Here is a 288,358-nt window from a genome sequence, read left to right as displayed (position 1 = left end):
TCTATCATCACTTGCTGTTGTGCACCTTTTCCTACCTTTACCAGTGTGGTTTTGTAGTGACTAAGTCTCCTTATACTTCTTCAAAAACTTAGAAATGCCACCTTTGGTTAAGTTTCCACCAATTTTTCTTCTAATTTCTTTATAACTGTTCACTTAATAATACTATTTTACATCACTTTCTGAGCGACCAGTCAACTCTTTGCACCATTACTTTAATTTTATTATGTTTTGCAAGCTCACTAAATCAGTGGTCCTCAACCTTTTTAATGCCGCGACCCCCAACCGGTCGTAAGTCGAGGACTACCCAACCAGTCGTAAGTCGAGGACTTTCTCTGCCCGGGAGCACCGTGCATCCGTGATGCCACCCCCTGCGCCAGCCGAGGCGTAGCTGGCAAGGGGCAGAGACGGCGCAGGGCGACCACCGGCTGGGCCACCAGCTAGCTCAGCCCAAGGGAGTTAAGGCACCCGCCAGGCCCCACGCATGCCAGCAACCCTCCCTGCGCCTGCCGGCCTCTTACCTCCCACCCCTGGCCCTTTTTTACTTACATTTTTAGTAGTTGCTCAGCAGGGAGGGGTGGAAACTTCCAGACAGCTTGCCTTCGCTGCAGACAACTTGCAGCACCGTTTGCAGAATGGGACTTTTGGAGGGCTCAGCAGGGCAGAGACAGCCTGGACAATTTCTATTGGCTTTTGAAAGCCAATAGAATTAGACTCTATTCAAGATAGTCTATTCTATTGGCTTTCAAAAGCCAATAGAATAAAAGGGAGTAGCACAGCTAAGGAAAAGGGGGAAAAAATGGCGGACTGTGTTGTTTGGCGACCCCCCGTGAAATGGTCGTTTGACCCCAAATGGGGTCGCGACCTACAGGTTGAGAACTGCTGCACTAAATGAAAGAACACAAAAAAATCCAACCAACTTGATAGCGATCACATAACACACTGACAAATGTCCTCCTCTCAGCTTCAATACATGACATCAATAACTGAATCCTACTGTGATCTGATTGGCTCATTGCCAAAACAAGATGACAGCTGATTGGCTCTCTAAACACTCATGCTCATTGGCTACAATCAGATGAAGGAAAGCTACCTGATATCAACCTAAGCAAGTTGTGCTTCCTTTTTCTGGCTGTTTGGCTATAACCTTTCATAGAATACAGATAATTGAATAAACTTTGTTGCATTACATTCTTGATTAAACTATCTTTCCATTCATATGTAATTTTATGGTACTACTCCAAAAAAAGTGGTATTATTAGCCATCAAATTTCAAATGTATACTTTTCTCAAAAGGTTTCCACAATTTTCGCCACTGCTGTATTAATTGTGTTCCTTTTAGATAGACGCAAAAAAGCAACTTTTACTGACAGTAAATGAATTCTAAGAAGTAGATGCAGTGTTTTAAATGCAAGACCTGCAGGACTTCTCACTTCACTGCTTAAACTCTTAACCTAAAGATGGATGCTTAAGTCAATGGGTTGCCTGATAGAATGCTAAATCCATTGTTCCTCTTCTATACTATCTTTTCTTTCACAGAATTCAAGGCAGAATAATACGGTTACCAATTAATTTCTCACTCAGGCACTGATCCGATCCAGACCTGCACTTTAAGCAAATTTGTTTAAAATGTCAGTTTATGTAAGAACTATGGAAAAACTTACATCATCACCGAGTGAAAAACATTTGGTTCTTTGTGAGAGCTGGAATACAAACATGTATAAAGTCTTAACAGACTAGATGGCATTTCATGTGAATGTGTGGCCTTGGTTTATTTTCAACAGCTTCTTGTACATTAAAAAAAATCCTTTTTATTTAACCATGACACCGCAACTTAAATTCTTAAGAAATGCCTTGTAGTTTCCTTGTGCTGAGTGGGTGGATTTCTTAATGATAAGTTATTATTTTCTTTACAATTTCTTGTGTTTTGGAGGACACTTTCAATTCATGGGCTTTGTTAGGTCAGATTACAAACTTTTCTCTAATTTCTACTGAAGGACTGCTGGTCCAGTAGCCATGTTAGCAGGAATATTATTAGGTGTCTTTTCTGTAATAATTGCATATCTAATTTAAAAATTCTCAGTCTGTATTTAGATTTCTTCTCCTAAATTGCCATTAAATATAAATTATACTATTTTCTTCCGCAGTGCATTGTTCTTTTTTCATACACAGTATATAACCCATTGCTAATATTGTAATTTTTTGTGGAATACATAGTCTTTATTTTTTTTTACGAGAATTATTAAGAGGGATTTTTGTAAAAATTTGATGCCATTAAAGTGGACTGTAAATGTTGTTTATCATTCAAAATAAATATTGTCCTCCTACTGTAGTGAAGACTTTGAAAAAGGTTGCTAGAAATTTAGCATGACTATTTTCTTACAATATTTTATTCCCTTTTTAAGCTATAACACTAACCTATAGATTTAAGACAGAAGGTAGTTCAGCTTTGTAAAAACAACATGCCCCTTTTGAATTTTCTGAATTTTTGCAGAACGGCATGTCACATGCCCTTAATGTATTTATAGAAAAATGTATAAGAATACTTCTTTTAACTGTCTGTCTGTCTGTCATTTGATTTATATGGCTGCTCATCTTTTGCAATAAAATCCTGGACAGCTAACAACCATCAAACCATTTTGAATATGTGAAAAAATAAAAATCAGGACTCCATCCCAAATTAAATGGTTTAGAGGCATGTTGATTGGGGTATTTAATATATATGGACTTTGTGTGCAGATGCTGCTGCATTGTTGACGAAGCACTGAAATAATTTCCTATGAATGTTAAGAGTATATAATACGAAGTATGTGAATCTGAACATTAATGGATTAGAGACCAGGTTAGTTGTGTTAGCCTATCGTTTGTCTCCTCTAACTTTGACTCCCTGTGCTGGCTCCACCTACCAGGCAATACTTCCCTTCACTATATATCTCCTGAAGCACATATATATCTGCTTAGACCACTTTCCACTTCCCTTGATATACAAATTCTTGCTCTGGTATCTTCACTCAGCCTAAAACAGGTTCACTTTATTTGGAGCAGAAATCTAATTTCCTCCAATCCTTGTTGTTTACACATTGAACTCGGTGAATCAAGTGATTACACAGAGTAAAAAGTAGGGAGATGGGCTTTAGAAATATGAAATGTATATAAATGAATGAATAACCAGAAGAATAAGAGTCCTTTTGTCATGGTAGCACTATGGAGTGGGATTAAAAAAACAGACAAGAAATGAGGTCATCAAAGGTAAATTAAACAAAACATCTTTTAAAAAGTAAGGCTTTAGTACAAGAGATATTAATAACCCAGAAAATACCATTGGATAGTTGCAGTATTATTCTACGTTTAAACTTGGATGTCAAATCCATATCTATATTAAAGAAGATATAAAATGCACGTTTAATTAGAAATCCAACATATGGAAGATAATTTTTGTTACATGCTTTTTTGCAAATTGATATGGCTGGTTGCATTCAAAGTTCATTTGTTTTACTGCATGCAGAAACAGAATATAGTACTACAGCTGTATTTTATGTCCTCCTTAGGGCAAATTTGCATAGACTACAATGTACACTGATGCTGCTCTGCTGAAAGTAGCAGCCACCAATTATTTGATATACCCCTGGCTTTGCTACCTGTCTGCAACTGCAAATTAAGGACTGCTAATTATATGAGAGACCCACCATAAATGATTGCTGGATTATTTTCTTCTTGATGGTTAACTAATTAATACAGGCCTTGCTTATTACATTTGCCATATATCTGAGTAGGTACATTTGTTTTCTTAAAATCTGCTATTGAAGGATTTCATTTGCATTTAATTTTAACCCTTTATGTTAAAATATTTTCTCAATGTCTTGTCTCATTCTATTAAAAAAAATATCCATAGAGAGAGCAGTGTTTCTTTTACACAGATTAATTCTGTACCTATGGGTCCCTTTTTGAACCTGTCACAATGATCACAAATAATGCAGATGCCTTGACTCCTTAAAATTCTATATATGAGGCTGAGTGATTGTACACAAAAGTACCTCATCTAGCAACATTTCAATTTGTATAAGAAAAAAAAGAAAGAAGGAAAGAAAAAAAGAAAGAAAGACTAATATAGAAAAATAGTGAGTATTCTACCATGCCAATTCACAGTTATGGAGGAAATAGGAATCAGTTCCAGTAGCTCAGCGGGGTCTGTTTTCTTTAGACAGCACTAGTGGTTACTCACCTCTGTGGAAAAAAGTGGCCTCCTGCTGACCCTCAGACACAATTCCCTCAGTGCTGGGATTCAAATATGTGAACAACTGGTTCTCTGTGGGGATGCCACTTCCAGAAGTCCATTCTGGGTCTGGGCAACAAAAAATTAGCTACCAGTTCTGCCGAAGTGATGCGAACTGGCTGAATCCCACCACTGAATCCCCTGCCATGCAGTGCCAGCATCAGCTGGATGCTAATCATAGGAAATAATCCAATGTATTTTGAAAAAATTAGAATTATTGAGATGGGCAGTTATAGAAATTGAATAAATAAAAAATGCATGTTCAAAGGAAAAACATGATTAAGAGTAGATTTTCTGATAACAATTTAAACAACACTAGGTGAAAAGGAAGGATAATTTCACATGTGGTACATACGTGACTTTTTGAGACAGCTCAGCAGAGCACGGTTGTTTCCCCTTTATTGCTTCTCTTTATCACCAATTTTGTATTTTTTCAGCTGTAGAATTTATGGTATTATTAAAACTTTTCCCACTTAGATCTAACTGAATATGATTACTTTTCCGTTCTATCGGAACTCTTTGAAGTGATTTCTAATTTGGTTCAGTCAAATACGGAGTCTGTGTTTCCTGTTGAAGACAAAAGTATCTTTGCGGATCTCTGGCCTCATCTTAGAGTCATATTGTTGAAAGAGATCCTTTAGGACATCAGTTCCAATCCTTTGCTTAGTGCAGGAATCTGGCTGAAATAAACCCTGATAGTCTTCTTGCCACTGCTTGAAGACACCCTGTGAAGAGAGCTTATTATATGTCTAATAGCTCTTAGCATCTGAACTTCCCTTCCTAACATTCAGTCAGATTCTGCCTTTCTCTAAACAAAGATTTATTATAAAGTACCTTGCACTACAGGATGATAGAGACCAGCTCTGTATCTTCTTCAATTTACCATCTTTTCAGGTATTTGAAGAGTGCTGTCATATCTCCTCTCGGTTTTTCTTTTCAACACTAAACATCCCCAGTTTTTTTCTGCTAATGAGCTCTCCTTGAGTATGATGTGAATCCCCTTTATTGTCATGCCATCCAGCCTACATTTAATTATCCTGCTGGGTCAGATGATTTGCTAAAATCAAGATTTTTTTTTGTGGTACTTCCACAATCAATTACTCTAAGAAATTTAAATTAAAAAAATGAGATAAGTTGAGTTTGGCAGGACTTACTACTGACAAATCCATGCTGCAGAAAATTATTGCCATATTGTTTTCAAGATACTTATACTCAGATCAAACAGTTTATGCAAACATTTTCAAAATCTTTCCAATTATCTATGTCAGATGGACTAATCTGTAATTCCTCCTTTTTTGGGAGCCAGAAGATTTGTCTTTCTTCAGCTGCTGGTATTTCATCTATTCTTCAAGATTTCTCTAACACAACGCATCAAGTTTTAACTGGGCCACCACCAAATTCCCACATTCACTCAATTCTTCCTTGGAATAAAAAGACTGAAATAGTTAAAAATAATTATATAACTGCCCCAATATTTTAACAATAGTTGCCATCATTGTTTAATTCACCAAGGCAAGCAGAAGAGTTCTTTCTTCAACAACAAAAAATAAAAGTGAACGAGGATACTTGCTTGATTTAACGCGAGTCTATGTAGCTACTCAAAAGTGAACTCCACTTAATTCAGTGTGATTTACACTAATGTAGGTTGCAGCTTTAATATGTAGTATAGTAATAATTGCTACAAACCAGCTGTTTTATTCCAGATGATAACAATACTGTGAATAGATATAGTACTTTGATTCCTGTGTGGTTGTTACCTGACTTTTCACATTTGCAAACTATAATTCTCAATGCTACAATGTCACTTTTTCTTGTTTACTTACACATATTCTTCTGAGCTTTATTTAATGCAAACGTTCAAGGACATGCCTCTTTTTCCTCTATGAATAGAAAAGCAGTTGGGAGGAAAAAGGTTAGCAATGCCTTCCTCCATTAACATTTGGATTAAATTTATAATCTGCCAGTATGAGTTTTCAATTTCTTTTAAGGTTGCTATTCTCCCATCTTTCACATTACCTCTTGGGTGACATGCAAAATCTATACCAAGCCTCTATTATTTTAAACAGCGGCTGGAGTGGGTCTGTCACATGCAGAAACGCTCAGTGAAAAAAACCTCCAAATATCCTCTAGGTAGAAAACTATTTTGTGCAGAAGCATTTTTCTACCGGGAGATTTATACATCTTGAGTAACTTTCTGTTATGACATTCTTCTTAGATCAGTGGTTCTCAACCTTTTTAATGCCGCGACCCCCAACCAGTCGTAAGTCGAGGACTACTCAACCGGTCGTAAGTCGAGGACTACTCAACTGGTGCAGCACCGTTTGCAGAATGGGACTTTTGGTGGGCTCAGCAGGGCAGAGACAGCCTGGACAATTCCTATTGGCTTTTGAAAGCCAATAGAATTAGACTCTATTCAAGAGAGTCTATTCTATTGGCTTTCAAAAGCCAATAGTATAAAAGCGAGTAGCACAGCTAAGGAAAAGTAGAAAAAAAAATGGCGGACTGCGTTGTTTGGCGACCCCCGTGAAATGGTCGTTCGACCCCAAATGGGGTCCCGACCCACAGGTTGAGAACCACTGTCTTAGGTAATCTGATATTCTTCACACCTGATGTTGTCAAAAAGACAGAGAATTAAAATTCTAAAATGTGACCCTTTTAGAACTTTATCAGATAATGCAGAACATAGCCATTTCTGAACACAACGTTTTCACATGAAGAGATTCCCTCGATTATTTCAATTATGACTTCCTTTACTTTTTTTGTGTGGGACAGCAGGCTGCTTGGAAAAATGGCAGGCACCAGAGCTGTCCCATTTGAGCCTTTCCCCCAGAGTCAGCATGGCAGAGCTGCCAACAAAGCTGCACCCTTGAAACAGGTATGAGAGGAGAGCGGAGGAGATGTGTGTTTAGGAAGATCTACAGCCACTGGTGAACAGAAAAACAGACAAAAAGGTGTCTTCCTTTATGCATGCATACATACATACATACATACATCTGTGGCTTTCTGAGATGTCATAGGTTCTTTTTTGAACTGTATCCAATTAGACTGACCCAGACTCAAGAGAGCCCCCAAAACACAGGAGTCTGGACAGGTTTTCTAAATATCTATCTCTCTATCTCGATATAGATATATCTTCATAATAAAACATCTCCCCAATCTCCCCCCCCCTCTCTCTCTCTTGCACACACATTTTTGTGGCTCTCTTGAGTCTGGGTCAGTCTAATTGGATACCTTTCAAAAAACAACCTGTGACATCTCAGAATGCCACAGATATAGGCTTCAATGCTGACTGTCTTTTTTCCCTCCAGATTCTAAATAAGTCTCTTATAATTTCATTCATCACTTAGATGGGAGGAAAATAAATAAATAAATGGAACCATTGCCAAAAACAATTTTTCTTTGCAGTATCTAATTCAGCCTCTGATTGAAGACTGGACTTGGTTTTTAAACAAGGTCTCTTGGAAAGGGTATTAAAGCATATGAGCCATTTGAAAAATGATACTGCTGTATATGTTTGAGCATATGTCAGTGATCAGATGCAAGTGTTGGCAAACCCAAGATGAATTTTGTGCTCATAGTGCGAATTCCTACAGAATGCTGATGGGTGGGAGCTTGTAGAAAGAATGTTGTATCTGGGTGGGATTAGTGAGTTTAGGCAGCCATATAAAAGTGTTGGGAGATGATTTGTCTGCTGGAATCTGTTTTAACTTAGAGCATATTTAAAATACGCACAGGAGTATTTGGAATAATATGCACATTTTTTTATCAGCTGGAACTGTGATTTCTTCAATATTTGCTGAATAGGGTGCTTTTGCTAAGTTGGAACTCTAAGGCAATCTTAATATTTTCTGTACGTAAGATGAAATTGAATCCTGTACCTTGTTACTTCCTGTAAAAGAGCAGATTTCTTTTATTAATAAAAATACATACATAAATGTTGGAGTTCTTTCATACTTGCCTTTAATGATTTAATGACCTTTACCTTTATATTGAAGCAGAGTTAATGCTGCTGCTGATATTTCAGTTTCATTATGAATTGGGAAATGAGCCCCAGGAATTTCTCTTGGCGAAGGCCAAGAGTGGTGTAATGCATATGAGATGCATATCCTGACAATCAAATCTCAGATGGATCAACTTTGCATTAAAAAATAGCCCATAGAATCCATTCTGTACATGAAAAATATATTTGAGAAATTGTCCTTGGCAAACCAAACTTATTTCTAAGAAGACTCTCCTTATGCTTTACTTTCCACTTTTTATATGCCTAATCTCTCTCTCTCTCTCTCCCTCTCTCCCCCCTCTCTCTCTCACACACACCATCTATTTATATTTATCATCATGTAATCTATTCAGAGATTTATTCTATCTATCTATCTATCTATCTATCTATCTATCTATCTATCTATCTATCTATCTATCTGTCTATCTATCTAATTTATCTGCTGCCCATCTCATGGTTCAGGTGACTCTAAGCAGATATTAGGGGCTAATATTAGGCACTTAGGTATTTTTTAGGGGCTTCCATATCTTTTTATGGGAAAGAATATGGTTCCTCGCAAAGCAGCTTGAAGTTACAGTTTCAGGCTATTGTCTTAAACTCTTCCTCTCAGAAATCCTTTTGCATTACGCAACCCAGCTGTGCTTCATGTCTTAAGGTAGTAGTGATTTGCAATTCTTGCTCCCACTGCCTGTCTTTCAAAGGGATGCTTTCCCCTTCCCCATTAACCACATCAAATGTGGGAGACAAAAGAGCCCACAGTTCATTTGGAAGTAAAAAGAAAAAAAAAATGATCCAAAGGGAAGGTATTTTATAGCTCAGTTTTTTAGCCCTATAAGGACACTGATATGTGTGTGACTTTGGAAATCTGCTCCTCTCCTCCTTCTTGGTTAGGGAGATAAATCAGTCATACCGGAGATAAATAGAATCCAAGCTTTATTAAAAAAAAGAAGAAGAAGAAGAAGAGGAGGAGGAAAAAGAAAGTAAAACGTTCTTAGCTTTACGTAGTTCCATGTAAAATGTTCACTGACAAAGGAGATAAGAATATTGAACTGTCCCAAATATGAATAGAACCCAAAAAGAACCTGTAATAAAAATGTAAAGAAAATATGAAATAGAGCTCTGAATAGATCACATGGTGATAAATATGCTACTTATGTAGAAGCATCTTTGACGCAAAGATGTGGCAGCTTGCATAAAGCACACTAGGCCTGTGTAGAGTGCTTGTATAGAGACAGCAGTCACCAGAAGTAATAAAATATATTTAAAAAAACATGAAAAACTCATTTTAGTGCAACTCTTAGCTAACACTTCCTTCTCCCTTTAAGGAGCAGACAATCCTCGGAAGAGATGTTACCCGTGAGTCAAATATTTTAGCTACCAGAGCTTCCTTCCTGTGGATTCCAAGCTAGAGGTTGGAAGAGTCTCTTAGGTCTCTCTATTCTCTCCCTTACCTCAACATACAGCTTCTTCCTCTTTTCTCCCTACCTTATTTTTATTTTGCTACAACTTCCCTAGCAAAGAAGAATATATTGAGGGACTCTGCACTTTGCATACAGTATGCAAGCAATAAAGATCAAGCTTGACAGAAGATGTCAAATGGAGACGTGAGTCAGCAGGTTACTATCTGATGTGATGGGGCCCGCAGGCAGGCTGTGAGAATGAAGGGGGAGGAGGAATATTTATCTGTCCATTCACTATAGACTCAATGTCTAATGATACATTTAAACCAGGGGTAGGCAACCTTGGCTCTTTTATATGCTGGCTCAGGAATTCTGGGAATTGAAGTCCACGAGTCATAAAAGAACCAAGGTTGCCTACCCCTGATTTAAGCAGTTAAGAGACATTTCCATGTCTTAGTATCCAGTCCCCATATTTCTACAAACTGCATAACAGGAAAATATTTTAGGGCTATTTATAGCATCAGATCATTGTAATTTATACACAGAGGGATACAAACTCTATTCCTTCTCCAAGAGATTGGCATTTTCATCTGGGGCCAAAACTCAGTTCTTTTTTTCCCTTGTGGGCTTCCCCCTCTTTATAATGTTTATCTAGGAGTTGCCAGATTTCTTAATCTCCTCTGGTAGGCTTCCAAGCATTGCAAATGGGATAGACATTGATAATAGCACCTGCCTATTTGTTTAGATCTATAAAGAAAGCTAAAAAGGACTGCATATTTTCTCCCCATGAATCTAAGTTTTCAAGTGTTTTTCTCATTGTTTCAAGCTGTCTGAGATCTGGTATCTGTATAGCTAACAGCAAAAATTCATAGCTTCTGTGGCTGCCATTGTGTAAGAACTTAGCTACAAGAAAGAAAATATAGCACAGAATAATAGTTTATCAAATTGAAAGATAAAAAGGACAAGTATAGAAAGTGGAAAGAGGGGAACATAACTGAGTCAGAATATCAGCAAATAGCCCGAGCCCGCAAAGATGAAGTGAAGAAAGCCAAGGCTCAAAATGAACTAAGGCTTGTGACCAAAGTCAAAAATAACAAAAAAAGCTTCTTTCAACATGTAAAAAACAAGAAAAAAGTGAAGGAAATGATTGGTCCATTAGTGGGTGGAAATGGCAAGAAGGTGACAAGCAACAGGGAGAAAGCAGAACTATTTAACTCGTTTTTTGCATCTGTCTTTACACAAAGGGAAAAAACAGACCAACCTATCAAAAATAGTGCCATAAAAAACAAAATAGAAACACAAGTTAAGATAGGCAAGAAAATGGTAAGTGAGCACCTATCCAGCCTAGATGAGTTCAACTCGCCAGGACCAGATGGATTACACCCCAAGGTTCTCAAGGAACTGACAGATGTGATATCGGAGCCACTGAACTATATTTTTCAAAGATCCTGGAACACAGGGGAACTACCAGAGGAATGGAAAAGAGCTGATGTAGTTCTCATCCTCAAAAAAGGAAAAAAAATGGATCCAAGAAATTAAGACCTATCAGCCTGACCTCAATACCTGGGAAGATCCTGGAAAAGATAATCAAACAACGAATCAACAAACACCTAGAGGCAAACAAAGTCATTACTAAAAGCCAACATGGGTTTGTCAAAAATAGATCATGCCAGAAAAATCTTATTGCATTCTTTGACCAAGTGACAAAATTAGTGGATCAGAGGAATGCTGTGGACATAATTTACTTGGACTTCAGTAAGGCATTTGATAAAGTAGATCACAACCTACTAATTGATAAGATAGAAAAATATGGGGTAGACAGAATCACCACCAGATGGATCCGTAGCTGGCTGACCGGCCATACTCAGTGAGTGGTCCTCAATGGAACTGCATCTAGATGGAGGGAAGTATGTAGTGGGGTGCCCCAGGGCTCTGTTCTTGGCCCAGTGCTCTTCAACATCTTAATCAACGATTTGGACGAAGGGATAGATGGGGAACTCATCAAATTTGCAGACGACACCAAGCTGGCAGGAATAGCCAACACTCCAGAAGACAAGCTTAAGATACAGAAGGATCTGGACAGACTTGAACACTGGGCACTAACTAACAAAATGAAATTCAATGGTGAAAAAAGCAAGGTTCTACATTTAGGCAAGAAAAACCAAATGTACAAGTACAGCATAGGTGGCACCATGCTCAATAGTAGTAACTGTGAGAGGGACCTCGGAGTCCTAGTAGACAATCACCTAAATATGAGCCAGCAGTGTGCTGCAGCTGCCAAAAAGGCCAACACAGTGCTAGGCTGCATTAACAGAGGGATAGAATCAAGATCACGTGAAGTATTAATACCACTCTACAATGCCTTGGTAAGGCCACACTTGGAATACTGCATCCAGTTTTGGTCACCACGATGTAAAAAAGATGTTGAGACTCTAGAAAGAGTACAGAGAAGAGCAACAAAGATGATTAGGGGACTGGAGGCTAAAACATATAAGGAACGGTTGCGAGAATTGGGTATGTCTAGTTTAACGAAGAGAAGGACAAGGGGGGACATGATAGCAGTATTCCAATATCTCAGGGGCTGCCATAAAGAAGAGGGAATTAAGCTATTTTCCAAAGCACCTGAAGGCAGGACAAGAAGCAACGGGTGGAAACTAATCAAGGAGAGAAGCAACCTAGAACTAAGGAGAAACTTCCTGACAGTGAGAACAATTAATCAGTGGAACAGCCTGCCTCCAGAAGCAGTAAATGCTCCAACACTGGAAGTTTTTAAGAAGAGACTGGACAGCCATTTGTCCGAAATGGTGTAGGGTTTCCTGCCAGAGCAGGGGGTTGGACTAGATGACCTCCAAGGTCCCTTCCAACTTTACTACTACTATTATTATTATCTCAAATTAGCTACAGATAATAGATTCAGCCTATTGGTTTCTGTTCCTGGGAATCAGATTTCCTAACTACCACTAGCAGCAACAACAACACAGTATATTACATAAAGTGTATTACAAACAGGGTTTGCAAAAGTAATAAACAGGGTTTGTCCTTGGATTACAATATCTGGCTTCTTTGGGTACAGAAAGCCAGGAGAGCTTCATAAGGTAACTTATGAAGCTTTAATTTCATATCCATTTAGATGCTCCTAGTTGTGGGAAGAACTGGAAAAGAATTGAGATATAAATGAATCATATGAACATTTATGATGATTATTTGTGGTAAGCCAGAATTGTCTGGAATTTTCTCTTACAAACATTTGGGAATATTACACAGTGCTGAATGGATTCAAGGCATAGGATGGTTTTAACTTAAATGTTTAACCACACATGACCATTATGTGGTAGCTATAAAAATCCTTGATCTCTGGATGTCAGGAGCTACTCTGAAGGCTCCTTTATTGCAACTCAGGACCTCCCAAGTTGAAAACTGGGATTCTACCAATTTATTAGTTAATATTTTATCTATTTTATATAAAAAGTATCTCAAATGACACAATTGCTTTATTATCTTTATTAAATATCTACTAAAGGTTTTCCGATGTGTTTATTAAAACCTTGCCTATCAGAAAAAATAAAAAGAAGTAAATCTTGCATTTTGACATCAGTTTATGAAATGGTTGAATCTTTAGGTTTAAAACAGAATATTATTTGTTAGTCCTTTATTCTGAAATGTTTTTTTCCCTGTTTTTCAAAGGAGTACAGCCTCTTTTGTTTTATAAAGGAAAAAGATTTCAATTTTTATTGGAAGTGCTTATCGCTTTGAGCATATTTATGCAAAGAAATCCAACGATCAGATTTTCCTTGGTGCATTTGTTGAAACCTATGCAATGAAGTCTCTCAGCATGAAATTTTTACAAGCATATTTTTTCCTAGCAAAAAAATTAGATTTGAATACACAGAGAGATAGAACATTATACAAAGTATCAGCATGATGAAAAGGTCAAAGGAAATGATTATAGGCATATTCAAAATCATGACATCAGGAATTTGAAAGAGGTCATCAGATTAGCCCTGATATTGTGAAACATGTGGTTTAGTTTACTGTCCTAACATTTTCCAAGAAAGAAGCTAATGTTCCAGAAAAGCTAAAACTCTAATCCAAATTCTTAAAAGCTAAAAAGCCATTTTTTTCTCCTGTCAAAACTAAGGACTGATTCTTCTTCTTTTGCTTAGATTTTTAGATAAACCTTTTAATCTTGCTGTCTTACTTGTTTCCTGGTGCTGACCTTACTAAAAAAAAATCCAGCAATGTGGCCATATGGCACTAAATATAGGATTTTCAAGTACCTAATTCCTAAATATACCCCGCAATTGGGTGAGAATCAGTGGCATAGTTTTCTACTGTTCTGTGGCAGGTCAAACAGAGACCTTGTGAAAGAAGGCCTAAAATAAATACTATACAAGTTCATTTTAAAGATAAGAGATGCCTTTCTTTAGCAGTTAGTGACTTTCTAATGCTTTGTGCTACATGTACAAAACAAGAAAAAAATATGTAAAAAACAAGAAAAAGTGGCAAGAAGGTGACAAGCAACAGGGAGAAAGCAGAACTATTTAACTCATTTTTTGCATCCGTCTTTACACAAAGGGAAAAAACAGTCCAACCTATCAAAAACAGTACTGTAAAAAATAGACTAGAAACACAAATTAAGATAGGCAAGAAAATTGTAAGTGAGCACCTGTCCAGCCTGGACGAGTTCAAATCACCAGGACCAGATGGATTACACCCCAAGGTTCTCAAGGAACTGGCAGATATGATCTCAGAACCACTGAACTATATTTTTCAAAGATCTTGGAGCACTGAGGAACTACTAGAGGACTGGAAAAGAGCTGACGTAGTTCCCATCTTCAAAAAAGGAAAAAAAAATAGATCCAGGAAATAACAGACCTATCAGCCTGACCTCAATACCTGGGAAGATTCTGGAAAAGATAATTAAACAATGAATCAGCGAACACCTAGAGGCAAACAAAATCACTACTAAAAGCCAACATGGGTTTGTCAAAAACAGATCATGCCAGATAAACCTTATTGCATTCTTTGACCAAGTGACAAAATTAATGGATCAGAGGAATGCTGTGGATATAATTTACTTGGACTTCAGTAAGGCATTTGATAAAGTAGATCACAACCTAATACTCGATAAGATAGAAAAAAGTGGGTTAGACAGCATCACCACCAGATGGATTTGTACGTCTGACCAGCCGTACTCAGTGTGTGGTCCTCAATGGAACTGCATCTACATAGAGGGAAGTGTGTAATGGGGTGCCCCAGGGCTCTGTTCTGGGCTCAGTGCCCTTCAACATCTTCATTAATGATTTGGATGAGGAGATAGATGGGGAACTCATCAAATTTGCAGACGACACCAAGCTGGCAGGAATAGCCAACACTCCAGAAGACAGGCTTAAGATACAGAAGGATCTGGGCAGACTTGAACACTGGGCACTAACTAACAAAATGATATTCAATGGTGAAAAAAGCAAGGTTCTACATTTAGGCAAGAAAAAACAAATGCACAGGTATAGTATAGGTGGTACCTTGCTCAATAGTAGCAACTGTTAGAGGGATCTTGGAGTCCTAATGGACAATCATTTAAATATGAGCCAGCAGTGTGCTGTAGCTGCCAAAAAAGCCAACACAGTGCTAGGCTGCATTAACAGAGGGATAGAACCAAGATCATGTGAAGTTTTAATATCAGTTTACAATGCCTTGGTAAGGCCACACTTGGAACATTGCATCCAGTTTTGGTCATTAGGGTGTAAAAAAGATGTTGAGACTCTAGAAACAGAGAAGAGCAACAAAGATGATTAGGGGACTGGAGGCTAAAACATATAAGGAACGGTTGCTGGAATTAGGTATGTCTACTTTAATGAAGAGAAGGACGAGGGGTGATATGATAGCAGTGTTCCAATATCTCAGGGGCTGCCACAAAGAAGAGGGAGTCAAGCTATTCTCCAAAGCACCTGAAGGCAAGACAAGAAGCAATGGATGGAAACTAACCAAAGAGGGAAGCAACTTAGCACTATGGAGAAATTTCCTGACAGTTAGAACAATTAATGAGTGGAATAACCTGCCTCCAGAAGCTGTGAATGCTCCAACACCAGTGGTGGGATTTAGCCGCTTTGCACCACTTCGGCAGAACAGGTAGCTAATTTTTTGTTGCCCAGGCCCAGAATGGACTTCCAGAAACAGCATCTACATAGAGAATTGGTTGTTTGCATATTTGAATCCCACCACTGTCCAATACTGGAAGTTTTTAAGAAGAGACTGGACAACCATTTGTCTGAAATGGTATAGAGTTTCCTGCCTGAGCAGGGGGTTGGACTTGATGACCTCCAAGATCCCTTCCAAATTTTATCATCATCATCATCATCATCATCATCATCATTTCTCCCTCTCTGTATAAACTGAATTTGTACATTGGACTCAGCCATAGGTCACTATATAAACCTGGGCATTTTATGGTACCTGGCCACATCTGGCCATTTGGCTGGCCTGTGTGAGGTCAATCAGAAATTAGAAATCAAATGTAAATAAGTGTATGCTATGTGCACAATACAACTGTGTATATTTTATTTTGAAGGCAACTGCTTTTCTTTCAATTTACATATGTGTGTTCATGTGTGCATCTTCACAATAATGCATTGGTCCTATTGGTTTGGCCCTCTACAACAATCCCAGTTTCTCACATGGCCCCTTGGGAAAATTAATTGCCCACCCCTGGTATAAATTATAGTTGCCAAGGCTATTGTATAACATGCTAAGCCAATTCCCCCCCCCCACACACACCATTGCTTAGTGTCTATGAAACACACTATTATGAAAAGTATATTCAGCTAATGACATAATAATTAGTCAAATTCATATATTTTGATAGGTCATAACAAATGTACTCATATGGTGATGTCTCCTTTTTGGACAGAATGTAACAATTGGATTGTTTTGTACATTATTCTAAAATGCAACTTTAGCAGAACCTGAAATGCCTTTATTTTATCTAATAGGACAATACTTCTGAAATGAAGATTGGATGGACATTTGTCTATGGAAGGAGAGACGACTCATCAAAAGACTGTGCTAAGAGCTATAAATAGCTAAACTGAAAACATTCAGACATTGTATAAAGCAATGATTTGATTTAATCAGTCCACAACTAGATGGGCTTCTATTACATATATATTAATCCTGGTCATCCAATCACAATAGGGGAGATCACCTTAGCTAATACAGGCAAAACAAATTACATTTAATCCTACATGGCAGTCGTCTGACCAGTGTGACATGTTCCAAAAAGTGCAGACTACTGCTTTCCTAATGCTGGAGCCTGAAAAGAAATATGTACATACTTTTGAAATAAAGATAAGCCTAGCAAGGGCATTTCCAGAGCAGCTTTCTTCTTTTTCCCTTTGGCAGTTGCTGACAAGGCATGTATAAAGAATGCCAGCTAAAATCAGATGAATGAGCAGCAGTGAATAGACTCTTCAGTACACAGACATAGAAGTAAATAAAAAGAATTTATGGTTCTGCCTTCATGTGTTCTTTAACCACAAAGTCTGGAAGTGCAGAATTTTTTTAACAACTTTGAATTAAAATTATGAGCACCATCTCCAGCTCATACTGGGGATTGGATTTCAAGGCCCATAACTCTTGCGCCATATCTGGAGGAATGCTTAGCAGCTTCCTCAGAGCCTCTTGCAGTTATTGCCAGAGTCAAATGTTAAAAATGTCACAAGGCAGTGTGTTTGCAACACACCTGATGTTGAATCTTTCCCCCCTCTTATCCCTAAGCATATGGCAGCCCAGAGCATAACATTTGCGTCATTCTGTTTTTGTTCTCTTTCTCTTTAACTGTAATGATCCTTAATTTAAAAGAAAGAGATCTTTAAAAAGATATCCACAGGTGAAAAACAGGAGGGGAAAAAAGAGAGAACATTCTGCTGCTTTTCTGTAGAGCCCCAACTTAGACATACCTGGATTGTTCTGTTAGCATTCAGTATCAGATTAATGTCATTGTAATTCGATTCTGGAAGTTATTTCCATGAAACGTCAGTAGATTAAATGATATGATAAATTAAATTGGGATGGTTAGGTTAGTAGTGTAATTCATGCTTGAATTCATATTTCTCAGATCAGATAAGTTCATCCAGTCATTTCAGTTCACAGTTTCTAGAAGTTTTACCTGATGCTGGTTACCGTCTTTGAACAGCCACCATGCTGGTTGCTCATAGAAGACAAGTAACTGGACCAACTATGCATTCTAATTGTTCCTGTTCCTGCTGCAGAGAAACTTTGGGGAAAATAAATTTCTAAACAGTTTTAGCCCATTTCCACATTCTCCAATCTCTCAAACTCAATTTGAAGCTGCCTCGCAATTTTGCCTTCACTACTTCCGACTTTGAAATGCTGCTATGAAGGACAGCTATTGAGCTAAGAAGCCAAGATTTCTCAGAGGCACTGGGAAAAAAACCTCTGTGAAATAGGAAGTAAGATGAAACATTTCCCCCAGTGGGAAAAAGTCCTGCCCGTAAGCTCTGCAAAACTGTAATAACGCTAATATAAAGTCCAACTTTGCTGCAACTTCAAATATTCAATAGCCAACCCAGAAATAAATTAGCTCAGTCATTTAACACAGTCAGTGTCAAAGGATTAAATAGTTTTGGAGCTAATTTGGAATTGCTTCAAAGACCTAACATAGACATGCTACCAGTTTTGATCAAGTGTGCCTATAGTTTCTGATCTCACAATTTTCTTAAGTAAATGCCTAGAATCACACATTATTTCCCCCCCAACTCTTGTGTACTTTGAAAGAGTACTGGGAAACTGCATCAGATCCAAGAACCAGATTCGTTCTCACATCTTCTACAGACTACATGATGTCAGCATGCAGGGTCTGAGGGGATAAAAACTCAACTTTAGCCACCAATGATTAAGGAGATGTCTCATTTAAACCATGTGTATCTGAAATATAAATGTTTGCTTTCTCCATGGTAAATATCATTGAATACACATGGATGTGACCTTTAAAACAGTCTTAACTATATCTGTATATGCAGACCAACGTTCAACACCCTAGAATAAATGGATTATTTCGACACTTTGATAGTCAACGTTCAGATTCAGATAAGGGACAGAGATTGCATTAGTTGCTCTTTTGGATGACCTGTGCAGGGATCTGGATAGGATAGTATGTCCCCCTTGGTCCTATTAGACTTTAGGTTTTGATGCCATTGATCATGGTATTTACTGGACTGTCTATAACCTTTCTCAACTGGGATTACATAAGAGGTGATTTCTGTGAGAGACTGTGATTAAAAACAACATTGTTTTTTGAACTTGACACACTGCAGTGCTTGCAGGGGTGGAATTTTTTTTACATACCATAATTTCCGGCGTATAAGACGACTCGGCGTATAAGATGACCCCCGGCTTCGGCGCCAATTTCCATGCTTTAGAACAGTGGTTCTCAACCTGTGGGTCGGGACCCCATTTGGGGTTGAACGACCATTTCACGGGGGTCGCCAAACAATGCAGTCTGCCATTTTTTCCCCTTTTCCTTAGCTGTGCTACTCCCTTTTATTCTATTGGCTTTTGAAAGCCAATAGAACAGACTCTCTTGAATAGAGTCTAATTCTATTGGCTTTCAAAAGCCAATAGGAATTATCCAGACTGTCTCTGCCCTGCTGAGCCCACCAAAAGTCCCATTCTGCAAACGATGCTGCACCAGTTGAGTAGTCCTCAACTTACAACCAATGGAGTAGTCCTCGACTTATGACCGGTTGGGGGTCGCGGCATTAAAAAGGTTGAGAACCACTGCTTTAGAAAGTCGTCTTATATGCCGGAAGATACGATACTGTGATTCAGCTGCAGATCTGCTGCTTTGCCATTGTTTTAAATATTGTAAAACATGAATTGTGTAGGTTAGAAGAAAAATGTAAGTGACATTTTTGTTTTTTGTTATATAATTTTTGTGCAGGGTTCCCTGACACCTGAATATTATTTTAAAGGCTAATGAGGTCACGAAAAGCTGGCCTATGGGGATTGGAGGGACTGTTTTATGATGTTTCTGTTCCTTCCTTGATGGATGTTGGGGGATCAAGAAGTCAGCTCAATAGTATCTAAAGCAGGGGTGTCAAACTCGCAAGTCACGTGACATGTTGCAACATATTGCGGCTTTTTTTTTGCCATTGCCAGCAATGGGGTGGGCACAGTTTCGCTATGATGCATCCAGCCCGTGGGCCAGCAGTTTGATACCCCTGGTCTAAAGGGTTGATCATTTTCCTTATTCTTTTAACATTTAGATAAATCCTCTGGAGGAAGTCATCTAATGTTCTGGACTTGCGTCAGAACTGTGAAACGGGAGTATGACAAGTAATTTAATTTTGGGTCCCTTCTCAGCAATGCTCGGGGCTGAAATAGTATAACATATGATAGGACCACTAATTCTCATTGCTTCCAAAGCATTACCTAGAAAAATCTGGAACTCCTCATTTGTTGCGCATATAAAGAAAGAAAGGGATAGGAGAGAATCCCCAAGCAAAATGTTGCTTGTGATTCAAAACTCCCCCCCCCCATAAACCTTATTTAACCCTGAGTGCAACAGAATGAGGAATAGAAGGAGCGGTTCAGAAGGAGTCTAGAATTGATAGACAATATCCTGCCTTCAGAGTCACCCCAATCCTTAATAGTTCTGTGACTGGCAGATGTTTCCCCATTAGCTGGGAAGGAGAGAGGGCAAAACAGCCAGAGGAATAAACAAATTAGTTTGCTTATTATATCCTGCATAAGGCAGTATGATCCAGCAATGACTCAGAATAGACAGAAGAGATGCAGCTTGTGGATCATCCTCAGTGGAACAGTTTCATGCAGATTCAAAGAGAACTGTGTAGTGCTTCATTTCAGCAGTGGGGAAAGACCCTGCGTGGTAAGCTTCTTTTGTATGTGATTCTGTTTTCTGGAGCTGGACTGTGTGGGGACATGCTGAAAAAACTGTACTGAAATTTATCATGGATAAATAAGTAGATAATTGATATTTTAAAGTTTGAGGGTCTTGATTATGTTTAATATTAAAAATGTTTTACTGCTTCTTGATATTTGAATACGTCATGAATCATGGATTGCTATTCTTGAGGCCCAAACAACCTGACCCTGAGTTGTAAATGAATTTGAGATGGTCTCCCATAGTTTGCCTTATAGGGAAAGATATAAGTGTGTAATGGAGAGCTTCACAATATATATGCTTCCTTACTTAAGAAGGAAAGGAAGCAGTTATTACTCATGAAATATATTAGCAGAAAGCCACACCAATTTTCTTCCCAAGATATTTCATACTCCTACTCTACCCATTTATCCAGAAGTAAAAATCTCATTCTCAAAGATATTCAGTTCTTTATATGTGTCTCTATGCACGTACATATGCACTTTTTTTTTGTTCTCTGAGAATGTCTACAGGCATGTGGGAAAGGCCATTGCTTGTCTGTTGTTATTATTAAAGGAAAAACAGACTTGTGACTTGGAGTTGTTTATCCTGATAGAATTGTTATGTCAAGAAAAACATTTGTACTGTAGCTAGGGTTAATGCACCAGCTGAAGTTATTCCCACTTTGGTTTGGATTTGGCAGAAGGTATCCATGGCCTGGTCACATCCTGCCTTGATGACTGCATTGCATTCACTGTCAGATGACCAGAAATGTCCAGATGTTGTTAATTGCTACAAGATATCAATGTCATGGTTCCGAATGACAGAGACAAATAAAGTAGAACTCCGAGGCTTGCAAATTCCTCAAAGAAAATGTTTATTAGTTACAAAGTATTGGCACATCAAAAGTGAAATCAAGTCTGAAGACACAAGAAACAATACAAAGTTAAGAAAACGCACCTCTAAAACTATGCAAGCAATTATCTTCCCCAATACATCTTATTTCACGAAACTCCCAGCCTGTAGTCTCGGGAGAAGCCAATGACCTTGGTTCCCATGGGACAAAAAATTATTTTGACTAGCAAGCACCTGGCAATCCCCCTTCCACCTTTTTATGTGTCAACCAAAAATGAATAGGGAAAAAGGCCATAGTCATGCTCATTTTTAAAGCTGACAGTCAAATTGCTGAAGATTCTTCACTGGCTTCCAAATACTTTTCAGGTAGAATTGGAGATCTTAACCTTTACATGACTTTCCTGAAGAGCCACCTGTCCGATGAAGAATCTCGTTGACCTTCAGAGTTCTAATGGGACACAGATGAGAGAACCTTCTTCTGAGTTGCTTTCAGACCAGTTTTAGAAAAAAACTGTAAATTGGAAGCTCCCTTGCCTAATCGTACTGAAAAGAAAGTTGGCATATAAACCAAATTACTAGCAATAATTGTTTATTTGAATATCAGGAAGGTTTTTTTTTTTAAATGACCCTTGCCAACTCAGCTGTCACAAAATAGCAAGAAAGGCTCTCTAACTACAGCAAACTGTAGCTAATTAAAAAAAAGGGAACAGTTTGTACAACAAAGGCATAAAAAAGTGGATTTATTCATGATTTCTCCTGGGATTTTTTGTTTTTCAGCCTAAATACTAATTGCTTAGTGTCTGAGAGGATGCGGACAGGTTATCGATGGCACTAATTATTTAGGATGATAAATCACAAAAGGATGTAAAGGAACGTCCCAAAGACAGAGGTGGTAGTTGGTGAGGTGTATTAAAATGGGAGATATAATTCAGTTTCACCAAATGTAAAGGGAAACATGTTGTCGTAAAAGTCAAATGCATTGTAGAATCTGAGCTGGAAGTCACCATCAGAGAAAGATTCTTGGGTTCACACTGAGAAGCTCAATGGAATAGCCTAACATGCTTTTGCTATTAAAAAAAGACCACTTTCACACTGGAGTTTGAAATAAATAAGTAGATAAATAAATCTGTCAATATTGCAGGGCTTTCATACAAGTCTGTGACACAATATCAACAATATCATTGGCTTGTGATATTGCAGAACTAGAAACCATGCTGAAAAAAGCAACCCAAATGATTGAAAATGAGAATACTTGAATGCTAGGAATGAAGGGAATTGAGGAGCAATTTGATTGAACTGCTATGGGCTTCCTGGGGAAAAAAATGATACAGATAATTGCCCCCATCCCCCTGAAAACTGATATCACCCTATAAAGCTGCATGGTAGGCAGAAAAGGCCAAAGGAAGTAACAGTGAACTCTGTATAGGGTTAACCTATGAAATGGTAGCTAGACGTTTCTTCTGGTTGTAGAAGCAAATTGCTTCTTAATACAAGTGGCTGGGATGCAAAGCCAGCACAATGCTTGCTTTCATGTCCTTTTTACAGGCTTCCCAAAAACATCTGACTGATGGAGACATCTGACTGGGTCTGAGAACCGGTATGTTGGGCTAGAGCAGGGGTAGGCAACCTTGGCTCTTTTATGACTCGTGGACTTCAATTCCCAGAATTCCTGAGCCAGTGTTTCTCAACCTTGGCAACTTTAGGAAGCGTGAGCTTCAATTCCTAGAATTCTGACTGGGGAATTCTGGGAGTTGAAGTCTGTACCTCCTAAAGTTGCCAAGGTTAAGAAATATTGCACTAGAGTTGCCTTTGGTCTTTTTTATTCACTCTTGCTAGTATAAATGAAGTTTCTGGGGTCTGAAATTACTGATCACTTTGTCATTTGGCTCTGCCCCCCCCACTGGTTTTCTTTAATGAGCCGTGACATCAAGACTTTTCATTCAATTATGTGTTACTGATTTTATTAAGATACAAAGAGCTATTTATTATAGGCCTGCTTAAGGCTGCCCACTGAATATTTTCTTTTCCTTTTGGCTTTTGTGTCTTTGAACAATAGAACTGTTTTGAATAATAGGGATTCCACTGCTAACGGCTTAAATTGTTTTTGAAGGTAAAAGTATATTACCATTTTATATGGGGAAGTGCTGGTTGAAAAAAAGGCGATGCACACGGAAGGGCTTTCATAGTTCTTTAAAATATTATCCAACTTGGTGGGTCTAATCACAGAAACTCAACTGAAACTTCATGTTTGCAGAGAGTGGGGGCACAGTAAAAAGGTCCTAGTTGCTTGGAATGTGGGAAAGCTTTATTGTGCATGTTAGATTTCTGAAAAGCAGTGATTCATTACCCTATAATATTCCCATCCTGAAACTGTCATAAAGAAAACATAATGCTTCTCAAGTAACTCCTGTTGATCTTGAGGGTGTTCGCTTTGAAGCGAACACTCTTATGAATGCAGACTTCGCTTGATTTCAAGGTTATGACTGAGCTGTAAAAGAACTATTTCCTGGAATAAATAAGGAGTTCAGCAATAGGCTGAGGCAGAACCTTTTGGGTACTTACCCTCCTCCAATGTCACTTACATACCCACATTTCCTAAAAAATCCCAGGACAGTTAGTTATCAACTGGGTGAGTTTATGAATCATGCAGATTTCATTTTTAGTTGAATGACATATGCATATTTTGTAATCTTGCAATGAGTGAAAACAAGTCTCTTGTGCCCAGAGGGAAACCTAATTAGCAACCACCCTTGTCATTTGTCTGCAGAAGTAACTTGGATTGAAAATAACACGGATATTAATAGCGTGTCCTATTTCTTTTCCTGATCTGAATATTTGTGTTATTTTCCTTATGAAGGAAAGTGTGAAACTCAAAAACTTGCACCTTCTCTGAATTTCTACGTAACCCAGTATAAAGCATTTCACAAATGTGATCTTTGCTTCTCTGAAGCCAACTGCTTTCCAGGCTTTCTTCATGGATGGTGTGATATCTTGCATCAATCTATTTAAACTTCCTGAGATAAAGCCTGCATCCTACCCCATCAAAGGAAAAACAACATCGGCTCTCACTGTAGAAACTGACCACATCAGCAAAAACTTCTGAGAATGCAGGAGAACATGCTTGACATATGCAGACAGTCTTCTTCCTGTTAACAGAATTCATGCTTATGCATCAACTTGATGTAGACAGGTGTGTTTTTCTTTCTTTGAAATGAGATTGACTTACAAATAAACAGAAGGACCAGGTGATCGTGTTGCTTTTACTGGACATTTACAGAAAGTTTTCGGAGTGAGAAAGACCTCCTTGTTTAAGGCACAAGCACAAGCCAAGTAAAGAAAGACTCTTTTTTTTTTTTTAAATGTGCTTGGCTGCATTTATTGGGAACAACAGACTTGAGGCAGAGTGGAAAACACCTTCTGTGTGTTGAAAGTTGTTTTTTATTTTTTTTTGAAAAAGCTAGCCAAGAAAAAAAAAAATCTCCTGGCCTTTGTAGTGGTTTCATTGCTAAAGGGAAGAAAGTAATTGGGAAAAGAGTTATCTTGGGGAATCTTGAATGCTAGTAAGGATGAATAGTAAGGATCCTTTCCCTCGAAGAGCAAAAGAAATCTATTTTACCGAGACAGTTTACCATTAATTGAAAACAAACACCCTCATGTAATGTAAGGGTATTAGTATAAGCCTATTATACCAATAGGCTTACACCAGTGGGTATTAATGCAGACTGAGAGTAAATTCAGTGATAAGCACAAATATCAAATACCCTGTTGCAATTTGCAAGTTTTAAATGAAACATTCAAGTTTCATAAAATACTTATGAAACTCACCATACATTATTACAGGCAGCAGTGATCATTTGACATCTTCTATGCTGGCCCTTGGTTTTTTTGGGGGTTTTTTTTTTTTTTTTGCATGTTCAATGTACAACTATTTTTACTCACACAAAATGGATTTCTTTCCTGGTCTAAGCTTTTCTTTCTGGTTCTGCAACTATTTCAGTCTTACAGTACATAAATTTAGATAAAAATAACTGAAGTGGACAGATGTTTTTTATATTGGATTTTGAACATTTACTATTATATCCAAATGGGTGCTTTCACAAGATAAAAAGGAGGGGGTGCATAAAGAGGCACACACACACACACACACACACACACACACACACACACACGCATTATCTAAAGCAGAGGTCTCCAACCTTTTGGGCACCAGGGCCCAGTTATGTGGAGAGAGGTTTTTCTGCAGACCAGAGGTTGTATGGTTTTGTATGCTGCCTGCATCCTGTGGATGGGGCTTTACTTGTTTACCCAGCCCAGTTGCTGGCATGTTGCAGCCCAGTACTGGGCCATGGACTAGGGTTTGGGGACCCCTTATCTAAAGCCTGTAATGCAAAAAAAAAAAAAAAAGCAAAAATATTTGATCCTCAGGTGCAAATGTGCAAGCAATAACATCCAGTGCAAAAATAATCCTGGAAGTTCAAGAAATTCATGCATATGCTTTACTTGCAGTTTACTGGTACGCATAAGAAACACAACATTGTTCCAATGGCATCATATCTAGAAATTAGTTCTTCACAGAATTGTAAGACAGATTGCTAGGATTCCAAGACAGCAACTAGCCTTCCATCTTCCTGCTCACAATGGCTGAGAGAGGTGGGAGTGATGAGTGTGTGCTTCCCTGGGTTCTTTCAAAGCCAGAAAACATTGCAAATACATTGAGAAGCAGTTTGAATGGAGGATATCTCCACCCCAGGCCTTTGTGCCAGTTTGGAACAAGTTCTGGAGCTGTCTGATTATACAGTGTTGGCTGATTCTGATGATTTTTTCCTACTCCGTTTCCCTTTATGGGAAACTGAAGCCAACACTGTTCATCTTGTAACACTGTGACTCTGTGGAGTTTGTGGGCTGTTCGTTTTCCCACGGCTGGGAATTTTTAAGACTCGCTGGATAAAAATTCTCTCTCCTCTGACATATGGAATCAATGTCATATTTTGGAGTTTCTCTGCATTGCTATCTGCTCCTCACCCCTTTTCTGGTTGTAAAACTTATTTCAGCTTTAGAGGTCTTTAAGGGCAATGCAACAGAAAAGTAACCGCAAGATGTTTGGATGACTCTTTTCTTCTTTCAAATAAGTTTCCCAATCTAGAAAAACGAATGGGAAGGAGCACCACCAATTCATTTCGTTCTCCTTTAAGACTTCAACTGATTTTCATGAAGTCTGGTGACTCTGTAGGTATGCATTGAATAAACATCTTTTTTTTTTTTTTTGGCAGTCTCCTTTTGGTCAGCTAGAAGAAGTACTGATTTCCAGAGTTTCAGAAATGAAAATGATCACTGCTTTCTGAAGGACTGGAGAGTGGAAATGCTACATTATGCAAATAACCTGAATCTGTAAATAAATGAAACTAACATCTCATTTTAAAGAGGATGCTTGTGTGTCCATTTTTTCTCAGATTTTTTTAAAAATGAGAAATATCTTTCCTAACTTAGACAATTAATTTTTAGATTTTTTTAGTGCGCTCCTTAAATTTAGAATCTGGACATGCAGTTTAATGTGTAAGAGATAAGAACAGTTCCTGATGGCAACAGTAACACACAGTAAATGGAAACTATTCAGCATCACATTTCTTTTGAAGAATAAGCAATAAAAAAATCTGGCGCCAATGATGAACATTAAGCTTGGCTTCTGCTGAATGGAGAAGTTCCCAACATGGGGAAGTAGAAGAGCCATCAGAAAAATAATCTTAACTGTAAAAAATTCCTTATGTTGCAGCCAAAAGCAGATAGTTTCTAGATGTTCCTGCTTGGAAGAAGATTCTGTGTCCTTTGCTTCCTTTTGGTGATCCAGAATGAGACACATCATACAAACTTCCAAAGAGAGAAGTCCCAAATCAATATATCCTAGGATATATATATGTTATAAAGACTTATATTCTTTTCTTCTTCCATCTTATTTCAATCTCAATAGCCAATCCCCCAAGCAATGTCATATTGTTTGCGTTAACACTTTTTAACTGTTACAGGTGTGAAAAGAAGTTGCTTGCATAGACAGAAAATATAACAAATTATGTATTTTTCAAATGATAATGCATTTAAACTCCACAGTGATGCTTTTTGCTCTGGCATATCCTTTCAAGTGGCCCCAAATCCATTAGGAAACATTTATGAATGGGTAAAGTGCAAATTAATTCATCAGCATTTAAAAAACAAAACAAAATTCGGTGTTGTTGAACACATTGCTGAAATATCACCAGGATTCAATTATTTCCTTAGTTCTTTGGATTTCCTTAAAAACCTGGTGGGAAGCTGACTGTGAGTTTTAGCAAGACTTCTTGAGACTCTCAGAATTCGCATGAAAATGCTGCTCTCTTAATTCAGTTTTGGAAACAGGGGCAGAAATTCAAATGAGATTGGAACATCTAATTGAAGCCATGAGGAAAGCATCCAATGCACAAAGAAACAAGGTCAGCCAAACCACAGGTCCCTCTCCAGGTTGACCTCTCTTCAAAAGAAAATATGCTCACCATTTAGAAGTAGAATAGATTTGGAGTTAGAACTGGAAGCTCCTTCAGGAAGCTAGATTGAACCTATGCCTCCAAGAAGATTAATATGGATCTTAGTTACTCAGTTCTGCAAATAAATGGCATTCAGTCTGCAGCCCAGAATAATGCCCATAAAGCAGATGCAAAGACCAATCAAAGAACTGGTATGTGGGTGGCATAGTTTATGCAAGGAAAGGAACCCTGCTAGTATGGACCCCAAGGTTCTGAAGGATCTGGCAAATGTGATCTCAGAACCACTGAACTATATCTTTCAAAGATCCTGGAGCACTGGGGAACTACCAGAGGACTGGAAAAGAGCTGATGTAGTTCCTATCTTCAAAAAAGAAAAAAAATGGATCCAGGAAACTACAGATCTATCAAACTGACCTCGATACCTGGGAAGATTCTGGAAAAGATAATCAAGCAATGAATCAGTGAACACCTAGAGGCAAACAAAGTCATTACCAAAAGCCAACATGGGTTTGTCAAAAACAGATCATGCCAGACAAATCTTAGGGCATTCTTTGACCAGGTGACAAAATTAGTGGACCAAAAGAATGCTGTGGATATAATTTACTTGGACTTCAGTAAGGCATTTGATAAAGTAGATCACAACCTACTACTTGATAAGATAGAAAAATGTGGGTTAGATAGCATCACCACCTGATGGATTCATAGCTGTCTGACTGGCCATACTCAGCATGTGGTCCTCAATGGAACTGCATCTACATGGAAGGAAGTGTGTGGTGGGGCGCCCCATGGGTGTTATGGGCTCACTGCTCTTCAACATCTTCATCAATGATTTGGATGAGGGGACAACACCAAGCTGGCAGGAATAGCCAACACTCCAGAAGATAGGCCTAAGATACAGAAGGATCTTGACAGACTTGAATATTGGCCATTATGTAACAAAATGAAATTCAAGGGTGAAAAAAGTAAGGTTCTATATTTAGGCAAGAAAAACCAAATGGACAACCGTTTGTCTGTAATGATATAGGGTTTCCTGCCTGAGCAGGGGGTCAGACTAGAAGACCTCCAAGGTCCCTTCCAACTCCATTATTATTATTATTATCGATCATCGCACAGTCAGCCAGATGTTCAGACTGGATTTGGCATTTTGTCTACCTATCGAGTCCTTACCCAGGACCTGGGATAGGCAGATGTGGATGTTTGATGGTATTACAGATATCGTCGCAGGATGGAAGCAGTTCCTAGTAAGGCCGCCTTTTGCAATTGACTAATAGTGAATTTGTCAATGCCAATGGTGTTCAAGTGGTGCTCCAGTTGTTTTGGGATTGCACCCAAGGAGCCTATTACTATTGGTACTACCCTTGCTTGCTTTTGCCACAGTCTTTCTATTTCTATTTGTAGGTCTTTGTATTTTGTTATCTTCTCCAGTTCTTTCTCTTCTATTCTGCTATCTCCAGGCACTGCCACGTCCACTATCCAGACTTTTTTGTCTTTCTTATCGACAATTGTTAAGTCTGGGGTGTTATGTTGCAGGTGCTTGTCTGTTTGAATTCTGAAGTCCCAGAGCAGTTTAATTTTATCATTTTCTATGACTTTCTCTATTTTATGATCCCACCAGTTTTTGCTTACAGGCAAATGATATTTTTTGCAGATCTTCCAATGCACCATTGTTGCTATTTTTTTTATGCCTTTTGTACAAGATATATATTTTATTCTTGGGGATTTGCTGTTTCAAATTGAAGATTTTAGGAAGAGATTGGACAACCATTTGTCTGAAATGGTATAGGGTTTCCTGCCTGAGCAGGGGGTTGGGCTAGAAGACCTCCAAGGTCCCTTCCAACTCTGTTATTCTGTTATTCTGCTACACAATGTATTTCCCACAAAGCAAAGAACTGTAAAATAGGAACATGTAGCCAGACTGATAAAAGTGGTATGTAAGCTAATACTTTGAATTTACCTGAAATAGTTACATTAAGTTTTTAAAAATAGGCTTGAGAATATTATATGCCTGACAAAGACTGAAAAGATGAAAAAGAATAGAAGTTAGGATTTTTGTGTTAACTTGACTTATTCTCTTAACCCTTTTCCAATGTAACTGGGTTTTATATATGTGTCTGTTTTTACCCATATTGTTGCATTTCTCTCCACTGTTGCCTTTTCTTCTCTGTTTTGTCACTATCTATTTTACATTCAAAGTTTTTGGGAACAGTGATCTATTTGTATTGCCTATGGTAATTTTCTTACTAGTGATCTATTGCTTTTTTGAGTATTCTAAAGTTATCCAACCATTGCTATGTCAAAATAACTAATGAGACCAGAGTTTATATCACTTCAATGATGGCTAGATAATATAACCCCCTATAAGTCACTACTGAGGAAATGGCCTATGGAATATGAAAGCTGTAATCTATTTCTGCCACAGTAATAAAATAAATAGCAATGTGTTATTTCTGAAAAAGTTATTTATAGAATGCTGGAATAAATCCAGAACAAAACACACGCATATACAAACCACACAGGATCCCATTCTGAATGGCTAAAGATACAAATATAATCCAGATTGGTTTTAATATTTTATAAAATATTAATTTGTTTTAAATTAAAATTAAAAATATTATTTTTTACATTTCTCTGCTTTAGATGTATTCTTTTCTTTACTCGAGGCATACCCTCTTTTAAAAAAAATTATGAGTTCAGAAGAAGGATTGTGTCAGTACTTAAAGATCTTTCTGAACTTTCAGGGCTTTTGAACAATAGCTTTTAAAAAGGTTAAATGATAGCAATACTGTATTTTTAATTTAAAAGAACCAACTTTGATATAAAAAAGCAGAATAATTCAGAACATGTGAGAAGAGGAAAGAACCAGATAGCATCAACTTAAGAAACAATTCCTTAGAAAAGAAAATGATTCCTTATAACAAAATGGTGCATATAAAGATACAATAGTGGATAGAATTTTTTTTTTTTTAGAATTGTCCGTGAGAATAAGAAACTAGAGATCCAGCTAGTTTTAATTAAAAGAGCCCTTTCTGTGTCTAGTCATTTGACCTCTGACAGCCTGGAGAAAATAGTGGCTATGAAATGTTGGTCACCTGTACAATTGTAGGGTTCCCCAAAATGATCAAGGTTGACCCCCCCCAAGAGTCAGTGGGTCTATCTAAGGGAGCAATAAATGGTTGGAGGTCAACAGGAGATCGGTAATTATTTGAGAACCAATAGGTGGTTGATAAATAATGGAAGGTCAGTTGAGGTCTTTATAAATTTCCATATCATTCCCTAGTTCTGAAGGTGAGGTGGCTAACAGCAAGAGTTGGGATGGTCAGTTGCCAGTGAGAGCAGCCTTGAATTGTCATTGATATGGCTGGTTGTACAGTCAGCCATATGTTTAGACTGGATCTAGCATTTTTATCCACCTGTTGCAGGGGTCTTCAAACTTGGCCCTTTTATGACTTGTGGACTTCAATTCCCAGAATTTCTCAGCCAATGTGCCCCTGACTTATTGAGTCCTTCCCAAGGACCTGGGGTAGACAGATGTTGTTTGATGATGTTAAAATATTTCAAGTAAAACTGCCTTTTGAAATTATTGTTTTTATTATTCATGATATTATTATTTATTAAACTGTTTTCATATAATGTTTGGGGATTGATGAACAATCTAACACATAAAGGGTGCATGAACTGAAGAGTTTGGTGATTCCTGCTCCATACTATGTTTGGCTGAAGCAAACCTTTCATTCTCCAGATCCTGGCCGTTCCTGACTAATAAAATCTATTGGGGCTTCAGAAGCAACCATCCCAAATGGCTAAACCATTTTTCAGAAATCAGATATGCTATTCCTAAGTAAGATCTAGAGGACGTAATAGCAGTTTTCCAGTTTCAGAGAATATTCAGTACTATTTTATTATTGGGAAGAGTGAAATTACTCTATTGCCTTGTGTTGCAGTGGCTGGTATGAGTGGTGAACTCTAGGTGATGGCTCCCCTGTCATTTATCAATTCCCTTTTTGAAGTGAACATTTCTTAAACTAGCTTCCTATTCTCATGACTGATGGAAATCTTATCATATTTCCAATGCCGAAATGAAATTCCACTCACAATTCAATTGGCTTCTGGAGAATAACAGCCAGTCCTTTGTCTTCTGCAGCTAAATATATTGAGTCAAGTGGCTGACTCAATGATTATTGACATAAATCCCCATTCAGTTTTTACTAACCTGAGCAAATGGGCTGGAGGATTTTGAAGATTTATACTTCCTTGGCCTTTTTTTCCTTACATTATCCAATAAAAGTTATTTTTGTAACCAGGTACCATTCAGAGAGAACATAGGTCAGACCAACTTCTGGGTGATGTTACTGCTACTAAACCTATTCTTAGGCATACTTTGTAGTGTTATTTCACATAAGGGTCAAGCTCACCCTAGCATTTAATCACTCCTTTATTTAGAATGTGGATGGTTGTTAAGTCCATTCCATTTCCTTGCTTTATTCCTTACCATCAAGCTTTTATGAGTCAGCTAAACAGAGAGGTCAAGATTAATTGCTGCATTAAAGAGTAACACCTCAGCCAGTTCAAGATCTGTCACCACCTATAATAAAACAGTGCCACTTGTTCACCTCAAGTTATGGAGCAATTAGGCTGGACTAAAGAAATCAGATACAAGAATAGTTAGGTAAACATCCATATAGCCCTGGCAAGAAGAGGAGGTGAGAAAGAAACTCAAGATAACCCAGCCTTGATTTTTTTGGGGGGGGGGGGATAAGATGGGGCAGAAAGAAACTCTGTCAGGTCCTCAAAGATATTATTACACCATACAGCAATAGAGTTCCTGCAGGCACTATGATCTCTGTTTCTAGACTCACTTGCCTACATTGAAAGTTGACAATTCCTATTGAAAAATACTATTTATATCTATGAAGCCACTGAGAAATTCTATAATTCAGCACATACTTTTATAAGGCATTATGGTAACTTTGAATAGGATAAGACATAACTTATATCTCATGAATAAAGGAGAACTTTTCTAGTGTGTCATCCTCCAACTCCTCAGAACCCAATTTAAAATGCTCCCAAGATTTATCTGAGCCATTTGATTATTTGCAGCCTACCACAACTGTTGCTGCTTGGGAACATTTGAAAAGAAAGGTGTCAATAGTGGCTTTAAAAAATTTCAGGAATATTTGCTGATAATATTCTTGCCTTGTTTTGGTTCAATGGGAATGTGTTCACTGTAGGGAGGAAAGGAAGCTGTGGCATATCGAATTACTATGGTTGCTTTAAATCTCCTGCCTTTTTTTTAATTGAAGTTCCACAAATTGCTGTTTAAAGAACCACAACACTTCCCTTCCAAGCGCTCCATTGGGAAAGAAAACCACAATATCTTTGAATATGGAAAACATTACGGTACTTTTTTTTTTGATCTCTTTCAATTTGCCGGTGAAGAAGTGGGAGCAATGTTAGCGGCAAAACTGTTATCATCAAAACAAGCATCACCCTTTTTTTTTAGCTACACTATTGTAGCTTTATCCCAATTTACTGTTTCTTAATGACTCATCAAAGACAGTTCATCAGCGCTTTGCTCCTGAGAATAAGATACATAGAAAGTTCATTCAATCTGCAACTCAATGAAGCACATTTTATAAACAATTATTTTATTTGGAACTATGATTTTATTTATTTATACCATTAGTAGAGCTGCTCAACTCAACAATAATGAGATACTGACTCGTTCATGCATTCTACTCAACACAGTAATGCATATGTGCAGTATACTCAATTGCTCCATTTTTGCAAAGATGTTCCCATTTTCACTCAATTTCTTCTACCCACATTTCATCATTGTGTGAAAGCATAGCTGCTTATTGGAAAAAGATTGATATTTTTTCTTTAGCTAGGATCTCCAGCTGTGTTGCTTCTTCCCTTCTCCATATCTTGCCGACACAAAACTGCTCTTTTCCCTACTGAAGCTATTGCTTAGCTTGTTTAAGATTAAAACAGATTTTTCTTGATGGTGTGTAAAAGCCCCAAGCCCCCCCCCAACATAAATACAATAAAATAAATCTTTGGAGGGAAAATAGACTATAAGGAGGAAATATACATTGTGCACCTGGTAAATGAGCTAGACATCTTAGTAATGAGCTGAAATGCTTACCCAGATCAATATTTAGTGGTGCTGATAACTAGAATTCCCATTTTCCTTCTCATTATACACTTTAAAAAAATAGTTATGTTGATTATTTGAAAACGTGTGCATTCCTTCCACCAGACGCTTCACATTATTGTCTATCTTTGAAAAACCCATTTAATATTATGCAAATAATCCATTTTGTACAGTTATGTTGCAGTACTTATTCTGAAAGAAACCCTATTTATTACATTTTGTATCAAGTACAACTCTTAGCAATTTACAAGGCATATAAAAATGACTAAAACTTCCATGGTAAATAAATAAATTAAAAACTTCTAATCCCTAACCATAAAACAGTCAAATATAGGAAAACAAAAGATCGTGTTGAATCAACATATACATTGAAGAATAATCCTAGGTTAGAGGTGCTGTATGAAAAATGTAACATTTTCTTAAATATGATTGGAAAGCCATTTAATTTTCACTGGAAAGCTGTTCCACAGTAGCCGCACTTCTGCCTCCAATCCCCTTTATTTCTCCAAAGTGGGAAATTATCACCTTCTCCCCACAAAATGACCTTATCTGTCAAGCTGATTCTCCAGAGAGCACACAGTATGGCCTTGATGGAGATAAGAGAAATCAGTTTCCAAAGCAAGAGAAGGAAATATTGCTCAAGTCCAAAAAAATGAAGAATGTATTTGTGAAGTTGACATCCCCCTAATCCACATGAGTGTAAGAAAGGAAAGAGGTAAAGCTTAATCCTTTGCAAGTTTTTGCTGTTTAGTTGCAATCTTTATAAAAGTAATTTTAGGCTTAATGTGGAGTTGAGTTCTTGGTCTGTCTATATCTTGGGGCTGACAGATTCCAGTTGGACTAATTGGTCCTGGAGATTCCTAGTTTCTAAGCCATAATTTGCACTGCATACTTTAATTTTAACAATTCCCTGCTCGCTTTGATCATATTCTTTTGGTTGTCTTTTTTTGCCTAAATACAGTTTTTTTTCAATAATTTTCTCTCATAATTTTGAAGGAGATGGGTGATTCAGAAATGTGAAAAATAAATAAATAATTTTGCAGCAGTCATTATTTTATACGTACCTTTTTCTTCATCCAAATCAGTGGTTCTCAACTTTTTTAATGCCGCGACCCCAACCGGTCGTAAGTCGAGGACTACCCAACCGGTCGTAAGTCAAGGACTATCCCTGCCCGGGAGCGCTGCGCATGCGTGGTGCCGCCCCCTGCGCCGGCCAAGGCGTAGCTGGCAAGAGGCAGCAATGGCGCGGGGTGACCACCGGCTGGGCTACCAGCTGGCCCAGCTCAAGGGAGGTAAGGCACCCGCCGGGCCCCATGCACACCAGCAACCCGCCCTGCGCCCGCCGGCCCCCCACCTCCCATCCCTGGCCCTCTTTTACTTACATTTTTAGTAGTTGCTCAGCAGGAAGGGGTGGAAGCTTCCAGACAACTCGCCTTCGCTGCAGACAACTTGCAGCACCATTTGCAGACTGGGGCTTTTGGAGGGCTCAGTAGGGCAGAGACAGCCTGGACAATTCCTATTGGCTTTTGAAAGCCAATAGAATTAGACTCTATTCAAGAGAGTCTATTCTATTGGCTTTCAAAAGCCAATAGAATAAAAGGGAGTAGCACAGCTAAGGAAAAAGGGAAAAAATGGCAGACTGCGTTGTTTGGTGACCCCCGTGAAATGGTCATTCGACCCCAAATGGGGTCGCGACCCACAGGTTGAGAACCACTGATCCAAATGCACACTGGAAGTGAACCATTCCATCAATATATTTTTTTCTTAAAGTTCAGTAGTGCAATTCCACATGCTTCTGTGTCATTCTGCAATATATGTAGCTATTTTCATTCCATTCTGAGCAGCTTTTATCTCCTCCTTTTCTTATCACCACTTTCTATTTTTCTGTTGGAAAATAAATCTGTCTTCAAATTCTATCTCATAGAGATTCATTCTTTTTCTTCCAGTAATCTTTCTATTTTTATTCAAATTCCTCTCACTTTCTTCCTTTTCATCCATGTCCATTTTTTTTCTTATGATGCAGGCTTGACCGTCTTATCCTTTGTTTTAAACCTCTTATCACCCTTGTATATTTCACTAATTCTCCAAGCCTTTTGTCATTAACAAGCGAAGTAACCATGCTGTCAGTTCTTTGTTCATTTCTTTAACATGTATATGTATGAACAGACTTATTTTTAAACTATTTATTCCAAACAAACCGTTTCCTAAACAAATATTTTCCAAATAGTTATCCTTCTCACTCGCTCTTAGGTCTCTGAATGGCCTAATCACTTTTTCTGTACTGATTCCACTTGTTCCCACATATTCATGTCACCTAACAGGATTCCTCTAACTAGCAAGGCAACCAACTATTGGTCATACCTGCCAGTTCAGGGATATGTGTAGCAGACTGATACAGATTCTAGTATATAGCTTACCGCAATGGTTCTCAACCTTTCCTTCACCACAGACCCTCTTTAAATTCCTTTCAAGGCTAGAGACCCTCAAGAATTAACTCAATATTTAAATCATAACATTTTTTCAAGCCTTTGTGAACCCCCAGGCAGTGGTGGGATTCAAATATGTGAACAACCAGTTCTCTGTGTGGATGCTGCTTCCAGAAGTCCATTTTGGGGCTGGGCAACAAAAAATTAGCTACTGGTTCTGCCAAAGTGGTGCGAACTGGCTGAATCCCACTACTGCCCCCAGGGGTCTTTAGGCCACAGGTTGAGAACCACTGACTTACCTAGTGTTCAGCATACTTGAAGCTCACTAGGTGGGAAAAGTACATATCATACTTTTTTACAAAGTAAAAATAGAATAAATGATAGACATTGAAACTTTTTTTAAAAAAAAAAAAACACAGTAAGTTAAGATTGGCCTAAACACACATCTAAGAGGAAGAAAATAGGGGTTAGAATGTTTGGAATGGCCTATAATGTCTGAGCCAGAGCAAATACAACAACTATGTTTTGGTTAGGTCACAGTGTTTTCAAAGGAATTTCAGTCACTTTTTATTTGTGCTTCTGGCTTGCTTAGTCTCTTCAATCAAAGGCTCAATGAAGAAAAACAAGCTACAGTACACATCAGTTACAGGAAAGAAGCCTTAAAGGCTTAAGGCTAAAAGACCAATGGCCTCTGCAATTTAATTCTCAACCCCCTTGTCATATTAGGTCAAGGCATTTTATTATAAGGAAAATAAAATGGTGTATTTAAATCCCTGTGTATACTTTTTTTAAAAAACGTCATGTTACTGTAGGTGGGATAACAAGTTAAAGACCATATGGGGCAATGGGAACAGCTCCAACAGAGCATGCAAACAAGGTGCACAACATGTTGCTTTGCACAGAGCTTTTATTGTAAAGGAGAGGAGTTCTTCTTTCATTATTTCTTCTGCTTTGAATCCTTACAGAAAGGCAGCATTGAAGTACTGTAGAATTGTGTTTGAAAGAAGGGGTTATTTTTTTTAAAAAATCATTTTTGGCATGGTTCTACGTAGCCCGTATTGTATACTGGGCTAGCTGGGAAACATGTATAACCAATCTGTGTAACTAACTAACTAGTCTATGTGGCAAAACACAGATTCAGAAATATGCAAGGCGGTGATATACAATGATGTTCACTGAGAATTTGGATTTGATTTATTCCTCCACCACTGTTTTGTTTTTGAAAATACAGTCTCAAATATGTGCTTAAATGAATAGATTTATAAGAGATATTTTGATAAATACAAAGCAATGGAGCTTTCATCTAACTTCAGTGTTTGAATTTTGTTCCATGTAGAAAAAGGAGCTGGCTTTGAAATGGTTTTAGGATTATTCCATGGTGCCCATCCAGTCAACTGCACTGGGAAATCATCCTTCCATTGCTTGCAGGATAATCAGGATCAGCTAGATTTGAGGATGTCCATTTGGTGGCTGTTCAATAGCTAAAGCTGTTTTATCAAACGGTAAAATCTCCATGAAGCATCTTGGAGAGTGATGGTTTCTGGAAAGACTCCTAATCTGCTTATGTACAGATCATATTCATTTTAGAAATAAGATCCATTGGCAACTATAAGGCAGTCGTAGGTTCTTAAACAGAAATGCACACCATGTTGAAAATTCAAAGTACTATATTAAAATAAAAATAGAAAGTAGTCTCCAGCCTAATAGTAATGATGGGGGTCTTTACTTAACCTGACATCCGTTGGGAGACCAATTCTCACAGCATGATCCTCCCAGAAAATTCCTGCCTTGTCTTCATGACAACTTTTTTCTTCCCCACCATGGAGAAAAGCACAAGAATAACAGAATAATGGAGTGGGAAGGGACTCTGGAGATCTTCTAGAGGACCAATTATATTTCATAATTCGGTAGGGCTCCAACAGAGAACAAACAGAATAGCTACAAATCAACTGTAGTTACTGTAATCTCCGATTATAAAGCCATACATCAGTTCTCACCAAATGTCAAATTTGCAGGGGGCCAGCCTGACCTCTCCAGCACATTAAAGTCTGTCCTTGAGCCACTAGAAAGTTTGCTGTCCTGATTGCTAAACTCTAATCTACCTCAATAATAAGGCCGGCAACTGGTGCCTCCTTGTTCTAATGCAGGACAAGTTAAGGAAAGTGATTGGTGGATTCCCCTGGTTTCATTTTCCTTGTTTCACCAGATGCTGCTTGCTGATGGAGAAAGAACCATCAGTAACTCCCTTTCATATAAAATAGCCGAGGCCAGATGAATGCAGGCAATCATTTTGAATGGCATGCCCATTTCCTACCAAGTTGGCAGGCTTCATGTAAATTAAATAGATAATAACAAGTATACATTAATAAAAAAAGATGCTGTATACTTTTAGACTGTCAGCCAGGTTATTTTGGGACACAGAGATGGGCATGGAATGAAACAGATGAGACCTATAGATAATCATCATGCTCTGTCTTCAAACAGTGCTGCAATGAATGCAGTGCTGATAGCAGATCCACCCTTGTCTTTGTGGGCAGCAGCAACCAGAAGTAGCCAGTCGATGACCATCATACCACAAAGGAATAATCAGAATAGTGCTGTTCCCCAGCCCAAAACATCAACCCAGTAAAGAAGTATAGCCTCATGAAATCCCTTACTGGCCAAAGCAAAGGAAAGCTGGCAGTGCACCAATGAAAACAGAATCTGCGACACACCGCTGGCAGAACTTGACTTTCCCTCCCAATTTAAGCTGAACAGAACTTTTTCTCAACAAAACAGTGCCTAGCCCTCTCTTTCAAAATAGTGGGTAAACTGTGTACATGAAAAGCTTATGTCAGATCTGATAAATGCTTCAGAAAGTGCAAGTCAGATGTTATGATGAGATAGTTGAAAATAAGTCTTTGCCAAAGTTGAAAATAAGTCTTTGCCAAAGTTGTTTCAGTAAAGAAACTGCCTTCTGAGGCAGGCTGAAATATTTAAAGCTTCTGCACTTCCCACTCAATCTAGTTAAAACTAACCAGCCCAATTTGGCTAGTTTTCTGTGCTACAATGCTTCTGCTGTCACCAAGCACCTTCCCCCGCCATCTAATTTCTGGTTCATCATCTGTTGCTGGCTATTTTCTGATTATCTGGATTTCCACTTTAGCTACCTGTATTTTGATGGGTTGGAGGGTATAGAATATAGAATACAAAATAACAAAGTTGGAAGGGAGGTCATCTAGTCCAATTCCCTGCTCAAGTAGGAGACTCTATATCGTGTCAGACAAATGGCTGTCCATTCTCAGAAACTCCAGTGATGGAGCACCAACTTCTGGAGGCAAACTGTTCCACTGATTGTTTTCACTGCCTGGAAATTTCTTCTTAGTTCTAGGTCAGTGATGGCAAACCTTTTAGAGACCAAGTGCCCAAACTGCAACCCCAAACCCACGTATGTATCGTCAGGTGCTGGGTGGGCGTGGCCTATTGGGTGGGCATGGCTGCGGTGGTAACGGTAGATTGGGTGGGACTAAAAAATTCAATCAATCAATTCCAACTTTGTGAGATCTTTTTTTTTTCCTGCAAGAAGTTGAAATTGATTGATTGATTGAACCTTTTTTTTTTTTTTGCACATGGCGGCAGAGGATTAAAGTGAAAAGGTTTTATAAAACCTAGCTGAAGGCCTAGGTCTGGGGTGACTGCGCGCATGCCCACAGAGAGGGCTCTGCGTGCAACCTGTGGCACATGTGCCATAGGTTTGCCACCAGAGTTCTAGGTTGTATCTGTCTTTGTTAAGGTTCCATCCATTACTTCTTCTCCTGTTCTCAGGCATCTTGGAGAATAGGTTCACCCTTTCATTCTGTGACAGTTACTCAAATATTGGAAGACTGCTATCATGTCACCCCTAGTCTTTCTCTTCATTAGACTAGACATATCTAGTTCTTGAAACCATTCATTGTATATTTTAGCCTCCAGTCCCCTCTCCAGTCCTATATATTGTTTAGCAATGGTATATAGCTTCCCATGGCAAGAAAAGAAGAAAAGGAATTTACATTCAAGTTTAAACTTCTTCAACAGAGTGTCCAAATCATAGGAAGTAACCATTTTACTTGATTCTGTATTGTAAATTTGACCTCAAGTATTATGTCCAATCCAGGACACAATAGTTTAAGAAGGAGTTAGAGAGTAGAATTTAGAAAATATAATGAGAATTATTAGAGGAATTAAAACCATATCTTGTAAAAAGAGATAGTCCTCTATTTAGTCTTGAGAAGAGAAGTCTGGTGGGGGGAGAGGGGAATACATTCTTTAAATACCTGGAAGGATGTCACACAGAAAAAGGCCAAGAACTATGTTGTCTTGTCAAAAGTGTAGGATACGGTATAATAGATTTAAGTACAGGAAAGAAAATTCCAGCAGAATGTTAAAAAATGAATCAAAGTAACCAGTAAGAACAAGTTGAGACTTCAGTGGTTACCCAGAAAGCTGAAATATTTACCCTTCATGTGAAATATTAAAACTACAGCTAGATAGCCAACTGTTCTTGGTTATTTTATTTTAAATTCCTACACTAAGCAGAGGGATGGATTCAATAATCTAAATAGCCTTTTCCAACCTTTTTACTCTGGAGGAACTCTTGGAATAATTTTCAGGTCTCAGTGAGGCCCTGCATGAAATTTGCAAACAACATAACAATTACACAATACAATTTACTTCTAATCTAAACAATCCTCATTTTATAGCATTTAGAACAACAGCAAAGTGGCAGGCTGGCAACTGAATCACAGTGTATAAAAATTCCCACCAATGGGAGCGTTAGCATTCTGCAGCATGTGAAATTCAAAAAAACTGTTTATTTTTTCCTCCAATCACAATCTTTCACAGAACCCGTTTCGTGGAACCCCATGCTCCCATGGAATCTCATTTGAGAAAGTCTGGTCTAAATGGCTCATTTCTTTTTCACTAACTTTTTTACGACATCGACCTTGTCCAATTTTATAAAGTCCTAATGTGTTGGACTTCAAATCCATAATCTTTAGCCAGCATGTCCAATGGCTCAAGGATTGTGGGAATGAAATTCCAGCAGAGCACAAGGTTATGACTGGCTGCTCAATAACAGTAACAGTAAAAAGAAGTGCTGCCTATATAACTCCTTGCAAGAATGCAGCTCACACAAAGAAGAAAAAAAAAGTATGCCTATGACTTTTTTATTTACATAAAAATAAAAACTTGTACTGCATTGGTGGCAGTATATACCTCACTTTCACTTGAGGAAAGAAAACAAAACAGGTGAGTAACAACTTCTATTTGGCAAGCATTCCTTGTGTGTCCAACCACACTTGGCCAATAAAGAATTCTATTCTATTCTATTCTATTCTATTCTATTCTATTCTATTCTATTCTTTGCAAAAAACAAACTTCCAGTTGTTGTGCATAACAAATTGTTTAGATCTTTGAATCCCACACACCTTTTCATGTCTCCCTAGAAGATTTGAGATAAAATTTATCATATTTTATAGGGTTTACAGAAAGCAGAATGGTTCAGCCATTCTTTTTGCATAGGTAAAATCCTTGGCTTAAACCATTCATTTCTGGGAGATTTTAGATGATAAGATTTTTTTTCCTTCCAGAGACTTTGATCAGTCTAACCACATAAGACAAATTCACATGAGATTTATATCATTTGCTAGTTGCAGAAGAATAAAATCAACCTCTTTAGGTTCAACATAATATCATTCCTTATAACATACTACACAGTCCAAAGGCCAAAAATAGTTCCTCCCGTATTAACATCTATTGCAATGAAAAAATAACAAAAAGAAGCTAAAGATCCCTTTTATTTGCTGTGATTCTCGAATTTTAATCAGCAATATTTCCAAAGTTAAAACAAACAGCAAAGGTGACAATGGACATCCCTGTCTAGTCCCCTTTTCTATTGTAAAGACCTCTGACAAACCCCCATTAACTATAAGTTGTGCCGTTTGTTTTTGATAAATAACACCAAGAGCTTGTAAAATTTTTTCTCCAAAGTTCATTTTGTCAATTAGTCTTAACATAAATTGCCAATTCAATTGGTCAAAAGCTTTCTCAGCATCTAGAAATATCAATCCTGCAGAAACTTGATTATTTTTATCTAAATATTCTAATAAGTTAATAATTTGTCTGACATTATTCTTCATATACCTTCCAGTTATAAAACCCGTTTGATCCTTATGTATAATCTGACACAAAACCCTCATAAGCCTATTAGCTAGTATTTTTGCAAAAATCTTATAATCTACATTTAGAAGAGATATAGGTCTATAGTTCTTTGGTAGAGTAAGATCTTGATCTTCTTTTGGAATTAAAGATATAAAGGCTCTGCCCCATGACAGGGGAATCTCTAAACCCTGTAATATATTATTAAAAAGCTGTCTTAAAGGTTGAATCATCTCTTGTACCAAAGTTTTATAATAAATAGATGTCAAACCGTCCGTACCCGGTGCTTTACCTAGTTTTAATTCTTTAATCACTGTCTCGATTTCCTCACTAGTAATTGAACCATTAATTTCTTGTTTCTGATCTTCTGTTAATTTAGGGAAGTTGGCTTCATTTAAGTAATTATCTATAACTGAAACCTGTATTTTAGTACTCTTATATAGTTTTTGATAATAATCTAGAAAAGATTTCTTAATCAACTCCTTCTGATATACCAATAATAATAATAATAATAATAATAGTAGTAGTAAAGTTGGAAGGGACCTTGGAGGTCATCTAGTCCAACCCCCTGCTCGGGCAGGAAACCCTACACCATTTCGGACAAGTGGCTGTCCAGTCTCTTCTTAAAAACTTCCAGTGTTGGAGCATTTACTGCTTCTGGAGGCAAGCTGTTCCACTGATTAATTGTTCTCACTGTCAGGAAGTTTCTCCTTAGTTCTAGGTTGCTTCTCTCCTTGATTAGTTTCCACCCGTTGCTTCTTGTCCTGCCTTCAGGTGCTTTTGGAATAGCTTAATTCCCTCTTCTTTATGGCAGCCCCTGAGATATTGGAACACTGCTATCATGTCCCCCCTTGTCCTTCTCTTCGTTAAACTAGACATAGCCAATTCTAGCAACCGTTCCTTATATGTTTTAGCCTCCAGTCCCCTAATCATCTTTGTTGCTCTTCTCTGTACTCTTTCTAGAGTCTCAACATCTTTTTTACATCGTGGTGACCAAAACTGGATGCAGTATTCCAAGTGTGGCCTTACCAAGGCATTAAGAGTGGTATTAATACTTCACGTGATCTTGATTCTATCCCTCTGTTAATGCAGCCTAGCACTGTGTTGGCCTTTTTGGCAGCTGCAGCACACTGCTGGCTCATATTTAGGTGATTGTCTACTAGGACTCCGAGGTCCCTCTCACAGTTACTACTATTGAGCATGGTGCCACCTATGCTGTACTTGTGCATTTGGTTTTTCTTGCCTAAATGTAGAACCTTGCTTTTTTCACCATTGAATTTCATTTTGTTAGTTAGTGCCCAGTGTTCAAGTCTGTCCAGATCCTTCTGTATCTGAAGCCTGTCTTCTGGAGTGTTGGCTATTCCTGCCAGCTTGGTGTCGTCTGCAAATTTGATGAGTTCCCCATCTATCCCTTCATCCAAGTCATTGATGAAGATGTTGAAGAGTACTGGGCCCAGAACAGAGCCCTGGGGCACCCCACTACACACTTCCCTCCATCTAGATGCAGTTCCATTGAGGACCACTCGCTGAGTACGGCCGGTCAGCCAGCTACGGATCCATCTGGTGGTGGTTCTGTCTACCCCACATTTTTCTATCTTGTCAAGTAGTAGGTTGTGATCTACTTTATCAAATGCCTTACTGAAGTCCAAGTAAATTATGTCCACAGCATTCCTCTGATCCACTAATTTTGTCACTTGGTCAAAGAATGCAATAAGATTTGTCTGGCATGATCTATTTTTGACAAACCCATGTTGGCTTTTAGTAATGACTTTGTTTGCCTCTAGGTGTTCGTTGATTCGTTGTTTGATTATCTTTTCCAGGATCTTCCCAGGTATTGAGGTCAGGCTGATAGGTCTGTAATTTCCTGGATCCATTTTTTTTCCTTTTTTGAGGATGGGAACTACATCAGCTCTTTTCCAGTCCTCTGGTAGTTCCCCTGTGTTCCAGGATCTTTGAAAAATATAGTTCAGTGGCTCCGATATCACATCTGCCAGTTCCTTGAGAACTCTGGGGTGTAATCCATCTGGTCCTGGCGATTTGAACTCATCTAAGCTGGACAGGTGCTCCCTAACCATTTTCTTGCCTATCTTAACTTGTGTTTCTATACTGTTTTTTATGGCACTATTTTTGATAGGTTGGTCTGTTTTTTCCCTTTGTGTAAAGACAGATGCAAAACACGAGTTAAATAGTTCTGCTTTCTCCCTGTTGTTTGTCACCTTCTTGCCACTTCCACCCACTAATGGACCAATCGTTTCCTTCACTTTTTTCTTGTTTTTTACATGTTTAAAGAAGCTTTTTTTGTTATTTTTGACTTTGGTCCCAAGCCTTAGTTCATTTTGAGCCTTGGCTTTCTTCACTTCATCTTTGCAGGCTCGGGCTATTTGTTGATATTCTGACTTAGTTATGTTCCCCTCTTTCCACTTTCTATACTTGTCCTTTTTATCTTTCAATTTGTCAGAGAGTTCTTTATGCAGCCATGCTGGTTTCTTTTGAGAGCTGTTGTTTTTCCTCTTTGTTGGTATTGTGCTAGACTGTGCTTTTATTATCTCATTTTTCAAAATTTCCCAAGCTTCTTGAGTTGTTTTCCCCTTGAGGATTCTCATCCATGGAATCCTTCCCAAGCCCTCTCTAAGTTTATTGAAATTAGCTCTCTTGAAGTCCAAGACTCTAGTTTGACTGTGTTCTATTGGTTGTGCTTCTATAATGTTGAATTCTAATATTGCATGATCACTTCCTCCCAGGGTTCCTATGGCTTCAACACCGTCTATCATTTCATCTCTGTTAGTGAGAATTAGATCCAAAATGGCTAATCCCCTAGTTCCCTTCTCTACTTTTTGGGAGACAAAGTTGTCTGCTAGGTTTGCCAGGAACCTGTTTGATCTTCCACTTGGTGCGGAGTTTGTCTCCCAGTTGATGTCAGGGTAGTTAAAGTCCCCCATTACTATTGTGATGTGCTTCCTACATACCTTAGTTAGCTGATTGGCAAAAAGTTCATCTATTTCCTCTGTTTGGTTGGGTGGTCTGTAGTATACACCTATGGCAATGTCATTTCCCCCCCCTTTTATATTGACCCAAATGCATTCAAGATAGTTTTTATCATTGTTGTACTCTATTTCTGTGGAGATGTAGTTATTTCTTATATAGAGAGCAACTCCACCTCCTCTTTTATTTGGTCTGTTTCTTTTAACTAATTTAAATCCCTCTAGCTGTGTGTTCCATGTGTGAGTTTCATCCCACCATGTTTCCGTAATGGCAACAATATCGTATCTGCCCTCATTAACCTGAATTTCTAGTTCACCCTGTTTGCTGTTCATACTCTGTGCATTGGTGTATAAACATTTGAGTCCTTTGTGGGTGTCCCTGTGTTTCCTTTCTACATAACCTGTGTGGTGCCTGAGTTCCCCTATTGTCTTACCACCTATTTGGTTAGTGCACTTTATGTGGCACTCGCTATTAGAGGCTTCAATTTGATTGGTAGCAAGGTTGGTATTCTTGTCCACACACACATCTATGCTACATGCACTGATAGCCCTATAGTTTTTAAATTGCCGGGGACAGGGTTGTTCCGTATCAATTAACTCCCTGTCCCCGCTGTTTAGTTTAAATTTCCCTCCAGAAAATCTGTGAATTTATAGCCGAGTAACTCAGTCCTTTTTTTGATGGATGCAAACCATCTCTTTTGTACATCTTTTGATTGGACCAGCTACTGACATCGTGACTAATATATCCAAAGCCTTCCCCTTTACACCACTCCTTTAGCCACATATTGAATTGTGCTATGCGCTGGCCTTTTCCGTTTTGCTCCTTCTACACTGGTAAGACCTCTGAGAAAGTAAGCCTACAGCCTATTCTGCTAAGTTCCTTCCCCAAGCTCTGGAAATCATTCTGCACAGAGAGTACATCTTTTTGGGACAGATCATTAGTGCAAAGATGTACAATAGCCTCCACATCACAGTCCTTGCTGCCATTCTTGATTATTTTAGAAATACGCTTCTTGTCCCTACTGGCAGTAGCACCTGGAAGACACCTGACCTCTTTCAAAGCCTCTGTGTCCTTTCCTAAATTTACATCCCTTATAATTGAATCACCTACCAGAAGGTAGCTTCTCTTTTTGGGAGCCTTTCTATTCTTGCATGACTGTTGTGCAATACCTGATTCACACTTCTCCCTGTCAAAATCTAGTTCTTCATCTCGGACCACAATCCCCTGCTTATTTGAGTTATCTTCACAAATACCTTTACCAGTCTCCTCAATTTACCATTATAATTTATTTTATCTATAATTCTTTGTCTCTGTTGCTTTCTCAATTGGTAAGCCAACCATCTCCCTGATTTATTAGCATTACAAAATGTATTTTGTCTCATGTACAATAGGTTAGTTGCAGTTTGATCAGCCATCAACATATTAAATTGTGATTTAAGCAATTTTATAGATTCTTTAAACTTTTCATCTGTAGGATTTGAAATCAAATTTTTTTCTTTTAATTTAATCTCATCTTCCAGATCCTTACGTTTCTGAATCTGCTTTTGTCTATGAGTATTATTCATTTGTATCAAAATCCCACGCATGAAGGCTTTACCTGCATCCCATACCATTGACATTGATGTTCCCTTATGCATATTTAGAACAAAATAATCCTTTAAGTGCTCCTTTAATTTTTGAACATTCTTTTCTTGTCTAAATAAGTTCTCATTGATCCTCCACGATCTTCTCTCCTCTTTTTCACCAACCAACTCCATCCAAACTGGGCTGTGATCCGTCAATGTCCTAGGAAAAATCTTAACATTCTTTACCCTAAAATATAAATCAGTTGTGATCAAGAAAAAGTCAATTCTTGAGAAGGATTGGTGTCTGTCTGAAAAGAAAGTGAAATCTCTCTCCTCCTGATTGCGTTCACGCCAGTAGTCCCGCAGCTCCCAGTCCTCTTTCAAATTGAAAAAGGCTTTAGGTAATTTGGCCTGTTTAAAAGAAGTGGAAGATCCTTTTTTGTCTCTTTGTGTATCTAGCACACCATTCCAGTCACCCATTAATATCACAGATCTATAATCCAACAAAGTTAATTTCTGATGTAACAATCTATAAAATTGATCCTGTTGTTGGTTTGGTGCATACAACCCCACTATAAGTATTTTCTTACCATATAAACCAACTTCAATCATAACATATCTCCCTTGAAGATCAGATTCTACCAAACAGGCTGATAAGTTTTGCTTAACATAAATAACTACACCCCCTTTTTTCCCAGGAGCAGAAGATACAAAATGAGATCCCAAGCGAGCATTGACTAAGTATTTTTGGTCTTTAGATAAAATATGTGTTTCCTGCAAACAAATAATATCATTATTATGTTGCTTTAAGTAATGAAAGATTTTCTTTCTCTTTTGAGGGGAATTAAGGCCATTAGCATTCCAGGTCAGGAGCTTTACCATCTCCCTTAACCAGGAGCCTGGAGAAGACTGCTTGAAGATCTGCCATTGAAGAATGTGCTGCAGAGCTCTTGGGTCTTGCTCCTCCCACCGGCAACGAAACAATTTCTTGAAGAGATTCTTTAACTTCTTTCTTCTGTTGTTCCTTTTCCTTACGTCTATATGCTGCACGGGTCATTCTTTGCTCTTTGATCTCTGTTTGTCGCGACCACTCCGCCTGTAGCTTTCCAGCAACCATCACACCTTGCCCTTCAGACTGTTGTTCCACCTCTTTACCGTCCAGAACTTTCTGCATCATAGATGATGGTGAGCCTGCTCCCAGGACCGAACTGTAAAACTCCTTTGCTTTAGTAACTGTATTAAGTCTATAACGCGTCCCCGCATGGCTCACGACAATACCCATCGGAATCTCCCATCTGAATGGCATCATTCTTGTTTTGAGTTCATTAGCTAGAAAAGCAAAATCTTTTCTCTTTCTTAAAATTTTAGATGGGATCTCCTTTAAAATAATAACATCTTGAGCAGCAATCTGAAACCTCTTATTACAGAAAGCTAATAAAAAAGAATATAAACTAAGAGCTTTTGCAGATGACTTGGTGGTTACCCTGTCCCAACCTACTTACTCCGTAGTAGTGTTATAGAATTAAAAAAAAAACTTGAATCAGCTCTTTCAGGAAAGGGAAGTTTATTGCGCAGGTTCAGAGAGCCATCCTGGCTGAAGGAATCTGAACTCAGATTGTACATTGATGACCATTTTTATAACCCTTCAAGCAGAGTTATTTCCTGAGCAGGTCACATGCCTCACATGGTTACATTCTATAGGTCCTTATTCTAACATGGGAAAACTACTGGACAGATCTATAATCGATAGCTCCTCGTTTACATTGGAATGTTTTTAGCAATCAGCAATATATCAAGTGTTAAGCAATTTAGATACACCATGTGACAAGCAGTTAGTAATATATCATGTGCAGAGCTGGGAACAGGATGTCTGGCCATCCTAAATTTAAGAGTTGTCTTGTAAGCAAAACAAACCTCCCTTACACACACAATCTTTGGTGGGCCATCTGCTTTTTACCCATATTCTTTGTCAGACCACTAATATTTTTCCAGGTACCACTTTATTCCCCCCTGATGAGACTTATCTCATCTATGCAGATAAGTTTCATTCCATAACACTTGGGTCTTATGTATGTATGTTGTTATACTCTTGTCTCTGGAATTCCCACATGTGAAGAACCACCCTTTAGGTAACCATATGTTTGCATACCCAAAAGACACTGTTTGGAAAAATGTGCAATTTAGCCTTTCTTGGCTCACTTTCAGGCAATGAGGTGAAGGTGTATTCTGCTCACACCCTGTGATATGTGCACATTATAAGTCTTCTGGAATGGCTACGTTAGGAGTATGTAAAGCTAAAGCATCAGTGGGTAGAAACTTGGAAATGTGACCCCGCTGTACATTGTTTCATAGCCTATGTGTTCTTTAAACTCGTGGTGACTGAACTCCTTGGCTGCTGTGACAGGAACACATACGGGTATTAAACATGTGGACAGCAAATTTTCCATGTCATATGCTTCAGAAAGGCAAAAATCAGTTGTGTTGGCTAGTTTAGCCAATTGACCCACAAATTATATTGCATCCTTGACTCCAATGGATGGGGCATATCCTTATTCTGCTGGGACCTTTTGCTTCGTTTTCTCTCTGGGCGCTTCCTCGGGGGTCTTTGGATAGTTACTCCAAATTCCACCGGGATAACATGTACGATGCAAGTCCCCTTCCATCCCGTCTTCAACTGCGAGACTAGGGTGACCCGCTCCCATCCCCAGAATAAGGGAGGCCCACACTTCAGAGTAACAGGAGGAGGAGGCTTCTTATATGGGGCCTTTACACATATGCCTTTCCTAAGAATATATCCAACATACTGACAGGCTTCGGGATTGACAGGTGGTCTTGTAATACAGGCTTCTTTAACTATTCTGTCAAATGCTTGGGGAAATTGACAAGGATGAGGCCAGCTACCATTCCAGCATTCTGGGGAAAATCCAATAGGGGGGTGACCTTTGCAAGTGCCCGTGCCTATAGCATAAGATTGGATAAGGCGTGGAGCTTCTTCTGGCTTGCTCCATTGGCCTAAATTAGAAAGACAAACATTATTACATGCAACAATAGTACTATATAAAAGCAGAAGGAAGCCTTTCATCCTTTCTTCTCCCGTGCGTAGAAAGCCAGCTTCCGGGTGTGGCTTAGCAGGGGGTTGAATTTCAGCCAGACAGCCGTAGATCTTCTCCCGTGGGTAGAAAGCCAGCTTCCGGGTGTGGCTTAGCAGGGGGTTGAATTTCAGCCAGACAGCCGTAGATATATGTGCAGGATACACTTGTGCTAATACAATATCTGGTTTACAACAATAAAATATTCATTACACATACTAGACACGTTTAAGAGTGAGTTTGGTGGGAACCTTGGGATCTCTGTTCACTGTCCACAGAGGTTCTGCAGCTGCTTTAACTCTGGTCCAGTGGATCCAAGATTTAGATTCTGCAATCTTTATTGCTAAAGGGGAGGCCATTATTACTTCATAAGGTCCTTTCCATCTCCCCTCCAGTTGTTCATGTTTCCAATGTTTCACCCACACCCTATCCCCTGGTTTAAAGGGATGACATCTTGTTATTAGTTTAGGAGGTGTTTGTTCAACAACATAATTCCTAAGTTTTTCCACTTGCTTATTCAGTTCCTGCACCATTTTCAGAGCCCATACTCCCCCCTGATGGCCCAAATCAGGCCATCCAGCCAAACTTCTTCTCAGCAGCGTAGGAGGACGCCCAAACATCAGCTCATATGGGGATAGGTTGTATTGTCTACGTGGAGCACATCTCACAGCGTAGAGAGCTAAGGGCAATGCATCAGGCCATTTCAGGTGACTTTCAGCACAGATCTTAGTAATTTTCTCTTTCAGTGTGCGATTCATTCGTTCAGAATTCGAACCGGACTGAGGATGAAAAGCACAATGAAACCGCCATTTGGATCCCACAGCAGTAGCCACTGCTTGATTAACTTGATGAACAAACTCAGGACCATTATCAGAGGAAATAAAAGACGGGCAACCAAAACGAGGTATTAGTTCTTTTAACAATAGCCTTGCCACTTCCCTGGCTTGTTTAGTCTTTGTAGGGAAAGCCTCTGGCCAGCCAGTGTATTTATCCACAAATACCAATAAAGCTTTGTATAGTCCACATCTTGGCATGTCTGTAAAGTCAACCATGACAGAGTCCATAGGAAAGTAAGAGACAGGTATGGTTCCAGGTGGTAGTAGGGGCCCTTGTCGAGGATTGACCTTAGCACAGATGCCGCATTGTGAAACCACTCGAGCAGCTATCCCTGCCGACCCATGTACATAGTAATCCCTCCCAATAGCAGCATCCAATCCAGTTTTCCCCATGTGTGTTGTTTCATGTGCTGCCTGAAATAAAGCCCATGCTGAAGATTGAGGGACAAAAATACGTCCATCAGGCAAAAGATACCACCCATCCTTAATAGTAGCTTTGAGATCATTCACTGCTTTCACACACTCCTGCTGAGAGTATGTTGGTTTAATGATAGGAGGCAAGTCCCCTATGTCTATTGCCACACATATTGACAGATCAGGAATGGGCCCTGTTTTCATTGCCACCTTCTTAGCTTCCAAGTCAGCTCTTCTATTCCCTTGAGCCACCCGATCCACCCCTTTCTGATGTCCTTTGCAATGCATCACAGAAACTTTTGCTGGTTTCTGCACAGCATCGAGAAGTCGCTTGATCAAATGTCCATGCAACACATGTTTGCCCGCAGAATCCCTGAATCCCCTTTCCTTATACACAGCCCCATGAGCATGCAGAGTCAAAAAAGCATATTTACTATCTGTCCAGACATTTAAAGTTTCCCCTTCAGCTCTTTCCAATGCTCTAATTAATGCCCACAATTCTGCCACTTGAGCACTGCAGTTTGCTCCTAGCAGACTACTTTCCACCACTTCCTCATCATTCACAATCGCATATCCAGAAACCCTCCTCCCATCCTGCATGTAACTCGAGCCGTCTGTATACCAATTTAGGGCAGCATCCTGAAGAGGAATATCAGATAAATCCGGACGGCTTGAATATACAGTTTCCAAAACTTGCAAGCAGTTGTGTTCTGAATCCACTTCTGTGGGCAATAGGGTGGCAGGGTTTAGCCGGTTAGACACCACTAATTTCACTTGAGGATTTTCAATCATCATCGCCTGATACTTAAAAAGCCTTTGACTGCTGATCCACAAATGCCCTTTATTATCCAAGATAGAATTAACTGCATGAGGGGTGTGGACACTTATGGGACATGAGAAGGTCAATTTAACCTTCAGGCAATGTGGCCAGCCTTGGGCAACCCCATCTAATTGCTTAGATAAGTAAGCCACCAGGCGTTGCCACTGTCCTAATTGTTGAGTTAACACCCCCAAGGCAACATTCTTTCCCTAAAGGCATTCTTTTGTTCTCCCTCCCATTCAAAAGCAAACAACTGGCTAGCCTTGTGAATAGGAATCGTGAAAAAAGCATCTTTCAAATCCACAACTGAAAACCACTTTGCTACGAACAAGTGTATACCTCCTTTAGGCTTCCTGATTAAAATTGTCCACACTTGATAAGAAATGCTAACCACCAAGATGTCCCCAAATGTCAATTTTAGATAAAAATGCCACTGGCTGCCTTTCCCCCCTCCCCACGCACACACTTCTGGGCCAAAACCTCCTCCAACCTTTGTCCTTGTTTATAAATAAATTACCTAGCAAAGAACCAACAAAGGAGAGCTCACCAAACCCTGTTTGCATTTATTAACACAAGCTCTTTTTCTAACAGTTTTGCATACAAATCTTTACTCAAAACAGCATAGCTATTTATAATCCCAAAATTTTTCTCAACTTCGTTCTAACTTCACACAAAAAAATAAACAAGTTTAATAAGATATTCTGAGTTACTGAAAGTTTTTTTTTCTAAACTCTAGTATTGCTTTTAATATAAAGTTAGTCAAATCCCAATTTAATCAAATTCCATTCAGATGGAAACAGATTTCCATTAAATTTCCATTAAATAGGGAGAACATTTACAAATCTAAGCAAACTCCTTTGGTTGATATTAAACAATTTAAATTCAAAAATTTCCCAAAAAAAATTGTCCAACAATTACTGACTCCTCTTTTGAATAGAAAAAAACTGCAAAAGTGGGCATTAAATTTTCACAGCCACCCAACCTTTCTCAAACCTGAATTCTAAGCAGGGAAAAAGTTAAAAAGATCAACCCAGAAAAAGTTAAAAAGATCAACCCAGAAAAAGTTAAAAAGATCAACCCAGAAAAAGTTAAAAAGATCAACCCCTCCCCTTTCTCCTCTCTCTCTATCTCTCTCTATCTCTCTCCCTCTCAAAGCAACACAGCCAGAAAAAAAAGCAGGGTGGGAAAGGGGGTTGTGTCTGCAGATAGAGTTTGAAAAGGCATTAACACACTAACATTTGCAAAAGGGAGAGAGCAGAATAGGCAAGAAAATGGTATAGGATTTCCTGCCTGAGCAGGTAACTTTGGGCTGTTCTTAAGAGGGAGAAAAAATAAATAAAAAAACAAACACATCTTTCTTCACTTTGTTTGTTGGCCAGACAAACAGAGTGAGGTTATTTATTTATTTATTTTTTTGTATCTTCTTTTCTCTTGAGGTTAGTAACAGTCATATTTACTTCACACACAAAGACTCTGCTTTCAAATCCACAACTGATCTTCCTGCTCCAGTATCCACCAAAAACGTTGTCTGTTTGCCCCCTATATTTAAAGTAACCAATGGCTCAGGGGGGGCTTCCTTCAAGCCAGGTCCTCGTCAATCTGACCAGTTAGTCCCTGCCAATCCAATTCCCTCAATCTCCCTGTCTCTATTCCAATGTCCCATTCCTCAGACCATCTCTTACACTCCCTGGACCATCTCTCACATTCCTTGGAGCCCCTCTCTGCCCTCTACCCATGAAGGGGGAGTGCATGGAGGGCCCACTGCCAACACCTCCACATCCTCTGCCTTCTCTTCCTCTCCAACCTCTACCTCGCATCTGCCTTCTTGGACATTCTCTTTGCCAATGACCTTCCTCCTTGCAATTAGCACACTGGTTGGGTCCCAGCATGATCCCTCCTTGCAACGCCACCGCCAACAACTCAATTTTCTTATGCATTCTAGCATCTCTTTCCTGTTTTTCCACCTTATCCCTATTAACAAACACCTTCCTGGCCACCTCCAACAATTCTGTAGTGTTCTTTCCTAATGCTCCTTCTAACTAACCTCTGCAACTTCTTTCTTATATCTTCATAACTCTGTGCTATGAACCTCTCATTCAACATTCGCACATTGTCTGCACTCCTTGGATCAACCTGTGTATAAAGCCCATAAGCCTCAATCAGCCTTTGCAAAAAAACTTTCCGGACTTTCATCTGCCTCCTGCATCACAAAAGACGGCTTTAACACATTCACTGAAGGCTTTCCAGCCTTGCAAAGAGCCTCTACTACTAAATTCTGATATTCCTTTAACAAAGTCATGTGTGCTGGATTTTGTGTATTCCATTCAGGGTCCTTTTCTGGTGCCCTGGCTTCCATCTCTGGCTGTATATCCCGCACAGCCGGCAACCTATCCTTCAAACACTGCCTAACAGCAGCCTTCCACTTCTCCCTTTCCTCGGGAGTCAACAAAATATTCAACAATTGCTCCTCTTTACTTGCTTCTCCCCTCACATTTACAGAGAGACCTTCCAAATCCCCTTCCTCCTTGGGGGCTGACAGCCTCCCCCTTTCTGTTTTCGTCTCACAGCTGGCTGCCTTTCTTCGGACACAGCAGGGGCAATCAGCCCTTCCTCCGTCAGAGCGGCTGCTGGCTCTGCCACAGCCGGCACTGGGGGGGAGGGGGAGAAAGGTGGAACGTAGGGAGGAGGTCTGAGAATCAACTCCTCTACCTCCATCCTTATCTCCTTCTTAGCATCTGACACCTTAGTTTCTGAAATCTTCACATCTTTCACTCTTTTAGTTTGTACTTGAAGCTTTTTTCCTTTGGGTCTAGCCACACACAAATGAACCATTTCAGCTTGACATTGCAATAACTCATCAGCTCGTCCTGCTACTGCATCCCCCCACTGATCTATATACTAAAATTGGTTAGGATAGTTTTCTTAAAAGTCCCCTCTGGGGGCCACCCCACATCCATACTACGCCCCCCCATCCTAACACACTGCCAATGACCTACAGCGCCGGCGGTCACTAGTAGGGAATGCACTGGCTTAACCACCCACACAACCTAACACGGACTTCATTAGGATCGCCGTCCCAAGTCCAGGGGAGTGATCAGGCCCTCTCTCCTATCTTCAAGTGAGATAGGTACCATTACTTTAAACACATACTCGCCTGCCTTGTAGCTACACCCATCCTGGCCAGGAGTTGGTTCAGACTTCCTTTCCTTTCCCAAAGGGTTCTTGGACTGGCCTTCAGTACTGTCGGCTCTGCTGAGAAGCCACAGCTGTCTCCTGGAGGAAACACACCCCCATGGCGCCTGGAGAATTGTTCAGAGATGGCTTACCAGCAGGTCCGAAGGGTCCAGCCGTCCTCAGCGAAATATCGCCTCACTCAAGCTTTTCCCGGCCAATGCACCAGAAAATGTTATAGAATTAAAAAAAAAACTTGAATCAGCTCTTTCAGGAAAGGGAAGTTTATTGCGCAGGTTCAGAGAGCCATCCTGGCTGAAGGAATCTGAACTCAGATTGTACATTGATGACCATTTTTATAACCCTTCAAGCAGAGTTATTTCCTGAGCAGGTCACATGCCTCACATGGTTACATTCTATAGGTCCTTATTCTAACATGGGAAAACTACTGGACAGATCTATAATCGATAGCTCCTCGTTTACATTGGAATGTTTTTAGCAATCAGCAATATATCAAGTGTTAAGCAATTTAGATACACCATGTGACAAGCAGTTAGTAATATATCATGTGCAGAGCTGGGAACAGGATGTCTGGCCATCCTAAATTTAAGAGTTGTCTTGTAAGCAAAACAAACCTCCCTTACACACACAATCTCTGGTGGGCCATCTGCTTTTTACCCATATTCTTTGTCAGACCACTAATATTTTTCCAGGTACCACTTTAGTAGTGTTATTACAATTGATATACCAATATGGACGGGTTTCGGGTTTTAAAATTAATAACAGTAAGACCAAAATACTACCCAAAAATATGACTAATATGGATAAGCAGACTTTGGTTAATTTGACAGATTTTGAGGTTGTTGATAAGGTAAAATACCTGGGGGTTACTTTATCTGTCTCTAATGTAAAATTGTATAAAAATAATTATGAAAGGTTGTGGGTCAGGATACAAAGAGACTTGAAAAATTGGGAGAAGTTGCAATTATCTCTTTTGGGAAGAATTACGGCGATTAAAATGAATGTCCTGCCTAAGTTTCTTTTCTTATTTCAGATGATACCCATCTTAAAAAATGAGGTTAATTTAAATGAATGGCAGAAAGGTATCAATAAATTTATCTGGGCAGGGAAAAAACCAAGAGTAAAGCTTAAAATTATACAAGATATTCGTGAGAGAGGTGGACTCAAGGTACCGAATTTGAAATTGTATTATGATGCTGTGGCTTTAACATTAATTAGTGATTGGGTTAATCTAACAAATGCAGAAATACTCCTCTTGGAGGGTTGGGATTTACTTTTTGGATGGCATGCCTATTTAATTTTTAATAAAAAAGTGGACCGGGTTTTTAAATCTCATATTATAAGGATTTCTTTACTTCGGGTTTGGAGGAAATATTACAGAAGTGATTCTAAAATACCATTATGGGCTATACCTTGGCATGCGATAGAGGGGATAAGGAGAGGAGTCAAGATGGATAGTGTTTCTTATGCACAATTGCTTAGATGGGATGGTAAAATTTGGCAGTTAAAATCTTTGGAAGATTTAGCACAAGAAAATATTATATATTCATGGTTTCAGTATAGACAAATAGCGGACAGATGGAAGATAGATCGTAATGTGGGCTTGCTTAGAGAAGATGAAAATTTTGTTAAACAAGTAAAAGATCAAAGACGAACTCATATTAAGAGAATTTATGGGGTGCTAGTAGAATTGGATTCAGAACCAGAATTAATTAAAGAATGTATGATTAAATGGGCACAAAATTTTGGTGAACCAGTTCTACTAGATACCTGGGAAATCATCTGGGTGAGGAATGTTAAATTTACACAAGCCCAGAACTTAAGGGAGAATTTTTATAAAATGTTTTACAGATGGCACCTTGATCCACAAAAAATGTCTCGTATGTATCCTGACTTACAGCCCAAATGTTGGAGATGTGGTTGTTTGGATGCTACTTATTATCATATTTGGTGGTCGTGTAAAAATATAAAAGCCTTTTGGATTAAGATATGGTGGAATATTCAAAGAATTTTTAGAAGGAGGGTAAAATTTACCCCACAATTGTTTTTGCTAGGTATTGTTACCGATTGTGATACTAAGGAGGTTATATTGATGTTAAATTTAATCACAGCCGCAAGGTTGTTAGTAGGGCAATATTGTAAGAAGGAATCTTTTCCTACTTTGCAAGAGTGGTTTTCTAAAGTTTCTTACCTGGCGGAAATGGCAAAGATTTCGGCTTTTTTAAAGGATCAATCGCAAGAGAAGTTTTTTATGGTATGGGAAAAATGGATAGATTTTATACAACACAAGTTGGATATAAAAATATTATTTAGTTTTTCAATAACTTATATATAAATTTTAATATTTTATAGGCTGTATTTTTTTCTTTTTTTCCTTATATTTCTTATTTTTATTTTACTTTCTTATATTTCTTTTCTTCTTTCTTTCTCTTTATTCTTTTTGAGCATTTTTCTTTTTTTTAATATTTATGTTTTTTCATATATATATTATTGTTAATCATTTTATTAGTTGTTTAAGTAATGTATTTAGATTTATTTATGGTTTATACTTTTTTTAAGAATTTAAGAAACTTTAATTAAGCCTATATTCAGCTCTGGGAAGGTTGAGGGAGGGAGTGGGAGGGTTGGGGTGGGTCGGGGAGGGTTGTTTTTTCTTGTAAAAATTTTAAAAATTTTAAATAAAAAAAAAGAAGCTAAAGATCAAATCCATAGATGAATATTTTAAGTATTTGAAAAGTAGAGTAATGAAGAAAGAGTATATATTACTTATCATAGATGAATTCTCAGATTATTTCTAAGTTTATAGTTCACATTATACCAGAGGTTTACCATATCTAGTATATGCTTGTGTTTGAAGTGACTTTGATGATATTTTCAGTGGTATTGGTTTGCATTTGCCATGGCTAGTTACTGTGCATCAACTTGCATTTCCTTCTCTACATTTCCATGGGTATATGGATCTTTTTCTAGAACATATCTTAAGTTATAATTGAAGGAACCCAATTTATTTATTTTATTCATTATTTTTATTTATTAAACAAATTTATATGGCTGCCCAACTCATATATGGTGACTCCGAGTGCCCCACCCCACACACAAAGTGGCAGCAACCACACAATCATGCCAGCTTTGCATCAACCTGAGGTCCCCAAGCCCATTAATAGGACCACGTCTTCGGGGCCTTCCAGAAAAGTGTAAAGGTGAGGGCCAGTCTTATCTCTGGGAGAATGGTATGCCAAAGGGAGGGAGCCACAAAAGAGATGTCCTTTTCCTTGGTTCCACTAGATGTACTTCTCTAACAGTAGGATCTGCAACATAGCTTGTCTTTCTGTGCTAATGGGGCAGGGAGGTGTTAACTGCCAACAGATGGTCCTTCAAATAATCTGGCTCCAAGGTTTTAAAGGTTTTAAAGGCAATAACTGGCCTCTTGAATTGCAGAATGAAGCAAATTGGTAACCATTGTGCAAGTCTCAACGTGTGCATAAGTATGTGGGCCATTGAATTTTGAATATGAAGCTTCCAGTTACTCTTCAAGGGCAGTGCCATGTGCAGCATATTGCAGTAGTTGAAACGGGAGGTGACTAGGACATAAGGGTAGCTGGCTTGTAACTTGCAGTTGTGCAAAGACCCTCCTTGCCACAAACCATGGTTGATGTATCGAAAGCTGCAAAGAGATCAAGTAGAGCAAGGATGGACCATGATCCCTTGTCCAACTCCCATCAGAGATCATCCAAATGTTCAACTAATGCCATTTCCATCCCATATCCAGTCGTGAACCCCTGCTAAAGAGGATCCAGACAATCCATTTCATCCAAGATCTTCTGGACCTACAGAGTGACCACCTTTCCAACAACCTTTCCAGAAAGGGAAGGTTGGAGACAGGATGAAAAATATCTATTAGGGTGGGATCTAGAGATGGCTTCATAAGAAGAGAGTGAAGCATGGACTCCTTAAAGGGCTGGAACACCACCCCATCATCTAATTTAACATCCCAAACATTGTCTGGGAGGTTAAAGATGCACGTTATTTTCTCTTATCTTCCTGAGTTGACTAATCCAAATAAATATATTTTGAACTTTTTTGAAATATATAATTGAAAACAAACAGGCAACCCAATTTGATACAAGCAAGGAAGGGATCAACAGATCAAATGTGGAATAAAAAATAAATACAGTAAAATAAATGATATAATATAAATAAAGTGGACCTGATGCTTGAGCCATAAAATATTTAATGACAAATAGCAAGATATGTCTGCTTTCAAACTGTAAGAGCTATCAGTGTGATACAAGGGCAGTTGGCTTCAATTCCCAGGTACTCTTGTCTGAACATCATGCTCAGTTCAGTTTCCATTCTAGAGCAAAGAGCATTTGGAAAAGGTAGTTGTCAAGACAATAAGAATGGGGGGAAAAATTAAAGCCCTCTTCTTCGATATCAGGGTCTCTTACTACTGGGATTTTGAAAATTCAGTATCCATAAATACAGTGTAATTATGGGATTTATGTATTATCTAGCCTGAATCATTACTCTGTCTTGTGAATTACCTGTAGTTCTTTGAAATCAGTACCAGAGTAGAGAAAAAAATAGTGAAATACTTAAATTAGATAATAAACAAGGTAATAGAAAAGGTAGTAGGAGAAGGTAGTAGAAAAGATGAGAAGATGAGAAACATATTTATCAGAAACATATTACTAGGGAGAGAAAAGGGAAGATATATGGAAATTCTACAAAGTAGCCTTTTTTCAGGCAGGAGTGGATCTGTGGACTCCACCTATATTTGTATCATGGCACCAAAGGATCTTGGTTCTACAGCAGTAAAGAATATAGTGGATGCCAAGAGACATTTCCTGGACATCTATGTGGTGGATGGTGAGGAGGTAGACTCTTATCTCAAAAATCCTTGAAATCATGGTCAGGATTTTGCCTAATTTAATTCATCAGGAAGCACTGATCACCTATCTGACATAGATTATAAAGAGAAAGTGTGGTCTCTGTTTATGGAGGCTGGCCAGTCTTGGTTGCATATCCTGGATGCCAGGTGTTGTGTCCTGAGCCTGCAAGAGCTGAAAGCAAGCTCAGAATGTTGCAATTGGTCCCGGGCATTCCAAAAGCTGCCCGGGACCAGACAGAGCAGTGCCAGCCTTGTGCGCATGCGCAAGGCGCGAAAATGCTAAATTCCTATTGGTTAACACTGTCTGGGTTTCTGGCCCTATAAAAGGCCTGCGTGCCTTTTGCTTCTTTGCTTGGTTGTAGGAGAAAGAGAATAAAGCGTTTGTTAAATTGTCACCATGTGTCTTCATCAATCACACATGAACCAAGAACTCAACACCAGGGATTTGCCCTAACTGCTGGCATGTGTTCTTCTTCCCTTTCTCCTTCTTTAGGCTGCATATACAGGAATTTGCAAAATGTGATTTGGTCACAAATCATTTTTGCATTCCCCCAAACATTCCATTCTGAATTCATAACATGTTAAATCTGTCCGTCTCAGGATTGGTTCATCATTTCTTGGGAGTAAAACTTTGTGAACAGGAAGTGGTTTGTCCCGGTAGTTCTGGATATGTCCCTGCCCTGAAATGGGCTGATAACAAGATTTAGAAAGTAAATAATCACTATATACTCATGCATATTTGAATCCCCATTCCTCCATTCTTTCATATTTGAAATATCTTTTTTTTTTCAAAGCAACGGTTCCTCCTATAACTCCTTCCACCCCGCCCCCAGCATGCTGTGTAAGCTTTGCTAGCCTCAATCTAACACAATCTCCTTGCTTTCACTCCATTTCAGCAACTTCCTCTCTCACAGCATTTAAAGGAAAGGCTGCTTCCTAAACCATACTCATAATGGTATCCTTTCCCTCTGCCCATCTCTGTGACAAAAACAGTCACTACTAGGAAGTTCAAATACTGCATATTCCAAACATGTTGCCTGGTGGTTCATAGAATCCATGCAAAATACATGTCACTGTGGTGGGGATGAAATGTTTGTGTAGATCTCTTCTTAAATGATAGAATAGTTAGTTGTGTGATCCTTCCCTGAAATCTGAAGTGGTGTGGTTGTACAAAGAAGTAGCTTCTGATTTTCTTTATACCAGTTATAAGCGCAATTATAAGTTTATCTCCTATTCCATGGTTACAACATACCTCTCTTCTTTCTATTCTGTCTAATCATCAAAACCAGGAATTATAAGTTATTTTTTTTTCCTGTTTCACATGAAAATTCTACAAAGCTTCCAGTCAGCAATAAATGTAGATATTGTCTTTTCTCTGGTCAAAGAAGTCAATTTAGCCACCTCAGCAAGTTCCACCATATTCACCAACCATTTCTCCATTGTGGGTAGTGTTGAATCTTTCCATCTTTGTGCATAGAATAATCTCGTTGTGGTTATCATATACAAAAACAAATGTTTATGACTTTTCCCCTACTATTTGTCCATTAGTCTCAAAAGTAAAACCTCTGGTTTCAATTGTGACCCTGAAGATTCCTGAGAGCCAAACCATAAAAGAATTTATAGAATAGTTCCAGCTGCAACTCAAACTAGTATGTTGAAATGCAGCTGTAAATCTTTGGAAGCCATTGACTATATTTTTCAAAGATCTTGGAGCACTGGGGAACTACCAGAGGACTGGAAAAGAGCTGATGTAGTTCCTATCTTCAAAAAAGGAAAAAAATGGATCCAGGAAATTACAGACCTATTAGTCTGACCTCAATACCTGGGAAGATTCTGGAAAAGATAATCAAACAACAAATCAGCAAATACCTAGAGGCAAACAAAATCACTACTAAAAGCCAACATGGGTTTATCAAAAACAGATCATGCCAGACAAACCTTATTGCATTCTTTGACTAAGTGACAAAATTAGTGGATCAGGGGAATGCTGTGGATATAATTTACTTGGACTTCAGTAAGGCATTTGATAAAGTAGATCACAACCTACTACTTGATAAGATAGAAAAAAGTGGGTTAGACAGCATCACCACCAGATGGATTCGTAGCTGGCTGACCGGCTGCACTCAGCGTGTGGTCCTCAATGGAACTACATCTACATGGAGGGAAGTGTGTAGTGGGGTGCCCCAGGGCTCTGTTCTAGGCCCAGCTCTCTTCAACATCTTCCCAGCTCCTGACCAAAATTGGCTTCCCAATTTCACTAATTTCAGCTGAAAAATTGAAACTCACTTTCAAACTACTAAACTATTCCAGAATTATTCACCACCTTGTCTCTTTAGCAACTTCATGAGAATGCAACTTCCTTAAATGGATAGGGAATTTGAAGGAGCAGTGCTTAAGCTAAAACATAGCTAAAATTAGTTTAACACCTACATCATTCATTATACCTCGCCATATCTTCTACCTTTGAAAATCATCCTTCTTGCTTCAGCCACATCACAATGTGCTTCATATTGAATATTGCTTTTTGTTCTTTCAACTTCTTACCTCTCTTTTTAATGGCCTCCTTAGTTCCATCCAACTACAACTTTCTCTGTCTTCCCCTTCCTCTGGACCCAATTAATCTTCTTCCATGTACTTGCTTTGCAATTTGATCCTCGTTCATTTGTAACCACTTCAACTTAATTCTTTCATAAATAATAACTCATTTTTGTATTCAGACTACTTTAATTCATCAGCATATCCCTGACTCTATCTCTTCTTACTTTACCATACACACCACATTTAATTTGCTTTTCGCTTTTCCTGACAAACCCAACTCTCCCTTCCATATAATGAAATATGCAAAATTTCCTTTTGCTTACCCACTTCTATTCATTTTTTTCACAAAAGATACATCCTTCTATTACTATTTGTATTCTTAAAATGTCTCCATCTATTTTCCAAGTTTTAATAATCCTCTTAGGAAGGTTCACAAATTCATCTACTTGTTCTAATCTTTTTATTAATTATTTATAACATGCAATCAACCACACCAATTTTCCAGTCAAACCCAGTGACCTTGATCTTTGATATATTAATTTTTAGATGTATGTATTTTGTGGCTGTACACAGTCTATCTAACATTAACTGCGAACAATACATTAGACAATAACAGGGAATGATCAGCATATAAAAGTCTACATTTTCATGTTCCCAAGCAATACATCTCTAACATAGCACAAACATAATTTTTGAACTAACTATAAAAAGCATTAAATAACAAAAGGGACATCACATCCTTATCTTCTTGGTCAGTGTTGAACCATTCATTAAGCATTTCACATTCTCATCCATGTTTTATGTCTATAAAAAAGTGTTCTTGCCATATTCAGCAACCAGCCTTCAGTTGCTTAGTTGTACAAAATGTTCCCTATAATTTAAAATGTTGTTACTTGATCATATAGCATCTCTAAGTCAAACAAAATACAATAAATTTTATATCCCACATGAATATATTTCTTAGCTGTTTGCTGAAGAATAAAATCTGCATATCCCTTGCCCAGTTTAAAGCCATAGTGCATTTTCCAAATTGTGCTCATTGATACTTATCCCATTTTGCCAAATATCTTCCCTCGCACATTTAAACTAGTCCCCCTGCAGGTTTTCTACTCACTTTTGCCATATAAAATATCATTTTCATTCATAAGCTACAAATGGAGCCTTCTTGTCCAAATAAAGTAAGAGCTGTGGTGGCACAATTCTTAGAGTGCAATACTGCAGGCTAACTTTACATTCCACTGCCAGAAGTTTCATCCTGACTGGATAGAGTTTGACTTGGCCTTCCATCCTTCTGAGGTCACTAAAATGAGGATCCAGATTGTTGGGGGCAATGTGCTAACTCTGTAAACTGCTTAGAGAGGGCTGGAAAGCACGGTGAAGCGGTATATAAGTCTAAGTGCTATTGCTATTGCTAAACTACAATGCCACTACAAACAAAACTTGTCTTTTTCCTCAATGATACCAGTGGTCCCAATTCAGCTCTTCAAAATATCACTATGACTCCCATACAAGTCTATAAAATACTGCTGCCAACATTCTCTCATTTCAGTTTCATCATTTTTATTTTTAATTTTGCTCCCTTTGCTGAGACTGCTTGCTTAGTATTCTATACCTGTTTCCAAATCACTCTCCATCAAAATCACTCTGTATTTTCTCTGCCTTTTAAAATCTCAACTAGTCTTATCTTTCTTTACCATCTTTTTCCCTCTGTCTACATTACACAGTACCTTTTTGTCCTTATTTTTTTTGCAGCAAACATCTTATATACATTATTTCACTATTCCTCCTTCTATCATCTTTTTACCCAGAATAACTACATATAAATCTGTGCCACCCTATTTACTTCTTTTCGTCTGTTCTGTATGTTCCTATTGCTTCTTTACTACTTTTAAAGCCAGTTTGGTCTAGTGAGTAAGGCACCAGGCTAGAAACCAGAAGATCATGATTTCTATTCCCGCTTCAGACATGAAAGCCAGCCAATATTTTGTAATTTTTCCAATAGCTTTTCTTCAATCCTAGCATCATGCGGTATAGCAACACCAATGAGCCAGTCTCAAGTCTTTTCAATGACTGTTATATCCAGCATGTTAGGAACAAGACAATGCCTTTCTATTTGGATCTTAAAATTCCATAAGATGTTATTATTTCCTTTTCCATATTTACATAGGAAATGATATGCTTAAATCATGCTTCTGAAACAAACATTTTTCCTAGGCAAATATTCATCAGTCACTGTTCTAATTTTTGAATCTTGATTGACTAAATCTTTTTTTTTTCTGTATACTTCTCCTGTTCCCATCCATGGATTGCATTCATTCATAATAAGGCACATGTTTTCCCCAAAATTATCTCTAGCTCTTCCTCTCCAGAGTGCCAGATGCAACTATCACCATCCTACAGATTCCAAGCTAGATGTCATCAATTCATGTCTTCTGACATACACTACAGTCCTTTCATGCACAATTAATTCTCTCCTACCCCTTCCATACTTGTATTTATCAAGTCTACTCCACAAGATCAGGCCATCAACATTACATTACTTTTCAACATAATCGCCATCCAAATTGAGGCACTTGTCATAATGTCTTACAAGGTTTGAAATTTCTTAGTAGTAGTCACTTGGCGCCAAATCTGGGCTATTTGGGGGGGGGGGTAATGAAAAACATCCCAACGGAATTGCTTCAAAAGTTCTTGGGTGTGTCCAGTGGTGTGCGGGTGAGCATTATCATGAACCAACACCGCACAGAAAGTGGTGCCATAAAAAATCCCACCAGATGTGAAGATGCCAAAGGAGTACTGCTAGTGAAGTTCATGGAGCGTGGTTCAACCATCAATTCAGAAGTCTACTGTGAAACATTATGAAAACTCAGATGCACCATCCATAACAAGCTTGCCCACACACTGCTAGATGCACCCAAGAACTTTTGAAGCAATTCCATTGGGATGCTTTTGATTACCTTCCTATAGCTCAGATTTGGCATTGAGTGACTACTAATAAGGACTTTCAAAACTTGTAAGATGTTATGACAAGTGCCTCAATTTGAATGGCGATTATATCGAAGAGTAATGTAATGTTGTATTTTTCTAATGTGTATAATAAAAGTTCTGTATCTGCGAGTGTCTGTCATTAACAACCAAACGGAGATTTATTTCCGAATTGCCCTCATATTATTACTGTTATTACTCTCTCAGCATTAGGAGGTAAGCAGGAATGGAGAAGTTCATACAGCTGATTTCATCACTATTTAAAAGATCTGGAAGGGGAAATGCACACAACTTGACATTAAATATTGCTGTGGCTAAACTGGAACCAGTAGAAAGCAATCATATAAATGCAGGTCTTTGAACATGTAAGTATATACAAAGTACACAGTTCAGATTTTATCATAAGCATAGCAGATATAAAGCACTGCCTAATTTCCAAAAAAGGAAGAGAAAAACAAAGGATTGAATACAGTCTGTCAGGCATTTATGGAAATGCAGAGATGACCAATGTTTCTCTCACCTCCTGGGAATTTTGTATAGAGTACATTCATGGTGTCTTCCGAAAATCCTATATGAGTCAATTAATGGATTTACAGGAATAATTCTATGCAAGTTTCCTTAAAAATTCAAACCAAGAAATGAAAGAAGCTACAATTCATAAAGCAATTGATAAAAGACTTATTATAGATGAGTATGCATCTGATGTTAATGTAAAAGAAGGAGAAAAAGGTTAAGATACATGTCCAGAGTCAATTTGAAAGTAATTATGCACATCCATCCTTCGTTCTATTTTCTATATACACAGCATTGTAATAATAATAATTAAAATATCCTGATTATATATTTGTTGTAGTTGTCTCCCTACTTCTACTTCCACCTATGAAAAAACCACAAGTGATTTTTAATAGTTATTTAGAAGATGGGGAACATGGGAGGGTCCTTGGTGCTCTCTGAGCTTGCTTGTTTTCTTGCAGACATTTCATTACCCAAACTAAGTAACATCATCAGTGCTAGTAAGGAGTGCAGGTTTGCTGTCAGTTTATATTCTGGTGGCTTGCCCTATCAATATCGGTGAGGGTCGTCTTAGAGATTCTTTGGTTGGGCTGTTTACTGTTCGCTCTTGGGCAGGTTTTTTTTGGGGACATAATTTACTTGACTGTTGGTCAAGAAAACAAGCAAACTCAGAGAGCACTAAGGACTCCTTATGCCAACCCTGAGCTACATATGTTCTTTATTACCCTCATAGGTATTTGCAGCTACCCATTGCTGTTGGGAATACATTTAATACATTATTTTTATCTGTTCACAACAAGGTGTAGTCACAGTTGCCAGTTCTTTAGTTGGTGTTGGTCTTAATATACATTGACATCTTTCCAAGAACCTAGGATGTCATAGTATCGGCATAGTATATGTGCAGATCTTTTCCAATTGACAGATGGAAATGTTGTCAATGGATAAATTTCTAGGTGCTGCCCTAGATTATTATTTGCTGCATTTTGTATATTCTGGGATAAAGCATTGCTGGATTACACCACAAACTCTGCTCCTTTCATCCATATATGCAACATCAGGTTACGCAAAGAAAAGGGGCAGCATTTGCACCACCTCTGTCATTTCCTTCCTCCAGATGTGTTTCAGAGGGCTGGTCATAACCTAAAGATATATTTTGAAGTCTTGATGGGAGATAAACTCTGTACCAAGTGGAAGAGCAATCAGATTCCTGACAAACCTAGCAGACAACTTTGTCTCCCAAAAAGTAGAGAAGGGAACTAGGGGATTAGCTATTTTGGATCTAATTCTCACTAACAGAGATGAAATGATAGAAGATGTTGAAGCCACAGGAACCTTGGGAGGTAGAGATCATGCAATATTGGAATTCAACATTATGGAAGCACAAGCAATAGAACATAGTCAAACTAGAGTCTTATTTATTTATTTACAAATATTTATATGCCGCCCAATTCCAAAGGACTCAGGGCGGCGTACAAAGTTAAAAACAGTCATAAAACAATAAAATAATCCAGTCATACCACGAGTCCGATCATATCCCGGCCCCCCGGGGACATCAGCCCCAGGCCTGCCAGAACAGGAGAGTTTTAACGGCTTTCTTAAAGGCCGGCAGGGTGGGAGTAGTTCGAACCTCGGGGGGAAGTTGATTCCACCAGGTCGGAGCCACCACAGACAAGGCCCTTCCCCGAGGGCCCGCCAGCCGACATTGTCTGGCCGACGGGACCTGAAGGAGGCCCAATCTATGGGACCTCACCGGTCTCTGGGAGCTGTGCGGCAGAATGCGGTCCTGTAAGGAACCTGGCCCTATGCCATGAAGGGCTTTGAAGGTGATAACCAACACCTTGAATTGCGTCCGGAGACCCACAGGAAGCCAGTGCAGCTCACGGAGGATAGGTGACACGTGGGCGTACCTTGGCGTGCCCACAATCGCTCTCGCGGCTGCGTTCTGAACCAACTGCAGCCTCCGAACGCCCTTCAAGGGTAGCCCCATGTAGAGTCTTGGACTTCAAGAGAGCTAATTTTAATAAACTTAGAGAGGACTTGGGAAGGATTCCATGGATGAGAATCCTCCGGGGAAAACAACTCAAGAAGCTTGGGAAATCCTGAAAAATGAGATAATAGAAGCCCAGTCTAGCACAATACCAACAAAGAGGAAAAATAACAGCTCTCAAAAGAAACCAGCATGGCTGCATAAAGAACTCTCTGACAAATTGAAAGATAAAAAGGACAAGTATAGAAAGTGGAAAGAGGGGCACATAACTAAATCAGAATATCAACAAATAGCCCAAACCTGCAAAGATGAAGTGAGCAAAGCTAAGGCTCATAATGAACTAAGGCTTGCGACTAAAGTCAAAAATAACAAAAAAGCTTCTTTCAACATACAAAAAACAAAAAAAGTGAAGGAAATGATTGGTCCATTAGTGGGCGAAAGTGGCAAGAAGGTGACAAGCAATAGGGAGAAAGCAGAACTATTTAACTTGTTTTTTGCATCTGTCTTTACACAAAGGGAAAAAACAGACCAACCTATCAAAAATAGTGCCATAAAAAACAGTATAGAAACACAAGTTAAGATAGGCAAGAAAATGATAAGTGAGCACCTGTCCAGCCTGGATGAGTTCAAATCACCAGGACCAGATGGATTACACCCCAAGGTTCTCAAGGAGCTGGCAGATATGATCTCAGAACCACTGAACTATATTTTTCAAAGATCTTGGAGCACTGGGGAATTACCAGAGGACTGGAAAAGAGCTGACGTAGTTCCCATCTTCAAAAAAGGAAAAAAAATGGATCCAGGAAATTACAGACCTATCAGCCTGACCTCAATACCTGGGAAGATTCTGGAAAAGATAATTAAACAATGAATCAGCGAACACCTGAGGCAAACAAAGTCATTACTAAAAGCCAACATGGGTTTGTCAAAAACAGATCATGCCAGACAAATCTTATTGCATTCTTTGACCAAGTGACAAAATTAGTGGATCTGGGGGAATGCAGTTGGACTTGGACTTCAGTAAGGCATTTGATAAAGTAGATCACAACCTACTACTCGATAAGATAGAAAAAAGTGGGTTAGACAGCATCACCACCAGATGGATTCGTACAGCTGACCGGCTGTACTCAGCATGTGGTCCTCAATGGAACCACATCTACATGGAGGGAAGTGTGTAGTGGGGTGCCCCAGGGCTCTATTCTAGGCCCAGTGCTCTTCAACATCTTCATCAACGATTTGGATGAGGGGATAGATAGGGAACTCATCAAATTTGCGGATGACACCAAGCTGGCAGGAATAGCCAATGCGCCAGAAGACAGGCTTAAGATACAGGAGGACCTGGACAGACTTGAACACTGGGCGCTATCTTACAAAATGAAATTTTGGTTCTACATTTAGGCAAGAAAAAACAAATGCACAGGTATAGTATAGGGGGTACCTTGCTCAATAGTAGTAACTATAAGAGGGATCTTGGAGTCCTAATGGACAATCACTTAAATATGAGCCAGCAGTGTGCTGCAGTTGCCAAAAAAGCCAACTCAGTGCTGGGCTGCATTAACAGAGGGATAGAATCAAGATCACGTGAAGTATTAATACCACTTTACAATGCCTTGGTAAGGCCACCCTTGGAATACTGCATCCAGTTTTCGTTACCACGATGTAAAAAAGATGCTGAGATTCTAGAAAAAGTACAGAGAAGAGCAACAAAGATGATTAGGGGACTGGAGGCTAAAACATATGAGGAACAGTTGCTGGAATTGGGTATGTCTAGTTTAACGAAGAGAAGGATGAGGGGGGACATGATAGCAGTGTTCCATTATCTCAAGGGCTGCCACAAAGAAGAGGGAGTCAAGCTATTCTCCAAAGCATCTGAGGGCAGGACAAGAAGCAACGGATGGAAACTAATCAAGGAGAGAAGCAATCTAGAACTAAGGAGAAACTTCCTGACAGTTAGAACAATTAACCAATGGAACAACCTGCCTCCAGAAGCAGTGAATGCTCCAACACTGGAAGTTTTTAAGAAGAGATTGGACAGCCATCTGTCCGAAATGGTGTAGGGTCTCTTCCAACTTTATGATGATGATGATGATGATGATAACCACAATGTTATCCATTCAGTTGTGTCCAACTCTTGGTGATTCTATGAGGCAGGTCTCTCTACATCTTCTGATCTTTTCTTCTGGCACTTCCATTTTAACTTCCAGATACACACTCCACACTCCTTTTCTGCTTGTGAAGAGATTTATATAACTCAAAGTTAGTGCAGAGTCAGAGGTTTCCCTTATTAGTTCACTGTGATTTGCAGTCTGTCTGAAAGTGAAGTTAATGGAAAAGATTATAATCTCCTCAACAAGGATTGAAAAGGACTGAAACACTTTGGAACATGACAGTCCTTTGAGACTGACTGTTTAAAACAGGATTTTCCTCTCGTGTGATATATTACCCTAATCCAATAGTGGTGTTTGATACTGGAGCAGCTAAGCAGACTAAATTTGTCTCCTTTTGTTTTAAGTAGGAGAATTTGTTCAACATTTTTTTAATGGGAAAGCCACAATCTTTATATTAATACCCCATATTATTTTGTGGTTTGTCTATCTGCTGTCTTTTCCTAATTGATTTTAGTATAATGGGCAGGTGGAGATCCACTGGATTTCTAGCAGCAAAACAGAAAAGTTATGCCTTACATACTGTCAGGTTTCTGGTAGGGCTTCTCTTTCTCCTACTGCTTTGAGGCTTTTCAACAGGTGTGTCCACACAACATGCAAAGCCTTAATTACCTGAATCATAATTCATTGAATTCACTTGCATGCATTTCTGCCACTCATTAAACTAAAGCAAAACTGAACCAACTGCCTTTGTATCGTATAACATGGAACCACAAAATAGCTAACCATGTTTTAGTTCATCATATTCTGCCAATCTCCGGGAAATATTTCATGCAAATAAGCACTTCATTTTTTTCCCCATCATCATGACATCAGTTTCTACTCTCGATTCAGACCTGTTACTTATGGCTGGAAAATAGTAAGAAAGAGAAGAATCTACCTTGACTAGTTCAGATGCCTGGCCCATTTTGTGTAGGCAGCTTAATGCACTTTATTTTCCCTGTCTACATAGCTGGACCCTCCCTCCCAAATGGGGCCAGCAGTTCAGGGCAGGCTATGTTAAAGCAGAAATTGGCCAATTTCCCTATCAATAGGAAAAACTTTTACCAATTGCTAATGAGGACTGAGGCTAGGGGAGGAAGTGATAATCATTTGTCAGAACTTTTAAATATAAGAGCTGCTCAGTGTAGCCTGCCTGCCAGATCTGTGTAGAAATATGCTGACTGACAGGCAGGTTGCTTTAGAGAAGTTCTGGTCTACTGCATCCTCCAATAATATTGGTGCTGCTGGTCTCAAATCAATCCAACAGCACAAATAAACATAGCTGTGGAGGGAAATCGGTAGTCACCAGAGAGCAGAGTCTGGCTTTGCCTGCACAACCACAGCAGTCAATTTGACCTGAGCAGACTCCAGCCCATGCTGTCTCAACCTGAGTGGGTGAACTTATACATATAGGTTAAGGGAAGATAAAGCACTAATTTCACAACGATTAGAGAAAAAAAAGTTAGCTGGCCTTAGCGGGGGAAGAAAGGAAGGCTGTGGATGCATGCTTATAAAAAGGCATCTTCAAGACAATTTTATGCAGACAAGCAGACATGCTGCTTATTAATGCTGCAGAGAATAGACAGCTTCATGCTTTCCAGAGGTTTAGATGACAAGTCTTGATGGCTGACTGATACGGACATGAGGCCTCTAATTCCTCTTTTGGCAGCAGCTGTCCAAGGCTTCAGGCAGTCATGCCTAAAGCCTTAGGCCCTCATCAAGCCCATTCTCTTTGAGGGCCCTTTGGCTATCCTGAAATGGGGAACAAGAGAAGTTACAGCTTAAGTCCTCAAATAGGTGTGTCAAAGGTAAGAAGCAGAAAAAGTCCACAAATCTCTTTCCCAAACCAAATCTGTATCCACCACATGTACTGTGACCCCACCTACCTGTAGCCCTTAGCTCCCCAATTTTTTTTCAAGTATGGCAAAAGGTTTATCCATCCTTACTTTAACTAAATGAGTGCAGGATTAACCTGGGAGCATCATTTGCAGGCAAAGTATGTGCTCTCCACTGACAGGATTTCTTCCCTAAAAGTGGGGCAAAATCTGCTGTTGTTACCCATTAATATATATGGGCCCAAAGATGTGCCCCATTCTTTTACAGTTTGGTTTTTTCTCAAAAGGGGAAATCCAGGGTAGCATCTTCACTGAAGTGGTGACAGTTAAATGCCTTCCAGATGCACTGGACTACAACTCTTACAATATACTAATACCGGAGTACAGCATACTAATATATTATAGGTAGTCTTTGACTTGCAACAGTACATTTAGTGACCATTTGAAGTTACAACGGCACTGAAAAAAATAACCTATGACCATTTTTCACAATTAATGACTGTTGCAGCATCCCCATAGTCACGTGATCAAAATTCGGACATTGGCAACTGGCATGCATTTACTAATGGTTGCAGTGTCCCAGGGTCAGGTGGTCCCCTTTTGTGACCGTTTGACAAGCCAAGTCAATGGGGAAGCCAGATACACGTAACAGTGTTACTAATTTAACAACTGCAGTGATTCACTTAACAAATGTGGCAAGAAAGGTCATAAAATGAGGCAAAACTCACTTAACAAATCTCTCACTTAACAACATAAATTTTGGGTTCAATTATGATTGTAAGTTGAGGACTAGTTGTTGTTAGTTGCGAAGATGTGTCCAACCCATTGTGACCCCATGAACAACATTTCTCCAGGCCTTCCTGTTCTCTACCATCTTCTGGAGTCCATTTGAGCTCAGGCCTACTGCTTCCATGATTCCATCCACCCACCTCATTCTCCGTCGTCCCCTTCTTCTATTGCCCTCAATCTTTCCCAGCATTAGGCTCTTCTCCAGTGAGTCCTTCTTTCTCATTAGGTGGCCAAAGTACTTGAGTTTTAACTTCAGGATCTGGCCTTCTAAAGAGCAGCAGTCAGGGTTGATCTCCTCTAGGACTGACCAGTTTGATTGCCTTGCATTCCAGGGGACTCGCAGGAGTCTTCTTCAGCACCATAGTTCAAAAGCCTCAATTTTTTTGTGCTCAGCCTTTCTTATGGTCCAACTTTCACAGCCATACATTGCAACTGGGAAAACCATGGCCTTGACTATACGTACTTTTGTTGCCGGGGTGATGGCTCTGCTTTTTAGTACGCTGTCTAGATTTGCCATAGATTTCCTCCCCAGGAGCAAGTGTCTTTTAATTTCTTGGTTGCAGTCCCCATCTGAGGTGATCTTTGAGCCCAGGAAGATAAAATCTGTCACTACAGATAGTTGAGGACTATCTGTAATTAATATACTTTTGCATTGGGTTTTGCTCTTTAGTACAGTTTGTTGTTATAGAAATTGCTAGTATTTGTTAAGTTAGTAAAGTAAAAAGTTGAGTTTTGTAGTTTTATTTTGTATATTACTGAGCTGAAAAATGTTAGAATTTGATTCCCCTTGTACCTACACTTCTCTTTCCCTCTTTCCCACCTTCCTTATTTCCCTATCATTTTTATTTACATTCGTATTTTGTGTCATGATAACCTTAATAAAATTCTTTAAAAAACAATTCCTAATTACCATAATTGTTTGCTGTCTGGAAACCATAGCCCAAAACATGTAGAAGTAAATCTGCTCTGGAAGCAGAGAATGACCTAAAGTTCTTCAGAGAACTAATTTCTGGAACATAAGCTAGGAGAAGATCAGAAAACATTCTCATAAAAATGTTTCCTCCATGTCTGAGTCCATTCAGCCACCCAGGAGAAAGTTTGATGTCGGGGAAGCCTGGGAAGAAACTATCAAAATCAACAGTGACACAGCACTTTTGTATAGTGGATACATATAGTCCAATATAAAGGATCCATCAGAAGGATCCCAAAATCCCAGATTCTAGAATACCACAATACCAATCATACTAGAAAAAAAATCTGCTTTATAGAACCAATCTGGTTTATCATATTTTAGATGGGTACAGAAGTTCCTGATACAGTATTTTCTGTTATGAAGAAACATTATAGCATCATTTATTTTTTTAAAAGTCTACCATATCTACCTTGTTTGCAGAATATCCTTGTAATTCTGCCAGTTGCCAACAACTGGTAGCATTGTCGAACCAATTACTGCCTGTAGCTCTAGGTGTCAAAACCAAAATATAAATAAAATAATAAAATATAAAATAAATAAAAGGGGCAGTCTCTCAATAAATTGAGCCTTAGTATTTTGGTGCCTGCAACTGGTCTCTACAATGTTCTCACAGATCACTGGCAGTCCCCAATCATAGATCTCGTGGGTTATATGTTGGGCAATGTCTGAACATTATGTTAATTTACTGAACCATGGTGGTAAACTTGTGTAGTTCCAGCCACTGCCTAGCTCTCTGGCAATGGAAAAGATGGCAGGAGAAGAAGAAATCTCTGTTTGTGTGTCTGACATGGAAAATTAGACATTCCATGGGCCATTTTGCACAATGCAGGTGGATTAAGAGTATCTGATGCCATGCATTGATTGATTTTTAACAGCCCAGATAAGGTCGCCCTAACTGATGAGCCTTGACAGGTGCTATTTTTGCATGCGAGTGTATTCAATACAGTTCAATTTATTAAATTTGTTATAGCCTCCCAAATTCATTAGAATACCTAAACTGGACTTGGGAAGCTAAACATGGTCAGGCTTAGCTGTAATCAGAACTTGGATGGATTCTCTCCCCCCCCCCCCGGATTCCTAGGATTTGAAACCAGTCTGGGAAAACCCTCGGAAAAAAGTGGGGTTGTGGGTGGCAAACCATTTCTATGACGCTGCCCATACAATACTGGATCAGACTTATAGTTCGGGAGAATTCAAATTTGGCTAGGAGGAGACCTCACTACTTTTTACAAGGTGAAGAACTGACTCCTGGTATCTACTGGACCGGAGAGACGGATACCGAACTCGTCTTAGGACCCAGGAAGCGGCGGAGATCTCGCCGGCCGGTTCCCTGGAATCAATGAAAGGAGCGGAGTCTTCAGGCTCCCTCCAGAACCTGGCGGCGATCCCCTGGGCAGATGTTGTGTAGAACTTCTCACATTTTTTTCACCGTTCGGCTCCGAAGGGGGCTTTTCTCCCTGGCTGCGTTGCACCTCCCTCACTCCCCCCCCCCCATATTTCCAAAGAAGCACGCGGGACTGGGGTTGGGGAAAGAAGGTTGAGATACTTGGGGGACGGGGGCGGGGAGATCTGAAGAAACGTGGTGGGGAAGGGAAGGCACCGAGGGAGGAGTGAGGCAACATGACAGCCGCTCCTGGCCGAGACTTTCCGTCGGGACTGGGCGTAAAGAAAGCGAAGCCCAGACCCGCCGCCCAGGAGGGAGGAGGAGGAGGGGACTCGGCGGAGATGCAGTTGAACTTGGGCGCAAGTTTCGGGAGAAGTTCTGAGACTTGTTTTGGGCGAAAGGTTTCGCGCTGACAGCCCCGCAAAACTTGGCGGGAATGCCGCTTCTCCCTCTCCTTTCCTTCGCTCCCTCGACAACGCAGTCTCTGCTCCGGAATGCTTCCTCGAGCCGCCGCTACGAATCCCGTCTCTGAGGCGTTTCCCGCGGGCGATTTTAACTAATTCGGCCGCTCTTCCGCTCTGCTTGAGCGAAAGGAAACCCAGCTGGCTGAGACGGGCGGCCTGACGAGATTCTCCCCATTGGCGAGAGGGGATGCCGGCCCCCTAGGAGCCTCTCATCCAGGCTTACGGGCTCGGTTCAGCATGGCCGTCTATGCCCTGACTGGCTTCTCCCTGGCCAGCCTGCTGAGCTTCGGCTACTTATCCTGGGACTGGATGAAGCCCGGTCTGGTGACCGAGGTTTCGGGGGACCCGGCTGGGAAGCCTCGCCTCCCGCCTGCCTTCTCCAGGCCTCCTCACATCATTTTCATTCTGACGGACGACCAGGGCTATCACGATGTGGGCTACCACGGCTCGGACATCCAGACTCCGACGCTGGACAGGTTGGCTGCCGAAGGGGTTAAGCTGGAGAATTACTACATCCAGCCCATCTGCACGCCCTCCAGGAGCCAGCTTATCACGGGAAGGTAAGGAGGGGGCAGAAGCGCCAAGTCTTTCCACGCCACTCGCCTCCAGTCCACGGGGGGGACTGGACGGGAGAAGCCGAAGGGAAAAGAGCCCCGCGATGGCTGCTGAAGAGGGAGCCCGCAGGAAGCCTCATGAACCTCAGCCAAGGACCGTCCCCCGGATAAACTCTGTATAAGTTAGGTTCAAATGAAAGAAAAGGGGGACTGAATGAATAACCAGATCGAGAAAAGCAAAAAACAAAACAAAAACACAAAAAACACCTAACCCACGCTATATTTAAAGAGATAATGTGGTCCTCAGGATTCAAAATTCAAGTGTTAAGAGCTGAATATTTTAATGGGGCGATAAGGTTAGATGGATTTTACTGCATTTGAACTATAAAGTTGTGCAGACAGTAGTGATGAGGCATAGTAATGAGTAATAATGAGTAAAAAACGGTAGATGGATTTCACTGCTTTAGAATGTTAAATCAGAACAGGGTTGGTGTGCAAACAGTAATAATGAGGCATAATAATGAGTAATAACATTGGTTGTATTTCATAGGATTAGACTTTTAAAACGTAACAGTAATGGTGTACAGACAGTGTTACCCAAAGGATGGACATACCACTTTTAAGTTCAGACAACTTTCCCTTCAGGAAAGTTTATCTTGAAAAAAGTTACGCTACATTGTTTGCACCTTCTTTATATGGAAATAGTATTACTGATCTCCCTTGCCAGGTTACCATTAGGATTATGCCACATACCATTAAAAGTTGTACATGTACATACAATTAAAACTTGTATATACAATTACAATGCAATTATAGAATGGATGATAATGATGATGACAGAAGCAGCAGCATCTGAAGAATCAACAGGATTTCATCAGAGCCTCTCAAATCTTGACTCGCTAATATTAACCCAAGAAATTCATTTACGTTGTTAGCAGTGAAGGCAATTTTGCATCCCTTTTAAAGATATGGTTCTGGCTTGGGATTAACAATATTCATATCTGTGATAATAACATTGGATTAGATAGGCCACTGAAAAGTTTGTGAAAACATAAGCAAAAATTTTCTTTTGAGTTAGTCTATTGGTCCAGTACTGGCAACATTGACCAGAAGTCCATTTATATATTTCATGAAGGAGGTTTTCCCACTGTACCTCTTGATCCTGAGGACTCAGTCTAGGAAACATCCTTGGTATGTTAAATATATGACGTACCATACAGGGGGAAGAAAGAGGGGAAAAAAAAAGACATCTTGCTTCCTAAAACCCAGAATAAACTATTTTTCCTTAGCAAACTAAAATCTATCAGATAGAGAGGATGTCATGAAAATTTCTGCTCAAACTTTGCATGAACTGTGTTCTTCGCTTTGCCGCTACAAAGTAGTCCTACGGTCCAGTCCTACATATTCGCCAAACACCAAAATGAACATTCTAGGTGGAAACTCTGCATTGCACAGATCTTTGTGTTTTGCCAGATTTTCAGTGGCTTGCTCTGCTGTTCAAGAGCCAGAAATCAAAGAAACTGGCCTTATTTTCATCATCCAAGCATCTATCAGACATAAAACACAGAACACGTTTAATTTCCCACAGCTACACATTCCAAATCAACAGTATGTGTCGTGTTGTGTGTGTGTGTGTGTGTGTGTTGGGATGGGGCAGGGAGACAGATTCAGAGCCAGTGGTAATTCCTGAAAAAGGAAAGAAAAGTTTGGAGATTGGAGAATTGATGGGATGATTAGAAAGGACTCACTATGAAACTTTTCCTAAAACAGGGAATATGACACTTCTAGAAAGGACGAAATTTGTCTTGTGGCTAGCTAAACTATCTTTGGTGCCATTCATTTATTTTTGTATCCAATTTCAGAGTGCCATTAGCTGCATGCATATCACAAGACATAGAATTTAACAGCGAGGAAAAAGTATGTGGATGTCTTCCATAAATATTTTGAATGGAGGAAAAGTAATACTTATAGAGTACTGCTGTACCTTATGGAAGACTCAGATTTTGTGCATTGGAGCCAAACTAGCGGGAGGCCCTGACCCGTGAATAAGGTGATACGGCTTCTAGTGTATGAGCATTTATACCAAGATAAATCTGGAAGTATTTAAGGTGCTATATAACATACTAATATTTTCCCTCTACAGCACAAAATTAAATAAATGACTTCCAAAATAAATAATACAGTGGATTTCAGTGAGATAATTAAATCTGCAATCCTATACCATTTATCCGGGAATAAGCCCTTTGGGCTTCATTTCTAAGCAACTATGAATGTGATTTCACTCTGCGGGTTGCACAATTCATTTATAAATATATATATAAAAAAAGCCATTCCTTCCCTTGCAGCAAACTCTATAGAAATTTTGCTTCAATTTACCTCAGTTTTGAAAGGACTAAGTCCTTTGAAAATGATAAATAAAAGTTTTCAGAAAACAAAGTATGTCTATACGAAACATTAAGGAGATCAATACAGCCTTGTTTAGCAACCATTTGTAGTTATGACAGTGATGAAAAAGTACCTTTCCATTTACATTTACAACCTCTGCAGCTCTGTAAAGCAAAGGAAAGCTGAAATAAAATCATAAGCACAGTCATGATTTCACTTTGTGAGCCTTTCACCTGATGACCGAGTTGCCAGTCCCAGTTGTAGTCACTAAATGAGAACAATTTACAACAATTCATTTAGTGACCAGTCAAAGTTACAATGGCACTGAAAAAAATGAATTCATACTTATGACTGTTGAAGCATTGCCATGTTCACATGATCAAAATTCAGACGCTTGGCAACTGAATGCTATTTATGATGGTTGTAGTGTCCTGGGCTCATGTGATCACCTTTTGCAATCTTCTGACAAGCAAAGACAATGGGGAAACCATATTCACTTAACAACTGTGTTACAAACTTAACAACTGCAGTGATTCACTTAACAATTATGTCAAGAAAAGTTGTAAAATTCACTTAACAACTTTTTGCTTCACAACAGAAATGTTGGGCTCAATTGTGGTCGTATGTTGAGGACTACCTTCAATATCTGTATTTAAATATTAATCATTGTAAATCTTAAAAACAAAAACCATTCAAATTTTAACTTTTGACTTTCTAGATAGTGTTGATTGTGATTCTGAATTTGCCAGAAGTATCGATGCAAAAACCCTTTGTGGCAGATGCTATCTAATCTGCAGTAAGACAGACAATCAGCACCATTGAAGATTTTAATATGCTTCCCTACATTAGTGGTGGCAAAGGCGATAGACTGTAAAGATGCTATTCTCCTTGGTGTGTTGTCTCATAATAAGCTTATGCTGGGTTTTTCACTTGCTATCCAAAACATATCTAATTATTCTCATCTGGAAAAAAGAGAGATTGTATTATGCAGAATTTGTAATATTGAATTAATTGCCTGGCATGTGAAACTCATTGGGCTTTGTGTTATACATAGTGGATCAGATATAGTTACAGATAAAGATGGTCCTTGACTTATGTCCATTTGTTCAGGGATCATTCAAAGTTACAACAGTGCTGAACACATGGATATATAAGTGGTCCTCAAAATTCTAGCCATTGCAGCACTGCTGTGGTCACACAATCAAGATCTGAGTGTTGGAGTACTTGTTTCACAATTACTGGATCAAGACAGTCATGGTCACACAATCACTAGTCTTCCTTGCCAGCTTCCCATGAGTAAAATCAATGGGGAAGTTGGTAGGGAGAATCATAAGTCACTCCAGTATGTCACTTCTGCTTATTCCCTAATTCTTCCATTTCCTGCAGCTTATACTGGCTATCCCGGGCCTTCCTACAACCCATATGTAGTCTACGTTGGTCCTCCCACCTTCCCCAACTCATACATGGCTGCACTGGTCCTCTCATGCCCTCCCCTGTCAACCTCCTTCTCCCGTGGCACTCCCATGCACCTTATCTGGGACTCCCGCCTCTTCCTGCTTAATAACTTGCAGGTTGTGGGGTTAACAATCACCCAGGATTGCTGTTGATAAGCCATGAGGTCACATGGTGTTGCACTTATGACCATTTTACTTTGCTACCATAGCCTGAGTACTACTGGTAGTGTCATGGATAGTCATATATTAGGGAATTCTGCAGTATGTAGGGAACTGGACTTGATGACCTCTTAGGTCTCTTCCAATTCTGTGATTCTATGACACTCAAGATGTATCTGAGGACACTGATCCTATCTGCTGAGTGTAATCCTGCTAGGGATTCTTTTCGGGTCAGTCTTTTTAGATTTGCACCATTTTGAAAGGTTATGAATATCTTCCAGAAATTAAATTGGAATTGCACTGATGTTCACTGCAGTTTTGTGCTTTGAATCTATACGCACACATAATCATCCGGAAAGTATTATAACAGACTGATCTTTGTTTTTGCTCCATTATTTGCTCCTGTTATTTTTACCATCTCTGGCTTGAAACTTCAGCACACGGTTAACCTTTTCAATTAGAGGTAAAGTCTAACAAAGAGGTGAAAATAGGAGTGGTGAGCAAGTATCAAGAAATAAATGAAAAAGTAATATGGCTTAAAAGTAGTCCTGAAAAGCATTGGAACTGAGCAGTACTGTATTCTATGCATCCTTTAAAAATATGTGTATTTTGTGAACTTCCAGAGAAGAAAGGGCAAACCTGATAGTTGATTATGGTTCCATTAAAAAAGGAGCCCACAACCAAGTGGAATGAAGAACTGGTGAGAAGACTGGCTCTTCATAATTCCTCTGGGCAAGGAGAAGACTTGAGCTCCTGTTATTTGCCCCAGCTCCTGGCAACTTAGCAGTTTGAAAGCATGCAAATGCAAGTAGATTAATAGGTACCACTTTGATGGGAAAGTAATGGCATTCCATGTGCCTCAGCATCTATAGTCATGCTGCTGGCCAAACGATCACACAAATGTCGTTGGACAACAAAGCCCCCCCTCCAGCTAAGAAACGGAGATGAGCACCACCCCCTAGAGTCAGATACAACTGGATAGGAGAAACTTTTACCTTTACGTTTAAAAGGGATATACGCATAACTCACTAATAAACCAAAAAAGTGACTTGGATAACTTTCCTATATTTGGTTTACAAAAGAGACTTTTTAAAGCTTCAAGAATGATGTTCTGAGGGAGGGAGAGAAAAAAAATGAAAAGAAATAAAGTTTAAGGACATTATTGTAAAAAGATTAAAGATTGAGGTTATTAAAATTAAAAGGAATATAAGGTTAGTTTATTTGATCAAAGTTAAAATATGTTGCTGTTTCTGGTAACCTTTAATGGACCATTTCTGACATCAGGACTGAAATGACAAGACTTTAAAGACAGTTTTATAGATAAGAAATGAGATATGGGAAGAAGGGATCATTTTGTATTTTAAAAGAAGGTGATAACTATACTAACATTGTTTATATTTGTGATGAAAGGGGAAGTCACAGCCACCCAACCACACACACACACACACACACACACACAGCTTTACTATAGTCTTATTTTTTCTTTTCTGCACTTTCTATTTTTTATTCTTTTTAAAGCTTGTTTTAGCTTTCATCTTTTTAACTGTACAGTTTAATAAAATTACTACAAAACCAAAAATGTGTTTATGCTACATGTATGTATACAAATATACCTGGAAATAGATATCCATTATAGATATCCATTATATTATGTCTGCTTACAGCTTGGACATTTTGAACCTACTGCCATGCAGCTTTTAGAAGGAATACAGGTAGAAGTAATGTTCTGTTGGGGAAACCTACTTTTCAGGCGCACAACTGTAGGTTCATGGGGGATGGAGATGCTGCAGTTCAAGATGATGTCTTTGCTTTCTTTATCTCTCTTCCTAGGTACCAGATCCATACAGGTCTTCAGCACTCAATCATTCGTCCCCGACAGCCAAATTGTTTGCCTCTGAACCAGGTCACTCTCCCACAGAAGCTGCAAAAAGCCGGCTACTCTACTCACATGGTTGGCAAATGGCACTTAGGCTTTTATCGAAAAGAATGCCTGCCAACCCGCAGGGGCTTTGATACCTTCCTGGGCTCTCTGACAGGAAACGTGGATTATTATACATACGATAACTGTGACGGGCCGGGAATATGTGGGTATGACCTTCATGATGGGGAAAATGTAGCCTGGGAACAAAGTGGCAAGTATTCCACGTTCCTTTATACCCAGCGAGTCAGAAAAATTTTGGCAACCCACAACCCCAAGGAGCCCCTCTTCATCTACATAGCATTCCAGGCGGTGCACACCCCTTTGCAGTCCCCAAAGGAATACATCTATCGCTATCGCTCCATGGGAAACGTTGCCCGCCGCAAATATGCTGCCATGGTCACATGCATGGATGAAGCTGTGAAGAATATCACCTGGGCACTGAAGAAATACGGTTACTATGAGAACAGTGTTATTGTCTTCTCTACAGATAATGGAGGGCAGACATTCTCTGGGGGAAGCAACTGGCCATTGCGAGGCCGCAAAGGAACATATTGGGAGGGAGGAGTGCGTGGCATTGGATTTGTCCACAGTCCACTGATTAAACGCAAGCGAAGGACCAGCAGGGCGCTCATTCACATAACTGACTGGTACCCAACCTTAGTGACTTTGGCTGGAGGCAATGTGTCTGAAGCAGATGGCTTGGATGGCTATAATGTGTGGCCAGCTATCAGTGAAGGCAAAGAGTCACCACGGAGTGAAATCCTGCACAACATCGATCCTCTGTACAATCATGCCAAATATGGCTCTTTAGAGAATGGGTTTGGCATCTGGAACACAGCAGTACAGGCCTCTTTAAGGGTGGGAGACTGGAAACTTCTTACCGGAGACCCTGGCTACAGTGACTGGATCCCGCCACAGACTCTGACCACCTTCCCGGGGAGTTGGTGGAACTTAGAGCGCCTGACAGATGGGATGCATCAGTCTGTCTGGCTTTTCAATATCACAGCCGATCCGTACGAGCGCTATGATCTGTCAGACCAGCGTCCCGAAGTAGTCAGGGCTCTGCTTCTTAGGCTAGTCAATTACAACCAAACAGCCATCCCTGTCAGATATCCTGCGGAAAACCCACGCGCTCACCCTGACTTCAAGGGTGGTGCCTGGGGACCTTGGGCCACAGAAGAGGATGAAAGGTGGGAAGGAAGGCATGGAAAAACAAAAAACAAAAAACGGAAAAAGAAGTGCAAGATCTGTAAGCTACGCTCCTTTTTCAAAAAGTTGAACACCAGACTTATGTCAAACCGCATCTGAGATGGGGCAGGCTGGGTTCTTACCAAAAGTCAGGTTGGAACAGGGCTGTTCCAAAAAATGGAAGTTGGGGGGGGGGGGAAGATCAGTAGAGTATTCCTCTTTCTGTTCAACTTGGAGTGAAGCGAGATGGACTATCAGCTCTTCCTCCCCTATTGTGAGGTAGGGATAACCAAGTCTGCCAATCCATCCCACTTCATCTTTTCCCCAATTTCAGCACCAACATTGCTGATTCTGAATATGGGCAGACTTTGCAACCTCTATTTGACATAGTCCCTTCCTTTTAAATGTTATGACATGAGATGGTACTTAATGTTCAATTAATCATTCTAAAAGGTTGCAGAAAAGATACCCAAAGTGTGCCATTCAGGAACTAGTGGAAAGAATATACATTCTCAGTCTTTAACCAAAGATGAAATTGTTCTTTACCCAGGGAAAGAATTGCTTAAGGATGAAATTGTTCTCTATTTGCTATTGACTCATGGAATGCTGACCATAAATAATCTTATATAATATTTTTGCTCTGAGAAAGTGACTGTGGATTCTTTTCTCCCTGGAGATTGTAGTTGCCTCCTTCTGATCACTTTAGTGCCTGTGGGTGTGGATACGGAAGACCTGGGACAATTATTTTTATCAGAGTTAAAATGCAGATCTGGCGTGGTGCAATTTCCCCTCCCCCCTGAATATGTATAAAGCCAAACATCTTGTAAACGTGGGCAGGGGCATCAGTAAACACTGTGAGTGTTGCTTGAGCTAAGAGCATAGTCTTATATATGCAAAAGGAGTTGATAAGAGTTGAATTTTTACATTTGATTGACAGATCGGTTTACTTCCATTGTACGACTGCTCTTATATAGTTTTTTTTACTATGCAGATTTTCTTTTCTGCAATTATGAGTGTACTGCAGAGGAGCTGTCGTTCATCTATAGATCTGTTCAGAATACAGAAGAATACTTGCAAGTTGCTTCCATACGTCAATTTGTATGTAAAACAAACTATGCACATATTCATGATTAGATTACAAATCTTACTGTTTGGGGAGCAGATGCTTGAATTTCTTCATAATGGCAGAATTGATTTTTACAAATGTGATGATTACTAGCTGAATTTTTTTTAAAGAAAAATGAGGACCCAGATTGTTGGGGGCAATATGCTGACTCTGTAAACCGCTTAGAGGGGGCTATAAAGCACTGTGAAGTGGTACATAGGTCTAAGTGCTAGTGTTAGTGCTATCCCTAATATGGTCCTTCAGGTCTTCCACTTCATTTTCTTCTCTTTCTTACCACCTTTCCCAGCATCAAAGCCTTTTCAGAGAACTAAGTCTTCACATAATGTGTCCAAAGTAGGACATTTTCAGCCTGGTCCTTTGAACTCCAAGTGAGAACTTTGGATTGATTTGTTCACTAATCCATTTGTTTGTTTTCTTGGCTGCCTGCAGTATTCTCTGGAGTCTTCTCCAACACCAAACTTTAAAAATGTCAATACTCTTCCTATCCTGCTTCTTCAAAGTACAACTGTTGCTTTCATAGATTGTGACAGGGAGTTGCATAGATTATTCTGATCTTCGTAGGTGTAGATACATCAGAGCATCCGAATACCTTTTCCAAGTTATTGTGGTTCTGGTTCCCAGGTTCTGCCAAGTGCTATTGGAGAACATATTGTATTTCTTAACAGCTTGCTCCTTTAGCTAAAAGGCAGAAGCTATCTACCATCTTGATATTTTGGTTAATCATGATTGTAAAACTAAATCTTCATATTCAAACCATAAAATGAAGTGTTGAAGATAAAGAAGAATGGTCTAGGAATCTCCAGTGGCATCTGGCTGGCACCTGAGGGACACAGAGACTGGATGAAGGTGATTGTTGGTCTGTCTAGCAGAAACTTTTTTGCCATCTTATATTTTAGTCATGTTGACACTTGCTGTGTTCTAAAAAAAAAAAAAGAATTTAGTAATCTGGAAAAATTAGGATATTTGGCTCTGAGGCAAGTCTGAAAAAATAAAGTTTGGCCTCCTTAAAAGATTCATTTGAATGAATCAACTCCTTAAAGTAATTGTACCTTTTTTTTAGGCCCATGCAGAGGTCTTGGGCAGGGGTCTTCAAACTTGGCCCTTTAATGACTTGTGGACTTCAACTCCCAGAATTCCTCAGCCAGCATGCCTGGCTGAGGAATTCTGGGAGTTGAAGTCCACAAGTCATGAAAGGAGTCATGAAAGGGCCAGGTTTGAAGACACACACACACACACACACACACACACACACACACACACACGCACACGGTCTTGGACAAGTAGAAGTACTTTAAGGCATCTCACATGGTCCAAACACTTTTTTTTGAGTCACCTTCAAAGAGTGCTCAGCCCTAAAGATCATACAATATCCTCAGTCTCTAAGGCAGCATGTGTCTTTGAATACCAGTTGACGGGGAATATGGGAGTTTGGTGATGCTTGAAGGATTTCCAGGGGTATTTGTTGGGTCACTGCAGGAGCAGGATACTGGTTTGAATTTTCTAAGATCCATTATGCATTTGCCTAATATATCTATATCTTTGTTTCCTTCCTCTCTTCCTGCCTACCTTGCCAAACACAGGAGTCAGCTCGTGAAAGTTGCTTTTAAAGTAGGGGTTCTCAACCTTGGCAACTTTAAGACTTTGCTGGCTGGCTGAGGAATTCTGGGAGTTGAAGTCCACAAGTCTTAAAGTTGCCAAGGTTGAGAACCCCTGTTTTAAAGAGAGTAGCTTTTCCAGAGCCTGGTGCTAAACAATCTTTCTCTTCTCCTTTCTGGGCTAGTGCTTCTCCCTTCTCCTTTTCTAAATACCAGGCAGGGTTGCTTGCCTGGGGCTTCCTTGGGGCAGAGATGCTGAAGGATTGTAGGCAGATCTCCTGTAGACACATTCTGATCAGCAGTCAAATGCTGATCTTACCTTAGAGTGGTGTTGACTTTGCAGCCTGACTAAGAAGAGGATGATATCTCTGGTTTGTAGGAAGCCCCTGAAATTTTCCTGCAAAGTGACAACGGTTGTCTGGATTGTACAATTTCCTTTGGGTGTTTTGTGGAAACAGTTCCTGTATGTATACCACCAAAGAGGATACTATCAAAAAAAAAAAAAAAAAGAGCAAACAGCTCTAAAATCAGTTAACCATGGGGGCTGATTTTATTTACACTTACATAATGCATTTTACATTTTCTCCCCACAGGTTTTAGTTGGTACAGTGTGTGGGGGCGAAAGCCCTGCTGTGAATTTTTTTTTTAAAAAAAATGTTATTTTTGTCCTTAGAGAATGAGTCCTTTTAGGACTTGTCAACTCATTGATGAGCTGTGTGAGGCTCTTTTTCTTTCATGTCACTAAAATCTGTGACAGTTGGCAGGGCTTAGATACCCAAGTATACAATGTACTCCTTTTCATAGTACCCTGGAGATCTGTTTCTGCCTTCTGAACAAAGTGTAATTTGCACCATAGGGCTACTTATGGTTCTCCCAGAATGATGGCTTAACATATTCATGGGTTAAGGAGAAGGAGGAGGAGGAAAGGGATAAGGAAAAGAAGAATTGCAATTGTTTCTTAGAAGTGGCTAACATATAATGGGTCTAATTTATCTCTTCAGAGGCATTTCTAAAGAATTGTCCCTATTTGCCCATGAAGTAGGTCAGTTTTCCAGAAAGAACAAAGGATGGATAGAGCTGACTGCTAATTCAGTGCTGAATTAACACACATTACCTTGTTCTTCTGGACAATCCTGGAGGAAGGGATGGCAATGACATTTACATTTATTAAAAAGTCAGGGAGAGGGAATGGGGAAATGGTTGGTGAAAATGATGGAATTGGTTCAGATGGCCAAACTGACTTTCTTGATCAGAGAAAAGACAATATCTACATTGATTGCATCCTGGAAACCCCTTATAGACTCCTTGTGTGAAACAGGGTAAACTTATACATGTACTTATAACTGCTATAAAAAAATGTGGAAATTGGAAGTTACTTCTTTGTATCATTGTTCTTTCTTTTCTATTTTTTTATTTTTCTTTCTTGCATTTTTAGTTTTGTCCTTGATTTCTTCCTTTTTCTTCTTATTTTATATTAGTTTTTATGAGTTTTTATTTTCTTTTAAATTTTTTTAAATAAAATTATATTAAGAAAAACACCCAGGAGATGCTAAAATGCATTTGGTGCTTACATAAACATGCTGGCAAATGTCCATTTTTAAACAGTTACGTACATTTAGTCATTGTAGGAGGAGGACCATGTTATGGGGGCAAAAAAAACAAAAGGCGTCTGGTACCACCTTTTCTGACTAACAAATTGTTATCATGTGCCTGTAATTTTATTTTACTGCATTTAGTTAAAAAAAACTATACACAAAAGAGCATTTTATCAGAATAAACCATAGACAGTCTTAAGGAGCTTTATATATTTACTTGATTACATGCCATCAAGCCAATGTTAGCTCTTAAATACTGGATAGATTTTCTCCCTGATGATCTGTTCCAAATCTGATCTTTCAGTTTTTCATCCAAAGGTGCACTTGTTGCCATTTTAACTGAGTCCATCCACCTTGCCATTAATCTTCTTCCTCGCTTTCCTTCCACTTTTCCCAACGTTAGTACTTTCTTCAGAAAGCTAGATCTTCTCGTAATATGTCCAAATTAGGATAATGTGAAGCTCATTATTTACAACTCAAGTGAAAACTCTAGATTGTTTTGTTCAATGGTTCATTTGTTTGCTTTCTTGGCTGTCCACTGTATTCGTAGAATTCTTCTTAGGACTCGAAACCAAAATTTATGTATATTTACAACAGTATGTAAAGTTGGAACACACTGTACACTCTGTTTGCTTATAATCTGAGCCTGTGTTTCCCATCAAACCCTTTCTTGTGTGGTCCTATAATGGACAGCCAAGCACAGCTGCTAGATCTCCCCTCCATGCCTCAAGAAGATAGATAATCCTATTTCTTCCATCAATTTGAGATGCATTTGTGCTCTAAACCCAGACCTTTTTTCCTCTGCTTCTCCAGAACCAAATTAATTCAAATTACAATCCTTTAGTTAGAAAGATGAAATTACATTTGAGTAAACTTGGTTATTATGTTATAAGGATTTTCCAGAATATGAAAAAAATATGAAAGTATCTAATAGGGTAAGCTTTCGATTGTTTGTGGGAGTGAGTGGGGATAGACAGCTTTGTTTTATTTTAATGGGCAAGGCAACCAAAGTTTGTTGCTTGTTTGCCTGTATTCGGAGAGCAGGGAGAAAACTTGTGTCCTTTCTGATGGTTTTTTTTTTGGATCCCAACTGCCATGAGCCTCAGCTAGCTAGCTGATAGTTAATCATGATGGCAGTTGTAATCTAAGAAACCCAGAAGACCACACATTCTCCAAGTCTGGACCAGTTAGAACTTGAATTAAGCAAAATGGGACTTACAAAATGTTTATTTCTGATTTCTTTTCTCCTCCATTTTAAAAAGCTGTAAATGATGCCATTTGTGCATGCAAAAGATCCTGGAACGTTCTGGACCTAATTCCTTCTCCTACCTTCAGATCTAAAGAAGTGTGGAAAAATTACTGATTTTTCTGTTAAATTCATTCTGAAATGCATAATGCCACCTGACTCACCTGGTCTTTGCCATTCTTCTTTTCCTGAGGATGCCCCAGGATCACCCAAATGAGAAAATATACATTATTTTTTTAAATTACATTGAAAACCAAACCTTTCTGTGCTTGATTTGATGCTTTGAGGCAATTTGAACCAACAAAAAATTGGTTTATTTCTCAGTTTGGGGCAATGATAAAATTGTTCTTTGGAAAGGAATGCTTAAAGGCTTAAAAATCAGATAATGAACCATGGGATCACTTTAACGCCAGTTCTGAATATGTTAACTCTATTTGCCCAATAGTTCAATTATTATCCATTGCCACTTTCAGTCTGGAAATTATGTGAGATTAGAAGAAACAGACTGACCTGCAAAAGGTACATGTAGTGACAGTTGGAACTTTGGAAATGTCAGAATATTTTATTGATTGGCATGAAAGGTCAAAATGTTTCACTCTGAACACAAGGAGGAATATTCATATCTCATCTCTGTTCTCGCACCCCACCTGAACTGTGGAGTAGAGAAGCTGTCCAATATTTCTCTCTTGGCAAGCATGGTTCCAAATGACACTGCTCCTGCAACATCTCCATGCTGTAGGAACGTCTGCCAAGAGAAGGAAAGCCATTCTCTCTTTTGCTATGCTTCAGAAACTAAATGTATTTTAAAGCACAGTTCAGTGTGTCAAGCAGACCAACCCAGAGGTCTCAGCCAGGATGTGCTCTGGCCAATGAGCAACATCAGATTTGGGCACGAATGCATGCAAACAGGACGCCAGATCTAAATGCAGCTGTCTCTCCTAAGTGGAGCCCCATATCTAATAGTCCCATTAAAACCCAGTCTGCTCCGCCTGTCACTCTCTTCAAGCTTGGAAGGTGTGAATACTTGAGAAGTATGAAATTGCCTGGGGGAGCACTCTGAAAGTGGCTGAGTTACCTCCTGCTTGGTGTCAATTCATAAAGGTCACAGCCGGTGAGAAACAGCAATTAAGTTCAAGAACACTCTGTGGAAATGCTGGGTGTTCAGTGTGAAATAACTCTTTCTGGTTTTGCAGGATGATTGCCCAGCTGCCTGGCTAGCATTTTCAGGGCCGTAAGACAGTTCTGCCTTCCTACCGAGCACAATAATTTTGTGTTTTCCTCGCCTGTGTCTCCCGCTGCATGTTTTGTGAAGAATTAAAGCCAATTAATAGGAATGGTCATGTTCTGGTTCTGTCTAGAAAATGACATTGTATCTAGGTACTTCTACAGCCGAATTGGCATTTATTTATACAAGATGGAGATAATGTGCAAATTAATAGATGACATTAAATATGCTGATATCCACTACATGAAAACAACAATCTTTTCTGGTTTTGGCTGACATTTTTGTCCTTAAATGTGTTCAAAGAATCACTCCAGATGTTATGCATTGTTATGCATTGCATTGTTATGCAAGACCCTTACATGACAATGAATAACACAAAACCTAAAAGGAATGTTTTGAAGCCTTTTGAGATCAGCCAACTTTACCTAGAATCTGATACTTAGCGGAACTCCAGTAATTTTAGCCTCACTTTAAACACTGAATTGCTTTTTATTTTAAATGTTAAGAACGGTGAATGTGCTGGAGGAGAAGGGGCCGGAGAAGGCAATGCTGACATATATGTCATCAGACAAATGACTCAACTTGTGTAGTTGTAGCAGACATGATGCAAGTACATAATTGATCATTTGTACAATAATGATAGTGGTACACATGTGGCCAAGTTGAAATCAATGTGGCTTGTTACACTGAGCAGCTGTTCCTAATCTGGCACCTCTTGGGAGGTTAACAGCCAAGATTCCAAGCCGGTATGTCAAAGAAGCAGATAGGGAGGGCTACCTTAAAAAAGCCTTTGAACAGCTGCCTACACAAGACTTTGCCTCCTATTATCAAACTATTTACCTGTCTAGGTCAATGTTATCAGCACTAGCTGATCTAACCAAATTCTCTCCAGAGATCTTGGATACAACTCCCCGAATGTTCCTATCACAGTGGATATAGGCAGAGATCCCATTCCTATTTTCCCATTTTGCAATAAAGAAGTAGGGATGAACAGGGAAGGAGTGCTCCCCTACACATGTAAATATTCTGACATTTGGTTTAGAAAAGCACAAGCAGGGAAAGAAAAGACTCCCAGAAGAGGTGACTCACTTCTGCTGCCTGAAACCATGGCATTCTGGTATCCTAGATGGATTGCTCTAAAATAATTATACTGCATCAGCTAACATAAACTTATCCAGTTCTATATACATAATCATTCATTCTTGGGGGAAGAAGAAACATCAGCAGCTGGCCTTTCAAAATACTTGGATTTTGAGTCAAGTGGAGTGCTTAAAATTGTTGCAGAGAACCCAATGTTTGGGATATGCTGCTTCACAACAATTGCTTTAATATGCTTTTTGTAGGCAATTGCTGCTAGGCAGGGCTCAGCATGATTACCCCTTAACAATTTAGTTTTCTTTTCAAGGCTATCCAGAGAGACTTCGCTGTACTTCCCAAGAATGAGATGAGAATGGGTTAGCATGCTAGAAACGTACAAATTATGGCTTGTTGCAGTCATCTAGTGACTGCAGCCCAGATGTGATAAATTTAATATCAATAAAATGTACTTCAGAATGACATGGTATGTAAGAAACAGAGACAGACACGAGTGTGAGAGATTTAAATGTTCATATTCAGCATTAAGGGCTGATGTATTTCCCCTGCATCTTACTGACATACAGAAGCTATACGTCTCACCCAGAACATTTGAAAGTGGAGGAGCAAATGGTTAATGTTTGGGTGTGTGTTGAAAGAGTCCGTTCCTGGATTTTTCAGGCTGAGAAAATAATTATTACTACTCAGCACATCTGCATCTTTATTTGCCAGACCTGTCAACTCGTTCTATACATACAGCAGACCCTCTTTTTTTGGTTACTGGACGTCTTCATTGGGTCTCTTTAATGAAGGCTGCAGTGCCCCCTAGCAACTTTCTGTAGGAAATGGTTGCCCTTTTTTGCACATCCTTGTTGGGATTTTCAGAAAATGTGTGGCTGTAGCTCCTTCAGCTCCTGGCTTTGCCCCAAAGCATTCCAAGACCTGTGTAAATCATAGCACTGCAGGCCTGAAATCTTCAAAGGCTTTTGTACTCAGTGTAAGAGCCATTGACCAAACCTCATCCCACCACAGATGTGGCAACATTGAATGAAGTTTCTTTTCCTGCTTCGTGCCTGGGTCCTCCTACATACAGTTCCTAGAAGGCCCAGTGAGGGCTGCGGAAGAAAAGAGGCAATGTCTCCTTTCAGCCAAGCTTGACGCTGATGACTTTGCAGACACACATGTCTAGTTTACTTGGCAACCTCATAAGACAAGGTTGCATTTTGTCTTCTGAGATGTTTTTTCTACTTCCCAGTCTACTCTTCAGCTAGGTGATTTTCTAGCGGACACCTTTCAAGTACCAACCAATTCAGTCTCTCCTTACCTTTACATGATCATCCACATCAGCCTAGAGAAGTGGGCACCTCCATTAAGTGGGCTTATAAGGCTGGACGATTACCCTTTGGCAATCCAGTGTGCATCTCCCTCCAGGTTGGATGGCAAGGGATCTAATCCGACACAACCAGATTGGGGACAGCTGGTGCAGACAATCCTAAACTAGCAGGACCCATGGTCTCACTTGGTATAAATCAACTTCCTTTAAAAGACCAGGAAGGCTGCCAAAGGAAAAAAAAAAGTGACAGTTTGTTCTTAGCCTTTTTCCTAACCTGATCTACCCTGAAACAGACAGCTTGCTGTTCATGCCAGATTGGTCACCAGTCCCCCAATCAATCCCGCAATGGGGAAATGAGTACATAGTTCCTTCTTGGAAAGTAGTAGCAATCAGATATTGTAGAATCTGGGGTTATTAAGGGAGATGACTCAAAAGAATTGTTGGCAGGGCAGAGAGAAATAGTTTATGACAGAAGATTCTCTAGACTTGTTAATGAGCTCTGGATTGCAAATCCAAATTTATTATAGAATTATCTTTATTTTAATTTGGCACAGATTTTCATTTTCATAGATTAATAAAACATGGCTAAGAGTTAACAATAGAGATAATGCAAAACTGTGATATAAACCTTAACCAGACGAGAATATAATAACATATAGCACCATAAACCAGGGAAGCATACACTCAGGGTATAATCTGACCAGTATTACAATAAACTCCAAAGCTTTCAGAATTATGCCCTTTAGCTTTTATTGAATTGATCCTCAAGTGCACTAAATCGAATTAAAGCCTTCAGTATTTTTAAGTCTCACTGATTTCACTATGGGAACACTTACCTAACTCCTCCAGACAAATTAGATCAGGGATGTCAAATTGCCAGCCCATGGGCCGGATGCCTCATGCCGAAACCACGCCCACCCCATTGCCAGCAATGGAGAAAAAGTTGTGATACGTCGTGACACATCACATGATGTTGCGAGTTTGATACCCCTGAATTAGACCCATTGCACTGTAAAAATCCAGCCAACCATTAGATCCTGATCATCCAGATTTTTGGAACCCAGTTCTAAAAGTCACATAGAAGTCAATGCAACACCAAAGTAAACTCAACTGATTTTCTTGTATTTTTAAAATAGCGGTTTTAAAAATATCCAGATAAACTATCTTATTCAAACAAGTTTGTCCATGTGGTTTTGAGGAGATTAAAACAACTGCCCATGTACTATTGTTCTGCAATTGTTACAGAGAGATAAGAAATTATCTTACTTCATATCTTTAAAAAAATATCTAGGACAGACTTTTGATATATAAACTTTCTATTTTCTGATTCTAAAGTTCTCATTACCAATATTGTGTCTAAATTCTGTATTACTGAAATTAAAACATACCTTCAAATCTGTAGCCTTCTTGTGCAATCTTTTATGATTTTATTTCTTTGTAATAGAGGTCATTGCTGCAATTATAATAATAACGACGAAGACAAAATATCCAAATAAAGGCAGTATAGTCTTAGTAAATTCATGGTAACCAATTCCTAAGATGTTTAGTTTTGTAAACCACTTGAAATATAAATAGAAATCAATTGCATAGCATTGTATTTTCCTTTCAAATGCATGCTTACAAAAATTAAACTTGCTAAACTAATGCATGGATACAACATAAATTTAAATTTATAAGATTCTTTTTCCTCTGATCCCTGCAGGATTGAACAATATTTATAATTAATAAAGAAGTAGAAGTATATAAACCTGCCCCCCCAAAAAAACATTATGTTTAAAACTGAGCTGCAAATTTAGATCTAAACAATTTGTAGTAGAAGATGCTGATGACTCCAAGGGGACCAGAATTTTAGACTGCCGCAATCAGAAACCTGGGACTGCTGAAAAACAGTTTAAAGGGAAAATAAATATTGTAATGTTGAATCATATTTGAATAATCTATCTCCCTAAATAAACAAGGACTTATGCAAGGTTGATTACAAGCCTGTGTACTCCAGCTTTTTGACAAATGCATAACTCTAAGAGAACATTTCAGTAAAATAGCATGCGATTGTGCACTCTTTTAGTAAGCATAAATTTATTTGAAAGGAAGTTGGACCAATGAGATTAAAGAAAAACAGCAGTTTAACGGCATGCGTGTACCATTGAGACTAAGCACCAGCTTGAGGCACAACATGACATATTACAGAAATGGGCTTACTTAATTCTGCAATGAATTGTAACTCATAACAGCAATAGCACCTAGACTGTGCCCATTCAGAACTGTCTGCCTTAATCATTTCTCAAACTATGAAAGTAAGGAAATGAAAACTAAAATTTGACAGTGGCTCATAATGGCTTATGTCCCTATTTTTTCAGTAAAATGATAAAAGTAAGTTTCCTGATATAGACGGACTCTGGAGGCATAGCAAAACCTGTGTATCTACCATTTAAAAGTATAGATGCAAGGGAAATGCAGAATTCAATTCTACTAAGCAGCATTAATTTCCTTAAAGTAGCAGGATCTGGGGGATAAAGGAGGTCCAAAAAGTTAAGACAGCAGTCGTGAGTGTAGAATTGAAGGTCCGCCTTGTTTCACAGGCATTGCATGCATGATGCACATAGAAAAAGGTTGGAACTTAATTGTGTACCTTAACATTTTTTATCCTTCATGCCCAGGTCTCCTGCCCCAAAGTAGCAAGTATGCTCATTAAGTCTTCCTCCAGAGTCCATTATCCCACTCAAGTATTTGAATGAATCTTCTTTTTGTTTTAATGTCTGCCCACATTTCTGATTCTCTATAGCCTTTTCCATCAAATTGTACTAGTACTCATACTTAAAAGGAGAATTCTAGCTTTCTCCTTCTTGTAAGAACTAAGTCAGACAAGCCTTTGGGGGCATTGTAATACCCAGGGTAGTGGCTCTCCTCAAAACTGCAGAAGACAAGGCTTTGTGCTTGCTTGATAATGCAAGATCCTGTCCTGCATGGCAGGAATGTTCCAGTGGTTATACATACTGTATGAAGATCTTTCTTCTTGTGAGTAATTTCACTGGCTGTGTAGCTGCCTGTAGGCACTTGATAACATTTGGAAAATGGGGGGAAGGCAAGGCAGGGATTAACCCAGTGTTTCTCAATCTTGACAATGCTGGCTGTGGAATTCTGGGAGTTGAAGTCCACATGCCTTAAAATTGTCAAGGTTGAGAAACACTGGATTAACCTATCCACTTCTGTGATGAACATGCCAAGTAATGGCCAAATCTACAGTAAATCTAGATGACTAGATATTCCAGGCTGACATCCCCTGTGATTGTGTAAGAATAACAGGAATATGCCCAATTAAGTTATCCAAGGCTTTGTATGGTCAATTTGAATCTCCTCCCTGGAAGTGATTTCCACTTCCACAAAAATCCTTCAACCTGACAAACGGATGTTATTACAATAGCTGCAAATCTACCTCTGAAATCTCTAGTCTGCCAGCCTATCCTAAGTTTAAGACTGCTGTTCTTTCCTAGGGCTGATTTCAGGAAAGCGTCTTCTAGCTATTGACTCCCAATTCCGAGTCCCTTCATCATCTGTGATATTGATTCTTGATTGATGGAAACCAGTGCTTTTTTCTAAAAAAAAAAAAAAAGGTGCCAGAACTCACAAACATCGTACAACCCACCTTGCCAAAGTTCCATCCAAAAAAGGTGCCGGAACGCCGTTCTGGGCGTTCTATGAGAAAAAAACCCTGATGGAAACCATGGTCCAGTACTATCACCAAAACCAATCTTAGGTTCAGCTCTTAATGTTTACTGAAGATTGACCTTTAGCTACTCAGCTACTGTAATTTATGCGAAAGCTTTCAATAAATATCCTCATTTGATAAAAGGAAGTAACAAGTAACAAGGGACAACATGATCCATCATCAAAAAACATGAAAGTGATGGCAGTTAGCACTTTTTCTCTCCTAGACTTCTGCAGAAGGCTCCCTCTACTTATGCTCAGACAAGCAGCAAGAATCTGCATTGCCTGCTCATATGGTGCAACAGATCATTTTGTTAATGGGAAGCCTGATCTGTTCCCCCTTTTCACAGCCCTGCTGGCATTGTGTGTGTGCTTTAGACAAGCCAGCTTTGTTCTAGCTTGTACCTTCTGTTCTCTTTGTCTACTGCTACAACTGCAGCTTCTAACTACTATGAAAATTGTTCATTCTGGTTGGTCATTCTGATGTGCAATAAGACACCAGGGTTTGAAAAGGAACTTCCTTGGATTTCTCATAAGAACATTGACGGATAGGCACTGCATTTAAGCAAAGTCCACTGCTTTCTATTGGGCTCTTCACAAGGTTCCTGAAATAGCTTTAAGACATTCCAGTTCACATTCTAAAGCCCTGGACTCTGATGTCTTCAGTTCATTGCCTCTTGGGTTTCTTTTCTTATAACAGCTTTCCTCCCTTCCAATTTATTTTATGTTCATTATACATCATTTTTTCCTTTGTGTAGAACAAAAGACACAGCTTGCTGCTTTCTTGTCTTTCTCACTGCTGATTTAAACAGCTCTCCACCCACCCAGAAGAAAACGTCACCAATGTGAAATTGGCTGCCTCCATTGCTAATCGCTCTACTCCTTCAAATGCCTCTGTTCCCAGTCACTGTGTGACAGCTGACTTCCATCCAAAATAATGGATGACGAAGCCCAACAGGTTTTACACCTTTTGAGGCTTCTGGCCTTGGACAGTATCAGAACAAGGGGAAAGCACTGTGGCTCTTTTGGATTGTTCAACTGTTAACCATCTTGAGCCTGCAAAAAAGTATGATGGCACAAATTGTACTGTGGCCTTCCATCTGTTCTGCAATGATAGTGGAGTTGGTGTAGGCTGTTTGTAATGGTATGTGGGAATGACCTTGGGGGAGAGGAGGAAGAACCACAAACTAGACCCCCATCATGCAAAAGACAGCCTACACAAGCAAAAGGGACATGGAAAGCATTTCAGAAGGGACCCAACCTAATTTTCTGGAGAGTAAAAGTAAAGGAGAGGAGAAATACTTTCGGACTTGCAAGATTCTGTTAATAGAATCCTATAACAAAAGACAGAGTTAGTATTTGGAGTTGCCTTTCTTGTCTGGATTGCTTATTGGATTATAGCTAACATTATATTTATTATGGGCCAAGACAAAGGATTTATGTTCTCTGAGCTTTGTTTTCCTTCCAATAGGAAAACAAGAATCACTTTCACTTTCATGTATTGTGGTAGATGCATTCAAGAATACCTCTCCAGTTTCTGATTAACAGTGACAAGTGCTAAAGAGGAGTGTGGATTGAGGTAGGAAGGAGTACACCAGCTCTCTGCTTGGTGAAATTCTTCCTCCATACTTGTCTCTCTATTTTCAGAAAGAGCATTAAACCTATGATGAAAAATAACCCAGGTAATTGGGAAGAAGGAGAATCATGCTCAAGATGAGATGTAACAATGAGTGAGATCCATCTTTGACTATTGCTCTAGTTCAGTGATGGCAAACCTATGGCACGCGTGCCAGAGGTGGCACGCAGAGCCCTCTCTGTGGGCATGCGTGCCGTTACCCCAGCTCCACCTCTCCTGCAGCCCCCTCCTCCTCAGCAGCCTCCCCAGAGGAGATTCGCCCCTGGGTGTGGCCCGTGCGGAGCAGTGCAGCCAAGAACATGCCAGCCGGGCAGCAGGGACCAGACTCCGTCATGCGCAGATGATGCTGTGGGGTGCGGGCAGAGGGCATAGCCACCATGGCACTGAAAGGCCACCAGGGTGAACTGGGGCAGACCATGGAGGCGGTAGGTGGCCCTGCAGGTGGGTGGGGCAGGGGATGGAGTGGGGGGCAGAGCAGGGGCAGGGCGGGTGGGGTGGAGTTGGAGCAGCGGCAGGCGGGGGGGTCGGTGGGTTTTGGGCACTCAGTGTCTAAAATGTTTGCCATCACTGCTCTAGATGAATGGCAAAGTTGGCAGTGAGTGACCAAGGAGTCTAGTTCTGACCTCTTGGCCAACAATATCTAGTGCTTTCAAAGCTGAAATGGAGGTGACAGAACAGCACCAGTCTCAACATAGTAAGGAAACCTAACAAAGAAATAATAAATGTTGCCACACAGTTCCACCTTTCCAGCAGATCATTTCTTCAGGGGCTTCCACCACAATTTCTCTGTTGCATCACATCCCAAATTGCTTTTTTTTAAGCCCCCTCCTCTAAAATCTTACAAATACCTACAAACAAAGAGGAAATCCACACAGTGGCTTCTCCGTTCAGTTCAGATGAAAGATCTTCTTTCTTCATGATTGCCAGAAACTTGTTTCTTTTTTTTCTTTTTCTTTCCTAGGTGTTGCTTTCTGTAAGTAAAAGTTGGATAGGAAGAATATTCACATTTTTGGACTTTGGTACTGGAGACCAGGTCTGAGAATACTGTGGATAGAAACAAAGAAACAAACAAACGGGACATTGAACAAATAAACCCAGAGTTTTCTAGTTTGAACACATTATGTGAAGACGTAGCTCTGTGGAGGAGGCTTTAATGCTAGAAAAAGTGGAAGGAAAGAAGCTAGGGCATAGAAAATCATTTCACGATATGTTATGGAATATATGTAAAAACTAAATATAAGGTATTTAGAAGATGGCTTTATGTTAAATTAGGAAAATTGTGTTCAAAACGTAACATTCCTACCCTTGCATAAATCAATGCACTAAGTAACATTCTTTGTGTATTATTTTGTGATTTTGATAAAGTCTCTGTACATTTATCTATTATTGACCTTGTTTCTGTCTGAGAATTCACAATGAAGGGAGCTGTTGGGTTCTTTTATGAATAATTTCAAAAGAACAAAATCCACCCACAAAACAGATTGGAATCACCAATTTTATGGATTTTTAATAGGAAACTGTTCCTATTAAAGAAAGTGGTTTAAAATGACCAAAAAACCCCAAGATCCCAATTATATACCATGTTGGTGTGAAACAAATACCACAGATATGAAGCACAATTTCCATGGATTATCATTTAATCAAACCTGGTATAGACCAAAACATAAAAATCTATGGGCATAGCGCTCATCAACAACCTTCACTTTTACTTATATAAAATTCATAAACTGATATTTAGTCTCCATCTCCTATTGAAAGCAATTTACAAAATACCATCATCAAAAACTGTAGCCAAAGTTATGAGATTGTCATTATGGAAAAAAATTAAATACTGGCTACAGATCATTGTGGATCCATGCTGCCTATCTGGACACATTTGAAATTTCTATGTTTTCTTGTTACAAAGTAGGAGGAGAAGTAATTTAAAATATTTATGGCAGACCATTTCTCCCCAGGTTCCCAGTAAAAAGTAATTATATAGGCTTCCCACTGGTTAGGTTGAACCTCCTGGCACACTCTAGGACAGTAGACTCAATCCCAAGTCATCATGAGAGCTACATGAGGACAAATTTATTAAATCAAGGCCTTTTCACATGCTAATTTTTTTCATGAATGGTCCCTCTTAATAGGATATGCAGAGCATGAGTCATTCCCCAGGGAAACCCCCAACAATCAATTAAGGAGGAATGCAAATACCTCTTCCTCATTTAATTACTGTATTTCACTGTTTTTTTATTCATGCTGCCTTATTCAGCTCCTTACAGCTGACTTGTTTCAGAAAAAAAACACAGCTGCTAAAGGAAATCAAAAGGTAAAGTGTCTGGGTGATGGGAGGCTAAAATATAAAACATCAAAAGACTCTCAAGTGGAGAGAGATTTTTTTTTCAATATCAGCATGGATATCGGTACTGCCACAAAACTTTTCCAAAGCCAGGTTTATTTGGACATATTGATATCATTTGAAAATCTTCCATGATAGTATTTTCTTCCAAGCTAAACTTGCAATCTTTAATCTTCATTATTTAAAGACAATCTCCTCTGTTTTATTCACTCTCACATTTCAGGCTGCTTCACTTTGCTGATTGTGATTAATGAAATTATTCTTCCCATCATCAGTCCTTCATTAGCTTCATTTTCTCTTGGTTTTGGTTCAAGCTGGGTGCACAGTTCCATCTTCCTTCCCTAATCCAAGAGGAAAATTTTCTGCCTTGAATTCTCAAGAAACGATGCCATCTATTCATCACACTGATTCTCTGTGACCTATTTTATTTTTGTTGATGAAAAACATTCAAAAGAATCTTCATTAAAATGAACCCCAGCCCAGGTAGAATGCAAATCTCCCTATCCCCTAGTAAGGGGGCTTTTATACTAAAACAAACAAAGAAACAAACCTTGCCTTAAAATTTCTCTCTACCAAGTTGATACTGCAGTAGCTCAAAACAGCCAACTCAGAAGTAAGGTTGCAAACTGGAGGGTTGATGAATAGATAATCACAGCTGTTTCTGACATTCTAATAGAAATATAGGTCACTCACTCCTGCTTTTATATTTTCAGAAAAATGAAAACTGAAGGGGAAAAAACCCTTCTGAACTGGATTTATTTTATATTTATGTCCCAATCTACTTTTTTCTAACGTCCCATTTCAATCTAATGGATTCTTATTTCCATAATTGACAGCCAATAAAGTCATTGACTCCACTGGCTAGAAACTAGGGATGATAGAGTATAATTTATTTGGAGGGTCCTAACATCTAAATGCGCCTTATGGTAGACTGTTATGGTAGACATAATTTTAATATTGTCTGAAATGTCAGTATATTATCCCCTTATGAAACCTCAATAATTGTAGTTAACTAAGGTTAGCAGCCCCTAACACAGAATGCTGTATTCTTAGCTTGAACACTTTCACAGAACTGAGAAGAAATACAATTTCAATTCATGGTACCTAGAAAACAAATGTGGAAATAAAATATTCCAAGCATTAAAACATTGCATGTATTCAGTTACTCTTGAAGACACAAATCTGTAATTTTATAAAGGACAATCTCTCCGATTCAATTAGCTTTCCATTGTGCTTCTACAGAGGTTCTCAGTCGCCAGTCCCATGCTGTTAGCAATGATATACTTTCAGAACAGAGGCAGCAGTGGTGGCGTAATGTATCATTCTGAGGGATTGCAATTATCTATCAAATTATAAACAGAAAAGGACACACAGGAATTGCAGTAAACACTTTCTCAAAGGGATTAACATTGTTTCCAAAGGTACCAACCATCAGCTGGCTTCCCGTTGCAATGTCCCGCTGCCATCTGGTGAAAGGGGATAATGGAGGAGCATTAGCTTAGTTTAGACAGAAGTTTTGTATTTCCTTTTACCCTAACAGGTATTCCTGCAGTAATAAGACAGACTCCCTATCAAGTATATTGAAAAAGAGACAATTCCAAGCTTGATTTAGCAATACTGCAGGGTTCTGATAGAATGTATCAGAAATTTAAAATAGTCATCCTAGCTTCACAGGTGAAGAACCATAAGACAAGAACCAGTGGGTTTGAAGCTTTACAGAGAGAACCAAAGTTGAATTAAGGCAGGATTTCCTGTCTGTGAGAACTACTAAACAACGGAGCAAAAAGATTGCACAGCTTTTTGTCCAGAATGATGTGTGGATTTCTGCCCTGGGCAAGGGACTAAAAGACCACTACGTTCCTTGCAACCTAAGATATATTGCCAATATATTGCGAACTGACAGCTGACTTCTCAGAATATCCACAAGTACTTCCAGCAATACTCATGGTTTGGGGGAAGGTCATAGTGACTCCTTCTCTGAGCAGGGCTGTAATGCCTTTCAACTCTTCATTGGCCAGGGTTTATATTCAGTGCCATGTCCACTTCTGGAAAGTACATTTTGAAAGACTGTCCACAAAATGGAAGATTCCAAATAAGGGCGGCCAGTCAGATGTCTGGAAAGAAGTCCATGATTTAAAGAGCTAATTATGTTTAGTCCAAGAAAAAGATTAAGAAGTATTACTAAAAGATTGGTGTTAATGGAATGGATTATTTTGAATTCCAGAGAGGGGGACTTAAAACAGCAGGTAGGAATGGCAGGACAATAAATCTCAATTAAACATTAGGGGGAAAAAATTCATAGCAATGAAAGCTGTTTGACAATGGATCAAACTGCTTAGACTGGACAAATTTAAGCTGAGACTGAACAGATGTAAGTGCATCTGGCATACTACATCCTGGATCAAAGAAATGGATTAAGAGGCCTCCAAAGTCCTTTTGAATTCCACAATTTAGAGAAATTAGTGTAATTGAGTTTTTTTAAAAAAATACTTCAATAGAAAATAAGTCCTTTTTTTTAAACAGACAAAATAATAATAATAAAAAAACCAAGAAAGCATCTATACATCCTATACAGCCCTACATCAGAAGGCTTCTTCTTTGTGTATCTGTCAGAAACCTTTGATTCAGCTAAAACACCATTATGGTTCATTATCCATTGTTCTAACTCAGGAGAGTAAATCTTCGGTTCACCCATTACTTGAAATTTCAAGACCTAAGTGAGTCCTTCTGCCATTTGCCCACAAATTGTTCTCAACATTATTCAGTGCCATTTAAACAAGCAACCTTTATTAGTCACTGTTGAGGTAGCCATGTAAGGGAGGCAGACAAATGGAATCTATTCTTTGTTTGACTACTAGCTGTTCAGATGCTATCTAGCCTTATTTTTTTTGTCAAAGGAGCTGTTGCTCATCAATTTCCCTATTCCACAGTCAATGAATCAGTGAATGCTCTGATTTTGAAACAGAGTCTTCCTTCAAAACCTGGGTAAAAGTGTTTGAATCTTTCAGGGAACTTGTTGAGATCACTGTAATAATGTGCTTCTCTAATCTGACCTGATTCATCCAGGATGCTTGTGGGTGGAGACAAATTGCACTGAGTGTTGAGGAACATTGAGAAACACTTTCCACGAGAGAGAGAGATTGCTGTGCTGAAATAGGAAGAAATGTAGCCTCGTACACACGAGCCCAAAATTAAATATTCTTTATAAATGAACAGTTGACGTTGAGGTCCAAACTTTGCCCAATAACTACAGCTCTTGCAAACTACAGTGTGAGTCAAACTACTAACTACAGTAGCCAAAAGTAATTATTAATATATACGTCACCTTCTAGTATACAGGGCTTTGTTAATAATCCAATTATTCTCAAATCTCTTTAACCATGGCACAAAGATGACCCAGGACTATTTTTAAATGACAGGTTATTGTGATTTTACCTTCAGCTCATCTCTGGCCCACAGCAGAAACTGCTTAAAGCATTTTTTAGCTGTTCTAGTTTTAAAGTTGTGTTTTCTGTCTTTTCCTATTTTCACAGCAGACATGATTTATGATGCTTCCTCAGTTAATAGTACAGTAGGGGCTGAGATCTGGCCGGCTTCTATAAGGCGCTTCAGAATCGCCACCCCCCCACTTGGGTCACCAGGCACTTTCCCCCATGGCCAATTCATTTGGCCCACAGGAAAGATCAGGCATCTGTCTTCTGTAAACGGATCTATCTTTGTACCTTCTCATACATCTTATACATTTGGTGCCAGGGCTAGTGCTCTTTCAAAGTACCTAGAACATCAATTTAAACTGGGAAACAGCCAGATACCATGAGTTGCTGATTCTGTCTCCAAGACTGCATTATTACAGGTTTTCTGCTACTTCTGTTGACAAGGATCTCTCTGTGTGTGGGGCAGCACTTTTTACTCTTTTTTTTTTCAATTTCTGGAAATGGGAGCGCCATTTGTCCTATTCCTGTATTCTTTGTATATTTCATCAACTGCTTCTGGATGCTGCAGGCAATATGGCCAGATTCTTTGTCACAATCAAGAGCAGACCTGGAACCAGAGATTCTGCTCATGAAAGATTTATTTATTGAACAGATTTATAGGGCTGCCCAACTCAGACTAGAGTGACATTAGGTGGCGTACAGCAAACAACAACCCCCCACCTCCATAATATCAATAAAAAGCTACCCAACATATAAAACATAAACTGACTGCAATAATTAAACAACTGAAAGGGGTCTCCATGCAAACTGGATCCAAACACCTAGAGAAAAAGCCAGGTCTTAATGGCTTTTTAAAAGTCAAGCAGAGGTGGCAATTGTAGCCTATTGGGGGTGGGTGGCTGGAGGGGATTGGTCCAGAGCACAGGGCAAAAGGCACACACTTCTGAGGTCCCATAAACTGGAAAGATTTAAAAGAGGAAATCTAGAGTGTGGCCTTCCTGGGGGAATGAGTGGGGAGGGAGGTTAATCTTGGGCAAAGTCAATGCTACAATGAAATCATGTAGAAATCCACAATCTGTAAAACTTTGTAAATGGGAATGTAATGTAATATAACATCTGAATCTCTGCTCTAAGAGTTTAAGATAGTGTTTCTCTCTGCCTTGGCAACTTTCAGATGTGTGGACTTCAATTCCCAGAATTCCCTAGCCAGATGCATCTTAAAGTTGCCAAGGCTGAGAAACGTTGGTTTAAGAAAATAGTTTGCATGATTGTGCATTGAACTTTGGGCTTCATCTCATCTTATTTCTGAACTTGTCCTTTGGATTTTCTGCCTAATAGTTAGCTTAGATAGTTGCCTTGCCTGTTGGGCCACAAGGACTGTACTATCTTTTCTCAGATACAATGGGATAGACTTTTTCAGAAGGATTTTTTACTTCACCGTCCTAGCTTGTGGAAGAGACTGAAACTACTTATCTATAGCCTGTGACAGATTTATAGTCTGGTAATTTACTCTTTGGCTGACAGCCAGCCATGCTGGCACAGAAAAAAAAAGCTCATTACCAGCTGCACCATTCACAGCAAACTGCAGAGTAAGTATCTGCAAATCACAGAATAAGTACAAGCAATTACACATACAAACTCCTGTCCATGCAGATCACCACAGAATGACAGTTGAAAATATTCTAATATGTCACAGGTACAGAAGAAAAATGCATCACTCATTAATCCCTCCTTCTCTTGCTCAATCTTGCCAAAAAAGAAAAGGAAGGAAGGAAGGGGAAGGAAGATCAAACTTGTATGGGGGAAAAATGGGAGAATTAGAAATGGAAGATGGCATTGTTTGGAATTCTTTTCAAATTCCAGGAATGAATCAGGATGATTTCCTAATAAATACTAGATCAAGAGCAACCTTCGTAGGTACCACTTGGTTGCTTGGTGATTGGTATGGATATCATGTTTTCTCCAAATGAAACTGCTCTTACTGTATGTATACATTAAATAGATGAAGAGAAAATTTGCTTCTTGGTATGTTCCCTGACATAGCCCTTCTAGCAGCTTGCTTCTTAGTGTCCTTTTTTTTTTTTAAAGTATAAAGGGTGTTGAACAGTGATACTTCATTTATGATCTGCTGCTGGGCCTCCCATAAACATTCACAATGACATTTCTTTTTGTGTTTTTATAATCTAGTTTACCTGTAACAAGCTTGCTCACTTGCCATTGAAAGCCACTTGTAGAACAATCACAAGATAGAACCATAGTCTTCATAGTTGGGTTCTAATCTTTTTCAAACTAATTGGCTATTATATACCAGAAACAGGATGCTGACTACATCAAATTGATCTGATTGATCACATTAATCTAGCCTTATAATATGATTTTTGATTATGGAAAGGATGTTATGCAGGGAAAGCTTTAGGTCTTAGTGGAACTACAGATTTAATAAGGAAAAATAGAGCAAATAAAAGATGCAAGTAAACAAAAAGAGAAAGTAGGAAAAAACCCTAAGAAAGTGACTTTTCACCTTATCATGACAAGTATAAATAATTACACTATCTTTTCACCTCTTCACCTCTATAAAACTCTTCATCACATAACTCAACTCTTAATTATAGACAAATCCAGTAAATAACATCTCTTTCAGTCCAGATATTAGCAAAGTCCAAACCGAGCCCTAAAATAACAACTCATCATTCCATCTGTTAACTGTAAGCAAATCCAGATTTAAAAGGCATAAAGTGGTCCCAGTACCCTAGTATAAACAAAAGCCTGAAATATAACTTGACAAAGAGGGAAAATATCTCCTTCAGAGAGAGCAAGCTCACAAAGAAACTTTATTTTAAGGGAAAAGACAATTAGGTACTAAATCAATTTAGATATTGTCAAATTAGGATATATAAAGTGACTGCAAGGAAAATAGCTTATTAACCGTAAGCAAATCCAATACAAAACATTTTTACAGTTCAGATGTCAACAAGTACAAAAAGAACCATCCAAAATAACACATTCCATTTTAATCCCGATTGAATGAACCAGTTTTGCGTTCTTTCCTTTTAAGTAAAACAATCTTCTCTTTAATTCATTCAGATAATTGTTGATCTTTGTCACAAATTTCCTACAAACTTTAAAACTTTATATATCCAGCAAGAAGAAATTATTCCAATTATTCTTTGGGATTGGCATTCTTATTTCCTTAATTCGTAAAACATCATCTGATTTTTTTGTATGTTAATGACAAATTCACATTCTCAGATAGATTTTGTTGCAAATTCTTTTCTATAACAACTTTATCTGGGAATAGACTGTTCCTAAGAAGAGTCAACACAGCTGACATCAATGATTCAAGAACCCAATGCTATTCCTCAAAAATGTGTCTGAATGCAATTATAAGTTATCTTGTTATGTCTCCAATATTAAAAAATATTTTTCTTCCCAATAAAATATATTTATTCTTTATAATTAATTTTAAAGTCTGAATGCTCTAAATCAAATATCCAATTGTTTACAGAGCCCTTAATCTGTTTAAAACTTTCTACAGCCTATAGCCAAAACCTTGTCTTTCTTTTTGCTGCTTATTTTGAATTCTTAGAACCTTAAAGAAAGTTTCATTTTCTTATATTAAGGACTGGTGTTCTAGTTTTGACATTTTGAAGGTGTCTCTCTCTTAAAAGTAGCCAGAGGCAATTTCCAAAAGTGATTAGCAAAGGAAGTACATATGAAGTCCTTTGAAGGCTCCAATTGCAGCTGGCGCAAGTATGGCAAATTCCTTCAGCTATGTGGTCTCCCACCCTCCAATGACCACTGCCTTGCAGTCTCCTTGTGAGAAACAAGTACTGAATATGGAGTACAGCCTGGGCAATCTCACATCCTTTCTTTGTCCAGAGAATATCGAAGGAACTGATCTGCTTGTCAGTTCCCTGTTCTTAGCTACAATTTTGAGCCCATCTTTCCAGAGTTATCATCAGTCCACCATTCTTCACAAAGTCATTATTTATAAGTTTCATGTTTATCAATGTAGCCATAACAGGTAGAATCTTGTTTTGAAAATATTGATGTTCACAATATTGATATTGGTACCTGTTAGATGCAATATTTAAAATATATGATAAAGCGCTTTTTGGCACTGCAACATTACATTTCTTGCTCTTCTGGGCATGAACCAACTAGAAACAAAATCAGCTTAAGGCATCCCATTCCAAATTTTAACACTTTCCTCTGCTTTGATGAATCTTGACTCGTAAATTCCTCTGTTCTTTATTCCTCCCATTTCAGGGAAAAGCACCACCTATTGCTTTCTATTCATGAGTGGATCTTTGAGAACATGCAGTTCCCAACGATAGACAATTTGATTGAACTCTTAGATTTTTCTACCACCCCTCTTTTATTTGATGTTTTTCCTTCTGGTACCAGTGGATAGGAAGGAAAGATTCAGTTTTTACACTTATTTTGTCTAAAGGGGGAAAGTACTAGAAGGACTACCAATTTCACTTGATTTTTAAAGGCTTCTATTTCATTGTTGCATTGTGTCAGACCCCCAAACCCCTCATCTATTCTTTTATTCTTTGGGGGGCCTGCCATTCTGTTGGGGGAGGGGGTGCATGGGGGAATATGTTGCTAACTTTCGCTTTCCTCTTTCTTTGTCTACGAAAAATTCACCTGGTGTTCCATTGCAGCTTGATGAAACCAAAAGTCATCTCCATTCTCAGGCCCCCTGCTCTGCTGTTACCTACACCCATTATGGTTGAGGGTGAACAACATTTTGCAAGTAAAGACATTTTGGACTCTAGAACCCATCATGGAGTGACTCAATATCTAGTTTCGTAGAAAAATCTCCCTGCCTCCCAGAATGAATGGGTGTACAAGAAGCATGTTAGAACCCCTAGATTGCCTCAACATTTTCACTCCTTATATCCTGATAAACCTAAATTATTTGTTTGCTGTTTTTCCCTTCCCTCTTTTGTCTTTCAGGTACACTCCCTGTTTTTAGGGGGGCCAGATGTCAGACCCCAAAACCCCTCACCTATTCTCTTTTGTCTTCTATTCTTTTTTTTTTAAAAAAAAATTTATTGAAAATTTTTAAAGTTTTACAATAAAATACACCCCCTCTCCCACCCCCCATCACCCTCCCCCCTCCTTCCCAGAGCTGAATACAGGGTTAAAAACAACAAAAAACATACAACTTAAATGAACATCAAACAATTATACATACATCCAAAAAACAAAATTTTAAATACTTTAACTCCAGTACATAAAAGCAGAGATTCTAACCATTACCCTCAAACATAGATTATTCAAAAGCTAAGTAATACTTTCTAATCTCATATTTATTCTGTATAAAATTCACCCATCTTTTCCACACCAAAATATATTTCTCTTGCGATTGATCTTTCAGATAAGCCGAAATTTTTGCCATTTCAGATAAATAAGAAACTTTAAGAATCCATTCTTCTAAAGTAGGCAAAGAATCCTTCTTCCAATATTGCCCAATCAGCAACCTTGCCGCTGTAATTAAATTCAACATTAGAATAATTTCTTTATCATCACAATCAACAATAATACCTAACAAAAACAATTGTGGTGTAAATTTTATCCTTCTATTAAAAATCTTCTGAATGTTCCACCAAATCTTAATCCAAAAAGCCTTTATATTTCTACATGACCACCAAATATGACAGTACGTTGCATCCAAACAACCACATCTCCAACATTTAGGCTGCACATTTGGATACATACGAGACATCTTTTGTGGATCAAGGTGCCACCTATAAAACATTTTATAAAAATTTTCTCGTAGATTTTTGTCTTCTATTCTTTTGGGGCCTGCTATTCTGTTGGGGGAGGGGGTACATGGGGGAATATGTTGATAACTTTTGCTTTCCTCTTTCTTTATCTGGCCTCCTCCCTCTGAGTATGGAATGCATCTCCTTATCTAGGAGACAGTTGCAAGGAAAGCTGGAGAAGACCTTGAGATGCGGGCCTACTGTACCAGTCAGCTGGCCATCAAGCCACCTGTGGATTGGCGGAAGTTCACAGCTGAATTTGTACAATGATGGGATCCCCTCCCCGTCACAGTCTTTCACCATGGAAGAAGTGACCAGTAACCACAGGGAAGGGGGTTGTTCCTGCCACATAGACATAGTAGCAAATTGGCACAACAGCATTTGCCACAATGAAGTGAAATGTTGGTGAATCAGCATGGTGTGCACCACCAAAAGTATCAAATGCCACTTTTTACGTACACCAGGAAAAGACAGAAGGAAGTGGCCTTCCCAGTGGGTTGGGAATGGACAACCAAATATGTCTTTATTATTGCTAAATAATCATTAGCTATTATTTTTCTTCAACACTGGATAACAAATATACGGCCCAAATTATTCATTGAGTCAAAGATACGATGTTACCTTCATTCTATGAGTAAGATTTCTACAGACAAAGATTGTGCATGGAGAGTTACAGTGAAATATGTTTTTCTTTATTGAAATTGTTATGTGAAATATCTCACATACTATATTTGCATCCATATATGCATAAGAAGGTCTTATATGTACAATTTATCTTGTTGTAATTGCATTTTTATATTTTTCCTTGTTTTTTTCAGCATCTTTCTTCATTTTACTTCATTAAATAAAACAACGAGCATGTGTTTGTGGTATATTCATTATAGGAATAGCACTTAGACTTGAATATATCGCTCCACAGAGCTTTACCGCACACTCTGAGCAGTTTTCAGAGTCAATATATTGCCCCCACTAATCTGGGTCCTCATTTTACCGACTTTGGAAGGATGGAAGGCTGAGGCAACTGTGAGCTGGTCAGGACCAAACTACCTGCAGTTGGTAGAGTCAGTCTGCAGTACTGCATTCTAACTACTGTGTCACCTTGGCTCATACCTCTCCCAAACTTTCTATGTTTGCATCATGTCCATGGACTGACAACACTTTTTGTTCTCGCAATTTCTCTCTTTCTTTGAGGTCCTCATCAAGTCTGTCCAGCCACAACATTCTGATCTTTGCCTTCCTCTGTCCCACTGAGTCTTCCTTCCTATATTTAGTTGTGATTCAGTCCTCATTCAGTCTCTCCATATAACCAAACCACTTTAATGTACATCATAATAGAAGAAATAGGAGTACTTGTATGCAATTAAAAGAAATGAAATAGTCTCAGATTTAGTTTCTTTTTATGTATTTTCATAATTATGGTGGAAGAACAACAATTACCCTAATGAGAACATTTAAAAAATGTAAAAACAAAGAATAAGGACTGTATGCATTTTCCATCCAACATGGCTGAGTTCTCTTCATTCTTAGAAAAATGACGAATACATGAACATGAATAATAATTTTTCACTATACAGCATTATTAAAAGCAACCTTAATCTGTGAATAGTTTCTATCGTCCCATTCTGAACTGTTTAGGGGCAAGATTTTAAGATTAATGTCACACTATCAATGTGTTGCATAGTATTCAGGATCCTTAACCAAGCCATAATCCACAATCACTCCCACTTAGAGACTGATGTCTGCTAGGCACTATGTCTTTCCATCTGAGTTCTTTTCCATAATAGCAGCTGCATATAGCTAACAAGTGCATCATGAACTCTTTCTCATGGAGCAATTCAAAAACAAAACAAGTGCCAAAACAGAAAGTGCAAGAAATCTGGGCCAGATACTCCATTGGGAATAAAGCTCAGTAGCTGTGTTCCAGAAGATTTTTCAGAGTCTAGATCAACTTTAGTTTTAGCTGCTCCCCCTATTGAAATTTGAGAAACACTGATACTTTCTGCTGTATTTCATTTATTCCCAAAGCACAGAATCACTAGAAGACCTTTAAAAGAATTTACTTCTAATTACCCTGAGTTATACCAAAAGGAAGCTGCAGAAGTAGCCCTTATCCCATCTTTCCTAAGAAGCTGTGACTGAAGGTAGCATCATGTTTCCTTAAATCTTAGAACTATTGCAGTTGCCAGGCAACCCAGCAACACCTGTCTTTCTGGAGTAAAAGATGCAGTTACCAGGGCAACAACATCCTGTCTTTCTGAATACCATCTTGTAATGTGGAAGCTGCAGTTTCCATAGTAATCTTTTTGACCTAATTAATTCTTATTTGTGTGAACTAATTGTATTTTAATATTGACTTTTGTTGGCTCGCTGTTTCCAAAAGCCTTTTCCTTCAATCTACCTCTTGTCCAGCTCAAGATGCAGCTTCCCCACTCACAGACTCAGGGCGTAAGAGAGCTGCAGAAGCGGCAAGCAAAGCAGGTGTTTGGGAAGTAGTTACCCGGGCAACAGAACCAGGGCGTTCCGGAGGTGGTTGCTATGGAGAACTGGATGCTGACGAAGGCTTGGGAGACTGAGAAGACAAATTGCCCTCATCATTATCTCCAGGCTTGTCAATCATACATATTCACTTATTTACCTCCGAGAGGCAAACAGCACTAGAAGCAAAGAGCAAAAGGAGAACGCGTGTGCTCAAGGCAGAAACGGTGCCCAGTGTTAAACTTCACGCCAGGAGAGACAGTCACCACCCAGGATGGCAACCATCACCTGCAACCGGTTTACAGAAGAATATCAGCTCTTTGAAGAGCTGGGGAAGTAAGTTTGAGAGAGATCTGGAAGGGGGGTAAACAACAACAACTGTGTTTAATCTAATAGGAAATGTTGGGTTGTGCAGAAATGGGGGTGGTTAGAAACCTTGATCAGAATAAGTGCAGCTTATCTCAAGGCAAAGACAAGGCAATGGAGTGAACAACAATCACAAACTCATAGGAAAGCAGGGAAATGCACGCACTAAAGAGAGCAGAAAGAGTGCACTAGGAGTGGGAAAAAAAATCAGGGAGCTAGCAAACATTACCAGCCTGCTGTTAAAATTAAGACAGTAGAAATAAGCATGGGAAGGTTACAACTGCTTGCTGACACTGTTCACTTATTGGAAATAGGGACATAATGCTTGTTGGTCATAGCCGGTAGTTCTGAGCTGTCCCAGTCAGAGAGGACAAGAGATCTATGTTCCTGTAAAACAATTCTGTCGTGTTGTGAATTTGGGAGAAGTTTATGCTTCATTGATCTAACAAGAGCAACTTCTCAAGGATGACACTCTCTTCCCTGGAATGGCAAACACCCGTCCCATTGCTTATTTTTCTAAAACCCTATTTCTTGTGAGATAATGATACAGCTGCCTTGAAATACCTGGGTAAAAGCACCCCAAGTCAGTGCAAGAGAGCATGTTATTTGGGTGCTGCAACACTGCAACAAACAGATGGGTCTATGTTTAATTTTGCGTATTTCTAGCCATGTTTTTGCATGCACAATTACACAAGCTTCTGTTTTACTGTTAGTTTGCACATGTTTGTCAAGCATATATTTGTGTGCATAAGAATACATGTGAGTTTGTATTACAATATTGTTTACTCTCAGGGAAGCAAGTACAAAGTCACTTTATTTAATTAAATTTCTGGAAAACCAATCAAGAGCTATGTATAGCTTCAGGGAGAGTGTTTGGGATTATATGTATTTCATTCTTCATAATGCAGCTTTATAATGCTGAAGGACATAATTCTTTATGTTCTATTTTCAATATTGGCAGGATTTTTAACCCTGTAAATGATGCCTGAATGTTTGTGTACTTTTTTTGGAATCATGTATGTATTCTCTGGTGTATTTGCTATCTTCACTGTGCATCTATAAATGTTTTCCTTTGTTTCAACTTCTCTGTTGTATGTTTTCATTTTTTTTATATTTGCAAAATGTTATGTAAATATGCATTTTGATTTGAATATGTGAATACATCTGTTTACTGGCATTACTGTTTCTCTAAGAAGACACATTGCTACTTTGCATCCTAATCCGCATTTGTGGGGAAGTACTTAGGCATATGCAATTATACAAGGAACCAAACTGGAAAAGAAATATTTAGGACAAAAATGCATCATAAAGAGGCGAGGACTTTAATTCCTTTATTAGCACATGTCAATGTAAATAAAGGGCAGAGATAAAGTGTGCCAAATTCAATAAAAGTCAACTTTGTAAAAGTTGAGACAACCAAATGGTTGACATGTTACTGGGTTACATGTTTCTCCAAATCTTATATTTATATTCACATACATTTTGGTGATTAAATCATGCAGGGGTGACTGGTAGATGAGTCAACAAGCTGGTCTCTGCAATAAATGGAGGCATATGTTTCATTCCAATCCTTAACAGGCACTATTAAGCATTTTTTCTTTAATAAGTCAAGCTTAGTTTGTCGGGTGATTTTCTAAAATGTGGACTAACTCTTCTAAAGAATATCACTTGCAAGGGTAATTTGGACAGGAACTCTGCACAATGTACAGAAGAGTATGTGCGAGAGAGCAATATTTCAATGGCGCATGGCTCAGGAAGAAAAAAGTGGGCAGCATTTTGAGTTCTGCAATAGTGATTCAAAAAGTCACTGTTCTTTGGTGGCCATCAAAGTGTTGATATCATTTGTGTTTTGTTTTCTCTCTCTTTTTGTTTGGATCCTAATTCACTCTCTATTAATTCACTCAGGAATACATATGGACAACAGGGTGTGGTGTAGCTTCCATTTTTCTCTTTCTTTACTCTAGCACAGGTGGGGCTTAGAGAAGCAAAAGAGGAATGTTATTGCCATGGAAGAACCATGGTTGGATGTTTTCATGGCAATGAAATGTTGCTGGTTATGATGTGTGTGTGTGTGTGGGGAGAAAAGATATAAGTTGCATGAGGAAGACTCTATCTTTGCAGATGTGCACCTAAGCCCTGTGCATCTATTGCCCTGAATATCTCATTGTCGTTTGGTCTTGTTAATGTCATCTAGCTATTGGTTCACATATTATTCAATCTTATTGCAAATACCCAAATCCTTAGCAAGAAGGGCCAAACCAATAGAGTTTTATAGAGGGGATCCACTTAGCTAGAGACAAGCTTGTGGAATTGTCCTGTGAAATCCATATCTTCAAGTTGAGATATTTAAAGATGATAACATATGTAGGGCATTGCTGGAGATTGTCTTCCATAAAATGCAAAGAATTATGCATTTACAACTTGAATATACATCCATATGCATCTATATTGGTTACCTATGTCCTAGTCATTAAAGTGAGAATCCACTGTTGTGAAATGTGCAACAAGAGAATATTTAAGAAACTAAGAGATTAGGATTTAATTTTGGATAAGCCATCATTGGTATTATCTACAAGTATTTTTTTTTTTAGAAATATCCAATGTCATGACTTTCTCATGTTATTTAAAATAGGTAACAAAATATATTCTTTGAAGAAAAAAATACATTTTAATTTTACGTCATAATGAGCTTCTATATCCTGGTAGATTTAAGATGGAAACCTAGTCCTATAGTCAAATGGATAGACTTGGCTCTGTTCTTCTCTAATGGCGTTCTTTTTGCTTGGATGTTTAAAAGATTGGTACATACCTCTCTGATGTCAGTGGGGACGGGGAAAGGGAGAAAATGATGTAATGTATGCAACGGCTGATGCTGTGCCTCTTACATATTTGGAGTATGTCACTGCAAGCATGTGATGTGGAACGTGCATCATGATGTCACAATGCTTGTGCCGTCATTTTGATGAAACTTAGCTACTGTGGATGCCTATGACATAACTGGGTATAGGGCAACTTTCCCCTGCCAGTTGTCTTTTATATTGTTGGACCACAACTCCTATAATTAAAAAAACAGCATGGTTAATATACAGTACCTGCAAAACAACAGGTTGGAGAAAATTGCCTATAGTCATATGCTATATTTGCAGGTGGTCAAAGAAGCTGGCAATGCAGCTCTTTATGTTATATAAGGCAAATACACTTGAGGTTGAGAAAGCAAAATAATGTTCTAAATTTATATTTGGCATGTTAGGAAGAAGGGGAAAAAACCAGATTGAGTTAATATCTTCCCAGGTTCTTCTGCTGTACAAAGTATTTGTCATGGAAAATATTTTCATTCAGTAATTCTATTTATAAATTGGCTGTGTATTGAGCGATTGATCTAAATTAAATGAAATAAAATAAACGTTTCTATTTATCATCAATTCAAGATATGGATTAATTAAAAAGGTTTTCCAATTGATTTTTTTTTAATATGGTCAAAGGGGGAAAAGGCTTTTTAAAATGATCTTGAGAAAAGGTAAATTTTGCACTGCTTAACTTTTTCTTTTAAAATATCTTGTGTTGGAGTTGTAATAACTGGAGAAGTTTTCAGTATATTCACGTTATACCAAATGGTTTTGCATCAGATCCGAAAGGCATTAACTCAATGTTTTATGTAACAAAAGTAAAGGTAAGGTTCAGTTAGAATGGATATAATGCTATTATTTACATGACTGTGTCAAATGTGTCAAGACAACACCAAATTAATCTTTAAGAATGCTCTTTCAAGGCAATCATTCTTGCAGTAAAATTACCTATACTGGATAAGTAATACAGCTTCAAATAGAGATTCTTCAGAGAAAGATTAGGGGAAAAACAAGAGATACACTGAGTAAATATGATGCCTTATTTTAGAAGCCACAAAGGTGATCACAGCAAATTCAAATCTCCTACAGATTAGCACGTAGCACTAAACTATATTAATAGCCCCATAGACTCATGTTAGAAATCTCTCTTGCTAAATGAATTATTTATACTTTTAAATTTTTTTTTCTGTTAAAGAGTCCCAGAACAATGAGGAAAATATCCTCAGGTCAACAGGCTGTACTCAATGACTCATTGGATCCTTTCCAGCTGTAAATTTACAGCTTATATAATATTGAAATATGATTGCATTCATTTGTTCAACTATCTAGACTCATACAAAATGAGTTCCCAATGGTTCTAAAGCAGTTCACACAAACTCAGGATAATTAGAGAATTCTGAATAACCTATCATTAGTTCCCAGCTGTTGCCACTAGCTAAGCTAATGATCCTGACAACAGGATTTTCATCCCAGGAAATCAATAATAAATTTACTGTAAGAACATAAGGATCTTGCTAGATTGGGCAAAACCACTCCAGGATCTTGATTTCCATGGTGACCAACTAGGTTCTCATAAAAAGCCATACAACAGCAGAAAACAGTAGTAATTCTTTTCTTGCTTTTTTTTAATTAACTTATTTCTGCCAATGCTTCATTCATACTTCTGTGAGAATGCTCATATGTTTTTGCCACAAGGCAAAAACAGGAATGAGGAGCCCAAATGTGTTGTGTGCATAGTACAAATTTATACACTAGATTTCAAATAAGGGGAAATAGTTATTGCTGAATTGAACAAAAATAGTTCAAAGGATAATAAAACCCCAAATTTATTCAATTTTTTTTTGCTGCCAATTCCATAACACCCATGGCAGCATACAATAAAAACAAAACAGCATATTTAATAACATATGTGCAAGAATACTAAAACAACAGCAACACCCCAACACTAAAATCTCCATGGTAAGATCATGCAGCAAACACATAATATCAAAACCTAAGTTATAATCAATCTCACTATTCCCATAATTCATGCTAGCTTATCCCCTCCCCCACACACATAAATACACAATAAGAAACTAACCAACATCAGAAGGATGATATCAACAACCAAAAGCTTCTGGCTCAATTCAGTTTTTAATTGGAAGCAAGGGACTGTTCTACAATGTTGGAACCATTATAGAAAAATACACCTCTTGGGGCTTTGAATATACACACCCAAACCCACCCAACCTTATGAAAATGCTAAATCCTCAAGAGGTTTTCCATCTGTGCTCCAGTAGATCAGTTCTAATGGGAGAATGCAGTCCTGTAGGACAGTGTTTCCCAAACTTGACAATTTTAAGGCATGTGGACTTCAACTCCCAGAATTCCACAGCCAGCATTGCTGGCTGTGGAATTCTGGGAGTTGAAGTCCTCATGCCTTAAAATTGTCAAGTTTGGGAAACACTGCTGTAGGAGATGAGCAGGCAGAGCCCAAGGACAGGGTTAAGCACACCATCAGTTTAGAGTCCTTATTTTCCCATAAGAGACCTAAATCCAGCCACCCACAAATTCCATTGACCCTTATCTGGTGCCAATTTGATTTGGCCGTTACTATATCATATTAGTGTCAGAAATCAAGTTCAAGGCACTAAATGTTTATTACATGCTACCTATACACAAGAATCTGATTTACTAATGGTCAAACCAAATTGGCACTAGATAAGAGTCAATGGAATTCATGGGGAGCTGGACTTAAGTCTCTTGTGGGAAGGTGAGATGATGTGTTTAACTTGCCCTTGGGCTCTACCTGCTCCTCTCCTATTACAGGATACTTTGGCACAAAACACAAATGGCTTTATAGGCAAACTCAGCACTTCAAATTGCACTCGAAAGCCTATTGGCAGCACTTAGGCCATTTTATTTTGCACAAATTGCAGCTTTCCAGTGGTTTTTAAAGGCAGCCCTAAGTAAAACATATTGCAGTGATTTAATTGTGTGATAATGTCGGCATGAATTATTATTGTGGAATCTCCAAGTTCTGGGCAAGGTTTCAAATGTTTTTTAAGCAGTTAAGATACCAGGCTAGAAAGCAGAAGACCACGAGTTAAGTCCCATCTTAGTCACGTAAGTCAATGGGTGAATTTGAACCAGTCACTCTCTCTCTCAGCCCAACTCACCTCATAGGGTTGTTGTGGGGAAAAAAGGAGGAATATGTGCTGGATATATTCACCACCTTGAGTTACTTGTAAAAATAATAAAGGCAGGATGCAAATGAATAAAGAAATAAATGTTTGTAGGTCTTTGGTTGTTCGGGTTTTCTCCTGCATAAAATTGGAAGTGTCTTGGCGACGTTTCGACGAAGTCCCATTCGTTATCTTCAGGCTGGTGTTTTCAGCTTCGTGCTTCGAGCAGCAATGTGTGGTCTTAGCTGTTTCTTCCTTTTAACTGCCAGTGGGGGTATGTGTAGTCTTAGCTGAAGAAACAGCTAAGACCACACATTGCTGCTCGAAGCACGAAGCTGAAAACACCAGCCCGAAGATGACGAATGGGACTTCGTCGAAACGTCGCCAAGGCACTTCCAATTTTACGCGGGAGAAAACCCGAACAACCAAAGACCTATATACAAACACCCGCGAAAACCTCAGAAAACAAATAAATGTTTACATACACACACACACACACACACACACACACACACACACACAAATGGGGAAGAATATTCATTAATCTACTAACACTAGTGCCCTGGCATAATTTTTCTCATTGATGACATAACCCATCCCTTTTTCATTTTGATAGCCTTTCTTTCACTTTTTTCTAGCCCAACAGTAGCTTTTCCTTGATGGGTGAATTACATCTCTTTGTGATATTCCACATGTAGTAGTTTTACATAAAGGTGCACACTTGGCTTAATTATTTCTGGGGTGTAATTCGTATTTTTGCATAGTTGTCACACACTGTCCTCCACAATCCTAAGATCTATCAGTTCAGACTCCATTTGTACATATTTGGAGATAATATATCTTGTCTCAATATATATTACACTATTATCACTGAACTGCTTTTTAAATTTTATGGCTGATTTATCCAATCTAAAGATATACCTTGGGATTTCATCACAGTTGTTTAATAATTTAAATCATCGGGAAGTTTGATTACTTTCCATCCTTCTCTTTAGTTAATTGTGAGCCACTTTAAAATCCCCTTCCAGATATTGAACTGAATGCTTTCTTTGCTAGATGCTAATAATTGTCCTGACTCCTCAGGATAGTCACCACGGGCTACTGCCCAGTCCTAGAAAGTGGTTTGGGTCAGATCCCAACAGACCTGAAAGAAGACAATTTTCAAATGGCAAAAGAATAGGGTGGAGTTTTTTCTCTAGTAGAAAACAACACATCAAAACAGCTGCTGAAGCACTTTGGCATATTGTGCTTCCAGACCAACATTCAGAAGCTTGGCAACCCTTCCTACTTGAAGTAAGCGATAGGGGTCTTTGAATACAAGGTGGTTTATCTGTCTGTAGCCTCACATTTAATACTGTTGAACGTGTAGCATTCAAGGAAACTATTTTAGCCAAAATTCTCTTAGGTTACTATAGATGACCAGAGAATTCTGCTTATTTTTTTTTTATTTATATGCCATTGCAGATTTTGAGTCTGTTAGCATAGGCTGTGAGCCTCTTCTGTTTGTTAGCAGCTATCCTAAACTATTCTATGTAGCCAATGACATATTTCCCTTACTGTTTCTATTTCTGAGTAGGGCGATTCTCTTTTTCTTTGTAAATAATTGAGCTGAGCATACTTCAGAATTATTAGGATACGCTAACATTGTCTTATGTAGTACTTCTTTTTTCAGCCATATATTTTCTCAGACTTCCATGTGAGCCTAAAAATGGGGAGAAGGGGGTTGCTGCTTTAAGGAGTTGACTCGTTAAAATTAATGCAACTCATAAACTGAAGCAATTAGAAATTGCTTAGCAGAAAGGCGCTTTTCTTGCATTCATGCAAGAGCCAATGTACTTTTTTTCCAAATCATTTCCAAGGTAGGTGTGGCCCTGGAATTTAGAAATATACTGTCCCAGAAGTCTAGTCCAAATTCTGAATACCAATAATTCTGCAGAGATTCAGATGTAAACATTTCATCTTAGCTTCTACCTCAGAGCTGTTCTTTACTGCACAGGAGGAAAAATGAACAGTTATCTCTCAAGGACACTTCAATACACAGCAGTAGAACAAGTTTTATAAATAAAATTAGAAAGGGGACAACAAGGCACATTGATTCCCTTCCCCTGCATCCTTTTGTTTCACCTTTCTGTAGGGGTATTGCCTACAACTGATTCTCACAATCATTCTTGAACACGGTCTTAGTGTTCTCCTATGTCAATGTATTAGAACCAGTTCAGTCCTGTTTGGCAGGTATGTTGGTGGGCCTTCCTGCCCACCTTTACTTTTCTGTTGTGAGAGATCAGTTGGGGTTTTTTTTCTAGTGCTGTACCACAAGATGTCATCTAGAATTGGGAGAACAACATGGGTAAATGGGGTGCCAGAGGTGATCTAGAGACAAGAGGAGGCCAAGAGTTCTGTTTGTAATAACAAATTTCTGCAAACTGGCTAGATAATAGCCTTGCCAAGACTGCTAGCTTTTTTCCGAAAGTTTTTGTTTAGATCCTTATCACAAGCTTTATAAAAGTTCAATCAATCTTTACTGGCTCACCTGCTTGCTTACTGAGACTCATAAAAAAAGCTCAAAGGGGAATGAGACAGTACTCACCTTTACAATGTTTACCATTACTCATGTTTGTCACAGGAATTAAAATAAATGAACAGAGACAATCTCCTTTAATTTGGTTTCATGTTTGGCTACGCTTTAAAAAAAAGAAAGAGAGAAAGAAAACCAAAGATATTGGTTCTTTCTGCTTGAAACATGATCAGAGGGACAAGGTTGCTTTTGTATTTGCAATTTGAATTACATTTTGTTTCCTGGCCATGCCTTCATTTGAACTTACATCTTGCAGAAAATTATTTGTGTCATTTTTAAACATACAATGGATTACAATGGATTTCAGTAATTGGCAAAAAAAGTAAAAAGTCTATTTTAAACTCCATATAAGACTTTTTTATATTAAATATCAATTGGCCCCCCAAAAAGAAAAAAGCCATGATCATTGCTTTCCAGCAAGGGAGATTTTAATTATGCAAACTGCTATGTATTTGCTCATTATTATATACAATATACAATTAAATTATTTGCAATAATTTAAAACTCTAGTTGAAAGACAATGTTTACATTCTTGGTATGACCATGCTTTGTATGTGATTGCTTAATGTCTATGGAGATTCTCAGTCATCCAGGTCATGGTTGTCCCAAAGGTGCTTTTCCACAAGGCAACTGGACTTTCTTTTTTCTCTTTGAAAGGGTTTCACTTCTTATCCAAGAAGCTTCTTCAGCTCTACTGGATGATGGGGAATGGAAGGATTTATACTCCTTGCAGCTGGTCATTTGCATTCTTTTAGAGAGTCATTGATGCCACATGGAGGCTTATCTATGTCATCAAAGTCACCTGAGTAGTGCAAATGGCACAACATAGGAGAACAAACCCATCAGGACAAGATTCAGTAGTCCATCTGCATTTAAAAGACAAAGGCCACTCTTTCAAAGACAGCAAAATCCACATTTGGACAGAGAGGACCACTGGTTTGAAAGAGGGATCAAAGAGGCCATCTATGTCAAAATTGAGAAGCCCTCTCTCAACAGAGGAGGGGGAGATTCTCCAGTCTACAACAAGTCCTTTCAACAGTTCCAAGAAGGCTCCACTCCCATTTGCACTACTCAGGTGACTCTGAGGACACAGATAAGCCTCCAGGTGGCATCAATGTCTCTCTAAAAAGAATGCAAATGACCAGCTGTCAACAAGGAATATAAATTCTTCCATTCCCTACCATCCAGTCAGAGCTGAAGAACCTTCTTGGATGAGAAGCAAAATGTCTTCAAAGAGAAAAAAGGAAGTCCAGTTGCCTTGTGGAAAAGCATCTTTGGGACATATGCGATTGCTTGTATTTATTTGTTTTATTATTTTAGTGATAGCACCTACCCCTCTGAATTTGAATTTGCCACCTCACTGTGATTGGATTGCATAAAACCACTAAGTGTGAGAGTTGGATTTATTTCTCTGCACAGTGCAGACTCGTAGAATTAAGCATCAGAGAAAAAGTAACAATACATTATCAGTGCAATGCTTCCTGGCATTGAAGTGGGTGTATCTAAATGGCTGTCCCACTCCTCTTTTCCCCCCGCAGCATGAGAAGGCAACCTTCCCAGAATTCACTGTTTCCCCATTCCTCAGATCTGACAATATGGCCAAAGTCCCAGCAGCCTCTTTTCATTGGCAAAATGAGAAAACTGGCTTCTTCTGGAAGAAGTTCTGTTAAGACTGTGGAATCCAGGAATGGAGAGGAGCTGTTTTTAAAAAAAAAAAAAACAAAAAAAACCAAAAACAGATGGTTTTCTCCCTAATAACTGTCATAATGTACTCAGTCACTCAGCTCCTACTGAGAAATAGGAGAAGGAGAAAGGAAAAGAGTGAAGAATATAGAGAGCAAACCATTGTGCATAAAGAAACTGGAGGAGATCCAAGCAGGGGAAAGAGGGGAGAAAGAGAGAAAGAGAAAGAATAGAATAACTCTTGCTGAGTTCTTGGAATCCACCCCCACTGGCAGGTGAAAGAAAAGACTGAGTGAAATTATCATGAGGAACCATATAATCAGGCACCTCAGTGCAAAGATGTACCGGGGGGGGGGGGAGAGAGATTTGTTTAAAAATAAGAAGAAAAAGAATATTCCCAACCCACACTTCTTGCTAGCAAAGGGATAAACTCTTAAAATGGTTTCATGGAGGAGGAATGCAAGGGAGGCAGGCAGGCAGCCTCCGAGCCAACAAGTGAAGTGTGAACAGGGGAATAGAAAAATGGTCTTTGCATCCAAGATGCTATGACAAGGATCTGCCAACTCTCAAGAGTCTGAAAGCAAAAGGAAGCCCCGGTGTTCCCATCACAAGGCAGAAATAATTAATAAGAACAGCAAATTTACGGTATTGATAAAAGTACTAGACTGAGCAAAGTAAAACAGGGCAGTGTTGAAAATCACGACAGCCCTTCACCTATTGTACCCTCCCAAATGTTTGGAATACAGCTCAAGGAAGTTGTGATCTTTGGGCCTTTTCTACCTGCCCTTGGGTTGGCAGAAAATGATGCCGGTGTGTCTCTCTTTCTCTCTCTCTCTCCTGCCTCTGTTTTTAAATTATTGCACTGAAGATCATCAGTGACAATGCCTAGCAGGTTTTGAGCACCTTGATGCAGTTCTTCAAGGGTTAGAAAAAAAGGAAGACAACTCTGTTCAACACAAGTACCCCTAAGAATCATTTGAGCCTATTTTTATTTCCTCTATTTTTCTGCAGAATACGACAAGACTTAGCAAACCGTGGCTGAGCTCAAAAAAGATAAACAGGGTTAATCTGGCTAGAGTTTGGATGGCTGGCCAGCAGAAAATTTGGTGCAGTTACTTGGAAGTTGAAAAACAGTAACTTGGAAACAAGGCAATGGCAAACCCCATCCATCTTGTTGTTGGGAAAAGTCTCATGACTGTTACCAAGAGCCAAACTGGGCACAAAAGTTGATTTCATCTGTCTATCCATGCTAAAGGAACACATAATAAATAAGAAAACTGCCTGGCTGAAATTCACACAGTGCATTACCATTATGGCATCAATGAATCAGGATTGGTTGTGTTCATACCATATAAGTGCTTAAATAAAGCATAGTTCACGATAACAAGTTAAGGCAATGGCTGTTTCCTCCCAACACTTTTTCAGTTGAGATTATCAATTCAGTTAATCTGTACAAGATTCATTTTATTGCAACTGGGGGGGGGGTATCTATCTCAGCCTTTGAATTCCCCTTTGTAAGAGGGAGGGCCTACATCTCTTTTGAGGGGGGAGGGTCCTAACTCTGCACATATGGTGGAGTTGCCTTCCTCAGAACTATGCTACCATAGTCTAAAAGTAGGGGGACAAGTTTTCCTTGTTGCTACTGCTACTTTCTCCTTTTATCCTGAATCCTTGAAGGAATCTTGCAATTTAGAAAATAAAATAGATGGAATGTTCTTGCCATGCCCAAAACCAAAAATGTTCAATCTGCATATTGAGTTGATAAGACTGGTGGACCAGAAGCAGTATGAAAACCAGGGAACTCAATCAAAGGATATGAGGATAAGTGATGTTCAGATGTGATTGGATTAAGAAAATAAGGAATTCTGACTTGCTCTTTTTTGCAAGGCATGGTTTGGTTTGGTTACAGTACTTAATAAATACACTTATATTTTATTTATTTCATGTAAGCCAGGGGTCTCCAACCTTGGCAACTTTAAGACCCATGGACTTCAACTCCCAGAATTCCCCAGCCAGCCATGTTGGCTGAGGAATTCTGGGAGTTAAAGTCCACAAGTCTTAAAGTTGCCAAGGATGGGGACCCCTGATGTAAGCTATCCTAGGAATATAATAGAAAGAAATACCCAAAGAATAATTGAACATGAAGAAGTGATTACATTGTATCTCAGAAGAATTACCTCTCTTCCTAGAGGAATTTTGGATGATATACTTTTAGTGTTGTAGCCTCAACTGAGAATGTGATAAAGCAATCAATCAGGGCCATAAAGTGGTTATCTCAGGGAGAATTTGAGCTGTTTGAAAAGTCCACAAAGAGTTAATTGTTCACTGTAATTCTACTGCTTGTGAAAAGGGTGGAGCTTGTGAACATGTCTGCCTTGCATGGAGGGCAAGCTAATTTGGCCAACATTGGGTAGGTGTGTTGGGAAGGAGAGGGGATGAAACAATATGCCATATCTTGTCTCAGAAGAGTTTCCTCATATCTTCCTCATACCCCAGAAATGAGATACTTCTGAATATGCTGATCAATATAACTAGGAGCTTCCCTATCCACAGGGAGCACTTCCAAAGACATTTGGGAATCAGTCCTGAGCATTAAATGTCCCCATAAACAAACAAACAAAAAAAAATATTGCTAATCCTTCTCCTGTGAAATCATTCTCCTCACATCTTTCTGTTTAGAGATTGTTTAGTGGAGAAGGGGGCAGATGAGATGACCTATAAACTATCTTCTAACTAACACAGCATTATTCTCACAACATCACATAAATATTTAGTTTCCTAATGCTTCTCTCAGGTCTGGTAACTTGTAACCCTATCATCTGGTGCAGAACATTCAAACCCATTTTTCACATCAGGTTTATGGGAGGCGTGAGTGCCCACATAAATCAGCTCCATGTTTCTCCCTGTGGGCAGTGGTGAAGACATGCAGTTCTTCAGAAGGAAACATACAGAAAAAGGGAACTCCGGGAGAAGTTAGTGTGAAGGAGAGGTTTTATGTAAATTAGCAGCTATCCATTGCTATTTCTTCTCTCTGCAGATAGCTGCTTCAGAGGAGAATATTCCTTTTAGGAGTGTGGAAGGAGGAGCCTCTGGGGGAGAAAACTATTCACTTTTATTTTCCTTCTGCTCCGTTTGCTACTCCACATTTGCTGCAGTTTCAAAAATGGCAGCCTTTTTGAAATATACTATCACTTGATAAACATAAGAATATAAATCTTATTACAGCCTTTAATTCTCAGCCCTTCCATGGACTTTTTTATTGTATCTATGTTCAGTGGGAAAACTATCTAGAGAAATTATTGGAGAAGGAGGGGCAAGGACAAGCAGAGGAACATACAGTATTCACCCTCAAACTGCAAGCATGTCTGAATGCCAACCAAGACACCTCACCCACTCAACCACCTACATGCAAATTAAAATATGAACACAGTGAATACCTGTCACAGAACACAGCTCTTCACACAATATGCTCTTGCATACACATCCTTCTGGTTACTTCCGGAACATGTACACACACACCACTTTGAAAGAGACAATTCTGTTCCTTTATATATAGGCTAGCTATAACTTGTCATTCACCAACTTTAAAATGTTGGTTTCATTAATAGTTGCATCCCATCTTGCTGAGAGTTGACGTGATTCACACTAGGTATAAATGAGCTGAAGTTTTAAACAGAATTCTCAAATTTTAACACTAATTTGTTTTGAGACTACAAAGGAGGCATTCGCCAAAGAGGGGGAAAAAACACTCCCATGTGACTAAAAGCAACATTTAAAGGGCTCCTATGTTGGATAAAAAGTGCATAAATTCCAGTTAGAGTATGAGATAGGACCTTCAAAATGCTAAGAGGTAGATTATTCTACCTGTCTATCTATCTGTCATTGTCAATTTTCCATTCTTTTCCACTGGTGATTTCCTGGATAAATCCCTGTTGTTTTCTTGGCAAGATTTTCTTGCCTGCTTCCTAGGGTTGAAAGAATGTGACTGGCCCAAGGTGATCCAGCTAGCTTTGTTCATAAGGCAGGACTAGAATTCCCAGTCTGCTGATTTATGTCCAGGTATCTTAACTGCCACAGCTCTGGTGTTTACAATACACCCTGATTCTTTTTTTCTCCCTGTTACTAGAACATTGACAAATCTTCAGTGCAGACCTCTAGCATTTCTCCTGAATCTTATTTAAGCTACAGGAGAATCTCCAGAAACTCTCTGATCAAGATAGGCCTGACCAAAAGCTGTACTATAGAAGGACTTATGATATTACTGTTGGCTCATCTGTTTATTTTGGTCCTCCTTAAAAACAATATTTTGTTTCAGCTGTTGGAAAAACTAGACAGTTGAAATATCGTGTTTCCCCGAAAATAAGACCCGGTACTATTATTACTATGGATCATCGCACAGTTAGCCAGATGTTCAGACTGGATTTGGCATTTTGTCTACCTATCGAGTCCTTACCCAGGACCTGGGATAGGCAGATGTGAAAGTTTGATGGTATTACAGGTATCGTTGCAAGATGGAAGCGGTTCCTAGTAAGGCCGCCTTTTGCAGTTGACTAATAGCGAATTTGTCAATGCCAATGGTGTTTAAGTGGTGCTCCAGTTGTTTTGGGATTGCACCCAAGGAGCCTATTACTATTGGTACTACCCTTGCTTGCTTTTGCCACAGTCTTTCTATTTCTATTTGTAGGTCTTTGTATTTTGTTATCTTCTCCAGTTCTTTCTCTTCTATTCTGCTATCTCCAGGCACTGCCACGTCCACTATCCAGACTTTTTTGTCTTTCTTATCGACAATTGTTAAGTCTGGGGTGTTATGTTGCAGGTGCTTGTCTGTTTGAATTCTGAAGTCCCAGAGCAGTTTAATTTTATCATTGTCTATGACTTTCTCTATTTTATGATCCCACCAGTTTTTGCTTACAGGCAACTGATATTTTTTGCAGATCTTCCAATGCACCATTGTTGCTACTTTGTCATGCCGCTGCTTGTAGTCAGTCTGTGCAATCTTCTTGCAACAGCTTACTAGGTGGTCCACTGTTTCTTCAGCTTCTTTGCATAGGCGGCACTTACTGTCTGTTGCTGTCTTCTCAATTTTGACTTTGTATGCATTTGTCCTTAATGCTTGGTCTTGTGCAGCCAGAATTAGTCCCTCGGTCTCTTTCTTCAATTTTCCTGCTCTTAGCCATTGCCAGGTTTTATTATTATCTGCTTTCCCAGCTATTTTTTTAATGTCTTGGCCATGTAGTGCTTTGTCTTCCCATGCCTCTATTCTGTTCTTCATTTGGTCTTTCTTGTAGGCCAGTTTGTCTCTCCAGTAGTCAGTAAGCCTTCCTGATATACTAATTTCAGTGCATCTTCATCATTGTTCTTCAGATATTGTTCCAAAGCCATTTTTTCTTCTTCAACCATCTGATGTACTTGTAGCATTCCACGCCCACTTATTTGCCTTGGTAGATAAAGTCTGTCAATGTCACTGCGTGGATGAAGGGCATGATTCATTGTCATTATTTTTCTGGTCTTCTTATCCATTGCTTTTAGTTCTGCTTGAGTCCAGTCCACTATTCCAGCTGTGTACCTAATGACTGGAATTGTCTAGGTGTTGATTGCCATTATGGTATTTCCTCCATTGAGTTTGGACTTTAAGATCTTCTTCACTCTCTTGATGTATTCACCTCTAATCTTTTTCTTGACTTCAGTGTGCTTGATGTTGTCAGCTTGAAGGATACCCAAGTATTTGTAGTAATCTTCCTCATCCAGACTCCTAATGTTATTTTCGTGGGGCATCTTGATTCCTTCAGTTTTCACTTCTTCTTCTTCTTCTTCTTCTTCTTCTTCTTCTTCTTCTTCTTCTGCTTCTTCTTCTTCTTCTTCTTCTTCTTCTTCTTCTTCTTCTTCTTCTTCTTCTTCTTCTTCTTCTTCTTCTTCTTCTTCTTCTTCTTCTTCTTCTTCTTCTTCTTCTTCTTCTTCTTCTTCTTCTTCTTCTTCTTCTTCTTCTGCCTCCAAAAGAAGAACTAGGTCTTATTTTCGTGTGCGTGTGTGTGTGTGTGTGTTTTCCACTCACCTCCAGCATTGACAGCCCCGCTGGCCCACTTCTTCTGCGGCCGAAGGAGCAGCTTCATTCTGCATCTCAGAATGGAAATGAGGCCTGCATTTTGTAGTCAGGCCTTTCTGGAAGGCCTCTGCAGCTGATAACCAAGCTATGGATTGAATCTATAGCTTGGTTCTCAGCTGCAGTGGCCTTTTGGAATGCAGGCCTGGGGACGCCGCAGAAAAAAGTGGGCCAGTAAGGAGAGGCCTGGCTGCAAGTTAAGTGGGTGCAGGGTGCGTGGCACAGCTCCACCCCCACCCCTGCCTTAGTTTGATTTTTAGGGATGTGCCTTGCCTGAAAACTAGGGCTTACTTTTGAGGTAGGGCTTATATTAGGGCCACTCCCCAAAATCAAGCTAGAGCTTATTTTTAGGGTAGGTCTTACTTTGGGGGAAACACAGTAGCTCTACTGCAGTTCATGTTTCAGATAAGGACTTTTTTTGTCATAGAACCCCCAGAACGGAGTTCCGGCACCTTTTTTGGATGGAACCTTGTAGGGTAGGCAAGGCGGGTTGTATGACATGTGTGTGTTCTGGCACCTTTTTTTTCTTCAAAAAAAAAAAAAAAAAGCACTGAATATGATGATCCTGAAATGGGTCTGCAGAGATCAATACCCAAAATGAGTCAGGAGACAGTTTTATAAACAGACATCTGCAAGCTCCTTTGTTATCAGTGAGGAAGCTGGTTCACAGAAAGACAGTAAAAATGAAAGTGAGGCAGATCTTGCCCTTAGGCAACTTTGGGTTATATTTGTGATAGATAGGGAATAGTTTAGTTGTTGGAATTTTTTCAACCCCGTCCCTTTCTTCTTAAGCACTCTTGCCAAAGACACTGTAAGAATTGCCTTTGAAAGAAGAATTACTTTCAGTTTAGGCAGATGCCAAACAGTCAGACAAATAGCAATCAATCTGTTTAATGCCCATTAAAATAATGGCTCTGCTACTGCATATGTATTTCCCATATGTACACAAAGACTCACAATTCCTGATGTCTTGGTAGTTTCTAAATAATAGGAATATAGTCAGGAAGGGCGTAAAGATTGACCTCGACTTACAATCATTTGTTTAGTAACTCTTCAAAGTTACAACAGCACTGAAAAAAGTGACTTATGATTACTTTTCACACTTGCGACCATTGCAGCATCCCTGTGGCCACATCATCAACATTCAGATGCTTGGCAACTGGCATGTATTAATGACTGTTGCAGTGTCTCAAGGTCATGTGATCACCTTTTGTGGTCTTCTGACAAGCAAAGTCATTGGGCAAGCCAGATTCACTTAACAACTGTGTTACTAACTTAACAACTGCAGTGATTCGCTTAACAATTGTGGCAAGGAAGGTCGTAAAATGGGGCAAAACTCACTTAAAAGAAATGTTGGGCTCAATTATGACCATAAGTTAAGGACTACCTGTACACATCTTTACACAGCAATGATCATTCTAAAGTCATATTAGTAAGGTTTTCAGCCCAGACTGTGACAAGAGTAGAGAAAGTCTAGATTATGAATTAACATTGCAGCTCCTAAATTGCCCATCCAACAGCAATAGAACTGCATCCAAATCTAATCAGATATTCTTTAAGATGTTCAGGATATGAGACATAAAATCTTCTGGGGTATCCACCTCATTTTAAAATGAAAATACATTTTCGTAAAGGCAACCTTCCATTGGTTCCCAAAATCAGGACATTCAAGCTTATTGTTCCAAGTTCATGTAAATAGTTCATCTTAATTTCATTAACTTCCTTCCGTTTCTTATAAAAGTGGATTACTGGCTTACAAAATGCAACTGATTTTTACAATTGAGAATCTCTAAGGATAGCAGTATCATCAAAAACAGACGGCCAAAACTATAAGTGCTGAATAAATTGCCAATGTACTGTATATCCTTAAGTAAGCCAAATAATATAAAATTCTGTCAAGGGATTCTGTCAAGTAACTACATCAAGAACCTGATCCAAAATTGTGAGAAATTACATTTATTTTTTTAAACCATCTCTTTTTAAAGTGGGATGTCCTCATAATGTAACCTTTCTGTTAAAGCTACCTATTCAACCCAGTCTTTTCCATCTTGCATTATTACAAGGTGCCTTGTGCATATTTTATCTCCCTACTCTCACCTGATTCTCTGCTGCCAAGCTAGAATAGAGTAAGAAACAGCTTTCAATTTGCATGGAATGCCAGTTTTCTGTGCATGTGTTTGCATTAAGGAAAACCAAAAATACATGGGAAAGTATATATATATACTCTCTCTCAACTCTAGGAAGGAGGCAAGAAATCTTGTCAAGAAAACTTCAGGGACTTATCCAGGTATTTGCCAGGCATCAACGCTGATTTGAAGGCACAAAGCAACAACAAAAATAACAACAAAAAGGATAAGGAGCAAGAGCTTATCCTAGTATCAGAGCTAGTATCATATTATCAGATAGTCCCATTGCTGAGCTGAAGTGCTCTTCATCCAACAGAAAACATTAGCCTGAAATTTGCCGTCCCAATTGCCATTTCCTATCTTGATTCTGTTTTCACTCCTGACTTGACTCCTTGCAAGGTAAGTGTGCAGTCGATTTAAAAAAGCTACAGACAGATACCAAGGGTATACCGAACAGGCTAGAGAAAAAGTGGGAAGAGTTGCTGATTCCAGATCTGAAGCCTTCTGCAGGCTGAAGGTGTACATTTCAAAATAAATATCTTGATCTGAATAAAATAAGACAGCAGCTTTGCTTCCATGGGAAATATCAGCTCTCCATTCAAATAATAAGCATTATTTTGAGAAGTACTTGTATCTCGAGAGGGAACATCAGTATAAATGCTGCCTGGCAAGAACTGTATTACCTGTAGCATGTGGTGGAGAAAATACAGGCCTTTGGAATTCTTTTCTTTCCAACTGAAAAGCCACTACAAATGGGCTTCTTTCTTGAGCTCTTTTTTTACCCTTGTCTCTTCCCTTCCTATCCAGAGACGTCTCAGTCCAATTTCAGTTGCCTCCGCTAAACAGCATGTCTTTTGGAATCTGTGACTTTTCAAATAAATCTCACCATTTCACCTTAAGTCCCTTCATGTTCTAATTTTATTAGGTTGAAGAGTTGGTTATGGCTATGAGCCGTGCTTAGTTTGTATACTGTAAAGGCAGAGATAAACTTCCTTTCAGAATTGATTTAGATGATGCCATACCAAATGTTTGCTATTTACATCCTTTAGAAATATCTACCCATTACATAATCTCTGATGTTTTATGTATAAACACCCTCCCCTTCTTTCCATATAACAATCCCAAATGTTATAATTACTTGAAACCAGGGCTTTTTTTTCTCATAGAATGCCCAGAACGGAGTTCCGGCACCTTTTTTGGATGGAACCTTGTAGGGTAGGCAAGGTGGGTTGTATGACATGTGTGAGTTCCGGCACCTTTCTAAAAAAAAACACTGCTTGAAACTATTAATTATCCAAGGGAACCATGTTCCTTGTTACATCCCCCTTAGAGTCCAGTTTCTTTGTCACCCAGAAGTAAATTTTTGGGATTTTTTTTTTTTGCAAACTTCTGAAGTTAAGCGGTGTTTGTTGTTACCATCCCCTTGCACAGAAAAACCAAAACACATCCTTTTAAGAAAGAGCCTCTTCTTAATATAATTTGCATTGCCATGGCAACTAGTCTCCAGCCATTAAGGAGCCTCTTTACAAGCTTGCAAAACCTGTGGTGGATGGGCTATCTCCTTTCTACAAGAGCAGCATTGTTATACTTTTGCTTTGCTAAAAGTCTCTGCACATTGTTGATTTAAGATTATTGCATTAGAATGAGGTTTCTCTGGAAGAAATTCTTCCTCCTGGTTTGGGGCAGCCCTAAAGCTATGTGGGGAAATATGTGATGTCACCCAGTTCGCATTGCCAGCCATGGAGATAGAAGAGGCAAGGAGCTGCTATATACAGGAGCAGCTGCTTATCAGCTGTAGCCAATGTGTCATGCCCCAATTACAGTGCACTTAATCTAAGCATGGCAGGCAGACATAAACAGCAGCAGAAGCAATCCTGTATAGGAGATGGAATCAAGAAAGTGGATAATATGTATTACAGTCCACTGGGGGTTGGAACTGGCATCCCCACAGTGAAATCTAGCATGGCACCACAGGTGCAAAGCAGCTGTAAGAGAACTGTAGCTCCAAAGAAGTCGTGTGTGCATTTGAAGCTTGAAAGCACTGGTGAATTCCTCTGGGAATTGAGTGAGTATCATCTTTTGCTTCCACCCACCTGCCCTCCTACTCCAGGCAGGTACTGGTGCCTGCTAAGGAGAAATTGTCACAGAAAGATTCTCACTTCCTCCTCTCCGGCTGCTGGAAAAGCAGAGATGAGTTAGACAAAAGCATCAAAGAGGAGGGGAGAATGGAAAGGGAGCATTTCTTCATGGAGAAGAAATGAAATATGCCTTTTCTTGCTGTTCAAATTAAACCTTTGGTCCTCTGAACATATGGACTACTAATAATCTACATAATTCACTGGCAAAGAATAATGCCTAGCTTCCCACAGTGAAGAGCAAGTAAGCAGATCTGAGGCAGTGATGTACTGTTCTTGCTTTCTTTTGCTCGCCTGTCCCCAAACCCTGTTCACTTCCCAGTCTAGTTATACATGTGACCAGGAATGGTGGTTTCCAGCTAGGAACGTTTGTGTGAGGATTTGTTTCACTTTGACAATTTCAATGCCCATATGTTACTTCTGTTGTTCACACCCTGCTGGGTTCCTTGAAAGAAGGTTCATATTTAAATGGCCTCACCCTGGCACTCCAGAAGGAAAATCAATTAGTCACCCTTATCCCTGGAGCTCCTGGAGCTGGCTATAGGGGGAGCAGGAGGAGGTCTGTGCTGATGATAGTGATAGCAATAGTAATAGCAGACTTATATACCTCTTCACAGTGCTTTACAGTCCTCTCTAAGCAGTTTACAGAGTCAGCATATTGCCCCCAACAATCTGGGTCCTCATTTTACCGACCTCGGAAGGATGGAAGGCTGAGTCAACCTTGAGTCAGTGAGGATCAAACTCCTGGCAGTGGGCAGAGGTAGCCTGCAACATTGCATTCTAACCACTGTACCACCATGGTTCCTGGTTGTTGATTACTGATTATTACTGTTTTTCTGTATTGAATAGATTTGGAATAAATATGTCTTGGTAGAACGGAGAATGACTGTTAGCTGGCAAAGCGGATGTTCTGCATATGGCTGTCCAGGATCAGGACCATGGTTTGATAATTAAAATAGAACCTGAGAGAGCCAAAGGTATACTGAGATCCCAGAAAGACAATACTGCAAACTACTGTAAAACATGAATCTATAACTCTAACCTATTGCTAGGTGTCTGAAAGTACAGCTAGTCCTGGACTTACGACCGATTCCTTTGTGATCATTTAAAGTTATGACGTACCCCCTCCCCAAAGGCACTGTTTCAAAGTTCAAACACTGTTCCTCTCCCCATGACCACATTTCGGGCACTCAGCAACTGGCTTGCATTTACAGTTGCAGCCACCACATAGTCATGTGATCACAGCTTACAACAGCTGTGCCGGAAGCCAGTGTTTTCTTCCATTTTTTTGGGCAAAACCCAGCCTGTAGCAAACAATAGGTTTGCTTAACAACTGCCACATTTGCTTAAGAGGTCATTAAAAAAGGTCATAAAAAATAGTCCGTTCATGTGGTGACCATCTTAATGACCATTATGCTTTACAACCAAAATTGCCATACTCAGGTATGGTCATAAATCATCTGTATTATAGGTCCTGTATTATAGTAGCTCACTTCTACTTTGTCCAGAAAGTGTTGTATTGACTTCTGGAAATATTAATGGCCAGCACCTTAGAATAACTAATATTTAAATTTACACTTTTACTAAGGTGACCAACCGTCCTCCTTTTGGGAGGACAGTCCTCCTTTTGTGAGTTCTGTCCTCCCTCGAAAATATCCTCCTAAATGTCCTCTTTCTCTATATTTGAAGACTTATCTGCAGGGCTTTTTTTCCCTCATAGAACGCCCAGAAGGCATTCCGGGACCTTTTTTTGATGTTTTTTTTCAACTTTTGCCTGAGCTGTGCTACTCCCCCTATTGGCTTTCGAAAGCCAATAGGAATTGCTGCTGAGCGCGCCAAAACACCCAGGCGGCAAACTTTGCACGTGCAAGTTGCAGGAACTTTGCACCCCTCACTGCTACCCAACTACACCATCTCTTACTTAGTTCTGCAGATAGCTGGAGGAGACTGGAGTGGTAAGTTTCTCTTGATCTTCCCTATTCGGTTCTACATGGGGATGCACAGGGTAGATGGTGGTGCTGGGGGGTGGCTGCAGGGCCAGAGCCAACGCGGCTGGTGCTTTGTGAGCCACGGGGCCGGCTCTATGGGGATGCGCAGGGTGGGCAGTGGTGCTGGGGTGTGGCTGGGGGGACAGCTGCAGGGCCGGAGCCGGAGCAGCTGGTGCTTTGCCTTTGCGAGCCATGGGGCCGGCTCTATGGGGATGCGCAGGGTGGGCGGCAGTGCTGGGGGGCAGCTGGGGGGAGCGGCAGCTGCAGGACCGGAGCTGGCGCGGCTGGTGCTTTGCCTTTGCGAGCCGTGGGGCCGGTTCTACGGGGATGCGCAGGGTGGGTGGTGGTGCTGGGGGGCGGCTCAGGGCCGGAGCTGGCTCGGCTGGTGCTTTGTGAGCTGTGGGGTCAGCTCTCCTCGGCAGGGCAGCGGTGCTGGCGGGGCGGCTGTGGGTGGGGGCGCGGCGGGCAGTTGACCTTCCATGGGCCACGCCAGCTGGTATCTACACAGTGCTGACCTGCGCTGTCACCACATCACCCTGCGCATCTATGTGGCCATCCTGGAGCGCCTAGCTCACAACACCTGCCTCTGCTGCCCACCCTCGCGCTGTCAGCCGTGTAGATTTTTGGACAAGTGAGAAATTGAGATTGAATGTTGATACTCTAGCTGCAGCACTTGCCGTAAAATTCAATATGAAGGACATTTCTTGTTCAGATATTTCCAATATATTGTTAGAAGATGATACATTGACAAAAAATATTCATTCAATGGAAAAGTACTCATTTAAATAATTAATAGGCATGTAAGCATAATTACAATATAAAATGTTATTGTTACAAATGTTTTTTATTATGCATTGATCATATTATAGTGTATTCTGTATTATTGTTGCAATAAATACAATGTTTCTTTTATTTACGATATTTTTTTCTTCAATTTATTCGTTTCCTCCTTTTTGTTGTAAAAAAGTTGGTCACCTTACTTTTACACTTTACACTTTTTAAACTTGTTTTTCAGTTTTTGTTTCCATTAAATAAGACTTCTTGTAAGCAAGCAGTGTTTCTACAACTGCATGGTTTCTGTCCTAACTAATACAGCTACTGTCTTTCTTTACCATTTCCTAACTGAGACCCATTAATTTTTTTTCAGAATAAAAACCCCACTGTGAATGACCATTTTTATTTGGTTTACTTCAACTTTTGGAGGGAGATAAGGAGAGGTTCTCAAAGTTTTAATGCACTCAGAAGATGTAGAGATGGCCAAAATATATTTTGGGAGTCAAAAGCAGGCTGTGAGACCAATTGCTACCCCAGTTTAGATGAAGCAGAAAGAATAACTTAGATTATACCCAACTAACAGGTTCCCTGGTTCTATACAACATTTGATGTAGTGGTTAAGGCACCAGGCTAGAAAGCAGGAGATTGTGAGTTCTAGTTTCACCTTAGACATAAATCCAACTGGGTGACCTTAGGCCAGTCACTATCTCTCTCAGCCCTAGGAAGGAAGCACAGGTAAACCACTTCCAAAATCTTGCCAAGAAAACTGCAGGCTTATCATTGTCTCAAATGCACAATAAATAATAAATCCTATCAGCCCCAATTACAGATGAAAGATCAAGGTGCATATTATAAGGAAGAAAGTGCGTATTAAAAATGTTAATGATAAGAATACCTTAAACAAAAATATTATTAAAAAAAGCAAGAAAAAGAGAAATCTATGTCTTAAGATGCACCCATAAGTAAATCTGCATTATTTGCTTTAATGTAAAATATTTTTAAGACAAATTGTCTCTTGCCTATTAGGGGAATATAAGCAAGTGTAAGCAACTAGGAAAATGAAAACAGTCACATTTATAGCATTTATGGAAAGTATACTGCTGGAAGTCAACCAGAGGCCTATTATAGCTGTGTCAGACTATGAACCATCAATACAGTTAGCCACAAAGGGAATAGTGTCCACTAATTGAATAGAGGCCACCAAATACGGGAGACCAAGTTAAAAAAAAAAAGATCCCCCCCCATTGAATTAATCAAAGTATTATAATTGCATTCCATATAATTAACTATTCCTTTCTTAACATTCACAAAGAATAACTGAGGTATGCTGGAAGCTATATCAAGCACTTGAAGGACTTACAACATTCCTGTGGTATTCTTATCTTCACTTAGCAATAATGTTGTATGTTTTCCCATACACAGAATGAACAACTTAAAGGACCTAAATTCCATGAAATTTAATTGCACAATTTTTCAGTCGGACATACCTTTATGTTTTTGAAGGGTATGTGTTGATGTAGCATGGAGGGAAGTTGGATGTCAGAAGTGTCTTAGCCATTCTCTGCTTATATTCATTTTGGGGTGGACTTTTCCTAGCAGAAAAGTTGACAACAGAAGCTTGCCTGGTGTAATCTGGCTGTGGGGACTTTTGCCAGTGGCAAGTGGGAGGCTGCAGACTTCTCCTTAAGTTGCTGTATCACTGCTAAGCATTCTGCCTTTGAAAACTTTCTCATGTGTGCTTCTCCAAACAGTCTCAAATCACCAATGAATGCAAATTATAAGAAAGAAGAAAGGAGCCAAGTGAAATTTGAATTTAGATATTTTTCAGTATAGGTTTGCCATTAGTGCTGCACATTTAGGATATACAACCCGCTATTAAAACCCGGCACCCTCAGCTTTAAAAAACAGGGAGCCAACTTGTGAATTAGTCTTGGGGTGCTAGTTGCTTCAGAGCCACAAGATTCCTGATGCAAAGTTTACTTTCAAGCACTGGTATAACCAGTCTCTGTGAAGGCAGCATGTGTGGCCAATGTTGGGGAGAAGTTGCAGGTCGGTGAGAAAGAAAGAAAATGATATTGGGAAATGAGGAAAGAGATAATATATGTGGTGGGAGAATTGGAAGGGGGCAAGACTGCGTATACTGTAGATAAATGGTAGAAAGAGAAAGAGAAGGTGATAGTTGGGTAGAAGAAAGCAGATGGATGGTAGAAGTTTGGAGAAGATAGAACCAAGTGGATGAATGAAGAGGAAGTATATATAGAATGGGTGGGGAAGAAAGAATACAGCAGGTGGGTGTGGAAAAAAGCCTACATGAAGGTTGGTAAGAAAGGGCATGATGGGTAGAGTCTGTTGTAAATGAATGCTTCAGAGAACATGAAGTATGGGGAGGGGAAGATGAAGAGAATATTACAGCAGTGGTTCATTTTCTATATTTTATTTATATCCCACCTTTATTAGGGTTACCTGCCTGAGCAGGGGGTTGGACTTGATGACCTCCAAGGTCCTTTCCAACATTGTTGTTGTTATTATTATTATTATTATTATTATTATTATGGATCATCGCACAGTCAGTCAGATGTTCAGACTGGATTTTGCATTTTGTCTACCTATTGAGTCCTTACCTAGGACCTGGGATAGGCAGATGTGGATGTTTGATGGTATTACAGATATAGTCACAGGATGGAAGCAGTTCCTAGTAAGGCCGCCTTTTGCAATTGACTAATAGCGAATTTGCAATGCCAATGGTGTTCAAATGGTGCTCCAGTTGTTTTGGGATTGCACCCAAGGAGCCTATTACTATTGGTACTATCCTTGCTTGCTTTTGCCATAGTCTTTCTATTTCTATTTGTAGGTCTTTGTATTTTGTTATCTTCTCCAGTTCTTTCTCATCTATTCTGCTGTCTCCAGGCACTGCCGTGTCCACTATCCAGACTTTTTTGTCTTTCTTATCGACAATTGTTAAGTCTGGGGTGTTATGTTGCAGGTGCTTGTCTATTTGAATTCTGAAGTCCCAGAACAGTTTAATTTTATCATTTTCTATGACTTTCTCTATTTTATGATTCCACCAGTTTTTGCTTACAGGCAAATGATATTTTTTGCAGATCTTCCAATGCATCATTGTTGCTACTTTGTTGTTGTTGTTGTTGTTGTTGTTAACAACGCAAGCCAGTGAACATATCTAATACTCCTTCCTCCTCCCATTTTTCCCATAACACCAATCCCGTAAAATGGCTTTCATGACGAGGAGGGATTAGAACTCACAGGCTCCTGCTTTCTAGTCTGTTGCCTTCACCACTAGACCACATGTATATTATATTATTATCATATATTATATGAATATTATAATAATACCATATATTATTATATGAATATTTTATACAAATAATTTGCTAGGCACCAGTCAAGGTGTCAGACCTGCCATCACACCGCTTCATTCCTGCTTTGCTTTCATTCCTGCTTTGCCGTAATAAATTGTGGGGAGGGGGGGAATAGAGGGATATAGGGAGGGGGGGATGACAGGAGCCAGAGGTGCCAAGCAGAGATAATGGTTGAATGATCCAAGGACACAAACATAGGAACGGAATGCGAATGGCCATCAAAGAGGTGCCAAACTTTAGAATTGTTACCAAAACAACTAATTTGAACCTCATGGGATACAAACAGGATGGGGGGGAGGGCCTGGTTGAAGGGAAAAATACTGGGTTTCTGTGAAAATTCTCAGATCTTTGCTTATGCTGTAACCACTTTTAGTAAAAGTATACCTTTCGCTACAAATGGAGACGAGGGTTTTTCTTTCCTAAATGCCCGAGCTGGGACAAGCAGGTCTTTTTTTGTCATAGGACACCCAGAACGGAGTTCTGGCACCTTTTTGGGATGGAACCTTGTAAGGTAGGCAAGGCGGGTTGTATGATGTGTGTGAGTTCTGGCACCTTTTTTTTTTTTTTTTTTTTACAAAAAAAGCACTGGGGACAAGCCTGACACAGGTGATTTCCTTCCCCCCCCCACACATGTCACTAACCTCTGATAAGTAGTTTAGTGATAACATCCTTGCCTTCCTTCCTCTATTCAGTAAATTATTAATAACTTCTCAGTGACTGCTCTCAGCTTTCCCAGAATTCATAAATAACACATCCCCAAATCTGATTCAGCTGAATAGGCTCAGCTGAGCATTGTCCCTCTTCTAGAGTTGATCAGAGCACTTCTCTCTGCTCAGGTCAGCCTGAGGAAGGAAATCACCAGCTTTCTGACTAAAAGTAGCAGGCTATACAGATAAGGACTGAAAGATCACTTGGCAATTCAACTCAACTTTTCTCCCAAGAGTCAGTACACTTGTAGCACCTTACAGTGACAAATGTATCTGGGAGCTTCTGGGAAAAGACGTGTTTCCTAGAAAACAAGGAACGAAGTGTAAGCACTAAAAAGGAGAAAGAAAAAAAGAGAATGCACTGGAATCCCCAGTGAAGATTTGTTTTTGTTTTTTTTTAAAACTATATTAGTCAGGTCTGGCAGGTTTTGGCTTGATGCCCCTTTCAAGGAACTTAAAGACATGAAAATATTGTAGTAAATATTAAAACATTTGCAATGCAGCAAATAGATGAAAATGCTCACTTGCTTTTCAAGTACAATGACTTAAAAACATCTGCATTATTACATAACTGCATTCAGAAACATTCTAAAAACAGTCAAATACATTTTGAAATCGTTTGATCTCTCTAAATCTAAAAAAAGGGCATATGATGTCAAAAAGAGCTAATACATATTCACCCTATCAAAAATAAAAGCCAAAACATTACAAAACCACTTTTGTTATTCATTGGCATTCTTTCAAACAAGCATAGTGTCATTGATTATATAAGGTACAGTTTATAGCCCTTGTAAAATTCACTTATCTTTCATGAAAAAGACTTTCGATCTCAAAAATATGGTATGTTTATGTCAATTTCTTTTTTCTTTTTAAAAAATAACCTACTTGTCAGGGGTTAGTGATAACATCCTTGCTCACCAAACTGTGGACTCATAGTGAAAAAAGTACTCTTGTATATATTGACATATTTCTGATCTATCTAAAAAAAACACCCTCCTGAACATCTTGGCAACTGTGCTTTCCACTTAAATAATATAGTCAAAACATAAAAAGCTATATTAACAACAGATATAGCCCATATCTTTCTAAAAAGGTGGTTGTGACCTACTGCATTGAAATCTGAAGATAAAATTGTTAGAAAAAGAGTAGCTGTTATAAAATGAGGCTATAATAAGTTATATGTATTTCCAGCTAGCACTGATGCATTCTTAAATGAAAGATTTAAGGAATAAAAATATGTTTGGTAAAAAGTGAAGTAATGAATGGGGGAAGTGAGTGGGAGGGGGATCAGGGTGAGACAAATGGAGAAGCAGAAGAGAGATGCAAATGGGAAGAGAAAATGAGAGAGCGATGAAAACAAAACAAAAAAGCTGTAAAAAGCAATTATTAAATCAAGGAAAGATACTAGATGTCTTCATTCATTCCTGTTTAGTGTCAGGATCCATTTAATCTTTCTTCTTAATAAGGAGATTACACAATTGTTCTTATTTTGTTCCATGGGCCTAAAGTGTAAATCTGACATTGGATTTTATTTTCTGTATAAAGTGGTTGACTTAAAGGAATTAATAAGAATCCCACAGAATATGAGCGGATGTTATTCATTCCTAAATTATGTAATTTTGATTTGATTTGGTTTCTTTGAGGAGGCATGAAATAAATTAAGCAAAATAAGCAAGCATATGCAAATCTTCTTAATTAGACACAAGCTATCAAGCTCACAGACTGCAAATTGGGGTGCAGAATATGGTGTTTGATGTTGTCCCACAAGCTTGTGACTCAGATCTGTAAACATATCCTTAGACAACTGCTGTGTTTGTTTGTTCATACAATTTTTTATGGCTACTCAATTCACCAGTTATGACTCTGGGCAATGAACGTAGGTTTTAAAAGATAAAAAAAAGTAAGCACAAAACCCACAAAAATGAAGTATAAAACAGCTCAAAATGAGGTGGATGGATGGAAAGGAAAGTATAATGTGTACAACAACCCAAACCATTCATCTGTTGGGCTCACCCAATGTCCTGTACTAGGGCTGGGCAGCGGAGAGGGTGTGGAACTGGTTTTTCAAGCTTTATGGAACAATATCAAGGTTGGGACCAACTGAGTATCAGGACTATGCTATTCTCAAAGGCAGATTTCATGAAACAAAAGGCATGTGTTTTAAGTCCCACTAAGTAACATTGTCTTACAGAGGAAATCTAAAACATTCCCTATGTGTTGGATGTCATGGGATGGGCAGACACAACTGAAGATAAGCTGTCTTGCAAATAGCTCTGCCCTGAGTCATGCAGGATTTTATGGGTGTCAAGAAGCACTTTGAATTGTATCCAACATCTACAGGAAGGCAGTGAAGTCACAAAATAATAGTGTCCCATGAATATACAATGATGTGCCCACAACTATCTATTGTTTTACATTCCAGACCAACTGTAGTATTTGAAGCTAGAGGGACAGATAACCTAGGTATGAAAGACCGCAAGCAGCACTTCCTAACCCTGGAATGGTTGCAACTAGTATATAAGATGAGTTGTGTAGAAGTCCTCCAGCCACCTGCTCTTCAAGCATAGTCTAGAAGTAAAGATGGAGAAACTTCAGATGCCAGGGATCCCATTACAAGGATCTATAATAGGCTGTGAAGATAACATTGAGAGACTGGAGGAACAGCTGCAGCTTAGACAATGGTCTCATAAGAGAAATCTGAATTGAAGCAGAAATAGAGATGGAAAGCATTTCAAACCTGCATGTCCATAGTTCTCTGGAATGTAAAGATGGGAGAAGGGGAAGGATTTTTAAAATCCTATAATTATAAAGGCAGTATTTATTTATTTATTTATTTATTTAATAAAATACATTTATACATTTATAGACTCCTGACCACTTTGAATGGGGTTCCCTAGCCCAGTGACAAAGCCATGTCTTCAAGGCCTTGCAAAAGAGCAACAAAGTGAAGAGCCATCTTATCTCTAGGGAATGATATTCTGAAGGGGAGAACCAGCATAGAGAAGGCCTTTTCCTAGGTTTCACCAGATGTACTTCCTTGATCGTTGGGACCTGCAATGTGCCCTGCCTTCCTAGTCCTAGTGGGCTGGGTAGATGTAATTTCTTGGATTTACATGAAGAGCTGACAACCCTAAACAAACCTAAAACCCACAGCTGGGTTGAGCCAAAGCCTACTATATTCGTCCCCATCCAGATACTGGAAATGAAAGTTGATGCCACACTTCAGTGGTCCTTGATAGAGATGTATATCATAAGTATATGATAATACTTAATCTTGTACTTATGTATAACCTCATCCAACATGGGAAAGGAGAGCATAGAGCCCCAAGGAACCCTGCAAAACAGGGATTTAGTGCTAGTTCAGCCCTTCTTACCAACACCAGCTAACTCCAAAGGAAGGAGAACCACCACAAAATTATGCCCCCAACTCCTAACCCCTAAAGCTGATCCAGAAAGGTAAGACAATCAGTAATACTAAAGATCACTGAAATGGCCAAAGGACATCTGTACATGCAATCAGTGTAATTTCTTTACTACATCCCAGCCCAATACCCACTGAAAAGGGTCCACATAATATTTCTCCCAATGTCCCTGTGAGCTATATAATGACCTTCTCAACAAGCTACCTTAAAAAGAGAAGGTTAGAGACAGAACAAAGTATTGTCCAGAGCAGTGGGACCCAGAGATGGCCTTCGGAGTAAGGTAATGTACCATTGACTTTGATATTGAGCTGGTATCTATCAGATGTCTGGAAGAGACCAATTGTATTTTCCAAAATCAGGCTTTTTTGGAACACAAACAAAGGGAAGAAGTGAGGTTAATAATGCTAGAGCATTAGAGTTAGGGTTAGGGGGTGGTAAGGGGCTATAAGCAACTTGGATGGATCTCTGTGTTTTGACAAATGTTTTCACTCAGCCTGTTCAACTAAAATGGATGCATTGTCAAACCAGCTTTAGGCTTGGTCCTCATTTTGCCTCTAGTGCAGTGGGTCTGTAATCTGAGAACTGCTGACTATATATAGATTACAATGTGATGACTAAAACATACAGCATAATTTACTTTTTACTCAATCCTAATTGCAGATTTGTTCATTTATCATTTAGGGGTGTATGGTACTGCAAGGTTAGAGACCCTCAACCCCAAAGTGTTCTCTACCCAACCTGATACTATTGCTGTTTTCAGTGAAACATATCTGAAATCATTTGACATATTGTCCAGTGGAGGACTACTCAGCAGAAAGAATGACATGAGCATGAATCTGGAGTCATAAGTTTGTAATCCAGCTGATGGATGAAAGATTCAGAAAGGAAGAGCCCAAGATTTGCATTAGGAACTTCTGGAGAACAGATCAAACAAGTCAAAGTGATGCCTCTAGTTGTGTGATTGAAGCCCTATTCATTTTTTACATAGAACATACATGCAACACACACAGAAGAAGGGTGAGTTGTTTCCTCTGCAGGCAACTATCTTATATTTACAGCACCCTTAGGACTCTGGAAACAATTTACTTATCGTGAGGACAGATAAATTAGATTAAAGGAGAACTGGAAGAATGTTGGGCATTTCATAACCTTGGCGAAGTTTCGTTTTGTGTTTCTTTCAATAGAACATTTCCACAGAAAACTCAAAGTTTGATTTTTCTTTGCAGCTTGACAGGCTTCTATCCTACATTCAAGAAATAATTGGAAACCAAACAGTTCTTTGAGGAAACTCATAAAATGGCAACAGAACTGTATTATCCAGAAACAATAGTGTAATTTTATTTTTATCATTGTGTGGGTAGATAGAGTCACCATATTTTATAACCTTTTCTGAGAAAGCCGAAGTAGTGTGGATTTTTCAAAATCCAAATTGGCACCATTCTTTCTTTCATTAAAATGCATTAGAAGCGGCACATATTGCCATTTGTGCTGGGAAACATTTGATAAGACAGAAGGTATTGAATGCTTTCCATCAGTGGAAAAAGTCACCATTGAGGGTGGGGTGGGGAAAAGACAATGTAAAATAATCTGAATGTGCCAAATGTTTGATGGCAGGAAAGGAACTGTTGATTTCTCTAATAGGAAGATTCTTTTCCTTGGGTTTTTCACATTATATTTTCTCCTTCAAATGTCATTTTAGTGCAAATATATCCCTGGCTGGATCAAATACATGTTGGTCATATCAGGTTAGAAAGACATCCCTAATATCTGTACTCAGGAAGTCCTCACTTCGGTTTCAAGGCATTGCCACAGTGTGTGAAGAATTCAGATAGAAATCATCCCTCTTGATGCATTTGGTTCTGTTTGAGAAAGCTATTTTTTCCGATATATTTCAATGTTATGGTGTAAATTTTCTTGGAGAAAGAGGAAGATATTGCTGTGATCCTTATATAAACAGCAGTTTCCTGTCAATTTCCTGTCTCAAGTTTCCCCACCTGTGAATAGCATCTGGCATTTGGAAAAAAACATTATATTTGTGAAGTCTTTTCATGGTGCCTATTAAGGATCTCCTGGCTATTTCTTAACAATCCATTAAAATGGGATCTCAAATGGGATATTTCTAGGGATATTAAGATGATGGCAGCTGGAGCTTCAGCCATGCTGCTCTGAGCACTACTGCAGAATTGTATCTCCAAATTTCCTGAAACATTTAATTCCCATATGAAAGAAGTCACTATTTTTTTCAGGGAGCTTCATAACTTCTTTCCAATTTCTTCTGGGGGTACTTTTGAGCTAGCTTTATTATAGGGACACAAATGACCCAGAAGGAATGAGAAGATGAGCAAAACAGACTATTAAGAACAAGGGTAGAGAAGAAAGACAGAAATAGAGATGACAGAGATGACATAGAGATAGACGGTAGATACCGTAAATAGTTTGTGTGCTTGCATGGTAATCGATGGATCAATAGAAATGTATAGAATGTAAACAAGTGTATAGGGTGTGTGTGAAGAGTAGAGAGAGATTATGTTCAAGGATGATCCTAAAAGTGATATAAATTGGCATTTTGTTTTTCTATGGGTAATCAAATAATAAGCTTATCATTTCTTCAGTAGCAACATTGCCTTGTCTTGAGTGTTATGGGCAAGCTGCGTGTTTCTGATTTCCTTCCTCTACAAGGTGGAATCAAATATGTGCTTGGTATTTGAAATTCAAACTCAGTTTTCGCTTTTAACTTAATTTTGGAAGGCAAATGGGCTTTCTTTCGTGCTTAAACAGATATCAACAGGAGCCATTTTAAGATTAGCCAAGCTCCCCAGAGCAAACACTTTGCTCTTATATCTCTCTTCTCTGCTTCATCAGGTGTTGTATGACAAGTAAAATGCCCCTCTGTCTATAATTAATTAGACAAATTTTTATAAATATCTACTGCAATTTGTGGTTCTTCAAATTTGGTACTTGGAGGGCTTTAAAGGGGAATTTGGTTATTGATAGTTACTGTTCATGAATTATAGATCAATTCCAGAATTGGATCCAGAATGCTCTAAAATCTTTAGTAAATAAAAGGAGAATTACTGCACATGATCCAGCACTACACACCTTATAACAATAAAAATGTCAAAAGAAATCAAATACCTAAAGCCGAATAATAATACTACAGCAATCAAGTAAAATCAATTAAACAACATCTGTATCAAATATCAAAACATTAGATATTAGATAGAATAATGGTTGTTAGTTTAGTGTACAAGTAGCCTTCGACTTATGCCCATGATTGAGTCCCGAATTTCATTTATAAATTGTCGCCATTGTAAGTTGAGATATCAAATGACTGGTATCAAAGTTGCAACTGTTGTTTACAATGGTTGTTAAGTAAACACTGCAGTCATTAAGCAGATGCTGCAGTCATTAAACAAATCTATTTTCCCCAATGAGTGTTTTGTCAGAAAGTGGAATAAACGCTAGAAACTGGCACAAAAGCCTCAAATTGTGGTCACATGACTACAAACATCCATGAAGTGAGTTGGTTCCCATATGCCCAAGATGTGATCACAAGATCGTGGGTGTTTGTGTGGCTGTCATAACTCTGAAAATGGGTCATAAGTTGCTCTGGGGAGGTTCATTGTAATTTCAAAGAGAGTGATGGAATGTGCTGCTGGAAAATGAGTAAGGGAAATGTTTGTTGTACAAACTGCTTCCTAGGGAGGAGGCAGCACATTCCAGATATAGGCCCAAAACAAGAGAATGTGTGATCCTGAACTGGATGGGAAAGGGAAGAAAGAAAAGGATCATGACTCTCCCAGGGTATATCTATTATATTGGAAGGTTATGGCTTTAGTCTGGCAAGATTCTGTCTATTAGGTTTAAGCTAATAAAGAACTGGACTTGATTGGCTCTCACTGTGTCTTTGGGCATAGGCCTGACAATGGTCATTAAATGATTGGTCGCAAATTGAGGACTATCTAAAGTGCCAGAGAGTCAGTTTGATGTAGTGATTAAGGTACCAGGCTAGAAACTAGGGGACATAAGATCTAGTCCCATTTAAGGCATGTAACTATATGTGGAAGTTTGAGCCAATCCTCTGACTCAGCCTTAGGAAATAGGCAATGAAAAACCATTTCCAAAAATACCTTGCAAGGAAATTGCAGGGACTTGTCTAAACAGTGGCATTATTTCTTGAAGATCCCACTAGTAAGCTAGAAACACTCTTAATACAGCCTATCATGTTTGTCTTTTGATAGGGTTGTGGACTCCCATAAAGAACAGGTTCACGCAGTTGAGGTCCTCCTGGGCTCATGGTTTCTGATCAAGGAATAGGTAGAAGCCATGCCCAGGAGAGCTTTTGCCTAGTTTTGACTGGCTCTTCAGTTGTGACCTTACCTGAAATAAGATGCTCTGAGGACCATCACACATGCTCTTGTCATGTCCAAATCAGGTTATTAACATGGGGCTGCCTTGTAGGCTTTTTGACCAGTTGCAACACTACCACATTATACCACTGCAGCAGAAGCTGAAATAGTTCCCAGTGCAATTTAAAGTGTTGACTGCTACCTGTAAAGCCCTATAAGGGGTTGTCTTCTTAGCAGCATTTCTGCTTTCTGGGGCTGAAAGAACTGACTGGCCCAAGTCATCCAGCTGGCTTTGTGGCTAAGACAGGACTAGAACACCAAAATTCCTAATTTCCAGTCTGACACCTTAACGATTACACCAAACTGACTCTTGGGAAGCAGGAGGGAGATGTTGTAAAAAGAATCAGTTCTGGTTAGCAAATATGCTAGGTATACCACTGTTCAGCCAAACCTCTCACATATATTTTGTTTTCATTCCTGCAGAGGTGCTTTCTCCATTGTCAGGAGGTGTGTGAAGGTGCTGTCAGGACAAGAATATGCTGCCAAGATAATAAACACCAAAAAGCTTTCTGCTCGCGGTAAGTGCTGTCTAGCCCTAATACTACAATTCTTTTAACCTGGACTACATTACTAGTATGAACAGCATTTGTAATGCATTACCGTATTTTCTGGCATGTAAGACGACTTTCTAAAGCATGGAAATCGGCGCCGAAGTTGGGGGTCATCTTATACGCTTTCTTATATGCTGGAAATTACGGTAGTTTCTGGCATATAAGATGACTTTCTAGGCATGGAAATCGGCGCCGAAGTCAGGGGTCATCTTATACGCCGAGTCGTCCTATATGCCGGAAAATACGGTATGTATTTTATTTATTTGGGGTGCAACCTTGCTTGAAACATATTGCAAGAAAGAAGTCATACATACTGATCTATCTATATGTACCTTGCGTTCATATACACACATATTAGAAATATAGAATTATCGGACTGGAAGTGATGTTGGAGGTCTTCTAGTCCAACCCCTGCTCAAATCAGGAGCCTTATATCATACCAGTCAAATGGTTGTCCAGTCTGTTTTTGAAAACCTCCAGTGATGGAGCACCCACAAGTCCAGGAGGCAAGTTATTCCATTGATTAATTGTTGTTGCTGTCAGAAAAATTCTCCTTACCTTTCTCTCTTTCCTCCTCTCTCTTTCTCCCTCTCTCAGACACACACACACACACACACAGAGAGAGAGAGAGAGAGAGAGAGAGAGAGAGAGAGAGAGACAGACAGACAGACAGACAGACAGACAGACAGACAGACAGAGAGTATTGCTTTCATACATACCAATAGACTAATGTGCAGGACCAGAAATAAATATTTTGAGATACCTCAGAAATTAGATATTTTACAGCGTTGCCTAGAAAGTCTACTTTCTCACAACAATAGACCATGATGGAGCACACACGCAAGCAATTATATATAATTGAGAGCACTAATTCCAACCTACCTTACTCTTCTACAACCTTCTCCCCTACTTGTTCTAAACCACGTTATAAAATATTGGAGCTTTTTGTATATGTTTATGTGTGCATGTGCAGACACATCTCCAAGTCAATCCTGGCATCTGCTTGGACAAGACTACAGTTTTCTTGGCAACATTTTTTGAAGTGATTTGCCACTGGCTTCTTCCTAGGGCTGAGAGAGTCCAGCCCAAAGTCACTCAGATGACTTCATGCCTAAGGCAGGCAGGAATTCAAAGTCTCCTGATTTGTAGTCTGAAACCATCATTCCAGATTGTGTCTCAGTAACATAAAAGCAATCTCTATTTTCTGCTATGTCCCCATAATGTTGTCTTTTGCCTCATTTCCAGGCCACGAGTGACATTTAAACAACATCAGTGTTTAGTAGTAGCTTATTGATACAGATATTGATACTGTGTAAGAACAGCCTCAAGGTACATAAATATGTTAGTCTATGCCACTTGTTAGCATGAAAAAAAGTCAGATCCCTGGCAGCACTTGGGCACCAAGGTGAAAAATGCAGGATAGGAGTTAATAGGAATTAAAAACTGGGAGTTTTTAAGAAGAGACTGGGTAGCCGTTTGTCTGAAATGGTATAGGGTTTCCTGCTTGAGCAGGGGGTTGGACTAGAAGATCTCCAATGTCCCTTCCAACTTTTATTATTATTATTATTATTATTATTATTATTATTATTATTATTATTGTTGTTGTTGTTGTTGTTGTTTATTTAGAAAAAAATGATACTAGCACACCTTAAAAAAAGCATGGACATTTATTCCTAGCTTTTCCAAGCATATAACTTTTTTGTATGCTTTTTCCAAAAAATATTTTGCTTTTATCATTTGGAAAACAAATTACTGCCCTTTGTACCATCGTAGAATCAATACCAGGAAACTGCTTTTCATTGTTGAAGAGTAGCATGTGTCAAAGGCTGCATTTGCACAGAATAGAGATGGGATGAGCATTAAAATCAAATTTGCATTCATTTCATTCACATTGTCACTTCTTTCATTTAAATGCAGAAAATTTGACTGTTATCCAATCATGTATTTAATTTTTTTCTTGGGCACACAATTTATTCATCTAATTTATTTGTTAGATTTTTTATCAGTACTAATAGCAATAGGTGCTTTGGGTGCAATTCCAAAAGATCTGGAACACCCCTCAAACACCGTCGGCATTGACAAAATCATTAGTCAATTGCAAAAGGAAGCTTTACTTGGAACAATTTGCATCCTGCAACAGTACCTTTAACACCATCAGACAATAACATCTGCCTATCCCAGGTTCTTGGGAAGGATTCAATAGGTGGACAAAAATGCAAGATTCAATATAAACATCTGGCTGACCAGCTACAATAATAACATCCTGCAATGGGTAGATGTTATAAGTATTGACCTTTAATATTATTAAATTTTTCTTCCATACCTAGATCGAACTTTAAACTGCCAGAATGAAGCCATCTTCTTGGCTTCGTTGTTGGTCAAAAAAAGTCATTATTGGTACATTTTCTGGGTAGTACCCAACATACGACCAAATGGGCTGGGCTCTGTGTCTTTCCATATTCACATAGCACAAGGGTAGGCAACCTTGGCTCTTTTATGATTTGTGGACTTCAACTTCCAGAATTCCTGAGTCAGCATGGCTGGTTGAGGAATTCTGGCTATTGAAGTCCACAAGTCATAAAAGAGCCAAGGTTGCCTACCCCTGACATAGCTGTTGATATGCATTAAGAGCCTCCACTTGAGTGTATTGCTTTTACATTTAGGCACTGCAACTCTCAGTCCTATTCAAGGTCCTCTGGGCAGCAAAAGTGAGGTCAGCTCCTTTAGCCATAATCCTCCTTTAATATTATTTCTTGCTCTATGGTTTCCTCCCTCCATCTTTTAATTTGATTTTGTTCTTGTGTATTCTCAAGAATGTTTGTTCTTGCCATAAAGCTGAGTTGGCAGGTTTGGAGCATATGTCTGTCCAGAGGATTTTATTAAATAACCTCTACCTATTCTGGGTCATTGGGAAGGTGGACAAATATGCCAAATCTATTCTAAACAACTGGCTGATTAGCCACCAAAAGACTGCTTCACTGATGGGACCTAGCCATGTTAGTAGAAACCATTGGGGATAGGTGATTCCAAAAATAGTCTGGCCTATTTCCATGTAGGGCCATAAAAGTGATAACCAGCAATTTTAATTGCAGTCAGAAGGCACTGGGAACTAAGGCAGCTCACATAACAGCAAAGTTAGATGGATGCACTTTGGTATGCTCAATACGACATATCCCACTGCATTCTAGACCAACGGAAGTTCTGAATGTTCTTCAAAAACAGTGCTGTGTAAAGTGTGTTGCAGTAGTTCAAATGAGAAGTAATAAAGCCATGAGGAATGTGAACAATGCCTCCCAACCTAGAAAAAGGCACAACTATTGCAAAAAACTGTAATTGCATGGAGGCCCTTCCAGTTATAGTTGCCACCTGCTCAACAAGCTGTAATATGAGTGCAGAAGGACTCTAAAGGACTCCAATGAATTCTCTTTCTGGGAGTATGTTATCCCATCCAAGGTTAATGATATAAATTACTAAATGCAGTGGGCCCTAAAACCCACAGCCACTTGGTCTTGTCAGGGTTGTGCTGAAATGGCTCTTCCCATCCAGACCCACAATAGCCATCATGCACTGGGAAATCATATTGATAGTGTCACTTGGCTGGCCTTGAGAAGTGAGGAATAACCAAGTATCATCCACATACTGATGATATTCAATCAGCAGTTTTGTGTAAATATTAAATAGAATGGGAGAAAGAATTAAGACTTGTGGCATCCTACAAAGCAGAGCTCCTCTTAGCAATACCAGAACAAACTGACATTGGAGGAAGGAGGACAACCCAACTCCCAACCCTCTTAGCTATTCCAGAAGGATGTCATGATCAATGATAATGAAACGGCCCTTTGGAGAAACAAGTCCACCACCTTTTCAAGAATCTTCCCCCAAAAGGGAAGTTGGATGAAAATGATCTCTGGGACAGGGGATGGATCCAGAGATGACCTCCTGAGGAAGGGGCAGACCACCACCTTCTTTAAGCAGTGAAACCATCCCCTCCCATTACTATTGCCCTGTGGACACAAGGGGAGCCTGTTCAAGTACAGTAAAGATTTGGAAAGGACATTTTGAACTCTCTTAGAATTTCACCCACAAAGCATTTTGAAGCTATGCATAATCTAAGGTCTCAGATTACTACCTTTACTCTTAAAAAAATGGAAAATTCCTTTCCATCCTTTCTCAAAATGCCAGGGATGCTTATTTCCCTCACCCTCTTTTCTAATCTCCACCTAATTCTTGCTCCAATTTTTCCGTCCTTCACACAATTTCTCAGACAAAATCGGGCAGTTGATAAAGAGCATTTTATAAGATGCCACTATCACTGCCTCTAGTTTCTTTCTATGGCAGGTTCCATACAAGTTCTAGAGCAGTGGTTCTCAACCTGTGGGTCAGGACCCCATTTGGGGTCGAACGACCATTTCACGGGGGTCGCCAAACAACGCAGTCCACCATTTTTTTCCCCTTTTCCTTAGCTGTGCTACTCCCTTTTATTCTATTGCTTTTGAAAGCCAATAGAATAGACTCTCTTGAATAGAGTCTAATTCTATTGGCTTTCAAAAGCCAATAGGAATTGTCCAGGCTGTCTCTGCCCTGCTGAGCGCGCCAAAAGTCCCATTCTGCAAATGGTGCTGCACCAGTTGAGTAGTCCTCGATTTACGACCGGTTGAGTAGTCCTAGACTTACAACCGGTTGGGGATCACGGCATTAAAGAGGTTGAGAACCACTGTTCTAGAGCCACAAAACCTCAAGAACCTGAATGAATGTAGCCATCTATTTTAGCCAATGGGTAGGAGATTATGGATAGGAATAAAACATAAAATGCAAACACTCCTTCCTTTAAACTCCCAAAACTAAAAGCAAGCTTTGAAATATGCTTCTTTAGGGGAAGAGTTTGCAGGGTTTAAAGGATGAGAATGGGAATGGGAATACTTTGGGAAGCAAATGGCTAAAATATTCCTACCTGACTCCATTCCTAAATATTCCAAAATTAAGCCATTTGGACAGATTGGGGGTAGGTTACAGGCCAAGCTGTACCGAAATTATGTTTTAAGTCACAATATAAACCCTTTTTGATTTGAGGTTTGGCGATTGATCCCAAAAATTGAGAAGGGCTGGAGGAAGTGAGTGTGGCTAAGAGAAATAGTACAATGAATTAGGCTACCCTAAGTACTGTGCATTAGGTTAAATTAACTGAAAACAAGTAATGTATTTATTCTCTATAGCTTCAATATTTTTCCTTGGCTGTTACATTAAGTATTTCATAGGAGTTTTTGGAGCTGCATTCAAGACATGGAGAGGGAGACTTTCTGCCTTAGGGTCATGCAGAATAACTTATCCCACATTGCCTTTTCTCAATCTTTTATGGCATAAGAAACGGAAATATTTTATTCTGCGAGGGGATTAAAAACCAGTCAACTATTTAATTTTTGCTACTCCAAGGTAACTTTTTATTTGATCATGATTCAGTTCGATATCTAATTTGCTAAATCACTCAAACTTTTAAAACTATTTTGTTCTAGTGAGAATAGCCTTTGGAATCATCACTTTTCTGCCTTCTTGTCTGTGAAAATGTGCTCTTTTCTTGGTTTTTCCCATACCTTTTAAAGAAGTTAAAATGAAGGGTGTTTTCACACATCACCTCTGAATATCTACTCTAATATTCTTGATAATGTGGCAGAAAAACAAAGAACATGTGCAGTGTGAGAATAAGCATTCTGGCAGTGTAAGTTTTACATTTGCATTAGAAAGCTAGCTTTAAAGAGCTACTTTAGGTCTCAAGTATGAAAACATCCCTAGACATCTCTCCCCCCCCCCCTGCATTATAGAAATGTGCACTGACTGAAGATCTTTCCCCACTTGTCTCTAAGCACAGCACTAGCTTGTCCTTGCAAGGATTTATTCTGCAGTGACGCCTTGATACTGCTTTTGTCTTGTCTCTAATCTATGAATGCTATAAGTGGAATCTCCCATAACTTCACTTGGAGTTAAAGTAGCGTTTTTCCCCCTTATTTTGCCCCACAAGTCTCAAATGTTCTCAAGCTGTTCAGTTTCGTCACTCCTTGTCTTGGAAAAAAGTCAGCTGGCTGGCAGTGAATGGGAATGGAAGCAACCATGGCAGGAAAGAGATTGGCTAAGGGAGAGGGAAAATGACATACTAAGATAGTTTTATGATGACCTACCCTTGGATTTTATTTTGATTCAGCAGTGAGGAATCAGTCAACCGTCAGAGTTCACACCAGACATGGCAATAAATATTAATACTCCAGTTATGTAAGTCCACATTCAGAAAGTGGCTTAAAGTAGAGACACATTGTGATTAGATAAATGCTTTAGGGCGGACCAAAAAGAAGAAACATACGGAGAAGATTTGCCTACTGCAGAATGCAGAAACTGAGACTCTTGTTTGTCTGCTCTAGGCCTTTTTCTCCCACCTTTTGTGTCAAGGATTTTTTGACCAGGGTTAAAACATCTGCTCAGTGTTTACACAATAATTCATAATGGTTAGGTCTGGCCTGAGAAACGTTGGTTTAGTCCTTACACCTCCTGGTGGGATCTCAAGGAAGTTTGTCTTCCATTCCATATGCAAAAAGACTCATTTTCAATCTCTGCTATCTCCAGTTAAACACTTCTATGTCAAGCAACCATTGATTTTCTGACTGGGGTTGGTGGGAGCTGTAGTCCAATACATCCATAAAATGCCATAAGACAGGGATCTCCAAACTTGGCAACTTTAAGCATGTTGGCTGCAGAATTCTGGGAGTTGAAATCTTAAATCTTGCCAAGTTTGGAGACCCAGCTTAAGGAAAGGCAATCTAGAGAGTCACTGTCAGTCGGGGTTTTTTTAGGTAGATAAATCATTGAGATGCTTCAAAGAAGGTTTCATAGGCTTTTATCTCCTCTTGACCATTTTGCAAACTGAGAGGATAGGGCAGGGGTAGGCAACCTTGGCTCTTTTATGACTTGTGGACTTCAACTCCCAGAATTCCATGCTGGCTCAGGAATTCTGGGAGTTGAAGTCCACGAGTCATAAAAGAGCTAAGGTTGCCTACCCCTGGGATAGGGTTTCTGCATTTTCTTAAAGAACGGATGGTCAGTAAAATAAGGTGCTCCCCTAGTTATCCAAAAATCTTTCTAAACCAGTTCAGGATGGTTTATCATTGGCTCTGGAAAACAAAGCATCTATGTTTACTCATCTTATTTTTAAAAGATGAAAAACAGATTAATTTTAAGGCAGTGATAGAAACCTCTAAAGGAAAAGGGATGCAGCAGCAATGTAACAGATTTTGTTTGCCTGGAGATGAATAAGCAGAGAGAGAGAGTCATAATTCTTAGTCAAGGTGTAGTGCCTCAGGCTTCAGCTGTGTCACAGAGGATTGCCTGGAAAGCACAGCTGCCATTCAGGTGAGGGGAAACCCAAGAGACAGTGCCAGATTGTGCACAATGAACTGCAAAAGGCAGCGAAAAAAATGGAGGATAAAAAAAAACATATCTACAAGAACTGCTTCTCTCCTCCTCCCCCACCCCATCGGTGAAAGATCTAGGTTATTAACAACCACAATAATCTTTTCTTTGCACATGAACTCAGCCAAGTTTCAGACAGACCAATGAAACTGTGCAAGAGTGAAAGGAAATTCTTTAGCGTGGTGATTTTTTTTTTTTTAAAAAAAGAACCATATGGCCTTTATCTTTCTCATTGTTTGTAGACAATTTCTTGATTTGTTTTTTAAAGCAGACCCTAAAATGTACTTTGATCCCAAATCTGCCAAGCTAGGAAAGAATTGATACAGGAGGATTGATTTGGGGATGAGAAGAAGGAGCAGTGTTTCCTTACTATCAAGCACTGTTTGAGTGACTAACAACTAAAAAACATCTGCAAATTACTCATCAGACTATTGAACTGGGAAAAAGCTGTGTCGGATTAGAGTGAGAAAATAATTAAAATGTATTAGTAAAGAATTCAGGAGGCAAAGATTACCAGGTCATGTCTGCACTCAGGTAACTTATATCAAGGTAACTTTAATTTAAATAATTTATTTGCCACCTTTATTAATTTTAAGAATAATTTAAGGCAGCAAATATATCCAATACATCTTCCTCCTCCTATTTTCTGCACAGCAACAACCCTGTGAGGGCTCAAGAGAGAATGACTGGCCCAAAGTTACCCAACTGGCTTTTATGGTTAAGGCAGGATTCACAGTATTGCTTTCTAGCCTGGTGCTTTAACCACTAAACCAAACTGGGTCTCTAATTAACATAGTGAACTGGCTTGATGAGAGAAAACTCCGAAACTTGGTAGGCAGTAGATAATTTGTGAGCTAGGAACTTATGAACCCTCTCTTGATTGGCCAGAAAGGCCCAACAGAGACTCCACTTCCTTAGGGTCTTGCGAAAGAACAAAGTGGAACAACGACTGATGACCTCCTTTTACCGGTCCACCATAGAAAGCGTCCTCTCACATGCATTATGGTGTGGTAAGCTGGCTTGACAGCCGCGGATAGAAAGACACTACAGAGGGTGGTGAACACAGCACAAAACATGGTGGGCTGTCCCCTGACACCACTAGATGACATCGCTAGGGCCCGCTGCCTTAGAAGAGTGCGGAAAATCCTCAGGGACGACTCACACCCTGGTCAGCACTTCTTTACTCTCCTACCATCGGTTAGGAGATATAGAAGCATAGCCAGCCACACCAACAGGCTGAAGAACAGTTTCTACCCATGGGCTGTCAGACTCCTGAATGGGAAATAACTCCATGTACGATAGACTTGTGGGGCCGGTGTATTGTGCAATAAGTTCACATGGTGCAATAAGATTGTGTGTTTGTTGTCACTGTGAGTTGTGTTGGGGGGGGGTGCACGAAGGAAGGCTCAGCCAATCTCATTGTACACATGTTGTACTTTGACAATAAAGGTTGATTTGATTTGATTCTGCCTGCTATGGGGGAACAGTAACTCCAGCAGTAAATCCAGCAGGCTAGAGGACTCCTCTAAGCTTTCACCATTCTAGCCAGATTCTCTCCACTGCATGTCTACCACTGGATCTTTTATTGTGAGTATTCAGGTCTTTGGCTGCTTTCTTCACAAAAGGACTGGCAGAGGGAGGGGGCTGGCTCACACTAGCAGGAGCTGCCAACTTAAGATGAAGAGTGACATATATTTCCAAGTGAGCCATCTTTTTTTGGGGGGGGGGAGGGAGAAACAAATAAAGCCAGCAACAATTTTGCTTTCACCCTTCTTACCCCATAACCCAAAGAGATGGTGAAAGCTGATCTTGTTCAATCTTTTTCAGGGATGCTTTAATTTGGATTTCAGCCTTAAGGAGGGGATCAGACTTAAAGGCCTATACTGTGACTCTGTTCTTTTTTTTTTTTCATCTAGAAGCATTATGTGGTTTTGTCAACATCATTGTCTGGTTCAATGCTAAATAAATAATTTAAATAATAACCTGTTAAAGTGAACTCCATTAAGGGTAAGACATGGATAATTAAAATGATAAATTATTGATATATACATACAGACACACAAAAAAAATCTGAAGGGAGAATACAGAACATGATTTAGGATAATATCTAAACTAAAAGTGAGGGCTGAAATTATAAGGGGGTGAGTGGAAAGATAGCTCTGCCTAAGGAAACTATTGTAATATGTGTTGTATCCTAATGCAAGATCAACAATGGCTTTAAATGAAACAATTTCAGAAGGAGGAGGAGGGCCCATATAAATGGACTACAATGGAAAAAGAGAAATGGGGGGAGGGGACAGGACCATGAAGTAAGATCAAAATTTGTTAAAATAATAAATCGTGGAAAACGAAGTTGTCAGAAATGAACAGAAATTACAATCTGCCATCTGGAATGTAAACCTATTTAAAAGGTTCATCAGAAGGTCCAGATTCCAAATTTGATTTGGGGTGTTTTGAAAAGAACTACATTTTGGTTTAAAGAACCACAGAGCCTTGTAATTCAATTCTAAAACCCACCAACTCATCTATATATGAAGCCCATTCTAGTTTCGCTAATCTAGATTGTGGGGTCCTTAGTGCTATGTGAGCTTGGTTGTTTTCTTGAAGATGTTTCACTATTAGACTAGTTAATATCCTGCTAGCACTGATGATGTTACTTAGTTGGGTAATGAAACGTTTGCAAGGAAACAACCAAACTAAGAGAGCATCAAGGACTCTACAGTTCAGCCCTGAGCCACAAATATTTTCTTCTATTGGTATCAATATAGACTGGTCATCTTGCAGACTGAAATGTGCTTAGTTCTAAAATATATAATCCCTAGTACTATACTAGGATACCTACTGTCCTAATAAAATAGCAAAGTTAATGCTGAAATATCATTATTTTCTCTTTCTAATTGCAATTACCATTTTGTCTGAAAATGTTACCAGGTACAGAACATTCTTTTATCTGCAGATATTTTATCTGCCCTAACAATAGGAGTCAAACTAATAAGCTATCTCTTGCGTTTGCTATTGTTGATGGAGGTTGTACGGCTTTTTTCTTGCAATCACTACAAAAGTGGGCTACCAAGTCTGAACAGGCAGCACTGCATTAATATTGTTAATAATTGCTGGATGGATGCTAAAATCTCTCTTCTTTCTTCTGTTAAAGCTTATTTTATATCAATGAAGAAAAAAGAACATAGAAATTTGAATACATTCTTCCTTTGTTCTGCCTCTCCTCTTAAATTTGCATTTACTACTCTTTCTAGCTCTCTACAGGGGGGAAAATGAGTAGGTGTGACAAAGTGATAATTACTGAAGGAACATTATCAGTCTGTATTATGAAGCAGGTTTAGCAAGCTTACAGTGTTCTTTTTTTTAAATCTAAAAATTTAATCCCCCTGTAACAAGAAAACTAAGACAATTCTGCTTCCTAGCTTTCTCTACAACACAAATTTCTTATAATTATTTGCAGTTTTTTCAGCATCACAATATGCCACTATTAATCAGATACTATATAAATGTTCTGTCTCATCAATGTGAAGGCACATCTATGTGTTCCCTGAAAACTATACGTTACTTCCTAACATCTTTAATCCCAGCTGTTCCATTCTTTCTCAGATTGTGTACCCATCACACATGCAAGCACACACTCTTACATTTAGGCAGTCTAAACAAAGTTATGTAATTCATTGATTCGATTCTTGATTCAGTTGCTGCTTTTGGGATTGGCACAAATACATAAATAAATAACCCAATACCCACTGTTAAAAGGAATGCAGAATCTTTAAAAAATGAAACAGCCATATATAATCCACTGATCAGGGAGCTATAGTTACATTTTATTTTTTAAGTTTAGTTCCAGCACATCCTTTAAGATCTGACAGGAACAATATTGTGTGATGAGTTGAGAGGAAAAGTGAAAGAACTGGCTACTCTTGAATCACTGATGAGGAGAAAGTGACTGAAGGTGATCCTCCCTAAAGCTTCTTCACAGTGTTTATCTAGTATTTGCTATAGTGAGCGCATCAATCTGACGAGAATCCCTTGTCAACAAGCAAGTAGTAATAAACACACCACTCTGATCAGCTGCTTTTGTCCCTTCAGGTTCCTTGGGTATGACATATTCTCATGGAAAATGCTTTGATTGTTAAGGACCAGAAAACAAGAAGGCCACTTTACTCTTATGTGAATCCCTCAGTTAGGGTTTCAGTGCCAAAGCCTGCAAGATTAGCTCTACATAAATCTCTTCATCAAAAGTATTGACTGGAAGCCGGGTGTTAATAAATTGTAAGCTTTTGTTGTTGTTGACTGAGCACATCAAGCAGATTGTGAGATGCAGCCCAGTGAGATTTAGAGAGCCTTTATTTTCATTTTCTAAAAACAGAGAAGTTTTTGTCTATTGAATGTGATTTTCCACTTGCTCTTTATATAAGCTACTGTAGAAGAAAGCTGATAGTTGCCCAAGTGTTTTTTTAAAGAAATATTTCCCCTTCTGTTAAAAAATTTTTTAACCAGTGGATCTCAATTGAGCTCAAGGAGCTCAAAACCTTTCTTTTAGCATAAATCTTGTAATTGCTTAATTAAACTTCATAACAAAGCCCAAGATTTGCATTAATGTCTTCACAAATTCAAACAATCAGCAAAACTTTGAACCATTGGTCCTTTCTTTCACAAAATAATTCTAGTTCGCTCTAACTCTTTGTAAAACTTGTTCTTTTCTTTCTGTTCCCACAGCAATTAAAATATTTCTGTGCCTTTCACAGGGCCAATTTATGTGGCATCATAATCTTTTCTCTATTTGCATTTACTGATGATACAAACCAGCTCACCAATATGAATGACAGTATTTAGCTGCATCAGTGCTAAACTAAGATTTGTCATATCATTGTGGTAACATCTGAAAATATTTTAAATCTGTTAGGGTTTATCACTTTACTTTAGACCAGTGTTTCTCAACCTCAGCAACTTTAAGAGATATAGACTTCAAGTCCCAGAATTGCCCAGCCAGGGAGCTGAATCTCCCTGGCTGGGCAATTGCCGAGGTTGAGAAACATTGCTTTAAAAGGAAGTCATTTGGCTACAATGACAGCAGAGTTGCTAGAAAGCAGAGTTGATTGGAGCAAGGTAGTCTCTCAAATAGCCAGGCCTAAAGCCATGAAGATAACCAAGAATTTGAATTGTAGCCAGAGGTTCACTGCCATCCTCTGAAGCTTACATAACAAAGGTATTATTTGGACTTAAAGCGATGTACCCATAGCTGCTCGTGCCTCTTCATGGATGACTTACATCTTTCAAGTGGTCTTCACAAGCAACATGGTGTAGAACACATATCAAGAATCCAAACAATAGATCATGTAGCAATTTGCAGCATTTATAATAAGATCATAGAATCATGGAGTTTGTAAAGAACAATTGAGGTCACCAAATCCAAGACCCTGTTCAGTGCAGGAATCTAAATTAAATCATCCCAGACAAATAGGTGTCTAATCTCTGCTTAACCTCATCCATTGAGAGGGAAACCCACCATTCTCTGTTCCACGGCTGAGCTGCTCTCAATTGTCAGAAAGTTCAACAATCAGTTGAACTCATATTTGACTTTTCTTAACTGGGATCCATTTTTTATGTCTTGTGCTCTAAATCACTAGAAAACAAGTCTTGAACTGTTTCTGTGTTATGGTCACAGGTGACACATTAAACAAGAATGGGCCCCCAATGTATCATTCTTTTAACTATCCAATTTATCTATTACTTTTAGACTGATAGCTAAGGATTTTCCTTGTTTGGTGTCCTACTTGCAATACAGTTTAAATATCCCAAATAGAACTATATAAAAATTATAGCAGAGCAGTGAGTTGGCTTTTTATTGCCCTTCCCAGGGGACTACATTCATAATTCCCACCTTTGTAAATTTGAGAACCAGAAGCTCAAGCAATGGTCCCAGTTGACCCCTTGGGAATTGGCCTACTAACCTTTCTTTTAGCAGCTTAGCTTGATGGTTTCTATTAATATCAAGCAGGCTGAATGTCAGAAGGAAAAAAGTCTCTAAAAGGAAAAGTTTGGGATTGTTCAGAAGTGAGAGGACAAAATCCTTTCAGTATGGAAACTATATTGGCTGGAGATATAAGCTAGAATGGCTGCGTTATGTTTCATAACTGGATGCTGTTTATTGTAGAGCATATGAAAATGAATTGAGCTTTATATAATGCATTTTGTACCCAAGGTACCAAAATACTTTATAAAGCAATGAGTAGGAGCAGTAAGTGTGTGAGTAAATAGCACAATCTGTATGTGTATGGGTGCAGCTGTCGTTCAGATGTAGTTTTGTAACTTTCCTTATTGCAAAAGGAAAGAATAGCCCAAGGCCCCCTCAAATATTTTCCTCCTTGTAATTTCCCACAAGTTCTGAAAATTTCAACTGAACAATCAGCGAAGCAAGCTAGGCTGATTTGCTCAATTGCCAATGAATTATTATATACAACTGTCATTTATATAATTTTGCAGTCCTACTTGTTGCAGGTTTAGTGAACTGGACTCAGGCTTTGAAAAATCAGTTGCAAGATGTTTACTCTTTGCTCATATCTATTTTGCTGAAACATCTTGAGAAAGAGCTTGTGAAAAAGAAAGAAAGAAAGAAAGAAAGAAAGAAAGAAAGAAAGAAAGAAAGAAAGAATATGTATTGTCATTGGGGCCCGCAATAGATCTTTTGTGAAGTTCACCAGATGTCATAACAGCTCTTCTATGAAAATTAGCCATCAGATTAAAGCAATTTCTGAACATCTATAAATATAAATGAACATCAGTAAAATATGCTAAGTCTGGATGGAAAGCATGTAATTCTGAAAATGCAAAAATACAAAACATCTTATTCCTCCCATTCCACTTTTTTTTCTAGCCTGATGCTCTCTGCACTGCAGACAGGAGCTACCAATAGCTAAGGGATCCATCAAAGGATACTTGGCTCAGGTCCTTCTCAAACCTTGTTCTAGGGAAAAATGAACATTCCAGTAATCATTTGTGATTAACAGTCCTTCTTCTGCCTCTTCTGTATGCAACTTTGTATTAACAAAGGCAACCATTGATCTATGAGTTATGTGCTATGAGAAATGCTTTTAAAAGTCATGGCGGTTCCAACTACAGTAGCAGAAGCCAGACAACTTACTCTCTTAAATTTTGATGGCTAGATCCAGTGCTGTGGAAATATCCCGGGCCTCTCTAGATTATGTAATACACATTAAAAAATGTGTTGGTCTTTGACCACTTGGTTGAAGCCACCTTTTGGGTTTTTTTTTTTTTTACTCTGCCTGCAGATGCCCCTGTCCCTAACTCTGCTGTTGCAGTTGCCATTGCAGTAGTTGCCTTGTAGTGTATAAAGGGTTTGTGATGCAAAACCAGAAAAAAAAAATCGCCACCATTATTTTTGTTTTCTGAGCTACTTACTTTTTTATGCTGTGCTGTTGCTGCTTTTAATCAGTCCATCAATGGGCTGTTGAAATGCTAGAGTTTTCTTTTCTTTTTTTTTTTCATTTTATGGGGCCCCAGAGAAATGCAGTCATTTAGTGATTTAAATGATTTTGCATCATTTAGTCATTTGGGTTATTTAGAAGCTGGAATGAAATTCTACCACAAATAACTGCAGGAATGATGAAAAAGTCCACTGATGAGCCAGTTCATTAAAAAGGCAATAAAAGGGGTAGCTCGGGAAGAACAACCCCCACCCCCCCACCCCCCCACCCCACCAATATATTTAGTAAAAAGTTGCTCCTGCTGGGGACTCTTTGCATGTGAGGCAGACATAATAATCACAGAATGTAGCAGACCACATTTGCTATTTTTGGAGAGATTGTTCAAGTGTGCTCTTCATTATCCCATTGCAAACACACATGTCCTTTAGGATTTATCTACAGCAAGGCTAGCAATTGCAGCTGATTTCCTGACAGGGTGAGAAAGGTGAAGAAGCAGGAGTGTCCACTAATTGACTATTGTCTTAAATGCTGTCCAAACCAAAGCTGTGGCCCTCATTATAGCCAAAGTGGAGGAAGGAGTTGAAATACAAAAAGAGATTTCTTATGGCAGCCTCGGTTCCAGCTGGTTTACATCTGGCAGCCAAATAGCTTAAGGCTGTGGTGTGGAAAAAGGAATAAATGGTATATTCTGTACAGAAGGCTGCCATGCAGAAAAGCCTTCAATGCCTTCTACTTGGCAACAATGCCAAGAGATCAGTTAAACCACGTTTAGCAGGCCTGAGTGACCAGAAAGATGGTGACCAGATTTCTGTCCCCAAAATCATCTCCCCAATGCAGCGCAGATGGCACATGAAATGGTGGGACCAATGGGAAAAGAATGCCTGTGGGGCTGTGGTTTTGGGGGATTCATTTTGACTTGTTTCTGAAAATTCAAAGTGGGGGCGTTCCCTTCGGCAAAGCAGCGAGTGCTTAATTAGCATGAGCGAGAAGTCTGGAAATGGGTAAAACTCTTCCTTTGTTTCTTCATGACACCATTATTCATCTCTCCCAAAGGTAAAAAAGAATAAAATAAAGGAGCTACTTTCAGAAATAGAACAGCATTTTACAAGCTTCCCACACACAGTTCTGCCAAAGCAACACACATTCTCCAAACCACACAACTGCAGATCTTCCCCAGTGGATTATAAACTAGGTTTTGCTCCTGTCTAGCTCCCAGCTCTTTCCAAAACTTTTCCCTCCAAGAAACAGGAATATTGCTTTCTATAGTGATCCAAAGATCAGTGTCATGTAGTGGACAAGTATGTGAGACATCAGTTAAGGAGAAAAATCTGACTTTAGATATGCCAGGTTTTCTCCTGAATCTGTTAAATCCATCTCGTCTTGTCTTGTGTCAGAAATGCAGGAAGTAAAAAGGGGGAAATTATTAACTTAAATTTAAAAAGATTAAAGACGTTAATAAAAACATAAATTTATATGCCATGTTCAATCCCTGGCAGATCTTCATAGTTTGGCCCTAGTGGGCTGACTGAACTATGGCCACTGCAGGACTTGAGTGGTCATTCTCCTGCTTCTTTTCATTTCCACCCATTCAGGGAAGGTAAGGTTTTTGGGCCGGCCATCTACGGGCAGGTCTACCAGTGTTTGCCTTCATTTAGGGAATGGTTCCCCCCCCCCATTCCTTCACATTCTCAGATGTTTGAACACATGAATGCCTTCCCCTCCCCTGCCCCCTTCCCATGTTCTCTGCACATTAAGGCCGATCCTTTTTTCTGTTTCCTTAACTAAACTACTATTGATTTAACCCTAAAATGTTTAAAGCAAAAGAAACATGTGGTTTCTTCATTCCACTATGGGTCTATAAAAAAAGTAGCCTTCTTTGCAATGTTGTAGATTTGTTCCAGAATTCCTACATTGGGATACATTATAACATATTATTTTAAGCAAAGGAACACTTGCAGTACTGGGCAAATGGCAGTGTTGAAAAGAAAATAGAGTATGCTTCACACAAACCTGTAGAAAACAGGAAAGGTGCCAACTTGGAGGGTGGAACAGAAGTATGCTGGCAGAAGAGGTGGGGAAAATATGGTGGCCAAGGAACATGTCAGCCTTATGAGGTAAATCAGACAGGAAACATGACCAGATGAGCTAATTCTGTTTTATTGTAAAGTTACATTAACAAAATCTTGCAAATCTGAAAGTATTTCTCTCCCCCATCGCCTTTACAGCCTCAAAACTAGGGAAGGTGTCTTCTTAGCACTGCCTACATTTCTGCTCTAGGCCTAGCTGTTTTTTATCTGATTATTCTCTTGGCTGATTCTCTTTTATCCTGTCTCACACTGTCATTCCCACATTCCATGGACTTCATGGATAGTTCTTGGATCAACTGGGATGATGATGATGAAAAAGGTATTTATTAGCTCAGGTATAGCACCCAAGCAGCCTTAAATGAAAGCAGTGATTTGCTAGAAGTCCTGATGTTTTTTAAACGCAGACTAGACATGATTCAATAAACTCTTAAGAAGAATGTGGAATTACAACTCTTATTAACCTCAAACAAAAATTATGCTTGGGATGATGAAACCTATACTCCACAGTTTGGGAGGCTGTCCTAAGCTTGTGGGGAAATGGTGACTTGTAAAGTGTTTAGAAGAGGAAACATAAATCTTCCCATTTGTAAAGTGGATATGGATGAAAGCACCAAGAGATCATTAAGCTGTTAAGGAAACTTTTGCTGAAATGAATAATAATCTTCTCTGACAATGTGTAAGGACAAAGATCTGCACATGTGCAGTTAGTTAAGATTCATAGCGGATGCACTTCCTGACTAGCTTTGACAGGAAATTGATGCTTCCTTCGTTCATATTCTTCCTGAGGGCTTAGCTAGATATATTAAATAATTGTGAGTTATATTAAACTGATGTTAGCAAACTGGAAGAATGCACTTCTTAAATAAATGAGAACATATAATGAGGGAAACAAAGCCCACTTTTACTTACTAGACTTTCCTGCACCTAAAAAGTTTTCTCTCTTTCTCCCTTGATAAATCCCTAAATGTGGGCCAAGTATAGGAAGTCCTCAACTTACGACCACAATTGAGTCCAACATTTATGCTGCTAAGCAAGATAGTTGTTAAGTGAATTTTTCCCCATTTTATGACCTTTCTTGCTACAGTTGTTAAGTGAACCACTGCAGTTGTTTAGTAACACTGTTGTTAAGTGAATCTGACTTCCCCATTGACTGTGCTTCTCAGAAAAATCACACAAGGTGATCACATGATCCCAAGACACTGCAATCATAAATACATTCCAATCACCAAGTGTCTGAATTTTGATCATGTGACCATGGAGATGCTGCAACAGTTGTGTGAAAAATAATCATAAGTCATTTTTTTAGTATCATTGTATTTTTGAATGGTCACTAAATGATTGATTGTAAATTGAGGAATACCTGTATTTTCCCATTGTTTTAAATACCCGTGGCTTCAATGGGCTCATATTTAGGGATCTTTGCACCATTAAAAAAAAAAAGAAATAGCACAATCCTGCTTAGTTTCAACTTTTTGCATATGAATTCTCATAAAGACTTAGAAATGAGAACCTACAAATCTTCAGGAAGTTATAATCCTGTGAGTATATAGTATGTGGGAATGACCTTGGGAAAGTAAGAAGCGGGAACCGCAGCCTAAGTAACAGTTTGATAAAATTTGAATCTGAAAGAGGTTAGGTGGCAAAAGCATCTCAAAATGGACCCCCTGTAGCTTTCTGGAAAGTAAAAGTGAGGAAGGAGAGATGTACTTTCAAATTTGCAAGACTCTGTTAATGTAACTTTATATTAAAATGGAACTAGTCTTCCTGGTCGTTCTTCTTGTCTGGGCCACCTCGCAAGGCTAAAAATAAAATATTGATTAAAATGTATAAATAAATACAAGTAAATACTACTCGTTTTGGGGTAAACCACATTACGCAGAGTATAGAAAAGGAGTAAGAAACAGTGAATTGAAAAACATGAGTTAAGCATAACTAAATCTAATTTACAGCAGCACCATTCACACCTTTTCCTAACTTTCTCTTCTTACAAATCTCCCTTGCTGTATATGTATATGCTCTGCACCATTTACTTCCACTGTTTCAAGCATTGATCACTGCCACTATGCATTGCATTGTTGCTGACAGAAGCACTAGGGATAGTGCATTGCTTCACTTTCCCCTTTGTCTTGAGGTGTTATAGGAGGCAGATAGATGCTGCCCTTTCTGTCACATGCAGCCATAAATTATTAGATTCACAAAGAATTACTTGCCCTGGCCCTGAAGGTTAAGGAGATGCCCATACATCTCCCTGACACCATGTGCAACAGAGTTCATTGGACGTATAACGAAAGGTAAACTACAGAAAAGCATCTCAGGTGTAGACACAGATGCTCCAATGCACTTTCTCCCCTAATCCTTTTCTCTTGAAATGTGATTGCTTTTTAAAGGTTAAGACAGAGAAAGCAGACAATATGTCCCCTGAGAGCAGATGGTGCAATTCCTTTACAAGTTGCACACTCTGGGTTGAATGCTTGGCTGCTCCGTGTTTGTACAAGCTGGCAGCATTCAAGGAAGGGAACACATGAAGGATGCTACAGCTTTAGAAAAGACCTGATTGACTTATGTTATTTCTTTGTTCTTCTTAATGCTTCCACTTATTCTGGTTACTTTTTAATCTTTTAGTTCTCCCCTCCCCCTTTGCTGACCTTCACATAACTATATCGTCCTAGATAAGTGTTTAAGAATGGCCCAAGATTCTATCTAGAATCATTCTCAAGAAACACCTAGAGATGAATCCTGTGCAGGACTGAAGCTTAAGAACGGTTCAGTCATAGCAGGAAATGGCAGCTATAAAGCTGCATTCTATTATTTATAGAAGTGGAAATTGTAGAGACCTGGAGATAGTTATAGAAGGTTGGAGGGAAATTCTTACTGCTGTTCTACTACACAATGCAGTGGCCTAGTGAGAAGGGAGTGCAGTACATGATTTATTTATTTTATCAAATTTGTATGCTGCCCATCTCTCTACTAGGTGACTCTGGATGGCTTACAATACTATAATAAACAAACAAATAGATAGATAAATAGATACATAGACGAATAGATAAATAATGCCTTCCATTTGAGGACCCGTATACTGCACAAGCCAGAAAGAGGGATGAGAAAATGCACATCCTGGACATAAACTTTCAACCCCTCCTTTCAGGATGCCACTAAAGGGCATTGCATGCCAAAACAATTATATACAAAGATGGTTCCCCCCCATGGCATCACTCTGTTAAATACATAATTCCCACAGCACTGTCTTATGTTTAATGATATTTACCCATGTAGTAGGACTGTATTGCTACCATCCTTCTCATTTTCTCATCTGTCTCATCTTTCCCATTTTCTCATCTTTCCTACTACCTTCCACGAGGGCAATTTGGAAATAAACCTCTGTTTGAGCACGTGCGAGAAATAGATGGGGATAGCGATGCCCGTCCTATGGTGCCGTGCGCAGTAGTTCAGTAGGCAATGAGGAGTGGAACGAGAAGGTTGTGTTGCAGTTGACTCATCTGCTAGATCGATTGAAAATGAACCCTGCCATAGAAAATCCCTCCAAATGTGAAGTGCATGCAGTAATAACGATTCCTGTGTGCAAAAAAACTTTCGGCAGCTGTGATTCATCGCGAACTGTGTAATGTTTACGGACCAAACAGGATGAGTGAAGGTGTCATACATCAAGGGTGTCACAATGGCTAGAAAAAACGAGTTAGAGAGAAAGGAATGTGGTATGTAACATTGAATATATACTAGTAAGAAGAATATTGAGCGATTAATTAACATATTGTTTATGATAATTACTCATTGTTTTTTAAATACATGAATCCAGACAACATGCTGTTTGCTAAATATTAAGAATGTCATTTAAAAAATCCTAACCCTAACCCCAACCCTAACCCCGACCCCACCCTATTCCTAATCCTATATATAAATGGTGCCGCATGTTTAAAGATGGACGAACTGACATGCACAATGAGGCAAGAAGTGGGCGCCAATCTGTAGTCAGCAATGAGTTCATGCAGGAAATTGAAAAAAAGGTCCATGAAGTCTGTCGGTTCTTGATATCTGCATTTTCTTTACCCTTTCCCCAAATTTCTTAGACTGTTTTGTACAAGGTAGTAATAGAAAATTTGGGATACTGCAAGTTCTGTGCTCATTGGGTACCACCGCTTTGATGATGACAATGTGCTTCATGATGCTGTTACAGGGTGGCTTCATTCCCAGGTGGGAGATTTTTTTGCAGAAGGAATTTCAAACCTTGTAAGATGTTATCACAGGTGGCTCAATTTGAATGGCTATTATGTTGAAAAGTAATGTAATGTTGTAGTTTTCTAATGTGTATAATAAAAGTTCTGTATCTGCGATTGTCTATCATTGACAACCAAACGGAGGTTTATTTCCAAATAGCCCTCGTATTAGTGTCTTATGATTATCACTTGTTGTTTGTATCTTATGATTTATGATTGTATTTTAGGATTTATAAACTAAGACTTATAACTTATCACTTATCACTTTGTTGTTTGCATATACAGAGAGCTTATGCACTGCAATCCTTGTGTGTCCAATCACACTTAGCCAATAAAAAATATTTTATAACAAAATAAAACAATTATAAAATGAAAATATTAATACATTAAACATTAAAAGCTGAAACATTAAAATTAATATTAACATGGATAAAATAATACTAATGCATGGATGGGAAGGAGGTGAGATATTGTACTAGTCTAACCATTTTCAGAATGCAATGCCCCAACCAGGACCCCAAACCAGTTGATAGAATGCACTTTTAAAAATGCCTTGTTTATTGGTAATGGGCAGTAAATTACTCTTCTCCCAAATTTTCTTTCTGTGGGTGCAGTGGATATTAGAATACATTATATTAGATATTAGAATACATCCAAATATACCCCAAGGGCAGCAAAAAATCTTGATTTTGTATCTATTAATCTATGTCAAACCAATCACAGGTCTTTAATGCAGACACAATAGTCAGAATGAGATTTCAGTAACAGCATAATCCTTTATAACTGGCAATTGCCATGCCAAGTATTTATGGGCAGGTGACTGATTCCTCAATTTTCAGTTGGCATCTCCATAGATAAGTTACTCCCATAGCAGAAATGGGCTGGTAGATATTTATATAGGGTGTTTCTGGCGGTGGTGGTGGTGGTGGTGGTAGTGGTGGTGTGTGTGTGTGTGCACTTGTGTTATTTAAGTAATATGTCAAAAACAGGTCATGAGGAAAGGAAGGGCAGATTTGGCTTCCTTCAAAGGAGCATTTTGTAAAAAGAGAGAAATGTTTAAATTAGTTGGGTAGTTCAAGAACTAAACTCCTCTGCATGGTTTCATTGTTCATTGCCATCAAATGCTGAGGGCTTTCTTTCAAATGACATGAACATTAGCTGGAAATCTACTGGCTTATGTATTCCTAGGCAGAACGCTCCTTGCTGCCCTGTCAAGCTTCACCATGGCACCTCTTTCTGCTTAGATAAAGAGGAATTACCTCTCCCCTTCACACCTCCCACACCCAGAAAAGTACACATTCTGCGAGACCTGCTGTGTGTTACTCTATAAATCCTATTATCTATTTCCTGTCACATTTGCCCTGGGAATTTTAAATGCACAGATCTTTTTAATTAACTTCCTTCCTTCCTTCCTTCCTTCCTTCCTTCCTTCCTTCCTTCCTTCCTTCCTTCCTTCCTTCCTTCCTCACTACTTCCTGGTTATTAGAGGTTCTACTCTAGCCAGATGAAAAAATGAACCTTTTATGTTTTCAGAGGACAATAAGTATTTTTGTTTGTGCCTTCATATATAGATAGAGAAAATGTGGAGAAACTATAGTAGAACATTCGATTGTCAAAATAACAAAATTAAGGTATCATAATAAATTGCAGTTTGAGCCATATTTCTGAAGACAATTTAAGATAGTCCTGTGGCAGCAGGCATGTGGAAAATGTAATATATGTATGTTTTTAATAAATTTCACAATTATTCACTTTGCACAGTTCTGGTGTCATCAGAGGCTAGAATGTTAACTAGTTTGGCAACCTAGGCTTTTTCATGCAGGCAAGTATGGAAATAATTATCATACCTACAGATACTGTATGTATTTTTTGATTTTCCTTTCATGCAAGATCAATTTCATCTCTAAAGAGGTGGTGTCACTGATGGCAAATGTCAGTGGTTAAAATGTAGCTAATGCAAGTGAGTGGCCCCAATAATATTAGAGACAGAACTGATACAAGGAAAGGAGGAAATATACAAAAAAAAAAAAAAAAAAAAAAAAAAAAAAAAAAAGAAAAGGAAGGGGAACCATTTAATATAGAACCTGGACAATGTGGTGACTTTGCCGTATGCCATGCCCCTCTGCAACTTTTGGCCATGTTCAGCAGGCATAATAGGGATATTTTTTACTTTCATATTCCCTCCCTCCATCCTTTAATATTGGTATAGAAAATACTTGAGTGATCTGTGCTACCAATACGATCAAAACATCCTACATTATGGATGCAGTGTGTGGGCCAGGTATCTGAGAACAATTTCACAGTAGCAATTATGCTACAAAATCAATGTATGAATCAGACCTTTTGCTCAAGCTGTTAATGCTTACTTTTTTATTGCCTAGATATTTCTGAACACTATACTAGAACATAGAATTAGAGAAATGCTGGGAGAGTATCCAGATAAGAGTGCAAGAGGATGCAAGCATGTCACTTGTCAATAGTAATGCATGGCTTGTTTACTTCAGCAGGACAATACAGTATAGGCAGGAGGTCACCAAAAGAGGGTTTCAATTTGCCACACATTTCATGGGCCCTCAGAAGTAAAACAAGCAAGCTATTTTATCATTCTTATGTTTTATGAAAGGACGTGCTTGGAAAGTGCTAAAAGATAACAACAACAATAACAACCTAATATATTTTAGAATTGAGGAGTCCTTGGTGTTCCTAAGCTTGATAGTTTACCTGGAGATATGTCATTACCCAACTATGTAATATCTTAGTACTGGAAGAAAGTGGGGTTTGCTCCCTGTTTATATATAGTATAAATACAGTGCCCACTCAGACAAACAATCAAGCAGTAAACAACAGCCTAATCGATGAACCACAAAGGAGAAAACAACATTCCCACCAACTACTGTATATAAACAGAGAGCAAACCCCACTCCCTTCTAGCACTGAAGGTGTTACCTAGCTGGGTAACAAAATGTCTGCAGGAAAACAACCATGCTCAGAGTGCACCGACTTCACAGTTCAGCCCTGAGCTACATATATTTTCTACTATTAGTTTAGAATCTCAAGACAGTAAACTCAAAATGGAATCATTTCCAAAACAGGAATTTGATTTATGTCTAGAGTCAGAAATGCACATGGAATGTGAAAACAGCCACACCCTCTTCTATACCAGCAGGATAAACCATGGTTTTTAACTATTGTATGGTTTACTGAACGCACTATACATCATGATTTACAGGTTCCAATAGCTGGGTTCACACAACTTTGTAAACCATATTAGAGTCACATTGGTAAGGTGTGAATGCAGAGAAATAGGGATTTTGTTTTACTGAGGATTATTTTCTTCACAGCTATGCCTCTCCAGGATAGGAGAAATAACTTCACTAGGTAGTTGCTAGGGGACATAGGATGAACAGCCTTGCTAATTCTATGTTCCCTTTTTCATAATGATACACCCCAGCTTTCATTTCCTAATATTCTGCAGACATTTCTCCCAATATCTCCTTCTCTGAAAATAGATGTATCTTTTCCCAATTGGGCCACTGGAAGTGCCTTCCACAGTGGAGAAAGTAGATGACCCTGTAACAGTGTCACATGGAACATGCAGTATTTCCCTGACTCTCTTTTATAAACAAACAAACAAACAAACAAACACATAAATACAAACATATATACATAATCCTAAAGAAGATCTACAGTACTGAATACACATAAGTGCCTTTTGAAACTCAAATTGTCATTGTTCCTTTTCTATATACTCTTTTTTTCTATATCCTCTTAACATTTAAAGGGTGCTTCCCCCCCCCCCTTAACACGATCTAAATATAGGGAAAGCTTCTCCTCCTGCCATCTTATTTCACAATGACAGCTTTCAATGGCCCCAAAGAAAAGGAGAAATGCTATTTAGTGAAGGAGAAAACCATTATTACTATTTCAGTCCTTAGGAGAGGAGATGGGAAGCAGCATCTAGTTCTGATGTTTTGAAACCTACACAAAAGAACAGGTAGATTGGAACTAGAAATGTCTTTTCAGCGGTCAAGGATCTTACACTATAAATGTGTGTTTAAGAATCACAGGATCTCTGGCTGATTATGCAAAATGGGCAGGCAACTGGAGAAATGTGTGTGTTTATTTGTGTGTGTGAAAGAGAGCGAGCGAGCGAGCGAGCGAGAGAGAGAGAGAGAGAGAGAGAGAGAGAGAGAGAGACAGAGAGAGACAGAGAGAGAGAGAGACTGTCCATTGTTTTCCTGCTTCAGGATAGAAACATCCTTTATGTTTTTCTCAGTGGACAAGCTAACAATGTCCCATGCCAAAGCTACAATATATGTTTTAATTTGTGTAGTTTGTTTTTCCATTTTGTTCCTGTTTTGGCGGCGATGCATCTTTTTAATATAGTTATGCCAATTTTAGAATTTACATCATGGTTTTACTATTGGTAACGTACGTTTTCTGCAGTCCTGATCAGAGGAAACTATGGAAACCTAAAGAAGGGATGGTATGGAATATAAAAGGAGACCTTGGGGTTCAACTGTAATGTTGTGGTTGATAGATAAGGTGGATGGGTGGAGGTAGGGCAGACTTTCTGAGCCTGGCAACCACCAGATCCATGAGGAGTCCACCTTTTAAATTCCCAGTTAGATTGGCCATTGGCCACACTGGCTGGGACTGCTGGGAATTGCAGTCTTCATACATCTGAAAGATCCTAAACTAAGAAGGGATCACCACTTGCTAATCAGATGTTTATAAAAGTGTGCAATATTAATTACTTATCTAATACTTAACTTTTTCTTCTGATCTGTTTGCATACAAGGGAGGCAACACAATCAACCAGCATAAAATATAGACTCTGAAAAGTCTTTCATACCCTACCGCAATTTTTCAAAGCAGTGACACTTCATTGGCAGATTGCACATTGCTATTGCAGCCTAAGTCAAAAATTTTCTTTTGGTAGCACTCTAAATGCTTCCAGATGGGCACTTTCTAACGCTATAAATCCTAAGGTTCTTTCCTTCTGTATGCAGGAAGAAGGAGGGAAACATGGAAGCATTATAAATGAGAGACATCCCACAAGATTTCTATGTCTGAAGCAAGGCTATTACACAACCCAAACCTTGTCTAGAAATCGGCATTCTGTGGAAAAGCACTTGCTGGGGAAATGCAGGAGGATTTCAGAAGTAACTGATGGATAACCTTTGACTCCTTGTGGGAAAAAAAAGACCTTCTTTAGGATTCTGTAAATACATTTCGCTTCAGACTATAGTTATTGCTGCTTCACCTTCTCAAGGACCCGGAAATGAGTTTGCTTCTAAAGAAAAGACGAAGTATGATACATTACCAAGCTAGCTTTTTGTCCTTGAATTCCCAGGCAAGTTGAAGCTGAGACCAATCTGAGACAGGAAGGTTTCTTTCTTTCTGCAGATATCCTTCTCTGCAAGAATTTCTGACAGACTGATAGCACAGGTCAGTCCTCATCTAACCCTCTATACTCTGCAGTTGTTTGGGGGAATTTATAAGCATCCCTTCCTTTTAGGAAAATAAAGAGAGGAGGGATGCACATGCTTGAATCTCCTGAAGGTTAAATATTCCAGGTTTAGAGACTGTCCTTCAGAAAAGAGAGAATAGTGTAACAATAGAATAAATAATGAAGATCTCAGCCAGGAATTTTAAAACAAGGCAGTCAAATGTCACTATAAAGAACAAAAGTCTATTTAGCCAAAGAAAAAGGGGGAAGAGAAAGCTAAAATCCTACAGCGGTGTTGCAGGGCTGGCTGGGGAATTCTGGAAGTTGAAGTCCAACCATCTTAAAGCTGCCAAGGTTGGGAAACACTGCCCCAGAGAGAGAATTTAAGTCAAATTAAATTTAAAAATTGCTCAAAATTGTACATGTTAACTAACTTGAATAGAACCTTGGCTTCTAGAATTAGTGTTTTTGCCTAGTAGAGCAGATGGTTTATACACCAGGTTGCATGATTCCAAGATTAAAACTACCAATGGGGGTTTCACTGTCTTATGGACAGTGGAAGTCAGTGAAAATTAATCATTTGAAAGAGATGTTTGTTCAGCTATCATAGCAGTAGCTTTCTATAGTTATTAGTCTAAGTCAGCATCCCCCAATCTTTTGGGCACCAGGGTCAGGTTCCATGGAGAGAGATTTTTCTGCAGACTAGAGGGGGTGTGGTTTTGCATGCCGCCTATATCCCGCGGATGGGGCTTTGCTTGTTTGTGTGGCCTAGTTTCTGGTACGCTGCAGCCTGGTGCCGGTCCACAGATCGGGGGGATTGGGGGCCCCTGGTCTAAATAACCTATTATTAATTCTCTTAGGGGTCATTTCCACTCCTTAATTACTCTGCACTAACGTTATAAAATGACCATTCTGTTTCATTTTAATTCAAATGATAAAATGGCAGCATCCTAAATACCTCAGAATGCCTCTTGCTCTCGCCTGCCACATAAATGGCTCATAACGTTCTATGACAGATGTGGGCGGCTCCCTGCACCCAATGTGTGATTTTCTGAGAACTTCGCAGTGAATTTGGCCAATGTTTTTAGACTTTCTTTTTCATTTTTAAGATTTTCTGAGGAGAGATTAAATGGGCGCTTGAAGTATTTTGTACTTAAAAACCTCTGAAAACTACTCTAAAACTGATCGTTCTCCCTAACGTGGAATGAGGTGTGGTTGAATGTCTATGGGCGGGAGTTTAGAATGGCAGGTTTAGCCACCTGTCAAGCTGCCCAAGTAACAAGTGGTAGGATGCTGGGTGAGGCAGGAAGGAGTATTCTCAGTTCCTCTGCTCAGCACAATCCTCCCTCTGCACCTGTTCTGTGTCAGTCTGGCTATTTCTGAAGGGATGCATAGTGCTTTTCTTCCTTACTGACAGATAACATGTGCAGAGGGAACATAGGGTAAAGCAAAGGGAGAATGATTGATAACAAGTAAGCTCCACTCCAAGCCAAGGCTGCAAGGGGATGGTAGTACAAGCACTAAGTAACCAAGGCAGCATCATAAAGGAGCTAGGAAATGAACATGGGGATGCTAGATCAAACTTCTGGAATCCCATCAGTATGAATGGGCCACTAATAAGAGTAATGACCACTATAACTGTGATATTCAGTGCTGCCAAAGCTGGAATGGAAATACAATTGAAAAGAACTTTGAATAAATATAACTGAAAAAATTAGAAGTCATCTAGTTCAGATAATTTCACATACTTACCTTGTAATCTTTGGACAACACTTTGGTCACCCGAGTAGTGCAAATGGGTGTGAAGCCTTCTTGGAACTGCTGAACGTCCTCAAAGAAAAGTCAAGTAGTCCAGTTGCTTCTTGAAAAAGCATCTTTGGGACAACAGAAAAAAGAAACAAAGTATCAATATATTGTTATAACAACAAACAGTTTCAGTTTTATATTCAGGATACTTACCTAATGCAAATATTATGCACATATATATTTATTTCTAATAAATCTATAAAGCAATCATGCTTTTTTAACCTATTATTTATTTATTTATTTATTTATTTATTTATGAGACTTATATACCGCTTTAAGTGCAAGCACTCTCTAAGCGGTGTACACCACTAAGCAATGTATATATATATATATATATTTACATTGCCCCCAACAATCTGGGTCCTCATTTTACCTACCCCGGAAGGATGGAAGGCTGAGTCAACCTTGAGCCAGTGAGATTTGAACCGCTGACCTGCTGAACACAGTCAGCTAAAGTGGCCTGCAGTACTGCACTCTAACTGCTGCGCCACCTCGGCTCTTTTGTCTTTTGTACAAACGGGTTCCATATTTAATTATACTTGTCCATACAAAGTCTACATCTATAAGCAATCTGCTCATAAGTAGGTCCTCAATCCATTGAGTAAAATGAGGCATACATTTATCTTTCCAATTCTGCAATATCAGTGTTTTAGCTATAGTATGAGCATGGAGAATCTATTTCTGTTGTCCAGTACTTTGTTTCTTAAATGCACTTAATAAAAAGCTGGACCTTGTTTAACCAAAGATAGTTGCAATGCAGTTATGTTCAAATAACATGCATAATTGGGACATTTTTATACCCAGCATATTGTGCAATGAAGAAGACCATTCAATTCAGGGGCAAAGTTATTCTATCCCTAAAGTATCCTAGGCTAATTGTTAGTCAAAGCTCTTTACTTTGGCCAGGCAATATTTGGTCACTTCTGATCTCCTGCACTGGTCAACTGGTTGATCAGGGAAATGAGACAGTGGTGTTAAAAGGGCTGAAACTACAAGGTGCTCCACTACAATACAACTGCAAAGTGTCATTTGGGAATCGTCAGATGAGAATTGGGTGGTCTGGCACTAGCAGATTCACAGCTGGCAGAGGGGGACAAGGCTAGGCCCAAAAATGTTTCTAAAGAAAAGACAAGCGATGAAATTGATTTGCCTGACTCTCCTTGTCACCTTCCATCAATGAATGAAGAAGCAAGAAGTCTGAAATAGAAGGTTTATATGAATTGGAACTGTTCCATTGTCTGAAGACACTATCTGGGCTTTAGCAAGATGACTCTACTATATCAGCATTTAAACCTAATTATTATAGGTTCTCAGTGTTGCTATGTAACTTCAACCAAAATCATTTCTTGATTGGCTGGACCTGCTCATTGTAACTTTAATGTTGTGCTGGAATTGCAGTGTTCAGTCCTGTGATATGATGTTCATTTTTTTTCCCAGCTTCCAATTTGGCTTTGATTTTCCCTGGCTTCCCAACTTGCAAATGATCTATGGCTGATTCCGGTCATAAAACAGGATGCCAAAGTTTGGCATCAGGCTTGGCACAGTGATCCCAAGTATCAATTGGCTTTAGTGTCCATAACCTATCTAGCTGATGCAGAAGGGACATGGATGCAATGAAGCTCAAGAAGTCATGGATTCCAAGCAGGAGAAGAAGGAGGGGTGCAGTGACTAAAACCAGCAATATTTCCCCTGGCCAGCAAGATTAAGAGTTGCCAATTCCATGAGTAAAGTTTTGTGAATGGTTGTGTCTAGATTGGGTTGTGCTAAGTTTGCCTGAGACAATGATTCTGGCATAATTACAAGAATGTTCACAGCTGCCTCAAGTGTCACAATACAAAAGCCTTCTTCAATGTTCCTTACTCATTCTCCCAAATGTTTGTCAGATGAGAGAAGAACATTTGTTCCTCCATGAGGTGAGAGAATTGCTCCTTGTGCTGGAGTACATAATGAGCAGTACAACAAGCTGCTTCTTCAGTGGCAGCAGATACAACTAGCTTGCACATTTTAGAAACATGATTGTTTTCATACCATAATTTTTTTTTAAAAAAGCACTACTCATAGGCATCTATTCTACCGCTGCATGATACAGGAAAATATGATTTCCAAATAAGAATCATAGATGTGGTAAAGATTGTTAGATGTGGTAAAAGCCTGTGCAACATTAACCTGGAAGTACAGAAGTCAGAGTTTGCAATGGGGCATCACCATGCATATTTTGCTATTTGAGTGTCCTTGTGGTTAGGAACAGATGCCTATGATTGTACCTATTCAAGTTCTTCTAGAGGACAAGACTAAATTTGCTGTGTTATAACAGAAAAGAATTGAAACAACACAGGATGAAATACAGCTATTATTTATGAATAACTTGTTAACACTTCAGACCAACAGTGACTGCACATTTGAAATTATACGAGGTGCTGCATTTTGAGCACATAGTACTCATGACTATATATAAAAAGTAAAATAAAATTCAGTTGCTTTTATCCTTTTATACATACAGCAAAATCATATGCACCTAATAAATTGGAGTTATATCCTTGTACGGTTAAAAACCTGTTGTCAAAGTTCTGATAGACAAGACCTGTTTACAGAAAGCTCTGTTTAACTCTGTGAGGCTTACTTCCAAATGATACAAATTGTACAGGATTACTTTCACAATTACAGCCTGTTCCTGAATAGGTGTATTAGTTCAATTTGTTCCCACTGTTTTGAATTCTGTGAATATCTCCTAAACAGGTAAAATAACAACAAAAAAAACCCCTCCAAGTATTATTCCCAGAAATTTGGGGAGAAAATTAAATTCTGGTTTGTTGCTGCTTTCCTCATCCATATGTTAATGGCAGAAGAATTTCATCATGGGAACAATATCCAGGCTGAGGTATGCAAACTTGAGCCTCGCTCCCTTGAGATCGCATGCTGCATCAAATTTCAACCTTCCACCCTTTTGCAATTCCTGGAGCCTTCTGTGATAAGAAACTAGTGATGGGTTTTCCTATCATGCTGAAGCAGAAATGCTAATGGTTCATGTCAGCTAGTAAAATGAAAGGTCCATCTCTGCAAGAGGGAGAAGGAGACAGTTCCATGTCCACCGTTTGGCACTATCATATTGCCTTTGACAGCCCTTAAGTCTTCCCCAAAACATCAAGTGCAGTCTCTCCTGACCATCTTATCCTAGGTGTCCTCCTCTTGAATGGACTAAAATGCTATTCCCTAGGCTTTTAGATGGCTGAAAACTAACATAAAATGTGCTGCCTCCATTGGTTGTCCTTATCCAGGCACCGATAATATGTTGGCACACTGTGTTGTCCATATTTCTAGGCCACGCCAAGGAATTGATAGATTTTCCTCAGCCCTTCAAGACAGTCCGTGCCAGGAAATAGACATCACAAGAATGACTGGAAGTCTGATTAATTCTTAGGATATATAAAGCCTGACAGAGAGTCTCTTTTCCTTCTTCTTATACTGAAAAAAGTCACCCCTTCTCTTGTTTTTCTGGGATAAGGTCACATTTTCATAATGGCTGTTGATTCCTTCTTCAAAGCTATTTGCATACTAATTTATACCTCCCATCAAATATAAACATCTACCAATCACTTCCTTTAAGGAGAGCTGAGATTGGGAAGACATGGACTAGTAGGTTTAATACTTTGGCAAAACTTGCTCTGGTGTCACACAATTGCTTTGCATTGGTTCATTCAAAAGGAGCCTGACTGTCAGTTGGTATCAGCAGATAGTTGAGCTCCCTTTACATGGATTTGATGCTATTCCAGTCTAATGCCTTGATAATTGGCTCCATTTCAGAAGCTGTCCAGAACAATATCTGACATATTGGGGAGAGGGGAAGTTATAACATGAAGCAACAGATGGGTGAAGGACCTGATTAGCAAAATGCCCATAGAAGACAATGGCCTCAATTAGATTTTTAAATATTAGGTAATTAGAATTAGAATAGAATCCTTTAGAATTGGATTAGAAAGGACAAGATGTGCCTGCACTAGCCTAATCGGTCAATACCTGCCGCACGGATTCTTCCCATTAGAAGTCCCCTGGCTGCAGGATCTTTGAAAAGGTCTCTGAAATGAGTCACATTGCATCCAGGCCAAAACTACCAAGACTTACTGCCTGCTTCAATGCTATCATTAGAACAGCTAAGGATGATTTTAAACTGCTTCTGGCATGGTTGGGACGAAATGAAGCCAATGTTAGGAGGGCCTGGAAGCACAAAAGAGGTTGCTGGGGCATCTTCATGCCATGGTTAGACATGAGTGGGGAAAAACCCTCTTAGTTCCAGATAGTAATTCATGCATCTTCACCATAATCTGCACTTCAATATGGCTCGGTGTGTCATGCAAATATATAAAGCTGAGTTTCTACTATACATCATGCTAAGCCATAAAAATTGTTTGTATGCTGCACTAACTGGGTTGACTCAACACACTAGAGCCATGCTCAAGCATATATTACAGCTTAACCTGTCTTGCTGATGCCAGCTGCAGAAATAAAGCAGTGACCAATGGAGGGAAATTGTGAAAAGTGTTTGTGTATGGGGGGGGGGGGGGAATTCAATGAACAGAATGAGATGGGAAAGATTAAGTGTTGTATTCTATGTCTAGTTTAAGGGGGAAGCGGGGGGGGGGGGGGAGTGTCGCAGTGATGAGTCTTTAAAAGTCATGTAAATGCCAAGAAGTGAAAGAGATTATTTAGGGCTTTACATGGCAGGTGCATAAGTAGAGATGCAGAAAGACTGAAATAGGAAAAAGTGTTAGTGTTCAATTATGAAAGAGCTGCCTGTCAAACTCAATGGCGGGAGATGATGGAATTCTGAAATAATTAAAGCTGCATCAGCTACAAATTGTGTTCAGCCAGGAAACCCAGCGTAAACGGTTTGTTTTGGCCTCAGTAAACCCAGCCACACTGCAGCCCATTAGGGATGCAAATCTTCGGATTCATTGTTCTTGTTTTTTGCAGAGATCCGTGGGAGGTAATGAGTGTGATGGGAAGCAACCTCCCCAGTGGAAAACTAGAGAGGGAAATAACTGCATAAAGACATGCTCCTCCTGATGCAGAGGCACATGGAGCAAAAAATAAACCCTTCTTCAATGTCTTTTCACTTTTGGAGCACTACTCTCAGATTGCAGTTCACACTGTGGGACCTCACACCCTTGAATAGCTAATTATTTGTAGATGCTGACATTGACCCTGTTATGTCCTTTGATTGAGGGCGAATGATGGAGACTCGTTCTGCAGTTAACAGCTCTTTATTCTTTCAACAGCCAAACACCAACAACGAGCAAAGGCACGCAGACCTCTCTTTATCTGACCAGATCCCCGGACACAATGGCAACAAAAAGCGGAGTGCTTTCGCGCCTTGCACATGCGCACAAGGCTGGTGCCTCTCAGTCTGGTCCCGGGCAGCTTCTGGAATGCCCGGGACCATTGCAGCATCCTGAGCCTGCTTTTGCAGGCTCAGGACACAACAGACCCTATTTTTCTACCCTTGTTCAGATAATGACAGGATAATACTGGTGTCAACTGACATGCCCAAATCATAAATCACATTCACTTCTATCTCCTGCATTGATGATATTACCTTATATAGTATGTAATGCAGTCTGTGCAACCTCAAAATGTAGCTTAGAGAACACTAACAACACAACATGAAACACTGAGCTATACATATGTCTGCTATCGCAATGTTCATATATATTTGAAGGAGGAATATTATGCTCCCAGGAAATGCACTGAATGCACCAAGCAGCCAACAAATTGTAAAGACACATGCGCAAATGATCACATTATACAATGTAAAGAAACAAATGCCTATAATTTACAGTGATGTTGCTAATGCAACTCCAAGGACCTCAGAGTTGAAAATTTGTTTGTCTGTCAATAACAGAAGGAGGAAAATGATGCCTCAGTGTTGACACTACTAAGTTACAAATGATGCTGACAGCTCAAAATTTCCATTAATTCATAAACTCAAAGGGCTGACAGCCATAAATCACAGTAGCTGAATTGACGCTGTACCTAACATGATTTGAGTGAACATCCTGTGTTCCTTTTGGATTTGCTGCTGGTTTTATCTTAAGTGCTACTGCTAGGATTTTTATTCTTCTACATTGTGCTCAGATTCTTCTATATTTTAAATGGATATTGCCTGGAGAACCTCAGTTATTGAGGGAAAGACCAGCATGGATAGTAACGGGATCCTTAAGGAGTTAAATGTCTGAGACTTCTATTCTGAATAGAAAATTAGAATTCACCTTTAAGAAATTTCTTTGCTCACCTTTAGATCGAGTTTTTGTTGTGTTCTCTGCTCACACCATGTTTGTTTATAGTTAATAAGGAGAATGAATTTATTCCTTCTAAAATCATTATGAAAGTAGGAAAAAAAATACAAGGTCACGTCCTTAAAAGAAAAAGGTAATTTAAATTGATCCAGGAAAAAGTTTTCCATTCTAGCTATGCATTCATTTCTTTTACCAGCACCGTTTTTAAAACATTTCTTTGCTTCCTGCAGCAAAGGAGAAAGACACTTGTAGAGGAACAGAAACACTGCTGTGCATGTTACAATTAACTGATGGCCACCAAGGCTACACTCAAACTGTTATTGCTGATTTTCCTCTGAATGTATACAGAGCAACATGCAGGCGTGCTGGGGGTGGGCTGGGGGTGGGTGGGAATTCTTTCATCCACTAGGGAAAAAAATGTAATTGCTTTCAGCAATTACCTTCCAGTTACCAAGTTAATTTACAAAAGCACCAATTAAAATGTCTACAATTATAAAGCCCTGTAGCAAAGTTAGGAGCAAGACCAGGAGGAAAGATCCTCAGAAACAATTATTTCTTCTACATTGTTCCATAACTTACTAGAAACAATAGTATGGACGTATTTAATATATGAGTGAAATCTAACTGAGCCAGATACCTCAGGTTCAATCTCAATAGCTCATTTTTATGTTGCTTTGTATTACAACAGTAACTCTGAATCCATTTTGGCAAACCATTCTAGAGGCAATAGATACAATTTAAAATCACAGCTGTTTATTACCACCTTGTAATAATGTAAACTGGTAAGTTGGCTTTATGTTTTTCTGATATTGTGTTTATCCTCCCAGATTCGCCTGGAACTGTGATATGGGAGGCATATAAATATAAATAATATAAATATAAATAATATAATAATAATAATAATAATAATAATAATACACCCGGGACTTAACAATTGTCGATAAGAAAGACAAAAAAGTCTGGATAGTGGACATGGCAGTGCCTGGAGACAGTAGAATAGACGAGAAAGAACTGGAGAAGATAACAAAATACAAAGACCTACAAATAGAAATAGAAAGACTGTGGCAAAGGCAACCAAGGGTAGTACCAATAGTAATAGGCACCTTGGGTGCAATCCTAAAACAACTGGACCACCACTTGAACACCACTGACATTGACAAATTCGCCATTGATCAGTTGCAAAACTGCTTCCATCCTGCGACGATATCTGTAATACTATCAAACATCCACATCTGCCTATCCCAGGTCCTTGATAAGGACTCGATAGGTAGACAAAAATGCCAAATCCAGTCTGAACATCTGACTGACTGTGTGATGATCAATAATAATAATAATAATAATAATAATAATAATAATAATAATAATAATAATAATAGGATACCGATAGCAACCCATGTCAACCATCAGCGCCAGCCAATTTGAATGTTCCGTTGACTGAGGTTCATGTCTAATGAATAAAAGATAATAATAATAATCCTGTTATTTTTTGTCTTTAAATCAATGTTGACTCCTGGCGACTGCCTGGATTAGTCCCTGCAGTTTTCTTGACAAGGTTTTTCATAAGTGGTTTGCCACTGGCTCCTTCCTAGAGCTGAGAAGGAGTGACTGACAGGGTGGGACTAGAACTCACAGTTTCCCAATTTCTAGCTTTGGACCTTAACCATTATGCTAAACTACCTCTCTACTAATGTATAAAACTGAGGGAAAAAATGTTACAAATTTTCTGTTAGGTAGCCTTTTATATAGCCCATTATTTTAGTCTTTGAAAGGAAAAGGATTAAAGAAACCTTTGCCACTTTCCTCTTCATCATGGTATGGTGAAGGATTTTGCCTCTTACTAGGTAATGAATACTTGGACTAAACATATTTTGCTTTTAGTCACTTTTACTTCCCTTCTGCATTTTGCTCATTCTCCTCTACTAGATTCTAAATTAAAAGTTCTCTGACTAGACCAATTTTAACATAAAATACCATGTACTCAGATGGTAGTAAATGACAAATTGCTCAAAAGTATTCCTAGTAAACTTGAAAGGACTGCTGCCAGTCACATACTTACTTATATAAATATTTCCTGCAATATATATGGTACGCTGCACATGCTGATAAAAGAGTCTAAAGGTACAATACCATAAAGTCAATAACAAAATGACCACAAACCAGTCAAATCATGTTAATCATAATAAAAAAAATAGTATGAGAATATACCATCAGAGGAAAAAGTGATAAGAAAAATCCTGGACTATGCTGAGATGGACAAATTAACAAAAGAGATAAAAGAAAAGGAAGACACAGAGTACTATCTAATATGGAACAAGTGGTATGACTGGTTGGAGACTAGAAATAATAGAGGAGAATAAATGTGGAAAGGTCAAAAGTGGAAAATGTGTGTATAATAATGTATAGTAATAATAATATGTATTATTCTTAGTATGAAGTATAGTATGAAGGAAGAAAAATGTAAATAAGAAACAATGGGGCAACAAGGACAAATATTCTAACAAAGAATAAGGGGGGAAATGTAAATAATAGAAGATTACCGTTACGAAATCGCTGTTAAAAAAAGGGGAGGAGTATATATTGTGTGTGTATGTGCGTTATGTTTTGTTTTGTTGGTTTAAAAAATAAAATAATAATAAAAAAAAAATATTAGTATTGATAATTACAGTGAGGAAAACCATTCTCCATAATATTAATAACCTCCTGTAGAATGGAAACTCAATCTCCGACCAATTCTCAAAGATTTTCAGAAATAGCCAGATTTTAGTAGCTTCCCAAAATGCCAACAGGGTTTCTGGCATAAAAAGCATTGGTTTGGGCAGTTTTATTTTTCTTACACATAACAGATAAGTTACTAAAGGACTAGTGGAGGACTTTCAGCTATTTCAGATCCATTTGCACAACATTTTTCAGGCATGCAACTATTTTTTAAAGAAGAAAAGAGAATTAAGCTTCAGGGTTTATTTCTATATACCTGTTGGAATAGACATTAAAAAAAGCTAACAACAACAACAAAACCGCCTAAAAAGCAGAGCAACAAAGAAAGGACTGTGATGTTCTTACACATACACAGCTTAGCTTTTGATGTTTGTCACCTCTGCTGTGGTGTGAGACTTTGTCCTGAAGCACTGAGGTACAGTTACAGCACAATGGAGAATGATAGCTATGTGAAGTTTCTTCTATCTCATTTCAACACAAGCTGAGGTATTTTATATGCGACTCAGGGCAAATGGAATGAGTCAATTTTCATGGAAACATCTTCTAAGATTCCTTGTTTAACTTCCCAGCAGAGCTTGCATGCCTGGATTTTCTTGATAGTCTTCCAACTCAAATAATGTCAGACTCTGCTTAGCTTTTAAATAATCAGTCCCATGGAAATCAGTGGACTTGCTTCAGAGTATACAACTCTAGGATTACTTAACGAAGAGCTATAAAGGCTGACTTATGGTATTCCAGCTGCAATCTCCTGCTGCTACTTTTAGTTTGAGATATCCTATATTATTACCAGTGTATCCCTTAATTCCCTCCCTTATGTAGGGGCTTCTAATTCTTGTTGTTATTTTATATCCTGTGTTTCAATTCACTTTCTGATTCTGTATTGTGAAGAGCAGTATACCATTTCAAATATTCAGTGGTAACTGGATTTGCATGTTCTAAATCCCAAGTTAATAATAATGGGAGGTAATCACATTCGTCGCTGAGCATCTCTCTCTCCCATGCTAATTTGTGAATGTCTTTCCTGACAGATCATCAGAAGCTAGAACGAGAGGCTCGGATCTGCCGTCTTCTGAAACATCCTAACATAGGTAGGAAAAAGCTCTCTACTCTTTCTAAGGAATTTTGCCTGCTTCTGTTCCACCTTTCTTTCATTTGTGGTAAATGATGGGAACACAACATCAGTATTCTCATACTGCATATTTCAAAGGCAAAGGCATATTTACCTGGTGCTGTTTGTTCATTTTGCAGTTTTAATTTACTTCCATGAAGGCATACATTAGATCTTCTCTGGTAGCCTTTCCCAACGTATTGTACCTTTATAATTTCTATCCTCCGTGGCCATGCTGACCTAGGACTATTTCCGAATTTGCAAATGTGTGTTCAATTAATCAGTTAATGTGCTGTTGAAGAGGGATCATTAACATAAAAAGATATTCAGCAAGAATTTTACAATGCCCTTTAGTGCTAGTGTTGTCTCATTCCTTCATTCCTTTAATTGTTTTGTTCTTAATAATATGTTTGAGAGTGCATTTCTATATGAATTAATTCCCTTGTTTTCAGTTTCCTTTACAAATACCCCCACACACATTCTCTTTCTCTCTGTGTACATTAGTGTTTCATAATAGAAGGAAGGGAATAGGCCATAATTTGCAGATGAAGGACTTCTGGTCCTGCGTGGTAGTGACTGGTCACAGGCTTGCAGACCGCCGCACCCCCGTGGCCCACCTTTGTCCTGCCTGGAGACCCTAATGGGTCCAAGCCACCCCAGAGAGGTGGCAAAGAAATGCCCCGGTGACTCTGGAATGATGGCGGTCGTTCTGTTCATCTTGGAGAAAGCCTTCTAATCTGACAGGAGAAAGGCTGTATTTCATCGATCAGCCCAAGCTACTTGCAACCGGAGTCCAAAAGAACTAAGCAGTACTACAGTAAACAGCATGTTTGAAACTGGGTGAGGAATCTGATTTTCCCTTTTCTATTTACACTTAATTTCCTGGAAAAGATCCCCAAGAAGCAAAATACCTCTGAAAGTGAAGGAGGGGGACTTCCGCCCATCCTTATACTAATGGAAGTGGCAAATTAAAATTTCTATGGAGGACCAAAATATATGGTAGTGAAATAAATTTATAAACTTGAAAGCTAAAATTTAACTTTGGACAATTTTTAAGATTGTTGAATGGTTAAGATTCTCATTTTAAAGACCATTTTTCATATTGAAAACTAAATAGATGCTGATACCTAGTGGTGGATGAAGATTATGACAGCTATGATTTCCATAGAGAACTTGCCAAAACCTGGGAAAAACTAATCTGTGTTTGTGACCTTCAAAGCTTTAATAACAAAGAACAGCTGTGACAAAAAAAAGACAACCATCTGGGCTGCAGATAAAGAGAGCATTATAAACTTTAGGGAAAAAAATCTTTTTTGAACTCTTTGGATTACAAATATCTATTTAATCGGGACTCTAAAGCTATTTGCAGATAAGAAGGAAAACTTCAATTTTTGGCCTTCATTGATCAGAGACATGTAGACAGAACACACCAAGAAAACATAAATACCTCTCAGGAGGAGATATATAGTATACTGCAATTAATTCAAATAACACTGAGTTCAAATCACAAAGAAATCCAAAATAACTTTGAAAATACAAATCAATCTATCTCTAAGTTAACTTTATAACAAAACAAATTCCAGGAAACAACAACAGAGAAGGAGCAGCCAAAATAAATAAGTGGACATAAAATTGAAAATAGAGACACAAAGATGGAACTTAACAAAGCAAGAAAATATGATTTAATCCTAGTGGGAAAAATTTACAAGAAATGCAAAAAACAACTCATCCCTTAAGACTACAAAATCTGAGGACAAAAAAACAGATTGGATAAAATGGAATATAGAGATGTTGAAAACATCAGAGAGAAAGGAAGTGATAAGAGAAGCAAAGAAGGAGAAACATGGAAAGGCAAAAACCTCACATAAAGACACTTTATTCAATTTACGTCTTATACCTACAGCAACAGTTATGAATACATGGAAAAACTTTTTGATTCAGCAAAACACATTGATCAAGAAAGATACTGGTCAAAGGGAAAAGATCAAAATGAAAATTAAGAAAATAGATGATGGGATCTACCAGAAAGAATATTTAAAAAAGAAACATTTGTTTGAATATGGTTAAAGAAATAGAAAAGATTCTGAATACATATGTCATTCTAAGAGAAATGAATTCCTTAAATAATACTGTATGTTTTTCCCCCTCTTTTTATTTTATTTCTTGATATAAGTAATATAATACTGCTGAAATGGCTTAGATGAAGAAAATGTTTTAGATAATTAAATATGTTTGAATTTAGGGAAATTATAATGTATAAAAAGAAAAAAATGTTTTGAATAAGAGTTAAAGGATTAGATGAGTAGGCACATTAAATGGAATATTTAAAGATTAAATATATTTTAATCATGGTTAAAAAGAATAAGAGATTTGGGGAATTAATATATATTAGCTTAGGAGGAATATATATTTTAAATAGTATTTTACTTTTTATATTTCTTTACTCTTGCTCTCTTTTTTTCTTTACTGTTTTTACCTATTCTTTAAGAAATGTAAAAGTGTTGAGATGGTTTATATGGGAAAAATGGATTTAAATCTTTAAACATAATTAACTGTTGAGAAAATCTTAACCAGCAAGAATACTTTGAACTTTATGGGAGAAACAAATTTAAATAAGGACTGTAACAATAAGTTGAGGCAACTAAAATTATTAGATAGAAAAGAAATATTATATTGATGTGATCATTATTTCTAGGAATATTGGGAAAAATCATATATGTAATTGTTATTTATCAAAATAATAAGAACTGTATTATTTCAAGGTTTGCAAAGAAGACATTTTGGGGAAAAGGGGAAATCAACTAAATGTACTATGTGGATTGTGGATTATAGAAACCAATTGTTAATGATTTTTCTTTACAAATGTAAATCCAGCAAACACACTGTTTACCAACTATTAAGTAATTTATGTTTTAAAAAAATCAATAAAATATATGGAAAAAAAATTGCAGATGAAATTACAGCTCAGATCCAGGTTTATCCAAGATTAGCTTTGGTTTGAAGAGTCTTGACAGGTTCTTATCCAGTGGACTTTTTTTTGCCATTAAACTTTTTTTTTTACTTATCCAGGTCTTCAACTGACCTGTGATAGTAGCCTTAATGCAAAGCCATCATATTAATTGGCTCTAAATCAGGGGTGTCAAACTCGCAACGTCACATATCGTGACTTTTTTGCCATTGCCGGCAATGGGGTGGGCATGGTTTCACTATGATGCATCTGGCCTGCGGGCCAGCAGTTTGATACACCTGCTCTAAATCTTTCTTTTACTGAAGTATCTGGACATATATTATCATACTTTGCAGGAGATGGGATTCAGTAGTAAAATGGTTTCCTTCCTGCTGCCTCAATTCTACACATCTGACCTGGGGACCATGACCCTGATAGGCCAAATGGACATTTCTGTTCTTGAATTTCCCTCTCTTTTTTTCTGAATGTGTTTAGTCAATGGGGGAGCAACCTACAGTCCTCAGTTGGCATGTGGCTCTTGGCCAAAGCATATGCTTCCTCAGAGGAATTTATAAGGCCTTTTCAAGCAAGCAATTCAGATCCCTAGTAAGAAGGCCCCTCACTTGGCAAACTGCTGAAGGAGGTAAACAAAAGAAAAACAGAGCGTTGGAGAGGGGCAGGGAGAGAGAAGGGAGAAAAGGAAAAACAGATTCCAGAGAAGGATGTGACTTGAGGAAAAGAGATAGTGAGTGATTCCTGTTCAGTTTTGCACCTGCCCTTCTGATTGTTTGCTTTAGCCTGCCCCAACTGACCTGCATCTCACAACACTTATCTAAATAATATATTCCTTCTACTTAACAGAAAGAAATTTGCAGGAGGGTGTTTGGATTTGCACATTATGCCATGGTTTGTTTAACCATGATGTGTTGACTCACACTTGGCTGGGATTACATAACACCCATGAGCCTTGGTTTATAAACAACATTTATACAGCAGCAACAACCTGCTTTATTGAAATAATGTTTTTAAATGCTGGGAGAATTGTGCCTGTTTTAAAGGCACCAGGTCTTGCCAAGCAAAAAATGATGGCAGCTCATCTGTCCTGAGTGGGGTTGCTATGCAACTCTCCCCCTTTCCATTTCTTTTGCCTTACGCCTATAGAAACCGGAACAGCGCAGGAGTAGAATCTGACTGCTTTTCAAGGCAAACCTCAGTGAAAAAAAAGATGACAGGAGTTCTCCAAAGTGCTGAGGAGTCAGGAAGAATGCTTGGTTTTCCTGTCACCATGGGAGAAGGATATTGATTGGTAAAAAGATAAAAGAGAGATTTATCCCTGAAGAACTTTTCCTTGCATCCTTTAGAGTTGCTGTAATGGCCTGAAAAGAATTGCGGGCTTAGTCTTGTGCCTCTAAAGCAGAAAGTGGCTTTTTATGCAACACGAAAAGCACAATTCATTTACTAATGTCTGCAGATCAAGCCCATATGTGGGGCTGAGGGGGGGGAAAGGAGCAGTCCTATGTTCTGTCCCCTTGGTCTCTTTGCTCTCCAGAGCTCTTCTCACTGTTACAGAATAAATGTATTTTGATTTGATTTGAAGGACTAGCTGGAATCTAACAGGGGTTTTGCTAGAATGGATGAAAGTTTGTGCAGAACATACAATGCCAGTCTCCTCCTCCGTGCTCTGCCTGTAACACATGTGCCTAGCACCACCCATGTTTCCTTCCCCCCTTTTTCTATTCACACATGCCCATGTACATGCACACCCATGTGGCCTCTGCTTTATAAATGATTCAGATCCTAAAGAACCTGTCAGCTTGAATCTGTCTTGGGCAAATGCCAGTAGAGAAGAGTCTGGCCCTTTCCATCAAGTGGAATCACAGAGGGACAATCGCCCGACCAAGTGGCTGCTATGGCAACAGAAGCCTTCCCCCCCCTTTCTTTCCCTTGCCCTAATGACAGAAATGTTTCCTCAGATAAATAAAAATGGGGGAGATAAATAATAATATGAATGGAGACGAAGGGAAGGGGTATTAGCTCTGGATACAGATGTAGGACCTGAATTTTCGAAATAAAAGAGAGCCAAGGAGACCATTGTTCCTTCTCACCACTTCAAAAACTTTGTGTTTGTGTGTGCGTGTGTGTGTGTGTGTGTGTGTGTGTGTGAACCATTTTTATACTGATGTTTTCAAGCGACAAATCTGACCAAAATGGAAGAGAGATATTGACAAGGAAAACAAATAATTCTAATGGAAAGAACAGTAATTCAATAAGGAGTGCACCACAGGCTTTTTGAATGCCTGCGGGTAATTAGAATTAATTTAAAACAGATAAAAAAATCACAGCAAGACAATGTGCTTAATGAAAAAAATAAACAGCATAAACCATAATAATATCTTGGCTCCATCTGGCACTAAGTTCAGATCTCTGCCAGGCTATTTTGGTTTCTTGAATACGTGTTGTACTTCCAGGTTGCTGCTTTTTAAGGCTGTCACCTATTTTTACCAGCTGTTTGTTTAAAGTGGCTCAGCACACTGAAGACAAGCTTGATTTTGTTATATCCTTCAGAAGTAGAAACATTAAATTCTTCAGAACAAATCTTGACTGCTCATATAGGATTCTAAAACGGTCTCACTTCCAACAGAACCATTCAAGGGGTATATATAGAAATGATATTTTTATTATTTATAATTTAATATCTGGCATAATTTACCATGTATATAACTATCTATATCAGGGGTCCCCAACCCATGGTCCATGGATCAGTACTGGGCTGCAGCATGCCAGCAACCGGTCCACACAAACAAGCAAAGCCCCATCTGAGGAATGCAGGCAGCGCAAAAAAACCATGCACCCTCCGATCCGTGGAAAAACCTCTCTTCACGTAACCAGTCCCTGATGCCCAAAAGGTTGGGGACTTCTGGTCAATACCCTGTCTTCTTACTGTATCTTCACCTCTTTATTTTCAAACTTGAACTTGATTGATGCTGATAAATCTGTGACAAAAATCAATGTTACTATTACGAATTAACATTATAAAATAATGATAGTACAACTATTATTTTTAATTGGTCTTTTCTTGCTAACCACCCTATACTTCTCCTGGGAGTATAGAATACAAACGTGCATTAAACTGATGATGATAATGATGACAATGATGGTTTCTGTTTTGAATTTGGAAAGATGCAGAATTTGGAGAAATTTTAGGGCATCACTTCCAACATCTATCATTTCATTTTAATCACCATCTCTCTTTCGCCCATCAGTTTATGTATGAAGGGTATAGGAAAGAAACAAATTTATTTTCCTAACCAATACCAGTTATATTGTGCAATATATATTGCAATCAGTGGCATAGGAATCCTGTGATAAAATATCAATGATGGGATGTATCAAGAGGTGAAAAGACAGTGGATGACTGTAACCAATTATGGTTTCCATTTATTGTGCAACTTTATATATGTATGTCCTCATGTCTTCTTCACAGACATGCATACATAGATAAAGTTGTACAATAAACATATGTATGTTTTTGTTTCTTTTCAACTTTTTTTCTTTATAATTTTATAAAAGAATGTGTATGCTTTCTTTCTTTATGTGTTTAAAAAAATTAGGAATTCAAAAGACAGGAGACATTACAATTTTTAAAATCTCCTCATTCCCCCAAAATCTGTTTCCTCTGGGTGACATCCCAGAATAAGGTTCAACGTGGGACAATACTGTAGCCATGGCTTTTCTGTAGGGGATGAGATAATTAACATTGCTGATGTTTGAATATATCTAGCTGATACTTTAGCTCCCCCTAAGAGAAGCATCTTGAAAATTCAGTTAGTTCCTCTCCATATTTTTTTTTCCTCTGCAGTCATAAAAAGTGTATTTCTTTTTATGAACAGAAACCAAGCTATGTTAACTGGTGTTAAGTATGCCACATGATCACATAACAGGTTGTTTTTCTAGGGTGTCAATTTTCAAAGGCAATTAAATCCTGCAGTTTTAAATTTATTAATTAGAAGGATTCACTTATTGTGTTGTACACAAAAGAGTCAGTAGCCCTGCCTGTTGTCACTTTATATCTGAAATTTTTTCTGAGTATTTTCTCTTAATTGATAATGCTATTTTATCCCTGAAGACTTTCATTCTTTCTTTTGTGAAATGGAGCATTATTTTTATTTCCTCTTTTGTTTAGGTGACAAGAAAGAATGGGGTAAAACAACTTTCCTTAACAGTTTTTGTTGGAAAGATGTAGTTTCCCATTATGTCTAGAGTTACAAGCTAGCCAAACACAAATAGATGTGGTTGATTACACAAATTCTGGCAGTACTGTTTATAGATTATTGTGTTCTGTGAACTTATGCTACTGGGCTAATTCAGTATGCAATGGTTTAACTACTTTATAATGCTTTGGTAAGTTCACACTTGGAATATTGCATCACATTTTGGTGGACACAATATATAAAATTATGTTGCGACTCTAGAAAGAATGCAGAGAAGTGTATCAAAGATTAGGGGACTGGAGGCTAAAGCATATGAAGAACTGTTGCAGGAATTGGGTATGTCTAGTTTAATTAAAAGAAGGACTAGCGGTAACATAATAGCAGTATTCCAATAGCTAAGGGGCTGCCACAAAGAAGAGAGGGTTAACCTATATTCCAAAGCATCAGAAGGTAAGGCATGAAGTAATGAATGGAAACTTATCAAGAGGAGAAGCAATCTAGAACTAAGGAGAAATTTCCTGACAGAACAATTAATCAGTGGAACCACTTGCCTCCAGAAATTGTGAGTGCTCCAGTATTGGAAGTTTTTAAGAAGAGAGTGGACAACCATTTGTCTGAAATGGTATAGGGTTTCCCACTTAAGCAGGGGGTTGGCTAGAAGTCCTCCAAGGTCCCTTCCAACTCTGTTATTCTGTTATTCAAAGTAAGTATGCAGCACAAATACAACTGAGAGGTCATCCTACCTTCTGCCAGGGTCAGCTGCTTTTCAATTTCGTCACTGCAACTATAGCATGTAGTTTATTTGCAGTTTACTTGTGTACCATGTTCTTTTCAGTTTGTTCTGATTTAGCCAGCTGGTCAAATGATCAAGCATGGAGCCTGCCTCTTACTTTGTTCTCCTGAAAGAGCTAAGTCTGTACCTAACAAAATGGCAGCATTTCTCTGTTGAGTCAGACAGGATTGTGTTAACATAATAGTCTAATAGTTAACAGATTGCTATTTATACCCAGAAAGTCATTCTCCTTCCCCTTCACACACCCACAGCTCACTGCTGCTTGGTAAATTCAAAGGTATAATTCTTTATGACAGCAGCATAAGTAGGCTGACTATAGATTGATCTAAAAGGATCCAGAATGTGATGCTGGAAATGCAACAGCAGAATTGACTCTGGAAGGACTGAACTGAGATCCATGTGAACATGAAGCTGAGGACAAAAAATTGCAGAGTTCTGCCTTTGGGTGTATACAGGTTGGTTTCCTGCATCACCCTTAGCTGTCATATGGTTTAATTTTAGCACAAGCATATTATGTAAACTAGGCCAATTGTGGCTTGTTCATGAAACCACGATAGAGCAGACTGTGTGAATTCCATCTTCATCTACTAATGCCAGTATAAGACAGAGGTACAGGCACAGAACTGTTATCAGGTAAAGTGAAGCAAACTTTCCACATCTTGAAATAAATGACATGGCAGAGGTTATCTGAAGGGCTAAGAAACTATTAACTTAAGAGATTCACATTACCTCATTGCACCATTCACCCTATGAAGGAAAGGACAATTCCACTGAGTTGGAACCTTACTGTATAAAAAAAAGTATTTGCTTGATTCAGAGTGCAATAAATAGGAGAGGTTGTGTGTTTTTTGTAGCATTTTACATTGTAGCACATACATACAATCACTGCAGAGAAGGTCTAGGGCAGTGGTTCTCAACCTTTCTACTGCCGTGACCCCATAATACAGTTCCCCATGTTGTGGTGACCCCCAAGTGGGTGTGGCCACCAATAAGAGGGAGGAGGACAGCTAGGGAAAAGGGAAAAAAATGGCGGACAGCGTGGTTTGGCGACCCCCATGAAATGGTCATTCGACCCCAAATGGGGTCCCGACCCACAGGTTGAGAACCACTGGTCTAGGGATTAAGGCACCAGGTTAGAAAGTCTCACCTTAGCCATGAAAGCCAGCTGGGTGACCTTGGCCAGTCACTTTTTCTCTTCACAGGGGGGTTGTTATGAGGAAAATAGGAAGGCAGTGTGTTGAATATGTTCATTATGAGTTATCTGTAAAATAGTAAAGGTGGGATACAAATAAATACATTAAAAATAAATTAAAGATGGCAAATGTGAAACAACCCCAATTTATTTCATTGTTTTGCTTTTCAATTTAAATGAAATGTCAAAAGATAAAATAAAGTGCAGAAATAAAAAGAAATTAAAGAGCAATAACAATAACAATGGAAAGATTAAACTAAATTAAAGGGCAATAACAATGGAAAAAGAAAGGAAATTGGAAATATGCACGTATATGTACAAGCATTTAAAATGCATTTAAGAGGCTTTAAAGATCCTGATTCAATATTTTTACATAGAATATTTATTCAGGTGAATGTAACCTCTTAGGAAAAACATTGTTAATATAGCTAAGGGATGGTGACTAGATTTGAATAAATATATTCTTATTTTTACAAGGTTTCAAAGCTCTTCATTGTTGTGCTAATTTTTTGGCCAATGCACTATCCCACCCTTTTAAATAGTTCTGTTACAAAAAAAAGATGTACTTTCCTTCTCCAGTGTTTTGTAATAACAAACCTAGTAGCTGCCAAAGGAATTAAATTAGTTTCTTACATTCCATCCATATGCATGCACAATAAGCTAATGGCAAACTTTATTGCCAGGAATTACTATACAATTTTCTTTATATCTTCAACAACTTCTGAAGATAGAAGGTATGGCTGATTATATATTGCTCCCAAAAATGATATACAGGTAGTCCTCAATTTACAACAGTATTATTTAGTGACTGTTCAAAGTTACAACAGCACTGAAAAAAGTGACTTTTGACCGTTTTTCACAGTTACGACATTTGAAGCATCGTCATGATCATATGATCAAAATTCAGAGGCTTGACAACTTCACAACAAAACTGAGCCAGAAAGTCAGCTCAACCTCTGACACGGATGGTTAGCAGAATGCAGAACCTTGGAACTGCTTTCAGAGAGGCGTAGAATCCTGGTGTCGATACGATCTGATTTTTACTATTGCAGGAAGAAGAAGCATCATCACTCCGAACAGATGTTAGGCCCTGCAAGTAATTTTTTTAGGATACCACAAAATACAACAAAATTGGGAATTTGAGAGAAAGAAACTGCAAATCTGAAAGCTTGGAATATAAAAGCCAAGCAAAGACAACAGCTGAAAAACAAAGCTATATGTTGGAAGAAATTCTGGTTCATCTATGAGATGATAAAATGAAATAAGAAAATAAGAAAACAGACAAAGAAGAAATAGGGGCAATGAATAAGAAGTATTTACACCAGGGGTTCTCAACCTTGGCAACTTTAAGACTTGTGGACTTCAATTCCCAGAATTCCTCAGCCAGCTGGCTGAGGAATTCTGGGAGTTGAAGTCCACAAGTCTTAAAGTTGCCAAGGTTGAGAACCCCTGATTTACACGGATAGTTGTATGCTGGTTCGGATTAAAGTTCTAAATTAAGGGCTGTGCATTCTGGACCAATTTAGGATTTTATGGATCCCAAGTCCCATTATGTCATTGGCTCAATACACATTCTCAATGTTTTCTTATTTGTATAAAATGACTATGATCCAAAATTGCGATCTCTAACATTCATATGGTTGTCACGGTTGGATCATTTTTTATTCAGTCTTTCAAAAGCCTTTGCTCACTGCAAATAGAGTTATGTATCCTAAAGGGCAAAAGAAGCCAAAAGATTTCCAGAAAGTACTAGGGACTTTCTAGTTGCACTATGACCATGGAATTGAACTAGGTGGTTGACAGAATTTCCCAAGTGCCTTTTCCCGCTTGGCAGGGCCAGTCTAGCCCCTTGAGGAAATGAATATTGATGTACAGTATATAGAACTTAATCGGAGGAAAATTCATGATGAGCTCCGCTATTCATGGCCGAGAGCTGACTGTTCAGCTTCTTTGACAGAGAGGATGGCAAAGAAAGAATTACTTTCCACTCACATGTGCCTTCACAATATTGTCCAGCAGAGCTCTTTTAGAAGTTGAAAAGAGTGAAAGGATTCAATCACTTACATGGATTGTTATATGCTGGATCAGATTAAAGTTTTAAATTAAGAGCTGCTCATTCTGGACCAACTGCTGCAGTGATAAATTTGCTGAGCATTTTGAAATCATTTGCATCTTGGATCCCACAGTGAATACAATTATATTAGAAGTAGGATTTATACTCCTTTTTTTGTCCAGATTCATTGAATATTTTCTAAATGTTGAAGTATGAGGATTCAAATTGGACAAATGTCATCAACTGTTAATTTCAATCTTTGTTATACTCAATTTTTGACTGTCTTGGCTTGCTGGATTAGTAAGGAGGAAACGGCCACAGGGATCCATGCTATTCTTAATTACTCATTGAAAGAGGAAGAGATAGAAATCAGATTGCTCCTGAAGAAATATATTTGGATCTGGAAGTAATGATTGGTTACTAATAGCTTTTGGGGATAAGGTACTTGAGTAAGTGATTCCATAACACTCCAGAGATTTTTGATGAAGTTGACATCTTCATCAATACAGTGAAAAATCAGACTCAGCATTGGGGCAGAAAACAGTTTTGTTTGCCCTGTGATATGACATTTGCTAATAGACAGAAAAAAGAAGTGTAATTCTATTGATTGTCTTGGCCCCCTAAACAGCTTTCAATATTATCGATCTTGTTAATAGATTCTAAATATACTCTCCAGTTGAAAGTTAGAGGCCCTTGTTTTACTTTATTTCAGTTTCTACTTGATAGCCATGCTAGAAAAGATGGTACTGGAGATTTATAGCTTTACTCTGTGGTAATTATTTCATGAGATTCCTCAATTTTCCCCCATTTTATTTAATATCTAAGGAAACTGCTGGGGAAAATCACTTGACAAAAATAGATTGAACTTCAGTTGGAGATTTCTTGGTTAGTTAACACAATGTGTTTTACTTTTGAAGAAGCCTGATAAACATCAGATAGTTCCCCCCCCCCCCAAAAAAAAGAAAGAAAGAAAAGAAAAGAAAAAAAGGAAGCAACTCAGATTGGCCTGTATCAGAGGTGTCAAACTGGTGGCCCAGGGGCAGGCCACACCCACCCTGGCTTTGCAAAGGGAAAAAAACATCATGATACATCATGATACCTCACGTGACATGATCGAGTTTGACACCCGTGGCCTATACTGTCATGTAACATTGATGTATTTGTCAATTGCAGTGGCTCAAATCCATTTACAGAGCCATTTCAAAGGGCTGTTGGTATACTGATTGTTTAAGCAGACTAGAACATAATACATAAAACAATAAAATATTCATATTCTGCTTCCATAATAGCAGATGCTTGATGCGTGACCTTAAGCATTTTGCTGTGTTATTCAGCAACTATTATTTAAAAGAATGCTACTTCTACTGAATAAACACATCACTCTTATGACTAAGCCATTAGTAGCTAATTCTCTATTCAAAATGATGAAATTTGCTTGTCTATAAGTTAACTATGTGTCAAATGTTATCTATTTATCTATTTTAAATATTCATGGAACAACTCTTATACTTTCCCCCACGCTAGCATAAACTTTGATAATACTCACTTTACTGCTTTTATCTTAAGCTGATATATCTACATTGCAATCATGTATCGTAAGAGAATTGATTCAGTACTTTGTTAGCTTCATGTCTTCCTATCTGTTCTGCAAAAAATTTCTAGAATTGTGCATAGAATTATATAAAAACATGATAATAATGCCAATTTTATTTTCAATTCTTTTCTTACAGATGCTTATTATATTTCTTGCCTGTTTCATAGCGAAGTAGAATTTATTTTCTTTCTTTATGAAGTTGTCTGCCACTATTGCAGTGTTATTTTTTTTTCTTTGAGAACTCAGTTAAAGAAAATATCTACCATGTCATTCCTCCATTCCCAAATAACCGTAATACATTAACTAGACAGGACTTTTCTTTGTAGAAGGTAATTAGATTCTTCAATGAGGTTTATTGTACCTATGTATTTTTAATTATAAATGATTAAAATTATCTTTAAGGTATAACGTTTGTACTTTTTGGATTCATCTCCTTAGTGTCAGATTTCTTTTCAAAATTTGACATTACATGGACCAATTTCTAGTTTTCTGAAGCAGAAGCTCATAGTGCATGACAATAGTGTGAAGAAGCAGTGTGCCTTGCCTTCAAACGATAAATCATTATGATGGCTCTTCTACAGATTTCCTTCATCATAACAATTAAATACATTTTCTAAAGCGTATGTCTATAAGCCCATTAAGTACACCTTACTGTTGCCTTCTTATTGCAGATCAGTTATTTTAAGAAAATTAAGAACAAATGGTTTTCTTCCTTTGTTAGTTAACTAAATTAACAAACATTACTCGAATAGAAGAATAGCATTAATCTTTTTAGGTGTGAAATCCAGTTACAGAATCATTTGCTTCTTCTCAAGCTAACAAGCTAAAGTTATACAGGTACTGCTTATAGCCTATCTACAACTGTTCCTATGATCACCTCCATTTCCTTACTTATTGCTGATAATTTAGACTGAAGATGAAGAAAAAGCATTGAAGTTCCATCATGGAGACATTATATCGGGAGAGCACCAGACTGGGGAACACTAGAATAGCTCATCCTTTGGGGCAACAAAAATGGCCTAATCCCAATCCATATTTGGGTAAAATAGTATTTATGGCAAGTTTCATAACCTAGTTTAGCACTTACCCTCAGACCATTTCTTTATGCTGCTCCACCCTTCATTCATCATGCCACTATAAGCAAATGCTGAGGGTCTCCTGTATGCATCTCCTAGCCCTGCAGCATCCATGAGTAGGTGTGATTTGTCTAAAGACGGAAGGCCTGCTGTACTTGGAAACCTCTAGGTGGTCCCTGTCACTACTTTGACTATTTTTATACTACTGGGCCAGATTCAGAAGAAAAAGACAATGGCAGGCATCTGTTTCAGGATTCAAGAAGCTCACAAATAGACAATAACAAAGTATGGACTGCGTTGTACAGGAGTTATTTCAGTTATGAATCCCATTCTGGGATGGCCATAAACACCCAAGATTCCTTGTTTTTCACCTCACCCTAAGCTAAGCAGCCTAGATTTATTAAGGTCAGACTTTTAAAAGGTGCCTTTTAAACAGATGTTTCCCTTTCTCATACTCTTATGGTTTTCCATATGTTGAGACTCGGCTCCTAAAGGAAATGTGCCTAGAACTCCCATTCAAGGCCCAAGCTCTCTATATTGGAGAAATATAGAAGGACAAGTCCTGAACCTGCTTCTCAGTCAGTACTGTGTTTGGCTGTTTGGCTTTCATGTTATCTAGTTTGTTCATTTTTAGATGGTGTGCCCAGATAGACCCTAACATTAACCATCTGAAACTTCGTATAACAGGTAATTTTCTAGAACTGAAACCAAAAGTAGTGAATAGCAATGCCATCTCCTCTCCTCTCCACTCCTTCCTCCTCTGCCTTTCCTTGCCTTGCCTTGCTTCCCCTGTTTCTGGAAAATTAGTAATGGCAAATTTTGATCTGACTTGGTCAAAGGTTATTTTTGGATGCAAATGCATCGCAGAAAACCTCATCTTCTGTCATGGTCTGATAGTGGTCCGAATTAAATACTGGTACTCATGCTGTTTCACCTTTATGGGTATAAAATATGTGATAACAGAGGACATAGGATTAATGTACCCAGCCATCCCTAATCCCCTCAAAAATGAAAACCCAACAAGGGAACAATAAGAGCACACATAGGCAGAAATATTACTACTGTAAACTGTACTGGTAACTATCGTCAGGTTGCCTGTCATTATGTTCACATGGAACTAGGGAGCAAACAGATAGGATTAACAGTCATGTCTCGAATCTTCAAATGTACGATGGAGAATGAGAAAAAAGATTCATTCAAGCACAACAAAACTCGTACATTTATATAATAATTTATAATACTATAATAAATTTTAGAGCAAATTCAGTGCAGACTGGCTCAAGACGACAATATTTTAACAAAGGTGATGTTTTCATAGCTTAGAAAGAAATGTCAAGGAAAGCATGCTAAAAAATAAAATATGTTGCAAGCAAAATCATATCATGTCATAAGAAATGTTCTTCACTAGAGCATCATAAAAGTGATGTTTTTCTTCTTCTATCATTTATCCTATCTTTTTATCTCCTAGAAGGTGGTATTCTATTTTTTAATCACTGCCACGTTTTCCTTATATAACATTTTCTTCCTCTCTGCAGTATAATGATTAAGTATTTATAAAATGTTTGTCCAAAGTGCCTCACATATATTATTAATTAGCTCTTGAAGAAACTTATAAAGTAGACCAGTTTGGTTATCCCTACGTTGTCAAGTGGCTCTCTATTGAAATGATTAGAATAACTCAGTTATGTCCAAAATAAATCAAACTGTATCATGGTCATGGGGTTGTGTAACCTTTATATACTGATATATACTTGAAAGAGTGCTTGATCATGAGTGAAAATTGGTACAATAAACTAATCACTCTAGTCATATTTGATCTTGGAAAGCTTTCATAAGATAAATAAAGATTTGGATTATAAATGTTGGAAGTGAGGACATTATGAAAGAACTGACTTTCATGTATGCTGTACGAAAAAGTATGCAAGAGAAAACTGTAAAATCATATTTAAATCTTGTTACCCTTTTACACATTAAACTAAAAGGTCTGTGAAGAACAATTAATCACCTATATGACATGAGATGTAAAACATTAGAAAAATTTCAAATACATAAGAAAGTGGGAATAAAAACAATGTCAGGATATACAGTAACAACACTTAGGAGCTAAATAAAGATGGCAGATGCTAAGCAAAATAACTAAAGAGCAGACTTGCACAAATTGGACTTCAGGAGAGAAAACATCTATGTGATGCTGAATTGTGCTAAAGTCGTTATATAAAAGTGAACAGTGGTAGTACTTTTGTTTACACACAGAGTTGGAAGGGACCTTGGAGGTCTTCTAATCCAACCCCCTGCTCAAACAGGAAATCCTATACCATTTCAGACAAATGTTGTCCAATCTTTTCTTTAAAACCTCTAGGGTTGGAGTACTTACAACTTCTGGAGGCAGGCAGTTCCACTGATTAATTGTTCTGTCAGGAAATTTCTCCTTAGTTCTAGGTTGGTTCTCTCTTTGATTAGTTTCCATCCTTTGCTTCTTTTTTTTTATTAAAATTTTTTAAGATTTTACAATAAAAACCCCTTCCCCAATCCCTCCCAACCCACCCCAAAACCCTCCCCCATTCTTCCCAGAGCTGATACAGGCTTAACTAGAACTTAAAAGAAAAAAAGTTTTAAGCCCAAATAAACCTTAAGCAAATATAATTACACTCAATAAACAAATTGTAAAATACTTTAACTCCATTATATATAAAAAACGAAAAGAGGAAAAAAAAGGGAAGATAAAAAAATAAAAAATAAAGAATAATAATAATTACACTTCTAGATAATATCTTAAACTTTAAATATAAATTATTCGAAAGCTAGATAATATTTTCTTATATCATACTTATATTGTATAAAATTTATCCATCTTTTCCACACCAAGAGATACTTCTCTTGCGATTGATCTTTCAAGAAAGCCGAAATTTTTGCCATTTCCGCTAAGTAAGAAACTTTAAAAAACCATTCTTGCAAAGTAGGCAAAAATTCCTTCTTCCAATATTGCCCTATTAACAACCTAGCTGCAGTAATTAAATTTAACATTAAAATAATCTCTTTGTCATCACAATCCAGAACAATACCCAATAAAAACAATTGTGGAGTAAATTTTATCCTTCTTTTAAAAATTCTTTGAATATTCCACCATATCTTAATCCAAAAAGCTTTTATACTTTTACATGACCACCAGATATGATAATAAGTAGCATCCAAGCAACCACATCTCCAACATTTAGGCTGCAGGTTTGAATACATACGAGACATTTTTTGTGGATCAAGGTGCCATCTATAAAACATTTTATAAAAATTTTCCCGTAAATTTTGGGCTTGCGTGAATTTAACATTCCTCACCCAAATAATCTCCCATGTATCTAATAAGATCGGTTCATCAAAATTTTGTGCCCACTTAACCATACAATCTTTAACTAACTCTGCTTCTGAATCCAATTCCACCAAGACACCATAAATTCTTTTAATATGGGTTCGACTTTGATCTCTAATTTGTTTTAACAAATTCTCATCTTCTCTAAGCAAGCCCACATTATAATCTATCTTCCACCTTTCCAATAATTGTCTATACTGAAACCATGAATAAATAATATTTTCTTGTGCTAATTCATCCGTAGATTTTAATTGCCAGTTTTTACCATCCCACTTAAGTAATTGTCCATCCTTCGCTTCTTGTTCTGCCTTCTGGTGCTTTGGAGAATAGGTTGAACCCCTCTCTTTATTGTAACAGCCCCTTAGATATTGGAACACTGCTATCATGTCACTGCTATCCTGGTTATTCTTTTCATTAAAGTAGACATACCCAATTCTTGCAACGATTCTTCGTATGTTTTATCCTCCAGTCCCCTAATCATCTTTGTTGCTCTTTTCTGCACTCTTTCTGGAGTCTCAACATCATTTTTATATTGTGGTGACAAAAACTGGATGCAATATTCCAAATGTGGTCTTACCAAGGCATTATGTAGTGATAATAACAGTTTATGTGATCTTGATTCTGTTCCTTTGTTAATGCAGCCTAGGACTGCATTGGCTTTTTTGGTAGCTGCAGTACCAAATATTTAAGTGATTGTCCACTAGGACTCCAAGATCCTTCTCACAGTTACTACTATTGAGCCAGGTACCATCTATTCTATATCTGTGCATTTAGTTTTTGTTGCCTGAATGGGGAACCCACTTTTCTCACCATTGAATTTCATTTTATTAGATAGGTTCAAGTCTTGAGATCCTTCTATACATTGTATATTGTATATCTTCTGGAGTGTTGGCTATTCCTGCTAGCTTGATGTTGTCTCCAAATTTGATGAGTTCCCTTTCTATCCCCTCATCTAAACCATTTATGAAGATATTGAAAAGACTGGGACTTAGAAATAATTTTGAGGTACCCCACTCCATATGTTCCTCCATATTGACTCAGTTCCATTAAGGACTACACATTGAGTGCAATTGGTCAGCCAGTTACGAGTCCATCTGGTGGTGATGCTGTTTATCCCACATTTTTCTATCTTATCAGATAATGGGTTGTGGTCTACTTTATCAAATGCTTTACTGAAGTCTAAGTATATTATATCAGCAACATTTCGCCAGTGCACTAATTTTGTCACTCTGTCAAAGAATGCAATAAGATTTGTCTGGCGTGATCTGTTCTTGACAAACCCCTGTTGGCTTCTGGTTATGACTTTGCTTGCCTCTACTGTTTGCAGATTTGTTGCTTGATTATCTTTTCCAGAGTCTTGCCAAGTATTGATGTCAGGTGGATGGATCTGTATTTTCCTGGATCCATTTTTTTTCCACATCAGTCCTTTTCCAGTCATCTGGTAGTTACCCAGTGCTGCAGGATCTTTGAAAGATATAGTTCAGTGGTTCTGAGACCACATCTTTCAGTTCCCTTAGAACCCTGGGGTATAATCCATCTTGTCTTGGTGATTTAAACTAATCTAGAGTGGATGTAGGTGTTGTTTTACCATTTTCTTGCTTATTTTGACCTGCATTCCTAATCTGCATTTTACAGTAGGGTTTTTAATAAATTAGCCTTTTTATTTCCTTTTGGGTAAAGACAGATGCAAAAAATGAGTTAAGCAGTTCTGCTTTCTCCTGGATCCTCCTCACCTTCTTGCCATTTTCTTCCATCTTTTACTTGACTTTTTTCTTGTTTTTTATATGTTTTTCTTATTTTTTAGACACATGCACTACACTCTGGATTGCTATGCCCTGCCATCTGCTCCAAAGAAGCCCTTCTCCTTCTCCTTTGAGAAGAGAAGCAAGCAAGCAAAGAGGAAAGTCCTTTTCATTGAAAGACATAGTCTGCCAACATTTTAAAACATGAAAATAACTGAGAGCAAAGTACAGCAGCTTACCTAGTAACAGAGACACAATTTGAATGGATAACAATTTGTATTCTTAACTTTCCATTTCCAGATAAACTGGTGTCCATACATGCTGAAGTATGCCAACCTGTAATAGCATAGCCCTGGTGGTCTTCAAGAAGATTTACATGTTTCACCAGAACGTGTCTTACACTTACTAACCCATTTTTCTTTCAATTTCTAATGGGGGCCAAACCAATTTCATCAAAAATCTAAAAGGATAGCTCTCTACCCCGGTAATTCCCATCTGTATGAAGAATATTTTGAACTGAAATGGAAAACCAAACATTTTTAAGAAAGATTTTCTGCTATTAACATTTAGAACTTTCAAAGACAGAACATAATTGCTTAGATTATGAAACCCTAAAAGAATAATTTAAAAATGCATTAGTGGTACTGTGAATCAATTTTTAGTGCAAAGTAGTGTTAAGCTTAATGTGTTTGAGACCAAGATTTTGAGATCTTGTGATTCTGAAACCTTTGCATTTATTAGGAACTACTGGGATCAGCTTTACTCTAGTTATTGTTATTTAGTTATTGTTATTTTACTCTAGTTATTGTTATTTTACTCTAGTTATTGTTATTTTACTTTAGTTATTGTTTTTTAGTTTTATAGTGGAGTGATCATTTAGTGATCATATTAAAATTATTAATAAACCTGAGCAATAGACAAGTTATAGTTTCAAAATCAACAATAACTTAAATACATTTCCATTATTTCCTGGCTTGGGTAAATTGCAATGTTAATTTCTATTTGTATTTTGTTCAATTGATATATTCTCACCTGTATATGTTGGTTAGAATTTTGACCAACTAAAGGGTATCAAGTTAAAGAAGTTAGGTTAAGCTGTCATCTACACATAGAGTCATATCCATATTTTTGGATGCTTTTGGGATCCTCCTAGTCTTTTCTATTAGAAATGATTGGCTTTGTCTTTCTTTTGGAAATGGTTCTTGCTTAAACATGGACTAAAGGATAAACTGGAATACTTTGATGGGACAACCCTAAATTGTATGTGTGCGTGTGTGTGTGTGTAGATAGGTATAGATATATAGATGTAGATGTGGATGTGGATGTAGACAGAGATAAAGACAGAGGTAGAGATAGAGGTAGAGGTAGAGATAGAGGTAGATATGGATACAGATGACACAGATATAGATAGATACACACACACACACATACACACACACACACACACACACACACACACACACACACACGACTGATACGTCAGAAAATATCTTGGAGGAAGAAGTGGCAACCAGGCCCCTTCTGCTATTATGAAAGCTTCATAGATGTGTCTGCCTAGGTTGTCACAAGCTGAACCTGTCTCAAGGGAGAATTGTGTTTGCTTTTCTAGCCATAGCACAGAATAGATAGGAACAGGATATTTTCAAAAGGTTATGCAAATGTTATGATTAAAATTTCAATAATATTTAGATTTCTCACAAACTTATATCAAATCCAAAATTTAGTTTGGCTGTTTTTAGTCATGTTCCACTAGCATAATCTGCAATGATTCAGAAATATGAAGTAATTCTAAAACATACCAAAATTAAATCAGAACTGAAATACATATTATCTTTTCAGGTGTTGTAAATCTATAGAGCTAGCCTAGCAGCTTCCTAAAGAATGGACTGTTCATTAGTGCAAACTCTTATAATAGTGCAAACTCTTATAATAATAATTAATTTCTTTTAAAAAACTCTATGTGTTCTGTTTCGATCGCAAAGGCATGGAGATGAGGCAGGAGTAACAACATTCTTGTCTTTATTCAATTCACCAACAGAACCAAAAACAAAATGGCATGGATTGCTCTTATACCCCTTTGCAGGGACAGTATCAGTCAATCAATGCAAGGATTTTTCCTGCCTTGCGCATGCGCGCAAGGCGGGAGACAGCCTGTCTGGTCCCGGGCATTCACATGGTCTGCCCGGGCCTTTCTGCAGCTTCCTGCACCTGCTGAGTCACTCAGCAGGCCCAGGACATAACACCATGAACTTTAAATTTCTTGTAATAAATATTTTTTTTCTTCTTTGTGTATTTTTCACTAGACTATTCTTGTGATGGGAAAAGACAAATCCTATGGTCATTTTAATGATGAAAAAGATGGGGGAGGGAGGATTTTTGGATGTTTTTAATATATTAGCCACACTGATTGTATGCCCTGGTATGCTCCACATTTTGCTTCTGCTTTTGTTCAGAGCTGCAGCAGAAGTAAAGAGAGTATCACTTTGGACATGGAAGCCACCTCCAGATGGGGTGTGGGGTGGAAGATTGACTTGATAACTAGTGTCCACAAGAATTTGTGTGAGAATATCAAATTAAGCCACATAGCTATAGACATCCTGCCTGCTAAAATGCTCTGATAGTAAGATTTCTTTTAAAGTTGAGATATCCTGCCAGGCAAATTACATTAGCTATTGGTTGAGTAGAAAGCGTCTGTTTGATCTTTCATTGTTGAATTCCAAGGATAACTTTCTGAAGTTTGAGTAAAACATTTTTATCCTATTCTAAACCTGATTACAGTACTTCTCAGAGTCTCCTCAATTTCTATTTGGAAGATGGGGAGTTTCTTAGACATGATATTATTCAATTTTCATCCTGATCCAATATGTTACTAAACAAAGGAAACTGGATAAACTATAGTGATTTCCAGATTAATTTTTCTGAAAATTGCAATTACAATCCATTGCCAATTCTCTGAGCAAGGTGAAGTTTCAGATATGCAATGCTTTTGTGTGATTGAGTTCCATATAATCACAGTACCTTAAAATGTATCTACTGAATTAAAACCTACAAAGTGAATATACATGGAAATATATTAAATATCCCCCTGTCTTAAATAACATTAAAATGTTTTCACATATCTCTGATGTACATTAATGATTTCTCCTGAATTTGAACTAACACTTAAATTGCAACATTTTTTAATAGTTAATTCAAGGAAAATTTTCTAGGCTATACCACATACATGACTCGGCTAAGAATTCAAGCAATGGCCGGTTGACTATTTTATGTCAACTTAGAAGCAATAAATATTTTCCTACTTTAGTTTAAAATAATATTATGTATCAAGGTGTATATTTTCTCTGAACCAGGCTGTGAGCAATGGTAAAGCAACATTGCAACTTATGCAATGCAACTTATGTTCCAATGACTTTAAATACACAATACAAAGATCTGAAAAATGTTTTTGGCTAATATAAGCTAACTGAATGAGTGAATTGAATATTCAGTGAAACAAATAAGTTCCCCATTCTCAGTAACCCCATCAATCCACATCTGGGCACAAATAGAAGATACCTGTTTATTGGTCCCAAGTCTGCTTCCTGGCTTCCCTTAATTTCATATTCCCTTCTGCTCTTCTCCATTGTATGACATCCAAACATTCTATTCTATTAGTTTCACAGTTTGATATCATCAATGTTTCCTGTGGAAATGTTGCAATATAGTCATGGTCTATAAGAATATCTATGTGTCTGCATCCTCCAGATTTATTTGGGTTTCAGCTGCTGGCAATACTGAAGAGGAGGCATGACTGAGAACGTGAAAAAGATGGATTTCAGTATTGTTTTATTTTCTGTTCTTGTACTTTCATATTATAGCAAGGAAGTGTTTTACTCAACTACAGAACTGAAAGAGTAAATTGTTGCTAGAATTGTAGAGAATTTTGATTATTGGATAAAGAAATAATAATATTATATAGTAATATCTGGAGCTCCATTTAATCCAGTTGGCATTGATAAAATGACCATTTGTCAATTGCAAAAGGCAGATTTACTTGGAATAACTTACATCCTGTGATAATATCTTTTAATGCCATCAAACAACATCAGCCTATCCAGGTCCTTGGAAAGGACTCAATAGATGGACAAAAATGCCAAGTCCAGTGTAAACAACTGGCTGACTATACAAACAAAATAATAGTAGTAGTAGTAGTAATAGTAATAATAAGTTTCTTTTATTTTTGCAGTGAGACTCCATGACAGCATATCGGAAGAGGCACACCATTATTTGATATTTGACCTGTAAGTAATTACAGAAAGTCCAAACATTTTCCTATACATGTTGAGAGTTCCATGGAACAGTAAGAATATAGCCATAAACATGCATACCTACTTCATCTTCCGTAGGGTGCTTTTCTCCAGGGAATTCCATGTTGCATATTGGGTCTCTTGCTGTATATGGTGTGTACACACTGTTTTTTGTTGTTTATCATCTTCAGAAAAACAGGTTAGTGCTACAAAAAAATTAGCCCCCATTTGATGAGAAACCATAAAGTACCCTAAAGATGTTATTCAATCAAGTTTGGCTGCCTGTTTTCTTACTAGTGATATGGAAGTGGTTGCTGTGGCCTTTTTCTGGGATGGGTTTGCAACTTCCCAGGCTATCAGTTGTGAGTCAAGTGATGTACATCATGGGCAACCTAATCACTCTGGCAAAATTAGCTTCAGTCCTTTTAAAATCTATCCTCTGTTTCTACTTTGAGATGGTGACACTCATTCTTAGATACCTTGGCTCTATAGCTTGTGCCCAATTCTGATCAGAAAGTAGTAACTAAGTGGTTTAGACATTAGAATTGCAGTAGCTAATAAAAAACACACAATGCAACTATTCCATCCTTTACTCCTCAGAGGATTTCCCATAGTTAAAAAAGATGGAAAATGGGGTAGGGAAATCTGTGACGGATCCAAATGGAGAATGGCAACATCTGGAATTTTCATCAACTCAGGAAATGATTGCATCTAAGTGCCCCCTTATGAGGCATGCAGCTTTAATAGAATTGCCATTGCTTTTTATGCAGATCAGTCCTTCAAAGTTATTAGAGCAAAAATTAGCATCTTTAACATGGAGTCCCTGGAGAACCAGCTGCTCTTGCAATGTTCTCTCTGTTTTTTATAAGAACCTGCCTGTTGTTTCAGCTTAGATTCATTACTGTAAAATTCACATAATCAAGATAAAAAGCAAGACTGGGATGGAAATGGGGTCCTAAAATTCCAAAAAGGTATGCAATTAGACAAGCAAGAAGCATTGAGGTGGCAAATGCTAGGAAGACATAGAGGCCTTGTAAGCCAAGAATAGATGCCATATAGTTCAAGGTTTTAAGATTACAATGATACAATGAAACAGACCACTTTGTAAACTTTAAGATTCATGCTGGCTGGGGAATTCTAGGAATTGAAACTACACATCTTACTATGTTTCCCCAAAAATAAGACCCGGACTTACATTTTTTTGCCTCCAAAAAAGGCACCAGGTCTTATTTTTGGAGGATGTCTTACCAGCTTACCATAGGACCGACATAGCCAGGCCTCTCATGCCCCAACACCTGTCGCATCACTGCTCGACATCTTCTGTGGCCACTAGCAGCCATTCGCAGCTGGACACCACATGGCACATTGCACCAGTGCTTCTACTTATGACAGGAGGCTACGTGGCGCTGTGTGCTGGTGCCGCTGTTCATGCCAGGTTGTGTGGCTCATTGTGCCAGTGCTGCCACTCATGGCAGGATGTCACATGGCTCATTATGCTGGTGCCCTCACTTGCAGCAGGAGGCCGCATGGTGCTTCATGCTGGTGCTGCCATTCACGGTAGGCCATGTGGCTTGTGCTGGTGCTGACACTCATGCATCATGCTGGTGCCACCACTCACACACACCACAGCACAGCCTCTGCCATGAGTGGTGGCACCGGCACAGCGCACCACACAGCCTCCTGCTGCAAGCTGTGGCACCAGTGCAATGCACCATGCAACCTCTTCATGTGAGCAGCAACACTGGCACAATGCAACACGTGATCTCCTGTTGGCACTGGTGCCACAAACCACGCAGTCTCCTGCTGCGAGTAGCAGTACTGGTGTAAAGTGCCACACAGCCTTCTGCCATGAGCGTTGGCACTGGTGTGATGAGCCATGTGCTGTCCGGCCGCAGAAGAAGTTGCACAGTAGCATAATAGGTGTTGGGGTGTGTGAGGTCTGGCTGCAGAGGTCCTAAGATAAGTGGGTACAGGGCATGTGAGGCAGCTCCACCCTCCTATCCCATGATTTTTATTTGTGCACCTTGCCCCCAAACTAGGGCTTATTTTGGGGCTAGGGCTTATATTAGGTGCACATGTAAAAATCAAGCTAGGAGTTATTTTCTGATAGTTCTTATTTTCGGTGAAATGTTGTAATAACAATAGCAATAACACTTAGACTTATATACTGCTCCATAGTGCTTTACAGCCCTCTCTAAGCAGTTTACAGAGCCAGCATATTGCCCCCACAATCTGACCTCGAAAGGATAGAAGCTTGAATCAACCTTGAGCCAGTCAGGATTGAACTCCAGACTGTGGGCAGAATTTGCTTGCGATACTGAATTCTAACCACTGCAGCACCATGACTCAGTGCCATGTTGCCAAGGTTGGGAAAAACTGGCTTAGGGAATGAAAAACCTAATACCTTGCTCACAGATAACAGGGTATAGAATTTGTGGTGCTGAAAGGCAATTGCCCTCTCCATAAATGGGCAAGACACTATGCAAATAAAACAAAACAAAATATATACTTGGTAGAAATCCCACTCATGCATAAAAGAAACATTAGGTTATATGTGACAAATGTATGAATTAGGATTATAGTCCTTCTTCAAACTCTGTTCATTGACAATAAACTAAATCTACAGACATTCATCTTCTTTCCCAGCAGTGGAGATTTTCGCCTATATCCAAGAGAATCCATTCTCACACATACATCCTGCCTTGTTCTGGTATAATGTCCTGACTACAAAGATCACTGATTACATCTAATAATTCCCCATATTTGTAGGCAACCTGGCTTCCTTCTATTTATAGTTATTCTTGTGATACCAACGTAATTTTATTTCTCTAAATTTTGCTTTAATATTGCTAGAATATGTGGTACACCGAGAACATGGATTTTTATCATTAACAGAACAGAATAACAGAATTGGAAGGGACCTTGGAGGTCTTCTAGTCCAACCCCCTGCTCAAGCAGGAGGCCCTTTACCAAGGCTGTCCAACCTTCAAGGCTCATTAGTTTTATTACAATTTTTATTTGTTGTCTCGGAATTTCTCCTCTTCTTTTTGAATTAGTCAATGACCAGATTGATTGATGGATGGATGGATTGACCCCAGCCACCAATCTCTCAGCTCTAAAGAACCCAAGTACTCCCCTCATCTCCCTTGATTGAGCAGCTGCAATTCTTTATCCAAATATGATGTCAAGCTGTGATTACCCTTCTAAGCTTTAACTTTTCATAGTGTTTTTATTCAGTGCATTCAGAAAACTCAATTAATGTTCATTCACCTTTAATGGTCGCGCACATGTATTATATTCAGTCATTTCCAGTAAAGCTCCTGCCCTTGAGGCAGTTTCTAGTTTTAACTTTTAAAAAATCCTATTTAATTTCATTTTGGTGATCTCAAAAAGTATCCAGGCAGATTAGAAAGTAAAGCTATTGTGAACAGCCTTGTTGCTGGTATATGAATCATAACTTTGCATACAAATAAAATAGATCTGCTAATCTAGCATGGCATGCAGTCTTTTTTTTAAAAGGCTCCTATTCTTACAACCTATCTTACCCCTAAATATGGCTAGTTACAATATCCTTCAGGTGTGTATTTTTATCTTAGTACCCTGCTTTCTCAAACCTATACGCCTTTCATAGTTGCTAGTTTATTATGGAATTACAGGCAGTCCTTAATTTATGAGCACAATTGGGCCCCACATTTCTGTTGCTAAGTGAAACATTTGTTAAGTGAGTTTTGCCCCATTTTATGACCTTTCTTGCCACAGTTGTTAAGTGAATCATTGTAGTTCTTAAGTTAGTAACATGGCTGTTAAAGTGAATCTGGCTTCCCCATTGAACCCGCTTGTCAGAAGGTCGCAAGATTCATTCAGGACAATGCAACCGTCATAAATATGAGTCAGTTGCCAAGCATCTGAATTTTGATCACATGACCCTGGGGATGCTACCACAGTCGTAAGTATAAAACATGGTCATAAGTCACTTTTTTTTCAGTGCCGTTGTAACTTTAAATGGTCACTGAATGAACTGTTGTAAGTCCAAGACTGCCTGTATAGATCTGTGAACAAAACAATGATAACATGTTGTTCCCTTCAGTCAATCATTAAAGTTAAAAAAAAATCAATCATGAAAGTAAAAAAAAAAATCAAATCCAAATACATATGACTATGCATTTAGGTCACGATAATCATACTCTGTAAGACCTGGCATCAGTTAGATTAAGATTGACAGGGGTCATCATGAGATCGAGAGCATAGCATGAGTCTGCTACACTCTACCATTCAGCCTTCATCAACCAAATTCTTACTGTCTGATACTTACCATATTTTCCGGCGTATAAGACGACTTTCTAAACCATGAAAATCTTCTCAAAAGTCGGGGGTCGTCTTATATGCCCAGTTGTCTTATACGCCAGAAAATACGGTACCTAAATTTCGGTCAAGGCCCTTACACAGTACATGCGATTATTTGGTGTTGTCAATCAATGGAAGCTGATTCTCCTTTCCTTGCTTTTCAGTGTAACTGGAGGGGAGCTGTTTGAAGACATTGTTGCCAGAGAATACTATAGTGAAGCAGATGCCAGGTAGGTATTGGAAGATGATTACGTATCTCTAAGACAATGTTTTTCAACTTTGGCAATTTTAAGATTGGTAGATTTTAACTCTCAGAATTCCCCTGTTAGCAGGCAGATTGAGGAATTCTGGGAGTTGAAGACCACACATTCCAAAGTTGTTGAGGCTGAAAAACACTTGTCTAGAAAAACTGTTTCCTGAATTTTCTAAGTGAAATGGATAGGCCAGAAGGGTGAAAACACCACTTTTTTCACTTATAAAATTTATTTTCAGCTCCTTGCTCTGTTAGATCTGCCTGTTTCTTCTGTTAGAACTACATTTCAGCTATTAGTATACTAGAGTTTTATTAATTTTTTTCTTTTTTAAAATAGCAGCAATCTGTGATGCTGTATGTCTCCAAGCTTTGACTTCACCGAAACAAGGGAAAAAATATTGTTTTTATTAGAAGTGGGTGAAGGTTTGATGGAGATTCAGATAGTTGCAGGTGATTAAAACATCTTGTGGTCAAGATTATTCAGGGGTTCACACATCATGCTGTACTATGGTTTATTAAATGAGTTCACATGGCATATTCATTATAAAGTATGATTTATACAAAATAGATCAGGTTTACACAACATGCTAAACGAACTCAACCAACCTGTACGATGCTTGGCACAAACTGTGAACCCGCCTTAACTAAATTGCAACTGAGATTGGTGGTCTTCAGCCTTCTGTTGAATAATGAGAATTCTCTAAGCCAAAGATCTGCTCCCTTTTGATTTAGATAATCAAGAATAATTTATGCCTTTCTATCTCACGGATAATGAATTTCATTTCCTTTTCAGTTCATTTTGTTTTTATGGTGCTTAATTTGTATCTGAATTTCCAATTTAAATTTAATGGTTTAAAATTCAATGGAATACTGACATAGGTGGGGATTGGGCCTTTGTGAGATAAATATTTCCTCCAATTTGTAAAGCAAACTCAAGAGGATGTCTGTGTCTAACAGGGAAGATAATCCATGAGATTTCCTTGCAGAAGGTAAAAGGCATCCAATTCAAGGCATGCAAATTTGCTGTAGGCTTGAAATTCAAACCCAATTGCATTTTAGCATCTGTGAATCGAGTCATTTCATTTTACAGGTGGCTGTTCTGTCTGTTCTGCCACCTGTGTCTTTAGGTCTCCTGCATGATGCTTATAACTCATCTAGCAACCCTGGTGAGATCTACCAAAATGAACAAAATGATTTTTATGGCTACCATATTAGATCTGCCAAATATTAATGAGTGAAATAGATGACACCAAATAGCGGGGACCAGTTTGCTGCTATCTCATTGTTATCTGGAGTTTTGCAGCCCAGTTATGGTAGCCCTTTTGGGATGGTCATGTCATCTAAAGTCATCATTTATGTGAGAAATTGATCAGGTTGTTCTTACTATCACCCCATAAAAAATCCTCCAGGTTCTTTTTGTTTGTTTCTTACAGAAAAGAGCCCAAGTAACTCTAAAGATTCCCTGGTGGCTTTTCAGTATACAGTCAGATTTCTCTTTGTTAAATAAGCTAAGATTGTAATGAAGGCTTGTTCTGCTTGGCTCTTGGCAGAAAAGCACATAGGAAGATAGAAAATGAGAGAAGGAGTGAAATGGAGACCACCGAGAAAGATTATCTCGGCCCATTACCCATAACGAGGAATATGACATAATGTGACAATGTTTCTTCTTCCTAGCCATTGTATTCAGCAGATCCTGGAAGCTGTTTTGCATTGTCATCAGATGGGCGTGGTGCATCGGGATTTAAAGGTAAAATATTTATACATTGTAAAATTGAAAGAACTTAAAAGCATTCCTCTGGTTAAACTTCCTTCACAAGACCTAGAGTGAAAGTGTCCTCTGTGAAATAAAAATCTTCTCTTGTTAATGTGCAATTTGAACATTAATGCTGATTTAAGCCTTTATGGCCTGGCACCTGGCTATCTGCAGGAGCACCTGCTCATACCAGTAACAGCCCAACCAATTCAATCAAAAAGAGAGGAACTGCTACTAGTTCCACATTTTCAGGAGATCCAAGTGAGGAGATGTTGTTTTTCCAAGGCAGCACCAACCCTGTGTAACAGCCCCCTTTTGAGAAAAGGCCAGTCCCCTCTTTGCTAACATTTCAAAAGCTTGTAAAGTCCAAGTTGCTCCAGAGAGTCTTCACTTGATTTAAGCAAAACGTCTTCATTTTCTATTTTTATTACTTATAGCAGTGGTTCTCAACCTTTTTAATGCCTTGACCCCCAACCGGTCATAAGTTGAGGACTACTCAACCGGTCATAAGTCGAGGACTACCCAACTGGTGCAGCACCGTTTGCAGAATGGGACTTTTGGCGGGCTCAGCAGGGCAGAGACAGCCTGGACAATTCCTATTGGCTTTTGAAAGCCAATAGAATTAGACTCTATTCAAGAGAGTCTATTCTATTGGCTTTCAAAAGCCAATAGAATAAAAGAGAGTAGCACAGCTAAGGAAAAGGGGAAAAAAATGGCGGACTGCATTGTTTGGCGACCCCCATGAAATGGTCGTTCGACCCCAAATGGGGTCCCGACCCACAGGTTGAGAACCACTGATTTATAACTTTCTGTGTGGCTACAGTTGTTTTGTTTTATAATTAGATTGATGTTTTATTTGGCTTTATACTTTACATAAACTGCCAGGAATCTCTGGACTGCAGTGGGTAATAAACAAAGAAACACCCTTAGGCAATTGCTTACTGTTTTCCATTCTAAAGTTTCTGTGAAAATTTAAGTATTTTAGCCATCATCCCATTAAAAAGGTGGAGGCCACTCTGACTTAAGTAGAGCAATGTTTTCCATAATGAGGAGGCTGTTCCTGAAAAAGCCATTGTATAGACCAGGACTTTTCAACCTTTTCACAGATTGTATCACTTTTAGGACATGACAATATTTGAGTACCACCAGTGGTTAGCAAGATATCAAAAACTTGATGATTAAAAAAAAGGGGGGTTGGGTTTTTAATGATTAGATTCATTTATTTGTATAGAAATGGCTAGTTTATAACATTATAGAAAAGTAAAAAGTTGAGGTTCAATGTTAATGCTTCCTTCTACTCAGTGGTTCTCAACCTGTGGGTCGGGACCCCATTTGGGGTCGAACGAGCATTTCACGGGGGTCGCCAAACAACGCAGTCCACCATTTTTCCCCTTTTCCTTAGCTATGCTACTCCCTTTTATTCTATTGGCTTTTGAAAGCCAATAGAATAGACTCTCTTGAATAGAGTCTAATTCTATTGGCTTTCAAAAGCCAGTAGGAATTGTCCAGGCTATCTCTGCCCTGCTGAGCCTGCCAAAAGTCCCATTCTGCAAACGGTGCTGCACCAGTTGAGTAGTCCTCGACTTACGACTGGTTGAGTAGTCCTCGACTTACGACTGGTTGGGGGTCGCGGCATTAAAAAGGTTGAGAACCACAGAGGAAGTCTGTTCACTTTCCCCCCCTTTTTCCTCCCCACTGGGTCCTACTATTTGCTTTTATATTTTTGTATTTTATTCTATAATATAATAAAATATTACAAATTATAGAAAAAAAGGAAAAAAGTACCAGTTTTAATTTCTTCGGTGGCTGTTCCTTTGCTGAATCACTTTCCCTTTGCACTGACAAATGTATGATGAATTTATCCATGTTTATTAGTATGCACCACTACCAGCTAGCTCAGGGGTCTTCAAACTTGGCACTTTTAAGACTTGTGGACTTCAACTCCCAGAATTCCTCAGCCATCATGGCTGGTTGAGGAATTCTGAGAGTTGAAGCTGCTAAGTTTGTAGACCCCTGAGCTAGCTGGTTGGCCCTTCTTCCTCTTTCCCTTCTGAGCTCTCTTTTCAGGGTAGTAAAAATACATACACACCTCAATCCCTTCCCTGTACCCTTAAAGACACAGACATCAAGTGCAAAGCAAGAAAGTCTCACAAAATAAAGAAACACATACACTCCAGGGTTTTTTTTTTCTTTAAGCTGCCTCAGGTGTCACGTGTCACAATGTTGCAATCCGAGACTGAAAGCCTCTGGCAATTGCAAAAAGCTTTAGCCTTAAATTAAGCCTGTTTACTTTCAAAGAAAACTTTCTAAACGCCATAGACTCAAGATAAGGGAGTAAAATTAATTACATTTTTGAAAGGGATTAAACCTATGGACTTTGGACTCATTGCTAGCCTAAAATACAGACTAAAATATTCCAATAATCAAAGCACACAAACCGAGACTCTGAATTACAAAACTCTGTAAAAACTGTATAAAAATCCTCATGGTAGCCCAATCAAGCTGCCAGGTGATCCAGAACTAAATAAATCCACCTCCTTTTCAACATGCTGGTCTGCTGGCTTCAGCGCTGATTGCATTCTCCTGGCTGGAGAAAACGAACCAGGGGAACTTTTCTTCCAGCAACAGCTGCTGCTTCTTCCCTATCCCTGTTTCCTCCCTGCCTGCTGAGCTCGCCTTCTCTTTCCCTGTTCTCTTTTTTTCCCTTTCCCGCCCAAACCACCTCCTTTTATAGCTTCTCCTCCCCTCCCTCCCCCTTTTTCTTCAGTTCATCTCCAGCTCCATGCTGCTTCTGGAAGTGCCAATCAGCTGGAGCCCTGCCGGCTCTTGGGGCTTCTGCTGAGCCCAGGCAGTCCTGCAGCTGTAGCTGCCTCTCCCTCAGGCTTGGGTCACTTCATCTCATTCCTCTCCCCTACTACACTTCTCTGGGACGGTTGCATACCACCTACCATGTGGCAAAGTACCACAGGTGGTACGCATACCAGTTGAAAAGCCCTGGTATGGACCTCTTAGTAACAACCTTCAGGGGCCAGGAGTCTACAGTGCTCTCTCCCAAATATACTGTTTGAGGCAGGCAGATTCCCCCTGAATTAGATTGTCCAAAGGAAATGAGGGTTTAAGACTTAAAAGTACATTATAGATATCAATCAGCACCTTGAGTTGGACTTAGAAGCTTACTGGCAACTAATGCAACTTTTGCCAGGTGGGTGTGGTTCTATTGAACCAATTAACATTGATGGCCAGTAAATTTGCAATTTCATTCTGTTATCAGCTGTAGCTTCTGGGTCAACTCAAGGTTGACTCAGCCTTCCATCCTTCCGGGGTAGGTAAAATGAGGACCCAGATTGTTGGGGGCAATGTAAATATATATATATATATATATATATATATATATATATATATATATATATATACATTGCTTACTGGTGTACACCGCTTAGAGAGTGCTTGCACTTAAAGCGGTATATAAGTCTCATAAATAAATAAATAAATAAATAAACTCACCGCCAGTCCCATGTAGAGCAAATTGCCATAATCTAAGTTACTAGTATCCATTTCAATTTTATTCTGACATTTTACTCCATACAAGCATTTACAGCAGAGGTCCCCAACATTTTGGGCACCAGGAACCCGTTATGTGGAGGGAGATTTTTCCATGGACTGGAGGGGGTGTGGTTTTGTGTGCTGCCTACATCCTGTGGATGGGGCTTTCCTTGTTTGTGTGGGACAGTTGCTGGTATGCCGTGGCCCGATACTAGTCCGTGGACTGGGGGTTGGGGACCCCTGCTTTACAGTATTTCTTTCAATGTTCTCTCACTTCAGTTTCAGCTCAAAGCATTTCTCAGTTTTATTCTGAATTCCATTTGCTGATTTTTTCTTAAACTATTTTTATTCATTAAAATATTGCATTTTCTCTGTTAAAGTTTAGTATTTTATTATAACACTTTTGCATCTCAGCCACTAGAGAAAAGTGGGACATTTCTTCTTTGCATTTTTATTGTTCCTTTCTCTTTTTGTCTCTTAAAGCCAGAGAACCTCTTGCTGGCCTCCAAACTGAAGGGAGCTGCTGTTAAATTAGCTGACTTTGGTCTTGCTATTGAAGTGGAAGGAGAACAGCAGGCTTGGTTTGGTGAGTAGAAGAAAACTGGGCTTGCAGGTGTTCCATTTTGTTTGGGTATGTGCGTAATTGGGCAAAATACATTTTACTCTCTCGTTAAAACGAAGCAGGGCATTAATTCTGCACTACTGTGAATTGGTATTTTTCTACAACTGGTACCCTCTAAAAATGATAGATTAATACTTTCCTCTGGTGGTGGTTGTTTTTTCTTTGTTACTCTGTTTTAGTTTATATTCATGTTTATTGTTTGTTAAAACTTTCAATGAAATTATATTAAAAAGAAAGAAAGTAAACTGGTGTAAGGCTGAAGCCAGCCAGGAATAAACACCTCCCTGTCTGGGAAGAGCCATATCTCAGCCACCCAAGCAAACCACCATGTATCTGTTAATTTGAAAAGCACAGAGGAAGAAGCCAACAGCTTCAAGACTGAAGTATACTATATATGTGTAAAAAACTGTATTCTCTACTCTGAGAGGGTCATTCAGCTACTGTGTTTAAAGCTTTATTCTGGCCAGGTCATTCCTAAGCATCTTCTGCCAGGTCAAGCTAAAGGATTAAACGTCTGGAGAGTTGTGATTATTTACAATATGTCAGATGTATGAGAATTGCATATTGCTGAAATATGCTATATTCTAAAACTAATTATTTCAATGGAGTTTCTGTTTTGAAAAAGCCAATTACCCTGATTTAGACTAACTAAAAAAGCCTAATATAAATGGATTGTAGAAACTAATATGTTCATTGTGGTCATATTAGTCTTTCCCTAGTGGCATTTATTTAGAGATCTCTCTCTCTCTCTCTCTCTCTCTCTCTCTCTCTCTCTCTCTCTCTCTCTCTCTCTCTCTCTCTCTCTCTCTCTCTCTGTAATATTATATAATATTAAAGCCAGCTACCACTCCAGATGAGAGAAAGTATGTACAGACATACATAAATATGGAGTAGTAGCTGGGGTTTAATTAACTCACAATAACTGTAAGCTGATTAGGTCATCCTAGTGTCTGTTACTATTGTATCTTTGAGCTGTAGACACAGGCTGTTATGGGAATACATTTATAATTTCTAAGTCATAAATACATTTTGCAAATACACTAATGCAGCACATGCTTCTGCAACTCAAAAAGTCCCAGAAGGATCTTGAATAACAAGGCTGGAAAAGATGATTGCTTTGAGACTTCACAGAGCTGTAGTCAATTTGATCTGATAGCGTGTGCCTACATGGGCCAGGGATGGGATGCAAGGCGCTTTCAGTTGGCCATTGCTTGTGCTTCATAATCCCTCAAAGCACATTGAAGGATGATTAGTAATCCTCTTCCAATCAATGAGACTTGCAGCTGTGAGAATCAAGAGTGAAATCATTGCTCCATTGCCAAAGCTCCTGCAGCAATAAATATCCTCCCATTCCAAAGCAGAAGAAAGCAAAGGAAGACAAGACCAAGGCCTGCCTGCTGTTTTGTTTGCAGACTAACAAAACGTTTCACTTTCATGTTACACTGAGGAAGAGATAGGAAGCAATCAAGCCAGCATTCCCAGTACAGATCTCATAAAATCAATGGTGGGATTCAAATATGTGAACAACCGGTTCTCTATGTGGATGCCGCTTCCAGAAGTCCATTCTGGGCCTGGGCAACAAAAAATTAGCTGCTGGTTCTGCTGAGGTGGTGCGAACTGCATAGAGTGAACTCAGAACCAGGATGAGGAGGAGTTCCCTCCAGTGGGGAAATAGATTGCCTGCAGTCTTAGCTTTAGGGGAGAGAAAAATAGGGCTGTTTGGGAAGCATCTGAGAATAGCAGGAGCAATAAAATTGGATCCAAACAGAGTAGAAGTTAGAAGAACAGCTCCCATAATATGTGCATCATAATAGAACCAGAGGCTCAGGAGATGATAATTATCACTGTTATTTCAGCTCTTAATATTTATCATGTAATAAGAAATCCCAAGACGGAGAATTGTTCTAAATGAAAAGTTATTAATTCTCCTGGGGGCAAATAGTGTAATTAGCTATCTATTTTGACAATTAACAGGTTTTGCAGGCACTCCAGGTTACCTTTCTCCTGAAGTGCTCCGGAAGGATCCCTATGGCAAAGCTGTTGACCTTTGGGCATGTGGTAAGTGAGACTATGTTTCAAAGGATGCTGAAGACAGTAACTTAAGGCAGGGCTTTTCAACCTTTTCACCCATTGTGCCACTTTTAGGATATGGCAACATTCGAGTACCACCAGTCCCCTAGCAAGGTGTCAAAAACTTGATGACCCAAAAAAAAAAAGGAAAAAAGTGATAAAGTACTGGTAGTCCTTGACTTACAACGGTTCACTTACTGACTGTTTGAAGTTACAATGGCACTGAAAAAGTGCCCCCCAAGCCACAGCCTACCTGCCCGGCGGCGCTCTTCCTTCTGTTCAAGGTTTTCATCATTGTGAGCATTTCTGTTGAGGATTGGCTATGGGGGTGGGGTGGGGGGGGTATTTGGTTTTTATTCCCACCATCTGCTGGGTGGTTGCAGCAGGTTTTGGTCATTTCACATGACCCTGTGACACTGTGACCATCATAAATATGAATCAGTTGCCAAGCATCTGGATGTAAATCACAAGACCCTGGAGATGCTGCAACATTCCAGCTGATTGGTGCTTCTTCAGGGCTCAGCAGAAGCACCAGGATCAGCGCCGAGCTCCAGCTGGAGCCTGGCGCTGATCCTGGTGCTTCCACTGAGCCCTGACAGCCCCAAAGAAGTGCCAATTAGCCGGAAAGTGGCACTGATCTTGGTGCTTCCGCTGAGCCCTGACAGCCCTGCAGCTCCAGCTCTCACTCAGGTTTGTGCGGTGTTGTCACAGGTTCAGCTCATTCCCCTCCCCCACTACCACTTTTCTAGGATGGCCACGTACCACTGCCAGGTGCCAATGTACCACAGGTGGTACCCGTACCACTGGTTAAAAAGCCCTGTGTTATAGACAATGCAGACGCTATCAGTTTAAGTGTGGCATTAAGACTTTTTGCTCTCTAACATGCATCAGAATAGTTTGATAATATCTGCAAACTTCTACAACTGAGTGCTATCTTTTAAACGAAAATAATGTATGGAGAAGATAAAACACCCTGGTCCTTGAAGAACTTCTGTCCATTGAAAACAATGCTCATGTGTTTTTACACTTTGATTTCTCATAATTAATAAAAAATACTAGGACAGATTATCTAATCCCATAAGAGAAAAGGGAACTCAAGAACCTTTTATGAGGAATGTTGTCAAGGCCTTGTGAAACTTAGGTATACAATATTGATCCCACCATCCATTGCCCTTGCAAAAGATTGAAATGATTCATGAAACAGAATCACCTCTTCAGTATCCACACTGGTTTTCCTTCAGCAAGCCTTATCCCTCTGTGGGCTTAGTTTGTTTTTTGTTTGATTATAGTTTCTTCCAATTTGTCTGGGACATGTTAAACATGCCTGGGCTGTAATTTTCTGGATCTCCCACAGATCCCTTTTAAAATATTGGATGAAGACCATCATTAATGCTTCACGAGGCCATTAAGGCTCACTTTCTCCAGCACAGGGTGACTATTCCTGATTCCTAGCATTGACTTATTGTAATAAATCCTTGTCAAAATCAAATAATTTATTCCAGCAGCCCTATTTCCATTGCGGAGCAAAACAACTTAGTTTATGAGGAAATATTCAGATTCCTAATGTAGCCATTATGTAAGCAAATTATAAGGACAGACTGGATCGCCCTCCTTTCTGTTACACTGAAAGGAAGCAAGGAAGGAAGCCAGAATTTAGTGGTTTAAATTACCTATAAATAGGTTCCACATCTGAAAGCAAATTTATTTGCCAGAAGTCTGGTGTTTTTACTGCAACCTTATTCTTAATAAATTTTAGCAAACAGAGAATTGTTCCTTGTTATTTTCCTCCCATTCTGATAGATGCTAGGAACAAAATTCATTCAATTCATAATTTAACACTTTTTTTAACAATGCCATTCATAATAAAAACATTTAAGTGCTTTCATGCTGCACATTTTTTTTTAAAAAAATGAGTTGATTATCCTTTTCATCTTTTCATCTTTCCCTATTACCTATTTCCTTAGCTTCTTATGATTATAACTTTGTTGTTTCTATCTCATGATTTATGTTGATTGCCTTTATTTAGTATCCTATGATTATCGTTGAGTTTGTATCTTATGATTTATGATGGTTACATTTTATGATTATGATCATGATTTATCACTTATTGCTTGTATGTACATTGAGAGCTTATGCACCAGAGATAAATTCCTCCTCTACTGATATCCAATCCCATTTGGATACTTATTACAAAAAAGTATAAGGATCAGTGTCAGAAGATCATTGCTTTCAAAGGTTCAATTCAGTTTTGCCTCAAACAATGGGCTCTACATGCTTAAAGCTGAAAGACTTTAAAACATTCTTTGAATTCTCCATTGATAGTAGTAAATTGATAGTAAACCTGCTACAGGTAATCCTCGACTTACAACCATTTGTTTAATGACTTACAACCATTTCTTTCGTAAGCCTGCAAGATTAGAATGGCATTGAAAAAGAGACTTATGACCAGTCCTCACACTTATGACCATTGCAGTATCCCCATAGTCACATAATCAAATTTTGGGCACTTGGATGTAGAGATGGGGACCTGGTAGAGGTCATGTGCAGCAAACTGCCCCTCCAAAGCCTGCGTGCCTCTTCTCTCTACATTATCTCATCCCTTCACATCACCATGGCAATGTGGGAAACTACCCCAGATTGGTACAATGACCTTACCTGCCTGATATCAGCTAGCTTACACCAACAGGATGTTGCAGCAAACAGCTCCCTGTTTTGGGCCTCTGGCTTTCTTCTTAAGGATTGGTAAGGAGTTTAACCAATGAAATGCTATTGCTATGCTATTGCCATGTTAAACTTTTGCTGCTTGGAAAACTGTATAAAAAGAATAAACGCTGCGAAGGCGGTCAGCCATATTTGCACCCTGCAATGACTGAGCACTGATTACTACACTTGGAGACCTGCATGTATTTATGACTATCCCAGGCTCACGTAATGGCCATTTGCAACCTTCTCAGTTGACTTCTGACAAGTAAAGTCAATGGGTGAAACCATTCACCTAATCATGTGATTCACATAACTACAGCAGTGTTTTGCTTAACAACCATGGCAAAAAAAAAAAGATAGTAAAAGGTTGTAAAACCAGGCCCAAGTCCCTTAACAGCCACCTTGCTTAGCACTGGAAATTCTGCTGCCAACTGTGGTCATAAGCTGAGGACTACCTGTATCTATTTGTAGAACTATATCTATTATTCCTTCCACCAGGTGGATAAATGGAGCCACTGCTATCATTCAGCGAAATGCCAACGCTAGAGATATTTTTAAAAAAATTCATAAGGAATGGCTGGTCTTGTTTTCAGTCAGGCAAATGATGATACTGATGATTCAGAGTGAACTGCAAAGAGCTCACACTTATGCCTGAATCCTTGACATTTCAGTTAAGAAGTAACCATTTTATATAAACATCGGGACAATGTTGACAATACAGGAAGATACCTAGCTCTTGACTCATCTTATTTTTTTTTCTCTTGCTCACTGTGTAGGCCAATTCAGATCTTCTGTGTCAATCAACTATTTTCCACTAGTTTATGTAACACTGTTCCCTCTGAACACACAGGAGTTATTCTCTATATTCTACTGGTTGGCTATCCTCCTTTCTGGGATGAGGATCAACACCGATTATATCAGCAGATCAAAGCTGGAGCCTATGATGTAAGCAATCTTCCCTTTCATATTCTTCTTCTCTCTTACACCTTAATTTTTTTTGAATAACTTTTTCTCACTTGCTTTATTTGTGCACCACCATATTGGAAACCAATCTAAATATCAATCTAATGTTGCAATTAATATGTTGGACTCAGGGTGAGACTATGTTCATATCCACACTTGGGTAATTGGGACTGATAAACCATGGTTCTGAAGTGCTGTTGAACATCAGTTTCATTCAGCTCTAGCAAATATGACCAATGGAGAGAGATACTGAAAGATGTAATTCAGCAAGATTTGGAAATCATAGACCTATGTCAGATTAATCTTCCTCTCAGACTATTTTATATTGTGAAGAAAGATGAGCCTTCTTACTTAACATATTTCTCCACCATCCTCAGAAAAGTCTCTCAACAGCTTACATAGAACAAATGCCAATTTAAACTTCTACAATATGAGTAAAATAACTACAAAACAATAGAAAAATAAAAAGTGACTATTTTTATTGAATCAATAAAAGGGGAAGCATAAAATTATAGTAACGATGGAGTTGCAACAAGGAGAGTTTGTGAACAATAGAACATCTGTTGGAACATGATCTCTCTGCGTGAGATAGTGTGATTTTTCTTTTCTGTGGCAGCTCTGTATCAAACAAATTTACTGACCCTGTGGGGAGTTTTCTTTCTTTTTTTGGGGGGGGGAGTTTAGGTTGATAAAATGGCCTCTTTGACCCCTCTTTCAAACCAATGCTCCTCTCTGTCCAGAATGTGGATTTTGCTATCTTTAAAGTAATGACCTTTTGAAGACTGGCCATCTATGTTAAAACTGAACAGTCCTCTTTCAACAAAGAGGAAAGGATACAACACCATCTATCTCCCATCTACAACACAATCCTTTCAGCAGTCCCAAGAAGGTTCCACACCCATGTGCACTCTGATTCGGGTGACCCTGAGGGTACAGATAAACCCCAAGTGGCCTCAATGATTCTTAGATTGTTAACAACCAAATGCCTGCAAAGAATATAAATCTTTCCATTCCCCACAGTTGAATCAGAACTGAAGAAGCTTCTTGGATGAGAAGTGAAACATTTTTAAGGGGAAAAAAAAGAAAAGAAACTCCAGCTGCCTTTTGAAAAACATCTTTGGGACAACCATGACCTGGATGACTGAGAATCTCTATAAATTATCTTATCCCATATCAAACTGCTTTGAGGGTGGGCTTAAGGTAGCTTTGGACTGCCTGATGATGATTTTTATCTAGGGATCAAGAGATGGATCATGACTCCACTGGTTCTCATTGACATCATCTGTTTTGAGATCCTCTTCATCATCTGAGAATTTTGGGAACAGGAAGCACAACTTTGCAGTGGACCTATTGCTATCTCTCTCCAGTAGATTTCAGATAATGCTGCATCCTCAAAATGGAAGCTGTGATATGGTATCTTCCAGAACTCCGTTATGTATCTTATGCTTTTCAACATCTAGAAGTAGCTGGAAGGAAATAAGCGAGTTGGAGCTGGATGCTATAGTTTGTTGATGATACTCTTTCTCCTTGATGTCTTTAGGAAATGGAATGGCTCTCCTGAATGCCTTCCTGCAGTTAGTAATGGGCTGGATGAGGGATAATTTTTTGAAATTGGATCCAGACCAGAGAGAAGTGCTCAACATGAGGTCCCTATTCTAGACCTGATTCACTTTTTGATTTTCCAAATTAAAACAAGGCCAGATGTACCTTTGATGAACTCCAGGGAATATATCAACCATGTTTGGTATATTAACTCTTTATCTTTCTGAAGATAGAGACCTAAAAGTAATAGAGGCAAGGTTGATAACCACCAGATTTAAATAGAGTAACACACTCTGTGTGGATCTGTTATTTCTGTCTAGTCTGGAACATACTGCACAAATTTGTCCAGGTAGTCACCAGGAGTAAAAAAAAAAAACTGACTCTAAAGCATGCATGCACACATACTAACGCACATATAGGTTATCTTCAAAGCTTTATGTAATTTAATTCCAGGCTATAGTTTTCTGATTGAACTTTCACACTTCCTGAGAACCTCTAAAAAAGTTTGCCTGTAATTCCTATGGTCCCTCCTGCAATAATGCATGACTGAACCTCTGCAAAGTTGACCCACCTATTATCTTTATTAGTTTTTTTAAAGACCCTTTCCATTCATCCTGAAATGGGTGAATAGGCAAAACGGAGATGGGCAGTTGAGAAATATTAAATATAAATAAATAAATATTTTTGTACTGCATTTAATAGTTGTGCTTATTTCCCCCTAGTCAGCAACATATCAAGTCAGAACACATACATGACATGAACTTTTAATTTGTTTTTATTGCTTTTAAAATAATGACAAAAAATAAAGAACAGCAAAAACATAAGATAATTAAATAAAAATACATACATCTAGGGTTTTTTTCCTTTTCTTTGACAATATGTGCATATAAAATATGTACTTAATACCTGGACTCCAAATCATTTTGGGTTTTTGTTACAATTACTGTCTCAGAGAAATATACTGTGTCTTAATTCTCTCCTGCAGAAGAGAGAATGAGAAGTTTTATCTTCTTGTACTTGCAGTTTCCATCTCCTGAGTGGGATACCGTTACTCCTGAAGCAAAAGACCTCATCAATAAAATGTTAACAATCAACCCATCCAAACGTATCACAGCAGCAGAAGCCCTGAAGCATCCATGGATATCAGTAAGTGCATAGTGAATCATACTTCTGTTAGTAGCTGTTTGGATTTTGATAATAATCTCCAGGTATCAGTGCTCCCCCATTTTAAAGTGGGGGTCTGCAACCTCAGAATCCAGGGCCTTCTAAAACCTTTCATTCAAGCCCTCCAAAACCTTTCAAGTTTCCTTTAGAATTCCCGAGAAAGTTGCTCTATGAACTACCCAGTTGACACAGGGTTCAAATTGAATAAATAAAAATTGTAGTGCTTTAGATTAAAGAAAGGAACTTCTTAAACCCAGAAGAAGTAATGATTGTGTTGAGTGCAATTTTAATTTAATTTAAAATTAATTTCTTAAAGCAAATTTCATTTTTGTCCTAACCCCATCTACCTCTTTATTTTGAACTTTCCCCACCACTTTTTCTTGTCATGCTAAAGGAATAAGTATGGCTCTTGACCACAAAAAGTCAGCAACCTCCAAATGTCATTGTTGGGAGGAAAAATTATACCTGCCTAGTAGAGAATATGCAAAACTATGCAGAAAATTGTGAAAAGCACAGGAGATCAGTCAAGATGATACTCCATTGCTCCTTTTTTTAAAAAAAGAAAAGGAAAATGAAATCTAATTGGGCTAAATGTTGAATCTTTTTGCAACATTAATGGGGAGCAGCATTCTGCAACAGGCTGTCTTAGTAGAGGCAGGAGAGGGTATATGGATGTCCTACAATACTTAATCACTGCTTACTTTATATCAGCAATATATTTTAGTCCCTGCAGAAAAAGCCAGATACAACAACAGTATGGAATTGAAGAACAGAAGGCAATCTGGTTTAATAGATCATATTTACAATCACACAAGGAAATATGGCTTCCAACATAAGCCCAGGTTTCTAAAATAATCAAGGGTTTTGTATTCATTTTCATTTCTAAGCACGCTTTCTTTATATCTTTTAGCACCGTTCCACTGTGGCTTCTTGCATGCACAGACAGGAGACTGTGGATTGCTTGAAGAAATTCAATGCCAGAAGAAAGCTGAAGGTAATTATGGGACTTGGTGCTTCCCTGTTTATTTAATTGAAAGTTTCCACTTTCATTTGTTCCCCATGTTCATGTTTCATATCTTTCAAGACCTGGCTCCAGATTAGGCTTCTTGCAGGTCTCTATTTATATTTTACAGATCCAGATGACATCACCTGTAATGGGTAATTTTTCTATATTTTCTCATACTTGTGCTCACATTCTTTCCATACACAAAAAAAATCACCAAAGAGGAAAAGACAGACAAAAGAACAGTTTAGACTGGACTATATTTCTCTGTATAACTAAATTAGTTTCTTTACATGAGATAGATCTGTTCCAAGTATAGGCAGACAGTATTAATGTCATGGCCATTAGCTGAAAGTTGAAATCATTATGAGTTTCACTGTGGTTCTTCCAAAAGATTACCCAAGTGATCTCATTCATCTAAATGTGAAAAACTAACATTTAGTCATTTCCGCACTGGGTGAAAAATTGTTAGAGAATTAAAGGTTTTCTAGACCATTGTTTTGGTAAAATAAAGAGGGCAGACTTTATATTACATCAACTATGCTTGGGTGATGTTATTAAACTGCTTTAGATCACTAGTTAGGAAATGAATTTATTAATCTGAAACCTTTAAAATCTTAAAAATAACTATAATGGCTTCTTGAAAGATTTCTGAAAACTGATATTTAATGAAATTCAGACAAGTTGCAAATTTCAAAGGTCTGCATTTGCCATTTTTAGACCACTTTTCACTCAGTTGTACGCTACTGTGGGTAGGAAAAGATTCAGTTAGGAGACTTAGCAGTAATATCATTATCAGTTTCTAGATTCAATGTTTTCTTGAATTATCTCTGCACATATGTTCTATGAACTCTTGTGGATTTCTTGCCTTTGGGCTGGACACTAACAAAATTACTGGCTTATGCAGTGTATATTGGAGGTGGTGACCCTTTGAGAGCTGTATGCAATGAAATTTCATTTTAATGTATGCCAATTAGTGTGCATTCAAAGTGACAATAAAGTTATTATTATTCTGTTCTAATGTAATTTCTCACTAGCTCACTTGATTGAGATATTGAGAAACTGTGGACTGTCACATAGTCAGCCAGATAGTCAGACTGGATTTAGCATTTTTATCCACCTATTGAGTCCTTCCCAAGGACTTGAGACAGGCAGGTATTGATGGTTTGATGGTATTAGAGGTATGTCACTGGATTATTATTATGATTATTTGTTAAATCCATTTTCTGTCTATCTCGCTGTGGGGCTACTCTAGGTGGCTTATAAGAGTAAAAACGCAGAAATGAAAGGAAGTGTAAAAGTAAATAGTAAAACAATAAAATAAACAATGAAAATACAGTAATGCGAGATTAAAAGAAGTGCTCAACAGAAGAGAAGACAGACAGTAAGCAGTAAAGACACAAATCCATTTGACCTTTTTACCCTATGCCCCAAAATTATATTTTGATGGACATTTCAAATCTATCCATAGCTAGAATAAAACACAGAGGTGTAAATATTGCATCCTTATGCTAATTCAGTTTTATTCGGTTCAAGTATATCTTGCTTTTTTTCTATAAATGCTAAACCAATTGCTCGGAATTCTACATCAAACAAATATGGAATGTTTCCTTTTCCTATTAAAAATGGACACTTCCTGCTAACAGGAAGTAAGTGACCTTAAAATATAATGTTGGGCTATGGCAAATCAGGAACCTACATTATTTTACTGATCTATATATCCAGAATGGCTCTGGATATGTTACTTCAGTAATGCATTGAAGTCTTCCCCCCATCAAATGGATGTGATGAGACTGATGTCTATGGGACAACATGCTTGAGAGCTCTGTGTAGTAATAGTATAGTAGTGGTAATTGTAATAGCTTTTATTTAGAGCTGCTAAATTAAAATGGAGGAGAAATATATGCTACAGATGAGTCTTTGTCAGCATGCCCAAATGCTTTTGTCTTTAATGCTGAACATGGAATGAGTTTGGGGTATTATAGTGTAATCTTGCATTTTAGCACAACACCAAATATGGAAAGTGTTGTGTCCTGGGCCTGATGAGGAAACTCAGCAGGCCCAGAAATGTTGCAAATGGTCCCGGGCAACCTAAAAGCTGCCCGGGACCAGACTGGCTGGCGCCGGACTACTGCTTATGCGCAGGGCGTGAAGAAAGAGGGATTCCTATTGGCTGGACTGCCTGGGGGTTGGAAATCTATAAAAGGCCTGCGTGCCTGTTTTGCAGTTGCTTGGAATGGAGTCAAGGAGAAATAAAGAAGTTTGCATTACAATGTGTCGTCTTCAATGCCTCGAATCCCAAAACACAAAAGTGGCAACGAGGGTGGGATCGCTGCAAGGAAAAGGCAGTAAGAAGAGGATACGCTTCATCTGAAAATCCTGAAGCCTGGGAATCGGCATCCAGCTCTGCACTCACCTGTCAGTACAGCATCACTGGAGGTGAGCTTGGCAAATGGGCCCTTCCCCTCAACAAAGGCTTGCAGCAAGGCATTCGAAGCAGAAGATGTCAAAGATTGGACATCTATCCGAGTTAGACGTCTCTCACCTGGAGCGCTGGAACTCCTATGTGGCCCGGGTGGAAAATTACCTAAGGGTTAACCAGGTTTGGGAAGACGGCTTGAAAGCAGCAATCCTGCTGTGCATCTGCGGTCAGGACTTTGGATGTAGCCGAGAACCTGGTAGCCCTGGCACCGCTGGAGTCTGTCACCTATACAGACCTAAAAAACATGCTGAAGAATCACTTCCACCCCAAGCTTTGTGTGATCGCGTGGAGGCATGCTTTTGAGCAGAGGGATCAGAAGCCGGGCAAGTCCCCTGCTGAATTCATTGCTGCATTGAGACAAGCTGCCAGGCCTTGTGAATTCAAGGACCTGGAAGAACGCTTATGAGACTGTTTTGTCTGCGGCCTGAGAAGCAGGGAGCTGCAACAAAAAATCTTTGCTAAAGTTGAAGTTACCTTCCAAGATGTCTTACGTGAAGTTGCAGCTAAAGAAGCAACAGGTGGCACTGTGAAGGCTCTGTGGCTTGCCAGAAATGCTCCAGCCATTGCGACCATCCACCAAGAGGTCGATCAGGAAGTCCAAGACTCAGATCCTGAAGAGGAGGTGGACAGACTTCACCAGCCGGCAGTGAGAAGACCACGAGAGAAACCAGACAAGGCCCCAGCAGCCCTTCAGTGTCTCGGTTGCGGAGGACGCTACAAGCGCACAGACTGCCGGTTCCACTCCGCCATTTGCCAGGCATGTGGTAAGCAAGGCCACATTGCCACCATTTGTTTGGGTTGCCAGCAGGTGTAACCTCAGGAAGAATCTCTTCAGAAAGGTACCAGGATCCCCAGCCAACACAGGGTGGGTTTCTGCGTGTTGCATAGAAGCATCTTGCGAACGGGGACACACAAGCCCCTTAAAAAGAAGCTTTGCATTGATGTACAGTTACAAAGGGTTCCCTTATCAATGGAGCTGGACACCGGGTCCGCTCTAGCAATCATTTCACACAAACTTTTAAAAGGATTTGCTGCAGTAGTGGCCGTTGAGTCAAACTCAGGCCATCGAACCTAATTCTTACTGACTTTCAAAATTCAAAGGTTAATGTATTAGGAGAGCCACACTCAAGGTGCAGCATAAGGCTTTCCAAGGCCTCTTAGATGTGGTGGTTGTTGGGGGTGATCGTACGAGTCTAATTGGACTCGACTGGTTTGAGGCCCTGGGAATTCAGGTGACTGGTCTGAATAGTCTGCAAGCTCCAGGACTTGCAGAAGTCTGCAAAGAGCTTGCAGATGTGTTTAGTTCAGAGCTTGCTTCATACAAAGGGCCTCCCATCGCACTGTGATTAAACCCAAACATCGTACCAGTTAGGATTAAGCCTAGGAGGGTGCCATTCGCCCTCAAAGGCAAAATTGATGCTGAACTGGATAAGCTGCTCCAGCAGGGCATCTTGGAACCTGTGGATTCAAGTCCATGGGAAACCCCAATTGTGATGCCTTTAAAGGCTAACAGGGAAGTCCGAATTTGCACGGACTATAAGTGTACTCTGAACACAGCTTTGCAACGGCATGCATATCCTGTACCAGTGGTAAGTCATATTCTGGCCTCCCTTAAAGGGGGAACACTGTTTGCAAAGTTTGATTTAGCACAGGCCTATCAACAGCTACCTGTTGATGAGGCAACTGCTGAAGCCCAAACAATAGTGACCAATAGGGATGCTTTTAAAGTAAAAAGGTTACAATTTGGGGTGAATGGAGCGCACGCTCAGGGGTATCCCAGGGGTCTGCCCCTACTTTGATGACATCCTCATTGCAGGGGAATTATCGTAGAATTTGGCTAAAAGATTAAGGGCTGTGTTGATGAGGTTCCATCAAGTGGGCCTCAAATTAAAAAAGGACAAATGTAAAATTGATGTTACTTCTACAGAATTTTTAGGCTTTAAAATAGATGCTCAAGTCATCTACCTTGCAGAGTCTAAATTGAAGGCCATTCAGGAGGCCCCAAGTCCCCAGTCCAAAAGCGAGCTTCAAGCTTTCTTCGGACTTCTTAACTTTTATCATGCTTTCCTTCCCCATAAGGCTGCTGTGGCTGAGCCATTACACTGGCTCTTGGACAAGCAAGCTCCATGGCAGTGGACTAAAGTCCATGACAGGAGTTTTAAGGAGGTCAAGGCCTTGCTCTCATCAAATGTGGTATTAGCCCATTTTAATGAGCAACTGCCTGTATGCATCATTTGTGATGCATCCCCTTATGGGGTGAGTGCTGTACTCAGTTACCTCTGATGGGACCCAAGTCCCTGTGGCCTACTATTCAAGGACTCTGTCATCTGCAGAGCATAATTACACTCAGATTGACAGAGAAGCCTTGGCCATAGTGGCTGGCATAAAGAAATTTCATGATTTCTTATATGGCCGCCACTTCACGGTCTACACAGACCATAAGCCTTTGCTGGGTTTGTTTACCACAAACAAACAAACACCACACATTATTTCTTCACATATGCTGAGATGGTCTATTTTCCTGTCAGCACATGACTATACTTTAATTCACAAACCTGGAAAGGAAATGGGCCTTGCAAATGGCCTCAGCAGATTACCTCTAAAACAGATAGAGGCAGATCCTGCTCCTGCTATTAACATTCTCTCCATTCAGGAGTTGCTTTTATCTCCCCTCAATGCTAGGGATGTGGCTGCAGAAACTGCTACTGATCACACACTTGCACGCGTGCTGACATGGGTGTTGTCAGGATGGCCTGACATGTGTCCAGATGCTACATTTCAAAGTTTCTGGCAAAGGAGACACACACTGTCTACCTTTAATGGGTGACTTTTATGGGGAAGTAGAGTAGTTATCCCAGCCTCACTGAGGTCTAGGGTCTTGTCCTCTCTGCATGAGGGACATCAGGGCATAGTGTGCATGAAAGCGCTTGCGCACAGCCATCTCTGGTGGCCTGGGCTTGATAAAGCTATTGAAGCCCAGGTGCACAGATGCCAGGTGTACCAATAATCCCATCCTGAAATGCCTCAGGCCCCTGTACACAGGTGGGAGGAGACACAAACCCCTTGGTCAAGGGTACATTTAGATTATGCTGGGCGCATTCAGGGGCAATTCTTCCTTATCTTTGTGGATAGCCATTCCAAGTGGCTAAAGGTTGTACCTGTCTCCTCCATTACTACTGCTAGGACCATCCAGGTGCTAAGGGGAATCTTTGCATCCCATGGCCTTCCTGATGTTCTCATTTCTGACAATAGTCCTCAATTTACACCTTGTGAGTTCCAGGCTTTCCTTCAGGCCAATTTGATACAGCATGCAACGTCAGCACCCTTCCACCCTTCCACCAATGGGCAAGCTGAAAGAATGGTGCGCACACCACCAAAGACGCACTCAAAAGACTAACACATGGCCGCTGGCATCACAGGTTAGCAGATTTTCTTCTTGCACACCGCACCACACCTTGCACTGCCACTGGGAAGAGCCCAGCTGAACTCCACTGGGGCGGCCGCCTCATCACGAAGTTAGACAGATTGCACCCCGATCGGGTGTCTTCCCAGGTGTCACAGCCACAGGCTCCTTGGAGACTTCAGGCAATCTGGTCTGGGCTAGGAACTATAGTCCTGGACATCTCTGGGTTCCTGCTGTCATCTGTAAGATCTCTGGACCTCTATCATACGAAGTGACCTTGGGAGATGGCCGCGTCGTGCGGCGTCACATCGATCAACTGCGCTGGCAGTTGATTCCGCCCCTGCCTCTGCTCTCGGGGGGGGAGGGGGCCCAGGAACTACATCACACTTCAGGTCAACCTTCTGAGACACAATCTCACTGTTCCTGGGAATTGCCACAGGTCGCTAGGGATTGCCCAGGGGAGGAGCAATGGCATCCTCACGATTCAGCTATTATGCTGAACAGAGAGTCCGGTGCATCAGCAATTGCTCCCAAGAGGAAGTCATCCTAAGGGGTGGCCGGCATATCCTCAAGAGCGTCAGACAGGAATTCTCCTGAGGAGGGGTTTGCCATAGAGGCGGCTCCTGACTCTGGCACCTTGGCCACAGGGGACTGGGAGTATTGGGGTACACTTGCAACACAGGTCACGTCCGAGACTGGTCGCGGGCTCAAGGGACTAAGTTCCCTGGAGCCATCCAGGGAAGTTGGGGAGTCCTCAACCACTCCACTGGGTTGGGGAATTTCCTCCATTCTCAAGGAGCCTGGAGATAGCCCTGGCAACTCTGCCAGCATGCCTCACCAGGAGTCACCTGCAAAATTTGTGCATAAAAGTCCTGGTCTAGTGAGCCCACCAGACGGGCCAGTAGGCCAGGCGCCCTTAAGTACAAGTCCTGGTCTGCCTAGTTGGGCAGGTGAGCTGACAGGCCTGGCACCCTCCCTGACTTTGGGTAGGTCACAAAGGGCTAAGGCCCCTCCTAAACACCTAGGTGAATATGTAAGGTTGCTGTCAGCACAAGGAAACCTTACTAGTCTAGGATAGGAGTTGGACCTATGTGGGGTAGAAGATAGACACAGGAAGTCCACATTAAAGAGTGGGTTATTTAGAGAACCCTATTGTGTTATAAGAATGTTGCCTGCATATGAGCAGGAATATATTTTTATTATTATTATTATTATTGTAAAGAAAATAGGAATTGTGTGTGTTCTATCCAGGGGGGAGGGGTGTTGTGTCCTGGGCCTGATGAGGAAACTCAGCAGGCCCAGAAATGTTGCAAATGGTCCCGGGAAACCTAAAAGCTGCCCGGGACCAGACTGGCTGGCGCCGGACTACTGCGCATGCACAGGGCACGAAGAAAGAGGGATTCCTATTGGCTGGACTGCCTGGGGGTTAGAAATCTATAAAAGGCCTGCGTGCCTGTTTTGCAGTTGCTTGGAATGGAGTCAAGGAGAAATAAAGAAGTTTGCTTTACAATGTGTCATCTTCAATGCCTTGAATCCCGAAACACAAAAGAAAGGTTGGGGGGATTGTTTGTTCATTATGATAATTTCTTCTGTTCTATGACCTGAGACAAATGATTGATGCATCAGAAGAATTTTAATCTGTTGAATGTCTCAAGGATAGATAGCATATTTGAGATTACACTTTGGATACTGTAGGAAATCCTCTTTAATACAGCAAGACATTTATCAGTTAGTCTGGTCCCATCAGAGCTCAAGTGTTACTTGTTTAGTGAAGAATGGAGTTACATTAACATTGGAAGGAAAGCTTTTTAATCTCTATATAAGGTGGCTATAATAAACTCTGTGTCCACCATTCGGAAACTTGCAGTTAAAAACACTGGGCTAATATCCAGTGACTTGATTTCTGCAAACTGTTTGCTGTTTCTATTAATATATTCCCTGAACTATATTCATCCTGCCTGAAACAGGGCCAAAGGTACATTCCCCTTGTAGTTCAGCCAGCTCCATTTTCCACAAGATGTTTTTAAGAAAAATGGGGGTGGGGGGAAGGATAGTCCTGATTCTGAATCCAACATTATGTCCTGTTTCCCCTTTTTTTTCTTTTTGTCTTTTGTGTGTTCCAGGGTGCAATCCTCACTACAATGCTAGCGACCCGTAATTTTTCTGGTAGGCAACCCAACTCTATTTACTTGCTACTTTCTCACTTATTGACTATTAACTTTGGTTAGAAAATATGGCTGGTTGCTGCATTAAGACTTCCACAAGCAGGTTTGGACATTTTCATGTGATTCCCAAATGACTTTTTTTTCTATGTATGTTGAAATGTTCATACAAGAAAGAGAAGAGAAAGAAAACATTTAAATTTATGTTGTAACCCATACTCAGTGGTGGTGACCTGAGGAGAAAGCTCTGAAGATCTTATGTTACAGTATGTATATTCTTGGACTGTGGCTTAAATGTAGCACCAAACTAGGAAATGAAGATCTGATCACCTATTTCCCTTACTATACTTTAAAAATGTCCCTGAATGTGCCAGTTTGCATGTGGAAAGTAAGAAAGAGTTTCTTTGGCAGAATCCATGAGGAGCTTTAATACAGTCTGCACATTCTATAGCTCTGCGGGAGGTAGTACTGAAGGTATTGGCTTCTTAAGATTAATTCCTTATAATTTTGTGAAAGAAAGATTATTTTATACAGTCAAGTATTCCTAAACATTACAAATAATTTTTCCCTAAATAACCCACCCCCATACCATTTTCTTCACTTAAAGCTGAAAAGCCACTGGAATTAATTATAGCTAAGGCCCCAATTCACAGAGTGTGATAAATGTAAACTCCCTTGGATTAACAGCTCATCAACATAGCTTGAGGAACATCAACTAATCATTTCCAAAGGACATATCTGCATACCATTGCCTGTATCTCATCATCCAACCACAGCTGAGACAGACCAAGGATAACTCTGAGAGTAACGTCCTCCCTCTTATTCCATCTCCATGTGTTGGGTGTAGGTAAAGTTGGGTATGTTGATGCCATAGAAGAGGTGATCTAAAAATGATTTCTTCCATTGTGATTATATGATTTATATAGCTCTCCACTAAGCACATGACTTAGAGCAGTATACATCATCAATAAACAGCAATAAATATTTATAAAATAACACAAAAAAGAAATAATAGAAAAATAAAACACAAAAACATAAGGCCATAAGATTCTTGGAAAGATTCATACAATGGGATCGTGTCAATCTATGACTCAATGCCTGGGGAAAGAATTGAGGTTACTGCCTTTCAAAAGCCAGATAGAGCTGGGTTAACTGAATCTTGGGCGGGATGCTGGTCCACAGAATGGAGGTGGTGACAGATGGAATGTACTCTGGGTCCCATCAAATGACATTGGCTGAGCAATAGAATCTAGAACGTTCTGACCCTATCAGATCTTACCAGGAAAGCAGAAATAAATAAAGCCCCAAAGGTGCTTTTCAAAAGGCAACTGGACTTTCTTAGTTTTTTCCTTAAACATGTTTCACTTCTCATCCAAGAAGCTTCTTCAGTTCAGAAGCAAAACGTTTTCAAGGAAAAAAATTAAGAAAGTCCAGTTGCGTTTTGAACAGTGCCTTTGGGACAACCATGACCTGGATGATTGAGAATCTCCATACACAAATGAATGAAGCATTAGAAAACATGTGGCTCCAACTGGTTCTATCACCTTCCTGTGGAACCATCATTTTCCACCCCATCACTGATTGGTCTTCCTCCGTCAATTCTGTTTGGGCTGTGAGGGAGACTGAAATCCAGCTTGTTTGTTTCTTTTTTAAATGGGTCGACCTAGACTGGTTGACCTAGAGACCTGGTCCCGAACCTTGTCCTGAAAATGACCCTAGCTTAAAGCAAGTAGTTGGAAGTGTAATTGAAAATATTTGTTTTTTTATTATCTGTAACTTGCCTGGCAGGGAAAGCCCTTCCTAGAGGTCACAATTATCAGGAACCTTGGCTTCACACATCCTATCCTCTTATAATTTTAGGGTAGTTTTACAACTCCCACCCCAATCCCCATAGTAAATCCTCTTGCTCAAAATCTAGTACTCATCCAGCAACAGCACAAATCTAGATAACTACTGGAGGGGAGCCCAAATTTTTTTTAAAAATTAGATAGAATGACTTTTCCTGTCATTTAGTGGTTGATAAGTTCTCTGGTTGATGCATAATTGCAAAGAATTAAAAAAAAAAGTTCAATGGGTTGAGGAGGCAATAGAAAAAGGGAGGGGGGTGCCTGTGCATGACTTAGCCAGCGTATTGCCATGCCAATTTTCAAATGAAGGATAGTGTCAATCAAGGAAGCCAAAATTATAGCTTTTACCACAGAATAGTGTGCTGTAGCAGCAACAGCAGAGCTCAGAAGCCTTCTGAGACATGCTGGGGAGATAGCAAGACTTAGGGAAGGACCCAGAATAAGAAGGAACATAGTGAAGCAGCTGTGTGGATGTAACCTAAGTTTGGCTTGCGTAGTGACTCATGCAAGACATCAGGAAGAATGAACATTAGCATCTGTCTTCTAGCATTTCATATTAATAGATATTGACCATTTTCTCTGGATTATTAAGTGAAGACAAAATATAAAAATACTTTTTTTGCACATTGATAGAAAGGTTGCCATAAGCAAATCAATCAAGTTTCCATCCTTCACACAACAGGGCAATCACCATTATTTATTAACAGATTACACTTGCTTGAAAGAATTCAGATTAGACAATAACAAATTCATTTTACACTATTCTGTGAAAAATGTTGGGTAACGTGGTTATTAATCAGAAGGGGTTTGCCCCAGAGCACATCATTTGGTTAGATGGAGTTTTTAAAGGAATAATAATAATAATAATAATAATAATAATAATAATAATAATAATATCTTTCTAGAATACAGGTATTAAGATGAAAGCATTTCCTTCCTGTATAATAATTGCTTAGAAGTGAGTTTTAAAAATTATCATTCAGGAAAGTAAGGCAGTTTTACTGGATTTTCTAAAGAAACCTTGAATTTATGGGGAATCTTCTAAAAACAGCTTCCATTTGCTAAAATTTCACATGAAGAAAAGTGGATCCAGAAGAAATAAGTGGGATTGTTGGATTGACATTGTATTTGGAAAGTAACAAAATGCTGGCTTTAAAAGAGAAATAGCAAAATTTATGGAGGATTATAGTTATGCTGGGTACCCAGAGTATAGGTTCAGAGGCACTGAACAATTTACCATCCCTGATTCTTCTGGACTTCCCAGTCATCTCAGTTATTATAAGAAACATATTGTAACAAAATGCTGAACCAGACAGACATTTGTTCTGTTCCATCAAGTCTTCCTTACATTTTTAGAACTTGATTGATTGGGACAGATACCCTTTTTGGAGGGAACAATTGTTAGGAACAGACATGACATTAAGCTATTTCAAACAAGCAGATTTCTGCTTAGGAAATTACAATGTGTACAGCCCGCATTCTCATATACAGTATATGTGTCACTGTGGGACATGTTGGATGCAAAACCACAATTGGCTGTTGCTTCTACATATCAGCTCATGTAATAACATATACATAGGTAGCATTTACATGTAACAATATATAATTTGTTAAACCCAAGCAGTTAAGAATTTCAGCAAGTGGAAAATACACTGCAGAACTTTAAAAGACCCCAAAATGTAGAAAAATATAGTGCACTTAAAAGATTGTGCAATAGATGTGTATTTGATGGAATAAAAGCATTTAAAGAGATCGTGAGAAAAACATCATAACAACTTGGGAAATAAGAGAGGATATAGATCTTAACAATCTAAGGAAACCATTAAAAAAAAACAAAAAACCTGGAGCTGGGGAAAGGTTAATTGGCTGAGAATTCTGGAACTGTTACCAAGACTAAAAAAAATCCCAGACTTTACAGTACGAACTTTCTATCCAGCTTGAACCAAATAGAGTAATCCAGGTTTGGGAAAGGGGTAGGAAAGAAGGTGCCTGTTTTTTATCATTGTCAAAATGTGGGCTGCAGCTGTCAGGATGTCATAATTGCAGCACGTGATCTCCACCAGCATGGGGGACTAAAATTAGCAGGAGAGCCTGAGAGAGAGAAAAGCAGGCAGGCACGAGAACACTTATCTACAGCTGAACCATTCGTGAACCGATGAAACAAAAAAGTGAGATCAGCAAACTTAGAAAGTGGAGTGATTTCATAGAGAAGATTAAATCGTGATGGCCACGTGATGGGAAGATCCTTAAGCTAGTCCTTTCAAGAAGGAATAAACAAACTTCACAGAGAATGCTCCTTCGGTTCACCAACATTGCCGGGCTCTGTTTTGACTTCTTCAAGAACTTGGGAATACATGACTCTAAGTGGCTGTGGCTTGTTTTGTTCTATTGGAAAGATCATAGCAATCCAGTCTGCAATCTTCATGGGTTATTGAGAGACTTTTTTCAGACTGATGGATTATTATCAGAGAATGCTGCAGCACTGAATGTGTGGTTTTCAGTTCCATGGTCTCCTGCTCTTAGTCAGTTCTCCTCATGTTGCTGGTTCTCACTCTGCTAACTCTGATATCATGCTTGTGCCTCTTGACCTGGTACCTTTTCTCCACAGGAGGGAAAAGCGGTGGAAACAAGAAGAATGATGGTGTGAAGGTAAGTCCTCCTCATTTCTGGATCCTACAAGATGACAAATACGCTTGGGTGTCTTTTCTAGTAGTGGGTCCCAGCGTGGCCCAGATCTTCTGTTTCATGTGTTACTCAATTTTTAGATACATTTTTCCCATTCTTGCCTTTCGTACAAAAAATAAAACTGAAGGAAAAAATATAGTTTGTAAAGCTTAGATATAGTAATAGTTGCCTCAGTTTATGCTCAATTTGTTTGATTAATCCATACCAAAATAAATGTGAAAAAAGAATTAGAGAGCAGAATTGTGAGGACAATAATGGAGAACTAAGCAACATTTTGACCTGCTCATTGAAACTGAGAAATATATTCTAATAATTCTCTTTTCATTTCTACTTACTTTTATAAATTGGAGAAAAGATTGTGCCTTTCTTCTAATCTTCTGCGTTTCAATATTATCAGATAATTATGTGATTTCTTAGAAATAATCTAGGCTTGGGACTGATTTAAGTATTCAGAGATTATAGTGATACTGCCTTCTTGTAGAACTGTAATTCACAATTCCCCCTACGGTATTTAATATCCCAGAATATTTCTGTGGCTGTGTATAATCTTACAACATACCCTAGTGTGAATTCCTCTTGATCCCCTTAAATATTAGTTCCTAGTGACTTATCTTTCCATGTAAAGGAAGTTTCTGAAGGAGGAGCCTTTATCACTTTGCAGATATCCCATATCAATATTCTGTTTTCTATTATGCCTCTGGCATTTCTAATCCTATGTAAAGGCTGTCACAGGGGAGCCTAAGAAGAGAATTAGAAAGTTAATTTAAAATTGGGATTAAAAATCTGAGATCTTCCAGAGGTTGCTATACTATAATTCCAAGTGGTCCCAGCCAAGATGGCCAATGCTGAAAGTGCATGGTGATTTGATTTAGTAAAATCCGTTAGATACAGTATTTTGTTCCTGGCTTAGCTTTTGAGCAGTGGTAAGAATCCCAGCTGTTACCCTTTTTTTTTTTTAACCTGAATAATTTTTAAGAAAACTACACTCTGCTACATTAATATGATAAAGGAACTTTCGGAAACCTGAAAGAGATTAACGAATTCAAAGGTTATTGTCACCACTAAAGAGAAGGTAGTAAAACCAGGAACAATGCCTCTAAGTCTTTAGTAAGGCCATTGAGACTTTGAAAGCTGGTTCATGACTTTACTAAAAAGTGGATTAAAGCATGAACAACTTCTTTTTTTTTAGCAGCAATATTACTTCCATTGCTCAGTTCCAAACTATTTGAGTTGGAATAGAGTGTAATGTAGCTGTGCACTGACATTATTACTGTTTTATTTTCTGGAAACCAAAGTGGAATTTTCTGGGAAAGTGTCTGCCAACCCTTTCACAGTTCATGTGGTGGCTTGATGGTGGTCTGAGGGTGGGGAAAGGAATGCAGTTTCAGAGAATGACCATATATATATATGCCTTGGAGATTCTGACTACAGCACTGTCGGGCCAAGATATATATTTATGCTGAGGCAGCTGGCTGTTTCTAGTACTAAAAGCCTCTCCTGGTGCTCTCACTGTTAATTTCTCTCAGAAACTAACCAAAAGAATCAGTTTCTTCCTTTATCATGGTTAAACCATCTTTCTGATATATTCTTGTACTTTTCCCCTCTTATTTCTGTGTGCAGTGGGGAACTTTTTGCTGGTTTTGTTTCAAGACACAAATGTCAGATTCATGGTCACAAGATTTGTGTCCTTTTCTAATGAAATCCATGGTTTGATAACTACTCCCAAGAAGCAAACTTGAAGTAGGATTCTTTCCATGAATAGTCCATTTTAGAAAGATAGATATTCTTCTTTGGCTATAACAACATCTCATTAAAATAAAAACTTGTCAGCTAATCCTTATTCTTTTGACCAATACACTGTTATATGTATTGAGAGATAAGGTGTTCTCTTCTTTTTAACCAGCAGCTACACAATAATGTTCACTGTCCCAGTCAGAATCACATCCTCACAAACTAAATTAATGCAATCACTGCACTCCACCATGTCATATCCTACGTCCTAAATTACTAAGTTCACTTCCCTGTACTGTGTTCTTTTATTATGTGTTTGTCCTACTTAAATGAAGTCACTGCTTTTGTGTTGCATCGTGTTATGTCTGATTACTTTTATAATTATTGTCCAGTAAGATTTCCTATTGCATCTTTACATCATAGCCTGGATGGTTCCATTTTAGATAGTAATCCCTGTTCTCCCTTTTTTAAATTTTCAAAGGAGAGTTGTTTTAAATTATTGCTTCACAAGATATGATCTTATACATAGGTGATAGAAGACTGTGAAAATCCCAGATGCCAATGGGCATGAATTTGCTATTTCTATCCACATGATCTGAAGCATATCGTAATTTAATTTGCAATAGTCACATTTGAAACCTGTTTCTAAGGGCTGTGTGAAGCACCTGAAGTGCTCAGCTGAACTCACCATCTGAAGTGCTGAGATGCTACATCCTTTTGGAAGGGCAGCACAACCACTTCAAGGCACTTTCTACCTTGTCTGAGCATGACTAGGCATGCTCACAAGAATTGCTGAGATTGCTGCCAAAGCAAAGCAGAGTACAAAACCCAAAACTGGATAGTAATGATGATAAATAAGAGGAAACTTCAAAACATTTTTGACTGCTCATTGAACTTCTGAAATGTGGTAAGGCAATTCCCTTCCAGTGTGCAGTATGAAGTAATTTCATCATGAATTAAGGGGTAACGTTTTAAATTATATTTCTTGGGTTATTTCTAGGATTTCTGCTCTAATACGCAACGTGCTAATTTGTGGTGAGTCCAGGTCTGCAGTTAATGAGATGCTGATTTTCACCATTTAATATATGAGTGATTTTTGATGTCATTCTGAGATTATGTGCAATATAATCTCTGCTCCTTAGATTGTAATTAAAATGTGTATTTTTTTGCAATTAAGCATTAACCATATAATAAAAATGTATTATTTTTTTCATCCTCATTTTTTTAAATTTTCTAATGAAAACATGTGTTGACACATTCCTACATAAGGTTAATGATTACTACATTTTGCAGAAATCTAGGAAAGAAGCAGGCAAGATAGAATAGCATATATTTATTATTTTTGTTTCCAAATAAAGCTTAGCAACCCTCTTCTTTTTAGTGGGAATGAAGATATTTTGTCATCATTAAAATCCAGTTTTCAGATTTTCCTCTTGGGAGAATTTCTTTCCAGACAAAATTGTACCTTGTACTCCACTGTCACTACAGCCTACATCAGACCTACAGTTTTGTTATCTGGTAATCAGTGCAGATACATAATGTGGACATCTTGAAAAGTGACTTTGTGGGATCAGATATGCTTCACGTATCCATGCAAAAGACTCTGTAACTGTTTTTAGAACAGTAGCCCCCAACCTTTTGGGCACTAGGGTCCAGTTCCATGGAGAAAGGTCATTCTGTGGACCGGAGGGGGTGTGGTTTTGTGTGCTGCCTGCATCCTGTGGATGGGGCTTCACTTGTTCATGTGGTCCAGCTGCTGGCATGCCATGGGCCAGTGCTGGTCCACAGACTGGGGGTTGGAGACCTCTGTTTTAGAAGAGTACATCCATTAATTATTTTGTGAAGCAATGGGTTTCAGCTGTACCAAGTGTACAGTTTTAGGTTAGTAAAGTAAGAGGCTTTCAGCACTTCAGCAATTATTTAAGAAAGAATCAGATATTGGTGTTGTAACATATCCTGCCTCATTAAGTTGAGTTAGAGAGTTGTTTGAATTCCTTCTAGCTTATCTTCTGATTCTAAATGAACAATTTTTGCCTATTCCACTAGCAGGATGTCAATCTTTCCTCCTGGCAAGGCGGGTTATAAAAGTTTAATGTTTTGTTATTGGAAAGTTGAATTTAGATACTCTTGTGTTTATAAGAAAGAGTAACATAGTAGTTTTAGTTTGATATCTAATATGCATTCAGCTTGGAAAATTTTCACTTGGAAATATTTGCTTTGGCTTGGATAAGAAAAGAACTAAGTTGAGAATTAGATGTCAAGGCTGTTTTAGGGTAACAAGATTTATAGGGTGCAAAGATGAGTAGCACTCAGTGCGAATTGGACAATGTTGATTGAATTGTTCCTTGCGCGGGAAATTTTAGGCTAGCATGCTGTGTGCAGTGCTTGTTCTGTCTTTGCTGAAGACATGGAACTCTTCAATTAAGCATCAGGCTTACCCACAAGAAAACCCATCTTCTCCCATGTTCTGCTCACTTCTTTCTTTCTCACTCTGTGTCTCTTCTTGTCCCATCTCTTCTCCTTGTTTTTCCAGAAAAGAAAGTCCAGTTCCAGCGTTCAGTTAATGGTGAGTGTCCTTTGTCTTCCTCAATGCTGATAATGTTGGGCCTCTCAACATCTTCCAACCATTCCTGTTCTTAGAAAGTATAGAGGGTTGGGTTGAAGGTTGAACCTCTTTGGTACAGCATCTCCCCTACAAATCCCATTAAACAGGAATGGATGGCACAAAAAGAAGCTGAAGCCCACCGAGGAGCACCGAGAACCTAATCTGAATTTCTAGGGAAAGGTTTTCAATGGTGCTTATCATTTAGGAGACGTGCAAACTACCTCAATAAAAAGGAGACATGAAGGAAAAGGCTATCTAATATGGCTCTGCTGGAACTGTGCAATCACAAGCAATCAGACGGCTGGTGAAGCTTGGTTAATTTGTTGTTTGAGACTGAGATATGTTAAAAAAAAATAAAAAGGTCTCTGGTGGGATGAATTAATAACCCTATAGCTACCAGAGCTGTCTTGCTGATAATGTTGGAGAGCAAATGGCTCCCCTTTCTCCATGTTAATTTGTGTACCAGTTGGCTGTTTATGGAAGAAAGTGTATGTCAGGCTTTGATGGTCTGTGTGGGTCTTAGAAACCCTCTTTGTTTTACTGTACATTTCTTTCTTTACTATGCACTCAGTGTGGCCTCTTTCACTCCCTGCAAAATCTCCCTCTCTCCCTCATCCTAGCTCCCTCCTGTTAATTTGTACATATTGTCTTTCACTTCTACACAGCCCTCTTATTCCTCCTAATGATAGGAGATTTCAGGACCTTCATTCCTGCTGTACTAATCAGTCTTCTTTAGGATGGTAGACAATTGCAAGAAAGGTGATTTAAGTTTTTACAAGACAACACAGTTGGACCTCCCACTTACTTCTGTAAGGCATAGAAGTCAGGGCAAGTGTTACAGATACAAAGCAAGAGCTGTGGTTATTGACCTGTACTGATGCTTACCTGGTTTTTGTTTCTTTGCAGTGTTTGGTGCTGTCTGGGTAGAACCTTAATGAAAGGTTAACAAACAGTTCTGAAACAAAGTCGGAATAGTCTTACTTTGCTCCAATATTTTGCTTTTTTTTTCTTCTTTTCTGGTCCAGGAATCTTCAGAGAGTACAAATACCACCATTGAAGATGAAGACACTAAAGGTACAATATAAGATATTGGCAGAAGTGGTGTTGAATTGTTTCTAATCCTTTTGAGTCAATAATTCAGAGTTTAAATCAGCTCATTACCAAAATAAACATTTGACCCAATTCTCATTACACAAATACAAATGCTTGTCTTAGTTATCTCGACAGTACAAAATTTCCCTGCAGGATATTACTTCTGCTATAATTTCAGTTCATGAATTGGAGGAGAATTAGATTTCATTCATACTAGTGCAGTTCTACTGATCTATGCAGTCTGGTTCCTAGGATTATACAATGAGAAAATACATAGGAGAGATGAACGATGGGATTACCCTCTACAACCTTGCTGTTGCAGTGCAGCTGTTGCAGTGGAGGGCTGAGACTATCACTGAGCGTTGATCTGGATATTTCCCCTGCTCTGCTCACCTCCTGTGATTCCTACATGTACCTGTCCTCTTCTAAGGCACAAATATCAAACTGCATGTACAGCTGTAAATCTAAATCAATTAGAATAGAATACTAAGGAGGCCAAACAACCCACATGCTTTAGAAAATGTTCCTTGGTATATTTTTGTTTCCCTTTTCCAACTATTGTTTATAATTGCCTTCCAAAAATGGACTGTCAGAGTTCTTCCCTTGTCTTGTATTAAACTAAATCATTCCGTGGCACAGAGGTAACGAGAAATGGAATTTGGTTGAAAGAGAGAACAGAGGTTGGCAGGAGCACATACATCAAGCAATTCTTATTAATTTGGCTGTCAGTGGCAGCAAAGGGCCTTACTGGTTGCACACGAGCCTCAGAATGAAAAATAATACAACCAACTTGCCAATTGAGAGGTAGCAATTATGGAAGAAAGTTATTGCTCCCCAAATCTTGCTCGTGAGCTTTCCAGATGCATGTGGTTTGCCAGAATGCAGGCAAACCACATGCATCTTGCCTGATCAAGACGTTCGTCATGTTTTTGTTATGGACCCTTTTATACTATTTCAGTTTAGATGACTCTAAATGATCGCCCATATGCACCAGAACAATAAAACAATTCAATAATAACAGAATAATAAATACACTCTTCTACAATAGATAGGGCATAACTTTAAATCTCCCTCAGGGTAATCCATAAATTACTTCATCCACCACTTTCCAGTGGCCTTTCAACATAAGCCAGTCTTAACTTGTTTTTGGAATTTCAGTGAGGAAAAGGGCCACTCATGCCTTCAGAAGCAAGTTGTGTCATAGAAAAGGAGAGAATTCCTGCTTTTGAGGACTTCTTGTTGGATAACTCCATAGATGAGAACCCTTGGCAAACACTGACTGCTTAAATCAGTGGTTTTAACCTTTTTGAATGAATCGCTCCCTTGAGCCAATGAGGAAGTTGTCATCGCCCCCCTCCCCCAACATAACCTCTCAATCACAAATAGGAAATAATTCTTCAATTTATCCAAACACTTTTTTTGTTTTCTTTAAAATTGTCATCAGGACATATTGATGCAAATCATTTATTTCCAGTCTTTTCCCCATATCTCAACTGTCACTTTATTCCCAAACTTCGTGATACATGTATTTCATTATTATCTTATTTATTCAAGACATTTAAATGTAGTGACCACTGAACACAAAATTCAATTGCAAGAAAGTGAAATGCCCGAAAAAAAACAGTAACATTTAATGATTGAATTACAAGTGAAATTTAAGATGCAAAAAGAAATATAAAAAGGGCATAAGAACAAACCACAATGCAGGAACTAAGAATTTCAAGACGAAAACTCTGAAATTAAATTAAGATTCGAAGAAACTATATATAGTCACTCACACTGTAAAAAGGATTAAAAAGACACAAAGAAAATATAATATCGAACTGGAGTGCACGCTAAAAAAGTACAATACAAAATGTTTTACAGAGCCACTCAGCATGCAATGTTTCGAAAGAAGCGCTCCCCCCTCCATCAGATATACAGCGATTCACTGTACGAAAAAGTCTCAAAAGTGTCCCCAAAACCTCTCACTCCATCGCCCCATATCACCCCCTTTTCATTCCTTCGCCCCCGCATCGCCCCTTTTTGTTCCATTGCCCCCCTGAAAAACAAAATCGCCCCCTGGAGGGCAATATCACCCAGGTTAAGAACCACTGGCTTAAATGAATTAGAGAAGCCTACGTGAGCAGGGGGCTGGACTAGAAACCTCCAAGGTCCCTTCCGGCTCTTGTTGTTCTTGTTGTTAATTGCGAAGTCATGTCCGACCCATCACGACCCCATGGACAACGTTCCTCCAGGTCTTCCTGTCCTCTACCATCTTCTGGAGTCCATTTAAGTTCACACCTACTGCTTCAGTGACTCCATCCAGCCATCTCATTCTCTGTCATCCCCTTCTTCTATTGCCCTCAATCTTTCCCAGCATTAGGCCCTTCTCCAGTGAGTCCTTCCTTCTCATTAGGTGGCCAAAGTATTTGAGTTTCAACTTCAGGATCTGGCCTTCTAAAGAGCAGTCAGGGTTGATCTCTTCTAGGACTGACCGGTTTGAACGCCTTGCAGTCCAAGGGACTCGCAGAAGTCTTCTCCAGCACCATAGTTCAAAGGCCTCAATTCTTTGGTGCTCAGCCTTTCTTATGGTCCAACTTTCAGAGCCATACATTGCAACTGGGAAAACCATGGCCTGGACTATACGCACTTTTGTTGGCAGGGTGATGTCTCTGCTTTTTAGAATGCTGTCTAGATTTGCCATAGCTTTCCTCCCCAGGAGCAAGCGTCTTTTAATTTCTTGGCTGCAGTCCCCATCTGAGGTGATCTTTGAGCCCAGAAAAATAAAATCTGTCACTACCTCCATTTCTTCCCCATCTATTTGCCAGGAATTGAGAGGGCCGGATGCCATGATTTTGGTTTTCTTAATGTTGAGTTTCAAGCCAACTTTTGCACTCTCCTTCTTCACCCGCATCAAGAGGCTCTTTAGTTCCTCTTCACTTTCTGCCATTAGAGTGGTATCATCTGCATATCTTAGGTTGTTGATATTTCTCCCGGCAATCTTAATTCCAACTTTTGATTCATCTAGCCCTGCCTTTCTCATGATGTGCTCTGCATATAAGTTAAATAGGCAGGGCGACAGTATATAGCCTTGCCGGACTCCTTTTCCAATTTTGAACCAATCAGTGGTTCCGTGTTCGGTTCTCACTGTTGCTTCTTTTTTTTTTTTTTTTATTAAAAGTTTTATAAATTTTACAAAAAAGAAAAAGAATACAAAACAAGAGACAACATATACAAAAAAAATAAAACTAAACAATACATATATATAAAAAAAAAAAAAAACCCCACCCCTCCCAAACCCCCCCCTCCCTTCCCCCCCCCCTGAGCTTCCCAGAGCAGAATATAGGCTTAAGAAGTAAAAATAAAAATTAAATTAAGAACTTTATATTTATATATATAAAAAGATTATATATAATATATATGAAAATAAAACTTATGAAAAAACTATATAATATTTTTGTATACCCAATCTAAATTGTATAAATTTTATCCATTTATCCCAAACAGCAAGAAACTTCTCTTGCGTTTGTTGCTTTAATAAAGCCGAAATCTTTGCCATTTCCGCCAGATAAGCTACTTTAAGAAACCATTCCTGCAATGTAGGCAAAGATTCCTTCTTCCAATATTGTCCTACTAACAGCCTAGCGGCTGTAATCAAATTTAACATCAAAACAACCTCCTTTGTATCACAATCTTTAACAATACCTAACAAAAATAATTGCGGAGTAAATTTTACCCTCCTTCTAAAAATTCTCTGAATATTCCACCATATTTTAATCCAAAATGCTTTTATCTCTCTGCATGACCACCAAATATGATAATAGGAAGCCTCCTTATAACCACATCTCCAACATTTGGGTTGCACGTCAGGGTACATATAAGACATTTTTTGTGGATCAAGGTGCCATCTATAAAACATTTTATAAAAATTCTCCCTTAAGGTCTGTGCTTGTGTAAATTTGACATTTCTCACCCAAATATTTTCCCAGGTGTCCAATGAGACTGGCTCACCAAAATTCTGCGCCCATCTTATCATACAATCTTTAATTAGTTCCGTTTCTGAATCCAATTCAACTAAAACCGCATAAACTCTCTTAATGTGGGTTTGTCTTGAGTCCTTCACTTGCTTGATAAGATTTTCATCTTCTCTAAGAAAACCCACCTTACAATCCATCTTCCATCTGTCTAATAATTTCCTATATTGGAACCAAGAATAAATAAAGTTTTCTTGTGCTAACTCTTCCCGTGATTTTAATTGCCAGTTTTGTCCATCCCATTTAAGTAACTGTCTGTAAGACACCATATCCATTTTAACCCCTCTTTTTATTGCTTCTATCGCATGCAAGGTATAGCCCATAATGGTACTTTGAAATCACTTTTATAATATTTTCTCCAAATCCTAAGTAAAGAAATTCTTAAGATATGAGATTTAAAAGCCCAATCCATTTTTTATTGAATATTAAATAGGCATGCCACCCATAAAGTAAATCCCATCCCTCTAGATAAAGTATCTCAGAATTTGTCAAATTTACCCAATCACTGATTAGTGTTAAAACCACCGCATCATAATATAATTTCAAATTTGGTACCTTAAGTCCACCCCTCTCACGGAAGTCTTGCATAATTTTAAACTTAACCCTTGGCTTTTTCCCTGCCCAGATAAATTTATTAAGACCCTTCTGCCACTCATTTAAATTAATCTCATTTTTCAAAATTGGTAACATTTGAAACAGAAAAAGAAACTTGGGTAAAATATTCATTTTTATCACTGCAATTCTTCCCATGAGGGATAATTGCAACTTTTCCCAGTTCTTCAAGTCCTTCTGTACCCTGACCCACAACCTTTCATAATTATTTTTAAATAATTTTACATTAGAAACAGACAACATCACCCCCAAATATTTTACCTTATTAACAATCTCAAAACCCGTCAGGTTAGTCAAAATCTGCTTCTCCTGACTAGACATATTTTTAGGTAAAATTTTGGTCTTATTTACATTAATCTTAAAACCCGAGACCAAGCCATAATGATGAATCAACTGTAATAAGTTTACTACAGAATAATCAGGTTGCGACAAAGTAACAACCAAGTCATCCGCAAAAGCTCTTAACTTATATTCTTTTTTATTAACATATATTCCTTTAATTTCCTGAGACTCTCGAATTTTGATCAATAATATTTCCAATGTTAAAACAAACAACAATGGCGATAAAGGACACCCCTGTCTAGTACCTTTCTCTATTGTGAAAACCTCCGACAAACCTCCATTAACAATAAGTTGTGCTGGTTGTTTTTGATATATTACCTTAAGGGCTTGTAATATGTTTTCACCAAAATTCATTTCTTCCATTACTCTTAGCATAAAATGCCAATTCAATTGGTCAAATGCTTTTTCAGCATCTAAAAATATGAGCCCTGCAGGAACTTGGTTGTTCTTATCTAAGTATTCTAATAGATTAATAATTTGTCTAACATTGTTTTTCATATACCTTCCTGTTATAAACCCTGATTGATCTTTATGCACAAGATGATGCACCACCCTCATAAGCCTATTTACCAAAATTTTTACAAATATCTTATAATCCACGTTTAAAAGAGATATAGGCCTATAATTTTTTGGTAAAGTAAGATCTTGATCCTCCTTTGGAATCAATGATATAAAAGCACTACGCCATGAAGGAGGAATCTCTAAAACCTGTAAGATACCATTAAAAAGATCATTTAATGGTTGGATCATCTCCTCCATTAAAGCTTTATAATAAACAGCTGTTAACCCATCCGTACCCGGTGCTTTCCCTAATTTCAATTGTTGAATTGCTGAGGCAATTTCCTCCTTAGTAATTAAGCCATTAATTTCATATTTCTGATCCTCAGTCAATTTAGGAAAACTTGCCTCAGCTAAATATTTATTTATATCTAACAATTGTACATTAGTAGATTTATATAAGTTTTGATAATAATCCAAAAAAGATTTTTTAATTAATTCCTTCTGAGAAACTAGTTTACCCTTGTAATTTATTTTCTCTATTATTCTCTGTCTCTGTTTCTTTCTTAATTGATAAGCCAACCATCTCCCCGGCTTATTAGCATTACAAAATGTATTTTGTTTCATAAATAATAAGTTGGTTGCAGCTTGATCTGCTATCAACATATTAAATTGTGACCTTAATAACTTTACAGATTCTTTAGTACTTTCATCAGAAGGATTTAGAATCAAAGCCCTTTCTTTTAATTTAATTTCATCTTCAAGTTCTCTACGTTTCTGAATCTGATTTCGCTTATAAAAATTATTCATTTTTATCAAAACACCGCGCATAAATGCTTTACCTGCATCCCATACCATTGACATTGAAGTCCCCTTGTACATATTCAAAGCAAAATAGTCCTTTAAACACTCCTTTAATTTTTGAACATTCTTCTCTTGTCTAAACAAATTTTCATTAACTCTCCAGGATCTTCTTTCCTCTTTCTCTTGAATCAGCTCCATCCAAACTGGACTATGATCCGTCAGTGATCTAGGAAAAATCTTTACATTCTTTACTTTATTATACAAGTCCGTGGTAATCAAGAAAAAGTCAATTCTTGAAAAAGATTGGTGTCTATCAGAAAAAAAAGTAAAGTCTCTCTCCTCTTGATTACGTTCCCGCCAATAATCCCTTAATTCCCAGTCTTCTTTCATATCAAAAAAGGCTTTAGGTAGCCTTGCTTGTTTAAGAAAAGGAGAGGAACCTTTCTTATCCCTTTGTGTATCTAAGACACCATTCCAATCACCCATTAATACCACCGATCTATAATCAAGCAAAGTTATTTTTTGGTGTAACTGTTTATAAAATTGTTCCTGTTGTTGATTTGGAGCATAAAGTCCAACTATAAGTACTTTCTTACCATAAATACCAAGTTCAATCATCACATATCTCCCCTGGGGATCTGATTCTACCAGACAAGCTGGTAGGTTTTGTTTAACATATATAACAACTCCCCCTTTCTTCCCAGGAGCAGAAGATATAAAATGAGATCCCAAACGAGCATTAACTAAATATTTCTGATCTTTAAGTAAAATATGAGTTTCCTGTAAGCAAATAACATCATTAGTATGTTGCTTCAAATAATAAAAGATTTTTTTGCGTTTCTGAGGAGAATTCAATCCATTAACATTCCAGGTCAAAAACTTTGCCATCTCCCTTGGCACGCAGCCTGGAGAAGACACCATCAAACTCTGAAAGAGCTGCTGTGTTGCATAACTCTTGGGTCTTGCTCCTCCCACCGGCGGTGATGCACTTCCAGGAGAACTCTCTTTAGGCTCCTTTTTACGTTGCTCCTTCTCTTTACGCTTATAGGCTGCACGGGTCATCCTCTGCTCTTTAACCTCCGTCTGGCGTTGCTTTACAGCTTCTATCATCCCAGCGGAAACCAAATCTAATGCCTCAGATTGCTGCTCAACTTCCTTGCCACTCAGAGATTTCCGACCAGATGAAGTTGAGCCTGCACCCAGGACCGAAGTATAAAAGTCTCTAGCTTTGTCAACTGTGTTCAATCTGTAGCGTGTCCCAGCATGGCTCAAAACAATACCCATCGGAATTTCCCATCTAAATGGCATCGATCTAGCTTTAAGCTCATTGGTTAAAAAAGCAAAGTCTTTCCTGCTTCTTAAAATTTTGGATGGATTTCCTTTAGAATGATGACATCTTGGGCAGCAATCTGAAATCTTTTATTGTAAAAAGCTTGTATAATCTCATTCCGCAGGGACTTCTTTGTAAAATAAATCACAACATCTCTAGGCAAGTTCTTCTGCTTAGCAATCCAGGAGTTGAGCCTATAAATTTTTTCCACTTCTCTCTGTAATTCTCCTTTATCCATATCCAAGGCCAGCGCCAAATCAGTAAGGACCACCTCCACCAGATCTTGATTCACATCTTCCTTGAGGCCTCTGATCCTCAGGGCATACTCCATTTGTCTGTACTGAAACATCAAAATATCTTCTTGTGAGGAGTCCACCTTCCTTTCCACATCTTGAATTTTGTCATCCAAAGAGTCAACTTTGTCTTCCACTTCCTCAAGCCTTGCATCGAGCTTAACCACCACAGTAGCCAAACCTGAAACAGCTGCCAGTATATCTTGTCGTAATTCATTATTGTTTTCTTGCAATTTAGTCTTTATCCCCGTTATCTCTTCTTTGAGATCAGATTTAATTTCTGATTTAATCTGTGAGACAAATTGATTCATTTCCTCTCTCATTTGAACTACAATCTCTCCCATTATGCCTCTAACCTCTTGTGCTGAAAGTCCAGATAGAGGAGGGGAGGGTGGTGGCTGAGCCGGTGGTACATGTTTAGATTGTTGTTGTAGCTGTGCAGTGGAAGTTATAGGAGAAGAAATAACCTTAGATATTGAGGAAGGCTGCTGCCTCTTTGAAGCCATTTTAAAAAGCACAATTGTCACTTCCCTTTCCCCTCCAGCCAGGAAGGGAGGAGGGAAAAAAAAAGAAAAAAATTTTTTAAAAAGAGACAAACTATAGTCCTTGAAAGTCCAGAGTAAATCCAAAGAATAAAAAATAAAAGAGCAAACAATTCAAAAGAAAAAATTCTAAGCCAAAAGCAAAAGTAAAAGCAAAAACCAGTCCTTAAAAAGGGAAAGTAAAACAAAAGAGAAAGGAAAAAAAAAATCCGACACTTTCAAAGCGCCATCTTAAATCCTTTCACTAATATAACAAAAAAAAAGGAGGAATAATAGTAGAAATCAAAAAATAAAAAAATTAAACACCTAAATTATAACAAAAAATCCTTTAAACTGCTCCGTCCGTTTAAAAATTACTCACCAGAATGCTATAAACACGGAGATAGAAGCGGCGGTTTCTTTTGCTTCCTAGGAAGCAAAAACAGCTGGGAGGCGGAGATCAGCAGGAGCTCCGAGGGAACACTCCTTTCACCCCCTCTAGAAACAAATCCAGAGGGGGTTCAGGGGTTCTACCTCTATCCCTGCACTCTCTGTCCCTTCCCTTTGCCCGGGAAGGGATTTCCGAGCCGCGGGCCAGCTGATGCACGCTGCGCTCCGCGGCTCTGACACTTCCCCAGCTGGACGGCTAAAAGCTAGCCGCCATCGCCGTCGCCTCACACCGGAAGCTCCCTCACTGTTGCTTCTTGACCCGCATATAGGTTTCTCAAGAGACAAATGAGATGGTCTGGTACTCCCATCTCTTTAAGAACTTGCCACAATTTGTTGTGATCCACACAATCAAAGGCTTTTGCATAGTCAATGAAGCAGAAGTAGATGTTTTTCTGGAACTCCCTAGCTTTCTCCATGATCCAGCGTATGTTGGCAATTTGATCTCTAGTTCCTCTGCCTCTTCGAAATCCTGCCTGTACTTCTGGTAGTTCTCGATCCACATACTGCTGGAGTCTAACTTGTAGGATTTTAAGCATAACTTTACTAGCATGTGAAATGAGTGCAATGGTGCGATTGTTTGAACATTCTTTGGCATTGCCTTTCCTTGGAATTGGAATGTAAACTGACCTTTTCCAATCCTGTGGCCACTGTTGAGTTTTCAAATTTGCTGGCAAATTGAGTGTAGCACTTTTACTGCATCGTCTTTTAAGATTTTGAATAGCTCAGCTGGAATACTGTCACCTCCACTAGCTTTGTTGTTGCTCAGATTTTCTAAGGCCCATTTCACTTCACATTCTAGGATGTCTGGTTCGAGGTCAGTGACCATCTCATTGTGGTTATCTGGGATGTTAAGCTCATTCTTGTATAGTTCTTCTGTGTAGTTTTGCCATCTCTTCTTAATCTCTTCTGCCTCTGTTAGGTCTCTGCCATTTTGGTCCTTTATCATGCCCATCTTTGCATGAAACGTTCCCTTCATATCTCCAATTTTCTTGAAGAGATCTCTGGTCCTCCCTATTCTGTTGTTTTCTTCTATTTCTTTGCACTGTTCATTTAAGAAGGCATTCTTATCTCTTCTAGCTACTCTCTGGAATTCTGCATTCAATTGGGTGTATCTTTCTCTTTCTCCTTTGCCTTTCGCTTCCCTTCTTTCCTCAGCTATTTGCAAAGCTTCCTCAGACAGCCATTTTGCTTTCTTGCATTTCTTTTTCTTTGGGATGGTTTTAGTTGCTACCTCTTGTACAATGTTGCGAACTTCCATCCATAGTTCTTCAGGCACTCTGTCTATCAGATCTAATTCCTTAAATCTATCTGTCACCTCTACTGTATATTCATCAGGAATATGATTTAGATCATACCTGAGTGGCCTAGTGCTTTTCCCTACTTTTTTCAATTTAAGCCTAAATTTTGCAATGAGAAGCTCATGATCTGAGCCACAGTCAGCTCCTGGTCTTGTTTGTACTGACTGTATAGAGCGTCTCCATCTTTGGCTGCAGAGCACATAGTCAATCTGATTTCTATGTTGACCGTCTGGTGATGTCCATGTGTAGAGCCGTCTCTTGGGTTGTTGGAAAAGAGTGTTTGTTATGATCATCGTATTCTCTTGACAAAATTCTATTAGCTTGTGCCCTGCTTCATTTTGTACTCCAAGGCCAAACTTGCCTGTTATTCCGGTTATCTTTTGGCTTCCTACCTTAGCATTCCAATCCCCCATGATGATAAGGACATCATTTTTTGGTGTTAATTCTATAAGGTGCTGTAGGGCTTCATAGAACCGGTCAATTTCATCCTCTTCAGCACCAGTGGTTGGGGCATAGATTTGGACTACTGTGATATTGAATGGTTTGCCTTGGATTCGAATTGAGATCATTCTGTCATTTTGGGGATTGTATCCCAGTATTGCTTTTCCTATTCTTTTATTGACTATGAAGGCTACTCCATTTCTTCTGAGGGATTCTTGCCCACAGTAGTATACCTGATGGTCATCTGAGTTAAATTCACCCATTCCTGTCCATTTTAGTTTGCTGATTCCTAAGATGTCGATGTTCAGTCTTGTCATCTCTTTTTTGACTACGTCTAGCTTGCCTTGATTCATGGATCTTACATTCCAGGTTCCTATGGAGAAAAAATCTTTACAGCATCGGACTTTCCTTTCACCACCAGATATATCCACAGCTGAGCGTCCTTTCGGCTTTGGCCCAGTCGCTTCATTCTTTCTGGCGCTACTAGTACTAGCCCTCTGCTCTTCCCCAGTAGCATATTGGACACCTTCTGACCTGAGGGGCTCATCTTCCAGCGTCATATCTTTTTGCCTTTTAGTACTGTCCATGGGGTTTTCATGGCAAAGATACTGGAGTGGTTTGCCATTTCCTTCTCCAGTGGATCACATTTTGTCAGAACTCTCTGCTATGACCTGTCCGTCTTGGGTGGCCCTGCACGGCATAGCTTATAGCTTCATTGAGTTATGCAAGCCCCTTCGCCACGACAAGGCAGTAATCCATAAAGGGGCTTCCGGCTCTATTCTATTCTAAATACTCTTCTGAGAATAGATCTTCTTCAAGATCATAACCTTAGTATGATGGGAAAGGAATTGCATGACAACAGCATCATCCTGAAAGTAACAATATTTCCACATCAATATTAATATTAATAATAATAATAGTAAAGTTGGAAGGGAACTTGGAGGTCATCTAGTCCAACCCCCTGCTCAGGCAGGAAACCCTATCCCACTTCGGACAAATGGCTGTCCAGTCTCTTCTTAAAAACCTCCAGTGTTGGAGCATTCATCGCTTCTGGGGGCAGGTTGTTCCACTAGTTAATTGTTCTAACTGTCAGGAAGTTTCTCCTTAGTTCTAGGTTGCTTCTCTCCTTGATCAGTTTCCATCTGTTGCTTCTTGTCCTGCCTTCAGGCACCTTGGAAAATAGCTTGACCCCCTCTTCTTTGTGGCAGCCCCTGAGATATTGGAACACTGCTATCATGTCCCCCCTCGTCCTTCTTGACCAGAGGTTTTGTCTTATGAGCTTTCAGGCTTGTGCCAGAACCCATTTTCAGGGAATTATGGAACCTGCAACATTGTCCTGGGACATGTATATTCTCCTTCATTTATATAATACTAATAATTGATGTAAGATATGCATTCCATCCAGCTTTCCTAGGAAAGGATTGCTTTGTATGATTCTGCCTTCCAAAGAACTCAAAAAGCATGTTGAAGAGTTTGACACTGAGGGACAGAGACAAAAAAAAAAACCAAAAAACAACTTTCTGGCTTATCCACCAAATAAATGTAAGGATCCAGAGAAAGCATTCAGGCATTGCTTCATGGCAGCTTTTTCAGGAATAAGATCTATATAAAGGCACAAAACCTTGGCTGACAGTGACTTCTTAACATATTTGTAAGACTTTGTAACTGAATCCCTACACCCAATTGTTTAAAAGAACATGGATTTTGAGGTATAGCATGGCAGATGATTAGATGAAATTTCCGTCTTCTCAATTTTCATTTATGCTTCTTCATTTCACAAGCATTTAAAGAGATCCCACTACTTACATGGTTTAAAATTGAAACTCTAATTACAGGTAATCCTCGATTTATGACACAATTGAGCCCAAAATTTCTGTTACTAAGCAAGACAGTTAAATGAATTTTGCCCCATTTTATGTTCTTGCTTGCCACAGTTGTTAAGTGAACCACTGCATATGTTAAGTTAGTAACATGGTTATTAAATGAATCTGGCGTCCCCATTGACTTTGCTTGCAAAAGGTCGCAAAAGTGGTCACATGACCCTGGGACACCACAACCATCATAAATACATGTCACTTGCCAAGCATATTAATTCTGATCATTGTGACCATGGGGGTGCTGCAACGGTCAGGTAAAAAATGACCATAAGTCACTTTTTTCAGTGCCGTTCGAACCATCGCAAAACGAATGGTTGTTAAGTCGAGGTCACACTGCTTTATTTTCTTGTGGATATTTTCCCCATATTTTGTTTAATAAAGCAATTAATGTGGAGGTTTGGGATTCGTTTTTTGTTTTTTTAAATCCTCCTGACCTAATACTGCCTTTGAGCTGCCCAGTTCACTGTGTTATATTGCAGTTTTCAGTTAATGAGAGGTAAGTGGGAAACACTTTTCTCTCGACAAGGATCAAAACTCTCCTTAATTGTAATAGAGTGGGGAAACTTTATTTGCCCAATGCAGTCTGATTAGCATGACTGTTAATTATTCTGTGTTTCTACTTTTTTTAATTCCTGGCCATCCCCTGGGGTTAAATGCTTTGTTGTCCTTCCCTCCCTCCTTCCTTTTTGAAACAACTTATCTCTTCAAATATTGATTAATAATGTAAAGATCCAGTCTGTTAGTTTGGCTGTGGCTCTTCCATACTGTCTGCATTTCTGTACTGCCTCAATTCTTCCCAGAGCAGTTTGAATCTGACCTAAAATCATTTTCCCTTTGGTTGGCTTTGAAATGCAGTGGATGGGAGCACATAAGATTGGAAGAGCCTTGCTGGGAGCACATTTAGTTCAGCTTCCTGTGTGACTCGGTGGAAAACTGGAAACTGTCTTCCAGCTATTTCACCTCAATTCATATTAAGACAAGCTACCTGATCTTCCACCAATTTGTCCAGTCTCCTTTAAAACCATCTAAATGGCAGCTACTAATAGCAAATTCCAGCTATACACTGTGAAGAAAAAAAGTTCCTTTTATAGTCTTAGAATTTCCAAACATTTAATTTTAATGAATTATCTGAAGTTATAATATTATACGGAAGGGAGAAAGCTGCTTTTTACCCTCAGAAATACACAGTTTGCACATTTCTTTGGTGTCTTTCCCTATACATTGCATTTCAGTTTATAAAGCTTTAGTTGCTATAGTTTTTTCTTGTAAGAGAACTGCTCTAGATATGTAATTGTTTGGGTTGACTCTTTTCATATTTTCTAGTTTTTTAATATCCTCTTTTAGATGCAGTGACCAGCATTGTGTACTTTCTCCAAATGTTAGTTTTTATATATTTTCCTAAGGGAGTTACTGTATCAGCAATTCTAGTTTAAATTCCCTTTCTGATATTCTGAGCATGGAATGTGTCTTCTTTGTTCTCCTGTCTTTCTCCTTCTTACACAGCAGTGAAAATACATATATGCGCATCCACGCACACACACACACACACATACACACACACACACACACACATTTATGTATGTTTGTGTGTGTGCACATGTATGTGTATGTATTTTCACTGCTGTTTTAGGAACAAGGAGAAAGACAGGAGAACAAAGACAAATTCTATGCTCAGACTATCAGAAAGGAAAGAGCCATGGTGCACAGTGGTTAAAATACAATATTGCAGGGAAACTTTGCTCACAGCCAGCAGTTTAATCCTGACTGGCTCAAGGTTACTCAGCCTTCCATCCTTTTGAGGTCAGTAAAATGAGGACCCATATTGTTGGGGCAATATGCTGACTCTGTAAACCACTCAGAGTGTAAAGTACTATGGAGTGGTATATAAGTCTTAGGTGTTATTGCTATTGCCAATTCCCCAGACCACATATCTTCTTCCATGCCAGCTGAGTTTGTTCAGGAATTTTTTTGTGAAATACTTCGTCAAATGTTTAAAAAATCCAAGTATATAGTATGCCTGAGTTTATATAATATACACCAAGTTTCTTTGTCTATATGTTTGCTGATGACATCATCATCAATAAACTATTTGTAAGATAAGATGTGGTTTGTGGAAGCACTGCTGGCTTTTCAACAAGCTTCATTTTTCTATGGAGTTACCTACTTTTGCCTTTAATAATACAACCATTTCTAACAGATTTATCATTTCCACTATTGCCCCTAGCTATTTTCTAGCTCTTTGAAACAGATACTGATGTGAAATATGAATTGCATATTTCTGGGAAAAGATCAGAATTTTCAGGTTGGCTTAGAATTTCATGTCCATTACTTTTACTTTAATCAGATAGAGCTGAGACCCTATACCATTTCAGGCTGTCCAGTTTTTTCTTAAAAACCTCCAGTGATGAAGCACCTACAACTTCTGAAGGCAAGCTGTTCCACTGATCAATTGTCCGCGCTGTTAGAAAGTTTCTCCTTAATCCCAGGTTGCTTCTCTCCTTGATTAGTTTCCATCCATTGTTTCTTGTCTTTTCTTCTGGTGCTCTGGAAAATAAGTTAATCCCCTCTTCTGGCAGCCCCTCAAATACTAGAATCCTCCTATCATGCCATCCATAGCCTTTCTTTTCTCTAGTCTAGCCATTCCCAATTCCTGCAACCATTCTTCATATGTTTTAGTCTCTAGACCTTTATTTTACTTTCATTTCCTTCAGTCTTCCTCTTGAAAAAGCCAGCTTGAATATACTGTAAATATCTATACTACATTCTCACCTGTAAAAGCAGAACAAAATAAATGGTTTTATATCATCCGGAAATTTGACAATTACCCCTTCAGTCTGTTCATCTATGTCAGACATGTCAAACACAAGGCCCAGGGGCCGGATGCGGCCCACAAAATGGTTTCATGTGGCCCATGAAGCCATTCTGGAAACAGTGAGGGAATGGCCCCCACTGCCTTGGCCCTGGCCCAGGCCAGCCGGGAGCCAATGTACAATTTTGTGGTGGCCATCTATGCTGAAACGCATTCAGTCTTAGCTCCATAAGCCCCGCCCCACGCATGGCCTGAGAGGAACAGTGAGGCTCCTCCAGTGGACCATGCCTTGGCACTTGCCCTGGTCCCACCCCCTTCTGCCAGAGACCCTCAGATCTATCCCACTCCTGCCCATGCCCCCACAGGCACCCTTGACGCGAACGATGTAGAGCTGACCACACCCACCCAGTAGGCCACACCCACACTGGCCACACCTACCCAGCCACCTGAGGGCAACCGCAATGCTGATGCAGCCCTCAATGAAATTGAGTTTGACATCCCTGATCTATGTCCATTTTTAAAAACACTTGGCAGGTTTAAGATGTGTGGACTTCAACTCCTAGAATTTTCCAGCCAGCAGGGGGAGCTTATTTATTTAAAATATTTACTGTATATAGAGCCACCCATCATCTAACCAGCTCTAGGCAGCTCCCAATCAAAGTTAAAGCACCATTTAAAACCATATTAAAACTATAAAACTAAACATATTAAAACATTAAAAACAATAACAAAAGTTGAAGTTTGCATACCTTAAAGTTGTCAAGTTTGAAACATACTGGTCTAGATCCATAATAAAAATTTTGAGCAACATATGAGCCAGGACAGATCCCATAGTGTTCCACTTAATACTATTCTCTCTAAGCTGATGGGGAGCCATTTATGAGAACTATCTAAGTGTGGTCATTCAGCCAGTTATGACAATTACATCTTTTAGCCCATCTTTTACCATTTTATTAATAAGGATAACAGAGACTTTGTCAAATGTTTTGCTGAAGTCAAGATATACTATGCCCATGACATCCCCCACCAGTTTATTAAGATAATGAGTCTGTTAAATAGAATATAGGGTTAGCGTGACATGACTTGTTTGTGATTAATCCATTCTGCTTCTGGCTAATGTTGCATTCCTATCTAAGTGCTCATAAATATGCTGTTAAAAATCTATTTAATCAGGCTAATTGGCTCTGAAATTCCTTCAGTCCAACATATTCTTTACTTTTCTGAAAAGAGGGACACCTTTTGTTCACCTGCACTTTTGGGGGATGTCACCAGTTTTCCAGGAAAGATGTCAGGAGTTGTGCAACCATCTCTTCTACATCCTTCCATGTTCTAGTGATTCATCCTGGAAATCTGACTTTGTTTAAATTTGCTAAGTGTGCTTTTATCCTCCCCTTGTTCAGAATTATCTGCAACTCCTTCCTTCCATCAGTGTCACTACAGTAGTCATTGGGGCATCAGTTCCTTTCTGAGAGAAGGCAGACATAACATAGGAATTGAGATATTTTTACTTTTCCTCATATCCTGTATCACTGATGGCGAACCTTTTAGAGATCGAGTGCCCAAAAACTGGCCCTGCCCCTACCCCGCCTGCCCGCAGGGCCACTCACCACCTCCAGGGCCCGCCACAGATTGCCCAGGCAGCCCACCAGCGCCATGGCAGCCACGCCCTCTGCCCATGCCCCACAGCATCAACTGTGCATGATCGGGCGTGAGGATAGAGTCTTGTTTACACTGCTGGCTGCCATGTCCTTGGCTGTGCTGCTCCGTGTGGGCCACACTTGGAGGTGACTCTCCTCCAGGGGGCTGCTGGTGAGGGAGGGTCGTGGGGGGAGGCAAAGCTGGGGCAACAGCATGTGTGCCCACAGAGAGGGCTCTGAGTGCCACCTCTGGCATCCGTGCCACCACTGTCCTATATTTTCCTTTATGGATGCTATGTCCCTGGAGCTGTGATGTCTCATTAGCTGCGGCTAACCTGTGTTTGCAGAGCTCTAGCAGCCAGTCGGTGCTCACCTTTTCCTCATGCTGGTCCTGGAAGAGTTCAAAGAAGATAATTCAATGAATGTTCCATTTTCTGAATGATTCCTGCAACCCTCAAATGTAACAATAAATTACTAGCCTTCCCATCCATATTTTTCAGTACAAGTATGGTACTTGTGATTGCTGATTTCTGGGGGCGGGGAGAATCTGATAAGAAGTTCTTCAAGGAAAAGTCAATTGTTTAAAAAACAAACAAAAAAAACAAAAGCATTAAAATAGTCCAAACACTTCCCAGCTGCCTTGCTGCTATTGTTATATTTAAACATCTGTGAAGGTGAAATGCAAGTACATTAACAATTTCACTATTGGTTGTTTTTTCCAATAGCTGTGATCATAATTGCATGTTGCAGCTGTAATTGGATGGGAGGGGGAGAGATGAATTCTAAACAATGCATATAGGAAGAGACAAACATCAAGAACATTATGCTAAATTATTCTTGGGAAATAAGGGATATTTGCCTTGAGCTCAGAGCCAGTAAGTGAGATGAGGCAAAGTTTTATGCAATGGAGAGGTGAACTGCCCCATCCCTACCCCAAAACCTGCAGAACTGCAAAGAAAAGCACCAGCTTTGCAGTCCTTAAATGAACAAACAAACCAGGGCAGAGCCAAAACCAAAGCTGAACTCCTGGTGAAGTCAGGTTAATCAAGGACTACGCCAATCTCCACATGGCACAAAACAGGGCAGAAGTGCTATGTTCCTCACCTTCAAAAGATGTTGAAGTGAAGGACACGCATTAATTTTCGGTTTTGCATAACTGCTGCTGCAGGTTGTTTTTACTTTGCATAATTCATTCTGGTTCAGATAGTTTTTGATATGCAGAAAACCCACCCTTAAGATACTGAAGACCTTATTTATCATCACTGTGGCTGCTGAGGTGTCCCAAAGGCTTGACTGTATCTTCAAAGCAGTGAGAAGTAGAAACCGGATCCTCCAAATAGTGAAACCCGATTTCTACGCCCAATCACATTCTATGCGTTCCCTATGCACAGCAGAAACAGACATACAGCTCTAAGAAGTGCTCCTTATCGTTGTCAGTTTCCATTTAATATTTTCTTCTCTTTTTTTTAAATCCAACAGTACGGAAACAGGAAATCATTAAGGTGACAGAGCAGCTGATTGAAGCAATAAGTAACGGGGACTTTGAGTCCTACACGTGAGTGTATCTGCTGTGTGTTTTGGTTTGTATAGAGCAGGGGTAGGCAACCTTGGCTCTTTTATGACTCATGGACTTCAACTCCCAGAATTCTTGAGCCAAGGTTGCCTACCCCTCGTATAGAGGGAAGAAGTACACTTCTCAGCTTGCCCAGTGTGTAGGAGAATAGTTAGTAATTCTAAATGCCTTATCTATGGAAAACAGCATAGTGATGTTGGCGGGATTTGAAAGGTCTGCTTGCTCTGAAGGCAAGCAAATTAGTGACTTTCTTTGACTAGTATTTAAAATATAGCTAGAAATTGACGTCAGGAACTTTTTATCTGTCCACTGTAAATTATCTTGTTATTATCTTCCATCTTAATTATTTAAAAAACGGACTATTTTGGACCAGTGATAAATCTCACCTGTTACTGCTGATCAAATTGTGATTCCTGGCTGAGAGAATGAACTGCATGAATGTATTTAATGAAGAATGGGGGACAAAGACCTGTTTTTTCTTTTGTCCCTGAGAATGAAGTTTAAAAAAAAGCAAGTATTCAAAAACCTCTACTAGCTCTGAAAATAACTAAGTAGCAAGGTGATTCAAACATATCATTGTTAGATCCCTGCAGAAATCTTGAAAGAGATATGGAATTAAAGAGAAATAATTTTTTAGAGATGGTTCAGATAAGACAATATTGCTCATTCTTATAACATTCTGGTGGATTCAGACAATATTGACCTTCATTTGTAATCCCATGTTTTATTTTATTATTAAAAGGGAAGACAGAAAAGCTAATTAATGGTAACAAAACATCCATGAATTACAAGGGTATATCCTTGGTGGGTAATTATGAATTAAGAGAGTAGTCTCCATACATTTTTTTTAAAAAACAAACAAACAGTAGAATGTTTTATTTGGAAACAATAGTTTATCTTCTCCCTTTGCTGTTATTGTTCCTTTAAGGTTTATTTTCTTTTAAAAATAGATTTCTCGAACATGGCTCTATAAAGTCTGCCATCCCATTTAAGAATAATCAGTACAGTACGAGCAATATAAAATAATGCCATTATTAAATTGTTTAAATCATAAACCAATAAAAAAGCAGTAGCAAAGAATTCCCATCTAGAAGATCTATAAAACACAAAAACTTGTGGACCAAGTAGATGTATCACTTGAGAATTGAAACCCTCCCTTTAAATCGTCTCAGAAGTCAACCAGTAGCAGCATAATTTTCTTCACACAGTTGACATGGACTTTTAGCAGGTCACTGCTGCTCCTGAGAATACTGTAAGACTTTTAATTCATCTTTATAAACACCCCTAAGCATATTATGTCAACATATGTCACAATATTCCAGCATGGAACTTATAAAGATATATATTAAGGTAGATTGGTACAAGGTACTTCTAACAAGAATTGGCACTTCTCTCAAAATGAACACCTGATCCTTCAATGAGATATACAAGGAAGGGACTTTGATCCCAAATCAAATCAAATTCCTATAGCAAAAAAAAAAAAAAAAAAACCCTCCTCTCTTTGAATTCAGTTTCAGTGTGCTTACCATGTTCATAATTGACCTTGTCATGTCAATCAAAAGTCAATTGGATTGAGATGGGTGGCTATAGAAATTAATTGAATGAATAAATAAATATCCTTGGAAGCAGTGAAGGACAATTTTTTGAGGGATATTGCCCCACCTCCATTCACAGCCTTTTCTCCCTCTTTTTCACTGATGGGTGGGTACAGTTTTATACCCTCGCTTTATATTCACCAACATGATGAAAAGCTTCTAAATAAATTTGAGTAGTGAAATAATTATTTTTCTTGATCCTCTACCTTTTTATGGATATCTCCAGTAAAATGTGTGACCCTGGAATGACAGCATTTGAACCAGAAGCTCTGGGGAATCTGGTGGAAGGGCTGGATTTCCACCGGTTCTACTTTGAAAACTGTAAGCATCCTTTATGTTTTGAAAAGTTGCTGGACTTGGATTTAATTCTGTGTGTATGTTTAATCCCTAAACATTCAAAGGATGGAAAGGGGAGGGCATAGTTATGTATTTCTATGTGGAAGAGTGTTTTGCTTGTGAGAGAGAATGGTTGTTATATGCAAATTGAAGGATTAATTAATTATATAGGCCATCTCTATTTATCTATTAATTTATTTACAATATTTATATACCATCAATTATAGGCAATTAATTTTAATTTGTAATTTCCTCCTCCTTCTGAGTTTGTCCTTTTGCAAATGGCTTCTAATATATATATATATATATATATATATATATATATATATATATATATATATATATATATATATATATGTAGGTCTTTGGTTGTTCGGGTTTTCTCCCACGTAAAATTGGAAGTGTCTTGGCGACGTTTCGACGAAGTCCCATTCGTCATCTTCAGGCTGGTGCTTTCAGCTTCGTGCCTCGAGCAGCAGTGTGTGGTCTTGGCTGTTTCTTCCTTTTAACTGCCAGTGGAGGTATGAACTGATTGGGTGGGAGCTTGGCTGTGTTCTGATTGGGTGGAGGTGTGTTCTGATTGGTTAGGGGCTTGGCTGTGCTCTGATTGGCTGGGGGGTTGGCTGTGCTCTGATTGGCTGGGGGGTTGGCTGTGCTCTGATTGGCTGGGGGAGTGTTCTGTTTGGTTGTGCTCAGGTTAGTCTGAGTTGCAGAGGGATTCAAGATTTTGGGCTGCCCTGCCATTCCTTGGCTTCGCGTTCGTGGTCGTGCTTCCTCTTCATGGAGGGTGTCAGTTTGCTTCATGTATGGATTGGGGGGGTTTAAAGTGGCTAATGATGCAGCTGTGGTCTGGCTTCTGGTTTGTGGTCGTGCCTCATAGTCAGTGTGGCTTTGGGTTTGTTTTTTGCGTGGATGTTTGGTGGTGACATCCTGTGTGGTTTTTGTGAGTGTGGGTCTGGTATCATTTTTTGTGTTAGGGAGTCGTTTGTCAATAAGGGCGGGTTTCCAAATGGCTGGTAGGCGGGAGGTATCATCTCGCTTGTTCATGCTGTGTGGGCGTTTTTCTATCTCGATGGCTTCTCTGATTATTCTGTTATTAAAATGTTCACTTTTGGCAATGGTTCTGGTATTTTTAAAGTCAATTTCATGTCCTGTGGCTTTAAGGTGTTGGACCAGGGAAGATGTTGGTTCCTCTTTTTTGACTGAGTTCTTATGTTCTTCAATGCGTGCACTTATTCTTCTGTTGGTTTGTCCGATGTATGTGGTGGGACAAGTGGTGCATGGGATTTCGTATACTCCTTGATTTTCTAATTCAATTTTATCTTTGGGGTTTCTAAGGATGGTGGATATTTTTCTGTTTGTGCAGAATGCTGTTTTGATGTTGTGTTTATGGAGGATCTTACTGATTCTGTCTGTGATGCCTTTTATGTATGGGAGGATGGCTTTGCCGTTTTCTTGTTCTTTGTCTTGGATTTTAGTGGGGGTTTCTTTTTGGATTAGGTTTGTAATCTTATTTCTATGGAATCCATTGGATGTTAGTACATTGGTGAGAGTGTGTAGTTCGGGTTTTAGGTGTTGTTCGTCAGCTAAGCGTTTTGTTCTGGAGATGAGTGTCTTGGCTACAGAGTTGATCTGTGCTGGGTGGTGGTGTGAGAGAGCGTGCAGATAGCGGTTTGTGTGTGTTTTCTTCTGGTAGATGGTGTGTCCTAGGGAGCCATTGGATTTCTTGTAGACTAAGACATCCAGGAAGGGAAGTTGGTTGTTAGCTTCTGTTTCCATGGTGAACTGTATTTTGGGGTGTAGGCTGTTGAGGTGTGTGAGGAAGTTGTCCAGTTTTTCTTTCCCATGTGGCCAGATTATGAAGGTGTCGTCTACGTATCTGAGCCAGAGTTTGGGTTTGTGATCAGATTTTTCTAGAGCTTGGGTTTCAAAGTGTTCCATGTAGAGGTTGGCAATGACAGGTGAGAGGGGTGATCCCATGGGTGCTCCTTCTGTTTGTTTGTATTTTTGTCCATTATAGATGAAGTATGTGTTGGATAGGCAGTGGTTGGTCAGATCTAAGATGTGTTTGGGGGGGTTATATTTGTTTTGAATAGCTGTCAAGGCTTCTTTGATAGGCACTTGGGTGAAGAGGGATATGACATCGAAGCTCACTAGTAGGTCGCTGGGCTGTAAGTTTTGTTTCTTTATGATCTCTATAAACTGGAATGAGTTTTTTACGTGTGAGGTGATGGATTCTGCATAGGGCTGTAGTTGTTTGGCGAGAAATTTGGCTAGGTTTTGTAGAGGTGAGCCTATGGAGCTGACTATAGGTCTGAGTGGGGTTCCTTCTTTGTGTATCTTGGGGAGACCATAGAGTTTGGGGCATCTGGATGATTTCTCTCTGGGAATGATTCTTTGCTGGATCTCTTCGCTAATGGGGGAGGCTTTTATTTTGGATCTGGTGGTTTTTTCCAGGTAGGTGGTGGGATCTGTATTTAGGGGTTTGTATGTGGAGTCTTGGAGTAGGTTGGTTAATTTGGTTTGGTAGTCAGATGTGTTCATAACCACCGTGGCGTTGCCCTTGTCTGCTGGTAGGATTATTATGCTGGTGTCTTCTTTAAGGTTACGTAGTGCTGTCTGTTCCTCTTTGGGTAAGTTGCTTTGGGGTGGCTTGCTGGTGCAGAGGATGTTGGTGATTTCGAGTCTGATTCTGTTGGCGTCGTCGGGGTTGATTTTAGTCAGGCTGGTTTCAACTCCACATATAATGGTTTCAGTGGGGATGTGTTTGGGAGCGACTGCAAAGTTGAATCCTTTGGAAAGGACATTGGTTTCGGCTTTGGTGAGGATCCTATCTGAGATGTTATGCACTGTTTGCTTCATGTGTGGCTGTGAGGGAGGAGGGGTTTGTTTCTGGCGTTCTTGTAGTCTTCGGAGTTTGTTGGTGTGTGTATCTGTCTTGAAGGTGGTCTGTGTTTCGGCTCTCCAGACGGCAAGTTGTTTGGATTTGTCCCAAAGTGCGGGGTGGATCTTGTTGCTGAGTTTGAGGTGGAGTGTGAGGAGATCTTTGTTAATTCGGTCTAGGAGGAATCTTTTTGTGTGAAGTTCATTTCTGATTAGGGCCAATTCTGTTCTTTTCAGGATCCGTTTGGTGGCTGCAGAGTTGGAGTGGAATTTCAGTTGGAAACATGTGGGGATTAGATTTTGATCTCGGCAGTTGCGTAGGAATGCGAGGTCGCATAAAATGGAAGCTCTTTGGACTTCAAGTTTTTCATAGGTCCTGGTCAGATGGTGGATTTCCTCCCCGTAGAGGTTCAATATTTGTTTTCTGAGGTTTTCGCGGGTATTTGTATGTAGGTCTTTGGTTGTTCGGGTTTTCTCCCACGTAAAATTGGAAGTGTCTTGGCGACGTTTCGACGAAGTCCCATTCGTCATCTTCAGGCTGGTGCTTTCAGCTTCGTGCCTCGAGCAGCAATGTGTGGTCTTGGCTGTTTCTTCCTTTTAACTGCCAGTGGAGGTATGAACTGATTGGGTGGGAGCTTGGCTGTGTTCTGATTGGGTGGAGGTGTGTTCTGATTGGTTAGGGGCTTGGCTGTGCTCTGATTGGCTGGGGGGTATCCACCATCCTTAGAAACCCCAAAGATAAAATTGAATTAGAAAATCAAGGAGTATACGAAATCCCATGCACCACTTGTCCCACCACATACATCGGACAAACCAACAGAAGAATAAGTGCACGCATTGAAGAACATAAGAACTCAGTCAAAAAAGAGGAACCAACATCTTCCCTGGTCCAACACCTTAAAGCCACAGGACATGAAATTGACTTTAAAAATACCAGAACCATTGCCAAAAGTGAACATTTTAATAACAGAATAATCAGAGAAGCCATCGAGATAGAAAAACGCCCACACAGCATGAACAAGCGAGATGATACCTCCCGCCTACCAGCCATTTGGAAACCCGCCCTTATTGACAAACGACTCCCTAACACAAAAAATGATACCAGACCCACACTCACAAAAACCACACAGGATGTCACCACCAAACATCCACGCAAAAAACAAACCCAAAGCCACACTGACTATGAGGCACGACCACAAACCAGAAGCCAGACCACAGCTGCATCATTAGCCACTTTAAACCCCCCCAATCCATACATGAAGCAAACTGACACCCTCCATGAAGAGGAAGCACGACCACGAACGCGAAGCCAAGGAATGGCAGGGCAGCCCAAAATCTTGAATCCCTCTGCAACTCAGACTAACCTGAGCACAACCAAACAGAACACTCCCCCAGCCAATCAGAGCACAGCCAACCCCCCAGCCAATCAGAGCACAGCCAACCCCCCAGCCAATCAGAGCACAGCCAAGCCCCTAACCAATCAGAACACACCTCCACCCAATCAGAACACAGCCAAGCTCCCACCCAATCAGTTCATACCTCCACTGGCAGTTAAAAGGAAGAAACAGCCAAGACCACACACTGCTGCTCGAGGCACGAAGCTGAAAGCACCAGCCTGAAGATGACGAATGGGACTTCGTCGAAACGTCGCCAAGACACTTCCAATTTTACGTGGGAGAAAACCCGAACAACCAAAGACCTACATACAAATACCCGCGAAAACCTCAGAAAACATATATATATATATAGGGTTGAAGTAAGAATACTTTACTAAAAATATACTTATACTAAAAAGTTGCCAAGCTTTCGCTGGGGGAACTCCCCAGCATTGTCAGGGCTAAAAGGCCATTATAATAAAGGTGTGTCTATAACGTTATGTTCTTTTCTTCGGATGCCCCTCTCTATCCCTCCACTATTGGTCTTTGGAGGCATTAGTAACCTTGCATCCCCTCCTCTTCCGATAATACCAACGCCTGCCGTATCGGGGGGAGGATTCAATCTGATGTTTTCTTGTGTCTTATGATGGGGATAGGGTTCCACTAACTATGGGTTAATATCCCTTCCCAATTGTATACCTCTCTCCTCCTTTGTCATGTCAACAGCTCTTATCTGAGTATGGTATGCCTCAGCAATCATGTCTTTATTCACCACCCCAGTCCTCCTTACATCCGTTCCCTCCCGTTGTTTGGCACTCAAACCGCTCTCGTTACTCCTCCCCTTACTGATCGAGCGGGTTGTCATTCTATGCTTTCTCTCCCCTCTCCATGTGGGACACTCCTCCTCGTTGCTATGGGCAACCGCACACTCCGAGATTTTAACGTTAAGTCTTTTAGGTGTTCCGGCTCCACTGGTATCGCTTCCTCCCTCCTGGGGGAGTGTGAGCCTCACATGGGGTTGTTGGGCGGTGCGTAGATCATCCGTATCGGGCACCCTCTCCCTTTCTTTCTCCGTGCATGGGGAGTCCGTAGCCTCTATTCCAGCATCCACATGTTAGGGTGGGAGACTCTCTTGCTGCACGATCTGGTGCCGGTCACCTGGCAAGGGGGTGTTGATGGTATAGTTATTTACGTCCGTATGCAGGCGTTCCCGGCGGTGGGGGGATGCGGCTTCCTGTCCATAAAGCCGCAAGTGTTGGTATGATCACTTGTGATGTAATGAGTGGTAATTTGAGTCCCATTTCCACAGCGCTTGTTGTGCTGGATGCAAGTCAATGCGACGATTAATTGAGCCGTCATTTGAGAACCAGGCCTCTTTCAGTATCCGGCCTCCCTTCGTGGCATCACTAGCTACGATACAGGTATTGGGAAGGGATATTAACCCACAGTTAGTGGAACCCTATCCCCATCATAAGACACAAGAAAACATCAGATTGAATCCTCCCCCCGATACGGCAGGTGTTGGTATTATCGGAAGAGGAGGGGATGCAAGGTTACTAATGCCTCCAAAGACCAATAGTGGAGGGATAGAGAGGGGCATCCGAAGAAAAGAACATAACGTTATAGACACATCTTGGTTATCAGCTGGCCAATCAGGGCCAGTAACACGGTCTAGGAGTCGTGCGCAAACGTTACTTGAACCTACTTAAACCACCTTTATTGTAATGGCCTTTTAGCCCTGACGATGCTGGGGAGTTCCCCCAGCGAAAGCTTGGCAACTTTTTAGTATAAGTATATTTTTAGTAAAGTATTCTTACTTCAACCCTCCCAAAGACCTACATATATATATATATATATATACACATACATACATACATACATACATACATACATACATACATACATATATATATACATACATACATATATATATATATACACACACACACACACACATACATACATACATATACATACATACACATACATACATACATACACACACACACACACATGATAGAAATAGAAATGGAGATAGAGATATAGAGATATACCTACATATAATGTGTTACATGCATATAATTTGGGAGAAGGGAAAATTTCCAGTTTGAGCTGGAATTGGAAACTCTATGTTGTTAAGGCAGAGAAGTTGGCATTTATATTCTGTCTACTCTTCATTTCATGAAGTCAAAAACTGAGTTTTGAGTTGATGTTGTATATATTTTACTATTACATTTCTATAGATCTCTAGTTGTTTGTAAAACAAAATCTGATGTTGCTATGATGGAAGGCTGACAATAAAAAAGAGAAGTACAGAAACAGCAGTATTTAATACAGATTTAAATCCCTATTCGTACAGATTATTCTTAATGATTCTCAAAGTTTTACACAAAATCATTGGTGTTTTAATGTGGAGTGCATGTTGTTAGATTCTGAATCTGAGCTAAAAGTTTGCACAGTTGTTAAATTAAGCTTCTTAGATTCAGTTTTGAATTGGAGCAGCAAAAAGTATTTGTAGTCAATGAATAACAGAAATACACCTTTGAAAGAAATATTGTACTCTGTTTTAAATGTGGCTGGAGCACGCACTGAAATCCTAGCAAAATGTATCGCACGTCTGTTTTTTTTTTTTTTCAATTGATTCAGCTATTTCTTCACAAATGAGGTAATAATCTCTCAGGTACCCTGTGAAGATATTGGAAGCTACCTTCATATCAGTGAGTTTTGGGTTTTTTTTTCCTTTCCCCATCTGCAGTGTGGTCCAGGAACAGCAAGCCAGTGCACACAACCATCCTGAATCCACATATCCACTTAATGGGAGATGAGTCTGCCTGCATTGCTTACATTCGTATCACACAGTATGTGGATACAAGTGGAATCCCACGCACTGCCCAATCGGAGGAGACTCGAATCTGGCATCGCCGGGATGGCAAATGGCAAATTGTTCACTTCCACAGATCTGGAGCACCTTCGGTTTTACCACAGTAAGTCAATCCCAAGCTATGCTGATTCCTATTATCACTCCTCTTGGCACACAGATAGCTATATACAGGTGTGTCACAGTAAAATATGGATTCAAAAAGTCATTCTAAAGAAGATAGTAAAAGAGAACATCAATCAAAGTCATTGTTAATGCATCCAATATATAAACATGCAGTATTGTTTCATTATCTGTGCCCAGCATCTAAATTTAGAGCTCTAAGAAGTCCAACAATGAAGCCGAACAAACATTAATGTATTGTTGGGCTTTCACAAGAATGAAGTATATTTTAATATACTTTAAATGGATCCAAGATAGCATAAAGTTAACCTTCCTCTGTTCATATCCTTCTCAGAGGCATGGGTAATTTTTATAGCTTACATTAATGTGTTTGAATAAAACTGCATTCGTTAAATAAATAAGCAGTCCTTTTCTTCAGTGTTTTTAAAGAAACTGCCATTCTTTTTATTCCATTATCATATCCATACTATTATATCATAGTATTATATAATAATGGTATGTAATGGATTTTTTATACTGTACTATTTTGTGCTGTGGGAGGGTTGACATTTTACAGCCTGTGATGAAAGAGTGATGACCCAGCAGTAAGAATTTGAAACATGGGATTCAGATTTTCCTTTTCCTTTTTTAAAAAATAAGAAACTTAGTAAACTATGTAAAATTCTTCATGGAGGGATGGAAAAAATGTAGATTGGGCTGAATAACACTAGATGATTCACCCATTAAAAGCAATGAGTGCTTAGCTCTGAAAAGTGTGGATTTTGCATTCTTTTGCATTCAGCCATGTGTCTGGAATTGATTTTTTTTTTCTGTTGGGTTCTTATATGTAACAACTACATGGATGTTAGGTACAATATGACCCTTTCCATGCAAAGTAGAGCTGCGCCTATTCATTTGGCCGCTATAGACGGGTAAGAACTTCATTAAATTAATTTATCAAACATATAAATGTGCACAACTGTCAAGATGATTCCATATTTGTCTAACAGAGGACATTCATACAGCTTTAAACAAGTGACAAAAATAATTAATTATATGAGGCAAGAACAGCTAGTTGTGAAGAACCAGTTTTAGAAAACAGTGTTTGGGTGGAGTAAAATTTGCCCATCACTAGCCACCAGCCCTAAAAAGCTGCAGTGAAGCCCATTTTTATAACTGGGTTGACAATGCTTACATGTATGCTCTGTCTTGCATATTCTTTTATATCAGAGTTTGAGGGTTGAATACGCTATCTTCCATCTTCTCTCTTCAAGAGAAAATGGCTTTAAGCAGTTCTTGGGGCTGTGTAGGCCAACCCTAACTGAACCCAGTAGCACAGGTGTGGGGAACGATGGCCCTTTATGACTTGTGGATTTCAACTCCCAGAACTCCCATGCTGGCTCAGGAATTCTGGGAGTTGAAGTCCACAAGTCATAAAAGGGGCATCATTTCCCATATCTGTAATAATAGCTGGTCATTAGGCAATTCTTAGCAGGCTGTTCTCTTCTGGTCCCAAGGGATCATGGGTAAGAAGAAGCCCTTCCAACATAGCAGCCAACCTCCTATACAGTACATATTTGCTGTTAAAAGCCATCTTTATTTCCCCAGATTGTGAGAACTGGACACCAGTAGCAAACAAGGTTCCATATTTGTCTACAGAGGACATTCATACAGCTTTAGACAAGTGACAAAAATAATCATGAGGCAAGAAAGGCTAGCTGTGAAGAACCAGTTTTAGAAAACAATGTTTTGTTGGAATAAAACAACTATTTATTTTTGTGTCTTTCAGCTGAAGCACATGCCCTGCAGGCCAGGTTTCTCACTGCCTCACTACAAAAGGAAGATACTTGCTATCCTTTATCTAGGGAACTTGGCAGCTGGCTTTCCTATTTGTTTCTTGCTGGAATTCCTTTCATCCTTGGAACTCCTTACCAAAATAAACTGAGCACTCAATAGACTTTCTCCTCCTGTTTCACCTGGTTCATGTTTGCTATTCTGTGCCATCCTAGTAGAAGACAGCATGTGTCATGGCCCTGTTGCAGGAAACAGCTTTCTGTATACAACAAGAAACCAATCTGGAAGAGGCTGAGATAAAGCCTTCATCAAATTAAAAAAAACAGCACTTTCTGGCCTCTTCTCCTGGAAGTTACAAGCTACAAGTAGCTGCTCCTTCTAATGGGAGGCCAATTTCAATTGGAACATCCAGACACTATGTGAGGAAGCCTCTCTGAGTCAATGCCAGCATTTTCAATTATACCTGACATCAGCTGTCAAGTAAATACGATATTACACACTCCTAAAACCAGGAAGCAGGCAAATAACTTAGGTGCCCATACGCATCTAATAAATAAACAAAAATATTTGGTTTAAACTATTAATTACAAAAATTCCAAACAAGTGTCTATCACTTGAGAAAATCTCTATGCTCACAAATTTTTCTTGGAGTGAATTAAGGTTTTTTTTGAATGGCGTGTAAAATATATCATTAATTTATCTTCCCATTAGAATATGTTTTGTGATTAGGCTAATAGATATTCCCAACAATTCTAACAAGAGAAATGCCCTTTTCTTTTATTAGAGACTGGGCTGAAAGGAAATGGCCAGTAGTTTGTCATCAAGACCATGACTCTAAGTCAGTGTTTTTCACACTTGACAGTTTTCAGATGTGTGGACTTCAACTCCCCATGCTGACTGAGGAATTCTAGGAGTTGAAGTCCGCACATCTTAAAGTTGCCTGATTTGAAAAATATTGCTTTAAGTCAGGGGTCTTCAAACTTGGCCCTTTCATGACTTGTGGACTTCAACTCCCAGAATTCCTCAGCCAGCTAAGTGATCATAAAAGAAATAATAGCTGGAAAATATTGACCCGATAGCAATTGTTTCCAGGTTAGTTTTCAATATAGTAAGATATTTTCAAAATAATGAAATATAGTGAAGTATATAGTTGCCACTATTCAATTTACAATAGGAGCTTTGCTTATTATGACCAGTTGGGAAACAGCTGCCTAAAAAAAGTGCTGTTTTGACTTCATAGGCTACTGGCATTGTCTTTGTCTCAGCAGGTCTTTTGTTTCCTTACCTTTAGCATTATGAATCTTATTTTCTCTTTGCCTCTCCAAGATTTGGGTTCTTAATTAATTAATAGCAGTAGCAGGGCTCCCAGATCTGGGCTGTCTCTCTTTGCTACTATCTAGCACCAAGCAGTAACAATCAAATAAATCAACAAATGACTCCCAAACCCCTCCACCTACCTTTTCTACATATACATTTCAGGAAACGTGGCAGCATGGAAGATATCTATGGTGTGGAAAAAGAACTGCCCATTAATCTGAAATAAAAATAGAGGCCAACCCTTTCCAGCAAAGATAGAAAATGCAAGCTTTACAAATGACACTTTGAGGCATTTTGATGATGCTTTTAACAAACAAAATGAAACCTTTAGCTATTTCTTGTACTTTGCATGCCTTTTTATAGGAAAAATGAAACCCGTGTTATTTCGTAAACTTTTGAGTATTGCTGAAATGGATCTTTATGTAATACCTAGAAATATCAACTGTTTGGTTTGTGGTTGATTTTTTTTTTTAATAAAGTTTGGGTGGGGTGGGTGACTTAATATGTTATTGTTTACATTTGGAGTTGACTTGTGATAAATCGTTATGAAAAGTGTAAAAAAAAGTACAAGAAATTAAAAATGGGGAAGAAGGATGTGTGACATGGCCCTGTGGAAAGGTAGAAAGAAGTTGACATAATACAAGAAACCGGTCAGGTTCACTTGTTATATGCTACAGAAGTCTGACAATCCAAACTGCACATCTGAATGGCATCATGAAGACGGAATCAACTTTGGAACAGTGGCAATGCCTGTTAATATATCATGACATAAAAGCCAGCTTGAAGAAACAGAGAAATGGATTCTTCTTAAGCCTGTATAATTTTTTTTGAATGATAAAGAAAACATGTTGAAAATGACCTTTGAAGGCAGCACCTGCTTGCCTTCCAAGGATAGATATAAGAAGCCTGAGGATTATTTTTTTGGCAGTCTCTCTGTTTCTTGTTACCTTTTATTTTTTCCAGCTTTAAGAATCTTTACTCTTTGGTGTGAGATTAACTCCCATGCACTTCTACTACCAGGGGAATGAACTTATAAATAGCACTTCCTTCATCTGCATGACATCTAACTCTATAGACCACTATATGTATTTCAAAGCAAACAAACAGTGCTTGTTTAGGAACAATTACAGTAGAAAATGGATAAGCTTGCTGTATACATTTTGAATGATGTAGTTTTACCTTTTTCGTAAAAATGCTTAGCTTCCCATCTTCTAAGACAGTGTGAATACCTGATGCTATAAAACTATGTTTGCAAAATGCAAGACTAATTTCCCACTGGAGCAGGAGGGAAGTGATGACAATTACAGGGCGCCTACTTGATAGGATTTGATTGCCTTAAATAGAAGTTTACTTTTTTTATATGGAACAAAGTAGAAATATACCATTTACACAAACTGATAACATAATTGGATAATTCAGTGAAGAATTATATTGAGATTATTTGAGCTGAGAAGGGCTTTTAGAGTTCAAGAGGTATTGTATTATTGTATGGATATGAATACATGTTCATAATTAAACTACTTGGCTTTCAGAACATTTGGGGGACTTCCTTATCCAATTCTATCCTGGCATTTCAGATTAGCATGGCCCTTACTATCATGATTATTCTGTCTCATATCATAATTTTATATTGCACACCACTAAGCCTTCTACCTAGCCCTGTATTCCAAGGAAGAAATGTATCTTCTTTTGTGCTTGAATCTCCTTTTAACTTGTTCATCCTTAAATAATTGATTAAAGAGCTACTCTTGTGCTCTTTCCTCATGAAAATCTCAATTTAGGTAATAAATCTTAGATATTTGTCAGTGTTGCTAAACCTTGGCAGCCCATCTTGTCTGAGTTTTTACTTGTAGAAAGAGTCTCCTACCCATGTTTTCTATCAAGTGTTGCCATTAAGTATCTTTCTTAATGGCAACTTAAATATTGCATTTTGTAATATTTTATAGCTTCCAGTATCATTCTGAACAATGCTTTGACAAGCTAAGAGAAGCTGGAGTCTACAGGAAGCTGAGTTGAGTTTTTAGTCTTCCAGTAAAAAAAAAAAAACCCTGATAGACTGAAATGTATTTCAACTCCTTTGAGTTTTGCCTGCTGCATCTGACATAAGCACCTGCACTTTAATCCTCTGGATTGCATTGGCATTTCTAAAACTTTTTTTTTCTTAGGTAAGGAAGCATTTATATCCACATTATTATCCATTGCTGTACTTGTTTCTCTTCGCATTTTCTGTCCTTTCTTACTCTTTCAGATTTCTAGCATTTGTAATGGCTCATTTCTCATGATTCCAAACATCTGCAAAGAAATTGTCAATAAAACACAACGTGTTCTTATTATTTATTTTGTACCTGCTAGGGCTCATAACTAAGATTATCTTTGAAGACTGACCTGCTTTCCTAGGCCAGACAACGCAGTAACTTTCTTGATTGTAACATCAAAAAGGTGGGGAAGAAGTAGCTTACATACTGTACATCATTTTATCCTAAGAAAAGAACTGTTTCTATTTTTATTTAAATTATTTTGGCAGGGAGAGGGAAATTATTTTGGTGTCTAATGGATGCTAACTTTTTCTAAACACAATATCTTTGTTAATGTTTGGACAGCATCTCATAACATTTGCCTGTTCTTCCTTTGTCGGCATCATTTTTTCCCCCTTCTAACAAAATTGACAGCTTGTTTGTATTGCTTTCCGCCCATTCCCCAAGAAATTTCATTGATTTTATTTTTCTCCTACTTTTCTTTAAAGCAGAGGGGAGGGGAGGGGAGTGATTTTTATAATCTAGCAAAACATTGTCATCCCATACAGAAATATCAGACCCAGAACTGTCTTTTTGGATGTTGCATCAAAGTAATGGAATCATATTCAATGTGGTTTTTTTTTTTAAGTAAAAATAGCAAAAGTTTTGAGCAAAAAACAATTCCTGCACTCATAGTTAAGAAAGGATGTGCAACAAAAGCATCATGAATGAAAGGATAAAGATGCACAAACTAATCCAAAATCAAATCTTGTCCATAAACTGCGATGCAGGAGGTCTTGTCTTGACATTACTCTTTATGAAAATAGGAAACCAGGCTGATGTGTACTTTGTCTATTAATATTTTTATATACCAGTACGGAGATATCTCTTTCTCTGAAAATTTTCTAAATTTTCAATCAAGGTATCTAGTTTAGTTCTAGTACAGTGTTTAATAGAGCAGTGTTTCCCAAACTTGACAATTTTAAGGCATGAGGACTTCAACTCCCAGAATTCCACAGCCAGCAACGCTGGCTGTGGAATTCTGGGAGTTGAAGTCCACATGCCTTAAAATTGTCAAGTTTGGGAAACACTGCTCTATTAAATTGAACAAGATGAAAGAAGACTGCTCCAGCTGAAATAGTTTGTGAATACAGAAACTAATTTTAAAAGAATAAAGGAAGAATATTTTCTGCTGCGCTATACATTTACCTATTCGTTATTTTGCAAATCAACTTATTTCCGGCTCTAGAAAATAATAGGCACGTTGCTGAATTAGAATATTTCATATCAGAGCTTGTGACATTGTATAGTGTAAATTAGGCTGGTGAGATGACTCCCCCCCCCTAAACAAATGGAGATTCCAAATGAAGATTCCATTCAACTTGGTTTTCCTGCATGGCTGGGAATACAGGCTGATTCTTTTTTTCTTCTCAGTTATTGTTCATATTTTCTGTTTTATTTTTATTTCCTTCTCCTCAGTTCTTGCATGGCTGCAAACAAGCCACCTTTTGACTTTTTTCTGCCCTAAAATAAAATCTTTGGGACACAGTTTGGGATTTTCTTTTTCTAACCATTGCACAATTTTATGACTTTTTAACTTTAAGGGGAAGTAACAGGAAAAAAATTAAATGGAACTATGTGTATATATAAATATATATTATATAAATAACAAACACACAATATATGTATATATATATATGAAATACCTTTGGAAATATTTATTTCACACAAATGCAAAAAGCAAAAGCAAACTAAAAAAAACAGCTTTGTAATGTAAGCAAATAAAAACTTCAGAGAGTTTCTCCCTGTCATTTGCAACTTGATGTGACTGGAATACTCAAAAAAAAAAAAAAAAATCTTCAGTATCTTTTGTACGTGAATCAAAATTGTAAAGCAGCGTGATCGTGTTGGGTTCTTTCTTCCAGTTTTTTGAAGCTGTGGCTGTGAACAAATGATCACTGCTAAAATTTTATGCTATATTTTTGGGGTGAAGGGGGGGAAAATAAGGATTGTCAGATTTATTCTTGGTGTATAAGTGCAATAAAATAGCTACAAATTCTTGTATGGAAAATACTGATTCTCGTTGAATGATTCCTACAGTCTGTCTTCCTCTTATTTCTTTGTTCAAATTCTGTCTGAGCTGGATCATTTCCCGATTCTATAACCTTTGGTGTTGGACACTGAAACCACATTCTCTGTTTTCATCCCATTCCTGAGAGTGGGAATCTGATCTAACCAATGATTCATGAAACAGGTTTTATAACTACAAAAGAAAGATTTATTTTCACGAATATATTATAGGATGAGGTAAAGCCTGTCTCGGTACATCCTAGAACAGGGATAGCAACTTAACGCCCTATGCACTTCAAATCCCATAATTCCTAAACACTACTTCAGGAACTCTGGGACTTGAAATCCATAGGTCATAAAATTGCCATAGTTGCCCATCCCTGTCCTAGAGAAAAGTTTTAAAACGTGCTATATGTGTGCACATGTAGAAAGTAGAAGGAAGTGACCTCAGATTAGCAAGGCTTTTTAGTCAGTAGATCATGAGGTCAAAGAGTCAAGAGTCATTGGAGTCATTGCCTGAATGTATATTTCCCTCCTCTCTTGACCATGCTTTCCCCTCCCCCAATAGTAGTCAATTCTTTTTTTTTTTTCATCTACCTGGATGCCTTCAAATGTATAAACTCCACCTCCCACAATTCCTCAGGCAGCATGCAGTTACTTAGAATTCTGGGATTTGAAGAATAGCTATCTGGAGTAATCAGATTTGGAGATGATGCAAGGTGCTAAATAATCGGTCCCTCACCAGTCAAGCATCCTTCAAACATTTTTGTATATTATACAAATGTGTGTATAATAGTATGCACACTTTGCTCTTTATACTTGTATATAAAATTTAGTTCAGTGAGAAGTGCTTAAAGGGAGATGAGAATGGAGGCACAACCCAGTCCAAGTCTTAAACCAGAATCAGGGTGCTATAGCTTGCACATGAAGGCAAGATTCCATGGACCCCCTTTCCTGGACTGTGGGCCCCATGTGAAAATTTACACAATTAAGTAAAGGTGAAGAGAATGAAGGGACTGAATCACATTGTGGCTTTAAAGTTAGCACAATATTTATTTATTTGTTTGTTTGTTTATATGATTTTTATAGTCACCCATCAGGCAGAAGTAGGGTTGCCAATTGGAAAGGAGAACAAAGAGGTTGGGAAAAGGAGGAAAAACTAATTGTTTATGTTTCTTAGCATCTATGGCCAAGCAAAATCTGCCCCACCCCCCAAAAAAATCTACTTGGATCTACATGCATATGAAATTAATGTTTTCCAGTTTTAGAAAGACTAGTTTTCCAATTGTGATTTATTTGCCCCCCCCCCACACACACACGCAAATCTTTATTTTCAAGAACATATGCTAGTTGTTGTCAACTTGCTCTTTAAACTTCACCACAGAAACTCATGGAATGCCGTCAGGTGATTTGCAGACCCCGGGGTTGTAGATCTGAAAGGGCTGCCTTGACAGTTAGAATCAGGAACTAAATTAAATAACAAAAATCTCAGCTGTCAAGTCTGTGGATGGAGGAGGGAAGCAGGCAGTTTACAAGGTCACAATATATAAAAGTTTGAATGACTAGTATTGTGAAAACAGTGGAAGAGGGGAAAAAAACAAAAAAGACAGATGATATTTGATTTTGAAGCTATGCTTGCCAGATGGAGGACATGAGAACAAAAAGGACACAAGTGATGCTGTCCAGCTAAATTGTTTCCAGTGACTCTGTAAGGCTCTGTACCTTTTAATGTTAGCAAGACATTGATACTTGCCTCTTCGCTCCCTGCTTTTATCCCATTTTGTCAGTTAATGCTTGCTGATATTTAATAAATATCAAGCTATATTTTTGCTAGCTGGACTAAGTGGTATATCTACTTGCACTGATCTTCATCTAGGGACTGACTGGGACGGTGCTGCTGTATTTTCCAATGCTCTTTTCTATAAAGCAGTGCCATCTAGCGGGACTTAAAAGGAATGCCTTCTCTGTTGCTGTGTAGCCCAATATGCAACTCCCCAAGCCTGAGATCCAGAAAGCCCATACTCTGCTAGGTCTTTCACAAGACTTTAAAGGCTTGGCTTTTCCCTCCAGCCTTGGAACCTGGACCTTAACTGAGCTGAGCTGGATTGTCTGTCTTTAGTCATTTGCAAGATGGGGTGGATTTTTCGGACCTTAGATGCACCATGCTTGATTGTTTGCCCTAGCTGTTTTAAATACTTTCGAGTTTGTTTTTTTTTTAAAAAAATTGCTGTTATCAGCCTAGAGTTATATTACTTAAAACAAGCAAACAAACACAAGATCTTTGGGAATAGAAGGAGTTGTAATACCCTCTGCTGCATGGTGAGATTCAAATACCTGAACAACCGGTTCTCATATTTGATGCAGGCCTGGACCTCCAATGCCTAGAACAGACTTCCGGAAGTGGCATCCGCACACTTCTGGTGGGCTGTTCTAGGCCTGGGAGGTCTGAAGAGACTAGAAGCATTTGAAATGTGGACTTACAGGCATCTGTTACATATAAGCTGGGTTGACAAGATCAGAAATGAGGAGGTGATAAGCCGTCTGGGAAAGCCAAGGGAAATCATCAAAACAATTAAAAAATGAAAGTTAGAATATTTCAGACATGTGATGCAAAAAATACGCCAGAAAAATACGCCATACTCCATTTAATCCTCCAGGGAAAGATTGAAGGCAAATGAGGTCCAGACAGAAGAAGAACATCATGGCTTCAAAATCTAAGGGACTGGTTTGGACAAAACTCAGCAGTACTCTTTTGTGCGGCTGCTGATAAAAACAGGATTGCCAACATGATCGCCAACGTCCAATATTAAGTTCCAATGATGTCCATATCATATCAGTTCTAGACCATGATTTATGTCTATTTGAGTAAAATGTATATTGTAATTTCTTTGGATTTTTCTCTCTCCATATATCTTGGATACAAAAGTCTTCTGTCATTTTTAAAAGTGCTTTAGGTAATATATTTCCTCCTTTTCTCTCTTGTTTAGTGCTTTTATAGTCCAAAGTTGCATCTGTTATGCCTTCTGAACAGCACCTTTGGGACAACCATGACCTGGATGACTGAGAATCTCCATAGACATTCAGCTATGCTTAGTTAGTAATTCACAAAAGTTCCATATCATTATCTAATAGTTTTTTTTCCCTTTCAATAGATCACTATTATTATTATTATTATTATTATTATTATTATTATTATTATTATTATTATTATTATTATACACCTAGAAGCAATTTAGCTATGAAGTTTTAATTTCTTTCTGTCTTGTTATTCATCTACTTCAAATAATCAAATATGCAACTATTTCAAACTATCTTCGATGATGGTTTAAATGAATTCCTATTTTTTTATGGAAAGGTCAAATTCCAATCTCTCTTTTTCAAGTTCCACTTGATAAATGAGAGGTTTAATTCTCCTGATTTAGATTTTCCTGCTTTAAATTATATAATTGGCCACATTAGATAACTTCTGTTTCATTTGAATGAAAATGATGCTAATTGTCTCCTGTTACAACTTCAATCGGAGAGCTACTACTTGACAAATCTTCATATTATTTGGTTCTGATATAATAGAAACTGTTTTATTTCTAGCACTGAAGGCAATCAGACATATATGGATGCTAATTGGGTAAGAAATTAAAATTTGATTCCTGCTTTTATGAGAAACTGATTCATTTGAAAAGTGAGAGTATTACCCTTAATAGGCTTGTTACCCTTAACTGCTAATTGTTAAAGATAATTTTAAAACTTTTGAAAAATTACAGAAATAATTTATTTATTTATTTTAAAAAGCAGCTGAATGGCAATATAATCAATTAAAACATTTGTTATATTTTCCATTTGGACCAAATGCTTTTGCTGTCTCAGACACCCCTGTAGTTTTGAACAATTTTGAACATTCCAGAACTCCCCAGCCAGCATTCTGGGACTTGAAGTCCACAGATATTGAAGTTCTGAAGTTTGAAAAGCATTGTTTCAAAGTTTTACAGTATCATTATTCCTCAGACTTATGGATTCTACTAGAACCTGGGAACCACAAAGGTAAAAACATGTACTTAATGACCATGCCATGAAGCACCAGACTAAATGCATCTAATTCTGAAAATTATCTAGAGATCTGCCGGTACGTGTTTAGCTTCTTTCATTCTTGTCTATTGTGCTTCTGGAACAACAACAAAAAGTGATAAAACATAGCAGGAAATATTTCTGAGGAGTCTTTGGTGCTCTCTGAGCTTGGTTGTTTTCTTGCATTACCCAAATTAGGTAACATTATCAATGCTAGTCTGCACTGATGACTAGTACTGATGATGTTACCTAGTTTGGGTAATGAAACATCTGCAAGAAAACAACCAAGCTCAGAGAGCACTAAAGACCCCTCATTTCAACCCTGAGTTGCAGATATTCTCCTTTATTAATACTATCTTTGTCCGCAGGATGTCAGGAGATAGCCACACAAATGAAGCTTCACTCACCAAAGTAATGTGCTTTCATTACTTCAAACTCTTTGGGACAGTAAGCTGGCTTGCAAGATGAATTGTTTTAAGCTGTCAAAAACTCCTTATTAGTGTAAAACTAGCATTCAGAAAAAAGAAATTGGGAATACTGGGGATCTTGTTTAGTATCTACACTTAGTATCTTTCAAAGTTTCTTCAGCTATGTTCCAGAATAATGCAAGGTTATTCCTAGCTTACTGCACTGTATGAATGTTTAAACATTTTTATTCATTTACTTAATAGCATTTAGAAGCCACTCCAATTCAGACATTCTGAATGGCAGTGATTATGTGATTGCCCAATATAATCCAACACTGTACAGTATTGTGAAAAGTTGTAAAGGTAATGACTAACATTTCACATTGGAAAGTCATGGAAGTAACCAGAATAGAGACTTCCAACTAGATGTTATTTTACAATGACATA

General features: G+C 38.9%; 2 protein-coding genes across 7 annotated transcripts; both read left to right on the top strand.

Annotated features, from left to right (window-relative positions):
- Window positions 1–75,846: 75,846 nt before the first annotated feature.
- ARSI (arylsulfatase family member I) lies at window positions 75,847–85,952 on the top strand. Its single transcript, XM_039340884.1, has 2 exons — window positions 75,847–76,655; window positions 82,478–85,952. Exons 1-2 carry the CDS (start codon window positions 76,333–76,335, stop codon window positions 83,874–83,876), a joined length of 1,722 nt encoding a protein of 573 aa, XP_039196818.1. The 5' UTR covers window positions 75,847–76,332; the 3' UTR covers window positions 83,877–85,952.
- Window positions 85,953–112,386: 26,434 nt separating this feature from the next.
- CAMK2A (calcium/calmodulin dependent protein kinase II alpha) lies at window positions 112,387–281,453 on the top strand. 6 transcript variants are annotated; one of them, XR_005556408.1, is made up of 20 exons: window positions 112,387–112,654; window positions 148,414–148,508; window positions 187,055–187,114; window positions 210,329–210,383; window positions 214,898–214,963; window positions 216,661–216,733; window positions 220,766–220,868; window positions 222,879–222,962; window positions 226,528–226,622; window positions 229,206–229,328; window positions 230,257–230,340; window positions 238,358–238,400; window positions 242,852–242,892; window positions 247,193–247,225; window positions 248,290–248,338; window positions 266,764–266,839; window positions 268,679–268,773; window positions 275,803–276,031; window positions 276,875–276,959; window positions 277,817–281,453. XR_005556408.1 is itself a non-coding variant. In XM_039340879.1 (20 exons), exons 1-20 carry the CDS (start codon window positions 112,593–112,595, stop codon window positions 277,818–277,820), a joined length of 1,566 nt encoding a protein of 521 aa, XP_039196813.1. In that variant the 5' UTR covers window positions 112,387–112,592; the 3' UTR covers window positions 277,821–281,453. The 6 variants fall into 6 exon arrangements, 5 of the variants coding, with proteins under 5 accessions (XP_039196813.1, XP_039196815.1, XP_039196814.1 ...); XM_039340879.1 differs by having other exon boundaries at window positions 276,864–276,959; XM_039340880.1 differs by having other exon boundaries at window positions 112,388–112,654; window positions 276,897–276,959.
- Window positions 281,454–288,358: the final 6,905 nt, after the last annotated feature.

This window comes from Crotalus tigris, unplaced genomic scaffold, assembly GCF_016545835.1.
Source record: "Crotalus tigris isolate CLP2741 ecotype Arizona unplaced genomic scaffold, ASM1654583v1 scf7180000017754.2947050, whole genome shotgun sequence".
Taxonomy (NCBI): Eukaryota; Metazoa; Chordata; class Lepidosauria; order Squamata; family Viperidae; genus Crotalus; species Crotalus tigris.
The sequence above is the reverse complement of the archived record's forward strand: the minus strand, read 5'-3'. Positions and strand labels throughout refer to the sequence as shown.

What these genes read in the sequence shown, in the direction of transcription:
- ARSI (XM_039340884.1), top strand. Translation starts at nt 76,333, where the DNA reads ATGGCCGTCTATGCCCTGACTGGCTTCTCCCTGGCCAGCCTGCTGAGC. An exon ending in AGCCAGCTTATCACGGGAAG is followed by an intron (nt 76,656 to 82,477) that starts GTAAGGAGGGGG and finishes CTCTCTTCCTAG; the next exon opens with GTACCAGATCCATACAGGTC.
- CAMK2A (XM_039340879.1), top strand. Translation starts at nt 112,593, where the DNA reads ATGGCAACCATCACCTGCAACCGGTTTACAGAAGAATATCAGCTCTTT. An exon ending in CATTATTTGATATTTGACCT is followed by an intron (nt 210,384 to 214,897) that starts GTAAGTAATTAC and finishes CTTGCTTTTCAG; the next exon opens with TGTAACTGGAGGGGAGCTGT. An exon ending in GTTCCAGCGTTCAGTTAATG is followed by an intron (nt 247,226 to 248,289) that starts GTGAGTGTCCTT and finishes TTTCTGGTCCAG; the next exon opens with GAATCTTCAGAGAGTACAAA.